This window comes from Macaca nemestrina, chromosome 16 (genome assembly GCF_043159975.1).
Source record: "Macaca nemestrina isolate mMacNem1 chromosome 16, mMacNem.hap1, whole genome shotgun sequence".
NCBI classification, from domain to species: Eukaryota; Metazoa; Chordata; class Mammalia; order Primates; family Cercopithecidae; genus Macaca; species Macaca nemestrina.
The window spans coordinates 77,061,370-77,341,926 of NC_092140.1; the positions used below are offsets into that span (position 1 = coordinate 77,061,370).

General features: G+C 42.6%; 3 protein-coding genes and 2 long non-coding RNA genes across 8 annotated transcripts; 3 read left to right on the top strand and 2 right to left on the bottom strand.

Moving 5' to 3' along the window:
* The first annotated feature begins 15,107 nt into the window (after nt 1-15,107).
* Nucleotides 15,108-65,027, top strand: LOC105490722 (uncharacterized). The gene is made up of 8 exons (XR_011614792.1): nt 15,108-15,251; nt 53,465-53,554; nt 53,849-53,894; nt 54,341-54,488; nt 55,361-55,454; nt 56,279-56,438; nt 60,623-60,806; nt 64,426-65,027. It is a non-coding gene; the product is annotated as an uncharacterized lncRNA (long non-coding RNA).
* On the bottom strand, nt 26,657-73,136 carry LOC105490721 (uncharacterized). 2 transcript variants are annotated; one of them, XR_011614794.1, is made up of 6 exons: nt 72,022-73,136; nt 60,743-60,785; nt 54,944-55,028; nt 43,741-43,953; nt 31,312-31,401; nt 26,657-27,004 (listed from the first exon to the last, which is right to left on the bottom strand). It is a non-coding gene; the product is annotated as an uncharacterized lncRNA (long non-coding RNA). The 2 variants fall into 2 exon arrangements; XR_011614793.1 differs by lacking the exons at nt 26,657-27,004; nt 54,944-55,028 and adding an exon at nt 29,180-29,405 and having other exon boundaries at nt 43,741-43,964.
* A 257-nt stretch (nt 73,137-73,393) lies between these two features.
* On the top strand, nt 73,394-169,316 carry LOC105490720 (karyopherin subunit alpha 3). Of its 2 annotated transcripts, none has more exons than XM_011756605.2 (17): nt 73,394-73,637; nt 120,614-120,658; nt 138,165-138,254; nt 138,433-138,462; nt 138,549-138,601; nt 138,740-138,835; nt 145,491-145,576; nt 146,840-146,926; nt 147,279-147,448; nt 149,938-149,982; nt 159,657-159,788; nt 160,996-161,124; nt 163,923-164,027; nt 164,128-164,199; nt 164,485-164,647; nt 168,043-168,137; nt 168,616-169,316. In XM_011756605.2, the coding sequence occupies exons 1-17, from the start codon at nt 73,569-73,571 to the stop codon at nt 168,712-168,714; spliced, it is 1,566 nt and encodes a 521-aa protein (XP_011754907.1). In that variant the 5' UTR covers nt 73,394-73,568; the 3' UTR covers nt 168,715-169,316. The 2 variants fall into 2 exon arrangements, with proteins under 2 accessions (XP_011754907.1, XP_011754908.1); XM_011756606.3 differs by lacking the exon at nt 73,394-73,637 and adding an exon at nt 119,486-119,504 and having other exon boundaries at nt 168,616-168,858.
* A 9,885-nt stretch (nt 169,317-179,201) lies between these two features.
* On the top strand, nt 179,202-215,507 carry LOC105490719 (EBP like). The gene is made up of 4 exons (XM_011756604.3): nt 179,202-179,435; nt 201,189-201,258; nt 207,626-207,764; nt 209,590-215,507. Exons 1-4 carry the CDS (start codon nt 179,265-179,267, stop codon nt 209,828-209,830), a joined length of 621 nt encoding a protein of 206 aa, XP_011754906.1. The 5' UTR covers nt 179,202-179,264; the 3' UTR covers nt 209,831-215,507.
* Nucleotides 215,508-236,108: 20,601 nt separating this feature from the next.
* LOC105490717 (ARF like GTPase 11) lies at nt 236,109-241,886 on the bottom strand. 2 transcript variants are annotated; one of them, XM_011756603.2, is made up of 3 exons: nt 241,733-241,880; nt 240,233-240,315; nt 236,109-239,902 (listed from the first exon to the last, which is right to left on the bottom strand). In XM_011756603.2, exon 3 carries the CDS (start codon nt 239,882-239,884, stop codon nt 239,294-239,296), a length of 591 nt encoding a protein of 196 aa, XP_011754905.2. In that variant the 5' UTR covers nt 239,885-239,902; nt 240,233-240,315; nt 241,733-241,880; the 3' UTR covers nt 236,109-239,293. The 2 variants fall into 2 exon arrangements, with proteins under 2 accessions (XP_011754905.2, XP_011754904.2); XM_011756602.2 differs by lacking the exon at nt 240,233-240,315 and having other exon boundaries at nt 236,112-239,902; nt 241,733-241,886.
* Nucleotides 241,887-280,557: the final 38,671 nt, after the last annotated feature.

Genomic DNA, 280,557 nt, shown 5'->3' on the forward strand with positions numbered 1-280,557 from the left:
CGTGGTGGCTCACGCCTGTAATCCCAACACTTTGGGATGCTGAGGCAGGCAGATCACCTGAGGCTGAGAGCTCTAGTCCAGCCTGGCCAACATGGAGAAACCCCGTCTGTACTAAAAATATAAAAATTGGCTGGGCGTGGTGGTGCATGCCTGTAATCCCAGCTACTCGGGAGGCTGAGGTAGGAGAATTGCTTGAACCTGGGAGGCAGAGGTTGCAGTGAGCCAAGATCGTGCCACTGCACTCCAGCTCGAACAACAGAGCAAAACTCCATCTCAAAAAAATAAATAGAATTACCATATAATCCAGTAATTTCACTAGGTATATACCCCCAAAGAATTGAAAGCAGGCACTTAAAGGGATATTTGTATACCCATGTTCATAGTAGCATTATTCACAATACTCAAAAGCTGGAAGCAACCTCAATGTCCATCAACTGATGAATGAATAAACAAAGTGTGGTATCTACATACACAGAATTTTATTCAGCCTGAAAAAGGAAGGAAACTCTAATTCACACCGCAACCCGGATAAACCTTGAAGACATATGCTAAGTGAAATAAACCAGTCTCAAAAGAACACATATTGTATGATTTCATTTATATGAGGTGCCTAGAGTAGTGAAATTCATAAAGACAAAAGTAGAATAGAGGTTGCCAGGGGTTGGGAAGAGGGGCAATGGGGAGTTAGTGTTGAATGGCTTTGAAGTTTCAGTTTGGGAAGATGAAACAGTTCTGGAAATAGGTAGTTGTGATGGTTGCACAACATTGTGAATGTATTAATGCCACTGCTTTATACACTTAAAATAGTTGAAATGATATTTTACCACATATAAAATGGTAAGTTTTATGTTATGTATATTTTGCCAGAAATATTTTTCTAAAAAATAGCTAACATTTATTGACTGTCTATACGTGCCAGAGACTATTCTGAATGCTTTGTGTTCTCACCACAAGCCTCTGACGTAATTATGACTATTGCCCCAATTTGTGTGTGTGTGTGTGTGTGTGTGTGTGTGAGAGAGACAGAGAGACAGAGAGAGACAGGGTCTCAATCTGTCACCTGGGCCGAAGTGCAGCGGCCCTATCACAGCTCACTGCAGCACTGAATTCCTGGGCTCAAGCAATCCTCCCACCTTCAGAGTAGCTGGTACTATAAGTGTGTGCCACCACACATGGCTAATTTTTAAAAATTTTTTGTTGAGATGGGGTCTTGCTTTGATACCTAGGCTGGTCTTGAACTCCCAGCCTCAAGCAATCCTTCTGCCTCGGCCCCCCGAAGTGTTGGGATCACAGGTATGAGCCACCATGCCTGGCCAAATTATTTTAGAGACAGAGTGTCCCTCTGTTACCCAGGCTGGAGTGAAGTGGTGCAATCATAGCCCACTGCAGCCTTAAAATCCTGGCCTCAAGTAATCCTACTGCCTCTGCCTCCCAAAGCCCCAGGTTTACAGGCTTGAGTCACCATGCTAGACCTTTGCTAAGTTCCGACATATGTATAAATCATGAAGCCATCACCACACTCAAGACAATGAACCTACCCATCTCACCCCAAAACTTTCCTCGTGCCCCTTGATAACCCCCGTCTCTGCCTCTTTCTATCTCACCTCCTTTGTCTCTTTGTCACTACAGATTAAATACAATCTAGATTTTTATATAAATAAAATCACACTGTACATACTTCTTTTTAATGGAGGGGATCTGGCTCTTTTCACTCCACATAACTATTTTGAGATTCACCCATGTTGTGGTACGTATCAACCATTCATTCCTTTTTACTGCTGAGTAGTATTTCATTGCATGGATGTATCGAAATTTGTTTATTCATCTGTTAATTAATGGATATTTGTGCTATTCTCAGTTTAGTTATATTACAAATAAGGGTGCTACGAACATAGGCACACAAGTCTTTGTGTGGACATATGTTTTCATTTCTCAGGATAAATACTAGGAGGGGAATGGCTGAATCGTGCAGTAGGTGTACATTTAACTCTTACCAAACTGCCAAACTGTTTTCCAACATTTAACCATTTAATATTTACACCAGAAGTATATGAGAATCCAAGTTCTTCCATGTCCCTGCCATAGCAAATCATGGTCAGTCTTTTTAATTTTCACAGTTTCTGTGTGTGGTTTCAGTTGCATTTTCCCAATGACTAATGATGTTGAGATTTTTTTCATGTACTTGTTTGCCATTTGTATATCTTCTTTGGTGGAGTGTTTGTTCAAATTTTTTGCCCATTATTAGGTTGTTGTTCTCTTACTGTTGAGTTTTGAGTGTTCTTTATGCAGTCTGAATTCAAGTGTTTTATCACATATATGCTTTACAAAGTACTTTTCAATGTCAAAAAAATCTTAGGGGCCATGATAATAATTGTGATCTCACTATCTTCATAGTTAAGAAAATTAATTTAATTTTATTTTATTTTTGATACAGAGCTTCACTCTGTTACCCAGGCTGGAGTGCAGTGGTATGATCTCAGCTCACTGCAAGCTCTGCCTCCCAGGTTCATGCCATTCTCCTGCCTCAGCCTCCCAAGTAGCTGGGACTATAGGCACCCACCACCAAGCCCGGCTAATTTTTTCTATTTTTTGTAAAGACAGGGTTTCACTGTGTTAGCCAGGATGCTCTCGATCTCCTGACCTCGTGATCCGCCTGCCTTGGCCTCCCAAAGTGCTATGATTATAGGCATGAGCCACCACACCCGGCCAAAAAAATTAATTGTGAAAAGATCTTCAGTGATTTAATAATCTTTCTAAATTAATCTCTAATATATCCACCACAGCAGCATGTATCTCCCTCTTAAGGTGTCTCAGTCCATTTTTGTGCTGCTATAATACAACACCTGAGATAGGGTCATTTATAATAAATAGGAATTTATTAGCTCACAGTTCTGGAGGCTGAGAAGTCCAGTGTCAAAGTGCTGGCATCTGGCGAGGGCCTTCTTGTTGCATCATCACATGATAAAAGGCAGAAAGGCAAGAGAGGACAAAAGGGGGTCAAACTCTCCCTTCTATAACAACATCAATCCACTCATGAAGATGGAGCCTTCATAGTTTTACCACTTATTAAAAGTTCCACCTCTTAATACTGTTATGATGGCAAATAAATTTTAACATGAGTTTTACAGGGGACAAACACTCAAACCATAGCAGGAGGTAATCCAACATGGTGGTTAAGGACTAGCGTTGATCAGAAGAAAAAAAAAAAGTCACACGTAGCCATTTATAAGCTGTTAACACTACATATTAGGAAGGTGCTCAACCCCTAAGCACCTAAAGCACTGCTTCATCACTAGTGGTTTCTTGGAGAGAAATTGCCAGGACACACATTGTCGGGTCTGGTCGCCACTGTCACCCCAAGAGTATCTTCAGGCTGAATCCCGTCCAGCCTCCATCCTGTTTTCCAGTCACCCCCAACCCACCTGTTTTTGTGTTGCCATATCTGTCCTCCAATATGATACAAGTACTGCCTCTCCAACACCTCACTGTGTTCTCAGAAGCTCCTTTCTGTGATCTTAAACTCTCCCACGTCCTCCATCTCTTCTCCTGCCCTACCTGAAACATGGCTGTCCCCAAGGCCACTGTGGCACTTAGGCAGTGTCCTCATGGCTTGCAGTTGCAGTTTCCAATTTCTATTCCCTCCTCCAAAACATCCAGCTCTTCTGAAGATCAGGTCATCTAACTCCCTTAACCTTCTCCTCCTTGAAGCTGTGAGCTACTTTTTGGCCATGCCCCTCCATGCAGGAGGGACTTGAACTTAGCTTCCTGCTTTCCCCTCCTCCCCAACTCCTACCATGTCATTTTTACCCATTCTTGTGACCTCAGCATTGATTGGTTGGAACCACCTAACACCATGTAGTTGAACCATTCAATGCTCTGGCTTCTTAGGTCTTTAACAGACGTGTCCTCAATGATCTTTTTCACCATTCCACCTCAGCTACACACTCACACAGTCACTTCCTTGGAATCAACAGAATTGAATGCACTTGTGAAATCTTTATTTAAGCATCCTACCTTCTGACCACTACCTCTTTCCTTTCAATTCACTTACTCAAGTGCGTCCGCTACCATACTCCTCCAGCCTGTTCAAAATCTTCAACCCAGTGGCCCACCCCAGCATGGCTTGACATCCATCAGCTCCTATATGACTTCATTCTCCTCCTCATCTTGCCTAGATTTCATGGGCTGAAGTTTAAATTGAAGTAAAACATGCTTGTAGAAAAGTGTAGAAAAGCAACAGCTCAGATGAATGAGGAGCAACTGCTGATGGGTATGGGGTTCCCTTTTGGGGTGAGGAAAATATCTTGGGACTAGATAGAGGTGGTGGCTGCACAATGTTGTGAATACACTAAATCCCACTGAATTGTCCACTTTAAAATGGTTAATGGTCAATTACATGTTATGTGGATTTTACCTAAATTTTTTTTTTAAAGTTGGCTAGGCACGGTGGCTCACGCCTGTAATCCCAGTATTTTGAGAACTCGAGGCTGGTAGATCACAGGGTCAAGAGATCAATACCATCCTGGCCAACATGGTGAAACCTCATCTCTACTAAAAATACAAAAAATTAGCTGGGCGTGGTGGTGCGTGTATAGCTGAGTATAATCCCAGCTACTCAGGAGGCTGAGGCAGGAGAATTACTTGAACCTAGGAGGCAGAGGTTATAGTGAGCCGAGATCTCACCACTGTACTCCAGCCTGGCGACAGAGTGAGACTCAGTCTCAAAAAAAAAAACTAAACAGTTTGATTAATTACCACACAGTGAATACACATATTTAATCACCACGTAGTTCAGAAAAGAGAACCTTACCAGCACCCCAGAAAACTCCTTGATGCCACTTCCACTTGCAACCTTCTATCTTGCCCAAAGGCAACCACTATTTTGTGTCTGGATTCTTTTGTCCAATGTTTATGAAATGCATCCATGCTATACATAAATTGTAGTTCATTCATTTTCAATGTTGTAAATATCCCTTTTTTTTTTTTTAGATTAAGGTAGTTACTTTATTTTGAACAAGGAAGTAGCGTAAGCAACTCAGTGCGTGCCCTTAAGATGGGAGCTCTTCCCCCATATCACTCCCCACCCCAAGGAATAATTTTGGGAGAAAAAAAGAGTCTTCTATCTGGCTACCTGTGTTATCTATGATTGCACCTTCTTATATGGCAGGCACGTCATCATGTCCAGATGAGCATCTAAGGAACTGCATTTTGGGAGCTGAAACTTTCATTTGGGTCTAAGATGAATGCATGAACTAACACAGGGCCATCTCCCCTTCACTATTTTGCACCCTCGTTTAATTTCTGACTGCTTTTCTTCCATAATCTTTTATTCTTTTTTTTTTTTTTTTTTTTTTTTTTTGAGACGGAGTCTCACTCTGTCACCTAGGCTACAGTGCAGTGGCATGATCTCGATCTTGGCTCACTGCAACCTCTGCCTCCTGTGTTCAAGCAATTATCCTGCCTCAGCCTCCTGAGTAGCTGGGATTACAAGCACGCACCACCATGCTGGCTAATTTTTGTATTTTTAGTAGAGACAGGGTTTCGCCATGTTGGCCAGGCTTGTCTTGAGCTCCTGATCTCCAACAATCTGCCTGCCTCGGCCTCCTAAAGTGCTGGGATTACAGGCATGAGCCACCATGCCCAGCCATAATCTTTTATTCATTTTTAATGGCTATTATGCTTTTACTTTTCTTTGAGTATCTTAAACATACTTATTTCAAAATCTTTGTCACACTACCCCCTTACTATAGGTAATGTACTCATGAAGAAAGAGAACACCCAGGAGGAGTCTGGAATTGGGAAGCCTGGTCCCTGACTCTTCCCTGTGCATTGAACCCCACAGCCAATGAAAGTAACACCCCCTGCTTCCCATTGGACATGCCTTTGCATGGGCTGTGGCCTGAGGATTGAGTCATATCATTGTACATTATCCCCTCAGCCTCCATACTATCCTATCTGAGGTGGTGTCTACAGTAAATGACAGATTTATGCTCTAGAGCTGTAACTAAGAGTGACAAAACTCAGAAGTTAGGTCCTGATTCAACATTCATGGCTCAGCAAGATTTCTAGTATTACTAATGAAATACACTCTAAGTGAAATTCAAAGGTAGTTAAAGGGGGTTTAAAAAGAGCTATATTGCCAGGGAACTCCAAGTTTGGCAAAAAAAAGATTGAGTCTGTGATTATACAATTCCGTGTACCATCTCTCTATGGGACATGAGCTGCCAAGGCAAAAAGCATGCAGGATCCTCGCCAGTATCCCTGTAAGGGTACTGCAATGGTTTGAATGTTGCTGCCAAAACTCATGTTGAAATTTAATTGCCATGGTAATAATATTAAGAGGTGGGGCCTTTAAGACCCTGTTAGGTCATGAGGGCTCTGCCCTCTTGAATGAATTAATGCCATTATTGGATTATTTATCTTGAGAGTGGGCCACTGATAAAAGGAAAAGTTCACCACTATTCGCTCTCTCTGTCTCCTGCACTTGCTCACCACATGATGCCTTCTACCATGGAATGATCCTCACTAGAAGCCAGCATTGCACTTTTGAACTTTCCAGCCTCCAGAAACATGAGCCAAGTTATTGGGGGAACCTGCCCCCAATATTTGAGCATAGGTTCTTTCTATTTTCCATAAGTGTTGGCCGGCTGAGAAATAAAGAGTGACAGTAAAAGAGAGGAATTTTACAGCTGGGCCACCAGGGATGACATCACATATCAGTAGGACCATGATGCCCACCTGAGTCTCAGACCAGCAAGTTTTTATCAAGGGTTTCAAAAGGGGAGGGGGTGTAAGAACAGAGAGTAGGTACAAAGATCACATGCTTCAAAGAGCAAAAAGCAGAACCACTAACAAGGGTCTAACAAAGATCACATGCTTCCGAGGGAATAGGACAAAGGGCAAAAGCAGAACCACTGATAAGGATCCAACAAAGATCACAGGGCAAATGGCAAAAGGAGAACCACTGATAAGGGTCTATTTTCAGTGGTGCACATATTGTCTTGATAAATATCTTAAACAACAGAAAACAGTGTTTGAGAGCAGAGAACTGGTCTGACCACAAATTTATCAGGGTGGAGTTTTTCCCCACCCTAGTAAGCCTGAGGGTTCTGTAGGAGACCAGGGCATATCTCAGTCCTCATCTCAACTGCACAAGACAGACAGAGCAGCTGTTTATAGACCTCCCTGAAGAAACGCATTCCTTTCCCAGGGTATTAATATTAATATTCCTTGCTAGGAAAAGAATTTAGCAATATCTTTCCTACTTGCACGTCCATTTGTAGGCTTTCTGCAAGAGCTAAAATATGGCTCTTTTTGCCCGACCCCGCAGGCAGTCAGACCTTATGGTTGTCTTCCTGTGTTCCATAAAAATCACTGTTATCCTGTTCTTTTTAAAGGTGCACTGATTTCATATTGTTCAAACACACATGTTTTACAATCAATTTGTGCAGTTAACACAATTATCACAGTGGTCCTGAGGTGACGTACATCCTTAGCTTATGAAGATAACTGGATTAAGAGATTAAAGACAGGCATAAGAAATTATAAAAGTATTATTTGGGAACTGAAAAATGTCCATATTAAGATGAAATCTTCACAATTTATGTTCCTCTGCCGTGGCTCCAGCCAGTCTCTCCATTTGGGGTCCCTGACTTCCTCCAACACCAAGAAAGCTTCTTGTCTTGTCTTGTCTTGTCTTGTCTTGTCTCGTCTTTTTCTTTTCTTTTTATTCTCTTTTTTATCCTCTCTCTCTCTCTCTCTCTCTCTCTCCCCCCTCTCTTTTTCAGGCGAGGTCTTGCTTTGTTGCCCAGGTTGGGGTACAGTGGCACAATCACAGCTCACTGCAGCCTCAACCTCCCTGGCTCAAGCAATCCTCCCCCCTCAGCCTCCCAAGTAGCTGAGACTATGGGCACATGACAGCACGCCCAGCTAATTTTTGTATTTTTTGTAGAGACAAGGTCTCGTCATGTTGCCCAGGCTGGTCTTGAACTTCTGGGCTCAAGCAATCCTTCCCTGGCCTCCCAGAGTGCTGAGATCACAGGTGTGAGCCACTCTGCCTGGCCTAAACTCTTTTCTTGTGAATGACCCAATCTGTGGTCCTTGGTTATAGCAGCAGAAAAAAAAGAAAATGACAGGTACAACAGACAAGGAAGATCCTCTCACATGGGTGAGAGGGTGGTTATTTTGGCTGACCAAAGAACTCAGCATACTTCCGGAAAATGAGAAAAGGTGATATGGTTCATGCTGCTGACCCACACCGTATTTGTTGCTTCTCCACTCCCATTCTCACAACTTTATGGAAGTATAATTTTGAATAATAAACTGCATATATTTGAAATGCACTATTTGATACATTTTAGTAAATATATGTAACTATGAAACCATCTCCACAAACAAGATGCTGAGCATTTCCATTGCCATTGAAGGTTTTCTTATGCCTGTCTGCAGTTCATTGCACCTTTTAACCTGTCCCCAGGCAACCACTGATCTACATTCTAGCTACATAAATCAGTTTTTATTTGCAAGAATTTCATATAAGTGAAATGATATAATACATTTTTTTTGTCTGGCTTCTTTCAGTTAACATAATTACTTTGAGATTTAATCAAAATCAGTTTTGATTTTGCTCAAGTGATCCTCCCAACTCAGCCTCCCAAATAGCTGCCACTATAGGCACGCACAACCCTGCCTGGCTAATTTTTAGAATTTTTTGTAGAGGTGGGGTCTTGCTCTGTTGCGTAGGATGGTCTCGAAATCCTGAGCTCAAGTGATCCTCCTTCCTTGGCCTTCCAAAGTGCTGGGATTATAGGCATTTTGGGTCTCTCACTTCCAATTCTGGCAGGGGAAAAGCCCGATTTCTTTTTCTCTTACTTTATCAGCATTCTTGGAGCCTCTACGGATCAAGGCCAAATTCAGTAACAAAGCATACTTTTAACTGGCCTATTTAACAAGTATTTTAAAGAGCAAAAATCTTTTCTATCAACTTCCACAAAGGTATCCAAAGTCATGCTTTTAAACTGGAAAGAGTTCTTAGGGAATTACACAATGGTATGTACAAACCTGAACAGGCTGTACTCATGAGGACAAATATGTGATTTATTTAAGCATAGTAAATACTTCAGAGTTTAGTTTGCAGGGTTGGAATGTCTACTGTAAACAGTAGCAATGACTATCTCTGTAGCAAAATTTCCAAGCATAAGAAGAAATCAAGTTTTTCGAGAGAACATTTGCTCAGTAATACCTTTGCCCTTCTAGTTATAGGGTAAAAGAGGGAAGAAATATGAGAAACATGCTTATAATACTTTTTTCTTCCCATATCCTTTTCCTTACCATAAAAAAAATGTTCTGTGGACTGGAATTCAAGATCAATGATGTACCACTGAAGCCATGAAGTCCTGCAAGTTTACATCATGATGATTCAGTGCTCCTGGACTGGCAAACCTTCCTCTCTGTGTGTGAGCCTCCCTCGACAATCCCAGGCCCCTGTGTCAGTACTGCTTCTGAACAACTCACTAGTAAGCCCTTGAAAGAATGCAAACCTCTTTAATATAGTCAAATGAAACAGATTTGTGCTCTGTCAACTCAGTCTTGACTTTTGCCTCCAGATTGTGGTTTACTTGAGATGCCTGAAATATATTGTCTTTAAAACTGAAAGGCAGCTCCATCATTTCAAAAGCAGATAGTAGAGACGTTTACCAAGAAAAACACAGCCAAAACATCACATTCCAACCCATGGGCAGTGAAGATTAGATTTTCCTGTTATCTTCCACCTGTTTATGTTGTTGTTGTGGCTTTTTGGCTTGTTTTCATCCCTGCTGTAATCCCTGATTAACTCTTAATTTTTCAGGTTGTTGTTTCACGTATTTTGGCCCACCACTTCCTGCCAAAACTATCTGCTATCTGTACATCTCTAGAGGGTTCTAGCAACTATGCTCTTCTTTTTTATAGGAACTGATTCTTTTTTCTTTTTCCCACCCACTGAGCTGATTCTACTTGAACTGAATGAACTTTCAGTCTCTGTGTTTCTTTATTTTAATTAATTGAGTTTTCTATCTAAATTGGCACACTAAATTCTGAACAATCCAGATCTGCATGTTTGGTCTAGATTGGTTAGCCACACTGCAAGTCACAGAGTTAGTGTGGAAAACATATTCCAATTTCTAGACCCTTGTGAAAATCAGAATTAGCCAGAAGCACCAGTTTGTAGAATCATGGACAAATCTGGAAAAACCCAACAATTTGGAGGATGTTTAGTCCCAGATGCATAGGATTGAGTTAGTTCTAATCGACCAGACGCGATGGCACGCGCCTGTAATCCCAACACTTTGGGAGGCCAAGGCAGGTGGATCACCTGAGGTCAGGATTTTGAGACCAGCCTGGCCAACATGGTGAAACCCCATCTCTACTAAAATTACAAAAATTAGTCGGGCATGGTGGCACACGTCTGTGGTCCCAGCTGCTCGGGAGGCTGATCCAGGAGAATTGCTTGAACTCAGCAGACGGAGGTTGCAGTGAGTGGAGACTACACCACCCGACTCCAGCCTGCGCAACAGAGCGAGACTCTATCTCAAATAAATAAATAAATAAGCCAGGCACGGTGGCTCACATCTGTAATACCAGTACTTTGGGAGGCCGAAGTGGGCGGATCACGAAGTCAAGAGATCAAGACCATCCTGGCCAACATGATGAAACCCTGTCTCTACTAAAAATACAAAAATTAGCTGGGAGTGGTAGTGTGCACCTGTAGTCTCAGCTACTCGGGAGGCTGAGGCAGCAGAATTGCTTAAACCCGAGAGGCGGAGGTTGAAATGAGCCAAGATCGTGCCACCGCACTCCAGCCTGGCAACAGAGCGAGATGCCATCTCAAAAATAAATAAATAAATAAATAAATAATAAAATTGAGGATGGTTTCTTTGCCTTTATTATTTTGAGAATACCATACCATTCCTCCACCATTTTTTAATTTTCTTTTTTCTTTTTCTTTTCCTTTTTCCTTTCTTTCTTCATTTTTTTTTTCTTTTTTAGAAATGGAGTCTCGCTCTATTGCCCAGGCTGGAATGCAATGGTGTCATCATAGCTCTCGACAGCCTCAAACTCCGGGGCTCAAGAAATCCTCCCACCTCAGCATCCTGAGTAGCTAGGCCTACAGGAGCGCACCATTGTGCCCGGCTAATTTAAAATATTTGTTTAGAGATGGGGTCTCACTGTGTTGCTCAGGCTGGTCTCAAACTCCTAGTCTCAAGTAATCTTCCCATCTCACCCTCTGGAGTAACTGGGATTACAGGTGTGACCCATTATGCCCAGCTCATTCCGCTATTTTCTTACATCAGTTGTGGCTGTTAAAAAAATCTGATGTCAGGTCAGGCATGGTGGCTCACACCTGTAATCCCAACACTTTAGGAGGCCGAGGTGGGCAGATCACCTGAGGCCAGACCAGCCTGACCAATATGGTGAAACTCCATCTCTACTAAAAATACAAAAAAAAATTAGCCAGGCATGGTGGTGGGCGCCTGTAGTCCCAGCTACTTAGGAGGCTGAGACAGGAGAATTGCTTGAACCCGGGAGGTGGAGGTTGCAGTGAGCAGAGATCATGCCACTGCAGCCTGGGTGATACAGCGAGACTCTGTCTCAAACAAACAAACAAACAAACAAACAAACAAACAAATCTGATGTCAATCTGACTTCAATCCTCTTTTTGTGATGTTCTCTTTCTCTTGACAATCTTTTAGAATTTTCTCTGTTTCTTTGAAATTCTTTTTTCTTTCTTTTTTACCATTTTTAAAAAATTTTTTATTTTTAGATGGTGTCTTGTTCTGTCACCCAGGCTGGAATGCAGTGGTGAAATCAGTTTACTGCAGCCCCAACCTCCTGGGCTTAAATGATCCTCCCACCTCAGCCTCTTGAGTAGCTGAGACTACAGGCATGCATCATCATGCCTGACTAATTTTTAAAACTTTTTGTAGAGACGGGATCTCACTTTGTTGCCTATGCTTGTCTTGAACTCCTGGGCTCAAGTGATCCTCCTGCCCCAGCCTCCCAAAGTGCTGGGATTACAGCTGTGAGCCACCATGTCCAGCCTAGAAAATTTTAATTTTACTATAAAATGTTCTTATCTTTTCTCTATAACCTTTTTTATCTTTCTTTCATCTTTTTACAGTTACAGAAGATCATCTCATTTTTCTTCAAATATTTATTTCTGTTCATTTTTCTTCTTTCTAGAATTCTTATTCCCTGGATGTTAGTACTTCTGTCTTCCACATAACCTAGTTTTTTCTTTATATTTTATATGTCTTTATATTTTATACGTTATTTCCTTCTCGCTTCTGAAAGATTTCCTCCACCTGTTCTTCCAAGTTGACAATAAGTTTTGCAAATTGTCATTTTGTTATTTTTTTGTTTTGTTTTATTTTTTATTTCTATCCATTTTGTTATTTATCCATGTGATGTGTTCACTTCAACTATGATATTTTACATATCTAATATTTCTTTTCTATGTTTTCTTGTTCTTGTCTGCATTGTCATTATCTTCTTTTATCTCTTTTTGTATATTTATTAGGCCATATTACATGATCTATGTAACTGTTTTTATATGCATAGTTGGATTCTGTCATCTAAAATGCAGTTTTTCATTTCACGTAGTTGTGATTCTGAAATCTGCCACTTTGACCTGTGAATTCGTTTTCCTTTTCTGGGAAGTGCATATAGGGAAAGGCCAGTCCTAATTAGCCCATTCCCAGTCAGCCCCAGTTAGCTCTGAGGGTGGGAATGGATGAAGCCCGGGGGGAGAAACAAGCCAGGGCACAAGGAAACCACTGTCATTTATTCTCCACCTCACAACACAATGGGGTCAGAGCTTCACTCTGCCTTCCAGGGCACTCAGCATTCGGAGGAGACCTTGTTGGACTGTCATTTGCCAGCTCTGGGGGTTTGGTGGGAAGGGGAACTGATACCCCAAGGTAATTCGTCCTCACTTCAGGCACAACTATTAAATTTAAGGTTGTGAATGTGATTTGATGCCCTTATGTGGTATCACTGGGAGGCAAATCCCTGGGTGATTATCCATCACTGGGCACTATTTGCACGAATATTCTCCCCCAGTGGGTACCGTGAAATCCTCCTTTTCCAGAAACATCACTTTTTCAAGAACTCCCCTATTCCAATCCCATTCTTTTGTACTTCTTCCCTTGTGATTCTTCTCCCTCCTTTTCTTCTTCAGACATTTGTTAAGGGCCTAATGTGTGTCACGTACTAGGTTGTGAGTCTGACAGGTGTGAAGAGCAGATGTGTTTGAAGAATAAGAAAAATAGGCTGGGCGTGGTGGCTGATGCCTGTAATACCAGCACTTTTGGGGACTGAGGCGGGCGGATCACGAGGTCAGGAGTTCGAGACCAGCCTGACCAATATGGTGAAACCCGTCTCTACTAAAAATACAAAAATTAGCTGGATGTGGTGGCATGCACCTGTAATCCCAGCTGCTCAGGAGGCTGAGGCAGAAGACTCACTTGAACTCAGGAGGCGGAGGTTGCAGTGAGCCGAGATCATGCTACTGCACTCCAGCCTGGGCAACAGAGCGAGACTCCATCTAAAAAAAAAAAAAAGGAATAAGAAAAATGGGAACCAAAATGGAGCCAAGGTTGCAGAACTAAAGACAAATTTGGCCTCCTTTCCCTGGCAGCGAAGCAAGGAAAGGGCATAGCCTTCCTCTGAGGCGGAGCCTATCAAATGGTGATGGGAAGGTGCTCTAGTCAATGGTTCTAATCTTGACCTCTCCTTAGAACCACCTGAGGAGTTTTGTTTTAATCCCAGCGTCTAGACACATTTAATTGGCACAACTATGTCAACTATGTGCCAATTAAATCGTAATCTCTTGAGGTGAACTCACAACCATATATATATACACATATATATGTATATATTCACTTTTTTTTTTTCGAGACAGAGAGTCTCACTCTGTTGCCCAGGCTGAAGTTCAGTGGCGCCTTCTCAGATCATTTGCTACCTCCGCCTCTTGAGCTCAATCTATTCTCGTGTCTCAGCCTCCTGAGTAGGTGGGATTACAGGCATGTGGCACCACGCCTGGCTAATTTTTGTATTTTTAGTAGAGAAGGGGTTTCACTATGTTGGCCAGGCTGGTCTCGAACTACTAACCTCAGGTGATCCACCCACCTTGGCCTCCCAAAGTGCTGGGATTACAGGCATGAGCCACCGCGCCCGGCCCACAAACATTTTTTTTTTAATTTCCAGGAAATCCAATATATATCCACGTTTAAGAACCACTGCTTGGGCCGGGCGCGATGGCTCACGCCTGTAATCCCAGCACTTTGGGAGGCGGAGGCAGGTGAATCACGAGGTCAGGAGAAAGAGACCATCCTGGCTAACACGGTGAAACTCCGTCTCGCTCTGTTGCCCAGGTTGGAGTGCAATGGCACAGTCATGGCTCACTGCAGCCTCAATCTCCTGGGCTCAAGCAATCCTCCCACTTCAGCATCCCTAGCAGCTGGGACCACAGGCGTGTGCCACTATGCCCAGCTAACTTTTTAATTTTTGTGGAGAGGGCTCTCACTGTTGCCCAGTCTGGTCTTGAACTGAGCTCAAGGGGTCCTCCCTCCTCAGCCTCCCAAAGTGCTGGGATTACAGGCGTGAGGCACCGTGCCCGATCTTACTGAGAGGTTTAAATGGGTGAAGTAAGTGAAAACATCCTGCACAGAGATAGGAACGTAGCAGGTGCTCAGTAAATGTGCGTTAAATCTGAGTCTTTCCTGCCTAAACAAAGAAACTTTTCCAGTTTAACCCACTGTGGTCAGTTCAGTAGCCTGAGGGTGCAGGCTGGTGCAACCGGATTCCCTCTAGGGCTCCCAGAAACGATGGAACAGCCTTTGTCCACTCTGGTAAACGGAAAGGGAAAGGTAGCCCCCTTTCCATGCGGTCCATCGGCTTAAGGCGCCCCAACACTTTTCATTCAGCGTTGTCTTTGACGCAACTTTTGAAGTCGGCCACTAGAGGGCGGACTGTCTCCACAACCCGCAGCGGCGCTCAGCGGCGCTCAGCCTGGCTGGCGGGAGAAAACGCTGAAGGCGGCTCTGGCCGCGGGCGGTGCTCACCCCCGGTTATCCTCCACCGTCCCCGCAAGCCGTTTCCAGGCAGTAATCCCGGGCAGGCGAGGTCCCCTGCGTGCCGGCGCGGCCCCGAGTGTGCCCTGACGCCCAGTGTGCTACTTCACTTACTCCGAACAGTCCTATTGTTCCTCCCAGGTGAGTAAATTAAGGCTCAGAGACAGTAAGCAAATGGCCGAGGGTCACACAGCTGTGGGAATTAAATCTAGGCAGTGACAGATGTCTGCTTGACTCCAAAACCAGCGACACACTTGTGGTCAAAATGAGCCCCAATGCCCAGCCCTCCACAGGAGGGCAAGTGACTTGCAGAGCTACTCAGAGGCCCAGCAAGAGACCTCAGAAGCAAGGAGGGTCAGAACAGCCTCTGTTACCCTCCCTTCTCTGCCTGGAACCCTGCTGCGGCTGCCACGGCCCTGAGCCAGTGTTTGCCTCCACTGCTCATCTTTTTTACTGCCCTAACCTAGTCTGAAAATGAAGATGTTAAAGTAATTCCTTTTGTTTTTCTTTTCTCCACCTTTGTATCCATGAGGATGATCGATTTTTGCAGCCACTCCAAAGGAGTACTTAGGATGATTTAGAAGCGGGTTTTAATTGCTTACTGGCTCTCCATTGAAGGAGCCAGGACCCATTAAAAAAATAAAAACAAAAACAGTGGTAACTACATGTACTCGACTGCTGGTGTCTAGGCTGCAGGGCAGTGGGAGAGGTGCTCCCCCAAGACATAGCCTTTCATACCAGAAAAACTAATTTGATGTTCTGTGTCACTGAACTTGTATTTGGAGGCGGTCCAGGGGATATTCTGCAACTTCTTCCAGCAATCACCCATCCCTCCCTCCCTCCCTCCCTCTCATGCAAGGCTCTGTGCTGTGGCTGTGGAGACATGGCCCCAGCCAGACGTCTTTCTACAGGACATTTGTGATCCAGCACAGTAAAGCTCACTCTCAGGAGAACTGGTACCAAGAGCACGATCAGAAAACACTTTTTTTTCCCGACAGTCTTGCTCTGTCACCCAGGCTGGAGTGCAGCGGCACCATCTCGGCTCACTGCATCCTCCACCTCTCGGGTTCAAGCGATTCTCCTGTCTCAGCCTCCCGAGTAAGGGGGATTCCACCAGGCCTGGCTAATTTTTTTGTATTTTTAGTAGAGACGAGGTTTCACCATGTTGGCCAGGCTGGTCTTGAACTCCTGACCTCAAGTGACCCTCCTTATCCTCCCAAAGTGCTGGGATTACAGTCATAAGCCACCACACCTGGCCAGATAACATTCTTTATTTTTATTATTGATGTATTTATTTAGAGATGGGGTCTTGCTCTGACACCCAGGCCAGAGGGCAGTGGCATGATCATAGCTCACTGCAGCCTCAAACTCCTGGGTTCAAGTGATCCTTCCACCTCAGCCTCCCAAGTACCTAGGATTACAGGTGTTGGCCATCGCGCCTGGCTAATCTTTTTTATTTTTGTAGAGATGGGGTCTTGCCATGTTGCCGGGGCTGGTCTTGAACTCCTGGTCTCAAGCGATTCTCCCACCTTGGGTTCCCAAAATACTGGGAATTAAAGGTGTGAGCCACTGCGCCCGGCGGGAAAAGTCTTTCATGAAGGCCATGCTCATGCAGAAGATGCCAATTCTTCCCAGAGTTTGTGTTGTTCGGGCGGGGCAATTTTTTTTTTTTTTTTTTTTTTTTTTGATACAGAGTCTCGCTTTGTCGCCAAGGCTGGAGTGCAGTGGCGCAATCTCAGCTCGCTGCAACTTCCACCTCCTGGGTTCAAGTGATTCTCCTGCGTAGCTGGGACTATAGGCGCCCGCCACCACGCCTGGCTAATTTTTTGTATTTTTAGTAGAGACGGGGTATCACCTTATTAGCCAAGATGCTCTGGATCTCCTGATCTCGTGATTCATCCGCCTCGGTCTCCCAAAGTGCTGGGATTACAGGCGTGAGCCACCACGCCCAGCCGGCAGTTCTTTTTAAGAGGATTAAAGTCGTTGGGTAACACATGGGGAGGCTGGGATTCTGTTGCGCTGAACAATCCTGGGCCTGGAGACAAGGCCCTCGGTTTCTGTGTATATGAGATAGGGAACATGGGCTCCTTCCTGGCTCAGCCCATCTCTCATGTCACATGCTGGTGTCATCAACTAGCACAGCTTTGAAACTCCTCTAATCGCTCTCCTGCCTGTACCAAAGTTCACAAGGCATAATGCTGTTCGTGTGTAAAATGGGCTGTATTAAGACCCCTGGAAAAGTGACCCCAGGGCTGTGGCAGCCTCCTTCAACCCCCTCCGCCCCCGTGCATCTGTTCTTTTGTTTTGTTTTGCTTTTTTGAGAGCCTGTCACTCAGGCTAGAGTGCAGTGGCATGATCCTGGCTGACTGCAACCTCTGCCTTCCAGGTTCAAGCAATTATCCGGCCTCAGCCTCCCAAGTAGCTGGGATTTCAGGTGCCTGCCACCAGGCCCGGCTAATTTTTGTATTTTTAGTAGAGAGGGGGTTTCACTATGTTGACCAGGCTGGTCTCAAACTCCTGACCTCAGGTGATTTGCCTGCCTCAGCCTCCCAAAGTGCTGGGATTACAGGTGTGAGCCACTGCAGCCAGCCCCTCTGCGCATTTGTTCTATAGGTTAGAGGACACAAGGAGCCCACCTGCCTCTGGAGCCCTCCCTGGGCCCTTAGTTCTTCCATCATCTCTGTTGAAACGTTTCACCACCAAATGTCTAAGCAAATAGTATTGGGTGCCACGGAAGGTTGAGACATTAGAGAGCTGCTTGTGAATAAAAGTCATAAGAGCAGAGCAGAAAGTCCACAGAGCAATTCCTGTGCCTTGGGTAGGGTCAACTGAATCTGATCCTCAAGCCCCAGCCTTCGGCATCCTTTCCTTGTCCAGCTAAGCTCCCTTTCCCCAGGCTTGATGCCCAGTGCCCTGACCCTGCCCATCCAAAGCTGCTTGCAAGAGCAGGGAGACTACAGCATCACAGGCAGGCACAGTCAGGTGCTGGCTCTGCCCTCCACGTGCTCTGTGAATTTGGTTAAGTCTCCTGGTCTCTGAGCCCAATGTCCTCATCTATAAAGTGAGCATAGCAATATCTAGTGCACCGGACTCCTTCAAGGCATATGAAATAGTGACTATGAAACACCAGCACGTAGTACGCAGTAAATAAAAGGTAGGTATCTTTTGTAGAGTGTTACCATTCCAGGGGTACTGCAATTTTATAGGCAAAAGGTCCAGTCAAAGGATTGACCTCATACAGTGAGTTGAAGGCCATAACCAGGAAGGAAAGTGTGTTTGAAGGGATTGGTCATCTTTCTACCGCCATCACATGATAGCAGGTGGGCAGCTACCAGCAAGAAAAGCAGTTTTGGTAACAGAATATTAGAATAATTATTAGACTATTTGGAATACTGCCTTATATTGAAAAAATTTTAGAATTACGAATAAATTTGGATTTGCATTGGCTCGTTTGGCTCTAACAGTGTTCCCTTTAGGTAGTTCAGGCAGATATTATAATCCCAGTTTAAGAAGTGCAGAAATGGTGGGGCGTGGTGGCTCACACCTGTAATCCTAGCACTTTGGGAGGCGGAGGTGGGTGTATCACAAGGTCTGGAGTTTAAGACCAGCCTGGCCAAGATAGTGAAATCCCATCTCTATTAAAAATATGAAAAAAGTAGCCGGGCATGGTGGCAGGCACCTGTAATCCCAGCTACTCGGGAGGCTGAGGCAGAGAATTGCTTGAAGCCAGGAGGCGGAGGTTGCAGTGAATGGAGATCATGCCACTGCACTCCAGCCTGGGCGACAGAGTGAGACTCTGTCTCAAAATAAATAAATAAATAAATACAGAAACAAAATAAATACAAAAATAAAATAAAATAAAATAAAATAAATGCAGAAATGGGCTCACAGAGGTGAAATGACTGTGGGAAAAGACTTAACCCCAGGGCTGATTCCTCTGGATTCCAGGCTCAGTGTGCTTTCCACCATGCCCTCAATTGCAAGTGTGTAATATTGGCAAGCTTAACTGGACCACAGACAGCTACCGTGTGTCATTGTCACACCATGTCCCAGAGCCACCAGTGCAGCTTTCCTCCAAGAGCGTGTCTTGCATTTCACGTGGGGAACTAGGGCAGAATGTGGTTCTTGCCCACAGCGTTACTTTCCAGTCAGCTTCTGTGGAACACATGTGCCCCATGCAGTGGACAGAACAGAACTTTTGATCTTGCCCTGCCCCTTGGCTCCTCCTCCAGCCTTCCCCATGCCTTTGGGGTACAGGATACTCCCAGCCATCCACTTCCTCCTCCCAGAAACCTGGCGCTTCCCACTCCTTCCCTGCTACACCTTGCTACCCTGTCCTTATTCTTCCCCTAACAAGCTGTAGCTTCATCCACTCCCTCTCCACTGCCCTAGTCCTTTCACTTCAGCTTACATCAGAATCACTGGGGGAGCTTGTTAAACTCCAATGGCAGGGGCCCCCTAGAGTTTCTGATTCAGTAGATCTGAGGTAGGGCCCCAAAATGTGCATTTTTAACAAGTTCTCAATGATGCTGATGCTGCTGGTCTGGGGTCCACCCTTTGACAACCTCAGTCTTAGTAACTGTAATAGCCTCCTAATGCCACTGAACCTCCCTCCAATCTGTTCTCTATATAGTAGTCCGAGAGATCTTTTCAAAATCTAGCTGGATCATGTAACTTCCTTGCCTAGAACCCTTCCTTGCTTAACCTACTTCACTTAGGAGGGAGACTACGTCTATCTTCTATCCCAGTGCCTTGTAGATGCTACACAAAGTTCCCTTGAAATTCATGCCATCAGACGAAAATCCTGCCTCCCTGCTGATTACTGTCACCTGCCAGTACCCTGGTCATTCCTCCTTGTCCCTTAAGGACTTGAGCATTGGGCTCGCTGCCTTCATTTTCAACATCTACTAGTGTCACTCTTTGGAGAGTGATCTGTCCGACACCTTGGTCTCTCAGTTCCTTGACCTTCGTGCCTCAAATGATCTTGAGCCTCCTACTCTGGAGGTCACATGCTTGACCTTGTCATCGCCAATGACCGTGTTGCCCCTTATTCTCACTTTTAAGCCCCTCACTTCCTGACCACCTTGTCCTCTCTTTCCAGTTTAGTGGCTCTAATGCTCCCACACCAGCAGTTATTTAATCTCATGAAGAACCATGATTCATTGGCCTTGTGAACAGGTCTCTGTCAATTTAAGAAGTTAATTTTGCCAAAGTTAAGGACAAGCGCCTGGACACAGCCTCAGGAGGTCCTGATGACATGTGCCCAAGGTGGTCTGAGCACAATTTGGTTTTATACATTTTTGGGAGGCATGAGACATTGATCAACATACATAAGATGAACATTGCTTTGGTCCAGAAAGGCAGGACAACTCAAAGAAAAGGCAGGACAACTCAAAGTGGGGAGAGGGCTTCCAAGCCACAGGTAGATAAGAGACAAATGGTTGCATTCTTTTGAGTTTCTGGTTAGATCAGATATGCAGTGAGCAGAGGGGTGACTTTGAATAAAATGGGAGGCAGGTTTGCCCTAAACAGCTCCCAGCTTGACCTTCTCCTTTAGCTTAGTGATTTGGGGGTCCCAAGATTTGTTTTCCTTTCACAGCCCCTATCACCATCCATCATCTCTTAGTTTTTCACTTCATTCCTGACCCAGCTCAGATTACATGGTACATCATTAAAAACACTTCCTTTCAAATATTACTATCTCTGTGGCTCTCCCTTCAGCCTTGATTAAACCCACTTACTCCATCTCTGTGGCCAAGCAGCAAGAGAAAAACACCAGCTGGGTGAATGGACTCACTTTAAATTGAGGCCACAAACCTCCAAGGTCCATGCTCGCAAATCCTATGCACCTCTTGTCTCAGTCTGTTTGTGCTGCTATGAAAAAGCCACAGACTGGGTGATTGATAAGTCATGGGAATTTATCTCACAGTTCTGAAGGCTGGAAAGTCCAAGATCAAGGCATCAGCAAGTTCAGTGTCTGGTGAAAGCGGTTCTCTCTGCTTCCAACACCAGCATCCCTTGCTGCTGCATCGTTTAGAGGGGATGAATGCTGTGTCCTCACATGGAGGAAGGCAGAAGGGCAAAAGGACCCAGCTAGTTCCCTCCAGCCCTTATATAAGGCTACGAATCTCATCCATATGAGGGCTGAGCCCTCATGACTTAACCACCTCCTGTAGGCCCCACCTCAATACTCTTGCATTGGGGATTAAATTTTAACATGAATTTTGGAGAAGACACATTCAAACCATAGCACTTCCCTTCCTAACCAAAACGTGGTGCTGGACCAACAGCACAGGCATCACTGGGGAGTTTGTTACAAATGCAGGAGGCCAGGCCCCACCCAGACCTACTGAATCCGAATCTGCATGGTAACGAGGTCCCCAGGCGCCCAGGTGATTCATTTCCACAGTTAAAGTTTAGAAGCACTGCCCTAGCGGTTTGCTTTTTGGATCATCAGGACAGTCATTCATTCTCGTCTTTTTCTTTCCCCCTCAAACCTTCTGAACCCCTGTGGCCATCACCCTGAGCCTCAGACTCCATTGAGAAACCAGAAGCAGTCACACGAAACCCCTTCACCTTCCAATCACCACATCTCCAACCTGCTTCCATCTGCATCTGCATCCTGCCTTCCCTCCTGCTATTTTATTTCTATTTTTATTTTATTATATTTTTATGAGACAGAGTCTCACTCTGTCACCCAGGCTGGAGTGTAGTGGCACAATCTCGGCTCACTTCAACCTTGCCTCCCTCATTCAGGCAATTCTCCTGCCTCAGCCCCCTGAGTAGCTGGGATTACAGGTGCCCACCACCATACCCAGCTAATTTTTGTATTTTTAGTAGAGATGGGGTTTCACCAGGGTGGTCTTGAACTCCTGACCTCAAGTAATCCGCCCGCCTCAGCCTCCCAAAGTGCTAGGATTACAGGCATGAGTCACTGCACCCGGCCCCCTCCTGCTGTTAATACAATGGGAGATGGGGCCCAGCTCCGGTCAGAGGCCATTTCGTTTCTTTGGTCTCTGGATTTCACCTCTCCTGCATCCCTGAATCACGAGTTGCTCCTTGGCAATAGACACATTCTAGTCCCATCTTGTTCTAGTCCTGTCTTGACTCTCTCCTGATCTCGCATTCACTCCTCCTGCCATATATATATATATGGAAGGAAATATATATGACTACATATATAAATATATATATGACTACAGGCACATGCCACCATGTCTGGCTAATTTTTTGTATTTTTAGTAGACATGGGGTCATCCCCATGTCTACTACTAAAAGGCCAGGCTGGCCTTTAACTCCTAAACTCAGGTGATCTGCCTGCCTCAGCCTCCCAAAGTGCTGGGATTACAGGCATGAGCCACTACACCTGGCCCTCCTCCCATATTCTTGTGGTTCACTCCCTCTCTTCATTTAGGTCTTGGTGAAAATGTCACCTCTGCAGAGGGGCCTTCCCTCACACCTTCTGTAAAATAGCACACACATACTTATTCAGCTTTAATTATGTTTATAACTCTACCATCTGGTGTGTCCTGTGTTTCTTGATATCTGTCTCTCCTTACTGAGGGTAAGTTCCAGGGAATGGGGACTTTGTTCGAGGCCATATCCCTGAGGCCTGCTGCTCATTCTTGTGCAGATGAGTGGGAGCCAGCTGGAAATGCTACATACCAGGAAGAAACACCAGGCTACCAAGAAGACAAGGCCACAGCGACCCCTATGTTTGCTAACAGGAGATGGGACCAATAATAGTGTCTTTTTCTCCCTTCATCGCTTTCTTAGGGTCTGTCTGCTCCAAGGACATAGAAATGTGCTTATAGACACAAGGGAAAAAGGGAGGGGAGCAGCTCTTCTAAGAGCAAGCAGGGTCTCCCTGAATCCCTTGCAGGAAGTTCACAGGGGCCTCCCAGGCATTGGGAAGTCACCAGATGGCCTTCAGTGATTCTCCCCTCCCTGTATTCGTGCCTGGTGTGGGGCCCTCCTACACAGGATGGGCTTGGCCTGTGTGTCACCAATAGGATTGTGGAAACAATGGCATGTGGCTTCTGAAGTTAGGTCATCAAGGACATTGCAGCTTCTACCTGCTCCCTCTTGGAGCCATGAAAGCATCTAGAAAGATCACTTAGCAGAGGGAGCTAGTTTTCCCAATAGTGGCCCTCTCCTTCTCACATTGGAATAGAGTTTTTATTTGGGCACATGACAATCCAAAATAAAGACAGCATTTTCAGCCTCCTTTATAGCTGGGTGTGGCCATGAGATTAAGGTTCGTACAATGGGTTGGGTGGAAAAATAGTATGTGCAACTCCCAAATTATACCCTTAAAATGTCCCAGCCCCTCCTTCCTGGTTCTCTCCCTCCATTGTACTGCTGAGCCAGCATGGACCACATAGATGAGAGTAACCACCCAGGGCTGCATGATGACTTTCTTTTTTGAGACAGAGTCTTGCTCTGTCGCCCAGTAGGCTGGAGTGCAGTAATGAGATCTCGGCTCACTGCAACCTTTGCCTCCCGGGTTCAAGTGATACTCCTGCCTCAGTCTCCTAAATAGCTGGGATTATAGGCATGTGCCACCATACCCAGCTAATTTTTGTAATTTTAGTAGAGATGGGATCTCACCATGTTGCCCAGGGTCTGGAACTGCTGACTTGAAGTGATCCACCCGCCTTGGCCTCCCAAAGTGTTGGGATTACAGGCGTGAGCCACCGCGCCTGGAATGCATTATGACTTTTGGGAACCCTAAGCACCTTTGCCTTTGTGGGCCCCTTCTTCTGTTAAAAAAAAATATATATTAAAAATTTGTTTTTACTACTGTATTAGTAAAATGGCAAAAACAATTCAGCCTGGATTTATCATTATATTCATTTCTTCCTTCTGATTCTAAATGAAATTAAAACATTTTCATGGGCGCTAGGCACTGTGTCTGCTGTGCCTCACGGATAGGTTGGCACGTAGAAGAGTCCAGGCACTGGGAGGGCCTTCACTGGGCAGGACTCTCCCTTGGAAGAGAATTAAAGGTCTGCCTTTTTTCTAAGTTGCTGTTACTTTGGGTCTCTCTGACATCCATCTGAACCTTCACTGGGGGCCAGGAGGCTTCCTGTAGAGGTGACATCATGAAGGTTGAATAGAATGTGACCAAGTGGGCGGGGGACAGTAGAGGAGCATGTTGCTGGCAGATAAAACAGCTTGAGCAAAGGCTGAGAGGAGACAAGGTGAGAGGAACTGGAGGAATTTCATTGTGGATGGAGCTTAGAATGCAAAGCTCTGTGTGTGTGTGTGTGTGTGTGTGTGTGTGTGTGTGTGTGTGTCTGTGTGTGTCCTTTGATCTCTTCTTGGAGCCACTCTGGAATTTGGCCACACCCTCTAATCTCTTTACCACCAATGTCTGCAGGAGCCAGCCCAGGCATGAATAAGTGAAATGGCCACAAGACAGTGACAGTGCCTCTCCTCTCCAAAAGGAGAGTGAGCGTGTATGAGGTCGAAGGGGCCACCACTGCCCGGCTGCTGCCTTTGGCATGTGAGATTGCCAGTTCAGGGGTGAAAGAAAGAGTTACCCATTTTTTCTAGAGAAGCCAGAAGTTTACCTGTGAAACTCCTTTTAAGTGTAGGCCATTAATTAAAATAAATAACAGACACTGTCTGCCCTGTGAGTCCCTGAGCCACCACCTGGCACTGTGGCTTGTTGAACCCCTTGGGCCCCTGTGCTGGGTGCCACCCTTTTCTCTCCACAGTCTCCAGCGTCAGCAGCTTTGGTTTGGGATGGGGAACAAGGCCAGATTTGGAATCTTTAAAGAGCTAAAACAGCAGATGCCCGAGCTGTTTTATCTGCTTTGATTCAATCTGGATTAATACCATTGTTCAATCTTATGCCACAAGTTTCAGTGACACTTAATGGAAACTCTGAGTGAAAAAAGAAAAGCAAAACACAATCGCTTTGAGGATCCAAAGCGATGACTGTGCACATGGAGATGAAGGGGGAAGGTCAGCGAAGATTTATGTATTGCTCACCATAATATTTAAGTTAAGTCTGTCTTCTTTCTGTAGCCGGACATCATGTAGTTGGGTTTCTGGTACTTAGAAGGGCAAAAAGCCTTCTTGTCATAGAGTTTAATTTCAATAGTTCTCTTCCAAGGACAGTTGACTTGTAACCTTGACACTATGCATATTTGTTAGAGAAAATTGCGTTTGTTGAAATGTTTGTGGTAAAAAATGTATTTCTTGACCGGGCACGGTGGCTCACGCCTGTAATCCCAGCACTTTGGGAGGCCGAGGCAGGCGGATCATGAGGTCAGGAGATTGAGACCATCCTGGCTAACACAGTGAAACCCTGTCTCTACTAAAAATACAAAAAATTAGCTGGGCGTGGTGGTGGGCACCTGTAGTCCCAGCTTCTTGGGAAGCTGAGGCAGGAGAATCGCTTTAACCCAGGAGTCGGAGGTTGCAGTGAGCTGAGATCCCGCCACTGCACTCCAGCCTGGGTGACAGAGCGAGACTCCAACTCAGAAAAAATGTATTTCTTAAGCCAGGCATGGCGGCTCACACCCGTAATCCCAGAATTTTGGCAGGCTGAGGCAGGCGGATCGCTTGAGCTCAGGATCTCGAGACCAGCTTGGGCAACATAGTGAGACCCACCCCTGTCTCAAAAACAAAACAACAAAAAAAGAATGTGTTTCTTCACTTAAAATGACCACCACTGTGGTTTTTCTAGAAGGTTGCATTTGCTCCCCAGCCTTGTCATAAATACCTGCTGAGAATGACCTCATTAATGTAATTCAATTATTATATAAACTGTCCATTTTCTTATTTAGTTAGGCAAAGTGTGTGGAAGCCTCTTTTCTCTGCAAAGGGAATTTCTGCAAGTAAAGTCAGTCAGGGGCTTCAACAGATTTCTTTTTAAAGCACAAAGCAAACTCCGATCCTCCCATGTCATGTAGATAGTTGTTGAAACCGCGGGGTATGTAAGAGATTGCTCAGAAAGAGTGAAGACTGAGAGGAAAAGAGAGCTGTGAGAAGGGCCCCAGCGGAGGGGAGCTCAGCATCCCAGACACCTCTGGGCCTGTCTCCCGCCCCCGGCCCATCCTTTTTAATTTTGTTTAAACTTCAGTTATTGCTGTGGCAATGGGTTCAGCTGATACCCCGGCCATCCCTCCCCTCAGCCTCCTGTCGAATCTCTAGCATCTATCGGGGGCTGGAGATCCTTGTGGGGACCCACTGAGCCATTCAGATTTGTGTGAAAACCTGGAAATGCTAGAGAGTTCTTCACCTTTGGGCACACCTCGAGCAGTTGGGGCTGTCAGACAATGCTGAGGGCTGTTCTCCCCAGCGACTCAGTGTCCCCAGTGGGATGGCGTCCTAGGGCCCACAGCAGTACTGGCTTGAGAATACTGCCTTGAACTCACTCTCCCTCCATCCTGCTTTTACTCAGACACCACTGCCATTCCTGGGGTCCCTTTCTAATGAAACATTTCTGTCCAGGGCCCCACCAGTGAATTAGACAGCACTGAGTGTTTTAAACAAAGAGAATTTATTCAGAGAAATGGTTACATATGTGACAGAAGAAGTTGAGAAGCCCACCAGGGGCAGGGAGATCCCAGTCAGAAGTCATTGACACCTCCAGGCAGGAGAGACAAAGGACAGGGGTGATGTCACTAGAGCCTAGAAGAAGGCAGAATCACAGTGGTGGGGGGGGCCTGTCCAGCAGGCCCTGGAGCTGCGTCTGGAAGTGCTACCCCCACCTCCAGCTGGTGCCGCACTGGCCTGGCCAGAGTCCAGCCAGCAGCCGGCTGACCTGGAAACCTAGGAGACGTCAGGGATCAGCTCCCTGCAGGAGGCCGTGGAGCAGAGGGAGGGCAAGGAAGGGATTCAAGGACAAACTGGTCTGGACTCGCACAAAGAAACAGGCACTGGGAAAAGGAAAACAAAAGAGACTGATACTGAGCAGCCGGAGAACTCTAAATTGGTCCAGTTTTTCAAAGTGTGCTTTGTAAGATTAAAGGAACCTTCCTGACTATTACACACACATATATTTTCCTGCTCTGTCAGCTGAGGGCCTGAAATTAATGACACCCCAGTGGTAATGACACAGCTAGAGCCCAGCTCTTGGTTCGTAATACCATTCTTCACGAAAAGGAACTAGGGCTAATTGAAGAAATGGCTGACTCTAGGACTGGGTGAGGAAATACACAAGGTAAGCCTGGAGCATCTTTAGTGCCAGAAAGTAATAAACTGTTAAAAACAAACAAACAAACAAACAAACCGAACCCCACCCCCAACAATGATTAGGGTATGCCAAAGGGACACAGAAACCAACTGACAGAGCTCCCAGTGGCCGGAGCTGGGAAAATTTGAACAACAAAATAAAGCAGTACTAGGCTGGGCGCAGCGGCTCACGCCTATAATCCCAGCACTTTCGGAGGCCAAGACGGGTGGATTACCTGAGGTCAGGAGTTCAAGACCAGCCTGGCCAGCATGGCGAAACCCTGTCTCTACTAAAACTACAAAAATTAGCTGGGCGTGGTGGCACACGCCTGTAATCCCAGCTACTCAGGAGGTTTAGGGAGGAGAATCGCTTGAACCTGGGAGGCAGAGGTTGCAGTGAGCCGAGATCCCGCCACTGCACTCCAGCCTGGGTGACAGAGTGAGACTTCATCTCAAAAAATAAAACAAAATAAAATAAAGCAGTACTAGATGATGACCCAAAGTATAAAGCAAATATCCATGAGTCTATACTGATATAAATAAATGATTGAATAAATGAGAAAGGATAGACGAATCCCCAGGGCAGAAGAATTCCAAATAATTTATGTTGGTACTCCACCCTCAAGGAAATAGGGTATAAACCGCCATTCCTAAAATGTGGGCTGCACACAGTGACTTTCTTCCAAAGCCTACAATATGGAAAGGGGGGAAACGAGCAACTTTACAGTGGAGAAACCTGGCAGACAGTACCTCAGCCAGGTGATCAAGGTCAACATCATCATGGTAAGTGATATTGATAGTACGTGCCCTTGATATGATGTGATCCCAGTGGCACTTTAACAATCTGGTCTTCCTCCCCAAATCAACCCCAGTCAAATCAGAACAAGAACATCAAAAAAATTACAATTGAAGAACACCCTACAAAATGCCTAACCAGCATTACTCAAAACTGTCAAGGTCATTAAACAGAAGGAAAGTCTGAGAAACCGTCACAGCCAAGAGGGGCCTAAGGAGACATGACAAGTAAATGTAATGTGGGATCCTGAAACAGAAAAAAGGACATTAGGTAAAAACGATGAAAATCTGACATAGTGTGGACTTTAATTAATTATAATGTATAAATATTGGCTCATGAATTATGCCAAATGTACCATACTAATGTTAGATATGAATCATACGGGCACTGGGTGCAGAGCACATAGGAACTCTAGGAACTCTTTGTGCTATCTGTGCCATTTTTCTATAAATCTAAAACTGTTCTAAAATTTAAACTTTTTTTTTTAAAAAAAAACCGACACAAATGTAATTTTTTTTTTTTTTTTTTTTGAGACAGTCTCGCTCTGTCACTCAGGCTGGAGTGCAGTGATGTGATTTCAGCTCACCACAACCTCCACCTCCTGGGTTCAAGTGATTCTCCCCATCTCAGCCTCCCCAGTAGCTGGGATTATAGGCTCCCACAACAACACCTGGCTAATCTTTGTATTTTTAGTAGAGATGGGGTTTTGCCATGTTGGCCAGGTTGGTCTCAAACTCCTGACCTCAGGAGATCTGCCCACCTCAGCCTCCCAAAGTGCTGGGATTACAGGCGTGAGCCACCACGCCCAGCCCAGTTGTCTGCATTTCAATGACCACTCACCACACCCATCCATGAGTATCAGACTTCTCTCAGCCTCATCTGCTTCCTCAGGTGCCTGCTTTGCCTCAGCTACTGTGTGTGGCCCACACACCTGCTCCCTATCTGGGGTTATGGCTCCTCCAACCACCTCCAGACTCAGATAAACAGCCAACCCACAAGGCCTGGGAGCTAACCTCCCTAGCGCCTGCTAAAGAGGCTGCATGACACCACCCAGGAGGAAGGGGTTCTCGACTCCCCATGGGACAAACTTGGGCCAGTAGAGACAAGAGACAGGGCAGAGAGGGCAGCAAACTCCCTCTCCCCTTTTCTCTCCCATGGATCATTCTGAGGTGTGATTTTTCCACACAGCCAGTGTTCCCTAAGGCCAAGAAGCCATTCCTGCCATGAGACCAGGTGTGGTGCTTCGTAGCTCACAGTAAAGTGGTAGCCAGTGTAACATCAGCAAGTTGTCTGGCCCTCAGTTTCCTCATCTGTAAAATGAAAGAAATAATAATACCTAACTCATAGAGATTAAATGAAATGATTCATGTAAAACACTTAGGTCAGTATTTAGTATATAGTAAGAGGTTGATAAATATTAGCTATTGTTATCTAGAGCAACCTCTCAATCTTACAACTGCAGCTTATGAGGTTCAGAGAGCCTGAGGGAATTGCCCAGAATCACTTAGCAGTCAGTGGCAGAAATAGGATGAGAACCCAAAGGGTTGCACTTTTTATACTTGAATGAACTCAAGAACACAATTGTATTAGTCTGCCCTCACGCTGCTGTGAAGAAATACCCAAGACTGGGTAATTTATAAAGGAAAGGAGGTTTAATCTCACAGTTCCACATGGCTGGGGAGTGCTCACAATCATGGTGGAAGGTGAAGGAGGAGCAAAGTCATGTCTTACATGGTGGCAGGCAAGAAAGCATGTGTAGAACTGCCCTTTGTAAAACCATCAGATCTTGTGAGATTTATTCACTGTCACTAGAACAGCATGGGAAAGAAAACCTGCCCTCATGATTCAATTACCTCCCACTGAGTCCCCCACCCTCCCATGACACGTGGGAATTGTGGGACCTACAGTTCAAGGTCCCATAATTGAACTGTAGGTGGGGACACAGCCAAACCTATCAATAATACTTACAGACATTACACATTATAAACATAATACATTATAAGTGATATAATGAACATATAACAGTGAAGGCTGGGCGTGGTGGCTCACGCCTGTAATCCCAGCACTTTGGGAGGCTGAAGCGGGTGGATCACCTGGTGGTCAGGAGTTCGAGACCAGTCTGACCAATATGGTGAAACCCCATCTCTACTAAAAATACAAAAATTAGCTGGACATGGTGGTGGGCGCTATAATCCCAGCTACTCAGGAGGCAGAGGCAGGAGAATTGCTTGAACCCAGGAGGCGGAGGTTGCAGTGAGCTGAGATCACACCACTGCACTCCAGCCTGGGCAACAGAACAAGGCTTTGTCTAAAAAAATAAAATAAATAAAATAAAATAAAAACATATAATGATGAACATAATACGTTATGAGTAACATAATGAATACAGAACACATAACCATGAACATAATACATCATGAATAACAATGAATGTATAACAATGAACGTAATATTAATATATTATGAATAACCTAATGAACATCTATGACAATGAACAAAATAATGAATATTAATGTTCATAAACTATTGATTTTATATTAACGAGGAGGTCTTGATTTTGCAGCTGTTCCGGTGGGGCACACAGTGTAGACATCAAACTGTGGTACCCAGAGCCCTCCTTGCAGGCATGCTCAGGAGGAGATCAGTACCATTTCAGGGATACTGGGAAGGTTGTTAATACTCTCTAGAGTCTTTTCTCATCCATAATTTGTTGCCTAAAATTTGACCTTCAGTATTTGTTTTTCAAAAGGATTTAACTCTTGTTTATGCAAATACTCCAGGGACAGATAATACTTTGAGGTTTTTACCTAATGGTTAATCTTTTTTGAGGGGGGTGGGGGAAACAGGGCCTTGCTCTGTTGCCCAGGCTGGAGTGCAGTGGCATGATCAGAGTTCACTGCATTCTCAACCTCCCAGGCTCAAGGATCCTCCCACCTCAGTTCCCTTAGTACCTGGGACTACAGGCACACGCTGCCATGCCTGGTTAACTTTTTTCATTTTTGGCAGAGATGGGAGGGTCTCTCTCTATGCTGCCCAGGCTGGTCTCCAACTCCTGGGCTCAAGCAATCTTCTCACTTCAGCCTCCCAATGAACTGGAATTACAGGTGTGAGCCACCGCGCCCGGCCTTCTAATGGTTAACCTAACACAACTGTTTGTACACAGAAAGCCCTACGGAATAAATACTACTGAGTAAACAAATTCGTAAAAGTGCCTACCTGCACTTTGGTGGCTATGTCATATAATAATGATCCCGTGGGGATGGCTTAGGTGAGACGAAGATGCTTCAGAGTCCTGAGAGACAGGGTCTGAGGAAGAAGTAGGAAGGTCCAGCAATTAGAAAAAAGGTGAAGATGGAGCAAGCCAAGGGTCTGGAATTTTATCTTACTCTTCAAAAATTTTTCCTAATAATGATAGCAAAATTCTCTATTGCAATAAAACTCTTGCAGATATTGCGGATACCTAGGGAACTGAAGGAGTTTCAAATGTAGAACTGCCAAGCATGAGGGAACCCCCCCTAGCACAGAGGGAGCAGGAAGTGGCATGAAGAGGCAGTGACAAACCAAAAGCAGAAGCAACGGGGGTGTCAGTTCTGCTAACTGCTGCCAAGGAGAAAAGTCCTCAAGGACTAGTGGATATAATCTGGGACAGATCGCAAAGACGATGTCAGGGGCTTTCGCGGGTTAAATGACATGTTCTCCTGATTATCAACTTAAAATAAGGATGAGGATAATGATAATAATAATAGTAATACTTAATTTATTGGGTTGTGTGGATTCAAATATCCATCCTAATTTCTATCATCATTGGTTTCCAGTTTAGATACTGGAAAGTCACTTTACTTCGAAAAGTGTCCCTTTCGCAGGAACTCCTTTTGCTGAAATTTGTCTTAGAGTCAATTTACTGCAGGCAAAACCTCTCCATCCTCAGTCCTCGAGAGGACAGCCAGCAGGCTGGATCTGGGGATCAGGACCAGGCAGAGCACTAAAGATGCCCACCTTCAAACAGAGGGCTAACACTTGGATATTGTTTTCATGTTATTTGATAATGATTCAAAGGACCCATGTTTGAGTAAATAAATGGGGGAGGAGAGATACATCTCTCGTGCAGAAATCTAAATAATTTCTGTAAACACGTCACCTGTAAGAATGTGCAAATGACTCCCATTCCTAGTGTGGACTGTCATAATGACTTCCTTCCAAAGGGTACAGTGTAGAAAGGGGGAGAGGAGAATAACTTTACCGCAGAGAAACGTGACAAACATCACCTCAGCCAGATGACCGAGGTCGACATCAATCATAAGTCATAAATCATGTCAACAATATGTACACTTGATGTGATGTGATGAAAATGTCATTTTGCATCTGTGATCTTCTTCCCCCAAATCCATAACCCCAGTCTAATTATGAAAAAAAAATCAAACAAATCCCAATAGGGGGCCTTTCTACAAAATACCTGACCAATACCTCTCAAAATTCTCAAGATCATCCAAAAAAAAAAGTAAAGTCTGAGAAACTGTCACAGCCAAGAGGAGCCAAGGAGACATGAGGTCTAAATGCAACGTAGCACCCTGGAACAGAAAAACTAAGAAAATTTGAATAATGCATAAACTTTAATATTAATGTATCAATATTGGTTTATTAAATGTAACAACTGTACCATATTAATGTAAGATGTTAATCATAGGGCAAACTACATGGGTATATGGGAACTCTATTTTATCTGTATTTTTTTTGTAAATCTAAAACTGGCTTGAAAATAAAGTTTGTGTTTTTAAAAGTTTAATAAGAAAAACAAAATTAATTTTAAAACAATAGTAGAAGAGATGTCCCAGTGCCTAATACAATTAATCGACAAATTAATTATAGAGAGAATGATTGTTCTGAAAGTTCAGTAGAGAGAGAGAGATCACTTCAGGCTAAAGTTGCCACGGAATGCTTTATGGAGACAGCAGGATAAGAAAAGTCTCACTCTGTAGCACAGGCTGGAGTGCAATGGTGCGATCTCGGCTCACTGGTACCTCCGCCTCCCGGGTCCCGGTTCAAGCAATTCTCCTGCCTCAGCCTCCTGAGTAGCTGGGACTACAGGCACGTGCCACCATGCCCAGCTAATTTTTGTACTTTTAGTAGAGACGGAGTTTTAACATGTTGGCCAGACTGATCTTGAACTCCTGACCTCGTGATCCACCCGCCTCGGCCTCCCAGAGTGCTGGGATTACAGGCATGAGCCACCCCGCCTGGTCAGAAATGTCTCTTAATGATTGATCAAATGTTTACAAATAAAAATTGCACCAACTATACCTTACGAGTGTTTGCCATATCCGGATTAACTAACTGATGAATTGTTCTGTAAGTCCAAAAGTAAATTTAAACACTGCCAACACTAGTTAGCTATCTGTAAGTACTGGTTTTAGTCCATCAATTTTGAGACCAGCCTTTGAATACAAAAGGAACTTGTTCATGCCCTTTCTAAAAAAAAAAAAGAAATAAAAAAATTTAAATAAAAAAAATGGGAAACAAAACAAGTAACAAAAAGAACATATGAAACTCTTTGACCAGTCTCTACGTAGATAATTTAATAGGCAATATCTACTTCTTCAAAAAGCAATTAATACTAAAACTATTTCAGGATAATTAAAAGAGATAAAATATGAAGCCCCTTGAGAATTTGAGTATTTTTGCATATTCAGTGACCAGAATAATACTGAGCTCTCCTGGTTGAACGCTAACCTTTTTGACTCTTTTCTCAATCTTTTTTACTGCATGTTCCTCTATTTACTCATGAGGATCCAAAACAGATGTGGAAGAGATAAAGAGAACTAAAAGAAACTATCCTGTGCAACACTCTAGAAATGCATCTGAAAATAGAGGAAATTGATACCTTCCTAGTAAAATATAACTTAGCAAAACTGAGCCAAGAAAAGGAAGAAAATCTAAACAGATCAATGCCCACAGAAGAGAATAGAAAGGCAATTTAAATCTAACAGTTGAAAAAGCACCAGGCTCTGGTGGTTTTTTATCTGTATTCTGTTACCCTTTACCGCAGTGCTACTCAGGTAGCTAGTTACAGAACTGTTTGCTACCAGCCTGCAAAAAGTTAAGGAGCTTGCACTGGAACAGAAATCAGTATATTGCTTCCTTCATCAATGAAGTCTTTGCTAAAAAAAAACAAAAACAAACAAACAAACAAACTCAGCTAAATAGTACGTTTGAACTAAACAGTATGTTTGATTTATACTTTAGTGCCTGCAGAACACATTTTGAGTAGCATTGCTTTATGAATAGATAATTTCTGTTATGTAAACTCTTTCAGGCTATAGGAAAAAAACACTAAAAATCCTAAAGCATTGTATGAAGGCATCTCAATCTAAAAATCTAATTAAGATACTAACAGAAAAAAAGGAAAGAAAAGAAGAGAAAAGGAAGGAAAATAAATACTCTAGATATTGGAGATCTCACAGAGAACAAGGCAGAGTGTTGGCTCAAGGAGATTATGGTTTAGTGGAGGGAGACTGGGCGCAGCATAAAAACAAAATGCTGACTAGTACTGCTGAGAAGATAAAATAGGGAAATATGGTGGTGAGTTACTGGAGTGGGAAAAATCCACTTTAGCTGCTGTAACAGAGATCATCATTTTTTGAAAATATAAAAATGTAAATAGTTAATACATGCACTTTGTACAAAATTCAAAAGCTATAAAAGTCAGGAGAGGCTGCCAATTTGGGGGAATAGGTGGAAATTCCAAATAGTTCAAAACGACTGAGACCCTTGACAGAAGGAAGAGCTGGGGGTATGTGTTATGACACTTCTGCCCAGCAGCCTTCCAGGTGTGCAGTCCCTAAGAGCTTGCAGCCAGGACCTAGTGATATCGCATTCAGAAACAATTTAACTTGCAGGAAACAGTTCGTTGCCAGTTGTTAATTTATTGCTAGATGTTACTGTTTTTTAAAAAATGTTTGGGGGAATTGTTCTTCCTCAAAGTGAGGGATGAACATGTGTATAGGGTATAGAACTATAGCTTTTCTGGGCTCATCACTGAAAAGGGAGCACTGGGAGAAAGAGAAGAGGACCCATAGGCATTGCACACCTACTGTGTACCTGCATTTTGCTTGTGTTACTTCCCTTCATGCATATTTGGAAGCCTCTCTTCTGAACAGAGCCCCTTATCCCACTGAAGATCCAAACCAAAGCCGCCTTTCACAGGAACCACAGCAAGAGGCAGCCAGTCAACTGCTTCTGGGGGAGAGAGAGAGGGAAGGGGCAAAAGAGGGGCAACAGCATGGGCTCTCCAGCCTCAGTTCTCCCATGTTGCCACTCACTACATTGCCTCCTTGTTGAACCACCTAAAATTCCCCTTCATACCATTTAATTTCCCCCTCCAACAAAGACTCTCTCCTTGACCCAACCTGACTCATGCTCCTCTGAGCCCTCTTCTCCACTAAGACTCCACTAAGACCTTGGCACCTGTCCTGTCTTTGGCCTCTCTAGCCCAGTGTGAACAAGAATGTTGCTACGTCAGTTTAGGGAGAATTCCCTCCATTTTGTCGTCTGATCACCACTGATACCTGAGCAAGTTCCTCATCCTCCACCTTTGATGTCTAAGTCCTTGGCTTTCCTTCAGTGAGAATCCTGTTAGTTCAGTTTAGCAAGAGTCTCTCTACCCTTGATGTCTCCTCCTAGTAATTTTTCACCCACCAACCCCCTCACTCTGCTCCTTGTCTATAAATACCCATTTATCCATGCTGTGTTCAGAGTTGAGCCTGATCTTTCTCTCCCATTGCAATAGTCTTAAAGTCTTCCTTACAACATTTCAACAAGTGGCAGAATGACTTTTTGGTAGTACCCCTACACCTTTGTACACCAGAAGCCCCTAAAATGAGCCTTTGTCATTGTCCTACCTTCAGGCCAGCAAACTGATCAAACTTGATCTTCTCTGCAAATTTGCCATCTTCCTTTCCCCTTACTGTTAGTCCATAGCATAGCATTTACCTCTCAGATTGTCTATGACAGCCTTTAGCACAACATTCCATTATCCATCTTTTTTTTTTCCTTTTTCTCTCTTTTTTTTTGAGACGGAGTCTCACTCTTGTTGCCCAGGCTGGAGTGCAATGGCATGATAGCGGCTCACTGCAACCTCCGCCTCCTGGGTTCAAGCAATTATCCTGCCTCAGCCTCCTAAATAGCTGAGATTACAGGCACACTCCACCATGCCCGGCTAATTTTTGTACTTTTAGTAGAGATGGGGTTTCATCATGTTGACCAGGCTGGTCTTGAACACTAACCTCAGGTGATCCGACGGCCTCAGCCTCCCAAAGTGCTGGGATTACGGGCGTGAGCCACCGTGCCCGTCCACTTTTTTTTTTTTTTTTTTTGAGATAGCATCTCACTGTGTTGCCCAGGCTGGAGTTCAGTGGCACGATCATGGCTCATTGCAGCTTCGACCTTCCTGGAGTCAGGTGATCCTCTTGCTTCAGCCTCCCAAGTAGCTGGGATTACAGGCATGTACCCCCATACTTGGCTAGTTTTTGTATTTTTTTTGTAGAGATGGGGCTTCGCCATGTTGTCCATGCTGGTGTCAAACTGCTGGGCTCAATGATCCACCAGAGAGCCCCTAGACTGGGGCTTAGCCTTGGAGAATTCTTGACTCCACCCAGGAAAAAATTCAAAGGTGAGCGGGTGGTGTTAGACAGCACTCTTTTATTGAACGGTACTGCTCCTTGCAGAGCAGGGCTAACTCATAGGCAGTGCACCCAGACTCAGCAACATATGGGCACTTGGAAACTGTATTTATACTCACTTATATCCACTTTTAAATACGCACAAATTAAGGGAAGGTTAGTGCAAAATGAGATGGGTTGTTTAGAACTTTCTTGAAAAGGGATGGTAACTTCTGGGTCATTGCCATGGCATTTATAAACTGTCATGCCCCTAGTGGGAGTGTCTCACACTAATAAGCAAGGAGGGCAGGTAGGGAGCACTTTTGTTGCCATCTGCTGGTTTTGGCCAGTTTCTTCACATTATCCTGTCTGAACTAGATCCTATTTTCGTCAGCAGAGTTGTGACCAGAAAACAAGTCCTAGCAGTCTCCTACCTCACCTCACTTCCCCCTTAGAAATTAGATACACTTCCTAATCTTTTTTTTTTTTTTTTGAGATGGAGTTTTGCTCTTGTTGCCCAGGCTGGAGTGCAGTGGTACAATCTCGGCTCACTGCAACCTCTGCCTCCTGGGTTCAAGCAATTCCCCTGCCTCAGCCTCCCAAGTAGCTGGGATTACAGGCAAACACCACTACGCCCGGCTAATTTTTGTACTTTTAGTAGAGATAGGGTTTTGCCATCTTGACCAGGCTGGTCTTGAACTCCTGACCTCAGTCCACCTGCCTCAGCCTCCCAAAGTGCTGGGGTTACAGGCGTGAGCCGCCGCATCTGGCCAAAGCCTCCTAATCTTAAGGGGGCTGCAGAGGGGTGAAGGTCCATCTTCTGTAACTACTTCTTGCTGATTTTATGGGCATAGGCCCTGCCTAGTGTTGGCAGTGTAAAAATCTCTGGATACCTGACCTAAGGGGACCAATGGCAGGATGTTTTTCTTTTCCAGGTCAGAAGACCGGATGAGTTGGAAGCCTTGTGCTGGCATCATCTATATGTGGAATCTAGGAGATACAAACTTTATGAGGGAGGCTAAACAAGATAATTACAATTAGGAGGAAGAGAAAAATTAATGCTCCTATCCCCACCCACAGCATCCTGTTATTTATCTATGTGCTTGCAAAACAACAGCCTTAAGTTTCTAGGTTTATAAATGTAGGTGGTGGTGTGCTCCTTTTATGCCTGTGGGGACTCATAAGACACACGCTTAATCCTGGACAGGTGTGCCCAGCTAGTGACTCTCTGAAGCTTAACATCTGTGACAGTACTTACCAATACCTGATGGGGCCCTTCCATTTTGGTTTAACTGATGCTCAGGGGGTCTTTCTTTTTAAGTTTTTAGTAATACTAAGTCTTCTGATTGAACCGAGGAGCTTTTTTTTTCTCTGTGGGAAAGGCGAATACTTTATTTTCATAATTTTGAAAGACCTTTTGAACCTGGCCTAAATTCCAAGGGAAAGGCATAGTGAGGCATCTGGCTACCTGTTTCCTGTCATGGCCTGAGTTCCTTTTTCCATTTTTTTGGCGGGGGCAGGGATTCTCTTTGGCCAACAGACTTAGAGTCCAGTGACTTGTAACCAATTAAACATTCTAGGCCAGATAGAAGTGGAGGTGGGTACGTACTCATTAGCCCTTAAAACCCTTTTAAGCAATATGAGTCAAAAACTAGCCGGGAGTGGTGACTAACGCCTGTAATCCCAACACTTTGGGAGGCTGAGGCAGGCAGATCATGAGGTCAGGAGATTGAGACCATCCTGGCCAACATGCTGAAACCCTGTCTCTACTAAAAATACAAAAAATAGCCTGGCGTGGTGGCAGGCGCCTGTAAATCCCAGCTATTCAGGAGGCTAAGGCAGGAGAATTGCCTGAACCAGGGAGTCAGAGGTTGCAGTGAGCCAAGATCGCGCCACTGCACTCCAGCCTGGTGACAGAGCGAGACTCTGTCTCAAAAAAAAAAAAAAAAAGAAAAAGAAAAAGAGTAAAAAAACTAAAAGCCAAAAATAAGGTTATTTGTCAAGGAAAACCACGAGCATGGAATTAAGCTGTATTCAGGAAAAACACTGGTCACGCAGACCTCCAAGACAAAACACTTTAGCATCAGGCCACAGCAACTGTCAGACTGGAGGAGAAAAAGTCACAGGGGCTGATGAAAAAGCTGAAGGAGAGAGTTACACAAAGTTGAGAAGTTTTCAAAAGAAATAGATAACAGAATTGAAAACCAAAATTTCTGGTAATTTAGCAAATGAATACCTAAAGAAAACCCAGTTTCAACACATAGGCCATTTTTTTTTCTTTTTTCTTTTTCTTTTTTTTGAGACAGAGTCTCACTCTTGTCACCTAGGCTAAAGTGCAGTGACACGATCTCGGCTCACTGCAACCTCCGCCTTCCTGGTTCAAGTGATTCTCCTCCTCAGCCTCCCAAGTAGCTGGGATTACAGGCGCACACCACCACGCCTGACTAATTTTTGTATTTTTAGTAGATACGGGGTTTCACCCATGTTGACCAGGCTGGTCTGGAACTCCTGACCTTAGGTGATCTGCCCACCTTGACCTCTCAAAGTGCTGGGATTACAGGCGTCAGCCACCATACCTGGCACATACACCATTTTCTAGAAAGTCCACCACAAACAATTCCCCCATCAATCATAGCCAGCTTAGTCAAACACTAAACTCCCCTCACAAATTCCCCTTCATGAGCCCATCATGACCCACATAGACCATCCATGACATGTCTGGACACTCTGACCCAACCTATACCACCTCCCTTCCAAACACCAGTGACTTTATTCTAGGACAAGAATCCACCACACAAGATTCCTCGTTATACAAGGTGATTTAAAATATATATATTCCTCCACACACACACAAAAAAAGTCTTCTATCCATAACTCACCTCACATCTCTCTTTTTTATTCACACGTTCCTTAATATTTTGAACCTCCCTTTTAATAATTTCTGAATTGAACAAGTTATTCTTTTTCACAGTAAAGAATATATGTTTTCCCGGCACATTTTATATAAATTTAGAAAGCAAAGAATCCTGAACTATCAGATATTGACATTCTATAGATGAGAACCATTCTATAATTTTATTTATTTATTTATTTATTTATTTATTTATTTATTTATTTATTTATTTTGAGACAGGGTGTCACTGTCACCCAGGCTGGAGTGCAGTGGTACAGTCTCAGCTCACTGCAACCTCTACTTCCTGGGCTCAAGCGATCCTCCCATGTCAGCCTCCCAAGTAGCTGGGACTACAGGTGCATGCCACCATATCCAGTTAATTTTTGTATTTTTTGTAGAGATGGATTTTATCATGTTACCCAGGCTGGTCTCAAACTCCTGAGCTCAAGCAATCCGCCTGCGTTGGCCTCCCAAAGTGCTGGGATGACAGGTGTGAGCCACCGTGCCCAGCCAATTTTAAGATTTTAAGCTACACAAAAAGTTCAACATTTAAAGCCATGTTAAGCATTCTAAAGCCTAGGAAAATCAGTATTTTATCTAGGCAAAAAGCTGAAAGTTAAATTTTAGAAGACACAATATTCCCTTCCAACTAACAAGTTTAGTCTTATTTGTTTAATTTATGAGTGCTGTTTTATTTATAAGCCAATGGTTTTGTTTTGTTTTGTTTTTGTTTTTGAGACGGAGTTTCACTCTTGTTGCCCAGACTGGAGTGCAATGGGATGATCTCTGCTTACTGGAACCTCCGCCTCCCAGGTTCAAGTGATTCTCCGGCCTCAGCCTTCGGAGTAGCTGGGATTACAGGTGGGTGCCACCACACCCAGCTAATTTCTGTGTTTTTAGTAGAGGTGAGGTTTCACCATGTTGGCCAGGCTGGTCTCGAACTCCCGATCTCAGGTAATCCACCCGCCTCAGCCTCCCAAAATGCTGGGATTACAGGCGTGAGCCACTGCGCCCTGCCTATAAGTCAATTTGATAGCATGCTCGGCGCAACACACATCACACAAATCAAGCGACCTGTGCAAGACAGCTGGATCTGTTATTTATAAAATTGGGACCTGTCTACTTGGCCAAATATTGTTTGCTCCAATAGGTATGGAAGACAGGAAGAGGCAGGGAAGGGGATCTTGTAGTATCAAATAAAGAAGGGAAGGGGCAAAATCCATTGCTAAAGGGGAGACCTCAGAGTCCCTGAGCTGCCAGAGAGGTCACCCAGCAGCAGAGACACGGAAGAAAAATGTTTGGGTGGCTGCTTGTCTGCCACTGTGGGAAACTGTCCATTGGATCAAGGGTCCGGGACTTGATCCAAAGGTTCTTTTCGGGACCATCATCTTTCCTGGCAGATGGTGGAGCTGAGTGGACAGACGAGCAGCCATAGCACAGGGATTCAAAGCTCTGGCTTACCTGAGCAAGGCAGGTTGTTGGGGCTAGTGGAAGAAGGTTAGTTCTAACATCGACAGGGAGCTTTTTCGTCTCACGAGGGATGATTAAGACATTCTTATTGCTGATTACCCTTTTGCTTATAGTAGGCACACTGATTCTGTCCTAGCGGCTGACAAGTTGGGGCTCTTGTCTAGGTATCCCGGACACCAGTGTTGAGACACTTTCTGAGGATGGGTGGCCCTGAGGTCGAAGGGCGCTTACAGCATCACCAATAATTGTTCTTTTTGATTATTTCTTTTGGTCTTTTCCATTTTTGCCCCATCTCTATTGTTATAAACTTTAAAGGCCGTGTTTAAGGCTTGGTTCATAGGGGATTGGGGTCTCACTGCTGGTTTGTGTAGCTTCCTCCTAATGTCAGAGCAAATTGAGTAATAAAATGCCTCCCCAGGAGAGCTCGCCCTTCCAGGCAGTCTGAGTCTGTATTAGCATATTTTCTGAGTTCCTCAACCAAACTACCCAGAAAAAGAGTGAGATTTTCATCTTTACCCTGAATTACGTCTCTAACCTTCTCATAATTGAGAGGCTTAGCCACACACTTTGCTCTGCTTTTTCTCTATGGCATAGCAAGTGGGCAACAATGCCTGCAAGTCATACCAAGCTAAAGAACATGGTCAATTTAACAAACTCTTCTATAAACTTTAATGTATTCCCTGAAAATTGGCAGAATTTTTCCTTGCATAGAGCCAAATCAGACACAGAAAATGGCACGTGTATTCTAAGTGTCCTCCCATCTCCATCAACTACCTCCCACAATGGACACAGCTTTGACTTTGGGGCTGATGTGGAGCCCCATTTCCGGGGGTACTGGGTGGGCTACTTTCTCCGACAGCAGAGGGTTTAGGCTGGGGCTAGTTGGATAACGGGGAGGAGTGCCTGATGACCTTGGGTGGAATCCTGTGTTAGAGAACTGGCAGGAACCCCTCTAAATTGGGAGACTAGGAAGACTCTGGGGAGGGAGTAGGCCTTCTAAGAGAAGCAGCTAGAAGGGGATCCCTTAGGCGTGGCTTCCTGGTGCCTTGAAATAACACTGAGTCAGTAAAGGGCCGTAAAAGCCTGTAGATAAGAGACCTCGCCCCATATTCCTTCTTTTTAATGTTAATTATAAAATAGCATTATAATGTACAGAACCATGTTTAGGCTAAATCTCTTGGTCTTCTCATTTGTATTGGACCCAAGTGCCTCAGCCTCCTGAGTAACTGGGACTACAGGCACCCGCCACCATGCCCGGCTAATTTTTTGTATTTTTAATAGAGATGGGGTTTCACCATGTTTGCCAGGATGGTCTCAATCTCCTGACCTCGTCATCCGCCCGCCTCGGCCTCCCAAAGTGCTGGGATTACAGGCGTGAATCACCGCGCCTGGCCGAGTTTCTTTTTCTTTAAGCCAGAATTGAATTTGCTCCAACAGCCTAAAAGGCATCCTAATGATGAGTCCTTAGGTATACTTAGCATTGTCTCCATGTCTAACAATGATTTCTACTGGACACAGAAGTTCTTCTGAGTCTAGTGAGAGGCAAAGCAACAGGGCCCTTTCTATTTTCCTTTCCAATTTCCACTTCCTGCAGAGAAGGTGTAAGTATGGGTAGCAAGGTGTGGCCGGGCGCGGTGGCTCAAGCCTGTAATCCCAGCACTCTGGGAGGCCGAGGCGGGCGGATCACGAGGTCAGGAGATCGAGACCATCCTGGCTAACACGGTGAAACCCCGTCTCTACTAAAAAAAATACAAAAAACTAGCCGGGCGAGGTGGCGGGCACCTGTAGTCCCAGCTATTCGTGAGGCTGAGGCAGGAGAATGGCGTAAACCCGGGAGGCGGAGCTTGCAGTGAGCTGAGATCCGGCCACTGCACTCCAGCCCGGGCTACAGAGCGAGACTCCGTCTCAAAAAAAAAAAAAAAAAAAAAGTATGGGTAGCAAGGTGTTACGAAAGTGGCTTATAAAGTGAATGAAATGTAACAAAAGAAGTATTTTTATTAAGCAAGTTATAGTGGGAAAAGTGTAAATAAAGTGGCAACAACAAAAGGAAAGGTTGTTATGGGAAATTATAACTTTAGGGTAGAAAATGAGAAACGGCAAGACCAAGAGTCCCCTTAGGTGGTCTTCTACCCCACAATCCTAGAGGGAATGCCAATGCCAAAAACCCCAGAGTACCTGGGGTGGCCGACAATACCAAATGCTGAAAACCCAGAGTAACCGAGTAGTGGCCAATGAGAGTCTCCACACCCAATGCTGAAAATCCCAGAGCATCCAGGGCGCGGCCAAAGACCAAGTTGGGGTCACAGAACAACATGACTCTGGCATCCCAGGGTCAATAAAACAGAGTACCTCTCATAACCAAGTGTTCAGCCTTAAACAATTGCCCAAATAGAGTTAGCAGGGAGCCAAAGCAAAAACTGCAAAGAAAACATATATTTCAAGGTGGAAAATAAAATAAAATGACTGACAGAAAAATAAAATCATGTTAGAGGAGAAACGACCTAGAAAAGGGGCAATAGGGATGTAATCAGGTATGCTGTGGGGGACTTTGAATTGACTGTCTAAACCAAAGGCCTTATTTTCCTGGCTCACCTGATATTTGGGGGGTGAGTCAAAAGGGATACTTACCTGTCCACAGGAGTCAAAATAGGGCCAACCGGTCTCTGATGTACGATGCAGGTGAAGGTTTACTCCCCAGGTTTCCCAGGCTTGGGCAGGCTCGGTTGCTGCGAGGGAATTGGCATGTGATCCTGCAGCCTCCCAGCCAGAGCTTTGAATCCCTGCGCTATGGCTGCTCGTCTATCCACTCAGCTCCACCATCTGCCAGGAAAGATGATGGTCCTGCAAAGAACCTTTGGTTAGTGTTCCAGCTCTCTGCAGCTTTGATCCTTACAGGGCTGACTGACTGCCACATCACCACCTCTCTCTGATTGCTGCCTCTCACCATCTCGCTGGTCACCGTCTTGCCATCCTGCTGTCTCACCATTTCTCCAGCTCTCAAGTATTTCTTATCATTTGGCCTCTTTACTAATTGCCACTGTCTTGCCATCTTGCCGCTGATGACTGCCATTTCTGCTGTCTCAATGCCACAGTGGTCACTTCCTCCCACTCATTATCTTCATCCCTTTGTGGCCACCTGATGATGCAGGACAGGTGAGCCCCAAGACTGGGGCTTAGCCCAGGAGGGTTCTTGGCTTTGCCCAGGAAAGAATTCAAGGGCAAGCTAGTGGTGTTAGATAGCAACCTTTTCCTGAACAGTACTACTTCTTGTGGAGCAGGGCTAACTCACAGGCAGTGTGCCTAGAATCAGCAAGGTATGGGCTCTAAGCAACTGTATTTATACTCACTTACACTCACTTTCAATTATTTGGAAAATTAAGGGAAGGGTTAATGCAAATTGAGGGATGGGTTATTTAGAGCTTTCTAGGAAAGAGGCAGTGACTTCTGGGGCATTGCCAGAGAAAAGGGTGGTAACTTCTGGGTCATTGGCATGGCATTTGTGAACTGTCACGGCTCTGGTGGGAGTGTCTTATGCTAATGAGCAATGAGGGCAGCTAGGGATTGCTTTTGTCACCATCTGCTGGTTTTGGCCAGGCTCTTCACTTTATCTCGGCTGGAGTAGATTCTGTTTTGGTCAGCGGGATTATAACCAGAAAACAAGTTCTGCTGGTTTTCTATCTCACTATCACATGATAGGTACCCAAAAAATGCGTGCTGAATTGCGTAAATGCTCTCACTTGATCCTAACTTAAGACTAAACTACCCATCAGTGTCCCACATTACCAAAGAGGACATTGGTTCAGAGCATTTATGTAATTTGCCCAAGGTTGTTCCACTAATATGGCAGAGCTGGGATTCAAACCCAGGTCTTTCCCACTCCAAAATGCCACCTCTCTAGAAGTGCTGTTGATAGGGAAGGTCCATGAAAAGAGAGATAAAGTGAAGGGCCTGCCATAAGTGATCGGTGATTTGGCTTTAACTAATGAACATCTTTCCCTTTTTCTCTTTATTTCTTTTCTTCCATTCTAAGCTCTCTTTATTGGAAGTCATTGATATGGTTTAAACAATTCTAGACTGGACAACCAGAAGTCTTAACAACTAGAGGGAGGTTGCATCCCAGAATAAAATTTTATTAGAACTAAATCCTAAATTCAGGCTGACCTGAAGCCATGTGGCAGCCTCCAGACATTTCCCTGAGAATAAACCAAGTTCTTCTCTTTTCCTCACTCCCCACCAAGATGGCAAAAACAGAGATAAGGTGTCAAAGTCCAAAAGCCTCCTGACTTTGCCCCCACCTTTGCCTGGCTTTGAATATTTGCCCTTTCTCCCCATCCCATCATCCCCTCCATCCCCCATTAGAAAAATACAGTCATTGTTGAGAATGCGCATGAATTTGACACAATCCTTGCAGACAGAGAGGAGACTCCTTGGCTGGCCTCCGGAACCTGAAGTCAACTTCTGGTGCTTTCTAAACAAGCACACTCTCACATCTCCTAATGGTATCATAGCTAGGGTGTAATTCTCTAAGTGTCAGAGAACTTAAGCATTTCACAAGTTCTTTCAAGTGCAGTTGTTTCTGGGTGTCTGTTCAAACTCTCTTTATCCTCATCCCCTCTGGCTTTCAAGCCTCCCCTAAGAGATAAATATACTCCTATAAAAGCATACCCTTCTTCACTTTCCATCTACAATAACTCCTTGGAAAGCCGAGATCGATCAATCAATCAATCAGACAGTATTGATTCTCTACTGAAGTGCTTTCTTCAGTTTTTTTTTAAATAAATATTTTGAATAGATGATTCGTGCACATTACTAAAATGTCAAAAGTACAACCAAAAGGTATATGGTGAAATGTGAGTCTCCCTTCTAGCTCTATACCAATCTGTTATAGATTCAAACATGTTCTGTGCATATTCAAGCTCTTTTTCCCTTTTACACAAATGATAACATAATAAATACTGTTTTCTACCTAATCTATCTAGGAGATGGGTCCACATCCATTCAGGTAGATCTAAAGATTTCGGTGACTACAGAACATGGTTATTTTGTGATGTACTAGTTGGGTTTGAAGTCAGGGACTCATCAAACCACAACTTAGAAATATCCCTTGATATTATAAAAAATAAAACTTGAGGGGTCAAAATGCTTGATAAGAAACCATACAATCAAACAACTGTTTTGATTACTAGAGTGCAAAAGACACCTGTAGAGAAAGGATGTGCTCTTCTTGTATTATACATAAAACTTCATTAGGCAAAGGTAAGTGTCCCTCAACCCCCTACCTCCTTGGTTTTGGGAACCCGATAGTTTTGGGGCCCTTATAACCAAGGGAAAGAGTGTAGGCTATTCATGTGAGGGAATTAGACACGTTCCACTAAAGAAGAGATTTGTCTCAATCTTCACGTGTATCAAGGTGATAACTGTTTTCAGTTATAGTCATGCACCACATAAAGACATTTCAGTCAGTGATGCACCACATATAGGAGAGTGGTCTCATGAAACTATTATTATTATTATTATTATTATTATTATTATTATTTTGAGATGGAGTCTCACTCTGTTGCCCAGGCTGGAGTGCACTGGTGCGATCTTGGCTCACTGCAAGCTCCACCTCCCGGGTGCATGCCATTCCCCTGCCTCAGCCTCCTGAGCAGCTGGAACTACAGGTGCCCACCACCATGCCTGGCTAATTTTCTGTATTTTTAGTAGAGACAGGATTTCACGGTGTTAGCCAGTATGGTCTCGATCTCCTGACCTTATGATCCACCCGCCTCGGCCTCCCAAAGTGCTGGAATTACAGGCATGAGCCACCATGCCCGGCCATGAAATTATAATACTGAATTTTTACTGTACCTTCTCTTTCTTTCGTTTTTAATTTTTAATTTTTAAATTTTTTTGGAATTTTGCTCTTGTTGCCCAGGCTGGAGTGCAGTGGTGCAATCTCAGCTCACTGCAACCTCTGCCTCCTGGGTTCAAGTGATTCTCCTGCCTCAGCCTCCCAAGTAGCTGGGACTACAGGCACACGCCACCACACCTGGCTAATTTTTGTATTTTTAGTAGAGACAGGGTTTCACCATGTTAGCCAGTATGGTCTCGTTCTCCTGATCTCGTGATTCACCTGCCTCGGCCTCCCAAAGTGCTGGGATTACAGGCATGAGCCACTGTGCCCAGCCACCTTTTCTGTATTTAGATATGTTTAGATACATGTATACTTATGATTGTGTTACAATTGCCTACAATATTCAGTACAGTAATATGCTGTACAGGTTTGTGACCTAGGAGGGATAGGCTATAGCATTAGCCTAGGCATGTAGCAGGCTGCACAGCTAGGTTTGTGTGAGAACATGACGGTGTTCACATAATGATGAAATCTCCTAATGATGCATATCTCAGAACACATCTCTGTCATTAGGTGACACATGACTATATTATGAGTTTCCTTTAGCTATCAATCTTTTGTTCCCTTGTGGGAAGTCTGGGACAGTGAAGTGTTGGGGAAAAAGTAGGATCAAATGAAATGTGAGGGATGTGAGGGAGAGGGTTCCTAGGTAGGGAGCTGGCCAGCTCTGTGACTGTGGTTTCTAAATCCAATTTGTCACTAAAGGGAACCAGGGCGTCCTTGGATAATCACTGATTCCAGAGTTGAGGCAAGATATGGACATTTGGGGCCTTGCTTGGTGGCTCACGCCCATAATCAAAACACTTTGGGAGGCTGAGGTAGGTGGATTGCTTGAGCCCTAGAGTTTGAGACCGGCCTGGGAAATTTGGCAAAACCCAGTCCCTACAAAAAAAGAACTGCATTGGGAGGCTGAGGCGGGTGGATCACGAGGTCAGGAGAACGAGACCATCCTGGCTAACATGGTGAAATCCTGTCTCTACTAAAAATACAAAAAAATTAGCCGGGTGTGGTGGCGGGTGCCTGTAGTCCCAGCTACTCGGGAGGCTGAGGCAGGAGAATGGCATGAACCTGGGAGGCAGAGCTTGCAGTGAGCCAAGACGCACCACTGAACTCCAGCCTGGGCGACAGAGCAAGACTCCATTAAAAAAAAAAAAAAAAAAAAAACTGCAAAAATTAGCTGGGCATAGTGGTAAGTGCCTATAGTCTCAGCTACTTGGGAGGGTGAGGCAGCGGGAGGATCACTTCTACCCAGGAGGCGGATGTTGCAGTGAGCTGAGATTGAGCCACTGCACTGCAGCCTGGATGACAGAGGGAGACTCTCTCTCTCAAAAAAAAAAAAAAAAAAAGAAAAAAAGAAAAAGAAAAGAAAATAAGTAGACATTTTGACATACTAGAAAGTAAGGAAGATTTCAGAGATGACTCAGTTGTGTCCTCAATGCTTAGGTTAGGAACCAATAGAAAGAAACTCACTGTTCAAAGATGGAATAATTCAAGCATCTGTACTGGATTGAAATACATCAAATACGTTAAAATCCATGAGTTTATAATTATACCAGAGAAAAAAAATCCTCATAGGTCACCTTTACAGGTTGCTAGGAAACCAACTCATTACTCTGAAAACTGGTTTAAAAAGGGAAAGAATCGAGCATTTGTCTTTTGTATATGAACTGTATTTCAGGGTAACTAAATTGTTGTTGAGGGAGAGGTCTTCTTTGAGAAGCATTTCAGCTAATAGATGAAGGAAGAATGATAGAATTAGAATACCATAATTTTGCAATCATAGAAATAATGTATCCAAGCACTGGTCATCAATGGCTGTTAAAACTATTAGGGGAAATGCTGATGGGGAACTCTCTAATGGATGGACTAAGATGGCAATACCCGAACCCACTAATTAATCTTAACATTACAAAAATGGGAGAGAAGCAGACATGTGCCCCTAATGAGATGCAAAAACTCACACCACCACCTATGAAATAACTTGGTCGAAATATCAAGCCGGAATTGATCAAGGCTATAGATCTAACAGACACTTGTCAGGAAATACAGGGCTTAGGGAAACAGGTTGAATGACACCACAGGGATGCAATCAGCAAAATTCAGGATGTGGGAAACTCAACAGGACAAATGGTCCAGTTTCTCCAACAAATAAATTAGAAGAAAAAAAAAAAAAAAAGAAAAGAAGGCAGGGTAGCTTGTAAATGAAAAGAGAGCCAATAGACATATTAGCCAACTGCAGGTGTGGATCATGCTTGGATACTAATTTAAACAAATTGTGGAAAAAAATTAGAAAATTGGAGACAATTGAACTCTGAATATTTGTCAATATTAAGGAAGTTTCTTAGGTGTGATAAGGACGTCATGGTTATGTTTTAAAAAACAATTTTTTTTGGAGCTACATACTAAAATATGTATGAATAAAATGATATGAAGTCTGGGATGCATCTCAAAATAATCCAGAGAAGTGGTAGAAAACAAGGGAGGGAACAAGGGTTAGAGAGAAATAGATGAAATGGAATTTCCGCACGTTGATAATTGTTGAAGTCTAATGATGGCCCATTACATTATTTTCACTATTTTGTATATCTTTGAAATGTTCTATAATATAAAGTTTTTTAAAAGTGGGTATGAGGGTGGCCAGGCGTGGTGGCTCACGCCTGTAATCCCAGAACTTTGGGAGGCTGAGGCGGGCGGATCACTTGAGCTCAGGAGTTTGAGATTAGCCTGGGCAACATGATGTAACCCCATCTCTACCAAAAATACAAAAAAAAAAAAAAAAAAAAAAAAAATTAGCTGGTGCGGTGGCAGGCGCCTGTAATCCCAGCTATTTGGGAGGCTGAGGCAAGAGAATTTCTTCAACCCAGGAGGTGGAGGTTGCAGTGAGCCAAGACTGCACCACTGCACTCCAGCCTGGGCGACAGAGCAAGACTCCATCAAGAAAGAAGGAAGGAAGGAAGGAAGGAAGGAAGGAAGGAAGGAAGGAAGGAAGGAAGGAAGGAAGGAAGGAAGGAAAGAGAGAGAGAGAGAGAGAGAAAGAGAGAAAGAGAGAAAGAGAGGGAGGAAGGGAGGAAAGGAGATAAGGAGGAAGGGAGGAAGGGAGGGAGGGAAAGAGAGAGAAGGAAGGAAGGAAGAAAGAAAGAAAGAGAAAGAAAGAGAAAGAAGGAAAGAAAGAGAAACAGAAAGAGAAAGAAAGAAGGAAAGGTTTTCTATGACAAATGGGAATAATAATCCCTATTTTCTAACTGCAGGGCCAACAGACAGGTCACCCTTTAGTACTATTTTTCCTTTAGTAGCCAATAATTTAAGGCAGACCATCAGGAACTAGTTCAGGGGAGATATGCTTCTTTTCAAAAACAAAAGGGCCCTCAAACCAAGGCTTGTCCTAGAATCTGATTAGCTGAGGTGTGGGTGGACTTTTCAGGTATCTCAGCAATGAGCGGGGCAAGCACTTGACTGGGTGATGAGGTCATGAGAGAGGCATAGCGGGCTCCCATGTCACCCTTCCTCTCTCTCTCTCTCAATTCTTCCTGCCTCTTTTGTGCTGCTTTGCCACTCCCAGGAGCAGGGCTACTTTGTACGGTTGTGCAGGCAGTGCACTGTACAACTCCAGGGAACTATAGAATCTGTGTGAATGGAGCCTCCTGGACTTGTGCAGCATGACTGCCTCCAGCAGAAGCCTAGTCTTCTGCGGTCTCTAAGTTTGGACTTCTTAGTCCTAGACACAGCTACTTCCTCAGGACCCAGGCTTTAGTCTCTGCTAAGGTCAATGGATAATAATGGCTTAGATCATATTAGAATTTTTTTTTTTTTGAGATGGAGTCTTGCTCTGTCACCCAGGCTGGAGTGCAGTGGCGCGATCTTGGCTCACTGCAACCTCCGCCTCCTGGGTTCAAGCAATTCTCCTGCCTTAGCCTCCCGAGTAGCTGGGAATACAGGCACTCCTGCTAAGGTCAATGGATAATAATGGCTTAGATCATATTAGAATTTTTTTTTTTTGAGATGGAGTCTTGCTCTGTCACATTAACCGGGCATGGTTAATGTTTTGTATTTTTAGTAGAGACGGGGTTTCAGCATGTTGGCCAGGCTGGTCTCGAACTCCTGACCTCGTGATCTGCCTGCCTCAGCCTCCCAAAGTGCTGGGATTACAGGCGTGAGCCACTTTGCCCAGCCTAGATCATATTAGAATTTTTAAGTTGGTATTTGTCTAATATTTTTACTAATATCTTTCTCATAATGGTAAAATGCATTAGTCAGGATAAGCTGACAAACAAGGTCCAGATCTCAGTCGTTTAACATAAGTAACACAAAGGAAGGATGATCTTTTGCTTGTGTCACAATCCAGTGTGGAGTGCAGGAGAAAGAGGATCTGGCCCCTTGGCCATCTGAGGCCTCTGTCAATACCTCAGAGAAGTCCTTCAGTGAGTCTGCTGAAAGTGGGGAAAGGGCATGAAAGCCATCCCCATCTGCATGGCCTCTGACTGGAGGTGACACACATCACCTTCACTCACAGTCCATCAGCAAGGACGAGGAGATAAGGAGAATGTCAAGGAAGGCAGTACTGGTGTTTAAGCTTAAGAACAACCAGCTAGTCTCAGCCACACCATGGGTAGTAAATGCCTTATTCTATCTAGTTAAGTGAACGTATGTCCACCCCAGAGTGCTGATGCTAACATAGAAATCTTGGCCTCCCAGAGAGGTGAGGGAGAGGGAGCTATATGGCCGGACGCCTTCCTGGTCCTTCTGTAACTCTGAGCAGGTAGACTCCTTACTTCACCAACCGGGTGGTAACTGCTTTCAGAGCAGGAATATTTGGATGGGGAAATATTCAGCTATGTCTCCTTCATGTAAAGGGCTGGAGGCCCAGGGGTTTTTTAATGAAGGGAGGGAGTCCATGGATTTGCTTCAAGCATTTGGTGATTCCCTGGAGACCATATGTAAAATTTTGTGTTCATGTGCAATTTTCTAGGAAGAGGGTCCCTAATTAGGCACATAGAAGACATTCAATAAATATTCCTTCTAAAAACTCACAAAAGGGTCTGTGTTAGTCAGTGTTGTCCAGAGAAACAGAACTAATAGAATGTGTCTATAAAGATATTTATTTTAAAGAATTGGCTCACGACTGTGGAGGTTGGCAAGTCCCAAACCTGCAGGGTGGGCTGGCAGGCTGGAGACCAGGAGGAGCCAAGGCTTAAGGTCTGAAGGCTGTCAGGCCAGAGAATCCCCTCTTGCTCAAGGGAATCAGTCTTTTGTTCTTTTCACACCCTCAGTGGATTCAATGAGACCCATCCATATTAGGGAGGGCCGTCTGCTGTACTCAGAGTCCACTGATTAAAATGTTAGTCTCGCCCAAAAACACCCTCACAGAAATGTCCAGAATAATGTTTGACCATATACGTCTGGGCACTGTCACTTAGCCAAACTGAGATGTAAAATTAACCATCACAGAGTCCTTGACCCAAACAAAAGGCAAAGGTTAGGAACTACTGTTTTAGGGAGTTTCCGCCATTCTCCCTACTTCTCATCAGCTAGTCTCTATGCCTGGCCCAGCTTACTTACGCCGGTGGCATGTAACCACTCCCTTCTAGCAACTTTCCATCTATTCCACACTGAGAAAATTGGAGCAGGAATACTCAATTGAACGTTTATAAATGTTAAAGAAAGCATTACTTTTCTCCAGGATATTTTTGTTTGTTTGTTTAAGTTTTGACAGAATCTCTAGAAACGTTGCTTAATCAAAACATTTTAATCTTCCTTTTCTGTATGTGTCAGTGATGGTATAATTGGCTAAGGTGTATATCTTTCAGTTTATATTTTACATCCCTGCTTCTAGTCATTTGTGTTGAAGAAATCCTCCAGCAGAATGAAGTTCCTTGAAATCACAGATTATACCTTAATCCTTTGCAATTCTCTACAGCGTTAAAAATGCTACTGGCACAGGCACAAACACTCATTAACTTGTGGTGTTGTCACATTCTGTTTTATTTTACTCCACTAACATTAAACCACCAGCTAGCCCTGGTATTAAAAATAACCCACATTTATCTTTCGGGTTGTCACTTAACTTGGACATCTCTACCTTGATTTCACAGAAGGAGCTGCACATACAGAAGACAGAGGCAAGGCTGGGGCAAGAATCATCTTACTTTCTGGTTATTTCTTTGCATAGGTAAAGTCCAGGGATTTAATGCTGATATTCTCTTCCATCCTCCTTTAGCCTAACTTAATCCTCATCTGAAAAAGTCCAGTGAGGTGGGTTTGCAAGAAAAACTCTTTCTGCTCATTCTTCTGCAGGGCCGCTACTGGTGCTGTAATGTGGTATGGCTGAGACTTCCCTTCCTTGCCCTGGGAAAGAAAGGATGTTCTGTTTCGTGAAGTATTAAGGGACCTGGATAGGTCAGTGCTGCTCTATTAATATAAAATGAGATTATTCACCAGCTGTTGTTTCCTTGCTTTCAGCAGAGCCATTGAAACGTTTGCAAAATAGCAGAGGGTTCCAGATGGGAGGAGCCATTGTTCAAAGTCCAGACCACCCAGCGGGCATGTCAGGTAATGGGCTTCACATCTGACCCCTGCAGAAATTTGATAACACATTAAGGGTGTCATATGATTGGTCTATGCCATTGGGGAAAATACCCTCCTTTTCCTTCCTGCTGACTTCTTTTTCCCCATTATCTTCCCTCTCCTCTTGTAGGACCACAAATCCTCCTAAAAATCTATTCAAAAGAAGTTACTAGATTAAGTTAAAGTTAAACTCAGTTAAAAAGATAGTAAATGTTGTTTTGCTGTCAAATTTGTCTTTTGCAGCTCACAACATGACCTGCTTATGTGTTTGATTTTCAGACCTGTAAGACGTTATCCCCAACAGAAGAAACAATGGCAGAGAAAGGTAACTATGTAGAGCAGCAAGCCCCTCAGATTTAATGTGCATGCAAATCAACTGGGGTTCCTGTTCAAATGTTTCAGTAGGTCTGGAAGGGGCCCAATAATCTGCATTTCTAGCAAGCAACCAGGGGATGAGGAACTCTTTGAGTGGCAAGAATGTGGATTGGATGTTGTTTAACTGCTTCTATTTTGTAGCACATCTCTCAATTTGACTAAGCTATAGAAAATACAGGGTGACAAACTTTTCTCCTTAAAACTGAATTCCTTAATGCTTTGTTACAGAAATATATGAGGATAGAGCATTGTTCATTATCCCTTTTTTTAAAAAAGGTTCTTTCTACTGATGATCATTCAACCTTCATTACCATTTTTGTTGCTTTTCCGCTGTGAGCACAGGACACCTATTCTCTATCTGGATCCAGTATACTAAGCTATAACCATCTCTCCCAGGAAATCATGTGTTTGCTGGGAGTGAATTTTCCAGAAGGCACCTTGGCCTCATGACACGGAAGGTCTGATTCCAATTCTGCCAGTGAAGAACTGAGAGACCCTGGACAAGTTGTCTCGCCTTTCTGATCAATTGCTATACCTAAAATAGGTACACTGTGTGGGGGGAAGCAATTAAAATTTTTGAAAATTTTTTAATTTTTTGGTTTATTATTATTTTTTATAGAGATGGGGTCTCACTATGGTGCCCAAGTTGGTTCAAACTCCTGAACTCAAGCGATCTTTCCTTGACGGCCTCCCATAGTGCTGGAATTATAGGCATGAGTTACCACTCCCCGCCAAAAATTTAAAAAAAAGTTTTGAGTGGGAAAATAGAACTATCAACTTCACAGGATTATTTTAAGCTTTAAATGAGATAGTGTATGCAAATTACTTACTATATTACATGAAGTAAGAACTAATCCTCGTAAAGCCATGTGAAATGCTCCATAAAGCAGGCTTAAAAACAAACAAACAAACCTCTGAAATTTACATTCAGAATTGCTACAATGTTTTCCTGTGATCCATATTGGAAGGAAATCTTTCCAAGACATCTCCCATCCCTACCTTGTTTAATGGTGTCTCCTGAATTCACTTTAGCTCTTTCCTCATGACTCAGGGTCCCTGTTTTGCAACGAGTGACTGTACTGTCCTAGAACATAGGGATGACCTCAGTCAGGGGTTTTTCTACTGTCCACCCTCCCTTCCCCCTCCTCTACCCACACTCTCACAGCCGTGTTCATAGTTCCATAATAGCACTTACCACACTGTGGCAAAAATATCTGTTTACTCAGCTTTTTGGCCTGGGACCCCTTTCTTGGGGCAGGGGTCAGGTCCTCAGTAAATGTTTCCCCAGGCCCCATTTAAAGGGTTGGGTGTCCAGAACTCAGCAGCATGGCTTGTGTTCAATCATTCCAACACTTTAAAATGCCCCCATGTCCTCGGCCAAGTACTGAAAGCACTGCTCTGTTTTATCTTTTCCAGATAACCAAGGACAGAAATTACATTCCTCCGTAGAACCTTGTAATGGTTTTAAGTAACTGAAGGACCAAGAAGATATTTACTCTTCGGCTAAAATGTAAGCCTAGTCTGTCTTCTTTGCTTTTTCTTTTGGGTCTTTGTTCTGCTTTCATTGACGGCAAGGACATTGGAACCAGACAGCCTTGGGTTCAAATATTGATCTACGCTTTAGTAGTTATCTGACTCTGAGTGAGTCACTTAAATTCTCTGCTACTCGGCTTCCATATCTGCAAAAATGAGATAATTCTCAGCCTGCAGAATTGCTGTGCATGTGGAGAAGCAGTAAAGGTAGAAAGATGAGTAAAACTCCTGTAAGGACGGAGTTTTGATTCCCCTGGCTTTGATAACCTTGCTAGGATTGAGGCAGGAGTAGGACTCTAAAGGGCCTTCCTGAGTAATGTTAGATGGCCCTTACCCAGGCTTCCAGAGCATCGCCTAGTCATAGTTGGGCATTACACTTTGCAGAGCACACAGGTGAGTAGGACACCAAGCTACTCAGGGTGGCTAAGTCTGGTGGTTTTCTTCCCAACAGTCATTCTCTCCTCACCTTTCATCCTTGCTCTCAGAATCCACTTTCCAACTCCAAAGGCTAAAAATGCCAATAAAGTTTGAACATCCCTAATTTCAAAATCTGAAATCCGAAATGCCTCAAAATCCAACATTTTTTGAGTGTCAACATGGTGCTCAAAGGAAATGCTCATCAGAACATTCAGGTTTTGGGTTTTTGGATTAGGGATGCTCAACTGGTAAGTATAATGCAAATATTTCAAAATCGGGAGGAAAAAAAATCTGAACTCTGAAACACTTCTGGTCCCAAGAAGTTTTTGAGTATTTTGGGATACTCAACCTGAATAACTTTTTTTTTTTTTTTTTTTTTTGGAGATGGAGTCATGCTCTGCCGCCCAGGCTGGAGTGCAATGGCGCAATCTTGGCTCACTACAACTTCTGCCTCCTGGGTTCAAGCGGTTCTCCTGTCTCAGCTGAATAACTTTTATTATTAGGGCATGAGCATGTAACCCAACCCCAGTGGAGGAGTTTAAAGGTAAGTCTTCTGAGATGTTTCTGTGAAAGTTTTTCCTTTATGATGTGGGGAGGAGGAATAATGGTCCTCTTCCTATCTTTAGATGTAGCTATGTGTGAACATAATTCCTGGAGCTATGGCAGCCTTCTTGTGACCATGAGGGAAACTCGAGGATGCAAACCAACATGCTGGGGATAGCACAGAGGAAAGCAGAAAGCACATGGGTTGAGTGCTTGATGATATTGTTGGGTCCCTGAATTCACTAAGCCTGAAAATGATACCCCCGGAGATAATAAACCTTATTATTTAAGCTTTATGTAGTTACATATTCCATTATTTGTTACTTCAGTATGCATTCAGCATACAGCTGAGAAGGCTAAGCTTCGAGGTGTGGAGAGAAGGAGGAGGCTTGACAGTAGCACAGCAGAAAAGGAAATTAGAGAAAAGCCGCTTCTATTGGGTGTGCACTATAAATCTCTACTCCACTCTTTTGGGGAAGCCTCAGTCAATTCCACATGGTTCGTGAATACTTCTGGTGTTCATGGATTGTTCTGGGGCACTTGAAGAAGGGTTGAGATCTATATCAAGAGTGATGCCTGATGAAAACAGAGGCCCAGCTGGAAACAGCTGCACTTCTGGGATACATAAGAATTTGAGATTATATGCAATAAATGATAGATGCTATTATCACTATATGAAATAAATGACAGATGCTATTATTACATATTATCCGTATTATCTTAGCCCCTGACTGGTAGGCAGAAAGGAGGTAGAAACTAGATGCTCGTGGGTGGGGATGTACCTGGAGCAGACCCTGTAGTTGTCCTTGAGAAGAAGCCTGTGACCAAGGCTGTATGAAGACAGCAAGGGACTGAGCAGCAATTGGCAGCAGCCCCAGTGGATGAGCAGTAGCAGAGCTGCTGTAACTCTACAGATGGGACCAAAGACTGGATCCCAATTAGCGGAACGAAGGTCTGAAATCAGAGCAGGCTCAACACAAGTCTTACTTATTGTTTTGGAACATGGCTTCCTGAATTCTCCCTGACTAGGAAAGAACTGGTTCTATATCTCAGGTTGGGACTGACCTTCAACCTTCCACACAGAAATGAAGTTGCCTTAAGCATGTTACACACCAGCCGGGTGCAGTGGCTCATGCCTGTTATCACAGCACTTTGGGAGGCTGAGGCGGGTGGATCACCTGAGGTCAGGAGTTCCAGACCAGCCTGGCCAACACAGTGAAACCCCGTCTCTACTAAAAATACAGAAAATTATCTAGGCGTGGTGGTGGGCGCCTGTAATCTCAGTTACTTGGGAGGCTGAGGCAGAAGAATCACTTGAACCTGAGAGGCAGAAGTTGCAGTGAGCTAAGATTGCACCATTGCACTCCAACCTGGGCAACAAGAATGAAATTCTATCTCAAAAAAAAAAAAAAAAAAAAAAAAGAATGTCATACACATACCACACATGTAGAAATACATATAAATTCTCCTTCTTTGTCTTGGTCTCTCTTTTTCTCTGTACTTGCATATCTCCTTATCTTAACCTCTCACAAAGGGCCTTGGGTGCTAACCTAACATACCCAGACAGCTACAGGGAGTCCTCAAAGCCAGGGATTTGCTTTGGTCAATGGGGTATCAAAGGACATAACATACACCATATTTGAACTGAGGCTTTAAAGGGCCATTGGGTATTTTGCTCTTTTCATTCTGCCACGGAGATGACAGGTCTCGCTTGACTGGGGGCTCCTGCTGCAGCCTTGGTCCCCAAATGTGAAAACACATGGAGCAGAAGCAGAGCATTCACTGATGTGATGGCAGACGTGTAACAGCAGAGTGAGGAACATGGGTTGTTACAAGCCCTTGGGATTTAGGAAGTCATTTGTTACTGTGGTAAAGCTGACTAGTAAATCCAGACAGTCACCCAGATTGCCAAGCCGAGAGACATCATAAATTTTTGTTGGTTTAAGTCACTACATTTAGAGTCTTTGTAAGGCAGGAATAGATAGCTGGAGGCTGAGTGGCTTCAGACACTGAAAAGGTTCAGGACTCAAATGATGCCCACAGGGTTCAATGTCCCTGCTTCTCTTAACTCCACCTTCACCCTGGATGGGCTATTACCCCAGCTCTGTGCAGCAGACTCCAGCAGCCTTAGATGATGCAGTATTTCCAGGCTCATATCTTTCCAGGTTCAAGTCCAATAGAAAGAGAGCTTCTTTTCTGGCCATGCCTACAAAAGCCCTGAGGTTCACTCTGAATAAATAGACAGGCTGAGGTCATGGTCCCCCCCGTGAGACACTCACTGTGGGGGTGGGGATGGCAGCGGCTGGAGAAGGGAGTGTATCTGTTATGAGTCTTTCAGTTGAAACTCAAAGGGTCATTTTAAAAAGGGAATTTATTTAGCCACGTAACTAAAAAGAAGAAAAATTCATGGATGGTTCCAACTTCAGGTGTGCTATGATTTGGAGCTAAAGTAATGTCACTAGGACTCACCTCTTGACTTTTCAAAATTACTGACAGACAAAATTACGGAGATATGTTCCCCACCGGGAATTATGAAAACCAAGGATAAGTGGGTTTTGATGACGGTAATAGGTTCCATTCAAATGTTTGGGTTCTTCATTTAATTTGGTTTCTACAAGTAACCATAAACTATAAGATGTTAGTTTTGATGTATGGTCGCAGGTTTTTGTGTAGCAAGGAATCAGTGTCTATGTAAGTGCATCTTTGTTTCAACTGCCAACAGAGACAAGAGTGTAAAATGGAGCCGGATTGCCCAAGCTCAGATTCTGGCTCTAATACTTATTAGCTGGGTGACCCTGAGCAAATTATTTAACCTCTCTATGCCTTGGTGTATTCATCTGTAAAATGAAAGATGATATTCTCTACCTACCGCATAGGGTTGTTGTTAATACATGTGAATCACCTAGAATAGGCTTTAAACATATTAAATGCTCAATGAATGCTAGCTATTATTATTCCCATTTCTACAGAAAACAAATGATTACTAATAAAGACATTTTTCAAAAATGACCATTTTAGATGGCAGGGTTTGGCTTGGTTCAGATTTTTTGCTTAGCAGAAAGACAGGGACTAGAACTGTATTTGCTCATATTGTGCATCAGAAAACATTCTTATATTGTTCTGCTGTGTGTTTTCACCTGCCCCTGCATGTTCTCATCGGTTACTGAGCTGTAGTCTTTCAAGAGAGATATTTGTGCTTCTTTGTATGAAAGAAACCCTAAATAAAGCTCAACTAAAGCTACAGGGAGGAGACAAAGTGAAGATTTCTTAGATTAGTGTATTTTGCAATCTAGCTTTGAATAGTAAGGATGAAGCATTGATTTCTTTTTTTTCTTTTTCTTTTCTTTTTTGAGATGGAGTCTTACTCTGCCACCCACACTGGAGAGCAGTGGCACGATCTCAGCTCACTGCAACCTCCACCTCCTGGGTTCAAGCAATTCTCTGTTTCAGCCTCCTGGTTAGCTGGGATTATAGGCACTCTCCACCACGCCCGGCTAATTTTTTTTTTTTTTTTTTTTTTTTTTTGTATTTTTAGTAGAGACGGGGTTTCACCATCTTGGCCAGGCTGGTCTTGAACTCCTGACCTCATGATCCAACTGCCTCCACATCCCTAAGTACTAGGATTACAAGTGTGAGCCACCGCGCCCGGCCCTGGGGCATTGTCTTCTATCTCTTTTATCTTCTCATTGCATAATCTTGTCTATTTTTTTGGGCAGGGGGAGCAGGGGGAAACTTGAAAAACTTGACTGTCCAAGTGTGGCATTAGCAATTATTTGAACTTCATATCACGACGAGTTGCAGGTTACTCATCGCTTCTCAGGGTTATTTTTGTTTTAGTTGTATTGTGTAATTGTGGTTGATAAAACAATCGTTTGTTTAATCTGAACTTATCCTGGCTCTGGTTGCACACATTCCTAACTGTAATGTGCCCCTCTGTGAGATTGACAGGGATTAAGCTCTGCAGGCACATTATCCACAGCTCTGTCTTTCAGCTTTGGATGCTTTTACACAAAGTTCCATATTGAGATGAAAAGGGGAAGAGTGGGTGGGGCTAGAGAGATGCTTAGATAAGTTGAAATGCTTTTGAAAGGACTGGTATGTATAACTTGAGTAGGTTTTATCTTCAAGCTAAAGTGGGGTAGGAAGATGGGAATTTTGCCTCATTGCTCTTCAAATCAAACTTAGATCGCTGAGAGACTTCGTGTACAAACACAAGCATTTGCTGAACATGTTCCTGAATTAAATGTGAGGGACGGTTTGGGAATTAGAAATCTTCTGGGACAATTTATGAGTTTAAACAGCTACCTGAATCTGAAGTTTCTCCAGAGCAATTCAAGTTGTTTCTCTCCTAGAGAAGGAACAAAAACGTGTAAGTATTCTATGACATTTTTAATTTAAATGTTTGGTAGTCTGCAAGGTTTATTGAATACTCAAGGTATGACGAAGAAAATATTGATATCTAATAAAAGCTTTTTTTTTTTTTTTTTTTTTTGAGAGACGGAGTCTCGCTCTGTCACCCAGGCTGGAGTGCAAAGGCATGATCTCTACTCCCTGCAACCTCTGCCTCCCAGGTTCAAGCGATTCTCATGCCTCAGCCTCCCAAATAGCTGGGACTACAGGGGTGTACCACCACGCCCAGCTAATTTTTGTATTTTTAGTAGAGATGGGATTTCATCATGTTGGCCAGGCTGGCCTGGAACTGGAGACCTCAGGTGATCCGCCTGCCTCGGCCTCCCAAAGTGCTGGGATTACAGGCATGAGCCACCACACCTGGCCTCAAAAGCTTTTTTACTTTGGATCAAAAAGGGAATGTTTGATCCCTAAGCACTAATAATAATAGTTTTATAAAACAATAAAGTGTGTTGGATATTATTGACCACCACCACACAGGTGTAGGTATATTTGTATTTCTTTTTTCTTTTCTTTTCTTTCTTTTTTTTTTTTTTGAGACAGAGTCTCATTCTGTCACCCAGGCTGGAGTGCAGGGGCGTGATCTTGGCTTACTGCAACTGTTGCCTGTGTTCAAGCAATTCTCCTGCCTCAGCATCCTGAGTAGCTGGGATCACAGGCGCCTGCCACCACGCACGGCTAATTTTTTGTATTTTTAGTAGAGATGAGGTCTCACCATATTGGCCAGGCTTGTCTCGAACTGCTGACCTCAGGTGATCCACCCACCTTGGCCTCCCAAAGTGCTGGAATTACAGGCATGAGCCACTGCACCCAGCCATATTTCTATTTCATAGTTTAAATATCTGAAACTTTGAAAGTTTAAGAAACTTCCCGTGGTCACAAGTCTAGTAAAAGATTAAGGTGGGAATTGAAAAGATGAAGGTCTGTCTGTTGCTAAACATGTGTTGTGTTCTTTCTGGGGGTAGGCATAGAACTTCCTGTGATAATGTTCTATATCTCTGTTACCAATACAGTCCCCACAATATGGTGGCTATTGCACACATAAAATGAAACTAGTGTGACGAGAAACTCAATTTTTTTTTTTTTTTTTTGAGACAAGTCTTGCTCTCTGTTGCCCAGGGTGCAGTGCAGTGGCGCAATCATAGCTCACTGCAGCCTTGAACTCCTGGGCTCGAGCAATCCTCCCGCCTCAGCCTTCTGAGTAGCTAGGAGTGGCTTAAATGTAAAAATTTAAAAGAAAATTTTAAAAGAACTTTTGTAGGGACAGGGTCTCATTATATTGCCCAGGCTGGTCTCAAATTCCCAGTTTTAAGAAATTCTCCGCCGAGGCCTCCCAAAGTGCTGGGATTATAGGCATGAGCCACAGTGCCGGCACTAGAAATTTAATTTTTAGTTACATTTAATTTTCATTAATTTAAATTTAAAGTTAAATAGCCACATGTAGCTAGTGGCAGCTGTATTGGACAGCATAGCTATAGGACATTACACTGCCTTGTCTATAAATGCTTAAGCTACTGTGATCTCATGTATAGGACATCTGGGTATCAAAGACAGAAAATGTGGAAGTGTAGTTGGAGGAAAAAACACATTTTATCCAAAGCAAAGTTACTTTTCTTTTCTTTTCTTCTTTTTGAGACAGAGCCTCACTCTGTTGCCCAGGTTGGAGTGCAGTGGCATAATCTCGGCTCACTGAAACCTCTGCCTCCCAGGTTTAAGCAATTCTCTGCCTCAGCCTCCTCAGTAGCTGGGATTACAGGCACCTGACACCATGCCTGGCCAATTTTTGTATTTTTAGTAGAGATGAGGTTTCACCATCTTGGCCAGGCTGGTCTTGAACTCCTGACCTCGTGATCCACCCACCTCAGCTTCTTAAAGTGCTGGGATTACAGGCCTGAGCCACCGCGCCTGGCCAAAGCAAAGTTACTTAAACTGCAGTATTTAAAGGGAAATAGACCTAAAAGTTATAAGACTCATACAAGTTAGGTAAGAAAAATTTCTTCTAGAAAATGTCTATTGGCCATTTCACTTAAGGATTATTAATGTATTGGCAATGTTGATTATAAGGGACATAGCAATTTGAAATAGGGGGAAACAGTGTGCCCAGAACTCTGTTGTTCACTTTGGGAGACCGAGGTGGGCAGATCACCAGAAGCTAAGAGTTTGAGACCAACCTGGCCAACATGGCAAAACTCCATCTCCACTAAAAATACAAAAATTAGCCAGGCATTGTGGTGCACACCTGTAATCCCAGCTACTCAGGAGGCTGAGGCATGAGAATTGCTTGAACCTGGGAGGCGGAGGTTGCAGTGAGCTGAGATGGCACCACTGCACTCCCACCTGGGCAACAGAACAAGACCTTGTCTCAAAAAAAAAAAAAAAAAAAAAAAGGCTGGGTGTGGTGGCTCATGCCTGTAATTCCAGCACTTTGGGAGGCCAAGGCAGGCAGATCACCTGAGGTAAAGAGTTTGAGACCATCCTGGCCAACATGGTGAAACCTTGTCTCTACTAAAAATACAAAATTAGCTGGGCCTGGTGGTGCATGCCTGTAATTCCAGCTACTTGGGAGGCTGAGGCAGGAGAATCACTTGAACCCAGGAGGCGGAGGTTGCAGTGAGCTGAGATCATACCATTGCACTCCAGCCTGGGCAAAAAAAGGAAATTCCATCTCAAAAAAAAACAAAAAAAACAAAAAAAACACATTGTTACTGCATGTTTCAGTTCTTTAGGCATTTTCCAACCTGGGGAATCATAAATTCCTCAAATAGTAGGGACAGAAGAGAATGTTTACAATCAAACTAATGAACCAGTCTTTTGGATGGTTACTTTCAGGTGTCTCCTGCCTCCCGTTACCTTGCTTTCCAGGAATGACTTTAGAGCTGAATATTTACAGACTGGAGTCTTTAATGCTCCATAATTAGTAAGCAGAGTATGTCTCCTCCAAACAGCAGTATGCAAAGAATAAAAAGGTATCTACTTAATACAACGCTAGATGACAAGCCCTTTTGTGTCTGACTTCTGGATTTAGTGGTTTGTCTGAGTCCTCTCCTAGACCTGCTGACTTGACGATAAAAATCTCTTTTCAGTAGAGACTAGCTTTTCACACTTGTTTAATTCTTCCTCTTTTGGTAACCAGTTTACCTAGACCTTTTTTTGTTTGTTTGTTTTACAACAAATATAACATCATTGTCCTGTGGAAACCCTTTTGTTTATGCTGGATCAAGAAGGTATCTCCAGGTGTTGTGACCCAGACAGGGCACATGGCTCTCCCTCATCTCTCCGTGTGCCTGCCTGCAGAAAACCAAATTACAAACGTGGGCCCTGCAATCAAGTTGCATGGACCCTCTCTCCTCCTGACTGTGCAAGAGTTACTTAGCATTTTTTGCCCTCAGTTTCTTCCTGTATAAAATAGGGGTAAAAATAGTTTTCTACCTGATAATACTGTTGTGAGAATTAAAAGAAGTAATCCCAGAAAAGGCTTAATAGTGCACACTCAGTAACTGTCATTGATCATTTTTTTTCCCTTATTTACATCTCTACATGTTGGTGATTTTAAAAAATCATTATTTTATTTTTTTCAGTTCCGGGGTTCACGTGTAGGATGTGCAGGTTTGTTACATGGGTAAACATGTGCCATGGTGGCTTGCTGTTCCTATCAACCTATCGCCTAGGTATTAAGCCCCGCATCCATTAGCTCTTTTCCCTAATGCTCTCCCCCACTCCCTGCCATCCCCCGATTATGTTTTATTTTTATGTATGTATGTATGTATGTATGTATTTTGAGACAGAGTCTCCCTCTGTCACCTAGGCTGGAGTGCAATGGCATTGATCCTGGCTCACCGCAATCTCTGCCTCCTGGGTTCAAGCGATTCTGTAGCCTCAGCCTCCCGAGTAGCGGGAACTACAGGCACCCACCGCCATGCCCGGCTAATTTTTTAGAACTCCTGACCTCAAGTGATCCGCCTGCCTTGGCCTACTAAAGTGTTGGAATTACAGGCGTGAGCCACCACAGCCTATTATTATTTTATAACCACAATCCCCATCTTCACCAGACTATAATATGACTTTTTTTATTCAAAAAAGAAATGTGCTCCTCTTTTTTTTGATGGAGTCTCACTCTGTCGCCAGGCTGGAGTGCAGTGGCGTGATCTTGGCTCACTGCAACCGCCGCCTCTGGGGTTCAAGCGATTCTCTTGCCTCAGCCTCCCGAGTAGCGTGCGCCAGCACACCCAGCTAATTTTTATATTTTAGTAGAGACGGGGTTTCACTATGTTGGCCAGGATGGTCTTGATCTTTTTTTTTTTTTTTTTTTTTTTTTTTTTTTTTTTTTTTTAAGAGACAGCGTCTCGCTCTGTCACCCAGGCTTGAGTGCAGTGACGCAATCTTGACTCACTGCAAGCTCCGCCTCCCGGGTTCACGCCATTCTCCTGCCTCAGCCTTCCAAGTAGCTGGGACTACAGGCGCCCGCCACCAGGCCTGGCTAATTTTTTGTATTTTTAGTGGAGACGGGGTTTCACCGTGTTAGCCAGGATGGTCTCCATCTCCTGACCTTGTGATCCGCCCACCTCGGCCTCCCAAAGTGCTGGGATCACAGGCGTGAGCCACCGCGCCTGGCCTGGTCTTGATCTCTTGACCTTGTGAACTGCCCGCCTCGGCCTCCCACAGGGCTGGGATTGCAGGCATGAGCCACCGCCCCCGGCTGCTCCTCATTTTTATTATACTAAACATTTTATGGATTCCGCTCCAATGGGTAAGGTTAATGTTTTTCTCTACTTGAGTTTCCACCTAACATTTGTTGAGGCCTCATCATGTGCTATGTACCATATTAGACACAGAGAACCCAAAAACGATTGAGATATAAATGCTTTCCTCCAGGTACTCATGTTTTTTTTTTTTTGTTTTTGTTTTTTTGGTTTTTTTTTTTTTGAGACGGAGTCTCGCTCTGTTGCCCAGGCTGGAGTGCAGTGGCGCGATCTCGGCTCACTGCAAGCTCCGCCTCCCGGGTTCACGCCATTCTCCTGCCTCAGCCTCCCGAGTAGCTGGGACTACAGGCGCCCACAACCGCGCCCGGCTAATTTTTTTTTTTTTTTTTTGTATTTTTTTAGTAGAGACGGGGTTTCACCGTGGTCTCGATCTCCTGACCTTGTGATCCGCCCGCCTCGGCCTCCCAAAGTGCTGGGATTACAGGCGTGAGCCACCGCGCCCGGCCAGGTACTCATGTTTACTGAACAAGATGATGCAGAAACAGATAACAAATCTGGCATTCATTCAAAGAGGTCACTTCCCAGTAGGTCTAGTATTATCAAAATAACTTCCAGCAGGGATCAGCTGAAATTGGATGCCAAAGGGTTGCTTTTTGTTTTCTTGTGTGGGGAGGGGAGGGTGGATGTTAATAATAGGTTAGATATATCAGACATTCCATCTGCTGGGGTTCATATGGTTTAATAAGGTCATTCATACCTTAATGTGAATGAATTATTTCTTATCTGAGATAATGATTTATCTTAATAACTTTTAATTTTTTTTTTTCAGATATGGGATCTCATTCTGTCGCCCAGGCTGGAGTGCAGTGGTGCATTCACAGTTCACTGCAGCCTCAAACTCCTGGGCTCACGCGATCCTCTTGCCTTAGCCTCCTAAGTCTCTGGGATTACAGGCACGAGCCACTGCACCCAGCCTATCTCAACTATTTTGAGAGTGAAAACTTTGGTTTGAGGGTGATTTGGTGGCCTAATGCATTTGAGACAGGGAAGACCTCGTGGGTTGAGCACAGTGGCAGCTTCTGGAAAATCAGAAGGCCCATGAAGGACTGGATATGAGTGGAAAAAAATCAGAATACTCAACTTCCGGTCCGTTTGACAATTATGATCATTTACTGTCTTTGTATTTCTCATCTATAAAATAGGGAGAGACAGGGGAAGAGACGCTGCTGGACTGGAGTGATGGGCTCACAGGCTCAAAGCATTATGCCTGTGCGAGGAGCCTTCGAGATCACCCAGTCCAACATGCTCATTTCACAAGTGAGCAACTTGCTACTTATATGAAATAACCTGTTCAAGGACACACTGCTTGTTATTGAAAGAACCAGCAAGTTACTAAATTTTCAGGACTGTGTTCATCTCTAAGGTACCATTTCGTTCTATATCTAGTATTGTACAATTATATTTTTACATATATGTACTATAATATCTAGTATTTTAAAATTTTATTTATATATGTGTCCTACAATATATAGTAGTATAAAATTAGATTTTACACATATGTAAAATCATGTAGATTTTACATATGTGTAAAATCATGCAGAATCATGACCTTGAGACCATAAGTATATTCTAAATTATGCCCACTACTATTTTAACAGTGTTTATTTTATTGTAGTCTAATTATTTGAAAATGATATTGGAGGTACAATGTGTGTGTCCCAGGCCCATTAGCCCATTATTATGCCTTGAGGTTACCTCATTTGTGTTATCCACATAATTATGTATCAGTGCTTACTGGCCAGACAGTAGCCTCGCTTGAGGTGTCCCCAATTATTTCTGAGGATTTATCTGGTTCTTCCTCTCTGACTTTTCGCCTTACTGCTACAATGCTGTGTCTGCTGCTACTGATTAGCATGGGTCATGAGATGGTTGCCCTGTTAGGCACACCTATTTCCATGACTGGTGCTCCCTGGAAAGGGGACACCCCTTGGAGAGGAGACTTTGCTTTCCTAGAGTCTAAGGACTGTATTTATTCTTTGGGGAGAGTGGAGGTCTTCATTACTGCTGTTCTAGACATTGGCCACAACAGAAACCACTTGTCTTTGTGTGTCTTTTTGCTTCCATTGTTCCTGCCGACACCACAGACCCTCACCATGCCTTGGAACCAGAGCTCCAAGCTCTGCCTGCCCCAGAGAGAGATGGAGATGACAATTTCAACCACACAGGGCTTTCACAGGGATTAGAGATGATGTATACAAATGCCTGGCAGGAATTCAGTAAATGAAAACTCTTATTATTTTAGATTTCTTTACCACTGAGGTAAAAGCACTGCTAGGTAGCTGGGTTGATGCATTTGGATGTCATTTTCTTCAATTTTCAGTATTTGCTTTTTGCTTCAGGTGTGCTTCGAGTGTGGTGAATTAGCCAAAAGGCGATCATGAGGGAAGGAAGGAGTTTACTCATTCACTCATTAATTCATTTGTTCATTCAGCAAACATGTATGATAGAACATGCTGCTAGAAGAAAACACCTGAGACCTGATAATTTATAAACAACAGAAACTTATTTCTTTTTTTTTTTTGTGACGGAGGCTCTGTCGCCCAGGCTGGAATGCAGTGGCGCGATCTTGGCTCACTGCAAGCTCCGCCTCCCGGGTTCACACCATTCTCCTGCCTCAGCCTCTGGAGTAGCTGGGACTACAGGCGCCTGTCACCAAGCCCAGATAATTTTCTGTATTTTTAGTAGAGATGGGGTTTCACTGTGTTAGTCAGGATGGTCTCGATCTCCTGACCTCGTGATCTGCCTGTCTCACCCTCCCAAAGTGCTGGGATTACAGGTGTGAGCCACCACGCCCGGCCAACAGAAACTTATTTCTTACAGTTCTGGAGTCTGGGAAGTCCAAGACCAAGGTCCCAGCAGATTCTGTGTTTGGTGAGGGCTGCTCTCTGCTTGTTGCTGTGTCCTCACATGGCAGGAGGGATGAACACTGTCCTCACATGGTGGAAGAGACAGAAGGGCAACAGGCACTACGGTGCTCCCTTCAACATTTTTTTTTTTTTTTTTGGAGATGGGGTCCTGCTATGTTGCCCAGACTGGAGTGCAGTGGCTGGTCACAAGTGTGATCATAGCCCACTATAGCCTTGAACTCCTGGCCTCAAATGATCCTCCTACTTCAGCCTCCCAAGTAGCTGGGACCACAGGTCCACACTGGCTCCAGCCTCTTTTATAAGAGTACTAATCCATTCATGAGGGCAGAGGTATGATGACTTCATTACTTCCCCAAAGACCCCACATCTTAATACTAGCACATTGGGTACTGGCTTCCAACGTATGAATTTTGGAGGGACACAGATGTTCACACCATAGCAATAGGTGAGAGAGAGAGAGATAAGACTACACAAATTGCAGCAATACAAAACTGTAAGTAAAGTTCTTCTAAGGTTCAGAGGGAAAGATATTACTCCTGGCTGGGAAGATAGTAACAACTAATACTAATATAGCAATTTCAAAGAACTTCCACATGCATTTTAGAATTTGATTCTCACAAAACCCCAATGATTCAGGATCCTCACTTATAGATGAAAAGAGGATTCAGGGCAGATTATTGACTTGCCTGGACTTGATCTGATAGGATTCAGCCCTGAGACCTGAGTTTTCAGATTCTGAAGATCCTTCCACAGCACCATGCTGGGAAAGCTTCATAGAGAAGGTGACCGCGTGGGATGAGTATTCAAAGAGGAAGCGATGTTGACAGGTAGAGATGGGGCAGGGCCATCTGAGCAAGTCAAACAGCAAAGATGTAAAAAGTGGAAAGGTTAAGATATGCTTGGAAAAAGGTGAGCAGAACATGTTAGCTGAAGCATGAGTCATGTGCAGGGCAACCAAAAATAAGAAAAAGTATCGGCCAGGCGCGGTGGCTCACGCCTGTAATCCCAGCACTTTGGGAGGCCGAGACGGGCGGATCACAAGGTCAGGAGATCGAGACCATCCTGGCTAACACGGTGAAACCCCGTCTCTACTAAAATACAAAAAATATATATATATATTAGCCGGGCATGGTGGCGGGTGCCTGTAGTCCCAGCTACTCGGGAGGCTGAGGCAGGAGAACGGCATGAACCTGGGAGGCGGAGCTTGCAGTGAGCCGAGATCGTGCCACTGCACTCCAGCCTGGGCGACAGAGCGAGACTCCATCAAAAAAAAAAAAGAAAAAGTATCTTGCACTGTGGCTGCATCACATATGATCTCAACCACTAGACAGTTTATTTATTTATTTTAATATATATATTTTTTGAGATGGAGTTTTGCTCTTGTTGCCCAGGCTGGAGTGCAGTGGTGCGATCTTGGCTCACCACAACCTCCCTCTTCCAGGTTCAAGTGATTCTCCCGCCTCAGCCCTCCAAGTAGCTGGGGTTACAGGCATGTGCCACCATGCCCGGCTAAGTTTTTGTATTTTTTTTAGTAGAGACAGCATTTCACCATATTGGTCAGGCTCGTCTTGAACTCTTGACCTCAGTTGATCCACCTGCCTCGGCCTCCTAAAGTGCTGAGATTATAGGCGTGAGCCACCGAACCTGGCCCTACACTGAGTTTAGAAATGACTTGACAGACAATGGCAGAGGGGAAGGGTATGCTGATTGGGAGCAGAGGTGAAGTCTGGAAGATCTGGAGAAATGAATCAGATTGCTGTGGAGGGATTGGGGAGGCAGGCGGACTGCCTAGGAGGTGTTAAGGTAGTCTTGTGGGTGGCATGGGAAGAAGAGAGAGATGCCAGAAACACTGAGTGGTGAATTAACATGGTGACTAGTTGAGGGAGTTGAGGGAGAGACAAGAAGTAAAGATGGCTCTTAGCTTGAAGAGGTGTCCCTGGAAGAATGGTTATGCCAATAACAGAGTGGTGAGTTTGCAGAAAGAAGCTGACTTAGGAGGCAAATCAGGAACTCCTTTTCCCGTCTGTTATGCTTGTGTTGCCTATGGCATGACTCCCCATGCCTTGGGAAGGTGGAGAGCGAGTCAGAGGGTTTGACTGACCCCTGGGCTGAGGACTCTTCCTTCCTGTCTCCCCCGAGACCCCCTAGTCCTTCATACATGTGCCTGATGAATACAATGCTTGGTATATGGTAGACACTCACAATATGTGTGGAAAATAAATTCATTTAAAATAAGAGCTGTCAAGTTTCAGGCCAAGGGTGATGATTAGGGTGAGGCAAAAGAGAAGGAGATAGTTGCTAACAATGAGAAACACCAAATTTGAGTCCCTGGAGGTGGTCATTTCCCAGAGATTAAGGTCTCCAAGGTGTGGTGCAGGCTTGCACTTTTTACCACTTGAGTGGTAAAAAACTTGATGAAGTTAAGGATGTAGAAAGACTGTGGTGTCAGGGTGCCACATTTGTGGATGCTGAAGTTACCAGGGATACTGGCAAATAATAAAAATGACTAAACTAGATCCAGGCAAAAGGGCGGCCCTGCTTTGGACTGGGTGTGAAGAGAGGTGGCATAAGGTAACCTGAAAAGGGAATACCTACTAAATTATAATAAAGACTGAACAACAGTCTGAAATTTTCTCTTACATTTAGTCAAGGAGAATGGCAAACACACAAGTTCTGTTTCCTTAAAACCCAGAGTTGAGCTAATGTATTCTTTCTTTTTTTTTTTTTTTTTTGAGACAGAGTCTCGCTCTGTCGCCCAGGCTGGAGTGCAGCTGCACGATCTCAACTCACTGCAACCTCCACCTCCCTGGTTCAAGCGATTCTCCTGCCTCAGCTTCCCGAGTACCTGTGACTACAGGCATGCACCACCACGCCCGGCTAATTTTTGTATTTTTGTAGAGAAGGGGTTTCACCATGTGGGCCATGGTTGGCCAGATTGGTCTCAAACTCCTGACCTCAGGTGATCCTCCCACCTTAGCTTCTCAAAGTGCTGGGATTACAGGCGTGAGCCACTGCGCCCCACCTAGCTAATGTATTCCTTCTAAACTCATAGCTGGTGTGTGTGCGTGCGCGCGCGTTTCCCTTCAAATGAGTGGTTAGACTAAGATCAGGTGTTGCAAACTGAGGACCTGATATTCTGAAGTGACTGAAATGCTTAAGTCTATTAACAAAATGTGAATTAACACTTAAAAATAAAGAGAAAAAGAATCTACCTTTTTGGTGTTCCTTGAAAAGTGGAATCTTCTGGCAACACTGGGCCACAGTCCAATATGACTAGAGTATCTGAAGCCTGTGTTTATCAAGAGGCCACACCCCCCACTCACAAGACGAATGCCCCTGGACATAGCTTTGCCACCAAAGGCTTCTGAGGGCCTCAAGCTCTTTAAGGCCCTTTTGGTTTAAAGATTGTCCTTTTTGATCCCGTCATGGTATATTCCTACCAACTTTTGACCTCAGTTCAATTAAATTATAAGTACTACATTACATACCTGCTCATGTCTACCATAGATTCTGAAAATTAATTAACATACAAGCTAATGAAGCTCACCTGCTCCAGAAAGCAGCTTTTTTTGTTTGTTTTTGAGACAGAGTCTCCCTGTGTCGCCAGGCTGGAGTGCAGTGGCGCGATCTCGGCTCGCTGCAACCTCCGCCTCAACCTCCGCCTCCCGGGTTCAAGCGATTCTCCTGCCTCAGCCTCCAGGCGCGTGCCACCACGCCCAGCTAATTTTTGTATATCTAGTAGGGAAGGGGTTTCACCATGTGGCCCATGGTTGGCCACACTGGTCTCGGTCTCTTGACCTTGTGATCCGCCCGCCTTGGCCTCCCAAAGTGCTGAGATTACAGGCGTGAGCCACCGCACCCGGCCGAAAGCAGTTCTTTATCAGTGCAATCCATCCAAATTTCCCTGTTTCATTCCTTCGATGCCCCCGGAGGGAGTGGGAGTGCTACACAGGAAAGTGTGCGACCCAGGGCTTGGCTTATGCCTGAAGGCTAAGATTATGTGTGGTGGTAGAACAAGAAGTGTTGGGGGCATGGAAATACAGGGACTGCCAGAGTGAAGGTTGCAGAACCGGGGTTGGGAGGATGATGAGAAACTGGGCGACACTAAAGCGCCACTTCAACAAGTATTTATTGCGTATCTACGACGTGCTAGGCATTGTTTTGACACTTGAGATTCAGCAGTAATTCAACCAAAGTACCTGCTCTCATTGAGCTGAATTCCCGTGCGGGCAGCCAGGTAACGCACGTAAACACTCGTATCACGTAGATACACATGTACATGTCAGCTAGAAATAAATGCTATTTATAAAACTAAAGCAGAGCATGGACACAGCGAATGAAGGTGGCTGCTATTTGGGAAGACCTCCAAAAAAGCGAGACTGCGAAGCACCCGCGGTTGTTCTTTTTCTGATTTTCTACCTACCCGCAGCGAGGTGCGCTCCCAGAAAGCTCCGCCCTCTTCCTCCTGATAGGGCGCAAGGTGCCAGGGAAGCTCCCCTCTCTTCCCCGCCCAGAGGCCGCCTTGTGGGGGCGGAGCTTTGCGCCCAGCAATCTGAGCGCGGCGCGCAAAAAGCCGCGCGCGCAAGGGTCCCGGCATTCTCCTCGTTCGCACTAGGCGTGGAGAATTACCCCAGGCGGATCGTGGCATGCTGGGAACTGTAGTTGACGACCGCTCCCCCCACCCCCGCGCCTGAGGGGCGGTAAAAGCCGCCAGGTCCGGCTCCATTTCTGACACCAGACTTGCAGCACTCAGGGGTTGTGGAGAGCCCTAGCAGGGAAAGAGGGCAGGGTCGTCCCGAGAACCAACTGGCACGTCCAGCCGGGCGAACGCCCAAGCCGGTCGCCGCCCCCGGTCACGTGTCGCCAGCCTCCACGGGCGCGCGCCGCTCTCAGCACTGTTCCCGCCCCACCCGGCCCGGCAGTCGGCCCGCGCCTCCCCCGGCGCTACTGCCACCTCGCGCTCGGAGGCGTCACGGAACGTGCTCTCCTCTCACCCTCCCCCCTCCTGCTCTCCTCCTCCTCCCCCTCCCGCGCCGAGACTCGCCGCCGCCGCCGCAGCCGCAGGAGTAGCCGCCGCTGGAGCCGCGCGCAGCCATGGCCGAGAACCCCAGCTTGGAAAACCACCGCATCAAGAGCTTCAAGAACAAGGGCCGCGATGTGGAAGTGAGTGTGCTTCCGTGGTCTCGGCCCGCCTGGCCGCGCCGGGCCGGCGACGCGGGGAGGGGCGGGGGGCCGGCGCCGGGCTGGTTCTCGTCGGCTTGTGGTCGGCCGGAGTTGGCCGCCGCCTCCAGTCACCGCGGCCCCGGGTTGGGCGGAGCGGGCGGTGAGACGCGGGCCGGGCTGCAGTCACCCTCCGAAGCTGCCGGCGCGGCGACCGGGAAATGCCGGGGTTTTCGGCCCCGTCACGCGGGCGCGGCCTTGTGTCGGCGAGGAGGGGATGTGGAGCTGAGGCGGGGTCCGCGGGCCGGGGCCGCCCGAATGAACGGGGATGCTGCCGCCCCGGCCCGCCGACCGCACAGCCGAGGGGGCGGCCGCTGCTTGCGCCCGCCGCTGGTGCAACCTTCCGCCCGGTGCAGCCCCCTCTGCGCCTCCCGCGCGGCTGCACATGGAGCCTCGCCTCTGCCGGTCCCGGCTGCTACCTTCTGCTAGCCGGGCCCAGGCGGGCGGTGGCGGCCCGCAGAGGGGGGTGGGGACCAGCCGGGTAACTGACTTGTTTGAGGGTGATGGATGGGGGAGGGTAGGATGCGCCAGGACCATTTTCTTATATTCCAGTGCTCGTCTTTGGACTAGTCGTGCCGAGCTGTTCTAGCTCATACTCCTGCAACTGCTGGCATTTGGAGCGAGCTGAAGGTGGACAATAGTTTGCCATCTATTGTGTTCAGGCTTCGGAAAAGAGGTTGTTCTGACCTCCGCTCATAGGACTTGTTTTCTTAGCCTTTCTTGGAGTGGGGTGTGCATAGAGTGATACAATTTCTTTGACACGTTTTACTAAAATAAATTGGATACATAGGGTTCATACGTCCTCTTACGTACCTCATGCTCCAAGCTAGTAGAATTTCCAAGTGGTTGCAAAACTAAACATTCATCGCGGTCGCTCAGTTAGTTGCTACTCAGCATGTTGCCATTGTCTCATTAAGGTGACATTAGCAGGTACTATTTGCAAACTCGGCTTGTTGAGGCAGCGCTAGAGGTCTCTCTGCAGCTACTGAAAACAGTAAGTATAATGCACAAACTTCACTGGGACCGTGACCTTTGGATTTGTTAGGGGGAAAATAGTTTTAAGGCCACAGCCTTCTTTTCTAATACTAGCCGACATGATTTGCAGTTTTGTAATTTTTGGTAAGAAGCTGGTGTGATTAAGAGGTGTGTATTTTATCCTATCTTAAGGAAGGTTGTGGGGGTAAATACACCATTCAGCGTTCTATTTTGTAGAGAAACAGACAAACTCAGGCCGTTTTTCAGAGCTACAAAATTAAATACTAGTAGGAAAAAACCTAGGGAGATATCCGTGGAATTCCCATTTAAATGAGTCAAAGATCATATATTCTTTCCTGGTCATGGTTAAATATCCTTTGTGAGAAATACATCTAAGCAAAAGTAAAACTTGGGAATAGACACAAGAAATTTTGGAACTGCCTCCTGTTATCGGTCCACTTGATGACAAGTGTTAATTTTGAACTTTTCCCATTAGGAATTTTTCTTGACGCCTACCCTGTTCCAAATAAAAATGTATTGAAAAATACTCATATTGTTGGTGCAGAAGAACCAGTAACATTCTTCCTTCTCTTGGATATTGGTACAGGTTTTTGTTTCATTGTTTACCTCTATTATTGTGTTATGGTAGCTCAGAGATACTTAGTAAGGACTCCTGCACATAATAGGTACAAAACAAATATTTGCTGATGATAAGAATGTAACCAGTGACTTTTAGATGCATGAAGAAGAGCATGGTTGCTAAGCCATTCAGCCTGGTGTTGGTCACAACATTACATTTCTCGGGACTCTACAGGGTAACTAACACATGAAATAGACATTCAAATGGTAGTTCTAATGTGACAGACACTGCGTTAAGAGCTTCATGATACCTTATTTAATCTGTGTAACAAGTGTATGAGTTAGGTGTGGCATTATCCCCACTTTACATGAGGAAAGTATTTTTTGAGACGGAGTCTTGCTTCTTTACCCAGGTTGAAGCGCTCAGGCACTCCTAGCTCAGCTGCAAGCTCAAACTCCTAGGCTCAAGGAATCTTCCCACCATGGCCTCCCAAGTAGCTGGGACTACAGGCAGACACCATCACACCTGGCTAATTTTTTAATCTTTTGTGGAGACGGGGGTCTAGCTTTATTGCCCAAGCTTGTCTTGAACTCCTGGGCTCCAGTGATTCTCCCACCTCAGCCTTCCAAAGTGTTGGAACTACAGATGCTAGCCATCACACCCAGCTGGAACTTTAGGTACAAAACCTCAGTGTGCTTATGTAGCCTGTGCATGTCACTCAGTGGATATGGGTATTATTTATTCACTGATTGTCTATGGGTATCTATCAATGTTAGGTCTTGGGGATAAGGAATAAGATGCAGTCTGTACCTCAAGGAGTTTACAGTCCAGTGGGGGTGATAATTACAATGCAGAACAACAATTGTTACAGTGTAGTATTCCGAAAATGCATGCCAAAAAACTACTTGGAGGTGAGCAGAAAGGGAAGATACTCTGGTTGATTTCTAATGAATGAATGGGAGTAAGCTGATTGTGAAGGATGAAAGAAAGGTGGCCAGGCAAAGAGCGGGAGAAGGCCGGTGGAAGAAAGGGGCATTCCAGACCAGAGGGAGCAGTAATTGAAGAGTCCTGAGAGAAATGTAGGAGAGAGAGAGACTGAAAGGTAAACTGGGGTCAAATCTGATGAAGGGCCTTTATTGGGGATTTAGGCATGTCTAAGAGTAGATAACCATGCTTAGTCTTGTCCATTAGAAACATAGTACAACTTAGCTCTGTAACTGAGTAGTTGTGGTTATCAGGCTGTTCTAAAACAGTGAGATGCACTTTGATAAGCTGTGATGCCTATTTTTTCACATACAGGATAGACAAAAGCTGAAACATGTTAGAAATTGTAGAACCAGCTGATACACAAGATGTTAGGTGCAAGAATAAGATACATACTTGTTAAAGAAAATAAAAGGATAGAGTTATGCCAGGGGATTGTGAGTAGAGACAGGGTTGAGGAAGAAAATTTCTTTATCATTCAATCAAGAGAGACTTGAAGAGATTTTTGGAGAGGAAAAAAAAAATGAGGTTAGTGAATCTTATAGGAAGTATGTACCAAACTTAAAAGGGGCGTGTTAACTGGTGAATAAATATCCAGGTAAAAAAGAAGAGTGATTATATTAAAGAGAGGAGACTTCCAGATGGCCTGTGTTGGTCCAAGAATATCTTGTGGCAAAGAGTTGCTTGGAAGCTTTTTTTTGATAGGGAGATCTGAAGGAATTTATTCCAGAGCAAAGAGGAGGTGTAACATGATTAGAGCAACGGAAAGGGTGACAGGGCAGTTAATACCTAGAATTCATTTTGGAGAAATAGTGCTGCTATCTGGTCTGCAAGGAAGAGTTTTCCAAAAAATTAAGACTGGGAATGGCTACAACCTGGAATGAGGATTTGATGATGCTGTTCTTCCTCCCTCTTCCTCCTCCTTCACATTCTTTTTGTAAAGATCACCGAAGAGAAAGGGGGTAAAGGTTATTCTGAGGTTTATAGATGGAGGAAGGGAAGGAGTAATTATTATCACTGATAGAAATTTGGAGCTTGGGTAGGGGAATGGATTTTGTAGCTAAAACTAGGAAGTACATATTGGAAGGGAAACATTTCCTTTTATTTGTTCTGGAATGTGCTTTTTAAAAAAACAAAACAAAACAGGGTCTGGCTCTGTCACCCAGGGTGGAGTGCAGTGGCCCAATCTCAGCTCACTATAACCTCCACCTCCTCCCGGGCTCAAGCCATCCTCCCATCTCAGCCTCTTGAGTAGCTGGGACTATAGGCACATGCCACCACACCCGGCTAATTTTTGTGTTCTTTGTAGAGATGGGGTTTTGCCATGTTGCCCAGGCTGGTTTCAAATTGCTAGCTTAAGTTATCCCCCTGCCTTGACCTCTCAGAGTGTTGGGATTAGGGACCTGAGCCACCATGCCCGGTCCTGGAATGTGCATTTTAATACTAGACCTTTTCATGTAAGGCATTGATTCTTAAAAACTTTTTTCCTGTTTTCAAAGATAACTTGTAGAAAAGTGTGCAAAACAGAAACGTTCTGTTTAATGAATACTTACAAAACAAATGCTCAGGTAACTGCAATCCAGGTCAGCTTCTCATTTTCTTGCTCCTGTATATCTCAAGGATGTGACATTTTCATTAGTAACAGTAATTAATAATCATTATTTTAAAAACCTTAACATTTATTGTTTACAGTATACCAGTGCTAAGTACTTTATATAGATTATCTATTTAATCTTCACAACAGTCCTATCAAGTAGGTACTATTGTTATCCCCATTTACTGCTGAGGAAATTTGAGGCCTACAACTCTTAAGTGGCCCTGAGTCTTCCATTGGGTGTTAAGTGGCAAAGCCTGGACTTATATCAAAGCTTGATGCTAAGCAGCCGGGCGCAATGGCTCACGCCTGTAATCCTGGCACTTTGGGAGGCTGAGACAGGTGGATCACCCGAGGTCAGGAGTTTGAGACCAGCCTGGCCAACATGGTGAAACCCCATCTCTACTAAAAATGCAAAAATTAGCCAGGTGTGGTGGCTCATGCCTGTAATCCCAGCTACAAAGGAGGCTGAGGCGAGATAATCACTTGAACTGGGGAGGTGGAGGTTCCAGTGAGCCGAGATCGTGCCACTGCACTCAAGTCTGGGTGACAGTGAAACTCTGTCTCAAAAACAAACAAAGCTTGATGCTAAAGCCAGAACTCTTGCTTACTGTGCTGTACTCCACTGAAGGGAATCTAAGACTTGACTTGTACAAACCATGCCTGAAAGTTAGTGAATGGGGAAAATATCAAAGAAATATTGACTATCAATCTCAGAAATTGCTATTTCTTTTTTTTTTTTTTTTTGGAGACGGAGTCTCGCTCTGTCGCCCAGGCTGGAGTGCAGTGCCCAGATCTCAGCTCACTGCACGCTCCGCCTCCTGGGTTTACGCCATTCTCCTGCCTCAGCCTCCCGAGTAGCTGGGACTACAGGCGCCCGCCACCTCGCCCGGCTAGTTTTTTGTATTTTTTTAGTAGAGACGGGGTTTCACCGTGTTAGCCAGGATGGTCTTGATCTCCTGACCTCGTGATCCGCCCGCCTCGGCCTCCCAAAGTGCTGGGATTACAGGCTTGAGCCACTGCGCCTGGCCTAGAAACTGCTATTTCTATATTTTAAAACCTTGCTAATAATTTTTGATGAACTTTATTATTAGATTTATTTGCCTTTTTATCTTTTTACTCTTGCAAAGTTTTCTTCTTATCAGCAAGGAGCCAGTTAGTTGGTTTTACCAAAAAATGATAATCCATAATGGGCTAGCACTTAAGCTTTCTGCTTTAGTTTCTGATACTAGAGCTAATATATATTTTCTCACCTGCAAAATTCAGTTAGCTCTACCAAACTTGCTTCTGTCTCTCTGGAACCTCCAATGGTAAGTGGCAGTATCTTATTGTCCAAGTTTAAAACTCTATCCTTGACTCCCTTCTCTTCCCCTCCTTCATCCTTTTCTGTATTAGTCATCTGAAGAACCCTCATGTTTGTACCTGTTACCAACCTTACTTCCACTGCCCCTGGTTTAGACCCTTACCTTTCTTGCCTGAACAAGTATAATAGTGTACCTAGCTCGTCTGTGTTCAGTATCTTCTCTCCCCAGTGTATCTTGTGGATTGATCTTTCTCAGATCTTTCTGTGTTACTTTCCTGTTTATGATTCTTCCCATTGACTTCAGGATAAAAGTCCTTAGCATGCCACACATAGTTATAAGACTCTACCTTTTTTACCTCACCTTGTGCTTTTTCTTATATCTCCTTTGTGCCAGCTGTGATAAAGCTGGAGATGCTTGAGTAACCAGTAGTTTCTTCTTCATGCCTTTGTATATGCTGTTCTTTGTGCTTTCTTTTGGCCGTCTGTTGAGTTGGAGCTCACTCTGGCAACCTATCTCTTCAGTGAGACTCCTTCATATATCTCTGGAACACCAAGATTACAATTCTGCCACACCATATCATTCTGGTTAAAAACAAAAAACAGACCTTTAAAAATTCTCCATGAGGCCTTTCCTGACTTATAGCATACTTGGTACTATCAGTTCCTATTCTTTTCCTTCTCTCTAGTGTTTTCCTAGGTGAATTTTCCTTCACCTATTTGGGATAAATTGCTGTGATATACAACAAATTCTGTTTGTGTATAGCTGTTCGAGTATTTGGGCTCTGTCGAGAAGCTCACTGAGAATAGATAACCTTGGATGTAACTTGAAACACATGAAACGTAATAGAGAAGAGAGACTAGATGGTATACCTGAAAAAAAGTCTGCATTTGGGAATGAAAGGTTCAGTATTATTCTAAGACATTAGTTTTCTTTTGGTGTTGACTCCATGGCATCGATACTGTTGCCTAGCCCACCTTGAACAGCCTGTTCTCCTATAATGTATTTCTGTAACATGAACTCACTCATACTTGAATGATAAATAAGAGTGTTAAGGCAAAATTCATATTAGTTCATATGTGATTTTTAGTAGCACATTAATGTTTAGCACTCTCAAATAACAGCAGTTGAACATAAAGTACAGAAACACAGTTGAACGGATCAAGTCCAGGAGTATGCGTGTTGGCCATGCACCCGTGTTCTGCCTCTTGGCTCTGTTTAACCATGTGCAGTGTCTAAAGGTGCTTACGACCATCTGTCCTGTACATTTCCCTCTTTCTTCCTAAGTTTGAAGAGCGTTGAGTGTTTCAGCAATCTATATGTCATAGAGCAGACAAACTATTTTTGTTGTTGTTGTTGAGTTCACTAATGGGGCATATACTGCTTCCTGGTTCTTGGAGTTCTCTTTTTCAGTCAGCTTTGCTAAGTCTTCTTCTACCCTTTGAATGTGGTAGGCATGGCTTGGGATTCTGTCTACGATTCTTTTATCTATAGACTGTTTTTCTTGCTCATATCAGCAGCTCCCTTGGCTTTAATCATCATTTCAGTGTGGGGGGACTTAAATTTCATAAAATCATCATCTGGAAATTATTCACATGAGCATCTTTTTAGCTTCTCAAGCTCAAAGTGTTTAAAGCCATATTCTGCCTTTGTTTTTTCTTTTTTCTGTTTATGGCATCATCACCCTCACTGTGACCTGAATTTGAAACTTGAGAGGCTACTTGGACTTCTTTCTCCTCTTCCACATTCAGTCAGATGCCAGTTATGTAGCTCGAATCTCTGTGCTGTCTCTGGATTTTGGCCCTGCCTCTATATTCTGCTGCCTCCAGCCTACTTTAAGCCTTATTACCTGTCACCTTCCTGTTTAAAACTATCTCCAAAGTGGTGTTCTTCCTCTAGTTTATGAGATTTTTCAGTGAGCCTGATGCCTGATTATTTCTCCAGATTCAGCCTTCTTCCCCCACCCCCTTAAGCCCTAGCAACACTGAACTTCTTATATGCTTATACATAATCTGGAATCCCGCCTGCCCCTCCTCGCCAGTGCTATTTCTATTCTCAGGGCCATCTTGCTGACTGGAATATCCTTCTCTGCCTCCTGTTGCCTGGCTAATTCCTACCACTTTTAAATACTCAACTCTGGGTAGGTACCATTCTTTGCTCCTGGAAGAAGTCTGAGTGTATCTTTCTCATTGCAATTATGATAATGTATTCTAATTAGATTTTATTTTTCTTACTAGATTGTGAGCTTTTTGAGGGCACAGACTATGTGTCTTCATTGCCTACCACTTAGTACAGTGGCTAGAACCAAGCAAGCATTAAAATATTCCTTGAATAAATACATCCTAGGCACCACAGACACGATAATTTTCTCATGTATTTTTTAACCGAAACATTTACTCTTTTAGTGCCTTTTTCTACTGCTTCCCAAATCAACTCCAAGCTTTTTATTATGACAGGTGAAGTTCTGGGAGATTAAGGCATGTACATAGTGAATGAATTAGTGATTAAGGCTAATTTATATGGCTAAGTAACACTCCTTTATATGTATATACCACATTTTGTTTACCCATTCATCTATGGACGAATACTTGGGTTGTTTCCAACTTTAGTCTGTTGTCTCCCAACCATTTAAAAATGCCACTAATTTGTTCAGGTCAGTTTTCTTATATTAAATTGCACTATATGAAATTGCCTTTTTCCAGGTTTGTAACAACAGCCAAGTATTGGCGATTTCATATGGTTTAGCCTAATAGACTGTCCTAATTACTGGGTTTGTCTGTTTCCTTCTGGTGGTGCTTAACTGGTTCCTCTTATTTTTTTTTAATCGCCCTTTGGATATTTTGTAATCTGGAAGTTTTTTAAAAAAAATTTTAAAACATTTTTGAGACAGACTCTTGCTGTTACCTGGGCTGGAGTGCAGTGACATGATCATGGCTCAAGCAATCCTCCTGCCTCAGGGTCTTGAATAGCTAGGACTACAGGTGCACACCACCGTGTCCAGCTTATTTACTTTTTGTAGTGATGGGGTCTTGCTGTGTTGCCCAGGCTGGTCTTGAACTTATGGCCTCAAGTAGTCTTTCCTCCTCAACCTCCCAAAATGCTGGGATTATAGGCATGAGCCACTGAGCCCAGCCTAAACTGGAAGTTTGATTTAAAGGCTTGATTAGCTTCAAGTTAAGCTTTTATTTATTTATTTAAACTTCAGTTGGTGATAGTGTGTACTTCAGAATATATCTCAGTAATGATAATAAGATTCGTCATAGGGTTCAGGTGATAAAGAACAAATAGTTTAATGCCATGAATGTGAAAGTTATTTAACAGTTTGTGAAGTGAATTTTAGTTATTTGGGTGAAATGCTGCATGAACTGGGTGAAATGTGACATGAACTGGATGACATTTCAAGAAGTGGAAAAAAAAGTAACTTAGTATCCAGTAAAGGAGTTACAAAGTGTATTTCTAGAACTTCTAACTTCAGAGTCAGTAGGATTTTCTTTCTATGACTGACACCACTCCTCAGTTGACTTTTTGTTTAGTTAGCATACGGTTTGGCTGTACAGTTGGCCCTTTGTAACCTGTGGATTCGTAGGGCTGACTGTACTGTACCATTTTATAGAAGAGACTTGAGCATCTGCAGATTTTAATATCTTTGGGGGAGGGAGCATCTGGAGCCAACCCCCCGAGGATACTGAGGGAGGACTGGATTCTCATTTTCAAGTCTATTCCTTTATCTTGGAGGTAAAGGAATATTAAAAGTATAAGGAGGACGTAGCTATCCTTTTTGCAGTTTTACTATTAAGAAAAATTTTGTTACAGCATAGCCAACATCAGCACTTAAAATGTGGTAAAATAAATCTTGACTATATTTACTTGGAATTAATCATTCTCGGTTTTCTGGGTTAGGGAGGTTGTATATATACAAGATTTTACTTTATTTTGACACCTGCCTTAAATCGAATATAGTTTAGCTGTTTTCTTGATTCTTGAGAATCACCATTATGCATGTGGATATTGGGTTTTGCTTTTATATAAGTGATGCCTTCAGGTTGTTAGATTAACAGGATTTTGTCCTTGATTTTTATGCTTGTGGAGTTTTTGCTCTTCATAATTTTTTTGGCATGTCCTTCCCTTGCTTTTAGTCTATTAGCTTTCTCTTTGATACTGTCAGCATGTTTACCTGTGGTAGCCCCTGTGTTTCTTTTTATTTGATGCTTTACATATTCTAGTGACTTGGGAAACAGATTATTGAACATTTATTTAGCTTTTTTTTTCTTTGAGACAGGGTCTTGCTCTGTCATCTAGGCTGGAGTACAGTGGCACAATCACGGCTCACTGCATCCTTAACCTCCTAGGCTCAAGTGATCTGCTCAAGTAGCTGGACAGGTGCATGCCATCATGCCCAGCTAATTTTTATGTTTTTTGTAGAGACAGGCTGTCGCCATGTTGCCCAAGCTGATCTCAAACTCTTGGGCTCAAGCAATTCATCAACCTCAGCCTCCCAAAGTGCTGGGATTACAGGCGTGAGCCCCCGCGCCCGGCCTGTTTAGTATTTTCTACATGCTGTGTAGACATCATTAGGTACCAAAGATTATAAATATGAAAATATTCCCTGATCTAAGGAAGTTCAGTTTAGTGGGAGAGACTGATACTTAAGCATATGGCTAGTGTACAGTGTGATAAATTCTATGATACAGGTACATAATTTGTAAAGTACTATAAGAGCATAGAAAAAGTGTGACTGTACCTGGGGAAATTTAGTAAGGTTACACAGAAGGTCATACTTGAGCTAGGTCTTGAAGGATGAGTTTGCCAACTCAGAAAGAAAAATAGCATGAATAACAGTGACTGTGTCATGGAGTCTGAAGGTTTGGCATGTTTAAACTGCAGCTGATTTGGGGGGTATCATATCCATTCTCCCTGCTTTTGGAAACAGCCTTCTGATTTGGCCTTGGGAAGCTACATTTCTGCCATTGGATATCTCATGGTGGGATTTTTAATGTAGGTGATCCTGCCTCTGGTTAATTAATGTACCTCACACTTTTCTGGCTAACACAAATTAGGCTAATTCTGTCTCTGGCATTTAAATCTTGAGTGAGCTGATACTGAGACCTAATTGATTCATCCTGACAGAAGTACTGTGAAGGTAACCATCCATTAATTCCTGCCGGCTAGATATGTGGGAGTTGCTTCCATAGGCTTGATTCTTCAGCTTTGCCTTGGTTTTGTGAATTACTCTATATTCTACCAATAAATTCACTCTTCCCTTTTTTTCTTCTTAAATTAACCCAAGTCAGTTTCTGTTGTTTGCAACATAACTCTAAGGTAATCAACTGTCTTGGTTTGCCTGGAACTGAGGTAGTTCCCAGTATACAGGACGTTCAGTGTTCAAACAGAGAAAGTCCTGGACAAACCTTAACACGTTGGTTGCTCTAATTGAAACAGTTTGGGTGTAAAGATAATGAGTTCTCGGAATCCAAATGTTGTTCAGATGAAAATATTCAGTATGCAGCTGAAAACGGTGCAGAACTAGCTTGCTTCAGTTATGTCACTCAGCAGCTATTCGAATTCTTTACTAAGTGTGAGGGATAAAACAATGAAAATAATGATAACCAGTAATTGTTGAGCACATAACTATGTGCAAGGCACTGTGTTTATATGAATAACCTTAAATAATCCTCACAAAGTTTACATTATACAGAAGAAGAAAATAAGTTCTTCATTTCTTCATTTTCTTCTTAATTTGTTAAGAACATACGGTTAGGAAGGGGCAGAACTTGCATTCAGTCCCAGATTTCCGACTTTAAAACTCCATGCCCTTAATAGCTATTTTCCTACTTTACCTCAGGGTTCCTGCTCAAGGAATGTGTAGACTAGTATGCAGATTGTGTGAAAGCAAGTAAATATTTCCAGTAATGGAAGTGTGTACCTAGTAGAGCGGGCACGTGGGGAAAGAATCACCTGAGTTGGCCTGGATGAGTCACGGAAGGCTTCATGGAGGTGATTGTGCCTGAGCTGAAAGTAGAAAAATGTGTAGGTATTTGTGGTAAATCTTGGGCAAGCCTGGAAGTAAGAGGAGACAGTGTGATATGTTCTGGGGAACTAAAGTAATTCAGTATTTCTGGCTGGGCGCGGTGGCCTTACACCTGTAATCCCAGCACTTTGGGAGGTTGAGGTGGGCGGATCACCTGAGGTCAGGAGTTCGAGACCAGCCTGGCCAACATGGTGAAATGCTGTCTTTACTAAAAATGCAATAATTAGCCAGGTGTGGTGGCATGCACCTGTAGTCCCAGGTACTCCAGAGGCTGAGGCAGGAGAATCGCTTGAACCTGCAAGGCAGAGGTTGCAGTGAGCTGAGATTGCACCACTGCATTCCAGCCTGGGTGAGGAAGTGAGACTCCATCTTAAAATAAGTAAATAAATAAAAATAGAAAAGAAATATTTCTTCAATATTCAGGTGGAGTAATTGGAAATTTGGGTAGAACAGACAAGAGCTAGATTGTGAAAAACCTTTTCTCTGGGGAACATTTTAAATAGTGAAATAGATTTGTGCATTTAGAAGCATTGCTTTGGTTATACCATAGGGGATGGATTGGTGAAGACGAGAAGAGAGTTTGGGAGTAAGAGCAAACCCTCAAGGTCTCAGGTAGGTGGCCTGACTATAGCATTGGCACTGAAATTGAAAAGCAGAAAAAGTTATTAGGACTAATCTTTTGGCATATTTTACCTTACAGAATAGAGGTTGGCAAGTTTTTTGTAAAGAGCCATAATATTTTTTAAAAGCCTAAATATTAAGGCTTTGAGGGCCATTCTGCTTGTATTGCAACTCTTCACCTGTGCCTTGAGCACAACAGCAGCCATAGACTGGAGGCAAACGAGTGTGGTTGTATTCTAATAAAGCTTTATTATGGAATCAGTTGGGGGTCTGGATTTGGCTCACAGGCCCTTCCTTCTAGGCTAGTGTGGCCAGTGGTGAAGATTAATAGTTCAAAGCAATGACTACAGTAAGATGATAATATAGGTGAGGGATTTTAGGGGTAAGAAGGAAAGAGGAGCAGGGGAGTAAACAACCCTGAGGAACCAAATCATATTAGGAGACAAGGTGAAAATGGTGCTGAGGGAGTCTGTAGGAAGCTTAGCAGCAAAATGGTGTATCAGAACTTTAGGGATGAGAGTTTCCTGGAGGAGGGGCAGTAATTGCAGTATCAATTGCTACAGAGAAGAGAGGCATGATGAGATCTTAAAATAAGCCTTTTGTTGTATTTGCTCATTGGGGGCCAGTGAGAAGTGGAAAACAGAGAGTGGTGGAGGCTGAAAGCTAGATCATGATGAGCTAAGGAGTGAGTTGGAGTTGAGGTAGTTAGACTAGTTAGAACTTTGGTTTAAATATTTGGTAGTCATGGGAAGGAGGAATCACAGGTTAGCCTGAGGAAGAAGTAGGATTGAAAGAAGCTGTTCGTTGTTTTTTATTTGTTAAGAAGGGTGGGGGTGGTGTTGACTGTAGGCTAAACTGAAGAAGCCAGAGCAAAAGAGACCTGAGGACTTGGTTAGAAAAGGAACAAACGACTGAGCCTAGATAGAGTAAGTAGGGAGTTGTTAGGGAAGGCAAGTAAGAGATGTAAGAGATGTGGAGAGATCTTGAAGGAGCCTCAGGTGGAAAGGACTTGAAGTACAGACAGAAATGAGGATGGGCTGCATTAGGGGTGGGGAAACTGGAACAAATTATACTTAGTGGCCTCTATTTTCTTTGACAACTTTATCTATAGAGAATGACGGGTTTAAGAGGTAATACTTGAAGGAAAGGTGTTTCAGGGAAAGCAAACTAGGATTTATATAGGAATGAAGGCCCAGCTGAGGTAAGTACTGTACTGGATTGTTATTTTGGTAACAGTAATGAACAGTTTTCAGTTAATTATATCAGATTTAGCTATGAATGCATGCTGGATTTTAGTTAGAATTGTTAAACCAAAATCAAAGTGTAGAAGTCATATTCAATTGAATTGTTAAAAAAAAAAAATGGGGCTGGGCACGGTGGCTCACGCCTGTAATCCCAGCACTTTAGGAGGCCGAGGTGGGTGGATCACAAGGTCAGGAGATCAAGACCATCCTGGCTAACACGGTGAAACCCCGTCTCTACTAAAAATGCAAAAAATTAGCTGGGCGTGGTAGCGGGCGCCTGTAGTCCCAGCTACTCGGGAGGCTGAGGCAGGAGAATGGCATGAACCGGGGAGGCGGAGCTTGCAGTGAGCTGAGATCTGGCCACTGCACTCCAGCCTGGGCGACTGAGCAAGGCTCCGTCTCAAAAAAAAAAAAAAAAAAAAAAAAAAGGAACTAGCAGGAACGTTGGAATTTATTGAGTCCAACTCCTTATTCACAGATATGAAAATTTAAGGCATAGAAAAATAATGAATGCTGTCCACTCATCTAGTTGGTAACCAGGTTTTCTGATTTCAGAAAACCAAAAATCACTTGTTTTTAATTATGTGTTTTAGCATAACACACTTAAAAATTCTGGCTGGGCACAGTGGCTCACACCTGTAATCCCAGCACTTTGGAAGACAAGAGGAGGGAGGATTGCTTGAGGCTAGGAGTTAAAGACCAGTCTAGGTAATATAGTGAGACCTCATCTCTACACAAGATTTAAAAAGTAGGCAAGCATGATGGTTCACAACTGTAGTCCCAGCTTGGGAGGCTGAGTTGGGAGGATCTCTTGAGTCCAGGAGGTGGAGGCCACAATGAGCTGAGATTGTACCGTCTCAGAAAAACAACAACAAAAAAACAAAAACTCTCTTTTATAAAACTTTCAAACATATGTAAAAGTAGAGAGAATAATATATTGAACTCCCATGTGGCATTTTAAAACAATTATAATTTATGGTTGTTTTGTTTAATTTATATCTTGTTAAAAGAAAGTCCTTAGCCAAATTAAAGAGTTCAACTGAGCAAAGAATGCTTTGTGCATAGGGCAGCCTCCTGAGCCACAGTATGTTCAGAGAGACTCCAGCACAGCCAGGTGGTGGAAGATGTATAGACAGAGGTGCAGAAGCAGTCAGATTGGTTACAGCTCAGCATTTGCCTTATTTGAACATGGTTTGAACAGTTGGCCCCTTTTGACTGGCCAAAACTTGGTGACTGGCACAAAAGTAGGTTACAGTCTGTTTACACCTCCATTTAGATACATTTATAGTTCACTATGTACAGAGAAGCCTTTAGACTGAACTTCAAATATGTAAGGAGACAGCTTTAGACTAAACTGGATTTAACAATCTCTACCCACTTCTACTCTTCCCTGTATTGTTTTGAAGCATAATCTATCGGTATTATGTTTCATCTGCCAAAATTTTAACATATATGCCTAAAAGGTAAGACATACGGTAGTTTCAGTGTTTTTTCCCCTTTTAAAACATAACCCACAATATGGGTTAATGTGGGTTATGTGGGCTAAGCAGGTTGATGTGGGTTAATGTGAGTTCTGTGGGCTAAATAGGTTGATGTGGTTAATTTTTAATTTCCAAAGATGTTTATAAGTTATTATGAGTGGACTTTTTGGAAATAAAGGTTTCCTCGTATTGCAGTATTTTGGAAAGTGATTTTACTAAAAAATAATACAGGCCAGGCATGTGGCTCATGCCTGTAATCTCAGCACTTTGAGAGGCCCAGGTGAGAGGACTGCTTGAAGCCAGGAGTTCTAGACCAGCCTGGGCAGCAAAGTGAGACCCTACTTCTACAAAAAATACAGAAAAAAAAAAAAAAAAATCAGCTGGGTGCATTGTCGTGTGCCTGTAGTCCAAGCTCCTTGGGAGGCTGAGGCACGAGGATTGTTTGACCTGAGGAGATCAAGGCTGCACTGAGCATTGCATCACTGCACTCCAGCCCACGTGACAGAGCGAGACCCTGTCTCACATAAAGAAAAAAATAGTGTGACAACTGTTTATGTGGCATTTATATAATATTAGGTATTATAAGTAATCTAGAGATGACAGGTTATATGCAAATACTATGCCATTTTATATAAAGGGACTTGTGCATCCTTGGATTTTGGTATTAGGAGGTCCTGGAACCTGTATACTTTCTTTGCATTTCCCATTTCAGAATCACAAAAGGAGTACAAATCCAACCCTTCAGCATATCTTTGTGGTGTTTACAGAGGGTGTTAAGACAGATACTGTTGTTATTTTTCTTTATTCAAATGATAATAATAGGGACTGAAAGGTAGAAAGCTGAACAGAGTATGGAGGAAGGTAATTGAGTAGGCATTGAAATAATTAGAGGGATTGGATATTGCATGTGCATTCCTCAACATTTGAATCAGCAAGAAAAAAGGAATTAGATAGACTGAGAAGGATGAACATGTTGGCTAAATATTGGGCTACAGATTGTAGAGATGCATATATGGGTGGTAGAGAAAAAGTAGAAATTAGCTTTTGTTATCCTCAGCTAGCAGAGAGCAATGGACTATACAGTTAGTATCTTTTTATAAATTTGAACTGACTATAAGTTTGAAACTACTTCCCATGACTATGTGTATCTTGGTTTTGAAATATATACTTGGGAATGCTTATTGAGGTGCTTTCTTTTGTCTTTAGATTATGCAGAAATAATTTTAGTTAACTTTAGCATGTGGTATTTTAAACAAGGGTCAGAAAAACATCAGAAATGGATAGAAGCATTTTTCAATAAATATTTTGGGAATGGTCCTTGTATAACTTAATTTGTGTACTAATTCATATTATGTATTCACTTATAGTTACATTTCTGCTTATTCTACTTACTAGTAGTTAAAAATTAACTATTTTTTAAAGGGAAGGGGAAGATGAAAATAAAAATTGTGATTCTAAATAAAATCTAAGCATTCAGATAGATTCACAGATTTTACAGAGAAAATTTACAAGCTGGTAATTCCCAGTTAGGATTATCATACTATTTAATGATAAAATGCATATTTACTGCTGTGTAATAAGAATACATTCTGTTGGCTGGAATCCTTCAATAGATGTGAAAATAATTTAAAATACTTCCTCATTGCTCTTGGGCAATTTAAAGTTACTGTCAGGGACTATGGCTGGTAATAACAGTGTGGTTTTCAGTTATCTGTTAGAGTTCTGGAAACCTTGTTTTTGCTTGGAAGAAAGAATTGATACTTGGATGTTAAAGTTCTTTAGGGGCACAGCTGGGTGTGGTAGCTCATGCGTGTAATCCCAGCACTTTGGGAGGCTGAGGTGGGCAGATCTCTTGAGGCCAGGAGTTCGAGACCAGCCTGGTCAACGTGATGAAACCCTTGTATCTACTAAAAATACAAAAACAAAAAACAAAAAACAAAAAGTTCTATAGGGGCTGGATATTTGCTTTTGTTTTCTAAATTTTATGGATGTAGGGCTAGTGCAAACACATTTTTGTGTATCCTGTTGAACTAACTCTTGAAACTTTGGAAAATTTGGAATATTTGAGAGGCTTGGAACTAAATAAATCCAATTTCAGAATACAGAGGAAGAAAGTACATGGGCTATTGTAGTACAAAAAGCATTGTCACTGAATATGACCCACCCCAAGTCAGATTGAACAAACATTGGTTGTACAAACTCTTTTTTCAATATTGTGGAGCCAGAAGGAAATAAAAATGAATGAAACAAGATCCTTGTATTCAAGGGACATATTTAATTTAATAAGGTAAATAATAACTGAAGGCAACTATAAAACAGAACGTGATAGTTTAGTAAGAGTAAAGGAAGTTTGGGAACACAGAGAAAGGATAGTTGTGAATTACAGCCTTAGAGATTTGTGAGGGCTTCTTGGTGGAGATGAACTGGGCCTTGAATGTTTCATGGTTTGACGAAGATGCATAAGTTAGAAAAGCAGAAACAAATATTTTTTAAAGCTGGTTTGTTTGTGACGGTGTACAGCCATATGGATGAACTTCTCCCTAGTTTGTCTCAGCGACCCAGGGCATTAGCATGAGAGCCTGTTAAATCAGTGTTTCCCATCTGGAGCGCTGCCCTAGGGGTGGCCACCCAGGGACTTGGGTGGTGGAGCCTATGTAGCCTTGTCCTTTTATCTCAGTATGCTGTATAAATATTTCCTGTGCGTGTCGTGATGTGAAAGTGGCTGGGAAGCACTATTTTAACTCACTAAATATTTCTCTCCTGGTAATAAATTCTTCAGTGTATTGTTTAGTGTTTGTCAAAAATAGCTAGAATATTTTCTTTTTTCTTCCTTTTTTTTTTTTTTTTTTTTTTTGAGACGGAGTCTCGCTCTGTTGTCCAGGCTGGGGTGCAATGGCATGATCTCCACTCACTGCAACCTCCGCCTCCCAGTTCAAGGGATTCTCCTGCCTCAGCCTCCCAAGGAGCTGGGATTACAGGCATGTGCAACCATACCTGGCAAATTTTTGTATTTTTAGTAGAGGCAGAGTTTCACCATGTTAGTCAAGCTACTCTTGAACTCTTGACCTCAGGTAATCCACCTGCCTTGGCCTCCCAAAGTGCTGGGATTGCAGGCATGAGCCACCACGCCTGGCTGAATATTTTCATAATGAGAACACATTCCTAATTAGTTGTTTTAGTTACCAGTGCAGGAGTCTTCTGATACGTTAGACATAGCTCCATGCAGCAATTAGGGGGCACAGCCAGGTTTATAACTTTCATTCTAAGTTTTTGTATTTGTGAACGTGATGGCATTATGTGAGGACATGATATGTTTGTGGTCATGGCTAAACTTTAAATATAATTTAACCAACATATCCCTCCCTGTGCTTTTCTTTTGGTAAGCATAGTAAATACTGGACCTATTTTTGAGAAAACTGTACACTGTTTACAGCAGTGCAGGTATTAGGGAGGAAGGGATGTTGGGCAGATCTGTTTAGGGTAAAGATAGCCTTGAGAGGAGGTCCAGAGCTCTCTTGTCTAAAAGGCAGAGAAGGGAGAATGAGCAAAAGAGAAACCTGAAAGTTCCGAATTTACAATCCAGAGGAAACCAGGCAGCTGGACATCCAGGCCTAGGTGTTATAGGAGACCTCTAGTTATGACTGCTGCCAGGTGTTGAATTCGGGGTATAACTGTAGATTCTTGGGGCTGTGGCTCATGTGGCTTTAATTAATCTTTCTCTCTTTTTAAAGAATATATTAATTGTATTGAAGTGGTGAAATTGGAGTCTCTGCTGACTTGTATCAAGGAAAAGGACCAAGAGCTGGTGTGGTGGCTCACACCTGTAATCCTAGCACTTTGGGAGGCTGAGGCAGGGGGATCACTTGATCCCAGGAGTTTGAGACTAGCCTGGGCAATATGGCAAAACCTCGTCCCTTAAAAAAAAAAAAAAATTAGCCTGGGTTTAGTGGCTCACACCTGTGGTCCCAGCAACTTGGGAGGTTGAGGTGGGAGGATCCCCTGAGTCTGGGAGGTTGAGGCTGCAGCGAGCCATGATCACTACTCCACTCCAGACTGGGTGACAGAGCGAGACCTGTCTCAAAAAGATGACTATGAATGGGTTAGTCTTGGTGCTATAGACTTTCAGAATGTGGTTACTTCTTCCTTTCTTTTTTCTTTTGGTGAGGTAGGAGTTATATGGTGCCTAGAGGTGTTTTAGGGACCTTCAGAAAATGTATAGCACCTTCCTGTTCTTCTTGTTCAGTTCCTCTGCCTAGTAGACTTCAGCAGTGTAAGTTTGGTTTTATAACTACTGTAAAGTCATTTTTACATGAACTCACCACTTAGTCCTAATAATCATTGGAACATAAAATGAACAAAGCATTAAAATAGGTGTCATGTAAATGTTATTGTAAATTTTATGTATTTATAACACTCTTGAAGGTTTATTAGTTTTTGACTGCTTACAATTTTTTTTAATTACAGGGAATATTTATCAGCTGCCCCAAGTGTTGATAAGCAACACAGGTCCAAGTGCATAATATGGTATTAATAGGATAAAAAATTAGGACATTGGTAATTAAATCATAGAAAAAATAATCTCTGAGGCAGACTAATTTAGAAAGGGCTTTAAATAATTTAAGTACTTCTCAGAATAATTAACATTAAAAAATTACAGAAGTAATACACATCAGTATTTAGCATGATGAGTTTTGACAAATGATTACCCCCTTGTAACCACCATTGCAATCAAAATGTAAATATTTCTGTCTTCGCCAAAGTTCCCCCATAGCTCTTTGCAGTAACCCCTTCCTGTCCCTCACCCTTAGGCAAATATTAATCTGCTTTCTTTCATTGATCAGTTTGCCTTTTCCAGAATTTCATTTAAATGTTATCACAATACATACTCCTTTTGTGTCTGACTTTTTAAAAATTTAATATTAACATTAATATTTTGTGTACCTAAAGTTCATTCTTCTTAATTGCTGAGTCATATTCATTACATGAATATATCACAACAGTAGGCCATTTATCTACTGTTGGCCATTTGAGTTGTTTCTAGTTTTTGGCAACTGTAAGTAAGACTGCAATGAATATTTGTTTATAAAGCTATGTGTTTGTCTTTTGGATCAATATAAGTCTCTGTGTTTCTCTGTTGGATCAATACCTAGGAATAGAATGGCTGGGTCATATAACTGTGTATTTAACTGTATTTATTTATTTTGAGACAGAGTTTTGTTTTTGTCACCCAGGCTGAAGTGGAATGGCACGATCTCGGCTCACTGCAGCCTCCGCCTCTTGGGTTCAAACAATTCTCCTGCGTCAGCCTCCTGAGTATCTGAGATTACAGATGTGCGCCACCATGCCCTGCTGATTTTGGTATTTTTAGTAGAGATGGGGTTTCATCATGTTGGCCAGGCTGGTCTGGAACTCCTGACCTCAGGTGATCCACCCGCCTCGGCCTCCCAAAGTGCTGGGATTACAGGTGTGAGCCACTGTGCCTGGCCTAACAGTATTTAGAAACTTCAAAATTCTTTTCCAAGGTGGTTGTACTATTTTACATTCACCAACAGTGCGTGAATTCTATTTGTTCCACATCCTCACCAATACTTTGTTTTGCCAGTCTTTTAAATTTTCATCATTTTACTAAGTGTGTAGAGGTGTCTTACTATGGTTTTATTTTGCATTCTTCACATTCTGTTGATGAAGTTGAAGAGCATCTGAAAAATCCATAGCTTACATCATATTAGTGGTGTAAATGTAAAGCTTTCCCCCGAGATCAGGAATAAGACAACGGTATTCATTGTTGTTCTTCCTATTCAGTATTGTACTGGATTTTCTAGCCAACACAATTAATTAGGCAAGAAAACAAAATAAAAGATAACCAGGTTGGAAAATAGAAATGAAAACTCACTATTTGCAAATGTGATCTTCTGGATAGAAAATCCTAAAGAACTCACTTAAAAACTATTAGAGCTAATAAATGATTTCAACAAGGTTGCAGGATACAAGATCAGTATGTAAAATCAATTGTACTTTAGTATACCAGCAATGGGCAATCTAAAAATTAAAACAGGCCAGGTGTGGTGGCTCATGCCTATAATCCCCAAAATTTGGGAGGCTGAGACAGGTGGGTTGCCTGAGCCCAGGAATTCAAGACCAGCCTGGGCAACATGGCTAGATCCCATCACTACAAAAAAATACCAAAATTAGCCTGGTCTGGTGGCGTGTACTTGTAGTCCCACCTACTCTAGAGGCTAAGGTGGGAGGATTGCTTGAGCTTGGGAAGTCGAGACCGCAGTGAACTATAATTGTGTTACTATGATGAGCAATAGAACCTCCAGCCTGGGTGAGACTGGATAAGCAACAGAGTGAGACCCTGTCTCAAAAATCAAAAATGTAAAAAGCTGGATGTGGTAGCACATTCCTGTAGTCCCAGCTACTTGGGGTCAGAGGAGGGAGGATCACTTGAGCTGGAGATGTTGAGGCTGCAGTGAATGGTGACTGCGCCACTGCACTCCAGCAGGGGTGACAGAGTGAGACCCTGTCTTAAAAAACAAAGTAACAATTTCGTTACAACAGCATTACAAAGAAAAAAATAGGAATAAATTCAGCAAAAGTGTAAGACTTTTTTTTCTTTATCAGGAATTCATTGCTTACTGAAAGTTTATGACTTGTACACTGAAAACTACAACTTCATTGAAAGAAAGATCTAAGTAAATGGGAATATATTTCATGTTCGTGGATTGGAAGAGTTATTGTTAACCTGCAATATTCCCCAAATGACCTAAGAGATTCAATGCAATTTCCCATAAAATCCAAGCTGACTTGCCTTTTTTCTTTTTTTCGATTCTTTTCTTTTTTCTTCTTTTTCTCCTCTTCTTCTTCTTCTTCTTCCTTCTTTCTCCTTCTCTTCCTCCTCCTTCTCCTCCTTCTCCTCCTCCTCCTCCTCCTCCTCCTCCTCCTTCTTCTTGAAATAAGTTGATTCTGAAATTTGTATGGAATTGCAAAGGACCCTGAATAACCAAAGCAAAACTTGAAAAACTAAGTTGAAGGACTCATATTTAGCAATTTCAGAATTTACAGAACCAGCAAACCTATAGTAATTAAGACCGTGTGGTACTGGCATAAGGATAGACATATGGACCAATGGAATAGAATTGAGAGTCCAGAAATAAACTCACATTTACCAGTTGTATTTTGGGTTTTTTTTTTCTTTCTTCTTTCTTTTTTTTTTGGTAGGTGGGTAGGTCAATTGATTTTCAACAAGGGTGGCAAAACAGTACAACAAGGAAATAATCGTTTTGGTTTTCTTTTTTCAACAAATGGAACAAATGACTATCCACATACAAGAGAATATTGGACCCTTACCTCACACAGTATGAAAAACCAACTCAAAGTTGATTAAAGATATACATGTAAAAACTAAAATGTATAAACTTCTCAGAAGAAAACATCTGTATAGATCTTTGTAACCTTGGCACTGGTTTCATAGTACCACCTTAAAAGCACAAGTGACAAGAGGAAATATAGGTAAATTGGACTTTATCAAAATTAAAATATTCTGTACTTTAAAATACGTCATCAAGGAAGTAGAACAGTGGCCAGGCATGATGGCTCGCTCACACCTGTAATCCCAGCACTTTGGGAGGCCAAGGTGGGAGAATCACCTGAGCCCAGGAGTTCAAGACCAGTCTAAGCAGTGTAGTGAGACCTCGTCTTTATAAAACATTTAATAATTTTCCTGGTGTAGTGGAGCCCATCTGTAGTCCAAGCTACTTGGGAGGCTGAGGTGGGAGGATCACTGGCTAGTGGAGCCCATCTGTAGTCCAAGCTACTTGGGAGGCTGAGGTGGGAGGATCACTGGCGCCCAGGAAGTTGGGGCTGCAGTGAGTGGTAATCACGCCCTGCACTCCAACCTGGGCGTCAGAGTGAGACCCTGTCTCCAAAAACAAGAAAGGAGAAAAGCAGCCCGCAAATGGGAGGAAAATATTGCAAATCATACATCTGATAAAGATACTACTTAACCTCCAGAATTTGTAAAGAACTACAACTGAACAATACAAAGACAATCTAGTTTAAAAATGGGCAAAGACTTGGCCGGGCGCGGTGGCTCAAGCCTGTAATCCCAGCACTTTGGGAGGCCGAGGCGGGCGGATCACAAGGTCAGGAGATCGAGACCACAGTGAAACCCCGTCTCTACTAAAAATACAAAAAATTAGCCGGGCGCGGTGGCGGGCGCCTGTAGTCCCAGCTACTCAGGAGGCTGAGGCAGGAGAATGGCGTGAACCCGGGAGGCGGAGCTTGCAGTGAGCCGAGATCGCGCCACTGCACTCCAGCCTGGGCAACAGCGTGAGACTCCGTCTCAAAAAAAAAAAAATGGGCAAAGACTTGAACAGTTCCTTGAAGAAGGCATACAAATGACCAACAAACACATGAAAAGATGCTTAATGTTATTAGTCATTAGGGAAGTGCAAATCAAAAGCAAGAGATACCATTTCACATACACTAAAATGGCTAAGATCAAACAAATAATAGCATTGGGAAGGATAAGTAGAAATTGGAACTCTCATACACTTCTGGTAGGATGTGCAGCAACTTCAGAAAATAGTTTAGCAGTTCGAAATGTTAATCATAGAGTTCTCATATCACCTAGCAATTTTATTTTTGGATATGTGTCCAAGAGATGAAAAACATGTATGCAAATGCTTGTTATAGCATTATCATGATATCCCCAAAGTGGAAACAACCCAAATGTCCTTGAATGGAAGAATAGGTAGATAAAATGGGGTATGTCCATACAGTGGAATATTATTCAGCAATAAAAAGGAGTAAAGTATTTATACTAGCTACGGCATGGATGAATCTCAAAAACATGCTAAGTGAAGAAGCCAGACATGAAAGTCCATATATTATATGATTCCATTTATATGAAATGTCCGGGCAATCAAATCCATAGATACAGAAAGTAGATTAGTGATTGCCAGGGGTTATGGGAAGGAGCATGGGGAATGAATACTAAAGGGTATGTGATTTCTTTTTGTGGTGATGAGAATGTTCTAAGGTAGTGGTGATGGTTACGCAACTCTGTACTAGAAACCACGGAACTTGTCCTTTTCGGATAAATTTTATGGCATGGGCATTATATCTGAATAAAGCTGCTACTAAAAGAAAAAAGGAAAAATATACCTAATAGTAGCATAAATTACCTAAGGAAGGCATTTTCAGAATGGAATTGATGTAGTAAAGTAGCGTGGCATTCTGGCTTCTAGTAATGGTATAATACTGTAGAGTTACCTTCCCATAGATAACAATGATAATATCTGGACAAAATATATTAATTTTTCTTTAAAGGTACTGGAGAGTGATCAAAAGCAGACAGAAACTGGAGGAGAGCCTATTCTTAAAACATAACTTTATCTTGTGAAATTTATGAGTTGGTAGGTTTTTGTCTGAGGGTGCTCTGTAATCCTGCTACTTGGTGAAGAATACCACAGCCTTATTTGCATGAAATGTAAGAGTACAGAGTTCTGGGCTAACAGAACAGCAAGAAACTTAGTCGGTAAATCCTGGAAGAGAGGCAGCTAGAAAAAAAGTGAGTCCAAAAATTCTCATATAAGATCTGTCCAAATTCTTGGCAGTTTTTAAATACTATGCATGCAGTGGTAGCATGTGTGGTACATGTATGTGTGTCACACAAGCTGGGTTCTTGACATTTAGTAGGTAGAACATTAACTCTTAATAGATTGTTTTAAGTTAAAGTCACAGTTGTGATCCCTAGTGAGAGATCTCAAAATTAAAAGGTGAACCTAAATGCCAGGAGAGGAGTATCTAATGGAATGCTAGGAAAAAAAAAAATTTGTTAACCCAAATGAAGACAGGCCAGCAGAAACAGAGAAATAAAAAACAAATGAGTTGATAAAAAACAAAAATACCATAATGAAATGCCCGATTCCAGCAATATCAATCATTACGTTACATTTAAATTGACTAAAGCACCCCAATTAAAAGGCAGAGATTGTCAGACTGGATTAAGAAGCAAGACCCAACTGCATGCTGTCCATTTTAAATACATTTTGCACTATGTAGTGCATTTTGGTTACAGTGCACATTGACTTCTCTGTAGCAGCATTTTTTTTTTTTTTTTTTTGAGACAGAGTCTCTCGGCGTCACCCAGGCTAGAGTGCAATGGCATGATCTTGGCTCACTGCAACCTCGGCCTCCCAGGTTCAAGTGATTCTCCTGCCTCAGCCTCCCGAGTAGCTGGGATTACAGGCATCTGCCACCAGGCCGAGCTAATTTTTTGTATTTTAGTAAAAAAAATTTTGTATTTTTGTATTTTTAATAGCTAATTTTTTTGTATTTGTATTTTAGGGGTTTCACTGTGTTGGGCAGGCTGATCTTGAATTCCTGACCTCGTGATCTGCCTGCTTTGGCCTCCCAAAGTGCTGATATTGTGTAGCAGCATTTTAAATACAAAGATATAGTTTGAAAGTAGAAAGATGAAAAAATATAATAGTGGTATGTACATTTTGCACTAGGTAAGGTAGATTTGTTTGTTGTTGGTACTCACATTGTAACTTAGTAATAAAGCACAAGTTTTAATAAATGGTTTGTATAGGTATACTTTGTGCAGTAACCAAGTCATATTTTGTAGATGTTCTGTAAGGACTTGTGATGGAAGGCACTTTTGCCATACTGTCCCAGAGAGATAGATTGTGATATCCTTGTTTCTTAAGTGGGGACTCTGGGGTTCAGATAGGTTAAGTAATATGTCCAGGATCACATAGCTAGTTAGTGACAGAGCCACTCTTATGGTCTTTCCATTGTATAACTCTTGTGGCTTTAATACCTAAGAAGGTACATAGCAATAGATTATTTTGAAATTTGAATCACATTATTTTTTAAAGAATCTTTAAACTGTACACAATTTGATACTCTTTCACACACATATATACACTGATGAAACCATCACCACAATCAAGATAATGAAAATATAGTTTGTAATAGTTCTTTTTATTCTAATTTAATTGATATTATTCTTTTTTTCTTTTTTTGTTTGAGATGGAGTCTTGCTCTGTTGCCAGGCTGGAGTCAAGTGGCGTGATCTCGGCTCACTGCAACCTTCACCTCCTGGATTCAAGCGATTCTCTTACCTCAGCCTCCTGAGTAGCTGGGACTGCAGGCACCTGCCACCACGCCCAGCTAATTTTTGTGTTTTTAGTAGAGACGGGGTTTCACCATGTTGGCCAGGCTGGTCTCGAACTCCTGACCTCAAGTGATCCGCCCACCTTAGCCTCCCAAAGTGCTGGGATTACAGGTGTGAGCCACTGTGCCCGGCCTAATTGATGTTATTCTTGCATTAAATTATTTGATGGTATTGCTCTAAAATTTTAAACTCTTGGAACATAATGTCTTGTGTTTAGTCCTAAACCTATACTTTCAGTCCTTTTTTAAGTTCCAGTCAGAACTTAAAAAAAAAAAAGAAAAAAAAAATCCTAACTTGATTACCTCTGTAAAGAGGAAAAAAAAGGAATCCCATTTAAGTTCTTTGTAAAGTGAAAAATCTCACTCCCTTCTTAATTTTTTAAAAAAATTCTAGTTGATATGTTGTAATATTAATGTAATGGAATTTTCTGTCTGCAATGGAGTAAGAATAGGCTTTTTGGAAGGGTGAAACAAGCTTTAATTTTTGATGTTAGGTTTATTAATAAACTTCTCCACCCCCTGCCGTATCTTTTTAAACTCTATCTAGCAGACCAGTGGGACTGGATAGAGGAGGAAGTTTGACGTTTCCTATTTATTCTTAATTTCCCATACTAGACAAGACTTTTTAGATCAAAATAATGCTTATCTTCCAGAGAGGATGCCATTCAAATAGCAAATTTAATATAATTTCTGGTATTTAGGTTCTAAGTTATTTGATTTTTAGTTACTACTATAGAGAGGCTAAATGTTTCAAATTTTTGATGGTCTCACTAGCACGGGAAGAGAACAGGTTCATAATCCAAAATTATAAAACATAGGAAGAAATATATCACAGATAATACAAACACCAAAAGCATCAGTCTTATGTCTGCTAAGAAATTCAGCAATAGAGGTCATCAGAGAAAGACCATAAAATAAATATTTTTAAGATGATTGAATCATTTTAAGAAGGACCTAAAAACATTAAGAAGTAAAAAGTACTACAAAAATAAACTATTTTGCTAGAAGTGAAAAATAAATCATTAATGTTAAAACCTCAATGGACAGGAGAAGTAATGGCATTTAATACTGGAAATGGAGCCGGGCGCGTTGGCTCACGCTTGTAATCCCAGCACTTTGGGAGGCCGAGGCAGGTGGATCACCTGAGGTCGGGAGTTCAAGACCAGCCTGACCAACATGGAGAAACCCTATCTCTACTAAAAATACAAAATTAGCCGGGGTGGTGGCACATGCCTGTAATCCCAGCTGCTCGGGAGGCTGAGGCAGGAGAATCGCTTGAACCCGGGAGGCGGAGGTTGCAGTGAGCCGAGATCGCGCCATTGCACTCCAGCCTGGGCAAAAAGAGCGAAACTCTGTCTCAAAAAAAAAAAAAAAAAACTGGAAATGGAGATTACAACCTGTAGACAGAAAAGGGAAACAAACATTGATGACTGCCTGCTTGGTGACACGAGCTGCTTTTATTAATGTCTATTTTATTTAATTATTGGAACTACTTTTTGAGGTAGTTGAATATCCCACTTTTAGAGAGTGCTGTTATCTACAGATAAGGTAAAAACAGTAAATTAGTAAGACCAGTGAGGAAAATGATAAACTCAGTTTTGAATGTCTTAAGGAACATGTGGGGTTTTCTGGGGAGTGATCCAGGAGATACTTCAGTTCAGGAGAGAGATCCGGGCTTGAAATTTTAAGCTGCTTAAATTCCCAAGGCTGTGGGACTTGCAGAACACACCAAAATCTGTTTACTTAGAAATATAGCAGTTTACTTAAAGGATGCTGTCTGAAGGGAGCTATAGTTGGAGGGGTGATTCACATCTGACATCTGACATTTTATGTCAGCATTTTCAAATCTATAGAGACAAAAAGTAGATTAATGGTTTTGTAAGACTGAGGTGGGGAGCTGGGTGGAATGGGAAGTGACCGCTAAAGGATAAAAGGTTTCTTTATGGCCGGGCGCGATGGCTCACGCCTGTAATCCCAGCACTTTGGGAGGCAGAGGCGGACGGATCACGAGGTCAGGAGATCAAGACCATCCTGGCTAACACGGTGAAACCCCGTCTCTACTAAAAATACAAAAAATTAGATGGGTGTGGTGGCAGGCGCCTGTAGTCCCAGCTGCTCCGGAGGCTGAGGCAGGAGAATGGCTTGAACCCGGGAGGCAGAGCTTGCAGTGAGCCGAGATCGCGCCACTGCACTCCAGCCTGGGTGACAGAGCAAGACTCCGCCTCAAAAAAAAAAAAACAAAAGAAAGGTTTCTTTATGTAGTGATGAAAATATAGGCCAGGCGCGGTGGCTCACTTTGGGAGGCGTAGATGGGAGGATCACTTGAGCCCAGGAGTTTGAGACCAGCTTGGGCAATATAGTGAGACCTCATCTCAAAAAAGAAAATGATAAAATTTATTGTGTTAATAGTTGTATAACTCATTGAAATATACTAAAAACCATTGAATTGTTTAGGTGAATTATTTGGTAAGTGAATTATATCTCAAAGCTGTTATGACAAAAAAGGTAATGGTTGCACTTTGATGTATTGATTAATCATAACCTAGAATAATATATACAGGTGAGCAAAATAATAAATAGTACTGTTTTAGATGCCAGATACAAATATTTTTCTATATTTAAAGAATAACTAGATTTTTCCTTATATATATTCTGTTTATAACATGGAAAAGTTACATATTACTGCACAATTCAGAATTCAGGAAACAAATCTGGATTATCCAGAGTTATTAATATGTAATTGGTAATTGAAGCCATGGAGATATATATGATAACCTAGAAAGGGTTTGTAGAGTAACTAGATGAATAGGCAGAACCTTGGGAAGAGCAACATGGATAGATGAAGGAGGAAGATGAAAGAGGAGGAAAACCAGGAATGTGGTATTATGGAAGTCAAGGAGATGAGAATGAATGTTCTCCTGCAAAGATACCGTGTAATTAAGGATTGTGTTCCATGAATAGAAGGTTGCTGATAATGTTGGCAAGAGCAGTGCCAATGGCATTTTGGATGGAGTGGACTAAATAAGTAGAAATGAAGGCAGTCTAGACTATTTCAAAAATTATGGCGAAAGAGAACAGTAACTAGTTAGAAGAAAATGTAAAAATGTAGGTTGAGAAAGGGCTTTTTTTTTTTTTTTTTTTTAAATGAAAGACATGGGCATGCTTATGATACGGGAAATAGAATACTTGAAAGATGGGGGAGAGGAGATGGATAATTGGTGAAGCAAGGGGACAGTTGATGAGAGGATATTAGATTCACTGCACAGCCAGCCACCTCTTGCACTGTCATTGTGACAGGATGAAAGGAGACAGGGATGTTGGGATTGGGGAGGAGATTTAGATGTGCACATCAGGAAGTTGAGGGAGTGCTACTATCTGATAGTTTATGTTTTCTCAGTAAATATGAGGCCTGGTCTTCTACTGAGAGGAAGGAGGATTTGGAAGGGGGCTTGAGCAGTAGCTTTTTGTGTAAAATCTAACTAGGAAAGCCTGGAAAGATTTCTAAACAGTAAGCATTGAGAGCTTAATTGAGGTTAGAGACCTAGAATTTGTTATACCTATAATGTAGGTTGAGTAATTTGTTTTTTCTCTTGCAACACTTAGCAACTCAGCTTTTGGAGTGAGAATTGAAACAACCCAGGGTTAACTTTTCACCAGGGCAACAGGATAGAAGTACAAGAGTTAGAGTTGATGAAGTATGAGGACTATGTAAGAAGGAAACAAAAACAGGAAGAGCGAGATTCTGTCTCAAAAAAAAAAAAGACCAACAGACTAAAAACTGACAAACTGACTCTTTTTTTTTCTTTTTCTTTTTTTTTTTTTTGAGACAGAGTCTCTCTCTGTTGCCCAGGCTGGAGTGCAGTGGGACCATCATGGCTCACCACAGCCTCAACCTCTCGGGCTCAAGTGATCCTTCCATCTCAGCCTCCGGAGTAGCTGAGACTCCAGGTGCTCAGCACACACCCAGCTAATTTTTTTTCTTTTTGTAGAGATGTCTCATTATGTTGCCCAGCCTGTTCTTGAACTTCTGGACTTAAGCACTCCTCCCACCTCAGCCTCCCAAAGTGCTGGGATTGCTGGTGCCCACCACCTTGCCTGGCTAATTTTTGTATTTTTAGTAGAGATGGGATTTCGCCAAGTTGGTCAGGCTGGTCTTGAACTGCTGACCTCAGGTGATCTGCCTACCTAGACCTCCCAAAGTCCTGGGATTATGGGTGTGAGGCACCATGCCTGGCCAGTTTTTAGTCTGTTGCTTTTTGAAAATAATCTGTTTTTCGCTGGCTCCTTCTAGGATATTATTCCCCTGGGAAAAGAAATATTTTTATTTTCCCATTTGCAGTTTGCTGGGTGTCTTGAATCTGTGGTTTATTGTTTTTTATCAGTTCTGGAAAATTCTTAGCTATTATCTTTTCAACAGTTGCCTCTGTCTGGAGGAACCCAAACAAATACTGTTTTGTATTTTTTGTATCCTCTGTGTTTCTTACCGTCTCTTCTGTATTTATCGTCTTTGGCCCTCTTTTATTTCATAATTGACAGTTTCTTCTGACCTGTCTTAAAGTTCATAGAATCTCTTAAACTACTTTAAATTTGCTGTAAGAACCATCTGTTGAGTTCTTAATGTTGGTTATATGTCTCACTTAATAATTATTTTTTCATATCTCAAAGTTCTGTTTGATTCTTTTTTTATTTTTCAGATCTGGTCATTTCTGATCATTTCTTCTGGCTTGCTGATATATTTTAGTTGCATTTTTCCGTTCCTGAAATACTTGCTGTAGTTATTTTATATTGTATAACCTAAGTGTTAATTTAGGTTTAACTCTCCAGCCTGGCATCAGGGGTGAGGACTTAATTTCTGTTCCCAGTATGAATTAGGCAGCTACCCTCATAGTTTTCATTTCACTTAATTACCTTTTATGACTTCTCCCGTAAGTTCAACTTGACTGATCTCTCCTCCTCTTTACTACTTATATGACATCAGCAATGCATTAAAAAATATTTTTTTCTGTTAATAGCCAGGATCCAGTTGTAGTAGAGCAGGTAACCTCCCAAATATGAGGTCTTTCAGAAGTAACATATACTGTTTCTGTCCTACTTTTTTTGTTATTAAGAATATGTGTGTTATTTAAAATATAGGAATTCTTTTTAAAGACACGATACCATTATGACACTTGCTCATGTGATCATGGGGAGAAACGGCGGCAGTGCTGGTTCGAGTCCCGGAATCCAAAGACCATAGAACCTGGAGTTCTGAAAGCAAAAATTACTCTTTGCTCCTCTTTTTGTTCCATCTGGGCCCCCAGCTTATTGAATGCTGCCCACCCACATTGAGAGTGAAACTTCCCCTATCAGTCTACTAAGTCAAATGCCAGTCTTTTCAGGAAATACCCTCACAGGCACTGGGACAGCCCAGTCATTCTCGTCAAATGCCTGACCGCCTGGGTTTTCCTTTCAGCAGAAGAGGGACGAGCTCAATGCCTTCTGAACCACTGAGGATAATCAATGCTTTTACCAGCTTTCTGGGTATCCCTTAATCCAGTTAGGTTGACACCTGTAATCAACCATCACAAGGTCCACACATTGTGATTGATTGATTGATACGAGTTCAAAGTCTCCTTTTTAATTTATGGTCTCTTAACCTCACCGTCTTTGTCTTTTTCTATGCACTTGATTGTTGGAGAAACTAGGCATAGAGGTTCTCATAATCTGAATTTTACTTTTTTTTTTTTTTTTTTGAGATAGAGTCTCATTCTGTCACCCAGACTGGAGTGTAGTGGTGTGATCTTGGCTCACTGCAACCTCTGCCTCCTGAGCTCAAGCAATCCTCCCACCTCAGCCTCCTGGGTAGCTGGAATCACAGGCATGTACCACCGTTCCTGGCTGAGTTGTTTTTTGTATTTTTGGTAGAGATGGCATTTCATCATGTTGCCCAGGCTGATCTTGAACTCTTGAGCTCAAGCACTCTGCTTGAATTGCTGGGATTACAGGCATGAGCCACTGCGCCCAGCTGGATTTTACATTTTATCGTGTCTCTTGACATGTATATTGGCCCTCTGTATTTCCTGTAAATTCAAAGTGGAATCTAGAAGCTTTATCAGATTCAGATTATTTGGGGGAATTGGGGAACAAGACTACATCAAATGTGATGGTTTTCTCTTCCATCAGAAAGGCACATAGTGTCTGACTGTCTCTTTCTGTTATGTTGACAACCACTGAGGAACATTGTCTAAGTCTGTTATTTACTAGGATTTGTAAAATGATGATAATCTGTCATTCCTTCTTTAAGTTAGACCAGGGGTCCCCAACCCTGGACCACTACCAGTCGGTGGCCTGTTAGGAACCGGGCTGCACAGTAGGAGGTAGGCAGCAGGCAAGCAAGTGAAGCTTCATCTGTGTTTACAGCTGCTCCTCATTGCTTGTATTACCACCCGAGGTCCACTTCCTGTCAGATCAGCAGCTGCATTCGATTCTCAAAGGAGCACAAACCCTGCTGTGAACTGTGCATGCGAGTGATCTAGGTTGCATGCGTCTTATGAGAATCTAATGCCTGATGATCTGTTAACCATCTCCCATCATCCCCAGATGGGACCTCTAGTTGCAGGAAAACGAGCTCAGGCCTCCCACTGATTCTACATTATGGTGAGTTGTATAATTATTTCATATTACAATATAATAATAATGGAAATAAAGTGTACAATAAATGTCATGTACTTGAATCATCATGAAACCACCTGTTCTACTTCCTAGTCCATGGAAAAATTGTCTTCTGTGAAACCGGTACCTGGTGCCAAAAAGTTTGGTAACAGCTGAGCTAGACTACATCTATTAAGAGAAACCTTCCCCTCATCTATTAATTGGTTAGATTACCCCATGATAAAAGTTGTGTAGAAACAGTGAAATGAATGCTTGATTCTCTCCCCTTATCAGTTTTCAAAATAATGAGGTAGTTCATTATCATCCTTCAATGATGACCATTTAGTTGTTTGGGTTTTTATTTCCATTTCCTGGATTTACAGATTGAAATCTATGTGTATTTGAATTCATTGTCTTATTGATAATTGATTATAATTATACTGTCTTTGAACATTTGGAGCCTCTTCATGTTAGCTCCTGAGTCATTTTTACAAGACTCTAGTCTTGTAAATATCTTTGATATTTGGTATGTTAAGATATTGCAGGCTTATCTTATACCTTTTCTATCCATTGGTCAGAATGAACCAATTCTCTCTGTTTGCTATTGGTGGTATTTTTTAGAGTATTGTCTATGCACTCACTGATTTGGTCATTGTTTCTAGGCGTTGGAGATACACATCTCCAAGTAGACATCTTGGAGTGGATAGATGTAGGATTAAAACAAAATTTTGTGTGTGTATGTATGTATGTATATAAATATATGTGTATGTGTGTATATTTATATGTATGCATATGTATATGTGTATATACATACGTGCACACATAAACACACACATATAATGCATATATTGATATTCCAGTTCAAATTCAGGACTATGGGTTTTACTAAACTACGTCTATCATATATCTGTCTTTCTCCTAGGCCAAACTTCCTGTTTTTTTCTAACACCAGGAATAATAGAATATGACATTTTTACTCATTTGCTTTATTCCACATAGACACATAACAATCTCAGAATAACAATACTAGCAGTGCTGCACCCAGTAATAGGGTTACTCAGAACAGTTTGGAACTCTCCTGGTAGTTCTCTTTAGGATTGACTGGGGTTGCAGGGTTCAATTGCTGTGTTGAAAAGTTACATGGGATAGTGTGATTATGCTACCAAATGGATACACATTTATGTTCATTTCTTTTTTTATTTTTAGGGATTGCTTTTCTTGTTAAATTTGATTTTGTCATATACATATGCAGTTTATTTTCATGGTTTTAAAGTCAAGTCCTAGTTTCCTTGTCATCACCTATATATTTATGTATAAAAGAGTCATTGTATGTGATCTCTTTTATTTTTTCTGTTTTATTATACTTTTGGCCTTTAGGAATGTTTGTGGTTTTGTTTTTGTTTTCTTTAGTGCTCTCTTTCTTAGTTATTTTCTATTGATTCCCCATTATGTACATTATTGAAATTAGTTGTGACTTTCTCTTCTCCTTCCCCCTCAGCATCTGATGTATATCCTTTAACATTTTTATTAAAAACTGACCTTTATTTTGAGGTGATTGTTGATTCACATGCAGTTGTAAAATATAACACAGAGAGATCCTGTTTATCCTTTCTCCAGTTTCCCCAGTGGTAACATCTTGCAAGATGCTTGTACAATATTTATGTTCATTGAAGTCATTACTTGTATCAGCAGTTTGTTCCTTTTAATTGCTATATAGTGTTCCATGGTATGAATGTACCAGTTTAATCTGTGAAGGATACCTGGGTTGTTTCCAGGTTGTAGCTATTAAGAATAAAGCTGTTGTAAACATTTGTGTACAGGTGTGTGTGTGTGTGTATGTAGATAAGTTTTCATTTATCTTGTATAAATGTCCAGCATGTAGTTGCTGGGTCCTATGGGTGTTACATGTGTACTTAATTTTTTTTTTTTTTTGAGACGGAGTCACGCTCTGTCACTCAGGCTGGAGTCCAGTGGCGTGATCTCGGCTCACTGCAAGCTCCTCTTCCCGGGTTCACGCCATTCTCCTGCCTCAGCCTCCTGAGTAGCTGGGACTACAGGCGCCCGCCACCACGCCCAGCTAATTTTTTGTATTTTTAGTAGAGATGGGATTTCACCGTGTTAGCCAGGATAGTCTCGATCTCCTGACCTCGTGATTCGCCTGCCTTGGCCTCCCAAAGTGCTGGGATTACAGGCGTGAGCCACCGTGCCGGCCACATGTGTACTTTAAGAAATGGCCAAAGGTGCTATCATTTTACATTCCCGCAAGCAATGTATGAAAACTCTCCATACTCACCAGCATTTGATATTATCACAATTTTAAATTTTAGATGTGTAGTAAGATCTCATGGTGGTTTTAATTTGCATTTCTATTTCCCTGATGGCTAATAGTATTGAACATCTTTTCATGTGCTTATTTGCCATGTGTATATCCTCTTCCATGAAATATTTTTTCATTTAATTTGTCCATTTTCTAATTCCATTGGTTGGTTGGTTAACTGTTGAGCTTTGAGAGTTTTTTTTGTTTTTGTTTTTGTTTTTGTTTTTTAATTCTAGATATTAGTACTTTCTTGGATATGTGGTTTGCCAATTTTTTTTTTTTTTTTTTTTTTAGTCTCTAGCTTCTCTTTTTATCTTCTTTACATGGGTGTTCACAGAGCAAAATAGTTTTTTATTTTGATGAGGTCTAGTTTACCAACTATTTCTGTTATGGATCATGCTTTTAGGGTCCAGTTTAAGAACTCTTTGCCTAGCCCCAGATCCCAAGGAATTATCTCTTATGGTTTTTCCCAAAAGTTTATAGCTTCACACTTATTTTGAATTAAATTTTCTTTTAAGGTGTGAGGCTTGAGTCAGGGTTAATATTTTTGTCTCTCAGTATCTATCTGGTCCAGCACTGTATGCTGAAAAGTTCATTGACGTCCTCCATTTAACTGCTTTTGCACCTTTGTAGAAAATCAGTTGGATGTATTTGTGTAGGTTTATTTTGGGTTCTCTGTTCTTTTCAGTGTGTATATTCTTCCACCGATATCACACAATGTTTATTACTGTAGCTATGTAATATATCTTAAAATTGGCTAGATTTATTCTTTTCACTTTGTTCTTCATTTTCACAATTCTACTTACTTTGCCTTTCCATATAAATTTTAGAACAATACTTTCTGTCTGCAAAATATATTGCTGGGAATTTGATAGGAATTGCATTAAACCTGCATATCAGTATGAGGAGAATCAACATCTTTACCAAGTTGAGTCTGCCAATCTGTGAACACAATATGCCCCTCCATTTTTTCTCTTTTTTAAACTAGAAACAGGGTCTTGCTCTGTCACTGAGGCTGGAGTGCAGTGGTGCAATCATAGTTCACTGCAGCCTTGAACTCCTGGACACAAGTGGTCCTCTTGCCTCTGCCTCCCAGGTAACTAGGACAGTAAACACTTGCCACCATACCTGGCTAATTTATAAATTTTCTGTAGAAGCTGAGTCTCACTATGTATGGTCTTGACCTCCTGGGCTCAAGCAATCCTCCCTCCTTGGCCTCCCAAAGCGTTGGGATTACTTGAGCCATTGTCCACCATTGTTTGTTTGTTTTGAGGCAGGGTCTATCTCTGTCTCCCTGGCTGGAGTGCAGTGGCACAGTCTCCATTTACTGCCTGAGCTCAAGAGATCCTCCTACTTCACCCTCCCCAATAGCTGGAACTACAGGCATATACCTCCATGCCCAGCTAAATTTTTTTTCTTTTTTTTTGTAGAGATGAGGTTTCGCCATTTTGCCCAGGGTAATTTCAAACTTCTGGGCTCAAGCAGTCCACCTGCCCCAGCCTCCCAAAGTGCTGGGATTACAGGCATGAGCCACCACACCCAGCTGTTGTTGTATTTTTAATTTCAGTATCTACGTATTCATTGCTAGTATATAGAAATACAGTTGATTTTTATGTTATATTCTGTGACCTTGTTGAACTCACTTAATAGATCTGGAAAGTTTGGTATATTCCTTGGAATTTTTAAATCATGTTTTCTGCAAATAAGGGATTGTTTTATTTCTTTTATTTTATTTTATTTTTTATTTTTGAGATGGAGTCTCCCTCTGTCACCAGGCTAGAGTGCAGTGGCGCGATCTTGGCTCACTGCAACCTCCGCCTCCCAGGTTCAAGCGATTCCCCTGTCTCAGCCTCCCGAGTAGCTGGGACTACAGGCGTGCGCCACACCCAGCTAATTTTTGTGTTTTTAATAGGGACGGGGTTTCACCATGTAAGCCAGGATGGTCTCAATCTCTTGACCTCGTGATCCGCCCACCTCGGCCTACCATAGTGCTGGGATGACAGGAGTAAGCCACCGCACCCAGCCAGGATTGTTTTCTTTCTTTTGCGTCTATATGCCTTTTACTTTATTTTCTTGCCTTATTTTACTGGCTAGAACTTCCTATGTTGAATAATACTGGTGAGAATGGACACCATTTTCTTGTTCTCAATCTAGGGAAACAGTATTCAGACTTTCACCACTAGAATGTTAACTCTAGGCTTTTATTTTTCTGAGTGTTTTTACTGTAAATGGATGTTGAATTTTGTCAAATTTTTATCTGCATTGAATAATATAATCCTTGATTTGTCTTCATTAGCCTATTAGTATGGTTTATATTGATTGATTTTCAAATACAGAACCAGCCTTGTATCCCTAGAGTGAAGTCTGGTAGTATAGTGAATTCTAGTTGGTAACATTTTGATAAGAATTTTTGCATCTGCAGTCATTGAGATATGGGCCTGCAGTTTCTTTTCTTCTTCTTCTTCTTTTTTTTTTTTTTTAATGCTGTCTTGTCTGGTTTTGTTATCAGGTAATTTTGTAATTAGCTTCATAAAGTGAATTGAGAAGTGTATCCCATCTGTTTTTTGGAGAGATTATATAAAATTGGTGTTAGTTCTTCTTTAGGCATTTGGAAGAATTCTCTAGTTAAACCATCCAAACCCTGAAGGGAAGTTTTAAAATTATAAATATAATCATCTTAATAGTTACAGACTTACTCAAATTAGGTATTTCATATTGAGTGAGGTGTGATAGTTCTTGCTTTTTGAGGCATTGGTCCATTTCATCTAAATTGTCAAATTTATGTGTGTAGAATTGTTTGTAGTTTTCCCTTGTTCTTTTGATGTCTGCAAAGTCTGTAGTGATAGTACCTTTTTCATTTCTTTTTTTTTTTTTTTTTTTTTTTTTTTTTTTTTTTTTTTTTTTTTGAGACGGAGTCTCACGCTGTTGCCCAGGCTGGAGTGCAGTGGCGCGATCTCGGCTCACTGCAAGCTCCGCCTCCTGGGTTCACGCCATTCTCCTGCCTCAGCCTCCTGAGTAGCTAGGACTACAGGCGCCCGCCACCGTGCCCGGCTAATTTTTTGTATTTTTAGTAGAGACGGGGTTTCACTGTGGTCTCGATCTCCTGAACTTGTGATCCGCCCGCCTCGGCCTCCCAAAGTGCTGGGATTACAGGCTTGAGCCACCGCGCCCGGCCCTACCTTTTTCATTTCTAATATAATTTCTGCACTTTCTCTCTTTTTTTTTGGCCAGTCTTGTGTTAATTTTACTGATTTTTTTTTTCTTTTAAGAACTAGGTTTTTGTTTCATTAATTTTCTCTACTTTTTTGTTTTCAGTTTCATTGATTTCTGTTTATTAATTCCTCCTACTTGTTTTCGGTTTTGCTTTTTATGTTGTAGGCTGTCGAAGCTGGGAGTTTTGATTATTGGTTTGACTTTCTGTCTTTCCTAATGTTTGCATTAGGTGCTTTAAATTTCTCTCTCAGCACTGCTTTAACCTCTTTTCTGCTCTACTCTCCTTCAGCATCTGATGTGATGCAATTTCCTTTTCTCACCAGTTAATAGTTAATAAGGCGATCAGTACACTTTGTTGTTTTTTTGTTTTTATTTTTCTTGAGATGGAGTCTTGTTCTGTCACCCAGTCTGGAGTGCAGTGATGTGATCTCGGTTCAGTGCAGCCTCCCCCTCCCAGGTTCAAGCGATTCTCTGCCTCACCCTCCTGAATAGCTGGGATTACAGGTGCACACCACCACACCCGGCTATTTTTTTGTATTTTTAGTACACCATGGTACACCACCATGTTGGCCAGACTGGTCTCGAACTCCTGTCCTCAAGTGATCCACCCGCCTCAGCCTCCCAAAGTGCTGGGATTATAGGTGTGAGCCACTGTACCCAGCCCACTTACTCTGTATTTCACATACATGTTTTGTCTTCCTCTTGAACTTTGTGTCTACATTGTCAGGGCATGTAGCAGTTAAATACTATATTTTATCCCTTATAACAGTGGTTCCCAACCTTTATGGCACCAGGGACCATTTTCATGGAAGACAGTTTTTCCATGAATGGCTGGTGGGGGAGGATGGTTTTGGGATGAAACTGTTACACCACAGATCATCAGGCATTCGTTAGATTCTCATAAGGAGCACACAACCTAGATCCCTCACATGCTCAGTTCACAACAAGGTTTGTGTTCCTGTGAGAATCTAATGCCAACCCTGATCTCACAGGAGATGGAGCTGAGGCCCTAATGCTCACTTCCTGCTGCTGTGCAGCCCACCTCCTAGTAGTAGCCCATGGACTGGCACCAGTTCGCGGCCCAGGGATTGGGGATCCCTACCTTAGTTCTACAGGTAAATAAATTCAGTGCTCACAGTCACCTTGTATCAGTGTCTCTCCAGTTACTTTGGTTGTGTGGTGACCATTCTCTATTAAATTCTTCAGGAAGTGGTCATATAAACAGTAGTCCTTGAGTTGTGTTCATAACAGTTGTTTTGCCACTTGTATGCTTTAAATTTAGTGGCTTTGACTGGATATAAAGTCCTTGATTCACATTTTCAATATTTTTTGCCTGATGTCCAGATGCATTTTTCTTTTATTTGCTTTTTGGAAGTCCGTTAGTTTTACTTGTATATGTCTCAGTGTTGGTTTTTCTGGATGGATTCCCCCGGTACTTGGGTGTACTTTCAGTATTTCAGTTCAAGTCTTCTAATTTCAGGAAGTTTTTCTTGATTTATAGTTTTAAGTATTTGCTCTGTTTCATTCCTTCGGTTTTCTTATTTGAGGACTCTTTATTATATGAACTTAAAATCTAAGTGCCTTTATTGTCACTTCTTTCTGATAATTTTCACCTTCATTTCTGATTACAGTTTTTTTCCTTTACATAGTCTGTTTCTCTTAAGCATTATCTGTTGCATACTGGCTCTTAAGATTGCTCTTGGCTAGGTTCCTTTCTGAAATACTTTTTTCCTTTATTTCTAATCCTTTTTTGATTGCTAGGACCTCATTTCTGAGTTTTTCTAATTCTGACTGATAATGTTCTTTCACATTTTCTATCATTTTCTAGGACAGTTTTGATCAGTTTTGTGTGTATGTCTTTTCAGTAGGCTTTCAATAGCATCACTCTGTTTCCTGTTCTCTCATTTCTTATAGCATGGGCTTCAACGCCAGTCCTTTCCTGTCCATTTTTTGATAGATTTTCCTGAACTTTTAAGAGCAAGAAGTGGGTCAGGATAGTCTTTCTAGTTTCACCATTCAAGATCTTTTTCTTCTGTTGTATGTTACAAGATGATTTTTTTTTTTTTTTTTAACGGAGGTGGCATTGGCATCCTGTTTTCTGAGGTCTGGCTCTGTTCATTGTAGGACATTGTCCAGGAAGAGGACTTTAGTTCTTTGATTTTGAGTCTAGCTCCATCATACTTTACAGTGTTGGTATGTGCAAAAGATCCCTTCCATTTGCAACTGTTCTCAAGTTGCCTTTCCAAAGTCTCTAGTCATTCATGATTTGGGAGTTTTCTTGTTCTCAGGTCTTCAATTACCCCATAACTTCTGCCCTTCCATTGTCTTCTGCATATATGCTGGTACCATATGAGTCCTGTAGCTGGTGATTTAACCAGACCCTGCTTGTATTTGAGAATTTGTTGGAATACTTTGTCTCCCAATCTTGTAGGTGTTGTTTGTTTGCTTGTTTTGGGGACAGGGTCTCTATCACTCAGGCTGGAGTGTAGTGGTATGATCATGGCTCACTGCAGCCTTGACCTTCTGGGCTCAAGCCATTTTCTTGCCTCAGCTTCCTGAAGAACTGGGACCACAGGTGCACACCACCACATCTGGCTAATTTTTGATTTTTTTGTAGAGACAGAGTCTCACTGTGTTGCACAGGCTGGTCTCAAATTTCTGGGCTCAAGCAATACTCCCGCCTCAGCCTCCCAAAGTTCTGGGATTACAGGCGTGAGCCATTGTGCCTGGCCCTCTTGTAGGTTTTGTCTGTGGAGTTTGAGTTTGGCTATTCTGATGACATTTTTTTGGGTGGGGCAGGGGATGCCAAGAGATGAAAAAAATCATTGACACATCTTATTCGAGAGAAAGATAACGCAGGTTTTGCATTTTAAAAAGAATCCCCCGGCTGCATTGTGGAAAATTGATTCAGGGCATGGAAGAAGACTGGTTAGGCTATTTTAGTAGTCCAGATTAGATGATGGTGCCTTACTCTTAGATAGTGGCGGTGGAGCTGGGAGGTTTGAATCCTGTTTTGGTGACTTGTTTGATTTCAAAGGACTGAAAGAGTGAGTAGACAGGGATAGTCTTCCAGGATTGGTCTCTTGCAACTATTTGGATGGTTGTATAGTTTCCTGGCATTAGGAGTATTGACAGGAGAGGAGATGTGGGGATCTTTTTGGTGAGGGTGTTAGGAAGGGAACAAGTATATTAGTTTTAAGCATACTGAGTTTGAAGCCTTAAAATAATCTCTCTTCCAGCCCCTAACATACATATGCACATATTTTAATTGTTTTGGGAGCCTTTTTCTGTCCCTCTGATTATATCTCCTTTTGATACAAAACTTAACATTTACTTTCCTATCTCAGGCTTCATCCTTTTTTTTTTTTTTGAGACAGAATCTCACTCTGTTGCCCAGGCTGGAGTACAGTGGCGCACTCTTGGCTCACTGCAACCTCTGCCTCCCAGGTTCAAGCAATTCTTATGCCTCAGCCTGTTGAGTAACTGGGATTACAGGCATGCGCCACCATGCCCAGCTAATTTTGATATTTTTAGTAGAGATGGGGGTTTCACCATGTTGGCCAGGCTGGTCTCGAACTCCTGACTTCAGGTGATCTGCCTGCCTCTGCCTCCAAAGTGCTGGGATTACAGGTGTGAGCCACTGCACCCGGCCAGCTTAACACATTTTTATCACTCATTATTACTCTCATTTCCACTAGACCAGGTGTTGGCAAACCTTTTTTTTTTTTTTTTTTTTTTTGCCAAGGCAGGGTCTCACTCTGTTGCCTAGGCTGAAATGCAATGGCACCATCATGGCTCCCTGCACCCTTGACTTCCTGTGCTTAAGCAGTCCTCCATCTCAGCTCCCCTGAGTAACTGAAACTGTAGTTGCACACATGAGCACAATGAGATGCTACCTCTACAAAAAATGAAAAATCAGCTGAGTGTGCCTGTGCTTAAGTGATCCTCCTGCCTTGGCCTCCAAAAGTGTTGGGATTACAGGCGTGAACCACTGCACCTAGCCCGCTAACTTTTCCTTAAAAGGACAAATAGTAGATATTTTAGCATTTGAGGGCAAAAAGGCAAAAATAAGAGCATGATGTAGGTACTTAATATCATTTATAATGTAACCACTTAAAAAATGTAAAAACCGTTCCTGTTGTGACGTACAAAAACAGCCTGCCAGATTTGATACACAGGCTATAGTTTGCCGATCCCTGTGCTAGAATGTGAATTCTGTACTTGCTTCCTAGTTGGCAAATGTATTGCCCGATGTATTTTAAATGTATTGAGTAAATTTTTGTTGAATGGGTGAATGACTTATAGATTAGGAGCTTAAGAGACAGTGGACTAAAAATAGATACTTGAGAGTGGTCATGAAACAGTAATTGCAGACATGAGGGTAGATGAGATCACTTGGGAAGAATATAAGGGAGAATATAAGGGAATCCATCTTTTTCTTTAATTTAAACAAAGAGCATAATAAGTCACGACTAACTCAGAGGCACTTATATCATGTATAGTAGTCAGTACCTCTTCTTAACTGACCTAAGTGAGTTTGGCCATTTACACTCATGATTCTTTTTTTTTTTTTTTTTTTTTTTTTTGAGACGGAGTCTTGCTCTGCCGCCCAGGCTGGGGTGCAGTGGCCGGATCTCAGCTCACTGCAAGCTCCGCCTCCCAAGTTTACGCCATTCTCCTGCCTCAGCCTCCCGAGTAGCTGGGACTACAGGCGCCCGCCACCTCACCCGGCTAGTTTTTTGTATTTTTTAGTAGAGACGGGGTTTCACCGTGTTAGCCAGGATGGTCTCGATCTCCTGACCTCGTGATCCGCCCGTCTCGGCCTCCCAAAGTGCTGGGATTACAGGCTTGAGCCACCGCGCCCGGCCTACACTCATGATTCTTTTGGGTGAATAAGTGGTCTTTAATTATTAGAGATAGGTGAGCGTAATAGATACTTTCGCCTTTGAAGTTTTGCTATTAATAAGTTATATACACAAGTCTTAGAATTCTGCTACATATATAAACACGTATTAGTAAACAGTCACAAAAGTCACACAGTTTGTTTCATGCGTATAGTACTTTTAGACTGGAGATGACCACCTTGTAAGAAAACTTCAGCCCTAAGCAGATACCATAATGTTCTGACTAGGATTAGGTGATACAGTTCTCTAAGATGGAACACAGGATCAAGGGGGTTTCTAGACACAGAAACTTCTCTGAAGTTGAGCTGTAGGGCCTGCCAGATTCTTAGACCCCAAACAAGTAAGAATCAAGTGCCTGCATTTCTAGTCAATTCCTGTATCTTGAATAACAGTTCTACGTTAGCCGTAAAAGTCTATTTCCAACTTTCCTTATGTAGATTATCAAACCAGTGTCTATAAATTGAGATGTTCATTTTCGAAGCACTTATTACCTGGGAGCTAACTCCTGTTTAGGTGTATTTAAAATGTTAAATTAATCACCACTTAAGTGTGGTTTCCTAATTTAGTGTGGTTCTTCAGAATTTAACTCACCAATTCTTTCTATACAGAAATACCTGAGTGTGAATTAAGATGGTAGAGCAGAAAATCATATTTTGGAGCAGATATGCTACCTGGGTCTTTTTGTTATGTATCATCTTACAATAATTCATAAATAAGTGTTGCAAATATTGCAATGAAAATATTTTTCTTTTCAGTTATAGGAACAATTGGAGTAAATATTCATTTAGGTAAAATTTTTAACAGTGGTAGAGTTCTAATCTTCCAGTGAATAAAGATAGCTTACAGAGTTGTCAAATAACACTTCATTAATGTTGGTATTTGAAGATTGTTCGACATTTGTTGTCATTTTTATGAATTTATGCATAAGACATTCTCTCTATTAATAGTACTAAAGTCACAATATAGAAACATACTAAGTATAGAATTAAATTCAACGCTCTTTCTAGTGTTGAACCTTATCAGGCATAATAGTTTTTATCAGTGTATCATTCCATCACATGAAATGAATATGACTAATTTGAATTTTGTTTGGCAGTTTTGTTTATATTTAATATATGTCTCTATTTAACTGTAAGTTTATATCTAGATTATTTCAGTATACTTAGCAAACTTTATAATTTGAATTTTATGAGATTTTTTTCCTTAAGAAGATCACTGTGGTTTTAGAAAGAGATATCACAAGAATTATTAAATAAAATATAGCGTACTGAATCTGGCAGTATATTAAAAGAATAATATACCGTAACCATATAGCCTTTATTCCAAGAATGTAAGGATGTAACCATGCTTATATGTATAATAAAAGAATCCGTTATATCAGTGTGTGTTGTGGGAAGTCAGGGACCCTGAACAGAGGGACTGGCTGAAGCCGTGGCCGAAGAACATAAATTGTGACGATTTCATGGACATTTATTAGTTCCCCAAATTAATACTTTTATAATATCTTACACCTGTCTTTACTGCAATCTCTGAACATAAATTGTGAAGATTTCATGGACACTTATCACTTCCCCAATCAATACCCTTGTGATTTCCTATGCCTGTCTTTACTTTAATCTCTTAATCCCATCATTTTAGTAAGCTGAGGAGGGTGAATGTTGCCTCAGGACCCTGTGATGATTGTGTTAACTGCACAAATTGTTTGTAGAGCATGTGTCTTTGAACAATATGATATCTGGGCACCTTGAAAAAAGAACAGGATAACAGCAATGTTCAGGGAACAAGGGAGATAACCTTAAATTCTGACTGCTGGTGAGCTGGGCAGAACACAGCCGTATTTCTCTTCTTTCAAAAACAAATAGGAGAAATATCGCTGAATTCTTTTTCTCAGCAAGGAACATCCCTGAGAAAGAGAATGCGCCCCTGAGAGTAGGCCTCTAAAATGGCCGCTTTGGGGGCTGGCTGTCTTGTACGGTCGAAGACAAAGGGATGAAATAAGCCCCAGTCTCCTGAAGTGTTCCCAGGCTTATTAGGATGAGGAAATTCCCGCCTAATAAATTTTGGTCAGACTGGTTGTCTGCTGTCAAACCCTGTCTCCTGATAAGATGTTATCAATGACAATGTATGCCTGAATCTTCATTAGCAATTTTAATTTTGCCCCGTCTTGTGGTCCTGTAATCCTGTGATTTCACCCTGCCTCCATTTGCTTTGTGATATTTTGTTATTACCTTGTGAAGCATGTGATCTCTGTGATCCACACCCTATTCGTGCACTCCCTCCCCTTTTGAAAATCGCTAATAAAAACTTACTGGTTTTACGGCTCAGGGGGCATCACAGAACCTGCCGACATGTGATGTCTCCCCCGGACACCCAGCTTTAAAATTTCTCTCTCGTACTCTTTCCCTTTCTCAGACCAGCTGACACTTAGGGAAATAGAAAAGAACCCACGTTGAATATCAGGGGTGGGATTTTCCCCAGTAAGTATGTTAGAGGGGAGATATATATTATTTCAGTGTTTCCCCATAAGGCATGCCTCTTAATAAACTCAGAAGGATATCTTACCTTTTGATACAAAACATCTATCTCAAACTTATTTTTATTTTCATGTTTTTAAGGCCATGCCAATGAATTTACTTTTTAAAAATATGAATCATTAGAGATATAATTCATTGATTGAAGGCATCAGAAACCATCTATGGCTGACTTAAGCAAAACCATAGTTTATTGGAAGAATGTAAAGTAGTTCATAAGGTGAGTAGAGAAATGGAAGAACTGGGAATTGAGCAAGTCAGGGATACAGGCATTATTTACTACCTTGTCCAAAATTCTTCCTTTGGAATTTAATGTGCCTTTTTTTCCCTTTCTCCTTAAGATTCAGAGTTATAGAAGAGATAATTCTGTTAGTGTAGTTGAGTCTTGTGACCTATTTAAGCTAGGAAAGAGTGAGCCACTTAGGTCTCATTAAGACTTCAGGATGGGAAGGATATAATTCCCCAAAGATGACTGGGTACAATTAGGGCAGGAAAATGGGTCCTAGGCAGCCAAGTCCCACCTTCTACAAAATTAACCAACAGATATCCAGTAAAATACAGAATTTGGCTTTTTAACAAATTGTAGCTCATCATTTAAAGTATAAGATGTGTTAGTCATTGAGATATTATACATTTCTTCTTTCTTTCTTATTTATTTATTTTTTGAGACAGAGTCTTGCTCTGTCACCCAAGCTAAAGTGCAGTGGCATGATCTCAGCTTACTTCAACCTCTGTCTCCCAAGTTCAAGCGATTCTTGAGCTTCAGCCTTCAGGAGTAGCTGGGACTACAGGGGCATGCTACTGCACCCAGCTAATTTTGATATTTTTAGTAGAGATGGGGTTTTGCCATGTTGGCCCTGGTCTCGAACTCCTGGCCCCAAGTGATCCTCCAGCCTCCTAAGGTGCTGGGATTACAGGTGTGAGCCACTGCACCCAGCCAAGATTAAATTACTTCTAACTCAAATATCTTGAGTTTTTTTTTTTTTTTTTTGTGGGGGGAGATGCAGTCTTGCTCTGTCTCCCAGGCCTGGAGTGCACTGGCGCCACCTTGGCTTGCTGCAACCTCTGCCTCCCAGGTTCAAGCAATTCTCCTGCCTCAGCCTCCCAAGTAGCTGGGATTACAGGTGTCTCATTTTTTTGTGTTTTTAGTAGAGACTGGGTTTTACCTTGTTGGCCAGGCTGGTTTTGAACTCCTGACCTCAAGTGATTTGCCCGCCTTGGCCTCCCAGAGTGCTAGGATTATAGGCGTGAGCCACTGCGCCCAGTTGAGATCTTTATATACTAGCAGTATCCATATTTTGATACATCTGTAATCTTTTTCTTTTCTAGACAATGCGAAGACATAGAAATGAAGTGACAGTGGAACTGCGGAAGGTAAGGTTGATTTACATTTAAATAAAAGTAATTAGATTTTTCTGATGTTAAAATTCTGTGTATCTTGAATAATGAAAATACTGTGGCAAATTTGTGGTCATCCCTAAAATCACACATCACTGGATACTTTATCATGGTACTTATTTGTAATAACTTTCATTTACTGAGGGTAGTAAGCCCTGTGTGAAGCACTTTACCATCACTGAAATTTCATAACATCTGATGAAGTTAGATACTTTTTCTTTGACATCCTCTTTCTGTAGGCTTCCTCTCCCTTTCCCTGTGTAAAGTTATACATACTTGTTTAAGATGCTTTAGATAAATAAATAAAAGTAGAAAAACCTTGTATTTTCGTAACTGAAAGCAACTGTTATTAAAATTTATTATATTTTCTTCCATTACTTTTGGAGGATCTTAGAGTTACCTTCATCAGATTGTGTTTTCTTTTTTCTTTTTCTTTTTCTTTCTTTTTTTTTTTTGAGACGGAGTCTCGCTCTGTCGCCCAGGCTGGAGTGCAGTGGCCGGATCTCAGCTCACTGCAAGCTCCGCCTCCCGGGTTCACGCCATTCTCCTGCCTCAGCCTCCCGAGTAGCTGGGACTACAGGCGCCCGCCACCTCGCCCGGCTAGATTTTTGTATTTTTTTTAGTAGAGATGGGGTTTCACCGTGGCCGGGCGCGGTGGCTCAAGCCTGTAATCCCAGCACTTTGGGAGGCCAAGACGGGCAGATCACGAGGTCAGGAGATCTTTTTCTTTTTTTGAGACAGTGTTTCACTCTGTGCAGGTTGGAGTGAAGTGGTGTGATCTTGGCTCACTGCGAGCTTGACCTCCCAGGTTCAAGTGGTCCTCCCACCTCAGCCGGCTGAGTATCTATGAATAAAGGCACACCACCACACCCAGCTAATTTTGTTTATTTTTTGTAGCGACTAGGTCTCACTGTGTTGCCTAGGCTGACCTTGAATTCCTGGACTCAAACAATTCTCCTTCTCCTGGGATTACAGGCATGAACTATCATGCCTGGCCCAAATTTTGTATTCATGTGAACACATTTTATTTGAAACATATTTAAATTGCTAATCAAGAAAATAATAGTGAATTCTCTTTCTATACACGTATCTTTTTTTTTTTTGAGGCAGGGTCTTGCTTTGTTGGCCAGGCTGAAGTGCAGTGGTGCAATCTTGGCTCACTGCAACCTCTGCCTCCCAATTCATGCCGTTCTCCTGCCTCAGCCTCCCGAGTAGCTGGGACTACAGGCACCTGCCACCTTGTCCAGCTAATTTGTTGTATTTTTAGTAAAGACTGGGTTTCACCATATTAGCCAGAATGGTCTCGATCTCCTGACCTCGTGATCTGCCCGCCTCAGCCTCCCAAAGTGCTGGGATTACAGGCGTGAGCCACTGCACCTGGCCTATACACATATCTTTTAAAAAATAAATTAAAAACTTATTTCACATCTTTGATTTTTGTCTTAGGTTAGACTTTTCCTCATCTAATTCACTCCTAAAACTCCTTCCTATATTAAATTACCATCTTGGGCTGGGTGCGGTGGTTCACGCCATCATTCCAACACTTTGGGAGGCTGAGGCAGACAGATCACCTGAGGTCAAGAGTTCAAGACCAGCCTGGCCAACGTGGTGAATTCCTATCTCTACTAAAAATACAAAAATTAGTTGGGTGTGGTGGCATGCACCTATAGTTACAGCTACTCAGGAGGCTGAGGCTGAAGAATTGCTTGAACCTTGGAGGCAGAGGCTGCAGTGAGCCAAGATCGTGCTACTGCACTCCAGCCTAGGTGACAGAGCAAGACTCTGTCTCAAAAAAAAAAAAAAAATCAAATAAAAAAAAATTACCATCTTGAAACTTTTCAGTTGTAGGGAGAAGGAAGGAGGTCTTGATTCTGAAAGTACACATTCTCTTAGAGTCACTAGAAATAGACTTGTGCATTTATTATTTAATAATTATTTTAAATACATGCTTTGCTTCATACACTGGCTAGGTAGCTCTTCAAATCTGTAAAGTTTTAAAACAGTTTTGCCAGAAGCCCATTTTAACTACATTTATAAGGTCTTCATCAGAAATACGTTCAGTTATTCAACCAAGCATTACCATTTGAGCAATTGTCTCATGGAGATGAACACTAGATAAATAATCACATAACCAAATATATCCTTACAAATTCTGAATGATGCCATGGAGGAAAAATAGCCATGAAAGTTAACAGAGTGAGGTTTTTTAAAAATTGGACATTCAAAGGTGATTTGTCTGAAGAAATAACATTTAAGCTGAAACCTGTAGGATAAATTGGAATTAGCTTATTTTTTCTAAATGTTTAATAAATAACCATATTTTGAATTTTTGCCAATCAGTGTCATGCTTATTGGTATAGTATATAGTTCCTGACATCCATTCTCCTGTACCCTTTCCCCATCCCCTTTTTAAAATTAAATTTTGAAAATACTAAGAGTTGTATTATGTACTTACTAAATTTCAAAAAGTTCAGTAGAATATTTTCTATGTAATTAGCCCAGTAGCTCCAAAATTAGAAAATTAACAAGGAAGATCATTGTTTTATTTCATTCATCAATGGATTAAAAGCTAATATGATAGACAGAATTATTTTATGTCTATTATCTATTAATGTAATCATCGATCATTTTGTATATTAATAAACATTAACATAAGCTTAAAAAATACTTGCTAATTCCAGTTCCCTGTCAACTCCTTTATGAACACAACAATACCTTGGTAATCATATTTGCAAGTTCTTTCAGATCTTTGGGTCATTTTGACCAGAGAGATGAGTTAAGCTTTAGCTTAATAAAGTAAGGTGAGTTTTTCCCAGTCTTAACACTTTAAACTTTTTTTCTTTTTCACATTTTGTTGACATACAACATACATACAAAAAGTCCACACATTGTAAGTATCCAGCTTGATGAATATTTGTAATGTGAACACATGTGTGTAACCACCAGCTCCTGGATCAAAAAAGAGAATACCCCAGGGCCTCTTTCTAGGCATTAGTTATCCCCAAAGGTAACCATTATTCTGATTTCTAACACAGATTTTTTTGCATATTTAGAACTTTATATAGGTAGAATAGTGTGTGTCCTTTTTTTGTCTGGATTTTCATTCACTGAATGAAGATAACTTTCTTTAATAGATGCAATAGAAGTAAAATTGGAATTAAGCAATTAGTATTTATTGCCATCTGTTAACATTATACCGTCTGCCCCCAGATACGGGCCCTTACTTTTCCTTAACTTTTTGTGCTTGCAATTCCACTTTAAAACTTTTGTATTAGTTCTAATATTCAGAAGCCTCCTCTAGTTTAATCATTTTAGCCCCTCTAATGTGCTTATAAATCTGTGCTACTAATTTATATTTATATTTGGTTACTTGATCCTCCTGTTGTTGTGCCGCCTTCTCTAATTTATAGAACTGAAAATTCCTGCTTATCAGAGCGTATCTTTTTAAATATTCACCTTAGTTGCCTTAGAGCAACTAAGGCGTGAGCCACTGCACCCGGCCTGAAGTTTTAAGACAACTTAGTTGCCTTAGAGCTTGTGCCCTTTCTTGTTTTCTGGATAACATTATTTCCTTTCCAGTTACTATGGTTCCATTTCTGAAAATACTTGTAGTAGGACCAAAAATGAAATTAACTAAAGAAATCTCAAGCAATTTCTTATTTCAAATTTAAGAATTCCCCAAGAAAGCAGTAGAAAGCAAACTTTTCCTGAAACAATGCCTAAAGTTTATTCAGACAAAACTTAGTTGATTTTGATGTGATTTTACAGAGATGTGGAGAGCTCTTCAAGAGAAGATTCCTCCACTCTTTATGGTCAGAGTATCTGTCCCTGATTCTAGGCCTTGCTCTCTCTCTTGCTCCATTGAGGAGAGAATCACATTGTTTTTATTTAGTGACATTGAGATTCTTGAAAACAAAAGAGAGCTAGTCCCCAGAGTTTCATTGAGAAATTGAACTAGAGGATATCATCGTCAATTATAACTCATTTTACTCCAAGGATATTTGAATATTTCATTTTCCCTTAGATTGTAAACTTCCAAAGTGCAGGTAATAACCACATTCACTATCCATCTACATCCCTCCACCCCAGCCTCCCAAATAACTCCTAAGTCTCTTCCTTAACCCATGTCAAAATGCCTAATCAAATTGTGTCTGTGTAGTTGATACTCATTAAGTGCTAATATTCAAGAATTAAATTTAATTATGATCTCTAAAAATATGCACTTATATTTAAGTCATGTATTGAAGCTTTTTTGTTGTTTTTTTTTTTTGAGACGGAGTCTTGCTCTGTCACCTAGGCTGGAATGCAGTGGCACAATCTCGGCTCACTGCAAACTCTGCCTCCTGGGTTCACGCCATTCTCCTGCCTCAGCCTCCCGAGTAGCTGGGACTACACTTGCCCACCACCATGCCCGGCTAATTTTTTTTTTTTTGTATTTTTCAGTAGAGACGGGGTTTCACCATGTCAGCCAGAATGGTCTCGATCTCCTGACCTCGTGATCCACCTGCCTCGGCCTCCCAAAGTACTGGGATTACAGGCGTGAGGCGCCGCACCTAGCCTGAAGTTTTAAGACAAATACTTTAGATATAGGCTGTGCTACTCAAAAGTCCTGATCTCTGTGACAAGTTAGGGAGCTTGTGCCAAAATGTAAAAGAAGGCACTGCTTCCTTCAAGAGAGTCCTTCTGACAGAAGTAAATGGAAAGATATCCCATGTTCATGGATTTGGAAGAATTCGTATTATTAAAATATCAGTACTACCCAAAGCGAGGTACAGATTCAGTATGATCTCTATCAACCTCTAATGTCATTTTTTCACAGAAATAGAAAAAAATACCTCTAAAATTTGTATGAAACCACAGAAGACCCCAAATAGCCAAAGCAATCTTAATGAACCCGAAGCATCACACTGATATGAAAATCTACTGCAAAGCTATAGTAATCAAAACAGCATGATAGTGACATAAAAACACACACACAACAGTGGAACAGAACAGAGAGCCTAGAAATAAATGCACACATTTGTAGTTGGTTGATTTTTGACAAAGGTGCCAAGAACATGCAACAGGAAAGGACAGTCTTTTCAATAAATGATCTTGGGAAAACTGGCTGTCTACATGCAGAAGAATGAGACCAGGCCCTTATTTCACACCATACAGAAAAATCAACTCAAAATAGATTAAAATGTAAACATAAGATGTGAAACTGTAAAACTACTAGAAGAAAACACGGGGGAAAATCTCCATAATATTGGTCTGGGCAATGTTTTCCTGAATATGACCCCAAAAACACAGACAACAAAACAAAAGCAGACAGATGCAGTTATATCAAATTTAAAAGGTTCTGCACAGCAAAAGAGACTATTAATAAAGAGAGAACCTATAGAAAATATTTGCAAACCATACATCTGATAAGGGGTTAATATTATATAAGGAATTCAACTCAATAGCAGGAAGACTAACCAATTAAAAAATCGGCAAGGGTTGGGCATGGGAGGCCAAGGCAGGCGGATCACAATGTCAGGAAATTGAGACCATCCTGGCTAACACGGTGAAACCCCATCTTTACCAAAAATACAAAAAACTAGCCGGGTGTGGTGGCACTTGACTAGTCCCAGTTACTCAGGAGGCTGAGGCAGGAGAATTGCTTGAACCTGGGAGGCGGAGGCTGCAGTGAGCCAAGATCACGCCACTGCACTCCAGCCTGGGCGACAGAGCAAGACTCCATCTCAAAAAAAAGGGCAAAAGACCAGAATAAACATTCTCAAAACATAGAAATGGCTAATAGGTATACTAAAAATTGTTCAACATTACTAATAATCAGAGAAATAAAATTAAAACTACTGTGAGATTTCATCTTCACACCTGTTGATAACCGTTATCAAAAAGATGAAAGATAACACATGCTGGTGAGGATGTAGAGAAAAGGAAACTCTTGTACACTCTTGGTCAGAATGTAAGTTAGTACAGCCATTATAGAAAAGCAGTATGGGAAAGTTCCTAAAAATAGAACTACCTTGTGATAAAGCAGTCCCACTACTGTGTATATATCCAAAGGAAAAATGAAACCTGTATGTTGAAGAGATATCTGCACTCCCATGTTTATTGTATCACAATACCCAAGATAAGGAATCAACCTAAATGTCCACCAGTAGACAAACAGAAAAAGAAAATGTGATATATGTACATAGTGGAATACTTTTCAGCCTTTAAAAGAAAGAAACCCTCTCTTTTACAACAACATGGACGAACTTGGAGGACATTACATTACCAGAAATAGGTCAGGCAAACAAGGCAAATATCACATGCTCTCACTTACACATAGAGTCTAAAAAAAGCTAGACTCATAGAAGTAGAGAGTAGGATGGTGGTTACCAGGGGCTGGGGCCAGGGGTGGGAGGCACAGGGATTTGGGGAGATACTGATCAAAGTATCTGGGTAGCTGGGACCACAGGTGCTCAACACTATGCTCAGCTAATTTTTTGTATTTTTGGTAGAGACGGGGTTTCGCCATGTGCCCAGGCTGGTCTTAAACTCCTGAGCTCAAACAATCTGCCCGCCTTAACTTCCCAAAGTTCTGGAATTACAGACATGAGCCACCGCACTCAGCTGTGTTTATTAACTCATAGCCATTCCACAGCATATACATACTTCAAAGCATCATGTTTTACTCAATAAATATATATAATTTTTGTCAACTTTTAAAAAATAATGTGTTTAAAGTAGGTCTTTCTGTCTAAATAACTGAACTAAACAGTGTGCTTAGTTTCACAATTGATTTACATTCTGGCACAAGCTCCCCTCCCAACCTTTTTTTGTTACTTTAGACGCTTATCACCCTGAAGGTAAAAGCTCCCTTATCTTGTAGCAGAACTGTAACAAATAGTTTGAGAATTATTAACCAGTGTAAGGATCACACTTCAAATAACAGGTATTGATCTGTCAAAATTGAGGATGACAGATGACATCTGTTTATTAATATGTTCTGTTTACCTGGCCTCTGACTCCTTTTGTGTGAATTGTTTTTTCTCTTACCTCCTTGTTCTCTTTCTTCCCAATTTAGTGAGGCTTTTATGCATCAACACTTAAACACATCTGTACCTCCTTTTTTTTTTTTTAATCACATCGTAGACAGAGTTATGTAGGAATTAAGTAACTTGCATAGTCACAAGCTAATAAATGGCAGAGCTCTTAACCATTATGCTATAATGCCTCTCAAAATACATGTGTGTTGGTTGAATAATGCTTCGTGGGTTGAGAATAAGCTCAAAACCTGTTACTTGTATTTTCAACTTTCGGCACATTATATTAAACTTTTTTTTTTTTTTTTTTTTTTGAGACGGAGTCTCGCTCTGTTGCCCAGGCTGGAGTGCAGTGGCGGGATCTCGGCTCACTGCAAGCTCCACCTCCCGGGTTCACGCCATTCTCCTGCCTCAGCTCCCAAGTAGTCTACAGGCGACCACCGCCACACTGGGCTAATTTTTTGCATTTTTAGTAGAGACGGGGTTTCACCGTGTTAGCCAGGATAGTCTCGATCTCCTGACCTCGTGATCCACCCGCCTCAGCCTCCCAAAGTGCTGGGATTACAGGCGTGAGCCACCGCGCCCGGCTGTATTAAACTTGATCTAATCTTTTCTTGATGATTGGTCAGTCAGATAGGCCTAAATCCCTTTTTTTTTTTTTTTTTTTTTGAGATGGAGTCTCGCTCTGTTGCCCAGGCTGGAGTCCAGTGGCGCGATCTCGGCTCACTGCAAGCTCCGCTTCCCGGGTTCACGCCATTCTCCTGCCTCAGCCTCTTGAGTAGCTCGGACTACAGGCACCCGCCACCACACCCAGCTAATTTTTTTGTATTTTTAGTAGAGACGGGGTTTCACCGTGTCAGCCAGGATGGTCTTGATTTCCTGACATTGTGGTCTGCCCGCCTCGGCCTCCCAAAGTGCTGGGATTACAGGCGTGAGCCACTGCGCCCGGCCAAGTCCCTTATTTTCGTTAGATTTGGAGGTGAGGCAGGTTTAAGATCCTACATAAAGAAAAAATCCACCCAAGTGCCCCACTTGGTTGATAAGATCTAGTACTTGTTTTAGTTAATTGTTTGAAATATATTTTTAAAAATACTCTAAATTCCCCCATATCAACAAGCCAGAGAAGAAAAATACGATCATATCAGTTACTCATTTCTGGTAAAAGGAATAGAAAGGAATTGCCTCATCTTGATAAAGAGCACCACAAAAACCTCACAGCTAACATCATACTTAATGGTGAAAGACTAAATGCTTTCCCTTGAGATTCAGAAGCAAGGTGATGATGTCTATCATAACTGCTCTTACTCAGTATAATGCTGGAAGTTCTAGCCATTACCGTATAAGGCAAGAAAAAGAAATGAAAGGTATGTAGTTTGTAAAGGAAGAACTAAAACTATCCCTATTTGCAGATAATGTGATTATCTGTGTAGAACATCCCAAGGAATCTTATCAGAAAGCTCCTGGAACTAACAGGTGAGTTTAGCAAGATCACAGAATAAAGAAATCAGTCGCATTTATGTATGCTGAACATGCAGAAACCAAAATAAAAAAATACAATTTTTAGACAATTCAAAGAAAATAAAATACTTCCATATACATTAACAAACATGTACAGGATTTATACAGTGAATATTACAAAATACTGATGAAAGACATGAAACAAGACATAAAGAAATGGAGAGACGTATACTGTGTTCATGGATTGGAAGCCTCAACATAATAATGACATTGATGCTCCCTAAATTGATCCTATTGAAATTCAACCAAGATATTTTGTGGACGTAGACAAACATTTAAAAATATGTATGGAAAAACACAGTCTCTAGAATAGCTAAAACTTAACAAAGAAGAAAAAGAGGAAATTACTTCACCTAATATGAAAGGTTATAGTATATAGCTATAGTAATCAATACTGTGTGTTATTGGTAGAAGGAAAGACATAGACAATGGAACAGAAAATATAACACAGAAATATGCCTGCACAAATACATCCAGTTGATTTATAGCAAAGTTACAAAACCAATTCAATGGAAGGAAGGATAGCTTTTTCAAAAATGATGAGCCTAAACTTCACACCTTATGCAAAAATACAAAATGGATTATAGACTTAAATGTAAAGCACAAAACTATAAAACTTTTAGGAAAAAACATAGAGAATTTTCCAGATCTGGAGAGAGGCAAAGAGTTAAATTTGACCACAAAAGACTAATCCATAAAAGAACAATTGATAAATTGGACCTGATTAAATTAAAAATTTTGCTGTGTGAGAGCCCATATGAAAAGATAGAAAAGACAAGCTAGATATTGGAAGAAAATATCTGTTAAACCACATATCCAGTAAAAGACTAGTATCTAGTGCGTATAATGAACTCTCAAAACTCAGCAGTAAGAGCCAGGAATACACGTGTATTCCCAGCTACTCAGGAGGCTGGGGCAGAAACAACACTTGAGCCCAGGAGTTGGAGGCTGCAGTATGCTATGATCTTGCCTATGGACAGCCACTGCACTCTAACCTGGGCAACATAGTGAGACCTCTGACTCTTACACACACACACTCTCTCTCTCTCTCTCTCTCAATAGTAAGAAAAACCAAAACAATCTAATTTAAAAAGATGTGAAGAGTCATTTCGTTCAAAGGAGAACATACATTAAATAAGCACATGAAAAGATGTTCAGCATCGTTAGCTATTAGGGAAATAGAGATTAAAGCCACAACTACACATCTATCAGAACAGCTAAAATAAATAGTGACAACACCAAATGCTGGCAACGATGTGGAGAAACTGATCACTCATGTTTGTGGTGGAAATGTAAAATGGTACAGTCACTCTGGAAAACAGTTTGTCAGTTTTTTGTCTAAACATGAAACCTCTGTGTAACCCAGTGCTTACAGTCTGGACATGTATCCCAGGGAAAGGAAAATTTATATTCATATGAGATCTGTACATGCATGTCTGTATAGCAACTTTATTTTTAATGGCCAAAACTTAGAAACAACACAGATGGCCTTTAATGGGTAAATAGACATACTGTAATATGTCTACAGTATATCAATATGATAAAATACTATTCAGCAATAAAAATGAACAATTATATAAGCAACAGTTATTGATACAAGCGACAGTTTATATAAATCTCCAGAGAAGTATGCTGGGCCTATGATTCTGTCACAAAAAGGTTATATGCCGTATGATCCCATTTATATAACATTTTTGAAATGATAAAATTTTAGAAATGGAAGACAGGTTAGTAGTTGCCGGGGTTATATAGGGTGTCAGAGAGATGAGAAGGATGTGGTTTTGCATATAAAAGGTCAGGAGGCATGCATCTTGTGTTTTTGGAATTGTTTACCATCTTGACTCTGGTGGTAGATAACATGAATCTATACAGGTGATAAAATTGTATGGGATATAATACACACACGCAAATACATGTAAAATGAGGTCTGAATAAAATAAGTGGATTGTATCAATGTCAGTATCCCAGTTGTAATATAGTTTTGCAAAGTGTTACCATTGGGGTAACCTGGGCAAAGCATACAAGGGATCTTTCCTTATTATTTCTTTTTTTGTTTGAGACAGAGTCTCACTCTGTCGCCCAGGCTGGAGTGCAGTGGCGCCATCTCTGCTCACTGCAAGGTCCACCTCCCAGGTTCACGCCATTCTCCTGCCTCAGCCTCCTGAGTAGCTGGGACTACAGGTACATGCCACCATGCTGGGCTAATTTTTTGTATTTTTAGTAGAGATGGGGTTTCACCGTGTTAGCTAGGATGGTCTCCATCTCCTGACCTTGTGATCCGCCTGCCTTGGCCTCCCAAAGTCCTGGGATTACAAGCGTGAGCCACTGCACTCGGCCCGTATTATTTCTTATAACTGTGTGTGAATATACAATTATCTCAATAAAAATTTCAGTTACCAAAAAAAGCCTAAGTTAGTATCCAAAAAAGCAGCTGTTTGATAATGATCCTGCAGGGAAAAAAGAAACATGCATTAGACTGTCAGTTCTTACATGATTGATGAACCAATAGTGTTATTTTAAAAAATTAGTTTCAATCAAAGTGTAATACACTGAACAGAGTGCCCAAACCATAAACTTATAAAACTTATGGGTGAATATCTATGTAGTCATGCAGCAGTAATATCATTTCATAAATGTTAATATTGAGGGGAATTTTCATTGAGTATGTTTTCCTACCTCGTTAAAAGCATTTAGATGCAACCAGGGTTGGACTATTTCTAAAATTAAAAAAAAAAAAAAGAAAACAAACCCCAAGGAACTAAAGCCTAAACTAGATGAGGGTTTAAAATTAGGGTATTATTGGATAAAAACAGATTTAATTACTTATTTCAAGCTTGAAAGGGGGCTGATAAGTAATGTAATTATCCTTTTCATAAGATTTAAAAGAAGTGACATCAAACTTGCTCCACAAGTTTAGGTATAGAATTGCAAGCCAGTTTTTCAAGATGGAAAGAAGAATTTGGGAATGAAAAGGAACTACTTTATGTACAGGTTAATAACATATAGAACTTACTAACTCAAACAACATATTAAGTTGGGTTATAAGAAATTGCCCATAGTTAACTGCTTTGACCTACAAAACAGTTCATGTGGTTCAACCTAGTAGAAAACAAGATCCAAAAGGGCTAGATAAATACACGCATACATGGATAATAGATTAATAATGGATTTTTAAAGGAATTTAAGAAATCCAGCTAATCCATATGTATGTTTAAGGATTAGTTGGGTATTGAAGTTAGGGAAGTTCCTATAACCCCTGAGCTTCTTTCTCACTTGACAAAAGAGAAGTATACCCTTTATGGATGCTGAATTTATTGTAGTGCAGTTTTCAGGAGGGTAAAAATCTCTAGGTATCAAGTGAAGGGACAGTTTAAGTTATTGGTTTTAATGATTAATCTGACCATTAGAAACCTGCCCAGTGATTATTTTTCCTTGGCTTGTAGTTATTTTTGTTAAGAGTAAAGTATGGGGTGGGTGCGGTGGCTCACGACTGTAATCCTAGTACTTTGGGAGGCTGAGGTGGGTGGATCACCTGAGGTCGGGAGTTCGAGACCAGCCTGACCAACATGGAGAAACCCCATCTCTATTAAAAATACAAAATTAGCTGGGCGTGGAGGCACTCAGGAGGCTGAGGCAGGAGAATCACTTGAACCCGGGAGGCGTAGGTTGCAGTGAGCTGAGATCGCACCATTGCACTCCAGCCTGGGCAACAAGAGCAAAAACTCCATCTTAAATTTAAAAAAAAAAAAAGTGAAGTATGGTTCTTGTGCCATAGATATTTTGGTCTGCGTTAGGATGTTTTCAATTTACATGCAGGGGTTGTTACCTAATGTTTGATAAAAGAAAGAATTTATTAAGAAGCTATAATAGCTTTAAACTAGTATATGCCTAATAGAATCTCTCTCTCTCTCTCTCTCTCTCTATATATATATATATATATATATATAAAGTCAAAATTTGCAAATTTAGAAGAGGAAATTCATCAAAGACATAATCATTGTGGGAGATTGTCTTCTTAGTAATGAATAAACACCAATTAAGAAGAGATAGAAAATTTGAATAATTCACAAATTTTAACTAATGAACACGTGTAAAACCACATATGTATTTGGAAACTGGTTTTATGGTAGAATAAGCTATAGTTTCCAAACTCTGCGCTGAGGTAACATGGGGCTCCACAGTGACCTGAAAGGGTCTTTGGGATATTTTAATTTTGAGAGAAATACAGTGACATCTTTCAGACACCACAGACTTAGATCTTGAGATAGTCCACAGTTTAAACACTTAAATAACACTACGTTCCTTTCTCCAATTATTTTATCTAAGAGTGAAATAATTTTTTCTTTCAATTTATTTGTTTTTCTTTTCTTTTTCCCAAATGAGTACTTTGGCCTACACCGTGGACTGAGAAAGTTTGGGAGCTTCTAGTATAAAGCAGGTGTCAGCTAATTTCAGTGTGTTGTACATACGTGTTCTCTGACCACAATATAATTAGAATAAGACAGTTACAAAAACCTCATGTTTTAAAGTACGTCTGAATATATTGAATATATTGAGCATCAAAGAAATCTTAATGGAATCTAAGAATGCCTAAAAATGAACAGTAGGAAAACTATTACATGTCAGAACCTGTAGAATACAGTTAAAGTGGTAATTCAGGAGACAAATTTATAGCAAGTAGAGAGAAGGAACAACAACAAAATACTAGGAATTTTAGAAGTCATATTAATTTAAATACAGCATAAATTTAAAAACATGAGTGCATCAGCTAGTTTTTTGCTGCGTAATACACCACTCCAAACTATGTACCTTAAAACAATAGCCATTTTATTGAGCTAACAGTTTTATGGGTTGGCGGAGTGGGTTTTCTGGCATAGGCCAGTTCAGCTGTTTTCTGCAGGCTTCCCTTATTGTCTCTGGTCAGCTCACAGGGTTGATTGGTGACTAGATGATCTAGCATGGTCTCAGGTAACTTGGCTGGGACTTGGTTGTTGTCCACGCAGTCTCATTCTCCATGGCTCAGTGTTCACAGGATGGTTTCAGGAAAAAAGTAGCAAAAGAGAACCTGTCCCTGACGTGTAAGCACTTTTCGAGTCTGTTTGCTTAACGTCCCATTGCCAAAGTAAGTCACACGACCATGCCTACAGTCAGTGCGGGACTGGATATGGGAAGGGGAATTACTGCCATTTTTGCAGACAACCTACAATTTAAGTATGAGCAAACTTACGCAAATAGGCAAGGCGCAGTGGCTCACGCCTGTAATCCCACCACTTTGGGAGGCCAAGGCAGGCGGATCACTTGAGGCCAGGAGTTCGAGACCCGCCTGGACAACATGGTGAAACCCTGTCTCTTCTAAAAATACAAAAATGAGCCGGGCATGGTGGTGCTCGCCTTTAATCCCAGCTACTTAATGAGGCTGTGAGGCAGGAGAATCGCTTGAATCTGGGAGGCGGAGGTTGCAGTGAGCCAAGATCGTGCCACTGTACTCCATCCTGGACGACAGAGTGAGACTCTGTCTCAAAAACAAAAAACAAGCAAGCAAAAAACTTATGCAAATAAATTTGGAGACTTATGTGAAGTAGGCAATTTCCTAGTAGAAAAAATTAATTTACCCAGCTGACTCAAGAAGATAACCTGAATAGATCTTTAAAAAAAAAAAAAAATCAAAGAGGCTAGGCGTGGTGGCTCACTCCTGTAATCCCAGCACTCTGAGAGGCTGAGGTGGGCAGATCACCTGAGGTCAGGAGTTCGAGACCAGCCTGACCAACATGGAGAAACCCTGTCTCTACTAAAAATACAAAATTAGCCGGGTGTGGTGGCACATGCCTGTAACAGCTACTTCGGAGGCTGAGGCAGGAGAATCATTTGAACCCGGGAGGTGGAGGTTGTGGTGAGCCGAGATTGCGCCGTCGCACTCGAGCCTGGGGAACGAGAGCAAAATTCTCTCTCAAAAAAAAAAAAAAAATCAAATTAATACAGCTAAAAATTTAACCTCTCTCACCATCCTGTAAAAGAAAAGGTAGTCTTACAGGTGGAACTCTGGCAGACATTGAAGGAACAGATAATTCCAGCCTTATTAAATGATTTCAGAGAAGTTAAAGAGGGAACACTTCCCAACTCATTTTATGAAGCTAGCAAAACCATGATCCCAAGCAACAGAACAAGACAGTCTGAGAAAAGATACTTTTTAGCCAGTTTCACTTAGGAATATTGAGGAAAAAAATCCTAAATAAAATATTAACAAATTGATTTCAGGAATGAATATTTTTTAAAAAATTCTAATAAAGTTTCCAAGACTTGCAGGGATAGTTTAATATTAGAAAGTCATTTAATTTACCATATTTACAGATGAAAGTGGAAACATAATATCCATTTCAATATATGGAAAGAAGCACAATTTGATGAAATTAAGCACTCATTCATGGCTTATAAAGAAAAAAGTTATTAGCAAGTTAGGAATAGAAAGGAGTTGCCTTGCCCAATAAAGGGTATCTACCAAAAAAGACAGTACACATCCTATATAATGATAAAATGCTATCCCCAGATTGGAGATCTGTATATGTAGGAAACTTTAGTTGTATTTATGCTTTATATTTCTTCTATTCCAGAAATACTTGGAAAGGAGGAATAGAGGGAGTAAGATTCCTTAAAGACCTCTGGAAGCTTGATTGATCAAGCTCTGGAAAAGAGGAAAATAGAGTCAAAGAATGAAAATAGAACGGAATCAGTGTTAAAATCATTTGGGGTTGGGGGTTAACTTGTCAATAAACTTTGTTAAAACTTTTTAAATGGATTAAATCCAAGAGATGTTAAACATTTCTATATATATTACAAACCATAGAGTGTAACTGTAATTTTTTTTTAATTTTATGCAATTTCAGATTTGTAGTTTGAAGTTCAAAGTTGTGAGAATAGTATAGAAACATCATATACCCTTCACTCAGCACCCAGGTTCCCTAGCATTTTTCATATTTGCATTATTATCTTTGTATACATTTTTTTCCTTGAACCAGTTAAATTGCAAGCATCATGCTTTAATTCCCTTAATACAACAACTTATAAGCACAGTACACTTGTCAAACTAACTTAGGTAAAAATCTGCCATTCAATCCATAGAACCAATTTAGATTTTGCATATGGTTCCCAGTTATGTCCTTTATAAATCCAAGATCCAAGCCAAGATCAGACATGGCATTTAGTTGTCATGTTTCTTTAGTCTCCTTCAATCTGGAACTCTTCCTCAGTCTTTATCTTTCATGACTACATTTTTGAAGAATATAGGGCTATTTTTTTTTTGGTAGAATGACAGACTTGGGTTTTTCTGGCATTTCTCAGGTTATTTATGTTAGGAATACCACAGAAGTTTTGTTTTATTAGTACACCAGACCCCAGGAGGCACATAGTGTTGATTTGTTCTTCACTGATAGTGACACCTTTTGTCATTTGGTCAAGAATGCTGTCTGCCAAGTTTTCCCACTTTAATGAATATTCTGTGGGAAGCCACTTGAAACCATGTAAAATATCACTGCATGGATTTGAATATATATATACACACACACACACATATATATATAATGAGATGCTTATAATGTGAGATTATATAATGTGAGATGCTTTAATTTAAAAATATTTTAGCATTGGTTAAGTTACTAAAGAAGTATGCTTATACAAGTGGAAATTGGTAAACTACTATTGATTGACATATATAGACACCAGTTTATTTAATTGTGCTTGCTTATACCCAGCACAAAAATTGGCATGCGGATAAGCATGTTTCTATATACGTATAGAAATAAGTATCTGAATCTTATTTTCTAGTTTATCTGAATTTTAACATCAATAGTAATGTCTCTTCAGTAACTTTGTTATAATGAAATACCTTGTAAATATAGCAAACATTAGAAGTATGCCTTTTGAAATTTTAAATTGAAAAGGATGTTAGACATTATTTGGTCTCTTGATGTAACTTGTTTTAATTCTATAGAAAAACTAAAAACTTAGAGAAAATCGGTGATTTATTCACAGCTACATGTGTAAAATGGCACAGGTTACCGTAACAAACAATTGAAGTTCAGTGAAATTTGGAAATTGATTTGCTAATAGAGAATTTTTGTTTGTAAAAGCCAGATAGCAAGAGTTTAAATCTGAGATGATGGCAGGTAGGCAGCATTTATGTTCATGAATTCTTCCTACTCCCCACACCTAGCAAGCATATGCAAACCTCAACATTTGAGCATTGGGCTCTTCCCATTAAGGTGGTTTCTTAATAAACTGCTGCAGGTAACCATTAGCCATAAGTAAATGAAAACTAGCATGCCAGTTGAAATATATTTGCTAGACTTTGTAATAATATTGCATCTCCAAATTTAAATCTTTCCTAGAGATTAGGAGGCACACCAACATGGCCAAAACAGTTGGTGCTAGCCAGTGCTCATGCCTATAATCCCAGCACTTTGGGAAGCTGGAGGCAGGCAGATCACTTGAGGCCAGGAGTTTGAGATCATTCTGGCCAACGTGGCAAAAATGCATCTCTACTAAAAATATAAAAATTAGCCAGGTGTGGTGGCACACGACTGTAATCCCAGCTACTCAGGAGGTTGAGGCATGAGAATCACCTGAACCCGGGAAGCAGAGGTTGGAAGTGAGCTAAGATTGTGCCACTGCACTCCAGACTGGGTGACAGAGTAAGACTCTTGTCTCCAAAAAAAAAAAACCACAGTGGGTGCTTAATGAAGTATGTGTGTAAAAGCAAGCCAGGTAATTTTGTTACCAAAGCCAGAATGTGACCCTTGTCATTGGTTTGCAGTATGCACATTTAATTCATATTATCCTTATGTGTTCAGTATTTGTTTCATAATTGCCTAATAAAGTTGAAGTCGTTTTAATGGATTTTTCATTAACAGCAGTCCTTATGACTTCTTAAGCATTTATTGGTTGCCTTTCAGAACAAAAGAGATGAACACTTATTGAAAAAGAGAAATGTTCCCCAAGAAGAAAGTCTAGAAGATTCAGATGTTGATGCTGATTTTAAAGCAGTAAGTTACCATGTTTTTATAGTGACTTTAAAATAATTTTTATAGTAACTGTGAGAACTTCATTTTTAATATAACACCAACTTTATAATAAGTATATTAACTTTATCAGGTACACTATTTAATGAATGTGATTTTGCTAATAAGCTCTGCTGAACTATGTTTTTTTTTTCTTTTTAAGCAAAATGTAACACTAGAAGCTATATTGCAGGTATGTTATTAATTTAATATTCTCATTTTGAAGTATTTTGAAATTGATTTTTTTTTCATTTCTGAAATTTACATTTGGTATTGCAGAATGCCACAAGTGACAACCCAGTGGTCCAATTGAGTGCTGTCCAGGCAGCAAGGTAAATACTACTTTGTCCAGAGAGAGAATTGTGTCATTCCTCAGTCATGTTACCTGATGGTCTAGAAGTTAATACGTTGTTATTTCTTTTCACAGTTTGAAAATTATAGCAATTAATTTCTTATATTTATTTTCCTAGAAAACTGTTATCCAGTGACAGAAATCCACCGATTGATGACTTAATAAAATCTGGGATTTTACCAATTCTAGTCAAATGTCTAGAAAGGGATGATAAGTAAGTATGGATTTGACTCCCTATTCAGTTTTTTTCAGTTAATTTAAAAGTTTGGATTATTATTTAACCAGTGAGTCAGTTTGGTTTTGTGCTTATGATAGTTGTCATATATTTTAATTTAATTTTCTTATTCTGTGATCATATTTAGCAGACCCAGAGCGCTTCTCGCTTTCGTTTCTGAAGGATGTCTATGTTTTCTAGGAAATTTTTGTCTGTTTATTGCCTGCTTTATCTCAAATATTTATAGTCTTTGTTAGGATTTTTTATTAGTAATATTTTAAAACAACCCAAATAATGTTTGAGTCACTCTTTGCTTATGAGTCTATATATAGATTAACCTCGTGACTAAGTCAACGTGAATGGTTTCCAGAACTAAGTGGCTCTTTCTTACCCTGGGAATCTTCCACCTGATTACTGATCCTCTGTGTTGTCTTTAACAGAACTTCATCCATGATAAGTTGTCAGACTTTTTGTCTGCAAATTAAGAATAAGGGGACAGGTTATAGTTACCCAGAAGAGAAGAAGTAAAACTCAGTGGCATATTTTGAGGAACTGGTCCTATTTCCATTTTTGTTTAGTGATATCTCAGTGCTGTGCCTTAAACTTCATTAATTTGGATTAACTGGGGAGAATATAAGTTTGAACTCCAAATATATTAAAACAAATGCTTTTTTTGCATTTAAGAGCATCTAGACTGAAACTTGGGATATTTTGCTAAATGTTGTCCAAGGAATTTTCAGTTGGCTAGATAAGAATAGTGGTATATAAATGTTGCCACTAAGGGTTTTTAGTATTTAAAAATACCATTTGCTTTCGTTGTGTGCCACAACCTCTCCCATTCTCCACCCCCAGGCCCTTAACACTTTTTAAAATACTATCATGTTTGTTTTCTGTAACAGTGTTTATTTAAGTAAACGTAAGTTTTATTTTAGCTGTTGAAAAAAATAAATTCTGGCCGGGGGTGGTAGCTCAGGCCTGTAATCCCAGCACTTTGGGAGGCCAGAGTGGGTGGATTGCTTGAGTCCAGGAGTTCGAGACCAGCCTGGGCAATGTGGCAAAATCCCAGCTCTACCAAAAAAACAAAAAGGAAAACAAACAAACAAACAAAAAACCCCACGAAAATTAGCCAGGCATTGTGGCACATGCCTGTAGTCCCATCTACTTGGGAGGCTGAGGTGGGAGGATCGTCTGAGCCTGGAATGTGGAGGTTGCCATGAGCCAATATCATGCCATTGCACTCCAGCCTGGGTAATAGAGCAACCCTGACTCAAAAATAAAATAAATTCGGCCGGGCGCGATGGCTCACATCTGTAATCCCAGCACTTTGGGAGGCCGAGGTGGGGGGTCACGAGGTCAGGAGATCAAGACCATTCTGGCTAACACGGTGAAACCCCATCTCTACTGAAAAATACAAAAAAAAAATTAGCCGGGTGTGGTGGCGGGCACCTGTAGTCCCAGCTACTTGGGACGCTGAGGCAGGAGAATGGTGTGAACCTGGGAGGTGGAGCTTGCAGTGAGCCAAGATGGCACCCCTGCACTCTAGCCTGGATGACAGAGTGAGACTCTGTCTCAAAAAAATAAATAGATAAAAATAAATAAATAAATAAAATAAGTCCTCTCTACTTCTACCTTTAGGACCCTCCACTTCTTTTTTTTTTTTTTTGGAGACAGAGTCTCCCTCTGTTACCCAGGGTAGAGTGCAGCATGCAGTGGTGCAGTCTTGTCTCACTGCAATGTCCGCCCCCCGGGTTCAAGCGATTCTTGTGCCTCAGCCTCTTTGAGTAGCTGGGATTATACGTGTGGCTAATTTTTGTATTTTTAGTAGAGATGGGGTTTCACCACGTTGGCCAGGCTAGTCTCGAACTTTTGACCTCAGGTGATCCGCCTGCTTTGGCCTCCCAAAGTGCGGAGATTACAGGCGTGAGCCACTGTGCCCGGCCTAGGGCCCCTTGTTTGTGGCCAACTTCTCTTCTTTTTTTTTTTTTTCTTTTCTTTCCAGCCTTTTATATATAGACTCATTTGTGTGGGTGTGTCTGTGAAACATAACATATATAATACAGAAAAATATGCTAAAATATATACAGCTTAATGAATAATTATAAAACACAGACCTCTGTAACCGCCACCCAAAGCAAAAACAGAAAATTTTCCGTGATTTGGATCTGACTTTATGGATTTGTCATGGGAAGTTGTGTTATAATATAAAAGGCCATATACTTTGGAGCCAGATTGACTATGGTTCAAATCCAGGGTTTGCTGTTGATGAAAATTAAGTGGCTTTTGAACTTCAGATATCTCATCTATAAAAATTAGGTGATAGTAAGGAATGGAAATAATACATAAAAAGCACTCTGCACAATGTCAGGCTTATAATAAATGTCCATTTGTTATTGCACTCATTCATTTTTTCTATTTCTTTTTTTCCACATGACATCTTGGAAGACTTTCTCTGGCTTTATAATTTTATTTTTTACATTTATCCGTTTTCTCATTTGAGTCCCTCATTCCCAGTATTTTGCCAAACCACCTAACCAGCTTAATAACTTTCTCCTTCCAGTCTGAGGCAACATATACTATCTTACTGTTTTTGGTCTTACTGGTTTTTTTACTTCTTCTCTGCCTCTGATATACCATCTTATTTCCTACCTTCTGCTAGAATTCATGTACAGGGGAAATTTTAAAAGTTTGTGGAAAAGTGGAATCAAAAGATAATAAAATATATAAACTTGATTTCTCAACATAAGCTCCATCAAAGTCAAGACACTTTTGTAAGTGATACTACCAGCCATTGTCTATCCTTAAAAGAACTGAGGGTCCTGGGAATTTAACCATGTCAGCGCAGTCTTTTTCATGATATTAACTGAAGAAAACTAGATGGCCTTTACAGTTTGTTTTTTTAAGATTAGGAAACAAAAAGAAGTCACAAGATGCCAAATCAGATCTGTAAGGTGCATACCTAATGATTTCCTATTGATTCTCTTGCAAAATTGCTCTTGTTTGATGAGAAGAATGAGCAGAAACATTGTGGTGGAGAAAGACTCTCTAGTAAAGCTCTCCCAGGCTTTTTTCTGCTAAAGCTTTGGCTGACTTTCTCAAAACACTCTCGTAATAAGCAGATGTTATCATTCTTTGACCCTCTAGAAGCTCAACAAGAATAATACCTTGAGCATCCCCAAAAACTTTTTAGTCATTAGCTTTCCTCCTGACCAGTCCACTTTTGCTTCATTTTTTTTTTTTTTTTTTTTTTTTTTGAGACGGAGTCTTGCTCTGTCACCCAGGCTGGAGTACAGTGACGCGATCTCGGCTCACTGTAAGCTCTGCGTCCCGGGTTCAGGCCATTCTTCTGCCTCAGCCTCCCGAGTAGCTGGGACTACAAGCGCCTGCCACCACACCCGGCTAATTTTTTGTATTTTTGATAGAGACGGAGTTTCACTGTGTTAGCCAGGATGGTCTCGATCTCCTGACCTCGTGATCCGCCCGCCTCGGCCTCCCAAAGTGCTGGGATTACAGGCGTAAGCCACCGCGCCTGGCCTGGCCTGCTTCGATTTTACTTTGTCTTCAGGATCATACTGGGAAAGCCATGTTTCATCTCCTCTTACAATTCCTTGAAGAAATACTTCAGGACCTTGATCCCACTGGTTTAAAATTTTCATTGAATGCTCTGCTGTTGTCTACAGCTTATCTGGGCACAATGGTTTTGACACCTATCAAGGGGAAAGTTTGCTCTACTTTAATTTTTCAGTCATAATTCTGTGAGCTGAACCAATCAAGGTGTCTGTGGTACTGGCAATTGTTTCTGCTGTTAATCAACAATCATCCTCTATTAGGGCACGACCAAGATTAATTTTTTCCTCAGATATTGATGATGTTTGCCACTGTGGACTTCATCTTCAACATCGACTTGTCCCTTGTTGAAAGGAGTTAACCATTTGTAAACTGCTGATTTCTTTGGGGGCATTTTCCCCATAAACTTTTAAGTGCATCAGTGAATTCACCATTATTTCACCCAAGCTTCACCATAAATTTGATATTTGTTTTTGCTTTAATTTTAGCAGGATTCCTGTTGCTCTTCTCCTAGGGGCTCATTTCAAATTGATGTCTTACCCCTTACCCCTCTTAGTGCCTCAAACTAGATCATGTTCAGACATATATAGGAAGTTAGTATAAGTTTATTTTGGTGCAAAAAAAATTGAAATCCATGGAGTTTTTTCATAATACACATTTTTAATGAACTTTTTTTTTTTTTTTTTTTTTTGAGGCGGAGTCTCGCTCTGTCGCCCAGGCTGGAGTGCAGTGGCGCGATCTCGGCTCACTACAAGCTCCGCCTCCTGGGTTCCCGCCATTCTTCTGCCTCAGCCTCCCGAGTAGCTGGGACTACAGGCGCCGCCACCACGCCCGGCTAATTTTTTTGTATTTTTAGTGGAGACGGGGTTTCATTGTGTTAGCCAGGATGGTCTCGATCTCCTGACCTCGTGATCCGCCCGCCTCGGCCTCCCAAAGTGTTGGGATTACAGGCTTGAGCCACCGTGCCCGGCCTTTAATGAACTTTTAAAAGTCACCTCATAGTTCTTCTCTGCTACTTCGTTTTCTCATATGTTCTATCTTTTTAACCTGTATATATATTCCATCCTCACTGTTTGCTGTATATCTGACATTTATTCTTCTTAAAACCTTTCGTTCTTGGATCTCTAACCTTTTTTTTTTTTTTTTTTTTGAGATAGAATCTCGCTCTGTCGCCGAGACTGGAGTGCAATGGCACAATCTCGGCTCACTGCAACCTCCGCCTCCCAGATTCAAGGGATTCTCCTGCCTCAGCCTCCTGAGCAGCTGGGATTATAGGCATGCACCATCACATCCAGCTAATTTTTGTATTTTTAGTAGAGACGGTTTTTGCTGTGTTGGCCAAGCTGGTTTTGAACTCCCAACCTCAGGTGATCCACCCGCCTTGGCCTCCCAAAGTGCTGGGATTACAGGAGTGAACCACCGTGCCCGGACTTCTTTAACCTTTTGATACTAACAACCTTGCTTGCTCTCTTCCCTGTTTATAGACTTTTCAAACTCCGTAACCTTTGTCTAATCTCAATTTTTGCTGACTGAATCTCCCCAACCTTGGTATTCCACTTAAGGGAATTTATACTCTTTCAGCTATCCTAACTTAATATCAATAATTTCCTTTTAACAGGTCTTTCCTTCATGTCTTTTTTGAGACAGGGTTTCACTCTGTCACCCAGACTGAAGTGCAGTGACACAATCACAGCTCATTGAAGCCTCAAACTCCTAGGCTCAAACAATTCCCCGCCCCCCTTCCCTGCCCAGCCTCCCAGGTAGCTGGGACTACAGGTGTGTACCCACATCTGGCTGATTTTTTATTTTTTGTAAAGATGGGGTCTCACTGTGTTGCCCAGGCTGGTTTCGAACTCCTGGGCTCAAACGATCCACCCACCTCAGCCTCCCAAAGTACTGTGACTACAGGTGTAAACCCCAATATGTCTTTTAATAGGCCTCTCCTACATCAGCCTTTAACCTTTTTAAGCTATTCTGCATACTATTTATTTGAACATTATTTTCTTTCCTCCCCTTTGCAGTGCCCCATCCTTAGCGTATCTGTGGAATACACTCCTCACTCCCATCCTAAAACACACACACACATGCACAAACACCCTGTTATTTGCTTCTTAGTTAGTTTCAGCTCTCTTGATCTAATCCTTATCATTCCTACACATCATGATCCTTCCATGCATGATACCTTTTTTATTTCCAGCTGTCACTGCCTTTCTTTTTAAACGCATCTTTGAGAAGCTAGTTCAGTTGCCACTTTCTTTGTGAGGTCTTCCATCACTATTCAAAAATATAGTGATCTTGTTTTTTCAACAAAATTATACAGCCTTGTAATATCCCTAGTATGTAAAGCAGATGGTGTAATGGAGACAGATGGGGTTCTAGCTTTAAGACCAGCCTAGAGCCTGTGATAGTGGTTAAAGTGAGATGATTAGGGCCTCAACTAGCACTTGATATTAGGGGTGATTATATAAATGTAAGAAATGTTTAAGAGGTAAAATTGACATGATATATTGATTAGATGTGTCTGAAGAGGAAGTCAAAGTCAAGGGAAATAATGACTGGCTGAATGTTATAATACCAGTGGACATAAAGAAGCAGGTTCATAGTGACAGGCTTTGGAGGTCAAAGAGATTTTTAAAGTAGAAATGGCTGCTGTGTGCAGTGGCACTTGCCTATAATCCCAGCACTTTGGGAAGCCAAGGTGGGCAGATCACCTGAAGTCAGGGATTCAGGACCAGCCTGGCCAACATAGTGAAACCCTATCTCTACTAAAAGTACAAAAATGAGCCAGGTGTGATGGTGTGCACCTTAATCCCAGCTACTTGGGAGGCTGAGACGAGAATTGCTTGAACCCCAGAGGCGGAGATTGCAATGAGCCAAGATGTGCCACTGCATCTCCCGCCTGGGTGACAGAGCGAGACTCCATCTCAAAAAAACAAAAACAAAAGTAGAGATGGCTAGCAGGCAGTTGGATTATAACAAGGTGAAATTCAAGGACAAGGCAAAGGATAGCCATATCATATCAGTCTTAAGAGTCATGAATTTAAGTGGTAGTTAGTGTCTAAAAAGATGTTTTACTGTTTTTTTTTTACAGTCCTTCATTACAGTTTGAAGCTGCTTGGGCATTAACTAACATAGCATCAGGAACTTCTGCACAGACTCAAGCTGTTGTGCAGTCTAGTAAGTAAATTCCTTATTGTCTGAACTTTTTATTTTTTAATGATGGCAAGGAAGTAGAATTTTGTAATAAATTTTATCTTGTAATATTTTTTAAATGATGACTTTTATAAGTTACTTTTGGTGACCAATATCTTTTTCATAGCCATTATTAATCTATCATGAAAAAATTTTAATTGTGGTTACTAAAAGAAGAGTAGAGTTTTATCTTTTGGAGTAGACATCATGCTGTGATAACAGGATTTTAAATTTCCATTTCTGATATCTTCAGGATGCTGAATGGCTTCTGCCTTATAGCTTATGACATTTTAAATTTTACTTTCCTCAAGGTGGGCTAATAATTATTGTTAAATGAAACTGACACAAGCTCTTTAGAAAAGTACTAGATATCACCACGTATGTTGTTTCTTATAGTATGGGACACTTAGCTAACTTTAGGTGTGGTAATCAAGGTGATTTTAAGTAGCATGTGATATGGCACTAAGTTACATTGAATCAAGTATTGAGAATACCATTCTCACCAGACCCACAGATGGCTCATGCCTCTACTCCCAGCACTTTGGGAAGCTAAGGCAAGCAGATCACTTGAGTTCAGGAGTTCAAGAACAGCCTAGGTGACATGACAAAATCGTGTCTCTACAAAATATTAAAAAATTAGCTTTGCATGGTGGCGCGTGTGCCTATAGCCCCAGCTATTCAGGAGACAGAGGCGAGAGGTTCACTTGAGCCCAGGAGGCAGAGGTTTCTGTGAGCCGAGATTGCACACTGCATTCCAGCCTAGGCGACAGAGTGAGACCCTGTCTCAAAAACAAACAAAGGCCGGGCGCCATGGCTCACCCCTGTAATCCCAGCACTTTGGGAGGCCAAGGCGGGTGGATCACGAGGTTAGGAGATCGAGACCATCCTTGCTAACACAGTGAAACCCTGTCTCTACTAAAACTACAAAAACAAAATTAGCCGGGCGTGGTGTCGGGCGCCTGTAGTCCCAGCTGCTTGGGAGGCTGAGGCGGCAGAATGACGTGAACCCAGGAGTAATACACAGATACAGCAAAAAAAAAAAAAAAAAACTACTTAAATATTACTAGGGGAAAATACTGAAATTGATTATTTTTAGGGTAAAGATATTTGCCACATTTGTTCTTCCAGCAAACTATAATTGGGCAGCTACAATATGCCGGGCTCTGTATTTGATCAATTTCTTTGAGCTGAAATCTATAAACTCTTCAACATGTTGCTAGTATAAATATTAGTTTTTCTTTATAACAGATGCAGTACCTCTTTTTCTGAGACTTCTTCATTCACCACATCAGAATGTTTGTGAACAAGCAGTATGGGCTTTGGGAAACATTATAGGTAAGTGGTTTGAAAGGAATCCTGTTAAGAATCTAAATTAACTTTTTTCCTACATTGGCATAGCCATTACATACTATGTTTCCTCTGAATTTAATGTGGGTTGACTCTCTTCTTGCTTCATAAGTACTAACTTAAGATGATACTCTTTGAAAAGGATATACAATTTGCTGTTAGCATTGGTAGGTTAAATTTATGTTCCCCAAATCAAAATCTGGAGAAACAACATTTGATGCCTTTGACTAATGGTGAGGAAACATAGAACGTCAGTGTTCCCACATGAGCCATTGCATACATTTCAGACTTTCTCATCCTGAATGTAAGTTTTTTTTAAATACAATTTTCATTTCTGTAGGTGATGGTCCTCAATGTAGAGATTATGTCATATCACTGGGAGTTGTCAAACCTCTTCTGTCCTTCATCAATCCCTCCATTCCCATCACCTTCCTTCGGAACGTCACATGGGTCATTGTCAATCTCTGCAGGAATAAGGATCCCCCACCGCCTATGGAGACAGTTCAGGAGGTAAATGAAGAATTGTAAAGGCCAGATGGTATATTTTCCCTATGTTTGTACTTCAGGAATTCATTTACAGGGGACAGAATAACACATATACTGATTTCATTGCAGGTGTGAGTTTTTTTTGGGTTTTTTTTTTTTGAGACGGAATCTTGCTCTGTTGCCCAGGCTGGAGTGCAGTGGCGTGATCTTGGCTCATGGCAAGCTCCACCTCCCAGGTTCATGCCATTCTCCTGCCTCAGCCTCCTGAGAAGCTGGGACTACAGGTGCCCGCCACCACGCCTGGCTAATTTTTTTGTATTTTTAGTAGAGACGGGGTTTCACCATGTTAGCCAGGATGGTCTCGATCTCCTGACCTCGTGATCCGCCTGCCTCGTCCTCCCAAAGTGCTGGGATTACAGGCGTGAGCCACCACACCCGGTGTGAGATTTTTAAAGTAACATACTGTATTTAGTTACTGACCCCTATGAAATAAAAGTTGAGTGTCTAACTAAAAGAAGGTCCATTCATCCTATGCTTATTTTTTAATTGATTATCTTCATAAAAAGAAAATATAAAAAATTCAGAGAGAAAAATACAAAAGGAAAACAGTCTCAAAGTTTTATTACTGTATTGCATTGTTGGTTTAAAGCTATAAAAGGGGGTTGCTACAGGCAAAACTAGTATACTTACATGCAAATGTTCTTGAATGAGTTTGCTTTAAGTCCAATTGATTTTTTTTCTTCTTCTTTTTTTGAGACATTCTTGTTCTGTTGCCAGGCTGGAGTGCAGTGGCGTGATCTCAGCTCACTGCAGCCTCCACCTCCTGGGTTCAAGCAAGTCTTCTGCCTCAGCCTCCTGAGTAGCTGGGATTACAGGCCAGCACCACCACACCCGGCTAGTTTTTGTATTTTCAATAGAGATGGGGTTTCACTGTGTTGGCTAGGCTGGTCTTGAACTCCTGACCTGAAGTGATCTGCTCACTTCACCCTCCCAAAGCGCTGAGATTACAGGCGTCAGCCACCGCCCCTGGCCTAACTCCAATCCCAAAGTGCTGGGATTACAGGCGTAAGCCACCACCCCCGGCTTAATTCCAATTTATTTCTGATAAAATTGGAGTTATTAAAAATGTGACATATTGGCCGGGCGTGGTGGCTCATGCCTGTAATCCCAGCACTTTGGGAGGACGAGGCGGGTGGATCACGAGGTTAGGAGATCGAGACCATCCTGGCGAACATGGTGAAACTCTGTCTCTACTAAAAATGGAAAAAAAATTAGCCGGGCGTGGTGTCGGGCACCTGTAGTCCCCGCTTCTCGGGAGGCTGAGGCAAGAGAATGGCGTGAACCCGGGAGGTGGAGCTTGCAGTGAGCAGAGATCGTGCCACTGCACTCCAGCCTGGGCGACACAGTGAGACTCCGTCTCAAAAAAAAAAAAAAAAAAAAAAAAAATTGACGTATCTTTTGTTAAATCTACTAGTTAAAGCAAAAACTTTTTTATTTACGTTTGATATGTAAACAGATCCGAGTACTTTGCATTATTTAAAAAACCCTACATAACCTTTATTCACTGTTGACTGTATTATCTCTTTTTTTTTTTCTTTTTTTTGAGACAGTCTCGCTATATTTCCCAGGCTGGAGTGCAGTGGCACAATCTTTGCCCACTGCAACCTCCACCTCCCGAGTACAAGCGATTCTCATGTCTCAGGCATGTGCCACCATGCCAGGCTAATTTTTGTATTTTTAGTAGAGTTGGGTTTTCACCATGTTGGCCAGGCTGGTCTTGAACTCCTGGCATCAAGCAGTCCATCCACCTCGCCTTCCCAAAGTGGTGGGATTACAAGCGTGAGCCACCACACTTAGGCAACTGTGTATCTTTAAAATGGACATCTTTCTGTAGCACCTGCTACTTTTTGTTGCTGTGCAAAGGTATTTTGTGTGATTTCCTACCACCCCCCTGCTCCGTTTCACCCAGATTTTAAAAAGAGATCTTAGGGGCCTGAATTCAACAAGCAAAGCTTTGTACTTTGTACTGGTTCGAATTTTCTTGACTAAAACTGAGTTGAAAACTTTAATTTGACTTAAGTAGCTTATTAAATAAAATCGTATTTTTACTTTAAGCAGGTAAGTGAGACAATTATGGCAGTTTTAAGTGTGGCTTTTCTTAAATAGCTGTAACTGTATACTTGCATCTCCTTTTTTTCCACTTGACATTTTATGTCATAAAGAAGCTTATTAAAAACAAATGTTTTTCTTTTAAGGTACATTAACTTCTACCAGATTTATTTGCATGTTTTAACTTGTTAATTGAACATATTTCAGTTTAACATTTGAAATATGTTTTTGGTTTTTTTAGATTGAATTTATCAGATTTTCTTTTTCCTAAAAGATTTTCAGACAAATTTAACATTGTCTTTCTCGCTCTACAAACCTTATTTACCTGCTTTTTATGTCAAAGTTGTTTATTTTTAGACATATTTATTAACTAATGTTAATTATTGTTTATCTTCTTTCCTCAGATTTTGCCAGCTTTATGTGTCCTCATATACCATACGGATATAAACGTAAGTTAAGAAGCAGCTTAAATGTGGGATTTTGCTCTTGATAGGACTGAAAGGGTTTTTATATAAGTGTCAGCATACATTTTATCAACTTGTCGAGTTTCTACAATGTAGATACAGTTTTCAGAAATAGGGTTAAGCTTAAATTAGGTTTATAGCTTAAATCTGTAAGTGGTAATAGCCATACAGCAAAAATGCTCACTTTTGAGAAACTACTGCATATGTAGTTTATTTCTGTCATTATTAAGTAGTGTTTTTAAGCATTAATATTTGTAAAGCAGTAAAACCTCATGAAGCACCTTACTTTTTAAAAAAATCTCACTGGTTCTTACAACAGGTAGGCTAGATATTATCCCATCCCACCCCTGCCCCGCCCTTTTATATAATAAGAAGAAATGGACTCTCAGAGAGAGGTTAAATGACTTATCTAAAGTGGAAGAGCTAGTAAGGGTCAGAGTCAATATTCAAACTGAAGTCTTCTCATAACAGATCTTGGGTACTTGTCACAAAACCATGCTGCCTTTTTATGCTACAACCTTTTTAGATATAGTATTGAAGAATATATAGTTTTAAATGCAAGGCATTTTTAGATGATTTTTTTTTTCATTATATTCAGATTTAGTGAAGCATTTACTGTCTACATTCTGGCAAGTTTGATACTATCTAGGCAATCAGAAAATTCTCCTAAACCAGTAAGGTAAATTGTTACTCTTCCATGGAGTAAAACAGTGGATACCTTTTGGTGACTAGTGTTGATCCAGTTTCTGTTATTCTAACTAATATCTCTTTCTGATTTGTTGTATATTTGTGTTTTGGTAATCTTATCTTTATTCACATACACGTAACATGTACATACATATGTGTATATGTGTGGCAGAATTGTGAATTGTGTGTAATTTATCATTGGGATGAAGAAAATACATCTTTGCTTACATTTCTCACAAGGCAATATAATTTATATATAAAAATTCTATCACATTAGCTCATTTGCAGATTTTAAGCTCTTGGGATGGAATCTTTTAAAGGTAGCTAAAGTCACTTCATGTTTGACACAGCCTAATGTCATTAAAATGAAGTTAAAACATGTTTATATGCTGTCTTATTTCCAAAATGAATATAAAGTAACTTAACAAAAGACATATAATATCTGTAAAGGAAAAGTAAAATTTATACAGAAGTTTAGTTGTTGCTGTTGAAAGTTTAGTTGTAAGCTTTCTGACAGCGAAGATTAAAAGGGGAATAGGCAAAATATCTGCTGTTTGCCTCAGGACTTTCCCCCAGAACATTACAGAATTAATTATAGGCAAATAAAAGCTTTCACCATCTGTTGGTTGTGTTTATGTGAAAACTGGGGTATTAAAGTGCCAGTGTACTGTAGTTACGGATACATTGGTCAAGTTTAGCAAACACTCACAAATTGTTCCACTTAAAGCCAAAATTGTGCCATGAATTGTATACTCAGTGATAACACATAAAGAGACCGTGCCTTCTAAGACCTTAACATTAAAAACGTAAAAAGAGTAAAAGGAAAGAACTTATGTCAAGAAATTGCTCTGCTGGATCTCTTTCTGTAGTCTCCTTTTATCTTACCAGTATCCTTGTAAGATAAGTTTTTTTTTTTTTTTTTTTTTTTTTTTTGAGACGGAGTCTCACTCTGTAGCCCAGGCTGGAGTGCAGTGGCCGGATCTCAGCTCACTGCAAGCTCCGCCTCCCGGGCTCACGCCATTCTCTGGCCTCAGCCTCCCGAGTAGCTGGGACTACAGGCGCTGCCACCTCGCCCGGCTATTTTTTGTATTTCTTAGTAGAGACGGGGTTTCACCGTGTTAGCCAGGATGGTCTTGATCTCCTGACCTCGTGATCCGCCCATCTCGGCCTCCCAAAGTGCTGGGATTACAGGCTTGAGCCACTGCGCCCGGCTGTAAGATAAGTTTTATTCTATTTTACAAATACAGAGATTGAAACCCAGTGAAGTTAAATAATCTTTCTAAAGTCATACAACGAATGAGAGCCATACCTGAGAACTGAAGCCAGGTCCAAGGCCTGTGCTTTTTCATACCATGATCACATATTCAGTATAATCCATAGGCTCACAGTGAAAAAAAAAAAAAAAAAAAAAAAAATCATACCATGAGCACTTAAACACAAAACATGGTATGAAAGCCAACAAGAAAAAAAGTACGATAGAGGAATGACAAAAGTGCTGTATTATGGAATCACAGACAATTTTGTCTGGTGAAGCAGAAAGCTTCATTGACAAAGTAACATTTGAGACGAGCATTATAAGGAGACAAAAGTGGGGCCAGAGCCAAAGATTATAGTGTTCATAGTTAGCATTTTTTGAGTTTAAAATCAGCCAGGCACTGTTTTAACCACTTTTGATATGTTAACCCATTTAATTCTTACAAAAGTCTTGTGAGATTGGTACTCTCATTATCTCCATCATCTACAAACGTTGTAAGAGAAGCAGAGGTACTTAAGTAATTTGTCTCACATCATATACCTAGGATGAATAGGATCTTGACAGGTTGAGAGAAAGTCATTTCAAGAACATGGGGGAAGATACTAAGGACTCAAGAATACATGGAGGTTTAAGAGAATACAGGTAGATAATAACCTAATATATTTGCTAAGGAGTTGATTTGCAGAGTCTTTGATTCTTTTTTTTTTTTCCAAGATGGAGTCTCGCTCTATCACCTAGGCTGGAGTGCAGTGGCGCAATCTAGGCTCACTGCAACCTCCGCCTCCCGGGTTCAAGGGATTCTCCTGCCTCAGCCTCTCCAGTAGCTGGGATTACAGTGTATACCACCACTCGCTGCTTATTTTTTATATGAGTTTTTTATTCTATATTAAATAGTTTTAAGTTTATCTTGTAACGAGTACAGAGTCATTGTATATTTTTTAAATTGTGAAATGATATTTCTGTTTTATACAGATAAAATTATCTGTAACAGATAAATAACACATAAAAGGTATGGAAGGTTTGGAGGGGGGTAAGTTTGAATGTAGGTAGATGTATTTTGCTATCATAATAGGTTTAGGGAAATCGATGAAGGCATGGGCTCTTACTAAATTGCAATGGTAGGAATGGTTAGGGGAGAAAAAACTTTGAGTGTTAAGAAATAGAGTAGAACTTGGAACTTGTTCCTCAGTGGTGGTATTTTGCAAAAGCAAAAGACAATACAGATTTTGGATTAGTCAGTATTTAAGGGATTGATGAAAACCTGGGCATTGAATGAGATTGCCTGGGGGAGGCTGTATTTTGGAAGGAGGGCTAAAAATGTAACTGAGGAATTCCCTGCATTTCAGCAATGGCAGCAAGGGAAGAAGAACCAACAAAGGAGTTTTTAAAAGTAGTGTGATGATGGCTGGGCATGGTGGCTCCCGTTTGTAATCCTAGCACTTTGGAAGGCTGAGGCGGGCGGATCACTTGAGGTCAAAAGTTTGAGACCAGCCTGGCCAACATAGCAAAACCCTGTCTCTACTAAAAATACGAAAATTAGCTGGGCATCGTAACGCGTGCCTGTAATCCCAGCTACTCGGGAGGCTGAGGCAGGCGAATCGTTTGAGTCAGGGAGGTGGAGGTTGCAGTGAACCAAGATCTTGCCACTGCATTCCCTCCTGGGCAACAGAGCGAGATGCTGTGTTAAAAATAATAATAATAATTAAATTAAGTAGTGTGATAGAAGCATAAACTATGGAACAAAGAGTGGGGGAAAAAAAGGCAGAGATTTAATAGGTTCTAGGTCGTATAGTCTTGTCTAAAGAACTACATATCCTTTTTATGTAGCAGATAAGGAGCCAGAGAATAAATGGTCAAATTTTTATTTTGGGTTGATAGCTCAAAGGCTAATATAGCTCAAAGGCAAGAAAATCGCTTGAGCCCAGGAGTTCAAGTCCAGCCTAGGCAACATACTGGGACCCCATCTCTAAAAATAAAAAATTAGAGACTACAAGTATCTGCAGTTTCAGGGTGCCTAAGACCCAGCTGTAGCTTACCTTCTCCCAGCCTTTGAGATATTGTCATGGAGTCCCCACTGAAAACGGTTAATTGATCTCAGTCTACAATTTCATTATTAGCTAGAAAAAAAAATAGTTTTCTGCTAATAATAGTAACCATGTAATAGAGAAATATCTTAAGGCATCATGTCGTTTTGCACAGGATTCTGTTTTGTGGACACAGTTTATTTAAACACACTATTATGGATAGGCATTTAGGCTATTTCCTGAATTTTGCAAATGTAAAAGTATTATACCAAAGACTAATACTTATATATGTGTGTTTTCATATATTGGAGGTATATCTTCAGGGTTTGTTCTTAGAAGCAGGATTGCTGGGTCAAAGAGTGAATGCATTTGTAATTTCGTTGCATACTGACAAATTCCCTACTGTAAGGGTTGTGCCATTTTGCCTTGGTATTTGGGAAGGTTTGTATTCTTGTTCTAGTGGTAACTTTTATTCTTTTATCTTTTCTTTTGTACTGTTTTGACAGTTTTAAACAACCTTTTTCGACTCCTTTATCTATTATGTAGTGTATGCAGTGATGCATAGCTTACTGTGCATTCAGAAGTGAAAGTGGCTTTCTCAGTATCCTTGCCAAGAGTGTGTTGTCACATTTAAAATTTTTGATCATCTGATAGGTGAGAAATAGTATCTCAGTTTTACTTTGCATTTTACTTTTTATGAATGAAGTTGAACAATTATTTCGTTTGTTTAAGGGCCATTTTAGTTTGTATCTTTGCGAACAGACTAGTCATATTTACTGTCCGTTTTTCTGTAGGATTTTTGGTCTTTTTCTTAGGTTTTAAGAGTTCTTTATATATTAAAGATATTCTCTTCCATACTTAAAATACTTCCCTAGTTTGTCTTTTGTCTTTGAGCATGATATTTTGCCAGGTGAACTTTTTGTATATAATCAAATTCATCAATCTTTTTTTAATTCTATCTACATTTTGTCTGAACTATAGATGTTTTATGTTAGAGAAATATCTATACATTCCTTTTTTTGGGTGTTCTATCAAGGACACTAAAAAAATGTGATGAATTTTTCAGTGTCTATAGAGAAAATTATATTATTTTTCTCCTTAAATCTACTATTAAAACTTATATTAATGATATTTTAAAAAATTGACCCATCCTTGCATTCTTTGAATAATTTCACTTGATCATTTTATGTTAGTTTCTTAATGTAGTACGTGATTCTGTTTAATATTTTATTTCAGATTTTTACATCAGCATTCACGTTAAGTGATACTGGTTTGCAGTTTAGCTTTTGTTCAATTTATTAGGCAATAATTGACATTAATTACAAATACTAATATTAAATTTAATTATATTAATACAGTTAGTTAATGGTGCTATCATCTTGATGTATTAGGTTTTATACTTTTATTGTTTTATTAAAGTTTAGATGTTAATGTTATGGTTCCTTCATTTTCTGTACTCTGGAACAATTTATATAGCATCGAGTCTGTCTGACCTTTGAAGATTTGATAGTTTCCCTCTTAAATCCTTTGGGGTTTTGGTACTTTTTTGTGGAATTAGTTTCGTGATAATTTTCTTTATTTTTGATGTGGAAGTTGGCTTGTTTAAGCACTCTTTCTAAAGGAGGTCAGTTTTTATAAACTATTGTTCTAGGAAATTTTTCACTGCATCTACGTTTACTTGCATTAAAGTGTGCAGGGTAGTTTTTATACGGGTTTTGTTCTAATTTATTATTTTAAGGGTTATTATCATTTCTCATTTTGTGTATTTGTGCCCCTTCCCTGCTCTTTTCTAATTAAATTAGGTAGGACTTTTTCTGTGTTTCTTAGTTTTTTGTGTTTTGTTTTGTTTCAGAGAACCAGGGTTTCAGTTTATTAGCTAGATCTGTGATTTTTCTGTTCTTTATCTCATTAATTGTGTATTTTTCATTGACACATCATAATTACCCAACATCCGTAGTTTGCACTGTGGTTCATTCACTCTTGCTATTGTGCATTCTGTGGGTTCAGACACATTTGTATAAATTTTTAAGGCTGTGAATTTTCCTTTAATCACTGTTTTAAATAAACCTCATAGATTCTGATGTGTGGCATTTTTGTTTTAACTTTTTAGAAATTTTGTTGAGTTTAGTCCAGGCATTTTGGCTCATGCCTGTAATTCCAGCACTTTGGGAGGCTGAGGTGGGCGGATCACCTGAGGTCAGGAGTTTGAGACCAGCCTGGCCAACATGGTAAAACCTCATTTCTACTAAAAACACAAAAATTAGCTGGGTGTGATGGCGCGCGCCTGTAATCCCAGCTACACAGGAGGCTGAGGCAGGAGAATCACTTGAACTCAGGAGGCAGAGGTTGCAGCGAGCCAAGATTTCGCCCCTACACCCCAGTCAGGGTGACAGAGTGAGACCGTCTCAAAAAGAAAAAATAGAAATTTTGTTGTTGGGTTTTTTTGTTTTTTTGTGTATTTTTTTTTCACCCAAGAGCTGTTTAATATAAGGCTATTACATTTCTGTATAGAAAAGGCTTTTTTGGTTTTCAGTTTAGTTTAGTTTAGTTTAGTTTAGTTTAGTTTAGTTTAGTTTAGTTTGAGACAGAGTCTGGCTCAGTCACCCAGGCTGGAGTGCAGTGGCACAATCTCGGCTCACTGCAACCTTTGCCTCCCGGGTTCAAGCAGTTCTCTTGCCTCAGCCTCCCGAGTAGGTGGGATCATAGGCACGTGCCACCATGCCCTGCTAATTTATGTTTTTAGTAGAGATGAGTTTCTCCATGTTGGTTAGGTTGGTCTCAAACTCCTGACCTCAGGAGATCCACCTTCCTCAGCCATCCAAAATGCTGGGATTACAGGCGTGAGCCACCACGCCCGGCCAGTTTTCATTTTATTAATGTATAATTTTATTGCTTTGTGATAGGCTTATAATGTTTCTGACTTAGGTAATTTATTACTGTTTTCTTTGAACCTAATGTGATATTTGTACATGTGCAAGTTGTTGCCATTATTGGGGTATAAAGTTCAATATACATTCATAAGAGTTATATCTTTATTTTTTGCCAATTTGACTTCTCTCATATGACAGTAGTATGTTAAAACCTATCATTAGTATGTTTTTGCATATATTTGTGTGTGTGTTTATTCTCTGCTTTAAAACAGTGATTGCAAGGTTATTTGATTAATAGATGTTTATAATTGTTGTATTTTCATGATAATTTGTGGGATTTAACTTTCTAAGGTATCTTTTTCCTTTGTAATGCTTTTTAGCTTAAATTCTACTGGTCTTTTTACAGGATTACAACCTCAGTTTTCTTTTTATCGTTTATTTGGTATACTTTTGCTCATCCCTTTATTTTTAGCCTTTCCAAATTCTTTGTTTTATGTGTGTCTCTTGTATACAGCATGGAATTGAGTTTTGTTTTGAGAGCCAGAGCCAATTTGAAAATCTTTTTTTTTTTTTTTTTAAATAGGTGAGTAGGCCCATTCACATAGGTTGATAGATTGATTTGAACTGTCACTTTGTGAAATAATTTCTGTGTTTTTTTTTCTCTGCTTAGCATACTTTTATCTTTTTCAATTTTCTTTTGGTATTTGGGGAGATTTGTATTTTTGTTCTAGTGGTTACCTTTACTCTTACACCTTTTTAATGCTCCTTTTTTACTATCTGTTTTGACAGTTTAAAATATGTTTTTTAACTTCTATCTCTTACCTGTGCAGTGATGCATGAGCTTATTCTATTTTCTCTTCTCTTGCCTCAGCCTCCCATTTTTTAATCTGATTCTAGACTTACCTGTTTTGCCAAATTTGGAACATGTTTCTTCACATTTTTTTCAGCTCCTCCTTTCCTTGTAGGGACTCTGAAGACACAAATATTAGATCTATTTTCATTGTGCTGGAAGTTCCTGAGAGTTAATTTCTCTTTAATCTTTTTTTTTTTTTTTCTGTTGTTCAGTTTGGATGATTTCTATTGAAATGTCTTTGGGTTCGTTGATTTCTTTTTCCCCCCTCCATCATGTCAGGTTTTTTTGCTGAGAATTCTCATTTTAAATTTGTTTCAAATGTGTTCATAATTGTTCACCAGTGCATTTTTATGGTAGTTACTTTAAAATCTTATCAAGTCCTTGTCAGATAATTCCAATATCTGTGTCGTCTCAATATTGGCATATGTTGACTGTCTTTTCTCTTTTGAGAAATTCCTGGATCTTGGTATGAAGGGTTATTTTCCATTGTAGCCTACACATACTGGTGTTATGCTTTGAGACCCCTGTTTCTAGATAAATCTAGTTACCTGTTACTGCCAGGCTGGGCAGTAGCCAGACTTTGTTCTCACACACAGCATCTGCAGACACCTCCAGCAGGGAGGCCTCCTCACTTCCAGGGTGGGAAATGGGCTGGTAGGTGGGCTCTGCTCTTAGGCCCAGCTTCTATCCTCCAATTTTTGAAGTTGCAGTATTTCTATTTTTCTAAAACCTATAACATTTACAAATTCTTTTTCCACTCTTATCTCCATGTTTGTGTTAGTCCTTGATATACAATTAACATATGTTATATACTCATTTATCAATCCTGTTGCTGAAGTTGCCCCAGTCATCTGTTGAATGAAGCTCATGCTCTAGTTAAGGGATCAGTAAAATTTTCTGTAAAGGTTCAGAGAATATTTTAGGCTTTGCAGGGCATATAGTCTCTTCCACTGAAGTAGACTTCCCTCTCCCTTTCTCTGCTCTCTTTTACACAGTCTTGAGGCAAGAGGTCCAGACAAAAGCTAGAATTTAATTTTTTTCTCCTCTTACAGGTAATGGAAATTTTTAGTGTTCTCTGACTCTTAGTGATGCTGAAAGGGTGTGGGTTATATGTGTGGTTTTATTTTATTTATTCATCTATATGCTTTTTTGAAGGGTATGTGAATTCAGGTGCCTGCTATTCTTTTAGGGCAAAAAGATGTGATGTCTTCAATTTGGATGACCTAATAGGAAACATCTTGATTTTGCATAAGCTACAACCAGTGCTTATATTCCTCTGTGACAACACCAAGCAGTGCGACATACAAGATCTGTGACTTTGAATATCACCAGATCTCTGAGCCTGTTTTCTTCTATGTAGTTGCAAAGTTGCAAAGTTAGGATGGGCATAGGACATGGTTTATACTCCAGGCTTTTCAGTTGGGGACACATTTCAGGAGATTTTCAAACAATTTTTTCCCCAGATGAAGTTAAAGTGCCAAGTCATTTCTTTTATTAGTTTACTTTAGTAGTCTGAAAAATTGTATTACTAAATATGTTGGAAAACCAGTAGAGTATATAGAAGACCTTTCTGTTCCCTTCTGAACTTAAAACAGCATGGTGTGTTGGCCTCATTCTTGTAAATAGTGTTTTTCTATGTGATTATTAGGTAGCTAATTTGTGAGGGCAGGGAGAATTACTTTTCTGCCTGTTTTTAAATGCATCTATCTGATACATAAATGCAGAAGTTGGAATAGAAGTTTTCCCAGACTTCTGTGTCTCATTTTTTGTGAAAAATGATCTGAGGTAGGCATTGAGAGACAGATAAGGTACTTTCTACTTAGTAGGTTAATCAGCTAAGCAGATATTTTTGCCGCTAAGCTAAAACATGAAATTTGCTTACTTTTTCTGTCACTACTCCTGAGGCGTGTTGAACATGTAAAGCAGTCAAACAAATATGTAAAATGGTTTTTCTTTTGTGTTTCCTGTAGATTCTTGTAGACACTGTTTGGGCTCTGTCATACTTGACAGATGGAGGTAATGAGCAGATACAGATGGTTATTGATTCAGGAGTTGTGCCATTTCTTGTGCCCCTTCTGAGCCATCAGGAAGTCAAAGTTCAAGTAAGTATTTTTAAATTCTTCTTATTTGTATAGAATTGTTTGCTATAACCAGTTAACTTGTACAACTAGGCTTTAATTCTATCTGTAAGTGCTTATCTTCCAGATTTCTTCTGCTAGTCCCTGAGCCTCATTTTGTTGATTTCCAAATCTTTATCTCACCCAAATTCGTTGCTGAGTTCCACCCTGTATAGCCAATTGTTCTTGACCCTTTATACATACCATCTAAGAACTCCTTCAAGCTTTCCATGTTTTACTAGACAGAAATGAAACGATCATCTCCTACATACCTGCTCTTCTTCCTTGTCTGCTTTCAGTGAACAGCATGGCCTAAGCTAGAAATTTTGATTCCTCCTTGCAATTCCCATTCCATTACAAAATCATTTCAATTCTTCTTATATAGGTTCAAATCTGTCTCTCCTTATCTATCTGGAACCACAGATTTAGTTCAAGACTCTGTCTTTCCCCCAAATACTTGGAATAACCTAATTTCATTTCTACTTTCTCTCCCACTCTAATTAGGGGTAGGCACTTGCTAGATCTGTTCATCCTACTTCTACCAAAGTGACTTTCTAGGTGGAAATGTGTGCCCATTCCAGGCCTTTATTAAAATATATATGTATTTTTTTTGAGATGGAGTCTTGCTCTGTCCCCCAAGCTGGAGTATGGTAGTGGGATCTCTGCTCACTGCAGCCTCTGCCTCTTAGGTTCTAGCGATTCTCCTGCCTCAGCCTTCAGAGTAGCTGGGATTACAGGCATGCACCATCACACTCGCTAATTTTTGTATTTTTAGTTAGAGATGGAGTTTCACTATGTTGCCCAGGCTGGTCTTAAACTCCTGACCTCAGGTGATCCCCCACCTTGGCCTCCCAAAGTGCTGGGATTACAGGCATGAGCCACCATGCCCAGCCTTAAGAAACTGGACTTCTAGCATTTTAATTTAGATTTATTTTTTTTATTTAATTTCCTTTTATTTTTTGAATCTTTTTCCAACCAATTTTCACACAATTTTTTTTTCATGAAGTTTCAGTTTTTCACAAGAGACTATTTAAAATTCAGAATTGCTCTCAGACTTCTTGATGTTTTGTGAAAGGATGAAATAAGTGTTATTCACGCCTTGGCATTTTTACTTTTTCTCAGGATTATGAAAAATATAGAATCAGTCTTATAAGCAAATAAATTTATAGAAAACATTTTATCCCCACCCTAGACAGCAGCCCTCCGAGCAGTTGGCAACATAGTGACTGGCACCGATGAGCAGACCCAGGTTGTTCTCAATTGTGATGTCCTGTCACACTTCCCAAATCTCTTATCACACCCAAAAGAGAAGATAAATAAGGTAAGGCATATAATGTCCTCATCATGCTATTTCTCTTTCTATGTCTCATTTTTAACTGTCTCCTTGTTTCTATTGCCGCTTGTGTGTTTTTCTTAAAAACCACTGCAGTGAAGATGAGAATTATTAAATCACCTCTGCAAATGTTTTTCTTCAACTTTTTTTTTTTTGAGACAGAGTCTGTCACCCAGGTTGGAGTGCAGTAGCACGATCTCGGCTCACTGCAACCTCCGCCTCCTGGGTTCAAGCAGTTCTCCTGCCTCAGCCTGCCAAGAAGCTGGGACTACAGGCGTCCGCCACCACACCTGGCTAATGTTTGTATTTTTAGTAGAGATGGGGTTTCACCACGTTGTCCAGGCTGGTGTCGAACTCCTGACCTTGTGATCCGCCTGCTTCAGCCCCACAAAGTGCTGGGATTACAGGTGTGAGCCACTGCACCCAGCCTTTTTCAACTTTTAATTGCTTCTGGTAGGTGCTGCCCTGATCATCACAGAGTAAAAAACATTTTTAGACTACCTGTGTTTCTATTTAAATAGACTGAGCATAGCAACAATCATTAAATTGTAGCCACTTGAAAGTGCAGACAAAATCTGCCATTTGAATGGGCTGGTATTTTTGTTAAACAAACAGATCATAAAAATTTGATCTCCCAGCAAAATTAGATTGAATCCAAAGACGAGGTGCCTAAATTCAAGGATCATAAAAAATTACTCTTTTTAAGATTTCAAGCTTCATAGACAAGTTTATTATTAATTGTGTAATACGTACTTACTAGTAAAAAGTCTTCATGTCTGGCTTATTTCATCCAGCATGTTTTCAAGGTTCATCCATTTGGCAGCATGTGTCAGAACTTCTTTCTGTGGCTGAATAAATACTCCCTTATATGTATACACCACGTTTTGTTTTTCCATCTTTCTGTTGATGGACACTTGGGTTGTTTCCACCTTTTCACTGTTATGAATAATGCTGCAGTGAACATTGGCATACAGATACCTATTTGAGTTCCCACTTTCAATTTCTTTGGATAGTAACTGAGAGTAGAATTGCTCGATCATATGTTAATTCTGGGTTTAGCTTTTTGAGGAACCACCAAACCGTTTTCTATTGCAGCTGCTTTACATTCCCACCAGCAATGTTACTAGAATTCTAATTTCTCCACATCCTAGCCAACGCTTATTTTCTATTAAAAATAATTATTGACATCCTAGTAGATGTGAAGTGGTGTCTCATTGTGGTTTAAATTTACATTTAGTTTACTGAAGTTTTGTCTGCCTAATATACTACCATCACCCAAACCCAGCAGAACTGATCATTTCTTCTTCGTCGTCATAACTATATTTATGTAGTTGCTTGACTATAATTTGACTGTTGAGTTCTTATAGAAAAGTATGGTGTCAAAAAACACATTTTAAAGATACATTTGTTCCAGTGAAGAGAAAGAAGCCAGAGACTTTCAGACTCTGAACCAGTTATTTTTACTATAGAAATTTTTAACAATATAGGTGATTTTTTTTTTTTTTTAAGTTAAATAAATGTATTCCATAACTGGAAACAACTGAGAAGTGAGGAAGCTGAGTAGAAGTCAGCAGAGAAAGGTTTCGGCCTGTGATGCAGTATGTTCTTAAGTGAGGGTATCGTAGGGGTAGAGGAAAATTTCATAGAAATGCTGTCTCGGCTTCAGCAAGCAATTAGTTACTTCAAAAATTTTTTGCCTTGAAAATTTGTTACTTGCATCTTGAGACCATCATGGGACCCCGGAAGTAGAAGTTACCAACTTGATTTTCTTCCCTCAGCATTTTTGTTTGAAACTTTTAAAATCTAACTGTGCAAGAATAGTATAGTGAACACCCATGTACTCTGAACACAGATTCAGCAATTATTAACAACTTACCACAGTTGGATGGCAAAATAAATTCAGTTGTGGAAGAGGAAGATACACATGTGATACTGACCTATAAACAGCTCACAGACGTTTTTGATGACTTCTAAATCCTTTAGTTTTAGAATATTTATGTTATGTAGACCCATGCTAGTTAGATGGTTAATTTCTATGGAATACTTGAATGACTATATCTTGTGAGTAAATGTTTTTAAAATAAAAAATTCACCTTTATTAGAAGTAGTTTTTAAGTAGTTTTAGAAATTCAGTTGTATAGTGGCTGGGCGCAGTGGCTCACGCCTGTAATCCCAGCACTTTGGGAGGCCAAGGCGGGTGGATCACGAGGTCAGGAGATTGAGACCATCCTGGGTAACACAGTGAAACCCTGTCTCTGCTAAAAATAGAAAAAAATTAGCCTGGCTTGGCGACAGGCTCCTGTAGTCCCAGCTACTCAGGAGGCTGAGGCAGGAGAATGGTGTGAACCCGGGAGGTGGAGCTTGCAGTGAGCCAAGATCATGCCACTGCATTCCAGCCTGGGCGGCAGAGTGAGACTCCGTCTCAAAAAGAAAAAAAAAAAAAAAAAAAAAGAAATTCAGTTGTATATTTATTTGTGTCTTTTAGAGGAAGCTGCTTTGTTCACTTCTGTATCACCATTTCCTAGAATAATGCCTAGCTTATAGTAGGCCTATATACTAATGAATGGATAAATGCCAGGTTATTAGAGCCCAAATATAATTAATGGAAATTTCCTTATTACTTGTTTAAAATGGAAGATTTTGTATACCTAATCAGTTTTTAGATGCAGTCTGTTTAATGTAATTTAGGTGATTTCGTTATTGTCTATATAAAATATATTAAAATAGAAAGGCATTAAAGGTATTATTTTTCAAATAAAGGTGCCCTATATTTTGTTCAATTATAGGAAGCAGTGTGGTTCCTTTCCAACATAACAGCAGGCAACCAGCAACAAGTTCAAGCTGTAATAGATGCTGGATTAATTCCTATGATTATTCATCAGCTTGCTAAGGTTGGTCATATTATGAGTTCACTGAGTCTATTAATCTGTTAATAACCAAGACTTTTTGGATAAAGAGTCCATTTTATGATCTCTTATTTTTAACCTTCAGGGGGACTTTGGAACACAAAAAGAAGCTGCTTGGGCAATCAGCAACTTAACAATAAGTGGCAGAAAAGATCAGGTGAGTTTGCAAACCTGTAACTGTCATGATTGTTAATACTGGAAAGCATGCTACTCTCTTATGTTTAGCAGTTGCTGACTGTGTTGTGTTCTTTTTGGGGAAAAGATAACTGTGTTGCCCAGGCTAGAGTGCAGTTGCTATTCACGGGCGTGACCATAAAGCACTACATCCTCCAACTCCTGGGCTCAAGATACCCTCCTGCCTCAGCCTTCCAGGTAGCACGACACCCTGCTGGGGAATAGATAATTATATAAATAAAAATATGTCTTCTCTTTTGTTGTCTAGGTTGAGTACCTTGTACAGCAGAATGTAATACCACCGTTCTGTAATTTACTGTCAGTGAAAGATTCTCAAGTGGTTCAGGTGGTTCTAGATGGTCTAAAAAACATTCTGATAATGGCCGGTGATGAAGCAAGCACAATAGCTGAAATAATAGAGGAATGTGGAGGTAAGAGTGGATTGATTGAAGAAGAATATTTGAGCACTGGAACTCTGAAACATTAGTTCTTTAAAGTCAACTTAGTAGAATGAAAATTACTAGGATATGTTGTTTTTAAATGATCACAGTATGTTGCTTTTCTTTTCTTTTCTTTTCTTTTTTTTTTGAGGCGGAGTCTCGCTCTGTCGCCCAGGCTGGAGTGCAGTGGCGCGATCTCGGCTCACTGCAAGCTCCGCCTCCCGGGTTCCTGCCATTCTTCTGCCTCAGCCTCCCAAGTAGCTGGGACTACAGGCGCCGCCACCACGCCCGGCTAATTTTTTTGTATTTTTAGTGGAGACGGGGTTTCATTGTGTTAGCCAGGATGGTCTCGATCTCCTGACCTCGTGATCCGCCCGTCTCGGCCTCCCAAAGTGCTGGGATTACAGGCTTGAGCCACCGCGCCCGGCCGAGTATGTTGCTTTTCTTTATTCACTATGTTTGCATTCCAAGAGGATTTTCCAGAAGGCAGTAGTCCATACTTTGCAAAAACTGGTTGTGAAGGTCACTGTGTAACCTTCTAGAGATTGACAACATAGTTTTTTTTTGGAGACAGAATCTTGCTCTGTCGCCCAGGCTGGAGTGCAGTGGCACAAACTCAGCTCACTGCAACCTCTGCCTCCCGAGTTCAAGCGGTTCTCACACCTCAGCCTCCCAAGTAGCTGGGATTACAGGTGCATACCACCACACCCAGCTGATTCTTGTGTTTTTAGTAGAGACAGGGTTTCACCAAGTTGGTCTCGAACTCCTGACCTCAAGTGATCCACCTGCCTCGGCCTCCCAAAGTGCTGGGATTACAGGCATGGTCCACTGTGCCTGGCCTGACATTGCATTTTAGGAAACACTAGTACTTCTCTTGAAGTCACAGTGCATGACAGCAAATTAAGAGCCCTTGCAACCACTACATAAATTTTAAAGCTTTATTTAATCCAGCATTTCTTAAACTCCTTAACAATGAAACACTTTTGTGTGTGTGTTATTACCATGTAATTCTGTGGACCCCACTTTAGGAAATACTATTCATATACTTGGAAAAGGTTACTGACTTCTGAGTCACCTCGATATTTTGTTTCAATCTCGTAATGGTTCTTAGGATTGCCACAACTACATGCCGAAGTTATTACTGTGGCAGTTACTTTGAAATTTTAATGAGAAATAATTGTGATTTGACATACTGTATTATTCTTTAGTAATGACATATGAAACATATGTTAAAATTCTATTTTTAAATGTATATGTTCAATATGTACTAACATGTCTAAACCTTAGTTTATCATAATGTCATGTTTTAGATTTTTCATTGACTACTTTATATGAATATTGTTTGTTTATTTTTTAAGAGAAAACAAATGCAGTAGGATCATAGAATACTCAAACCGGGAGGATTTCTTTTTGTTGTTGTTGTTGTTTTTTGGTTTTTGGTTTTTTTGAGACAGAGTTTTGCTCTTGTTGCCCAGGCTGGAGCGCAATGCCTCGATCTCTGCTCACCGCAACCTCAGCCTCCCAGGTTAAAATTCTCCTACCTCAGCCTTCTGAGTAGCTGGGATTACAGGCATGCGCCACTACACCGGCTAAGTTTTTATACTTTTAGTAGAGACAGGGTTTCTCCATGTTGGTCAGGTTGGTCTTAAACTCCCGACCTCAGGTGACCTGCCCACCTCGGCCTCCCAGAGTACTGGGATTACAGGCATGAGCCACTGCACCCGGCCGGGAGGATTTCTTGAGAAGTTATTCCAGAGATTTTAAGGAGTCTTGTCCAAGGTCACAGAAGTAGGTTGTGATAGAAGCAAAATTAAAATCCAGATCTTCTTACTATTAATTCACTGCTCATTCTGCTTTTTCAATATTTTAAGATAATTAAAAATTAGCATTGTAGTCAGGTTCATAACCCAGCAAGTTTGAGCAACTTAGAGAATTATTACTCTTCAGCTTTTTATCAATATAGTTACTTCTGTCTATAGGAGTAATAATTAGGATACATATTAATATTTTATAATTGTATAAAGCACTTTGGCAACAATTTCCCCCATTTTTCTGGTTTATTAGTATATAAGGAAAAAAATGCAACTATTTTAAAATAACCTTCAAAAAGACATTTCAAGGAAGAATATTAAAGTTTGAAATGGTAAACTTGTGTATATGATGTGTGGAGTAAATATATTGGAAATATAAATGAAGGCGTTCTATGGTATCTGTTCTGGAAATATTTTCCCCCAGGTTCATTGTGGCTATAGGACATAAGACCTCTATTCATTTTTTAAAGAAAGTTTTTCAAAATTTAAATCTTTCTCTTTTATACCAATTATAAGGTTCTAAAAACTTATTTTGTGGTTATATAAAAGTACTAACATTTGGAAAACAAAGAGAAAGATACAAATTACTTTATGAGTCAGTAAGATTAGTAAGATTGGCCGGGCGCGGTGGCTCACACCTGTAATCCCAGCACTTTGGGAGGCTGAGGCGGGCAAATCATGAGGTCAGGAGTTCGAGACCAGCCTGGCCAACATGGTGAAACCCTGTCTCTACTAAAAATACAAAAAATTAGCTAGGCGTAGTGGCGAGAGCCTGTAATCCCAGCTACTTGGAAGGCTGAGGCAAGAGAATCACTTGAACCCAGGAGGTGGAGGTTGCAGTGAGCCGAGATCGCACCACTGCAGTCCAGCCCTGGGGACAGAGTGAGACTCCATCTCCAAAAAAAGCGCCGGGCGCGGCTCATGCCTGTCATCCCAGCACTTTGGGAGGCTGAGGCGGGGGCGGATCACGACGTCAGGAGATCGAGATCATCCTAGCTAACACAGTGAAACCCCGTCTCTAAATTATCCGGGCATGGTGGCAGGTGCCTGTAGTCCCAGCTACTCGGGAGGCTGAGGCAAGAGAATGGCGTGAACCCAGGAGGCAGAGCTTGCAGTGAGCCGAGATCTCGCCACTGCACTCCAGCTTGGGTGACAGAGAGAAACTCCATCTCAAAAAGAAAAAAAGGATTAGTAAGATTATATTAAAGCAGTGTGGGGGAGTCAGTTCTAGTACTGTCACAAACTTGCCATATAACTTGAAATAAGTCTCTTTACATATTTATGCCACAGCTTCCCTCTGTCAAATGGATTGTTTGGGTGTTTTTTTTAGACTGCCTGCCTCAGGGATCTGGGTACCTCACGGGCTTCTAAGAAGGAAAAAAATTAGTGGGATTCTGGTCCTCCAACTAGAACCAGCCCCGCGTTTTATCTGTATTTTAGACAAACCACTATCTTAAATGGGGGAGCAGTGTGTTCTGAGTTCCTTAGGATTTCTGCATGATCAAAATGAGCATGGTTTTGATTAGTATCTCCTTATCAATTAACCAGTTATTTTGATTATTTTATTCTTACCAGGTTTGGAGAAAATTGAAGTTTTACAGCAACATGAAAATGAAGACATATATAAATTAGCATTTGAAATCATAGATCAGTATTTCTCTGGTGATGATGTAAGTAGATATTAAAATAGGGTGTGTCTTCATGTAAATGAAAACCTATACACAATGTAAATTTACAAAGAGTTTTCCTTTTATTACTAGGATGACCTAAGTTTGTACTGTATTTCTATTAGACATTCCATCAGTCACTTTCTCTTACTTTGAAACTTCATTATAAGGTAAAGTTGTAAAAACAGTTCTTGTTTCATTTGTAATCTATTAACTAAGAAGAAATAGTAATTATGTAAGTGATGTATGTTCAGATAGGTTAAATAAATCTACAGATACAGAAACTTAAGGATGCAGTTTTGAAACATGTTAAATTTTAAATTATTAAATTTGTTACTAAAATTATTGATTTATCCGAATATTTTTAGGTGATTAAAGCATTCACATAGAATTATTTGCTAAGAGGTAAAAAGTCAGTTCCACTTACATCATAATGTATGGTATCATAACCTAATAAGGATTTTTTCTTGTTTTTTTATAGATTGATGAAGATCCCTGCCTCATTCCTGAAGCAACACAAGGAGGTACTTACAATTTTGATCCAACAGCCAACCTTCAAACAAAAGAATTTAATTTTTAAGTTCAGTTGAGTGCAGCATCTTTCCCACATTCAATATGAAGCACCACCAGATGGCTACCAAATGATAAGAACAACAGCAACAAAAGGCTCCAAAACACACATGCCTCTTTGTTTTGATGCTTCTAAAGCAAGCCATGTCTCAGTCACTTTGCAGTTGCCAAAAGTCACTATCACATGGACTGTAAATGCATATGCATGATTTCCTAAACTGTTTTAGAACTCTCCTTAACAATCTCAACTACCCTATTTTTCCCTGTTCCCTGGTGCCACAGGCTGACAACTGCAGTCTCCAATTTAGAATAAATATTCCATAGTGGTGACATGTCAGCTGCCCACTGATACTCCTTTGGAAAATGGTGCGCTGTGGATCAAGACACTTTGGTATGATGCATATACAAGTTGGAAGACTAAAGAGGTGCAGTGTGATCTGAGCCTCCATCATTGTCCTCCACAAACATATTTTCATATTCTTTATGTGGAAGAATAGATTTTAAAGTACAAGCCAAATGATTTTCATTGGTGGAACTGACACAAAAAAAGTAACTTAAAAACAAGGAACTTGGTTATTGAATAAACAGATAAGTTTAAAAAAAAAAAAAAAACTGTACTTCATCTACCAGTAATTGATGTGTTTATTATCTGCCTCAGAAGCCAGGGTTGGAGGAAGAACCTTAGATATGGATATTAATGCTTTTGCCATTATACCTAATTTTTGAGAACAGCAAGCCCTATTTGACCACTCTCTTCAGCCTGTGTGTTCCTGCTGTTTTGAAGTAATCAAATGCTGTGCATGGTATTTTACCTGAGCTGCAACCTGTTATGGACTTGAACTTCTGTTTAAGTTGAAAGCAAGAGTCCCTGACTATAAAGGAAAAACAGCAAAACAAAAAACAAGACAAAAAAAAACTACAAAAGTCTAAAATACCCATTGGTGATGTTTTTTAAAAAATCTTGCTTTCAGCTTTCAGGAGTTAATATTCTTTGTTTTAATTTGATAATTGGATATGGTTGATTTATATTGGGTTTAAACTGTGGAGCTTTCATGTTTACTGTAATTTAGTCTTAAAATATTTTTTACTTAGTAACCAGTGCTTTTGATAATGTGGTTGGCAACAAACCAGCAACTATTTAGAAGTGTCATAAGACTTCATTCTTTGAGTATTGGGAAAGTTAATTCAGATCCTACTCTAAAAGCATCTTCATATATTAAAAGATTCAGACAGGGATCTGTGTAGAGGAGTAATTTGCAGTTATTTAACATAAACCTGATTTGCAGTGATCTCTAAGTAATTCTGCAAAATCCTATTACTATGTCAAGTTATTGCTTTTGGTAAATTGTCTGGCCCAGTTATTAATGAAAGAATATGGATTTGAAAATTTTTAAACTAAATTATTTGTGCTGTCACAGAAATGGTATTGTTGCTCTTGTTTACTGGGTATAATTTCCCAATGCATTGATGTGAAGGGATAGAAAATCTAAACTAATTTAGTTATCCATGGGGGGTGTATTTACTGTGATGAAGATGAGACAGATGCCATCAGAGCTTTGTGAATCAGCTGGGGTGTTTTCACTGATAAACAACACATAGCAGGTGTGCATTCATTACAAATATATGTATCTGCCAAGGTGGAGCCACTTTAAAGAGTGAGTTTTGTCTTGTATCTAAAGTGGATACAAGCGTATGTTTAAACTGCAAGATTTTTACTTGCTAGAGAATCTGTTTTAATATAGTGGTTTGGCCTCTGATTATTTATAGGTTTTATAAATTTTAGAATCAATTTCTCTTTAAGGTGGCTCAGATTTTTCAACTCTTGTGCACATAAAATTGAGTTGAAGTTCATTGTGCCTTTTTTTCTTTATCCAAATTTTGAGTTAAAGCTTCATATGGTAACTGCATCCTGTTTGGACACTATAGTCTAAATTTTTGAAACTGCGTGGTGTTCACTAAAAGGAATAACAACGTAAAAGCGAATTAAGGTCACAAACTTCGGTGAAACCCTTAAAAGTCCAAATCTTCTTGATATTGTGAACTGTACCCCTTCCAGTTTAGTTTCTTCTGGACTTTCCTTACTTAACTGACAGTTACCTTTTAAAATTTGCACACATTATGATTAAAATTGGGCCTCTACTGTGATGATTCCTATTTCCTCTCATGTTTTAAAGTGCAAACTAACATTTAAGTGAACATTAGCATCAAGTAGTGCAGACATTTGTATGCATTTCCTTGATTCAATTTGTGACCTCACCAGTTTTGAATTGGAATTGCACCATTTCGTAGATAAAGGAAACTAAGTATATTGCTGCACTTTTAAGTTTTCAAAACAGTGTTTAAAAATTGCATTGTTTTTATTTTTTTTTAAACTCAGTTTAAAAAGACTAAAACGTTCTTTCAAAAGAGGCATCTAAATGTGTTCCTAATTTTGTATATGGGCTTAGGTTTTGTAACCAATAAAAAAAGCTGCTATCAAATATGATAAAACATTGAAAACTTATTTCTGAAAATAACTTGTTTGTTTTCTGTATGGTTAAATTTAAATTTGGAATTATTTTTTAAAAATCACAATGGAGGTAAATCATGAATTACTCTTTTATTGTATTTTAATATCTCCTTCACACCATTTTACTGAACTAAACTGAAGTCTGTTCACCTGGCACAGTTAGCCAAACATTCACAGCAAGGTTTTGCAGCAGGAAAAAGGAGGGCATTTATCTGCAGGCAGGGCACCAAACAAGAAAAATGAGGCAGCTCACGCTTAAGACCCAACCTCCCTCATGGCTTTACAAGCAAGGGTTTTTAAAGGCAGGGGTGAATTTCAGGAAAGCATAAGTTACAGGCAAAATTGTACATCAATACACAATGGTTTGGCCTAAAAAGGTGGCCTGTCTTGAAGCTCAGGGTGGCAGGGGGTGACTTACAGGTCATAGGTGAATTTAAAGATTTTCTTATTTGCAATTGATTAAGGAATCAAAGCTTTGTCAAAAAACTTGGGGTCAGCAGAAAAGAATGCTAAGTCTGCCCCATAGGCGTGACTTCCTATAGGCCCCTCAGGAAGACATTGAGAACAAAGAATGGCAGTCAGAGCTCAGTCCTCAGTTCCCCCTTCCCTGGCCAGTGGATCCATTTGGTGGGGGTCCAGGTTTCTGAAGAACAACTCAGGGACATATGTTAAGATGTTATCTTTAGTTTCTATAAGGAACCAAATATCCTGTGACTTCCTTGCTTATTGTTTTAAGCTACTATTACTCTTGCTTATCAAGTTGCTTATTTATTCATAGGGCTAGCTAGGTGCCTGGAATTTCCCTTGAAGGAACTCAAAATTTTCCTTTATTTCCATGCTTGGGGGACACCTGGCGGGCCCTTAAGAGGGGTTCCTGCTCCATCTCAACTCTAACAAACCAGGATGATCAATAATAATGCTAGATTTGAGACTATTTTGTGACAAATAAGAATTACCAAAATCTGTATTAGTTTCCTAAGCTGTCATTACAAAGTACCACAAACCAGGTGGTTTTAGACAATAGAAATATATTGTCATCCACTTCTGGAGACCAGAAGTCTGAAATCAAGGTGATGGCTGAGCCAGGCTCTCTTTGGGGGCTCTCATGGGGACGATCCTTCCTTGCCTCTTCCTAGCTTCTGGTGGTTCTTGGCAATCCTTGGGTTTCCTTGGCTTGCAGCTGCATCACTCCAGTCTCTGCCTCCGTCATCACATGGCATTTTCCCTTTGTGTCTCAGGTTTAAATACTATAACTTAGAAAAAGCCCATTTTTTTGAGATGATGGTACGATATGACTTTCATGAAACAAAAACTCTTAAGACCTGGCTAACCCTTGAAAACATGTGACTATGGAAAATAGTAATCAGAGCCAACCTAAAAGTTTTAACCTGTTAGGTCAAGTTATGGCACTAAGTGAAATCTTGCATTAATTAAAAGAACAAAGGAGCAGCCACTTTTGAGTGTAGAAATGTTTACTTTTGTATAATGCCACTTCAAATTATTTTTAAAATAAGTTGGTATATAAGTAAATGTGATAATACTCATAGTCTTGCCATCATTTCTTTCAGAAGGGTCATCCTGAAGGGCGTGGTTGGTGGCAGACACCTGTAGCTCCAGCTACTTGGGAGGCTGAGTCAGGAGGATCACTTGAGCCCAGGAGCTTGGGAGCAGCCTGGGCAACATAGCAAGACCCTATCTTTTAAAAAATTCTATTTTTATATGAAAAGAAAATGTTTAAAGAAGGGTCATTCATCCTTTCGGGATTAATGCGGATAAACAAGTAAACAAGAGCAACTGACATTCACAAATGTCCGTTGTCTTACAGTGGTGGTTAATTTTTTAAACGCTAGTTAAACTGGGGAAGTTTACTTAACTCTTTTGGGGGGAAAGGAAATACAATTTCTGTATATGAAGCTGTGGGTATAAATGTTGTACTTGTTTAGATAGCTGAAAAACAGTGATAGAATGATTCTCCAAAAGTACTATATACAATGTGTGGGAAAAGGGATGTGGGAATGCAACCTAATCCCACTGTTTGCCCATAAAATCCCTCAACTAACTTAGGCCTAAATTGTTTTTTGTTTTTTGTTTTTTGAGATGGAGTTTCCCGCTCTTTAGCCCAGGTTGGAGTGCAGTGGTCTGCCTCCCGGGTTCAGGTGATTGTCCTACCTCAGCCTCCTGAGTAGCTGGGATTACAGGCACCTGCCACCACGCCTGGCCAATTTCTGTATTTTTAGTAGAGATGGGGTTTCACCATGTTGGCCAGGCTGGTCTCGAACTCTTGACCTCAAGTGATCTGCCCGCCTTGGCCTCTCAAAATGCTGGGATTACAGCGTGAGCCACCACACCTGGCCTCAATTGGGATTTTTTAAACCCTGCACTATTAACATTTTCGGCTGGATAATTCTTTGTTGTGTGTCATCTGCCCTGTGCAATGTAGGATGTTTAGTAGTTATCCCTGGGCTCTACTCACTAGATAGCAGTAGCACCTCTCTCCTCTCCCCAAGTTAAGACAACCAAAAATGTCTCCAGAATTGCCAAACATCTGGGGGCCCAAAACCATCCCTGATTGTAAACCACTGTCCTAAATCAATTCCTATAGAAAACTCCACTCAAATGAGACAGCCTAAATCATGACTTTTTTGTGTGAACAGTCCCAGGCTTTCCTCAGATGCGTAATATGAAAAAGGGAGATACAAATGTGCCTTTTCTTCATTCTGAGTTTTAGGAAAAATTGGAGGCAGGCCTAACCTAATTTCCCAAATCATATGTAGGAAACTCCAGGTAGTACTGAACACCTATTTCAAGGGACTTGGGATAACGAAATAGAAATACGGAGCAACTAGTTACCTCTTAAATTTATCCTGTGGCTAAAATACAGGGTTGTAAAACAATCAAATGTGTTAATTGCCCAAATCTCAACAAGTGTTTTTCAAACACTTCTAGGTGAAAATTTCAAGTTATCTAGGGAAAACGAGTTGGACTAGAAAATCATAGCATAGTTTGAAGATCACTTCTTGAAGCATTGTTGAGAGATTGGCCCCATCAGAAAACTTAAAATCATCTATTAAATTATTAAAAACAAACTATGGCTGAGCCATGCTATAAAGAAAGTATTCTCTGCAGGGAATTTCTTCTATAGCATCCCCCTTCCCTACGCTAGCAAATTGCCATACACCTTCTTGAGGAATTCTCTTAAACTGATACCCAAAGATGCTTGGGGCCTTGTGCCAAATAATGTGAGAAGCCATAAGATAAGGAACATCTTCGTGGGACAGCAACTTTACTAGGTGGTAAGTAAAAGTTTTATTGGTAATACAAGCCAAAGTGTTATAAAGTATACATTTTACATATTTTAAACATAAAATCAGATTTTTGAGGCAGGGTATTTTATGGAAACATTCCTGCAGGAGTAAGTCAGAAGAGCTTGAGAAACAAGGTACTCATTTTGAGGGAGCTTTGTTATTTATTGCCTAGCTTTGCTTGCTACAAGATCCTTTCTTAACCTGGGTGGATCGCTTGAGCCCAGGAGTTTGACACCAGCTTGGGCAATATATAGTAAGACCTCATCTGTACAAAAAAAATTTAAAACTTAGCTGGTGGGCATGCCTGTAGTCCCAGCTACTTTGGAGGGTGAGGCTGCCATACACCTGAGCAGAGATTGTGCCACTGCACTCCAGCCTGGGCCACAGAGTTGTGAGACCCTGTCTCAAAAGAGAAAGAAACTTAAATATCCATCAGTACAAATTAACTGTTTTTGATTGGGGGTAGACTTTGTTATTTCCAGATAGCAGAGGAGACTTAATCCATTTTTTAAATCAGCTTTCTTCTTCTACCCGAACACACCTTGCATTTCATCCATTCTCATAAAAGTCATTGCTGGACCTGGTTCCTGTCAGCTTGATGCACTTCAAGGATTCCAACGATAAGGAATGTGGTGTGACTGGTTTCTGGGTACTTTGGAATGAATGGGAACATTCCATTAACTGGACATTTGATTCTATTAATGTGGAGGGATTCTTTCAGTTATTTTACCAGCTTCATCATAATTAGATTTGTGATCAAGTCACGCCCTCTTTATCATCAGCTCTCTTTGACCCAACTCGTTAGGCATCTGCCCCTTTTCAACTAAATATAAGAATAAATTTCATATTCAGCCTAGTTTTTCTCATGAGATCACATTCTACATATGTATCCTTTCGATGTTTTGAGTCTTATATAAGTAAGAATTCTGACTAAGCCTTTAGAAACATTCGAATACTAGGCCGGGCACAGTGGCTCACACCTGTAATCCCAGCACTTTGGAAGGCCAAGGCAGGCAGATCACGAGGTCAGGAGATTGAGACCATCTTGCCTAACACGGTGAAACACCATCTCTACTAAAAATACAAAAAATTAGCCGGGCGTGGTGGTGGGGAGGTTGAGGCAGGAGAATGGCGTGAACCCAGGAGGCGGAGGTTGCAGTGAGCCAAGATCGCACCACTGCACTCCAGCCTGGGTGACAGTGTGTGAGACTCCATCTCAAAAAAAAAAAAAAAAAAAAAACTCGAATACTGAATACTCTGTCCTGTGCCAGGTACTGTGCTATGGCACAGGATACTTGTAAAAATAACAGGAATAAAAAAAATGACAAGTTTTGACAAATGTTAGAAAAAAATGAGGTATACAATGATATACATAGTAGAGGAAATTGGCTACTGAGAAAGGTGATAACCAGGCTAATGTTGAGCCCTTATAAGTGCCAGCCAAAATTTTCACTGATTGTGGTAAAAAGGCAGGAGTTTACTGGGCAGATTGAATGGAAAAGCTTTCCAGCAGTGGAAGAGTCTGTACAAAGCCTTGTGAGAAGCACCATGGGGCATTTGAGGAAGTGAAAGAGAGCAAGTATAGCTAGATGAAAGATTATAATGGGAAGAAGGATTAACGGGAATGGGAAAGGGCTAAAGAGATAGGGAGGGGCCAGAGCCCACAGTCTAGTAAGTCATGAAAAGGATTTTGGTATTCTATATGGAAAATCATCAAGCAAGAGGGGTAACATTAATAAAGATCATTAGTTGGTAAGGCTAAGGACAGGAAATGTCCTTTGGATTTAGTGATGTAGAGGTTGCTGGTCCCATTGAGTGAGTGAAGCACAGAGACGAGATAGTGAATAGGTCCATGAAATGCATGGAATCAAGAAATACTTGGCTGCTGAGGAGGAGCTGGTGATGCCAAGTTTGGGGGGAGAGAAGTATTGGGGATGATTTCTAGGTTTCCAGGTTGTAGTAACTGATGAGTGGAAGTAACATGAGATAGAAAAGAGAATCAGACATTGGGGTGCAAAGTGATGAGCTCAGTTTGGGTTTTGTTGAGACGTCCAAGTGACCATCAAGTAGGGCAGTTGGAAATAGTGGTCTGGAGTCCAGAGAATAGGACCAGGCTAGAGATTGAGTTCTCTGCTGGTTTTGCTGGTCATTAAAGCAGAGGGTAAGGATGAGACTGCCTGGATCTGGGGTCTGGAGTGAGAACAGCCTAGGACTGTGTTGTGGAGCTGCAGTAATCACTGGGCATTTGTAGTGGAAGATGCACTTGCAGAGGAAACAATGACTAAGAAGGCTGTGTTCTTAGAAAACCAAAGGAGGCCGGGCGTGGTGGCTCACGCCTGTAATCCCAAAACTTTGGGAGGCTGAGATGGGTGGATCACGAGGTCAGGAGATCGAGACCATCCTGGCTAACACGGTGAAACCCCGTCTCTACTAAAATACAAAAAAAAAAAAATTAACCAGGTGTGGTGGCGGGTGCCTGTGGTCCCAGCTACTCGGGAGGCTGAGGCAGGAGAATGGTGTGAACCTGGGAGGCGGAGCTTGCAGTGAGCCGAGATCACGCCACTGCACTCCAGCCTGGGCGACAGAGCCAGACTCCGTCTCCAAAAAAAAAAAAAAAAAGAAAAGAAAAAGAAAAAGGAAAAATATTTCAGTGCTGTGATGCTGCTCAGAAGTAAACTAAGAAAACGAACTGCTCTTTGGGTTCACTGATGGGGAGGCCAGTAGTCACCTTAGTGAGAGCTGTATCAGTGTGATAAGGCAGGAACTAGAGTAGAAAGGGCTGAGGAGCAGGGTCAAGACATGAAGACAGGGGATCTGATCAGTTTTTTCAGTTTCTATTTTGCTCCGAAGAGGAGGTGGGCAGCATGGTCCCTAAAGGGTGATAAGTTAGTTACAGGACAGGATCCAGAGCATAGGTGGCTAGATTGGCCATACTCAGTCGCCAGTTATTTAACTGAGCAGCTAGTATATGCCAAACTCTGTAATAGGTGCCAGGGATACAGCAGTAAAAAGGTAGCCACAACCCCTGGCCTTGAAGACTTACATTGTAGTGGCAAGAGATTAGCAATAAGTGCATAAACAAGGATCATTCTATCTGGTGTTAACTGCTATAAAAAAAATGGTATAGAAAGTGACCAGGGGAAAAAGTTCTTGTGTTCAGTGCCAGCATTTTTTTTATAATTGTAAAATACACATAAAATTTGCCATCTTAACCATTTTTAGTGTGCAGCTCAGTAAAGTATGTTCACGTTGTTGTGCAACCAATCTCCAGAACATCATCTTGCAAATCTGAAACTATCCCAATAAATAACACTCCACTTTTCCCCACGCCCCCCCTCCCCGCCCTGCCCCTGGTAACCACCATTCTGTTTCTGCAAATCGATTATTTTAGACATTTCCTGTAAGTGGAATCATAAGTATGTTTTTGTGAGTGGCTTGTTTCACTGACCTCATAGGGTTGTGAAGTTAAATAATGTAGGTTTGTTCCCGGACCAAACTGGGGGTTGGGCAGCCCAATTAACAAGGTGCAGATGAACCGCGGAAGAAGAGTTTTTATTTCTGCAACCGGTTACAGGGAGAAGGTCTGGAAATTATTGCCAGACCAACTCATAATTACAAAGTTTTTCCAGCGTGTATATACCTTCTAAGCTGTATCTCTACGTGTAAGAGTGCATTCATCTAAAGACACAAGTGATTAACAACTTCTCATCCTGAAGACCTTCCTCTGGAGCCTCAGTAAATTTACTTAATCTAAATGGGTCTGGCTGCTGGGATGATTACCCTTATTTTGTCTCCTGCTAAAATCATGGAGGCTTGTGGAATTCCTCCAGACCCCCAATAAACTTGTTTGTGGAGGCCTGGGGAGTTTCTTCAGATCCCCCAATAAAACTTGTTTAATCCTAAACGGGTCCTGTTAAGAATTCCTTCGTTATCTTGTCATGCTTCAAGGCCCAAGAAAGGCCTAGGCAAAACTTCGTGGGCTTTTGTTACTTTCCAGCCTTTGTATACGGGCACTGACTCTTTCAGCTTTTAATATTTAACTTAACCAGTCAGTCAGTGCTGAAACAGGTGTGATGGAGGCCTGCGATAGTGAGACCTGGCCTGCCACAGGTGAAACACATCTATCGCCAAGCCAATAGGACTTACCGCTCCTCTCACCCACACTTCTACTTTTCTGGAGAAATGGAAAGATTGTCAAAGTAGGCCACAAGGGCTTTAAGCCGGCTGGTGGCTGAAAACACCCTTAACCCCCTCACCTCCTTGGTAAGGCTTGCAGGAGCCTAATTGAAACCTTTCGCCTCTAAAATTCTGCCCCGGTCTACTGGCAAAATTTCCACTACCTGGGCTTCACTTTGTGGCTTAAAGTTTGAGCCTTGTTAAAAATCAAACAACATCAAAGGGTGTGGCCCTATTACCAATCCTCCAGGCTTGGTTTGGGAACAGGTTTGGTCGAGGGAGTTGAGCAAGTTGGTGAGCACGGTCCTCCTAAGGAACCTCCATGCGCGGGACCTGACAAAACCTCTGGGCTCAGCAGGATGGCGAGGGTGCGAGGCGGGCAGGGAATACTAGCGCTGGTCCCGACCCTGCCGAGGAGCCCCGTTCCTCCCCGGACCGCCTTGGCCATTCAGCTCCGCTCCTCTTTGGCCATCCGGCTCCGCCCCTTTCCGGCCAGCCCCGCCCCGTCGTTTCTCTCCCGGCTTTCCTCTGCCTCATGGTCTCTGGCCGCTGGCGTCGGGAGCCGGAAGCATGGGCGCTGAGTGGGAGCTGGAGGCCGAGGCTGGCGGGTCGCTGCTGCTGTGCGCCGCGCTGCTGGCGGCGGGCTGCGCTCTGGGCCTGCGCCTGGGCCGCGGGCGGGGGGCGGCCGACCGCGGGGCGCTCATCTGGCTCTGCTACGACGCGCTGGTGCACTTCGCGCTGGTAAGTGCTATCGCCTAGACCCTTCGCTCCCCATTCCAGAGAGTGGGAGTGGGGGGCGGCAAGGCGGGGTGCAGGGGGTCCGGCGGCTTTCTGCAGCAAGCTGACCGCCCCTCCTCCTGGGGCAGGAAGTCTGCGGGGAGCCGAGAGGCGCCTGGAGGCCGCGGCGCCCAGAGTTCTGATTCCCAGGTCTGTGAACAGAACGCCGCTTGCCTTGTGCTGCCGATTCCTCCACCAAACTTAAAAAAATTTCTGTACGTGCTGTGTTAGTTTAGAAGATACCCAAAGGCTAGAACCTCAGTTTCCTCGGCTTTGTAACCTGCACATAAATGTTGAACTGGAAATAATTGAGAGTAGAGTTGAGGTAATTTTTAAATGCCCCAGAGGGTAGGGTGCAAGGAGAGATGCTCCAGAGGCAGCAAGGCTATTGGCCCAAAACCCGAAGCCTTTGCCGAGACAAACGAAACACCCGCGTCTAATATGTGCCAGGCGCATTACTGAGTTTAAAATTTCAGATCTTTACAGCATCCATAAATGAGTTATTATTGTCTCCCATTTTACAGAGGTGAAGGTAGGCGCTGCAAAGTTAGGTGACTTTCCAGTGCCACACAGCTGGCATGATTCTGAGGCGGTCTAGTCTGGCTCCCAAGTTTGCACTCTGTGTATCAGTCGAGGTTTTAGGAAATATGTGTCCTTAAAGATTCAACCCATTTTATAAAATAGGAAGGTTGTGTTTAAGGCATTTATATTGAAATGCCCCACCACACGCGCGCGCGCACACACACTTTTAAGTTTTTTAAAAACTATGCCCAAATATCTTTTTGTAAAGTTGACCTTGTTTAACTCTAGACACACCTGTGGCTAAGTGAAACTAAAGTCAGTAGTATTGAGAAAGCAAGCCGAGTTTTGGGTAATCATCGAGTTCTGTAAATGTTTGCGAGTTGGCTTTGTGCCCATGACTGATGTTGCTGGAATTTTTTTTTATTCTGATAAGCAACATGTAGAGATAAGGGACAGTGAATGTTTCTCTCAACTCCTTTATAGAATTGATTTGTTTTTGTCTTTTTTTTTTTTTTACTTTTTTATTTTTTATTTTTTTGTTCTTGAGCCAGAGTCTAACTCTGTCCCCAGCTGGAGTGTGGTGGCACTATCTCGGTGCACTGCCGCCTCCTGGGTTAAAGCGATTCTCCTGCCTCAGCCTCCGGAGTAGCTGGGATTACAGGCGCCTATCACCACGCCCGGCTAATTTCTGTATTTTTAGTAGAGATGAGGTTTCACTATGTTGGCCAGACTGGTCTCGAACCCCTAACGTCGGATGATCTGCCCACCTTGGCCTCCTAAAGTGCTGGGATTACAGGCGTGAGCCACCGCGACCAGCCGAGAATTGATTTTTAAGCTATCACTTGAACACGAGGTCTCCCACAGAACAGGGGAGATAAAGCAGGTTGCTAGGCCCAGTTAGAAAAAATGTATAACATAATTTGTTATGTATAACAAAATGTATAACATAAAAATGTATAACATAACAAAAATGTTGCTAGTCCTATTTGGAGAAAAATGTATAACATATTGGCTAGGTATAACTTTATAGCATATCGGAATGTATATGTATAATGTATAACATATTGGACACAGTGGCTCATGCCTGTAATCTCAGCATTTTGGGAGGCTGAGGCGGGTGGATCACGAGGTCAGGAATTCAAGACCAGCCTGGCCAACATGGTGAAACCCCATCTCTACTAAAAATACAAAAATTAGCCGGATGTGGTGACAGGTGCCTGTAATCCCAGATGGTTGGGAGGCTGAGGCAGGATAATTGCTTGAACCTGGGAGGTGGAGGTTGTAGTGAGCCATGATCAAGCCACTGCACTCCAGCCTTGGACTTTTCCAAGACTCCAGCTTGGGAAAAAAAAAGAAAAGTATATAACATATCTTAGACATACAAAAAGCTGTAAAAATACTTAAACTATATGCGTGTGTTCACCCCCTAGTTTAAAACTGTTTATTTTTCAAGCACAGGTTTTTACAGGTAACACAACACACACCTCCTTTTATGCCATTACCTACCCCAGCTGCAAAGTAGTCCACTGTGTGAATATACCATACCTTAGTTCTCCAAGTCTAAGACCCACATTTTTTCACATATTAGAACAATCAACTATATCACGTAACTACTGTAGGCCATTTGATTGATATTTTAATGTCTCTGAAATTGGGATGTATCTTATATTTGATGAATGTGATCACTTAACCAGCCCATACTAGTGAACACATTTTTATTGTGTCCACCACAATAAAATGCATCCACCGTCTTTGTACACATGTCTCAGAGATCAGTGGGGAGAGCACTTGAATTAAGCAGTTGAGGCTGCAAGAAAATACATGCCCATGTTGTCTTTGCTTGGGAATTTATTGCAAGAACACCCAGAAATGTGGGACAAGCTAAGACTAAGATGTAGAGCTTAGGGGAGAACCAAAATTACAACTCACTTATTCACTAGAAGATGAGTTGCCTCTCCTTACCCCCTGACACTTCTTAAAGAGAGGAGCTCTGTAGGTTTTTTGGCTGCCATCAAATTGAGAGCTATCCTGTTGGACAGTTTCAAGCCAAGCATTCTCAGGGGCAGTTCATTTTCCAGATGTCCAACCAGAGCACAGTCACCTTGGGCCCCAGCACTGGTCATCAGTTCATCTCGTTATGACTACAGCAGAGAGCAGGCTGTCTTCCCATCAGCCTACCCAGAAGGAGCCATGGCAACATACTGGAAGAAGGAAATGGTGGCAACCTAGGCACTGGTGCTTCATGGGTAAAATTTTATCTCTTCTGCAATCTAAGTATAGCGTTCAGGCATGTCCAGAAACATGAGGCAGTATATGAATGCCTGTGTATGGAACACATCCTGGGGTCCAGATTGACAGGAGCACAGGGTTTACATAAGGAAGAAGTGAGAGGACCAGCTGGAAAGGTGACAGGTAAGAACTGTATTCTGTAGTGGGAAGCCATTGAAGGATTTCAAGCAGGGAAATCACGTGGCCAAAGCAGATCTTCAGAAAGATAATTTGGTGGTGATGTGTTAAGTCAGAAACTCTAGGGTCCGAGATTTTACCCAACTTAGAAGTTAACAAGGTAGTCCAGTTTGATTCCCCAAGGCCCAAGCCCCACGGGGCAACATAATGAAGGCCAGATGTTACTGCCTGTACATGCAGTGGGATGCATTACAAGAAAGGGACCCCAGAACTACGCGTCCATCTTGTTGGGAGCTGGCGGTGGCCTGCGCATACTTCTCTCTGGAGAGACCTTATCTTAGGAATGTCAACCTCTGAGGAGGAGGAGGAGGTGAGGTCTTGATCTTTACCACCTAGAACCTCTCTAGAGGGAGCTCTCTCCCAGGTTGACTACCCTGGAAAGGCTCATTATAGAAACAGTCTTAAAATTGATGTAAATGTCTTTGCTCAGAGACCCAGACAGTGCAGGATGTGAGATATTCATGGAGAATTGTCTCCCAACATGGTGCAGGTTGGACTGGAAAGGATGGAGTTAAGGGGCAAGAAGATCAACAAAAAGCAACTGCTGTAGTTTGGGGAGTCATTTTTTTAAAAAAAGAGGCAAGCCAAGGTGGTGTTGGAAGGTAAAATGGGGAGGAAAGCTAACTGTGAGAGACTTTCCAGGGGAGAATGTGGTAAGTCAAAGTGGCCACTTGTAGATTGGGGGTGGACATGATGTTGGGCTTAGGGCCTGAGCAACATGGGTAATGGTGAGCATATTAAGTAAGACAGCAAAATCTGGCTTTAGAACTATGAGTCAGGGGTCCTAGTGTGTGGTTAAGAGAGAATAGTGCCGGGCAGTGGCTCACACCTGTAATCAGCACTTCGGGAGGCTGAGGCAGGATTGCTTGAGGCTAGGAGCTGCGAGACCAGCCTTGCTAACATAGTGAGGCCTCATCTCTGCAGAAAAATTAGCTGAGCGTGGTGCTGCATGCCCGTGATCCCAGCTACTCAGAAGGCTGAAGTGGGAGGATTGCTTGAACCCAGGAGATCGAGGCTGCAGTGAGCTATGATTACGCCACTGCACTCCCGCCTGGGTGACAGAGTGAGACCCCATCTCAAAAAGAAGAGAGAGAGAATGGCCAGAAGGCAATTGAAAATATGCACTGAGTTGGAGAGACAGAGTCAGGGCGGAAGAGAGAGTGCTGGGAATTCTTTTCTGAGTTGGGGGAGATAGCAGGAAGCCCCAGGTATGAGTGCTTTTGCTGAGCTGGAGAGGACAGAAGGGTAAAAGAGCTGAGGAATAAGAGCAGGATCTTTTAAAATATCTATCCTAGGAGAGAGTGGGCAAGACCACGAACCAGGAGGGCGCTGGGGTCCTGGGATCCACGGAATGGAATTTCAAGAACACTGATAAATTGCTGTAGCACCATTAAAAACAAAGAAAGGAAATAAAAGGTGAGGCACCTGGCAACCAGAAAGTCAGTGGTGAGAGTGGGATTGATGGGAGGGAGGCTCCAGAAGCCAAACACTTACAGGCCGGGTAGAGGAGAAGCTGGGCAGTAGATGAAAGTCCTGCAGAAGTTTGGTGGTGGGAGGAGGAAGGGCAGGAGGGTAGCTCCAGAGGCACCTCGGGGCAGGCTGGGGGATCTTGGTTCCTTTGAAGATAAAGGTCTGGGCGAGAGGATGGCCGAGGAAGGGTAAAAGTGCAGGCACGGCAGGCAGCTCTCTCTGTCTGATGTGTGCTTGGCCATGGAGGAGTTTTGAGACGAAGTCTCACTCTCTTGCCCAGGCTGGAGTGCAATAGCATGATCTTGGCTCACTGCAACCTCCGCCTCCCAGGTTCAGGTGATTCTTCTGCTTCAGCCTCCCGAGTAGTTGGGATTACAGGCACGTGCCACCATGCCCGGCTAATTTTCGTATTTTTAGTAGAGACAGGGTTTCACCATGTTGGTCAGGCTGGTCTCGAACTCCTGACCTCGTGATCTGCCTGCCTGGGCCTCCCAAAGTTCTGAGATTACAGGCGTGAGCCACCATGCCCGGGTGCCTTCAGTTTTCTTTTTTTTTTTTTTTTTTTTTTGAGACGGAGTCTCACGCTGTTGCCCAGGCTGGAGTGCAGTGGCGCGATCTCGGCTCACTGCAAGCTCCGCCTCCCGGGTTCCCGCCATCTCCTGCCTCAGCCTCCTGAGTAGCTGGGACTACAGGCGCCCGCCACCGCGCCCGGCTAATTTTTTGTATTTTTAGTAGAGACCGGGTCGATCTCCTGACCTTGTGATCCGCCCGCCTCGGCCTCCCAAAGTGCTGGGATTACAGGCTTGAGCCACCGCGCCCGGCGGTGCCTTCAGTTTTCTTGAAGGAGGACTGCTTTGCTGTTTTGGTGCTAGGCTTTGGGACGAGATTCTGGGGCGTGGATCTTGAGATCCTCCTTCTATAAGCCTGTTTTTCAATGGGGATGTTTGTCTTTTCCTTAATGATCTATAAGAGGTGTTCATGTATTAGTACAGTTTCACCCACACTTTATTATGCTTTTGGGGAGAAAGGGCAAGAAAGTGTTGTCAACCCCCTTTATTGACTAATCCATTCTTTCCCCACTTATTTGAAATGCCACCTTTATCATATACTGAAGTATTTTATATGCATAGATATGTTTGGGGATTTTTGAATTTAGTTCTCTTTTATGAATCTTTTGGTTCCAGTTCTAGCCACTGTTTTATCAGATATTGAAAATTTCAGCACTATAATGTAGTTCAATATCTGATAAAGCAAATTTTTCCCTACTATTCTTTTTTAAACACTTTAAAACTTATGATATATCCTTCCAAATGTACTTTTAAATTCACTTTGCTGACCGGGTGTGTACAAAAATTAGCCAGGCGTGCGGTAGCCTGCACCTGCAATCCCAGCTATTTGGGAGGCTGAGGTAGGAGAATCGCTTGAGCCTGGGAGGCAGAGGTTGCAGTGAGCCGAGATCGTGCCACTGCACTCTAGCCTGGGGGACAGAGTGAGATCCTGTCTCAAAAATAAAAAATAATTTCACTTTGCCAAGTTCTAATACTTGGTATTTTGATTGTGGTTTTCTTAGCTTTACAGATTAGTTTGAGATTAAATGATATTTTTATAATACAGTCTGCCTTCTAAGAACTGGGTAGATTGCAATTTGTTTAAATCTTCTGTTATAGTCTCTTAAAGTTTATTTCAAAACATTTTATATTTTCATTGCTACTGTATTTCTCCTTTGTATTTTGTTTTATTTAATTTAATTTAATTTTTTGAGACAGAGTCTCCCTCTGTCGCCCAGGCTGGAGTGCAGTGGCACGATCTCAGCTCATCGTAGTCCCTGCCTCCTGGGTTCAAGCAGTTCTCCTGCCTCAGCCTCCCAAGTAGCTGGGATGATAGGCATGTGCCACCATGCCCAGCTAATTTTAGTGTGTGTTTCTAGTAGAGAAGGGGTTTTGCCATGTTGCCCAGGCTGATCTCAAACTCCTGGCCTCAAGTGATCCACCCGCCTGGGCCTCCCAGAGTGCTGGAATTACAGGCATGAGCCACTACGCCTGGCCTTTCCTTTGTGTTTAGACTGATTATTGTTACTATAGTGAAAGCTGTTGAGATATACCTGTATTTATATAGTTACCAGCCACTTGTCTAAATTCCCCTTTTCCTCCCTCCAGCTTTATTGTTATAATTTATGTATAATAAAACTCACCCATTCTGTGTACAGTTTGGTGAATTTGAGTGATTGTGTAGAGTTGTGTAACCACCCTTGCAATCACAGTACAGAACGTTTCCATCACGCTTCTAGTAAAAGTTTTCTCATGTCCCTTTGAAGAGGATCCCAGTCCCCATCACCAGCCCCAACAAACACCCATCTGCCTTCTGTCTTTAAAGTTTTGCTGTTCCTGTAATTTTATAAAATGAAATCATACATACAAAGTCTTTATTTAACATAAGTTGCTGTGTAGTGTTCCAGTCTGTGGATGTATCTCAATTCATTTATCAGTTAATGAACAAATGGGTTGTTCCTAGTTTTTGACTATTACAAATAATGCTGCTAATAGATACCTGCATCCAAGTCTGTGTGGGCATATTTTCCTTTCTCCTAGGCCAAGGCCTTGGAGTGGGATTCTTTCATTTTAGTAGAAACTGCCAACCTGCTTTCCGTGGTGGCCGTACCATTGTGCGTTCCCACTAGCAGTGTGTGAGAGTTCCTGTTGCCTCACCAGCACTTAGCATTTTTGTGGTTTTTACTTTTGTTTTTAGTCATTCTGATAAACATATATGATTGAAACTTAACCACTCACCCTCATACATGCCACAGGTTGCATTTTCAAATGCAGTACCAGGCCTGGTGCGGTGGCTCAGGCTTGTTTTTTGTTCTTTGTTTTTGTTTTTGAGATGGAATCTCATTCCGTCACCCAGGCTGGAACGCAGTGGTGTGATCTCAGCTCACTGCAAGCTCCGCTTCCCAGGTTCATGCCATTCTCCTGCCTCAGCCTCCTGAGTAGCTGGGACTACAGGTGCCTGCCACCATGCCCGGCTAATTTTTTTTTGTATTTTTAGTAGAGACAGGGTTTCACCATGTTGGCCAGGATGGTCTCAATCTCCTGACCTCGTGATCCACCCTCCTCGGCCTCCCAAGGTGCTGGGATTACAAGTGTGAGCTCAGGCTTGTAATCCCAGCACTTTGGGAGGCTGAGGTGGGCGGATCACCTTAGGTTGGGAGTTCAAGACCAGCCTGGCCAACATGATGAAACCCCGTCTCTACTAAAAATACAAAAACTTAGCCAGGTGTGGCAGTGCACACCTGTAATCCCAGCTACTTGGGAGGCTGAGGCATGATAATTGGTTGAACCTGGGAGGTGGAAGTTGCAGTAAGCCGAGATGATACCACTGCACTCCAGCCTGGGTGACAGAGCAAGACTCGAGCTCAATAAATAAATGGATGAATGGATGAATGCGTGCATGCAGCACCAATTCCTAAACACGGTATTCTAGGTGGAGTCTGACCATCATTCAAGGAGCCTGGGGCGGTGGGGGAAGGTGGAAAGAGCACAGGCCTTTGGGTGCAGTAGGTGCACCCTTGAACGCCAGCTTTCCCGATGACCAACTCAGAAACTTGGGCATGCCCCTTTCCCCTGCAAATCCTTTCTGTAATGAGGAGGAAAAGAAGGAAGGAAACTTTCTGTCTTAGTTTTCTTACCTGTGAAGTATGGAAATAATGTTTTCTTCAAAGGACTGTGAGAATTAAATAAAGCCTTATAACTTAGCGCGGTGCTTCTCAAGTTTGACCATGCACACAGATCATCCGGGGATCATCCGAGATTCTGCAGTGGTAACCAGCTCCCAAGTGATTGCCAGGCTGTGATTCGTTGACTGTATTTGAATGGCAAGGATGTAAGGCACCTGGCACTTGATAGAGTTCAGTAAATGTAATTCTCTCCTCCATCCTCTTAGTGAATCCTCCTTGCCATATTCCATACCCGGATTAGCTTTTGTCATCCAATCCCTGTGTACTAAAGTGATGATGTATTTGTCCAATTAAGATGAGCCTTGGAAGGTTTCCTTTCACATCTTTAATCTGAGAAGTAACAACCTTCTGGCAGAGAAGGGTATATTCTTGAAAAGAGAGAAAAGTGTTTCAAGTCCTAAATCAAACAGTAATACTGCTATGTTGTAGGAACCATAGAACTCGTGTAACTCTTTGATCCTGGTAGTTCTGAAAGAGACCAGCGTGGTCTCCTGTGAATGTTAGGTGACAACTGGCTGCTGAGCAGGTTCCCTCAAGTGGAAATGGTCGTCTCATTAAGCAGGCAGCAGCTGGGCAGCATACATTTATGGAGTCATTAAAGCCTTGTCACCAAAGGACCGTAGGAGGCTGCTGCAGCTGATCCCTCCGGAAACAATGATGTATGCTGTTGCCATGACGTGCAAAAATCCAGTCTGATTAGGCTGAGGTTTTGTGAGTCCGATTTGCAAATGCTAATAAATGTTGACAGGATTTATATACTGATTCTATTCCTGCTCTAGTTCATTCTCCCACTCTTGAAAGTGAATGTTGCCCTGTTTTCTCTAGGTCTTCATTCAAACATACTGACAACAAAAAACAGATACATTCAAATACATACTCAGCCTCAGTATGTGTTCTTTTTATTTCTGTAAGAACTTTTTCAGCTAAATTTTTCCTTAAGGATTAGAATGAGTAAATTGAGCATGCTCTTTAAATTGGATATTTAATTATCAATGGAAGTAGCTGGCATAACTTAATGATTTGTTTGATCTGAGCTTTGGCTTATAGCTGTCTTTAAGTCTATAAAATATGTTGTTAAAACCCTTATATGCCTGGGCCGGGCGTGGTGGCTCACCCCTGTAATCCCTGCATTTTGGGAGGCCGAGGCAGGCAGATCACCTGAGGTCAGGAGTTTGAGACCAGTCTGGCCAACATGGTGAAAACCTGTCTCTACTAAAAATACCAAAATTAGCCAGGCGTGGTGGCGTGTGCCTCTAATCCCAGCTACTTGGGAGGCTGAGGCAGAAGAATTGCTTGAACCCAGGAGGCAGAGGTTGTAGTGAGCCGAGATCATGCCACTGCACTCCAGCCTGGGCAACAGAACGAGACCATCTTAAAAAAAAAAAAAAAAAAATTACATGCCTGGACATCTTAAGAGAAAAATGAGACTGGCCTTTCTTTATTTGCTATAATACATTTTAATTTTTAAGCTGATTTTGTTAGCTCAACTAAGTATAGTTCAGTTATGTTATATAACATATGTCCAGTAGGAACTTTCCTGTATTTTTTAAACCACATTTTTTGATATGTGGAACTTAAATAAGTATTATGAAATTTTCCTCATCACCCTCTGGGTTAATAGTAGGAAAATTCATAGCAGGGAGAAAATATTTTAAATATTTATAAGTGCTTATTAATATAAACCTGAAATATGTCTTGAAGGCTACCATGGAATTTAACAGTGGTCATCTCTGGGAAATGTGATTGGGAGTCAGGAGGGAGAGAGGCTTTTATTCTTTGCTTTGTACCTTTTTATAGTTTTTTGGGGTTTTTTAAACTTGTATCATAGATATTTTTACTTGTTTGTTTTGTGGGATTGTTTTGTTTTGTTTTGTGTTTTGAGATGGAGTCTCGCTCTGTTGCCAGGCTGGAGTGTGGTGGCGCGATCTCGGCTCACTGCAACCTCCGCCTCCCGGGTTCAAGCAATTCTCCTGCCTCAGCCTCCCGAGTAGCTGGGACTACAGGTGCATGCTACCACGCCTGGCTAATTTTTGTATTTTTAGTAGAGACAGGGTTTCACCATGTTGGCCAGGATGGTCTCCATCTCCTGACATTGTGATCTGCCCACCTCAGCCTCCCAAAGTGCTGGGGTTACAGGCATGAGCCACTGCACCCAGTCATATATATATATATTTTTTTTTAAACAGGGTCTTGCTTTGTTGCCCAGGCTGGAGTGCAGTGGCACAATCTCATCTCACTGCAGCCTCGACGTCCTGGGCTCAAGTGGTCCTTCCACCTTACCCACCTGGGACTACAGGCGCACGCCACCACACCCAGCTAATTTTGTATTTTTTGTAGAGATGGGGTTTCACATGTTGCCCAGGCCCATCTTGAATTCCTGGGCTTATATAATTTTTTTTTAAGGTAAAATTTTAAAAGGTATACCACCAGAAGAAATATCAGAAGAGTAAAGAAAAATCCACTGAAATATCTTCCTGCCATAGGTGTTGTGGGCACTGCAGACATTGGTTTAGGGAGGAGAAAAGGCCTCTGATCAGAGGGAGCAAAAGCCTGATTCTGGGCAGCTCCTCTGCAGTCCTAAATGGACAAGAAAGAATTTGCTCAGCATGTATCACCCAGAGCTGGCATTTTGATGCCTGGTCCTTTACCAAGAGGGCACAAGAAAATATGTGAATAGTGGGAGTTTTTTCCTTTCTGTTCTGATCACGGCCATCACCTCTCCTTACTCTTCATCCTTTTTGTGCTACTATTTATTTTAACCCTCAACACGGCGCCAAACTTATACGAACATTCCCATTGGTTCCCGTGAGGAGGTACATTGAGTTTCAGCACCTCTCACCAGGTTGAAGTCCACCTCCCCTGGTAAGCGTGCGTGCATGCATGTGTGTGTGCGCGCGCCTGTGCACGGGCGTGTGTGTCCGTGCATGTGTGTGTGGGGGGTGGGGAGGGAGTGCATTCTGAGTCTCCTGTGACTGGGAACCGAGGTGCAGTGTTATTCAAGTGTCTTTTGCCTGCAGGAGAGCAGAAGATGGAGAGAGAAGTAAGCAGGTTTGCACTGTGGTTTATTGAGACCTGAATAATCAGGCAACTCAAGTACTGTTGAGTGCTGAAACACCAGTGTGTCTGATAAAAAAGTGCATCTGCGGGGAAGGAGGTGGCAAACTGCTTGCTTTTGAGGTGTGCTCTGCCTGACACATGCTGCAGATCTCTGTTGCTTTTTGCCTGTGCTCATTTAGGCTGATCCAGACCAGGACACCCAGGACGCTTTGGGTCTGGAGAGGGTCCTGGAGGAGCTAAGCCTCAGGCTGTCTGGAACCTCAGGTGCTGTGTTTCTTGTAACCACTGTGGTCTGAGTCCTGTGCTTGCCTGTTTCTAGCATGAAGGCAGGGAGCCCCTGCAACTGCAGGATCCTGAGTCTGGAGTCCAGAAATGCAAGGAGTGCCCTTCTCTGATCCCTTACAGGTGTAGCACCAAGCGCTGAGACTGGCTTTCTCTAGTGGTACCATATTGGAATTTGACAAGTTGCTATGTATCCCCCCAACCATTTTTTTTTTAAGAAGCAGGGTCTCTCTCTGTCCTCCAGGCCCGAGTACAGTGGTGCAATCATGGTTCACTGCAGCCTTGAACTGCTGGGCCCAACTGATCCTCCCACCTCAGTCTCCTGAGTAGCTGGGACTACAGGTACACACCACTGCACCCAACTAATGTTTTTGATGTTGTTTTGTTTGTTTGTTTGTTTTTGTGACAGAGTCTCGCTCTGTCACCCAGCCTGGAGTGCAGTGGCACCATCTCTACTCACTGTAACCTCTGTCTCCTGGGTTCAAGCGATTTTCCTGCCTCAGCCTCCCAAGTAACTGGGATTACAGGTGCGTGCCACCACGCCCAGCTAGTTTTTGTATTTTTAGTAGAGACGAGGTTTCACCATGTTGGTCAGGCTGGTCTTGAACTCTTGACCTTGTGATCCACCTGCCTCAGTCTCCCAAAGTGCTGGGATTACAGGTGTAAACCTATGTATCTTTTTAAAATTAAGTTTTACTGTGAACAGTTTCAAACATTCACAGATGTAGAGAGACTAGTACAGTATCAGTGAGCAGATTCTACATTTTCAAGTTTTGCTGCACTTGCCCATCTGTCACTTTTTCTTCTCTTTTTCTCCTTCCCTCCCTCCCTTTTTCATTGTTATTGCTGAAGTACTGGAAAGTGATCTGGACCTCATGTCACTTTACCTTTATGTAGTAAGTCTGTCTCTAAATAAAGTCAGGTCTTCTTCAGGGACAGGTGCCTGCCGTTCGTGTTATCATAGAAATGACAGAAAAAGAAAAAAAGAAAGAAATAGTCTGTTGTACTTTTTGCTCAAGCTTAACCATATCTCGCCTAACACCTAGTGGAGCCCTGCCTTCCCAATTACAGCAACATCCTGCATGTGGTCCTTTGCTGTTGACTAGGCACCTTTCATCTGATCCTTAGATCCTCAGTGCTTATTGAGCTCAAACGTGAATCTTAGTTCCAGATGGCTGGATCTCGATCATACATTGTGGTTAAAGACTTTGAAGCTGATAACTTTCCATGTTTATTTGGTTATTTAACATAAAAACAATTTTAAGGGAGAAGAAAAAAGCACTGTACAGTTCATTTAATATAAAGCATGAATTCACAGGAGGAACTATATCTGTCTCCATTCTCTACAATTCTACAGATAATTTTGGTGCCTGGCAAATAGTAGTGTTTTCAGTGGCTTTGATCTTAGGTCTTTGTGTGGTTAGAGCAGATTTCATTCAAAAGCCCCTGAATGGTCTTTTTTTTTTTTTTTTTTTTTTTTTTTTTTGAGACAGAGTCTGGCTCTGTCGCCCAGGCTGGAGTGCAGTGGCGCGATCTCGGCTCACTGCAAGCTCCGCCTCCCGGGTTCACGCCATTCTCCTGCCTCAGCCTCCCGAGTAGCTGGGACTACAGGCGCCCACAACCGCGCCCGGCTAATTTTTTGTATTTTTAGTAGAGACGGGGTTTCACCGTGGTCTCGATCTCCTGACCTTGTGATCCGCCCGCCTCGGCCTCCCAAAGTGCTGGGATTACAGGCGTGAGCCACCGCGCCCGGCTCTTTTTTTTTTTTTTAAGACGGAGTCTCACTCTGTCACCCAGGCACAGGCACACACACACAATCTTGGCTCACTGCAACCTCCACCTCCCGGGTTCAGGCGATTCTTGTGCCTCACCCTCCTGAGTAGCTGGGACTACAGGCATGTGCCACCATGCCTGACTAATTTTTTTGTATTTTTTAATATTTGTATTTTGTATTTTTAGTAGAGACGGAGTTTCACTATGTTGGCCAGGCTGATCTTGAACTCCTGACCTCAGGTGATCTGACCGCCTCAGCCTCCCAAAGTGCTGGGATTACAGGTGTGAGCCACCACGCCCGGCCTTTATAATCTTTAACACCATAATAGCAGGTCTCATTCTGAAGCTGGGGCCTCTGCCTCCCACCACCTAGTTTGTTTGTTTTTGCATGGAATCTGTTATTGATAAGAGTCAGCTGTGGATGGTGCAGCCTAAAGTGGTGAGCCTGTGTTTGCTGATTTATATTTGTGAGTTCTGTTAGGGTAAGAGCCAGCCAGTCTCAGAATCACGGAACCTTCAGAGATGTCACCTGGAACTCTGATATGGACACGCTCACCCCTTTTCACCATGTGCTTTTTCTGACTTTCATCTGATTGACCTTCCTGGGGTGGGATGCAGCAGGATTGGCATGGGCTGCAGTGGGAGCGGACAAGTGTGATGATATAGGGAAGGGATACCACCTCTTAGAGTTGTTTGAGGGAAGAATCAGAGAGTTGCTACTGGTGTGTGACCTACTTCATGAAGAAAAGCCAAGTGTTTGTTGGTCTGTTTGGCTCCCTTTTTACCTAAAACACAAGGGCAATGTCCTCGTGTAGAACCACTGCCCTTTCCCGGCAAAGCATGACCTGCTATTTAGACAGTGCCAGTGCACACTGACCCACCAGACCTGCCCATGTCTGCAGTGGGTCCTATTTTTTAAATCACATGAGAGCATTTTCTTTATATACTGAATGTTTCAGCCAAGGACTTTTGTAAGTCACACCTCTGGACCCATGTCATCTCTGCTATCACTGAAAAATAAGAAGAACTAAGGAATTAGGTGGCCCAGCTAATACTACATGATTCAGGGATAGCTGTGGAAAGTCTGGAGAATCAGCCTGGGATTGTATGTGTATTTGGTGTGTATTGCATGTAATCAACCTTGGCCCACCCTTAAGGAGCTTTACTAGTGGGGAAAGTAGAGAGGGAAACAAGTCATTGTCATGCAGTCTGGTGAGTGAGAAGACTCTGTCCAGGCCTAGAGGTGGCACCGAGGAGGGAACTGGGGTTTCACTGGGTTTTTAAAGGCCGAAGAGGAGGTTACCAGGCAGCAGGGGAGGGGGGACTTAAGATTCACTTCAGACCCTTTGCCCTCATGATGGGTGCGCAGATCTTCTTCTCAGATTCTTATGAAAATGGCCCCTCCTCTGCTTTACCAAATGCTTTGACTTAAGCAGAATTATTGGTTAATCTTGCCCATGGGGCAGTCTAGCCCACTGGTTTCAAATTCCAAGTGATGATATCTCCATTTTAAAACTTACATTCTTAACAATGAAAAAAACCTCAAAGGCAGACAAAGGATTTGAATAGAAATTCCTCCAAAGAGGTCAATATGTACATGAAAATATGTTTAGCATCACTAGGCAGTCATTGGGGGAAATGCAAATCAAAACCACGGTGAGATACTCCTTCACACCCATTAGGATGACTACTATTAAAAACAATAACAACAAAGGAAAATAACAAGTGTTGGCCAAGAATGTGGAGAATTGTTGGTGGGAATGCAAAACGGTGCCAGCGCTGCAGAAAGCTGTGTGGGAGCTCCTCAGAAAGCTAAACATTTACCTTAAGTTCCAGCAATTCCACTTCTACATATACACCCAAAGGAATTGAAACCAGGCACTCGAACAGATACTTGCAAACCAGTGTTCATAGCAGCAGACTTATGAGCCACAATAACTCCAAAATGGAAACAACCTAAAGGTCCATCAGCAAATGAATAAACACAATGCAGTGCCTACATACAGTGGAATATGATTCAGTCTTAAAAAGGAACAAAATTCTGACACATGCTACAACATGGGTGAACCTAGAAGACGCTATGCTAAGTAAAATAAGCCAGACATGAAAGGACAAATACAGTCATCACTGCGTAAAGACGTTTCAGTCAATAAGGGATGGAATATACCACGGTTGTCCCTTAAGATTATGATGGAGCTGAAAAATTCCTAATGCCTAGAGACGTCATAGCTGTCATAATGTTGTAGTGCAATGCATTACCTTTTCTATATTTAGATGCACAAATACTTACCATTGTGTTATAATTTCCTACAGTATTCAGTACAGTAATGCTGTACAGGTTTGTAACCCAGGAGCAAAAGGCTATCCATATAGCCTACATGTGAGGTAAGTGTTACACAACCTAGGTTTGTGTGAATACACTCTATGATGTCCACACAATGACAAAACTGTCTAATGATGCTTTTCTCAGAGCATATCACCATTGTAAGGCTAAGCATGAATGTTTGGTCTCATTTCATTTATACGAGTTATCTAAAATAGAGTCATAGATGTACAAAGTAGAGTGCTGGGTGTTGGGCTGAGAGAGGGAAGAAATGGAGAATTAGTGTTTAGTGGGCACATTGTTTTAGTTTTGGAAGATGAAGAGTTCTGGAAATGGTGGCGATGGCTGCACACATTGTTAATGTACACAGTACCCCTGAGCACCACTGTTTGTGCCACAGGGCTGAGCAGGGCAAAAGCTGGACCCAAGGGGCCTCATACCATCCTCTGGGCTCCATCCCTGTCCTTCACCTCTCAGCCTGCCCACCCAGGCCCAGCTCTAGGCCTGCCTCCCTCTGGAATCTTTCCTCACTGTCAACTGCAGCTCCCTCATCTTCCTCCAACCTTTATTGAATTGGAAGTCATTGTTAATCCAATTAGACAATAAATCCTCTGAGGCCAAAACCTGGCCATTCTAAATTTTTTTTTTTAAGTCCTGACAGTTGCCAAAAAAAAAAAAGTCCATTTACTTAGTCATGGTACTCTTTATCCCATGTCTTTCTCTGTTTCTTTAATTAACTTTTTTTGAGGTAATTGTAGATTCACATGCAGTTGTAAGAAATAATACAGAGGTCCCTTGTTTACTTTTCCCAGGTTTGCACAATGGTAACATTTTGGTGGGTTTTTAAAAAATTATCTTCGGCCGGGTGCAGTGGCTCACACCTGTAATCCCAGCACTTTGGGATGCCAAGGCAGGTGGATCACCTGAGGTCAGGAGTTCGAGACCAGCCTGGCCAACATGGCGAAACCCCGTCTCTACTAAAAATACAAAAAATTAGCCAGGCATGGTAGTGGGCACCTGTAATCCCAACTACTTAGGAGACTAAGGCAGGAGAATTGCTTGAACCCAGTAGGCGGAGGTTGCAGTGAGCCAAGGTCATACCACTGCACTCCTGCCTGGGGAGCAAGACTCTGTCTAAAAATGAAGTTATTTTATATTTTGATAATTTTGGTACCAAACATTTTGTAAAACTATAGTATAATATAACCATCATATGGACATTGATACAGTCCACTGATCTTTTTCAGACTTCTCAGTTTTTTTGTGTGTGGAGGGGTGTGTGTGTGTGTGTGTGTGTGTGTGTGTGTGTGTGTGTGTATTAAGTTCTATATAATTTTATCAACTGGGTAGATTCGCATATCAACCACAACAGTACAGGTACTGAATAGTTCCAGCACTACAAGGATCCCTAGTGTTTTCCTTTTATAACTACACATCCCCCCTTCCCACACCTCCATCCCCTAACCCCTGGCAACCACTAATAATGTCCTCCATTTCTAAAATCTATCATTTCAGAGAATTGTTACATAAATGTAACCATAGAGCCGGGCATGGTGGCTCAAGCCTGTAATCCCAGCACTTGGGGAGGCTGAGGCAGGTGGATCACTTGAGGTTAGGAGTTCGAGACCAGCCTGGCCAACATGCTGAAACCCCATCTCTATTAAAAATACAAAAATTAAGGAGGGCATGGTGGTGCACGCCTGTAATCCCAGCTACTCGGGAGGCTAAGGCACGAGAATCCCTTAACATGGGAGGTGGAGTTTGCAGTGAGCCAAGATCAAGCCACTGCACTCTTGCCTGAGCAACAGAGCAAAACTGTGTCTCATAAAATAAATACAGAAATAAAAATGAATGTAATCACTATGTAATCTTTTGGGATCGGCTTTTTGAAGAACATCAGTTTTTAGTTACCACAAATAAAGCTGCTATGAACATTCGTGTACTTGTTTTTGTATAAACATAAGTTTTTATTTTTCTGGGAGAAATACCCAAATGTGGAATTGCTGGGTCATATGGTCATGGCATATTTAGTTTTAGAAGAAACTGCCAAACTCTAGTTTTTTTTAGTGACTGTACCACTTCTATCTCTTCAGAAATGTGTGTTTGTTTCCGTTTTTCTACATCCTTACCACTATTTGATGTTGCCACTATTTTTTATTTTTGCCTTCCTTCCTTCCCTTCCTTCCTTTTCTCCCTTCCTTTCCTCCCTTCCTTTCCTTTCCTTCCTTTCCTTCCTTCCTTTCCTTCCTTCCCTTCCTTCCTTCCTCCCTTCTTCCCTCCCTCCCTTCTTTCCTCCCTTCCTCCCTTTCCCTTTCCTTTTCCCTTTCCCTTTCTTTTTTTGACACAGTTTTACTCTGTCGCAAAGGCTGGAGTGCATTGGCACAATCACAGCTCACTGCAACCTCCGCCTCCCGGTTCAAGCAGTTCTCCTGCCTCAGCCTCCTAAGTAGCTGGGACTACAGGCACACACCACCACACCCAGCTAATTTTTTTGTATTATTAGCAGAGGTGGGGTTTCACCGTGTTGGCCAGGCTGGTCTCGAACTCCTGACCTCATGATTCGCCCGCCTAGGCCTCCGAAAGTGCTGGGATTACAGGTGTGGACCACCGCACCCAGCCTTATTTTTGCCATTCTGATAGTTTATGCAGTGATACCTCCCTGTGGTTTGAAGGTGTGTTTCCTTGGTGGCTAATGAGGTTGAACATCTTTCCATGTGCTTATTTGCCATCTTTATGTACTTTCCAGTGAGATATCTATTCATTTCTTTTACCCATTTTCTAATCAGATTACTATTTTTAACTGTCTTGTTTTCTATTCTCCTTTTTATTTCTTTTAGGAAACGCTTATTAGCATGTACTGTGTGTTAGCCATTTGGAATATAGAGATACAAGACAAAGAATTGGCACTCAGAGAACTGGCAGTTTTGGGAAGAGACAAGTGAGCAGGTTTCTGTGTAGGAGGGCACCGACCTCCCAGCAGGAGAATAGTACAATCTTGCTTCCTGGAGGAGGCGACATCTGATCAGCATTTGAAGGCATGAATATTCGTTACACTTGATTTGTATTATGCTATCTTTACATTTAGGACATTAATACAGTAAAAAATAGGGTATTCTAAAAGCCTCATCAGGGCATCCTTTATAAGTAATTTGTTGTATGAACTTAATTCAAGGTTAGCAAACACTGAACACAAATGCCATGTTTCTTGGGGATTCTAAGATAGAAATGACAGTACTCCAGATCCCAATGATGTGTGATCCAATGGGAGCTAGGGATTCATAGCGAGCAGATAGCTGCTGGTTACAGAAACAAACTTAGTCACATGGGAGTTTCAGGAGAGTGAGACATTAATTCTCATTAGGAGGTCAAAGAAGGTTTCTTGAAGAAGGGAGTTGGGGCTGGGATTTGAAAAATGAGTAGAACTTCAACAGGTAGATGTAAAAGGAAATGGATTTGTTATAGACTCATAGGTTCCTGCATGTTACTGATTTCCAGTTCCCCATCTTGCTCTTACCCAGAGTTGCTTCTGGGGAAAGGTCTGCAATCTAGTGTCAGACTCCACGTCTTACTAATGAGTCTAGTAGAAGAGGTTGCCAGTGGAGGTTGCATTTAGTTTTAGGATGAGATTCACAATCTATAGGAAGGAAGTCCTTCATCTTACAGATAGATGGCCTGAGGCCTAGAGAGGGTCAAATTCAACCCAGCCCCATTGCCTCACTGGCCAGCCCAGTGGATGTGCTTTGTCTAGAAAGTTCTCAAGCCAAAGCAAGGAAGCGGTATGGACTTCACCCTATGGTTCTGCTAAAAATAAAAAATTGGCTGGTAAAAATGAAGTGTTGCAAAGTAAGTGGACTGGGGAGTACTTATTTGTTTATAAACACAGCTATTTGTCTCATATGATTTTTTTAAATGTCCTTTAAAGGATATGATTTTTGGAGCCTGGCACGGTGACTCACACCTGTAATCCCAGCACTTTGGGGGGCCAAGGCAGGCAAATCACTTGAGGCCATGAGTTTGAAACCAGCCTGGCCAACATGGTGAAATCCCATCTCTACTAAAAATGACAAAAATTAGCTGAGTGTGGTGTCACATGCCTGTGGTCCCAGCTACTTGAGAGGCTGAGGCACTGGAATCGCTTGAACCCAGGAGGCGGAGGTTGCAGTGAACCAAGTCCAAGATCACACCACTGCACTCTACCCTGGGCAACAGAGCGAGATTCTGTCTCAAAAAAAAAAAAAAAAAAGAATATGACTTTTACATATACTCAGATAAACCACATTTACCAATTAAGCAACTTGCAGAGAGTGCCAAAACAAGACAAACCAACCTCAAAGCCTCTGTTCAGAGATTAAAATCAGTAAAAAGCTAGAAGATTTCATGAGATGGGGAGAAAGGTCTCTTCTCAATCAGAAAAAAAAAGTAATTATAAACTGTAGAATAAACATAAAGTCATGGCCCAAATATGAAGCAAACTAAAATGTAGCATGATTTTGAGAAATTCATGAAGAAAGGATATTTTGGGCTAGGCGCGGTGGCTCACGCCTGTAATCCCAGCAATTTGGGAAACCGAGGAGGGCAGATCACCTGAGGTCAGGAGTTCGAGACCAGCCTGGCCAACATGGGGAAAACGCATCTCTACTAAAAACACAAAAATTAGCCAGGCGTGATTGCGGGCACCTGTAATCTCAGCTACTCAGGAGGCTGAGGTAGGAGAGTTGCTTGAACTCAGGAGGTGGAGGTTGCAGTGAGCAGAGATCGCACCACCGCACTCCAGCCTGTGCTTCAGAGTGAGACTATCTCAGGAAAAAAAAAAAAAAAAGATTTTTCATTTGCAGCATTATCCTTAAATGACACAGGAGTCAGGATGCGGGATCCCTAAGGAAAGAAATTGTGGCCTATTACAGTGAACGCTGTTTCCATAATCACAACATTGTACTGTTAATTGGCTTTTCAGCTTGTAGAATCCAGTTACAGATAAAACAGGGAAGACAAATATGTTTAGAGAACAAGAAAGGACATGTAATCAGTCTTAACAATGCACAAGCAAACTGGACAGAAATTGAGAGTTGGAAACGGTGCGGGGAACCTGGTAGAGGCTGTCATACTCTTACGTGGTTAAGAAGCCCAGAGACTGCACGACATTGATGAGTGAGTGAGCTGAGGTTTTCAGGTTTTAAGTTACAAATTTGGGTAAGTAATAAAATAATACATCAGGAACTCGAAGGACTAGAAACGGGAGGGGAAGGAGTGTCTATGAAACAATAGCTTTTCCCACTAGCAGTCGAAGGAAATAGTGTAAGTATATCATGAAATCACTGCGGGAACTGCAAAGAGACGTGATTGAGAGTGGTGACCTCTGGGGAGGCAGGACCCAGTTTTAATGTCATACAAATGATTGTTTCGTTTAAAAGGAATGAGGAAAAAGTTCTATTGACCAGCAGCAAAATGTGTTCAAAAGAGCAACATGACCATTAGATATCCCAGTGGCTTCTAGCTGTTTTGTTTTAGAAATCTTAGGCAAAGAAGCACTTCAGTGATGGGAAAATACTAAGTGTAATTGCAGATATTTTATTACCTGAATGTTAAATGTAGACTGTAACTGTTTTAAATCTTCCTAAACTTGCCCATATATAGGAGAGGGGGGAGGATTGCTCAATGCTGGTATAAACTCGATTGCCTTTCTCTTTAAGATCTTAGATTTTTTTGAGGTAAAAAAAGTGAACTTCTGTGAGGTTCTACTCAAAGACTTAAGATCCCTGGAATAATCTAGAGCTTACTCTATTTAATACAATAAACTCTTATGCAAAAATTTCACTTTTTCTGCAAAAGAACACATCTCTGCTTTTACAATGCCAGTCACTGAAAAGCAACATTAATTGTACATTAGGGTGAGACATACCCATTTCCAAGGTCCGGGTAACCAGGCCCCAGGATCGCATCCCACAAGGTTGTGTGGATGTTTCCAGGCTCTGGCCAGGATGTGAGCCATGGAGAAGGGTGGGGGATGGAGCCAGGCAATGCCATGTGTCTACGGTGCCATCCTGTGGTTGTGATGCTGTATTAGAGCATGTCTTCATTTTCTCCTCTCTAGGAAGGCCCTTTTGTCTACTTGTCTTTAGTAGGAAACGTTGCAAATTCCGATGGCTTGATTGCTTCTTTATGTAAGTAATTAAAAATGTTTGCGTTTGAAATGTTGGAGGAGGTTTATTGCAAGTGCGACTGTCAAATAAATGCCTCTATCACATATTGTATGATTTCATTTATATGAAATGTCCAGAAGAGGTGAATCTGTAGAGACATTGTAGATTACTGGTTGCCTGGGAATGAGGGTAGGGGTGGGAGTGTTGGGGGGAAATGAGGAGTGACTGCTAATGGGCACAGGTTTCTTTTTGGGGTAATGAAATGTTCTAAAATTAGATTGTGGTGATTCAAACCTGTGATTATACTAAAACCAATTCTTTAAATAGGTAGATTGTGTGGCATGTGAATTACATCTTAATAAAGCTGTATGTTAAACTGTTTGAGCCTGGGCAACACAGCAAGACCCTATCTTTAAAAAAAGATTTTTAAATGAGCCAGGTGTGGTGGTGCACACCTGTAGTCCTAGCTACTCAGGAGGCTGAGGCGGGAGAATCTTTTGAGTCCAGGAGTTCAAGGTTGCATTGAGCCACAGTTGCACCACTGCACTCCAGCCCAGGTGACAGAGGAAGAGTCCATCTCTAAAAAACAATACATAAAATAAAAAATGTTACTAGTGAGTGGCTGGGTGCGGTGGCTCATGCCTGTAAACCCAGCACTTTGGGAGGCCGAGGCAGGCAGATCACAAGGTCAGGAGATGGAGACCATCCTGGCTAACACAGTGAAACCCCATCTTTACTAAAAATACAAAAAATTAGCCAGGCATGGTGGTGGGCACCTGTAGTCCCAGCTACTCGGGAGGCTAAGGCAGGAGAATGGTGTGAACCCGGGAGGCGGAACTTGCAGTGGGCCAAGATCGCACCTCTGCACTCCAGCCTGGGCAATAGAGCAAGACTCCCTTTCAAAAAAAAAAAAAAAATGTTGGTAGTGAGTGCAGATGGAAGAACTTGTAGCATTTAAACTGGGTGCTTTTCCCATACTTTTAATATCAACTTTCTTTTTATTGTACATACTTTTTTGTGGTCTTATATATCCTTTCCAAAAGTCTTCTTGCTCATTGTCAGTCAATTAGCATCGATGTCCTACCATGTACTGTGTCAGTACCGACAGTTATTTTTTTTTTTTGCCACTTTATAAAACTGCCTTTCTCAGGATAACTGCTTTCAGGTTTTGCTTCTGAAACTTTGCATCATTTCTTTTTTTTTTTTTTTTTGAAATGGAGTCTCGCTCTGTCGCCCAGGCTGAAGTGCAGTGGCACGATCTTGGCTAACTGCAAGCTCCACCTCCCGGGTTCATGCCATCATTCTCCTGTCTCAGCCTCCCGAGTAGCTGGGACTACAGGTGCCTGCCACCACGCCCGGCTAATTTTTTGTGTTTTCAGTAGAGACAGGGTTTCACCATGTTAGCCAGGACGGTCTCAATCTCCTGACCTTGTGATCTGCCCGCCTCGGCCTCCCAAAGTGCTGGGATTACAGGTGTGAGACACCACACCCATCCTGTTTATCTCATTTCTTTTCGTGACTCAGAAATCATTTCCAGCTAGGATCTGTGTGGGGGACTCCTGTTTACCACTAGTGTTAGGAAACATCTAGAGAATTGAGTAGGCTCATTAGTACTTCCCAGAGGAAAAGGTGTCATCTTTGATGCCTCAAGTCCTAGCCAAGGAATCTGAGTCCCCTTGATCAGAGTTGAGCCATTTCAGATCCAGGGGCCCAGCTGAATGCAGCTATGCACTTTTGATCGGCTGCATTAAACTTTGCTCGGGGATTGCTAGTGAAGCCCAGAGGCTGACAACGCCAGCCTGAGTCATGGCTCCTCCTGCTGAGCATCCTCTTCTCCTCTTTGCCAGATGCTGTGCTGACATCTCCTCTGGCTGTCCTGCCTGACATGAGAGAAAGCAAACAGCCCAGATTTGGCTCAATCCCATGAAATGTGAATGTCTAACACAGGCTTTCTCCATCATCTTCACGTTTACATTATGCACCTTAAAGAAGTGAAAACTAGCTGGGTGCAGTGGCTCGAGCCTGGAGCCCTAGCTACTTGGGAGGCTGAGGCAGGAGGATTATTTGAGCCCAGGAGTTTGAGTTTAGCCAGGGCAACATGGTGATACCCTATTTCTAAAAACCAAAACGCAGTAAAAACTCATTTAATGAAGGTGTCCTTTATTTTCATGAAAGTAAAAATCCAGTAGAAAATGTAAAGCAAGTAGTAGTTCCCAGACTCCAAAGTACCCCAAATCACCTGGGCATCTTACTCAAATGCAGATTGCTGATACTGTGTGTCTAGAGCAGGACCTTCTGAGGATGACCTGTGTTCTGACCTTGGCTTCACTGGAATGCAGGGCCGGCCATAAACGTCATGAATACTCGGTGTGTCCTGGTCTCCACTCTCTGGTTGAGGACACAACAATGGCTCTGGTTGAGGAATCTACCCTGATCTACCCTGATCCTTAGTTTGCATCTTTTCCCTGTAAACCTCACCTAAGCCCCGTTATCAGTCACAGAATCAATGGAAATGATCACATCATCAGCCTCTCTAATGCTCCTGTTTGCCTTTTTATTGTTTCTGTGTTTAATAAGCAAAGAGATGGTCAAAGTTTAGCAGTAGAGGAGATACCAGGGGGATTGCCACAGGGAGATGCACAGGGACTAGTGGATTCCAGGGCCCCTTACTGTCTGTCCCCTACCTTCCTCTCAGGCATTAACCTTCCCCACCGGCAGCTCTGCTAAACTGTCTGTAGATTCAGACACATTATATTCTCAGCTCAAGGCCTTTATACATGCTCCTCCCTGAAACACCCTTATTTTTCACTCAGATTTGGAGTCACCTCTTGTGGTATAAGGCCTGCAATTAGGATTCAGTATTATGTCTGCTTTTTTCTTCTTCTTCTTCTTCTTCTTCTCCTTCTTCTTCTTATTTTAAACAGAGTCTCGCTCTGTCTCCCAGGCTGGAGCGCTGGAGTACAGTGGCTCAATGTCGGCTCACTGCAACCTCTGCCTCCCAGTTCAAGTGATTCTCCTGCCTCAGCCTCCCTAGTAGCTAGAACTACACGTGTGCACCACCATGCCCGGCTAGTTTTTGTATTTTAATAGAGACAGGGTTTCACCTTGTTAGCCAAGCCAGTCTCAAACTCCTGACCTCAAGTGATCCACCCACCTCGGCCTCTCAGAATGCCGGGAGTACAGGTGTGAGCCATCCTGCCTGGCCAGGATTCAGTATTATGTCTGTTTCGATATCTGGTGAGATCCAGGGGGGGCCTCAAATGACCAAACTGCAAGTCTCCCTCTCCACTCTGCTTCCACATATAAGGTTCCCTAACCAGATAGCTCCCCCTGTCAAGGGGAGCAGGCGCAGTGCCTGCTTGTCCCCTCAGTAGCAGGCTTCAGTTCCCACCAGTCTGCCCGTAGAATTATCCAAACAAGCCAATCACATCCTTTCTCGGGAACCAGGGCTCAACCCAACCCCTCCTCTTGTTACTGCAAAGCCTGCCTCTGTGGCCCCTGCCCGATCACTGTTCCCAGGTACGACCCCTATGTGGCCCTGCATGGCGAGATGTCCTCCTTCCCTAGGCCATGAGTGTATGTGACTAATAAACCTCCCAGTGTCGGGTGTTGTGTGTTCAGCCATCACCATGGCCCTCAGGCAGAAGTCCATCCCTCACCAACAGGGAAGAGAGGCATTGACCAAAACACCTCCTCCAGGAAGTCTTCCCTGATGTTCGTAGTCTGGCTTCAGTGCTACTTCCCTGCCATCGTATTCTCTAGCCACCACTGCCTGGTTTTCAGCCTCACTAAAATGTGGGCCACTAAGGGCCAACATTTGGTCCTACTTGCAGCTGCATTCTTGGGGCCTACCACAGCACTTCCAAATGCTAAAAAAAAGACTTGTTGAAGGCTGGGCACGGTGGCCCACGCTTGTAATCCCAGCATTTTGGGAGGCCGAGACAGATGGATCACTTGAGGTTAGGAGTTTGAGACCAGCCTGGCCAACATTGTGAAACCCTGTCTCTACTAAAAATACAAAAATTAGGCCAGGTGCAGTGGCTCAAGCCTGTAATCCCAGCATTTTGGGAGGCCAAGGCAGGTAGATCACCTGAGGTCGGGAGTTTGAGACCAGCCTGACCAACATGGTGAAACCCCATCTCTATTGAAAATACAAAATTAGCCAGGCATGGTGGCACGTGCCTGTAATCCTAGCTACTGGGAGGCTGAGGCAGGAGAATCACTTGAACGCAGGAGGTGGAGGTTGCAGCGAGCTGAGATCTGACCATTGCACTCTAGCCTGGGTGACAGAGTGAGACTCCGTCTCGGTCAATCAATATTAGCTGGGTGTGGTGGTGGGTTCCTGTAGTCCCAGCTACTTGGGAGGCTGAGGCTGGAGGATCACTTGAACCTGGGAGGCGGAGGTTGCAGCGAGCCGAGATCGTGCCATTGCACTCCTGGCTAGGCAACAGTGAGATTCTTTTTCAAAAAAAAAAAAGACTTGGTCAATATCTCTTTTTATTCCTGAAGAACTGACATTTTACTTAAGTGATATTTTATTAGATTTTAAGTGCACTAACTGGTGTATTTCACCTTTTGTATGTATATTTAAATTTAGGGGAGAAACGTTTCAATATGACAGTGTTTTCCAGTTAGTTATTGAAGGGCACAGGAGACTGCAGACAGTTGGCTAAGGACAGGTTGCTGACTCTCGGTGGCCTCTCACAGAACATCCCCTCAGCACGTGCCTTGTGTGTTATTCCATTAAATAGCTAATCCTCTTACTGTCCTTTCTCTTAGGACAGCCTTTCGTTAGAAACCTTTGTCCCAGGCCCTGAGGGATCCTTCCTCTGACCTTTATGAGACAAGAGCTGTGTGCTGCTCAGTAGCAGATCACGGGCTCCTCTGTGGCCATCACACCTCTTCTGGATAATGCGAGATAGTATTAAAGGGGGAGACAAGGTCATCACTTCCATTTTTTTCACTGTAGTCATTTGAGGTCTTAGGACCAGCATGTATTACTTTTACACATTAAGAAAATAATTAAATAATTTTTAATGGCCTCTACAATACCTGGCCATCATTCCAGCCCTAAAAAGACTCTGAGTCATGGTGATCCCAAGAAGAAACCATTCTGATAATGGGTCTGGATGGATCTCTAAGAGCACACTGGCTCCCCAAGCAGCACAGCTGAGACTGTGTGAGGGCCATTGTGAGTCCCCTATCCCTGTGGGCGGAGACCCCCTCTGCCCACTCTGATTCATTCTGCAGTCCGGGCTCTCTCCTCCCCCCGCTGCCCGCTGTCCCTTCACCTAGTTTCTCTTCTGTTATTAATAAACGTGTTGTTGTTTTGAGACAGGGTCTAGCTCTTGTTGCCCAGGCTGGAGTGCAGTGGTGCGATCTCAGCTCACTGCAACCTCCGCCTCCCAGGTTCTAGTGATTCTCTTGCCTCAGCCTCCCAAGTAGCTGAGATTACTGGCATGTGCCACCAAGCCCAGCTAAATTTTGTATTTTTAGTGGAGACAGGGTTTCACCACGTTGGCTGGGCTGGTCCCAAACTCCTGACCTCAAGTGATCCACCCACCTTGGCCTCTCAAAGTGCTGGGATTACAGGCGTGAGCCACCGTGCCTGGCCAACAAACATGGTTTTTTTTGTTTTGTTTTGTTTTGAGACGGAGTCTCGCTCTGTTGCCCAGGCTGGAGTGCAGTGGCGTGATCTTGGCTCACTGCAAGCTCCGCCTCCTGGTTTCACGCCATTCTCCTGTCTCAGCCTCCGGAGTAGCTGGGACCACAGGTGCCCGCCACCACGCCCGGCTAATTTTTTGTATTTTTAGTAGAGACGGGGTTTCACCATGTTAGTCAGGATGGTCTCGATCTCCTGACCTCGTGATCTGCCCGCCTCGGCCTCCCAAAGTGCTGGGATTACAGGCGTGAGCCACCATACCTGGCCATAAACGTGTCTTTTATAAACATGTCCTTCATAGCAAATTTCCCACATCTCCATTATACTTACAGAATTTATATGGAAATTTTGAAGTAAGGAATTACAATGTATTTACCAAGATCATGACTGGAGATTGTCTTTGCAAAATCTGACCATGTTGAATTCTTTTAAAATTCTGCTACTTACATTGAAGAGGGTGGGGCTGAGGAGGGCGCGTATGTGAAAGCATGCTGGAAACTGAATGATTGGACACCTGTAACCGGCTGCTGTTCTTAGTGCTTGTGTCAGGTGGTGAATGCATTTTGGTCCCAGGGCTTCTCCTGCCTTCCGCTAAGGCATGGTGAAGAACGCAGAGAGAGTGGCGATAACTTATTTTATCTCCACCTTAAAGGAAAGAAAGGTAATTTCCATGGACTGTCATAAAAACTGTTGCCATTTGAGTAACAACGTGGATTTTGTCTTTAGGGAAAGAATATGGCAAAGCTGATGCAAGATGGGTTTATTTCGATCCAACCATTGTGTCTGTGGAAATTCTGACTGTCACGCTGGATGGGTCTCTGGCATTGTTCCTCATTTATGCCATAGTCAAAGAAAAACATTACCGGTAGGTGCCCTTCTTCCGTCCTGCTGGAAGGAGGGGAAACATTATGTGTCCCAACACTTAGGTGACCTTTGGAGTAGGTTGTGACCACATGCATTTGTTAGATAAAAGATAGAAGAATAGAGGCCTGGCACGGTGGCTTACACCTGTAATCGCAGCACTTTGAGAGGCTGAGGTGGGAGGATCACCTGATCTCAGGAGTTTGAGACCAACCTAGGCAACACAGTGAGACCCTGTCTCTACAGGGAATAAAAAATTTAAAAATTAGGCATGGTGGCACATGCCTGTAGTCCCAGATACTTAGGAGGCAGAGGTGGGAGGATCACCTGAACCTGGGAGGTCAAGGCTGCAGGAAGCCATGATCACGCCACTGCACTCCAACCTGGTTGACATAGTAAGACCCTGTCTCCAAAAAAAAACCAGAATAGAAATGAAAATTATTTGATGTGAGATAAGTGTGATGGTGCTACTAGGATCATTTCAGACTTTTCCGAATCAAAAATATGATAAATATTATTCTAATAACAACCTAGACTCTGTAGAGGCAAAAATGGTGCTAACACTCTTGGATGATTTGCCACCAATACTTTAGAGAATAAATTGGTAATATGTCCATCCTTTTTTCCCCCCAAATCATTTAAGAAAACTCCTGTCCCACTTGACAAAAAGTAAATTATCTTACATAATTCGGAGTCAGACTTGCAAGATAAATAAGAAATCTTCTCAGAAGCAGATTGTGAAGGGTATGGGGTGGGCAGAGTGCAGAGAGGCCAGGTGCAGTGGCTCATGCCTATAATCCCAGCACTTTGGGAGGCCGAGGCAGGCGGATCACGAGATCAGAAGTTCGAGACCAGCCTGGCCAACATGGTGAAACCCCATCTCTACTCAAAATACAAAAATTAGCTAGCCAGGCATGGTGGTGGGCGCCTGTAGCCCTAGCTACTCAGGAGGCTGAGGCAGGAGAATTGCTTGAACCTGGGAGGTGGAGGTTGCAGTGAGCCATGTTGGTTCCACCGCACCCAACCTGGATGACAGAGTGAGACTCTGTGTCAAAAAAAAAAAAAAAAAAAAAAGATTAAAAAGGTATCCATCCTATCAGACTCTGAGAGACTATAAACTCTCCTCCCTTCCTTTTCTTTCCTTAGGGACAAAGTGGCCTGGGGTGAATAGATTGCTATCCTGAGATGTCAAGTAGGCACAGCTGCATTCAATTTTCCACCATCTTGTAATGAAGAAGTCTTATTTAAAGCTTCCTTCCCCACCCAGTTTTAGAGAGATAGTTGGCAATAAAAATTAAATTTTTCCTTGGTACCTTGACATATTTTTCACTCCATGACTATGGTTGCAAACTTACTACATGTACCCATGTGTTTATTATTTCAAACATTTGTAATATTTGCATTATTGAGCATTTACTTGCCCAGTGCTGGGCTCTTTATCCTCATATCTCATCTAGTCTGCGCTACACTGTTTGAGGAAGGGGTTATTACTCACTCTTCCCTTTTATAATGGCTCTTGGTGAGATTCACAGTCAGGCCTCTCTGTGCTAAATCAGGTGTGATCTCACTAAATTTCCCTAAGAATGGGTCAGGATCCCTGAGGGTCCTTACTTTGAGAATAATCTAGAAAGGGCAGTGTTGCTCCCCTAAGGAAAGAATGAGCCTTCATTAATTAGCCTCAAAATAGCACCACCCAACACCTGAGGCCCAACTTAGGGAGGTTTTCATAGCAAAGACTGTTGATGCTGCCATTACAGACAAGATATCATGACTCTGATGCCGAACTGTGCCAAGCTGGTGGTTCATCCGGGCTTCTTTCTCTCCAACAGGCATTTCCTGCAGATCACCCTGTGCGTGTGCGAGTTGTATGGCTGCTGGATGACCTTCCTCCCAGAGTGGCTCACCAGAAGCCCCAACCTCAACACCAGCAACTGGCTCTACTGTTGGGTTTACCTGTTTTTTTTTAACGGTGTGTGGGTTCTGATCCCAGGACTGCTACTGTGGCAGTCGTGGGTAGAACTCAAGAAAATGCATCAGAAAGAAACCAGTTCAGTGAAAAAGTTTCAGTGAACTTTCAAAACCATAAACACCATTATCTAACTTTATGAGCCAAAATGAATCAAATCTTTTTGTTTGGCCAAAATGTGACACATTCCAGTCTACACTTCGATTTTGTATTGGTGCTCCTGAACAACCTTTTTCAAATTGGTTTTAAGGTGACCAGTTTTCGTTGTGTTGTTGTTCAATTAAATGGTGATATAGGGAAAAGAGAACAGATTTGAATTTGTAATAATAAAATGTGTATGCATTTTATGGCTCGTATTAATCCACATTAGTAAAACCAATTATTGTATAATACTATAGTGTTATATTAATTTTTTATTCCACAGGACATGTTCTTGCATCATCTTTTAATCTTCTCACTAGTCTTTTTTGATTACCAATGTGAAACCAGAAATGAATTGAAAGCTTCTGTTTTTATATTTATACTATTTAAAATTTGTGAACCCAACAAAACATGAAGATAGGAGCTGGTGAGTGAGCTGACTCCTCCTGAGTAAATGGGTAAGCACTGGGGGTCCACGCAGATAGAGGATTGATTTATATCTGTCCTTTTTCAAGGAGGAAGATTGAAGATGCCTTGCAGAAATACGTAATACATTATAATGAAAAGTAAATCAGGAAATAGGAACACAGGGAAAGTGAGAGTGAGAAATAATAAGATGAACATGACATAAATATGCAAAATGCATGCCCTAACCTTCTACAGAATTGAGAGAAGGAAAGCACCAATTTGGCACTTACCCTCAGCACCAAGGGGGATGTGTGATTACATTGTGTTTCAGAAAACACTTGTCTGGGAGATGAATTAGCAGTTCTGTGGTGGCTGGGGAGCAGGTACTTACATTAACTTGTTCAGCGCTTGCCTTTCTTACTGGACTCTTAAGCTCACAGATCTGATCTCTGCCTTGCCCAGCACATAGACCAGGCCCTTGGTATGTTGTGGCGGATGCTGTAGCTCTGATAGCTCAGTCTGTGTTCCACTCTCCTTCTAGGTTGGCTTCCTACCCTGCAGAGGCTGCAGGCCCTGGTCCCAGATGCCAGATTGGTTTTACCTTTCAGAAGTACTTGAGAGATTTGGAGGGTGAAAATACAGAGGCCACTTTCTACTGTTTCCTTTCTCTCTCTCTCTCTCTTTCTCTGTCTCTCTCTCTCTTGTCTTCTTCCCTCCCTCTTTCTCCCCACCACCCCCACTGTCTCTCCCTCTTTTCTGTTTTGTGCACACAAGTAAGGTCATGGAAATGTGAGAGTTTGGCATTAGTATACAAAGTGTCCAACTCCCTGGGTGTCAAGAGGCAGTCAAGGCTGGAGCAGCAGGAATAAAGGGTCTGTGGGCTGAGTAGCCCCAGTGGTGGCCTCATTGGTAGTGCTGCCCTTGGGGGTGGTCCATTCTGTGGTCATCCCGTAGTCATCCCCAGAGCTTAGCCAACCATCTATATCCTATAACCCAGCAATTTGACTCCTAGGTATGTACCTCACAGAAATGCTTAATATATACCCCAAAATGGCAGCATTATTTGTAATAATCCCAAACTGGAAACAATCTAAATGAGTAAGTTATATATACATAAATGGATTACTGTACAGCATGCTCAACAACCAGCTGGGCATGATGGTTCACGCCTATAATCCCAGTGCTTTGGGAGGCCAAGGCGGGAGGATCACTTGAGCCCAGGAGTTCAAGACTAACCTTGAGCAACATAGTGAGACCCTCACTCCACAAATGAAAAAAATTTGCTAGGTTTGGTGGCTACTCAGGCGGTTGTCCCAGCTACTCAGGAGGTTGAGTGGGGAGGATTGCCTGAACCTGGGAAGTCAAGGCTGCAGTGAGCCGTGATTACTCCACTGCACTCCAGCTGGGGCGACTGAGCAAGACCCTGTCTCGAAGAACAACCTTCTGCTATTCATAATAACCTGGAGAAATTTTGCAGACATAATGAGGAGCAAAAGGAGCCACCAAAAGAATACATATTCTGTGATTCTATTGATGTAAAATTTAAAAACACATAAAACGAATCGATGGTGTTAGAAATGAGGATGGCCAGGCACAATAGCTCACACTTGTAATCCCAGCACTTTGGGAGGGTGAAGAGGGAGGATTGTTTGAGTCCAGGAATTCGAGGCCAGCCTGGGCAATATAGTGAGACCTTGTCTCTATAAAACCAAAAATAAAAAAAATGAAAAATCAAGAAATCAGGATGGAAATTGCCTTTGGGGACAAAATGGGTACAGTGCTGGGAGAAGTCATAGGGGCTTCTGGTAATGTCCTGTTTTTTTTCATTTGGGGTAATTATAATTTGTGATAATTCATTTGGCTCTACATTTATAAATTGTGTACTTTTCTGTATATATGTTATACTTTTTTATTTATATTGAGACAGGGTCTTGCTCTATCACTGGAGTGCAGTGGTGACATCATGGCTCACTGCAGTCTCAACCTCTCAGGCTCAAGCGAACCTCCCACCTCAACCTCTCAAGCAGCTGGAACTACAGGCATGTGCCACCAAGCCCAGCTAATTTAAATTTTTGATAGAAACAAGGTCTCACTATGTTGCTCAGGGTGTACTTTATTTTTGTTCATAATATCATTTTATTTGGTAATTTATTCAGTCAGATTTTCTGGTTCATTATCAGTAGTTATTTTTTCCTTCCCCATGGGCTGAACTCAGGCTGATGTGTTTTAACCATAGTCAGAAACCTTTATGAGGAAGTGAATTTTACATCACCTGACACGGTTCTGTGTCACCACCCAGATCCCATGTTGAATTGTAATTCCCAGTGTTGGAGGAGGGGCCTGGTGGGAGGTGATTAGATCATGAGGGTGGTTTCTCATGGTTTAGCACCATCTCCCAGTGCTGTCCCATGATAGAGCTCTCACGAGATATGTTGTAAAGTGTGTAGCACCGTCCCCTTCACACTCTCTTTTGCTCAGGCCATGTAGGAAGTACCGGCTTCACCTTGCCTTCTGCCATGATTGTAAGTTTCCTGAGGCTTCCCCCAGCCAAGCCTCCTATACAGCCTGCAGAACCCTAAGCCAATTAAAACAAACCTCTTTTCTTATAAATTACCCAGTCTCGGGTAGTTATTTGTTTATAAATTACCCAGTCGCAGGTAGTCATTTGTAGCAATGTGACAGTGAACTAATACATCATCCATGCACAAATTTTTATGATTATAACAACTGCATTAAGAAAAACACCTTCATAGTTATTTAATTTGTTCACATTTATGGGATACATGAGAAAATTTGCTGCCTGTATGTAACGCATAGTGATCATATCCTCCATTTCTTAAAGTTTATTTTTTTTAATTTCTGGTATGAAGACGTGAAAAATGTCTCCAGCGGTCCTCATGAAGACCCACTGCTGTGCCCTTGACAGCAAATTCAGGACACCTCGGGCTGCTTTTAACGGCCTCCCTGGCGTGGGCGGACAGTGCACCAGCAGGAGCGTCTGCGCGGGCCTTCCCATGAGGGATTACCCAGCATGGTTCCAGGGCTTTGCTCTCTGCTGATCTGGCTCAATCCAAGGGTAAACAGAGTAGAACAAAATGGATGGGCTGCCAATCCTGCCGGCAGTACTGCAAGCATGATTTCTCTCCATTGAGTTTTTGCCGAGTATCGAATGGGAGAGAAATGGGGATTATACTCTGACGGGAACTTGGAGTACAGATCCACTCTACTGCCAAGTAAGGACATCTAAATGACTTCACAATGAAGTGAGCTGGGAGGAGGGTTGGTGTCCCCGTGTAGCAGTTAAGGAGCCACAGGCACTGTGAGTAGAATCCCGTCACGCCCTGACACAGGCAGGTGGGAGCAAGCAGACTGAGGGAATGCTGTAGTTGATTGATCCAAGATGGTACTTTCCCCACATTTTAACATCCTCACATTTTCCCCACATCATAATTTTAAAAATTAGGATGCATTTTACAGTTTATGTGTCATAATTTAGTTGGCAGTGGTTTTTGTTTTGTTTTTTCTTTTGAGACAGGGTCTTGCTCTGTTGCCCAGGCTGGAGTGCAGTGGCCTGATCTTGGTTCACTGGAGTGCAGTGGCCTGATCTTGGCTTACTGCAACCTCTGCCTCCCAGGCTCAAGTGATCCTCCCTCCTCAGCCTCCAGAGTTGCTGGGACCACAGGTATGCACCACCACGCCCAGCTAATTTTTGTAATTTTGGGTTTTTGTTTGTTTTGAAGAGACGGGGTTTTGCCATGTTGCCCAGGCTGGTCTTGAACTTCTGGGCTCAAGCAATCTGCTTGCCTCAGCCTCCCAAAGTGTGGGATTACAGGTGTGAGCCACCACACCCTGCCAGTTTTTTCTTTCCAAAGTACAGTACATCTTACGCTTGACAGCATCTTAGATTCAATGAACAAGGCACTGCCTCAATATTGCTTCCCTCTTCAAGCCTCAATATCTCTAACTACTTGATAAACAGTTGGAATGTATTTTCTTCCCTTTTTTTTTCTTTTGAGACAGAGACAGCCTCTCTCTGTCACCCCAGGCTGGAGTGCAGTGGCACAATCACAACTCACTGCAGCTTTGACTTCCCAGGCTCAAGCAATCCTCCCACTTCAGCTTCCCAGGTACCTGGAACCACAGGCACAGCCACCATGCCTGGCTTTTTTTTTTTTTTTTTGGTGGCAATGGGGTCTCATTATGTTTCCCAGGCTGGTCTCAAACTTGTGGGCTCTGGCAGTCCTCCCGCCTTGGCCTCCCAAAGTGCTGGAATTACAGGCATGAGCCACTGCACCTGGCAGAATTTATTTGAAAAGTCTACATTTTGCTTGCAACCTTTAGAGATCTGTTACTCTGGTACCTTCTATCCTCTCCCCATCACATTGGTTGCCTGGGAGCCAGCCATAGAAGGCATGCTTTAATGAATATATAAAATGATTCACAATGGGTTATGAATAGCTTATATTGTAGGGAGTGATTTGTGCAAAGAATCCATCCCTCCTGCTGTGGTTTGGATGTGTCTCCCAAAAAGGATGTATCGGACACTTAATCCCTAGTGCAACAATGTTGAGAGGTAGGACCTTTAAGAGGTGATTCGGTCATGAGGGCTGTGCTCTCATGAATGGATTAATGCCATTATTGCTGAGTGGGTTAGTTATCACAGCAGAGCCTGATGAAAGGATGAGTTTGGCACCCTCTTTCTGTCTCTCTTTCAGTCTGTCTCTCTGTCTCACGTGCTTGTGCCCTTTTGCCTTTGCACCCTTCTGCCATGAGATGACACAGCAAGAACTCCCTCACCAGACGCAGTCCCTCAATCTTGAACTTCCCAACCTTGAGAACCATGAGCCAGATAAATCTGTGTATTATAAATTATCCAGACTCAAGTTTTCTGTTACAGCAGCACAAAATGGACTAAGATACCTTCCCAGTGTTGTTTATACTGTGAATTTCCTTTGCAAACTCTTTCTTTCTAGATAATATTGGGGCAAAAGTCGGCATAACCTATTTAAAAGTGTTTAAATGATGATGTTTGCTTGTATTTAATTATGTGAGCTCTATAACTCCTGAAGTATTTATACTGGAGCTTCAAGAAAAGTCTATAGGTTCCAGTATGGAAATTGTAAAAGAAAACCTTCTCAAAGAAAGTTTTGATGGAAATCAAAATGAAAAAGTTTGGAGAAGAATCCTTTGTTCTTCATTATTTTAAAATTATTAAAATCCATGTGCTCTTTTTCTTGTTTGTTATGAACTCTTGAGTTTGACTCTAAAGAGAAGTTATTTATAGAGAGAATAATTGAGCAAAGCCTTGCATGAGAAACGGTTAACTGTTGCTATCCTTAATTTTTATTAAATGCCTTCTGGCCAGGAGCAGTGGTTCACACCTATTATCCCAGCACTTTGGGAGGCCAAGGCAGGAGGATCACATGAGGCTGGAAGTTCAAGACCAGCCTGGGCAACACAGTGGGACCCCATTGCTACAAAAACTAAAAACAAATACTTTTTAAAATAAAAATAAATAAATGCCCTCAAGGTTATAGACAGCAGCTGGCCGGCCTAAGGTGTGAGCCAACCTTCTCCACCCACTTCCCTTTTGAGGGCTCTCCACCTTCTCTCTTCCCTTTCTACTGCCTCAAGTACCACCTTGAGATCTACAGACCCCAGACCTAACAAAATCCACTTCTTATCACTGTAGGAAACAAATCACACCCATTCACTAACATCAAGGAGTTAGTAACTGATAATGATTTGATGTATTACCCTTCCTGCATGTATTTGCATTAAAAAAAATTATTACGCAAATTGACATGTTCATTGCTGAAAAATGAAAAATTCAGATAAGCAAAAAATAAAAATGATTACCTCCAGTACCATCGGAGAGAAGCACAGTTACCTGTTACAAAATTAGTTTCTTTTTTTTTCCTTTTTCTTTTTTTTTTTTTTTTTTTTTGAGACAGGGTCTCACTCTGTCACCCAGGTTGGAGTACAGTGGCGTGGTATCAGCTCACTGCCGCCTCTACCTCCTGGGCTCAAACGACCCTCCCACCTCAGCCTCCCAAGTGCCTGGGACGACAGGCAAGCACCACCAAACCGGGCTAATTTTTGTATTTTTTTATATAGACAGGGCTTCATTATGTTGCCTAACCTGGTCTCAAACCCCTGGGTTCATGCAATAGGCCTCCCAAAGTGCTGGGATGACAGGTGTGAGCCACTGCTCCTGGCCACTGCTTCTATTTTTCAAACCTTTTTCTGTGCATATATTAACATTCTGGTGAGACTCCTGAAGAAAGATTTTAACTCCCCCTTCCTTCTTCCCCTCTCTCTTCCTTGCCCTAAACTTATCTTTCAGGAAGCAGCAGTTCTACGTGTACACACAAAACCAGCTGTGAAAAGTATGACGGAAAAGGCCCCATTCTTGAGAATTTCATGTGCTTACAGAGACTGATAGATAGCAGTGATCATTTGTTTTTGGAAACAAAATGTTTCCTTAGATGCTGATCATGATACAGATCAAGTTGACATCTTAAAATATCTGCCTGGCCACCTCCCAGCTCTTAAAAAGAGATCAAGTATTTTGATCATGCTACAGCCTTAGGTCGTAGGGGTGTAATCCCTTGTCTTCCAGAAGCCTTCCCTGGGTGCCCGAGGAGTTAGGAGGAAGGCATTCTGAATTCTCAGTCTTTGTCTATGTTACTAAAGTGGCCCTGGCTGGCATTCCATTGGAATTTTTGTACATTCACCTTCCCAACTCCACAGGAACGTCTCAAAGTCACACTTAGAATCCTAGAATCTTACATTAGTTAAAGGGGCTTTGGCGAGGTCCAGTTTATAGACAAAGAAACTGAGGCACATGGGTCAGATTACCTCCCCAAGGCCACAGAGCTTTTATTTTTTTTTTTTTGAGACAGGATCTCACTATGTTGCCCAGGCTGAAGGGCAGTAGTGCAGTCACAGCTCACTGCAGCCTCAATCCTAGGCTCAAGGGATCCTCCCACCACAGCCTCCTGAGTAGTTGAGACATATGCCACCATACCTGGCTAATTTTTAAATTTTTTGTAGAGATGGGGGTCTCACTATGTTGTGTCAGCTGGTCTCAAACTCCTAGGCTCGAGCAATCCATCCACCTTGGCCTCCCAAATTTTGTGGATTTTTTAATGCTCTAAAAAAATCAGCATAAACACATTTCTGATCACTTGGGTCTATTCATTATACTTGAGTAACCACTGAATTTTATTCTTTGCTTTTTTGTCTATGAATGGTCCTGTTTGTATTTTTCACTGCTTGGACCAAGTCACTCACAATGCAGTGCTTTTTCTAGAGAGAGAGGTAACAAAACAAAGGAGACTCTCAGGGGTCCCTGCTTTTTCACATTTGAGCAACACTACACTACAACACATTGCTTCATGTTCCCCGCTATGGTGTGTTTGTCGATGATGCATTTTAATAATAAGTAAGTTAGAAATTCTGCCTTTGCCTCTCATTTCTGATACATGGTGTTGTGCTGCGAGTGAAGGTGAACAGATCTTTGGCATTTCATGGTTACCTTTTTGGAGTCAGACTGATTTCAGTCCCCGGGGGTAGGATATAATTTGTAAGAACTGGAAGCAGGAAACGGATTTCATGGGTTTGCCCCTGAGCACCCCTGGTTTGAACAGTTTCTCCATAAATTCAGTCCCTGTCCTGACATCTGACCACCAATATCCATGCGCCCTGTAACACTGACATCTGGTGGCCCTGGAGTAGTAGGACAGAAGTTGGGCGGCTGAGCTGTGGTTTTGATGAGATGATCTTATTTTATATAATAAAATAGATGGCTGTCGCTGCACAGGGGCCACCGCCCTTTCCCCAGGACCCCCTCCAGTGACTCACTCCCCTCCGCTCACCCCCCACCCACTTAGCACTTCTGGCCCCAGAAGCCTCCGAGCAGGTCCTGTGTCCTCTGAACACACTCCCTCACCCCCTCCTCCACCCTCCCCCGCTCCCAGCAGCAGGCAGGCTCTTGATGGCGGCCTGGGTGGAAGGGAACTGATCCCTTGGGTCTGTGTCCGCTGCCATGTTGGCCCGGATTCTGGTGCTGGATGGCCAATGATTTATTGCCTCCCAGGGCAGCAGGTGGCTGGGGTATTTTTAGTGTCTAAAGCATTTAGGGGAAGGGTTGGGGGCCGCCGTGAGGTCTGAGGGAGTTCACTCTTCCAAGGTTTCTGTTCAAAGCCTCTAGGCGGTGGGTCTCCACCCTTACCTCCTTCATGCCTTCCAGCTCTGGGTAAAGGGGTACCCACGTTCAAAATCACACTTCTGTCTTCCTGCGTCTGTGTGCCTTTTTCTTTATTCTAGTCAGCTCAGAAACACACGCTAGAGATGGTGATCCCTTTGGGATGCCAAATTGTTGGGTATCTAGGAAAAGGACTGGCTGTGACTGGCACCCCATGTACATAGTCACTCCACTCCAAAGCACTTTGCTGCTCATTGCATTATCTGATCCTCACTATAATCTCATGAATCATATGGACAGGGATTATCGAAGAACCTGCAGCAACAAAATGTGAGCAGCCTGCCCAGTGCCATGGGGAACAGTGGCAGCCAGGCCGCCTGCGAAGGGTGGGGCGGGCCCCAGAGCCCAGGCTGGGCCACCAGGCAGTGCTGAGTTACAATTGCCCCTTGCCAGGGGGAGACTTGACAAGATGTGTAACTGCCCTCATCCTCAGGCTCCGCACCCTAAAAACTGCAACTCCTAGTGCTTAGCACATAACGTTGTGAGGACGAGCACGTAGTAAACACTCAATAAACTGTTCTTGTCTATTCCAGCTCACATATTTAGTGGCTTTGCATCTGTCCATGGTACAGGCCCTGAATATAGGACAGTCTCAGAACTGTAAAACATGCCAGGGTGCTCAGGGCTAGAGCAGAACAACTGGCCGAAAGCCGCAGCTCCTAAGCCAGGCACATCACAGAGAATAAAATGTAAAAATGTACAAGCCGTGCATCCAGAAGCTTCGTCAATCAGACAGCCTGAGACTGGATTTGCGTTCCGTTCACTCTGGAATGACTTGGTGGTGTTAAGTCTGTGATGCCTTGGCCTTGGCAACCCTGTGTTTTCTTTCTTTCCTTCCTTCCTTCTTTCCTCCCTCCCTTTCTTCCTTCCTTCCTTTCTTTCTTTCTTTTTTTTTTTTTTTTGGAATCTCCCTGTGTCCCCCAGGCTGGAGTGCAGTGGCACAATCTCGGCTCACTGCAACGCCCGCCTCCCGGGTTCAAGCGATTCTCCTGCCTCAGCCTCCCGAGTAGCTGGGATTATAGGCGCATGCCATGATGGCCGGCTAATTTTTGTATTTTTGGTAGAGATGGGGTTTCACCATGTTGGCCAGGCTGGTCTCGGCCTCCTGATCTCAGGTGATCCACCCATCTCAACCTTCCAAAGTGCTGGGATTACAGGTGTGAGCCACCGTGCCTGGCCCCCTGGCTTCCGTTCTAAGGACACATTCTGCCTGTGCTTCAGAGAAGTGGGCTTTTCATCAGCTCCTGGATGGAATGGCGTCGGCACCAGGGAACCCCCGCTAGAGACCTAGAGAAATCGGGGAAATGAAATGACCAAGCCTACTGTAGCAGGTGAGTGGGGACGGGCTGTGATTGTAAACTGTCAGCTCCTGCATTTGCCCCAAACCAGCTGGGCCAGAACCCCTGGGGTTCACCTTCCCACAGCAGCTGCCTCTACCATTTCCAGAGCCTGACCAAGGAATGCAACCCAGGGTGCTGGGCTGATGGAGAAGGGCTGCTGTAGGTTGGATCTTGGCTTTGCGTGGGCCTGTCAGCACACTACAGGTCTGGGGGCCACTGAGTCCCGCCCCCTGTTGGGTGCCTCTGTATCTTAAAACTGGGCCTCTGCCTACATTTCTGTCTTGTTAACACTTCAGTTTTTCATGAGAGCAGAGCCTGTCTCAAACCTCAGTTCATTTGCCTGTTGGCCCCGAAACCCTAACTAGACCTCGCCAGTGGAAAGGGGTTGGCAGAGGTGGGAAAGATGTGAAGATACAAGGAGCCCGGTGCTTTTCCTGTTAGTGGCAGCCCTGACTGACGCCGACCCCTACTCTGGAAAGGGTTGTCAGTAGGTCTCTAGTCCATTGTTAAGTTCTGTGTGGAAAGGGTTCCATGATCATGATCAAACACTCTGTCACCATCTCCCCCACATGCCATGCCTTAGAGATTGGACATTCCCATAATCATATTAAGCGTTTTGAGATGAGATGTCCGAAGTGGAGAAACTTGTTTAGTGTCATTGAATCCAGCATTTCTCAAGCATGTTGGACCAAGGAACCCTCTTTTCAGATCAGTTCTTTACATTCTTCAGAACTAGTGTTTCACAGAATCTTCCTTGAAAACAAGGCCTAAACCAGGCCACAGCCACCTCGTGACAGCTATCAGCTGCTTTGACTTGTGGCTGCACTCCACCCCACATGGCAGGCATCTCCTTGGATGCTGAACCCTGCTGAAATAGAACCTGAGGTCATCTCATCACAAGCCAGCACAGCCTGACCCATCTTCCTAGCCCTAATCCCACTCAGCTTTGGTTTCCTTCCATTAGCCACCAGTTTGCCTAGGACAGCAGAAGAGAGGATTCCCCTGTGTGTTCACATCTGCCACACCACCCTCACTATTCCCACCCAGATAATGACACCTAAAAGGTGCAGCTTGCCTGGGGGCTGGGAGCCCATTGGACAGAGATTTTCTTGCTTCTCACCTTTGAAAATGAGAATTTAATTCTTATTCCCCAAACGCCACTCACACACATTTCCCTTCTTCCCTCCTCCCAATATATTTAGTTAAATGAGTATTTAGTATTTACATTATCGTGACTATGGAAAAATTATCCACAAGTGAGTCATTTAGGATACTGTGATTACGTTTCTTTTCAGGGCAACATTTTGTTTTCCCGAGAGCTGATCATTGCCTTTTTTTCTTTTTTTTCTGTTTGCCTAGTTTTCTACATACTTATCAATAATTCAATCCCATCCTCTGTCAAAATGGAAAACTTCCCCGATATAATCAACTAGATAGGTAAACTGTTGGTGGTGATTTGTTGGTTGGCTGGTTGATTTGCAACATCCTTCCTCTAGGAACAGTTAGTCCCCTGGCTCCCATCTATTCTGGTTGCTCTGGAAGCCTCTGCATAGCCATGGTTCTGGAAATTCCTTTGCTTCCCTCTAGTGCTGAATTCCACATTGCCTAGATGCCCTGTCTGCATCTTGGTTCATTCTTTTAAGGGAGCAAAACTACAGTCGCTTCCTAACAGAAAGTCAATGAGCCCTTGAGTGTCCGAGAAATGTCATTATGCTAAGATCACAATTATAGTTTAGGTATAAAATTCTAGGTTGGAAATAATTCTTTCTCTGAATTTTGTTTTCCTTTCTATTTTTAAATAATTTTAGACTTACAGAAAAGCTGCAAAGACACTGCAGAGTTCTACGTAACGTCTTTTTGCAGCTCACATAGCCATAGTACGATGATCAAAACTAGGAAAATAACTTTGGTACACTACTACTTACTCAACTCAGACTTCACATATAACCAGTGTTTCCAATAATGTCGTTTTATTTTTCCATGATCCAATCTGGGATTCCACTTTGTTTTGGTTGCTAAGTCTTCTCAGTCTCTTCAAATCTGGGGCAGTCTTTCTTTGTCTTTCATGACTTTAACAGTTTTGAAAAAGACTGGTCAGTTATTTTTTTGGAATGTCCCTCAATTTGGATTTGTTTGATGTTTTCCTCATGATTAGACAGTTATGGGTTTGGGGCAAGAATACCACAGAGGTAATGTGCCCTTCTCAGTACATCGTGTTGGGTGCTTGATGTTGGTCAGATTTATTACCGGTGATGCTAACCTTGATTATGTGGTGAAAGTGGTTTCTGCTAGTTTCTCCATCATAAAGTTTCTCCTTTTGCAGGTAATAAATACATTAGTGGACATACTTTGAGACTGTGTAAATATCCTGTTAATCCTCAAACTTTTACCAACTAATTATAGCATTCATTGATGAATCCTGCCTGCAACAATTATTACCGTAATGTTCTAATAGTGATTTTCTTTTTTCCTCATTTCTTTTACATTTATTAATTGGAATTCTCTTGTAGGGTAGAGCTATTTCTTTTCCACTTATTTAGTCATTCAATTATTTATTTTTATTAGCACTGACTCATAGATATTTATTTTATCCTATGGGTCACTGGACAATTTTGTGGTTCAAATTGCCCTCGGAAATTAGAAGGCTTTGCTTCATTATCCTTTATTTATTTATTTATTTATTTATTGAGAAAGAGCCTCGCTGTTGCCCAGGCTGGAGTGCACTGGCATGATCTCAGCTCACTGCAAGCTCCGCCTCCCAGGTTCACGCCATTCTCCTGCCTCAGCCTCCCGAGTAGCTGGGACTATAGGCGCCCTCCACCATGCCCAGCTACTTTTTTGTATTTTTGGTAGAGATGGAGTTTCACCATGTTAGCCAGGATGGTCTCGATCTCCTGACCTTGTGATCCGCCTGCCTCGGCCTCCCAAAGTGCTGGGATTACAGCCGTAAGCCACCGCACCCAGCCCTATTTATTTATTATCTCACTCTGTCACCCAGTTTGGAGTGCAGTGGCACTGTCATAGCTCACTGCAGCCTCGAACTCCTGAGCTCAAGCCATCCTCCTGCCTCAGCCTCCCAAGTAGCTGGGACTACATAGGTGCATGACACCAGGCTTGGCTAATTATTTTATATTTTATAGAGACAAGGTCTCACTTTGTTGCCCAAGCTGGTCTCAAACTCCTGGCCTCAACTGTTCCTTCTGCTTCAGCCTCCCAAAGTGCTGTGATTACCAGTGTGAGCCACGGCACCTGGCTCCATTACGCATTTTGTTTTGTTTTGAGACAGAGTCTTGTTCTGTTGCCCAGGCTGGAGTGCAATGGCGTGATCTTCGCTCACTGCAACCTCCGCCTCTCGGGTTCAAGCTGATTCTCCTGCCTCAGCCTCCCGAGTAGCTGGGATTACAAGCGTGTGCCACCACACCCAGCTGATTTTTGTATTTTGGGTAAAAACGGGGTTTTACCATGTTGACCTGGCTGGTCTTGAACTGCTGACCTCAGGTGATCCACCTACCTCGGCCTCCCAAAGTGCTGGAATTACAGGTGTGAGCCACTGCGCCTGGCCCTGGCACCATTATCCTTTAGATTTTAGTGTTGCTATTAAAAAGTTTAATGCCATTCTGATTCCTGATCTTTTGTATGTGACCTGCTTTTCTCTTTTATGATATTCAGAAAGTTCACAATATTGTGCTTTTGTGTTTGTTTTTTAAAAGGTATTTTTAAAATTGTATGTAATTTTATATTTATACTGTATATTCAAGGTACACAAAATAATATTTTGATATACTTATCTTGATATACATAGTGAAGCGATTACTAAAGTCACGCAAATTAAGATACCCATCATCTCACATACTATAGTTTCTTTCTTATATGTCTTTCTCTGTTTTTTTTTTGTTTTTTTTTTTTTTTTTTTTTTTTGAGACATAGTCTCACGCTGTCGCCCAGGCTGGAGTGCAGTGGCGTGAACATGGCTGGCTCACTGCAGCCTCTGCCTCCTGGGCTCAAGTGATTCTCCCACCTCAACCTCCTGAATTGCTGGGATTACAAGCACAAGCCACCATGCCCGGCTAATTTTGCTTTTTTATTTTTTGTAGAAATGGGGTCTCACTATGTTGCCCAGGCTAGTCTCAAACTCCTAGGATCAAGCGATCTGCTCCCCCTCAGCTTCCCAAAGTGCTGGAATTACAGGCATGAGCCACGGTACCTGGCCTGTTCTTGCTTTACTTCTCTGATAATTCATGCCCTCTACTTTTTCTCTTTTGTCTTTCTGGAACTGCCGTGATTCTGATGCTAAACTTTTGGACTAATTGTTTGATTTTCCTGTGTTTTCAGTTTCTATTTTTCTTTCTTTCTTTCTTTCTTTTTTTTTAGGTGGTGTTTTGCTCTTTCACCCAGGCTGGAGTGCAGTGGCGTGATCTCGGCTCACTGCAACCTCTGCCTTCCAGTTTCAAGCGATTCTCGTGCCTCAGCCTCCCTAGTAGCTGGGATTTCAGGCTCACACCACCAGACCCAGCTAATTTTTGTATTTTTAGTAGAGACGGGGTTTCACCATGTTGGCCAGGTTGGTCTTGAACTCCTGACCTCGTGATCTGCCCGCCTCAGCCTCCCAAAGTGCTGGGATTACAGGCGTGAGCCACCACACCTGGCCTCAGTTTTTACTTTTCATCTTTTTGTCCTACTTTATAAAAAATTTTTGTTTGTATGTTATCTTCCAATTTTGCAGTGGATTTTTCAGTGTGGAGCCCAAGAGCACTATCTTGTTTTTGAAATATTTTTTTGGCCAGGTGCAGTGGCTCACACCTGTAATTCCAGCACTTTGGGAGGCTGAGGTGGGAGAATCACTTGAGGCCAGGAATTCAAGACCAGCCTGGGCAATACAGCGAGACCCCATCTCTAAAAAAAAAAAAAAAACAAAAATTGTTTTTTAATTAGCTAGGTGTGGTGGTGGTGCACACCTGTAGTCCCAGCTACTCGGGAGGCTGAGGCAGGAGGACTGCTTGAGCCCAGGCATTTGAGGCTGCAGTGAGCCATGATCGTGCCACCACACTCCAGCCTGGGTGACAGAGCAAGACCTTGTCTCAAAATAAATAAATAAATTTTTTTTCATAGCAATCTTGTTAATCATGAATGTAATATATTTTTTCACTTTTAAGGCTATTTATTGTTTAGGGGAAGTTTCTTTTGCTTCCTGCGATGGTCTCTCTTTCCTCTGAGTCAGCTTTTTCCTGTTTGTTTCTGTCTCCCTCTTTCATGTTGAAAGCTTTTTCTCAGTTTCCTGTTATCCTTTATTGTCCATTTCTGAGTAAGGCATTGAGCAGGATATTCACACTGTGCCCAGGTGTGTTAACCTGAAGGTCATTTGTGAAGGGAAATGTGTGCCTTTACAGTGGAAACATCCAGCAGTCACTGCCTCCACCAACTGATCAAACTTCGCTTCACTGCTAGTGACCTAAGCAGACACTGTCTCCAGATACAATGTGACATGAAGGATAGAAACTTCAGCTCTGTCAGCTGGGTGCAGTGGCTCCCAGCACTTTGGGAGGCCGAGACGGGCAGATCACGAGGTCAGGAGATCGAGACCATCCTTGCTAACACGGTGAAACCCTGTCTCTACTGAAAATACAAAAAATTAGCCAGGTGTGGTGGCGGGCGCCTGTAGTCCCAGCAACTTGGGAGGCCGAGGCAGGAGAATTGCTTGAACCCAGGAGGCGGAGGTTGCAGTGAGCGGAGGTTGCAGTGAGCAGAGATCGCGCCACTGTACTCTAGCCTAGGTGACAGAGCAAGACTCTGTCTCAAAAAAAAAAAAAGAACTTCAGCTCTGTGTCTTGCCAAAAGTGTCTGATCTGAATCTAGTCAAGCATTTAGAGCTCAATTCCAGTTTATGGGATTTACAAGAGATAGAGGGACAAGTTAAATGATAGTACAAGGAAACAATCGGACAAATCAGATGTTAGATGCTCCTTCCACTAAATGGCCTGGCCTACTCAAAAAGTCAGCATTGTGGGGAACACAGAAGTGGGGGATATTCTAGTAAGGAGAATAAAGAGACATGAGAGCCAAATGCAATGTGTGCACATGGAAAAGACATTCTAGGGACAATGTGGGAGGCAAGAATATGGATCCAGTATGAGACAACATTAGAAACTTGTGTTAAATTTTCTTAGGTGTGTCATGGATTTAGTTATGTATGATATTGTCCTTATTCCGTGAAGATAGATACAGGAAAATATTATTATGGCTGCAGTTGATTTTCAAATGGTTCAGAAAAACAATACACATGGCTACGCGTGGTGGTTCACGCCTATAATTCTAGCACTTTGGGAGACCAAGTCGGGTGGATCACCTGAGGTCAGGAGTTCGAGACCAGCCTGGCTAACATGGCGAAACCCTATCTCTACTAAAAATACAAAAATTAGCCGGGCATGGTAGCACATGCCTATAATCCCATCTACTAGGGAGGCTGAGGCAGGAGAATCACTTGAACCTGGGAGGTGCAGGTTGTGGTGACAAGAGATTGTGCCACTGCACTCCAGCCTGGGTGACAAAGTGAGACTATGTCTCAAAAAAAAAAAAAGAAAAAAAGAGAACGGAAAACAACACACACAACACACATGTATCTAAAGATAAATATGGTAAGGTGCTAACAACTGCAGAACAGAGGGAGTGGACACATTGTACTCTTTGTATGGTTTTTCTGTATGTTTATATTTTTCCATAATAAAAATGTAGGGAAAAAGGGGAAGGTAACAAAAAGCGGATAGAAAGTTGTGTGAGCCCCGTGTGTGTGGCCAGGACTCGTCAGTTGGTGAACCAGAAATCCCAGCGGGGACCTTTGGAGGCTGGTGCCACGAGTCTTCTCCCCAGCTGATCAGTACTCCTGGAGAGGGGCTCCCAGCCCCTGCCTGGGTTGTGTAGGCCTCACTGCCAACACATGGGAGCTGAATTCAGACTTTCACTGAATTCTCTTGTTTTCTTTCTTTTTTTTTTAGACAGTATCTGGCTGTCACCTAGGCTGGAGTGCGGTAGCGTGATCTCGGCTCACTGCAGCCTCCCTCCCTCCTGGGCTCAAGTGATCCTCCCCACCAAAGCCCCAGCCCCAAGTAGCTGGGACCACAGGTACCTGCCACCACACTCAGCTAACTTTGTTTATTTTTTTGTAGAGACGGGGTCTCACTATGTTGCCAGGCTGGTCACAAACTCCTGGGCTCAAATGATTCTCCCGTCTCAGCCTCCCAAAGTGCTGGGATTACAGGCGTGAGCCACCCCGCCCGGCCTAAATTCTCCTGTTTTCATAGGTGTCTCACCCCTTCCTCAACTGGGGGAAGCTTCCTGAAGAAACCCACAGCTGTCTGCCCAGGAGCAGAGGGCAGCTGCCTGCCTAAGAAAATGGGGAAGGATTCCGAGGGTCTCTTTTCCCCCGGACTTTCTCCCAGTCCGGTTCCCAGGCCCACTTTGGCGCTCCTGACGCTGCCAGCCTGAGGTCTCCTGGGGCTTGGGGCCTAAGGGCTTGCTCATGACGGTGAGGCTGTGTCAAGCGTGGTCTCTGGAGCTGAACCTTGGAGAGATTCAGATTCTGCTGTGTAACCTGAGGCAAATTAAGCCTTTGTGTGCCTAGTCTCCAATATTAGGGTACAAATCATGCTAGCATTTTGGGAGGATTGTGAAAGTTAATATACTTTCAACCCTTAGACCAGTGACTGGCACAGAGTAAATCCCTGAGGCTACACACACACGGGCACACACACACACCAACCCCCAGCAGATGCAGGTTTCTGATTTCTCTGGTCTGTGAGGTCACTTCCCATTTTCTGTAATTGTATTGCTATCTCCAGTCTGGTACTCTTTCTTCCGCTTTGTTTGCCTTTGTGGGTTTTGGCTTTTTTTTTTTTAATCCCTTTACTCTCTCTCTGGTGAGACATACATATACCATATACATACAGTTATATATACAGTTAAACATACATATACATTCACATTAAGCCACAAGTCTCAATGACTCTCTTTTTCCTTTCTTTTTTTTTCCTTTCTTCTTTTTCCTCTTTCTCTCTCCTTTCTTTCTTTCTTTTTTTGTTTTTTGTTTTTTGTTTTTTGAGACAGAGTCTCGCCCTGTCTCCAAGGATGGTATGCAATGGCACAGTCTCGGCTCACCACAACCTCCGCCTCCCAGGTTCAGGCCATTCTCCTGCCTCAGCTTCCTGAATACTGGGATTACAGGCATTTGCCATTACACCCAGCTAATTTTTTAATTTTTTTAGTAGACACAGGGTTTTGCCATGTAGACCAGGCTGGTCTCGAACTCCTGACCTCAGGTGATCCACCTGCCTCAGCCTCCCAAAGTGCTGGGATTGCAGATATGAGCCACCGTGTTCAGCCAGCTCCCTTCCTTTCTTCCTTCCTTCCTCCCTCCCTCCCTCTCTCTTTCTCTTTTTCTTTCTTTTCTTTCTTTCTTTCCTTCTCTCTCCTTCCTTCCTTACTCTCTTTCCCTCTCTCTCTTTCCCTCCCTCCCTTCCTTCCTTTCCTTCCTTCCTTCCTGCCTTCCCTCCTCTCTTCTCCTCTCTTCTCCTTCTCCTTCCTAAAGATCTCCTTTAGGTAGTGTATTCCTGAACTCACAGGGCACTGAAGACCAAGCCTGGGGAGTGAATGTCCATACTTCTGAGTCCTGTCTGGAACTAGCTCCTAATGTTATCTAGAAAATGCATCAGAAGTGCCCTAAGCTGAGCCTGCTGCTTGAGCGTTCCCTGAGCTCCTTCCCAAAACCTCTGGAGTCATCACTGACCAAGGGGAGGGAAGGGCGTGGGGTGGGGCCGCGCCAAAGCTTGTGTAAGAACCTTATGACCTACAGCTGTGGGGGAACAAAACAACCCTCAGGGTTCTGTCCCAATTGCACAGGGTTCTTGGTTCCTGGGGCTCATCCAGTTGTCCTAGGGAACATAATCCCATCTCTAAGTGGTAGAAGGGATACATTTGCAGATGACTTGCTTGAAGAGTTTTAAATCCTGGTTTAAAAGAATGGATTCCCTCCTCTACTAGGGTTAGGCCCACGGAATTTTGCAATCATACTTTCTCGGCCTGGGTCGTGATACTGTCCTGCATTGGGAGAAACCTCACTCGAAGTGCAGGATACAACTGAGGAAAACGTGGCTTTTCCAATGAAAGGGTGAAGCTACCTTCCAGTTGGCTGTGCCTTGGACCTTGGCATTCTCTGAATGGCAATAAAGAGTTTGTGCTGCTTTATTTCCATTTGCCATTCCCTACCCCACCCCAGATCCATTCTCCAAGCTTGTCCACCCTGTTTTACACCCTAGGAGGCCAATCTCTAATGGAGAGACTTGGCCGAAATCTGAGGGTCAGAAGAAGGAGAAGCCGGATCATTATTCCTTCCCTAGCCTAAAGGGGTGCTCCTGGGCCAGCTATAATATTTAGTTCTGTGGCTCCACAGCTGGAGGCCACCCTTCCAAGTGCCTGGAAAAGGTGGCAGCCCCCTAGCCAGGAGGTCCTGCCTGTGTGGATGATAACACCTATTTGGTCCAAATTCATAATGGCCTTAGGCAAAGCTGTGAAGGTCTCGCCCTTTCTCTTTTTGGCAGCATCAGTCCATCATTCTTTCAGGCTCTTCTCAACATTTAGCTTTGCTGCCTTACAAAGGGCTGGATAATTCATTCTCATTAAGAGGTAAATGACTACCTCTGCTGTCCTTCTTCTAGGGATGTTTTCTTTGAAAAGCTGAAGTCCAAGGAATGAAGCACTCATTGTAGAGTTTCAAAGAGGAGCTGAGTGTGGGATTCAATGTCCAGTCTGCTGAAATCCTTCCTGTCTTTTCAACTTACCAGCCTTCGCTGGAGGGGGGTGTATTCGAAGTGCGTGGAGAGGCTCATGCTGGGCTTTCCAATACTCAGACCGCAAGAGCTTTGGTCTAAGGAGAGGGAGAGAAGTCCTGGGATAGAAGTGTTCACTGCGGTAGAAAGGAGGCTGGGAGCTAAATGTCCAGCAGGCTCTAGAATGCTCAAGAACAGTCTTAGGCCCTGCACTTCCTTCGGCCCCCACCCCCACACTTTCCATCAGCCAAGGGACCCTCCTTCCCCCAAAACAAGTCTGGTTCTGGAGAGTTCCAAGGATGGTGGAAGGGAATGTCAAGAAGAGCCTAAGCCCTAAGAACTCTATGCTTCATTTACATTTTAACATCCATCAGTGGGACTTAATAATAATAGCCTTCCCTTATTGAAAGCTAGGCTGTAAGTTAAGGGCAGGGACTGGGTTTGTATCTCCTTCATCTGTGTATCTTTTAAACATAGCTCAGTGATTTGCACATAGTAGGTACTCAAGAAACGCAGGTCAAGGCCTGGCACAGTGGCCTGTAATCCTAGCACTTTGGGAGGCCAATGCAGGAGGATCACTTGAGCCCAGGAGGTGGAGACCAACCTGGGCAAGATGGTAAGACCCCCATTTCTATTTTTTAAAAATCTTCATTAGTCAGACCTGGTGGCCCATACCTGTAGTTCCAGCTACTCAGGAGGCTGAGGAGGCCAGAGGATCCCTTGAGCCCAGGAGTTTGAGAATGCAGTGAACCATGATCACACCACTGCACTCCAACCAGGACAACAGAACAAGACCCCCAGCTCTAAAAATATAAAATACAATTAAAAATAAAGAAATACAAGTTGACTAGATGAACACCATATCTCACTTAATTCTCACAAGAACCTTGTCAGGTACTTCCTATCATCATTTCCATTCTGCAGATGAGGTAGTTATGGCTTGGAAGGGTTAAATAATTGGCCCAAGGGTACCCTACTGGTGAGGGATAGGGCTGGTGTTCTAGTCAGTTCTGACTGACTTCAAGCCCAGACTCTAAGGCAACACACTCACCTGCATTTAGACAGTGCCAGTTTGGACAAAGTATGGTCTTGCATCTCCCTCTCTGTAGCAATTCTCTCACAGAAGTATTTTTATAACTCTGAGAAATCTTTACATACATTTCTTTATACCCATTGTATTTTCCTTCCAGGTTAAGCCAGCATGTAACACCACATGAAATTGAAGTTCATGGAATTCAAAGACGAGGTAAAATAAAAATTTGCAAGAGATGTAGTGTGATGTTTATAATCCAGAGATTATTTATAATTAGGCTGCCTCCTTTTATTTGAAGAATTGGAAGTGCTTTTATGAGAACCAGTTTGTTTAGGTTTGCAATTTCATGCTTGGAAGAACCTGCAAAAATATCAATGTGCCCCAGAGCGAGGGGCAAGCAGGAGGACTCGCTGTCAGCTTCTAGCTCGAGATCTAAGGCAGAATAATGCCATTTCTCAAGGAGAATTTAAAAATACTTATCATCTATAGCTACATAGCCAAGTTTCCTTGGGGGTGAATGTCTCAGAGGAGTGGAAATCAAGACAATGAAGTGAAAATAAAAGGCTTTTTTCTTTTCTAAAATTGTTTTGTGGCCAGGCATGGTGGCTTACCCCTGTAATCCCAGCACTTTGGGAGGCCAAGGCAGGAGGATCACTTGAGCCCAGCAGTTCAAAAGCAGCCTGGGCAACAAAGCAAGAACTCGTCTCTAATAAAAAACCAATTTTTTTCTAAGACGGAGTTTTGTTCTTGTTGCCCAGGCTGGAGTGCAATGGTGCTATCTGAGCTCACCACAACCTCCACCTCCCAGGTTCAACCAATTTTTCTACCTCAGCCTCCTGAGTAGCTGGGATTACAGGCATGCACCACCATGCCCAGCTAATTTTTTTTTTTTTAAGTAGAGATGGGGTGTCTCCATGTTGGTCAGGCTGGTCTCGCACTCCTGACCTCAGGTGATCCTCCCACCTAGGCCTCCCAAAGTGCGGGGATTACATGTGTGAGCCACCATGCCTGGGCTTCTAATAAAAATTTTTTAAAAAATAGCCAGACATGGGGGATGTGCCTGTAGTCCCAGCCAGTCAGAAGGCTGACATGGGAGGATCACTGGTGCCCAGGAAGTTGAGGCTGCAATGAGCCATGATTGTGCCACTGCACTCCAGCCTGGGTGACAGAGTGAGAACCTGTCTCTAAAAGTAAATAAATACATAGGTAAATAAATAATTGTTTTGTTTTTCCTGAGCCGCTGCTATTATGAGTCATGCGGGAAAGAAACTCCGGGTCACGCTTCACACACTGTGGAAGGCTTTCCTTAGTGAGTTCAGGAACAGTCACAGGTGCTCATACTCTTGCCCATGGGGAGGGCCGCAAGTCATGTGGAACTGTGCTCATCATTCCTAACTAAGCGCCCTCCAAAAACCACCTCGAGATTTCCCTTGCTCACTAGGATGCCTTCGAGCTGAGCATCCGTCCTTCACCCATGCCATCTGACTGATCCTAGGTGGGACTGAAAACTCAGAGTCAGGACGATGGGCCTGTGGAGAAAATATTATTAAAAGTAAACCTCTGCCAACCCAGGAAATCTCCCCACAAAGGGAGCAGAGAAAGAAAATTGTTTTGTTAGTGACTAAGCATTCAACTAAAATGCAATGCACATCCCACACAATCCCCTAAGAGACTACAAAGACAGAGAGAGACCTTGCCCTTTTATAGAGTCACCCAGAGGTGGCCTATTCCACACAGTTTCTCAAGGTAGACAATAGCTAGTCAGTCCTCAAGTAAGAGGACTTGACAGCCCCATTTGTTGCACAGAGTTCACCACGGGTTCACCTTGTAATTGAGGTCACCATCTATGTTAGGTAATTGGCCTTATCCAAAGGAAAAACAAACTTCTCATAGCTTTAGGACAGCAGGTAGTTTTGCAACTTAGAGCGAGGCACCTGCCAGGTCAGGCTCCTACCCTCCCATTGAAACTCTTGATTACATTTCAAAGGGTAGGCTCCTTGGTCCTTGAAAAAGGTATTTCTAAGCCCTAAAGCTGCCAAGAGGCTTATTTAGCTTCTTAAATTTATTATTGATTATTGTTTTAAAGCACAAGGCCTCTGTTGCTGCCCAGGCTGGAGTGCAGTGATGTAATCATGGCTCACTGTAACTTTGAACTCCTGGTCTCAAGCAATCCTCCCACCTCAGCCTCCAAAAGTACTGGGCATAACAAGGGTGAACCACCTCATGTGGTCCTTATTTACCTTTTTAAAAGATTTACATACATCTCAAAGAGACAGAGGAAAGAACTTAAAATTTGAAGTTTCCTAAAGTAAAATCTCTAAGAAACGGGAGGGAGGTGAAGTCTCTTCCCTTATTTTCCACAAGGAGAATTAAAACTCTTATTTTTTTAGTTGATACATAATAGATGTACATATTTTTGAAGTACATGTAATAATTTGGTAACATTAATATAATCGAATCAGGGCAACTGGAATACCCATCACCTTAAACACTTATCTTTCTTTATGCTAGGAACGTTCAAATTACTCTCGTCTAGCTTTTTTGAAATGCATATTAGATTAACGTTAATTATAGTCATGCTACTGATCCATCAAACAGGCCTCCTCTTTCAATATGTATTTGCAGATCAGGCACAGTGGATCAGACGCAGTGGATCAGGCGCAGTGACTCAGGCGCAGTGACTCAGGCGCAGTGTATCAGGCGCAGTGGCTCAGGCACAGTGTATCAGGCGCAGTGGCTCAGGCGCAGTGACTCAGGCGCAGTGGCTCAGGCGCAGTGGATCAGGTGCAGTGGCTCAGGCGCAGTGGATCAGGCGCAGTGGCTCAGGCGCAGTGGCTCAGGCGCAGTGGATCAGGTGCAGTGGCTCAGGTGCAGTGGATCAGGCGCAGTGACTCAGGTGCAGTGGATCAGGCGCAGTGGCTTATGCCTGTTATCCCCACACTTTGGGAGGCCAGGGCTGGTGGATCAGTTGAGGCCAAGAGTCTGAGACTAGCCTGGTCAACATGGCAAAACCCTGTCTCTACAAAAAATTAAAAATGAGCCGAGTGGGGTGGCTACTCCACATAGTCTCAGCTACTCCAGAGGCTGAGGTGGGAGGATCGTTTGAGTCCAGGAGGTGAACACTGCAGTGAGCCGAGATCGCACCACTGCACTCCAGCCTGAGTGACAGAGAGAGACCCTGTCTCAAAAAAGATTAAAAATTAAAAATTAAAAAAAAAAAATTGTATTTGTTCTTATACGCCCAAGAGGCAGCAGCAAAAGTCAGCATCCCCACCACTCTATCAGGTCTTGCCCGTATTGACCCAGGTGCTGGGACAGGAGGCACACACTGAACTTACTGCTCCCGTTTGACTTCTCATCTGGTTCCAGGTCTCCACTTTCCACCCCTTTTCCTCCATAGACTAAAAGCTAGGTTGTTCTGGGTGTAACATGTATCTAGAAAGAGCGTGTCTGGCTGCTGCTTCTTTTTACCACAAGGTATGCCTGAGATATCGGTCTGTGCCGCCATTTTGGCTCTCAAGCCAGGGAACCTCTTGGTGTTCTCATTTTGGAATTTTATTCTGGACAGTTCAGAGGAGCCAAGGACTCCTCGCTGTGATACCCAATTCCCTGGCTCTAATCAATTATTCATTATTCACCCAGGTACTTAATGAGAAACTCTCAATACCTAATTTTGTTCCAGGCTTTGAAGAGGGTCAGAAGGATGGAAGACTTGGCCCCTCCTCTCTAGGAGTGTACACCATGCCTGGGGAGACCACATATCAATGTGGAACAGTCCCGGTTAGGGCACAAGAGTGCTGAAGCCTGGACAGTCATGCCATGGGAGCTCAGTGGGAGGCTGGATTCAGGCTGAGGTGTGTGGGGAGAGCTTCCCAGACAGCTGGGATCTAAGGATCCTTAAATCATGCACAGGAAAGTAGGAAAGTAGCTGCAGCCTAATGAAGAGCAGGGGTGTTAGAAGGCTTCCCTAAAGTTCTGTGACCCTGTAGAACTATTGCCACTGCTATGGTCACTACTGCAACTACAAGTACTGCACCTGGCATGGGAGTTTGACGGGCCACAGCACATGCAAAGAGGGCACTGAAAATCATAGAAATGTTGGGTAAACTATAACAATTTTTTTTTTTTTTTTTGAGACAGAATCTCACTCTGTCTGTCCCCCAGACTGGAGTGCAGTGGCGTGATCTCGGCTCACTGTAAGCTCCGCCTTCTGGGTTCATGCCATTCTCCTGCCTCAGCCTCCCGAGTAGCTGGGACTACAGACACCCACCACCACGTCCAGCTAATTTTTTTTTTTCTCTTATTTTCAGTAGAGACGTGGTTTCATCATGTTAGCCAGGATGGTCTCAATTTCCTGACCTCGTGATCTGCCCGCCTCAGCCTCCCAAAGTTCTGAGATTACAAGCATGAGCCACCGTGCCTGGCCAAAAAAATTTTTTTTAATGCATGCTGTCTTTAAACAAAATAAAAGGAAATCCTCAAGTGGTAGAAACAGAAGAGAGAAACCACAGCCAAAGTAGTATAAGCTGGAAACCTAGAGCCCACGGAAATTGTAGAGGAGACAAATTTAGGCTCTAGAGACTGGGCTGAAATTAAAACACCTGTGTGAGAACAGGACATGTGGCCTTAGGCTTGCTTGGAGGAGAGAAAATGGTTTTTTCGTTTGTTTGTTTCGAGACGGAGTCTCGCACTCTTGCCCAGGCTGGAGTGCAGAGGTACAATGTTGGCTCACTGCAACCTCCGCCTCGCAGGTTCAAGCCATTCTCCTGCTTCAGCCTCCCGAGTAGCTGAGATTACAGGCGCCCGCCACCACACCCGGCTAATTTTTTTGTATTTTTAGTAGAGACAGGGTTTCACTATGCTGGTCAGGCTGTTCTCAATCTCCTGACCTCGTGATCCTCCTGCCTCGGTCTCCCAAAGTGCTGGGATCACAGGTGTGAGCCACCACACCCAGCTAGAAAATGTTAATCTGAGCTCAGCAAAAAAGAAGAGCATCAGAGAGATGACCCCTCCTTAAAAGAGGGTTAAAAACATGCCGCCCACCGGCCGGGCGCAGTGGCTCACGCCTGTAATCCCAGCACTTTGGGAAGCCGAGATGGGTGGATCATGAGGTCAGGAGCTCTAGACCATCCTGGCTAACACAGTGAAACCCGGTTTCTACTAAAAATACAAAAAAAAAAAAAAAAATTAGCCGCGCGTCTGGGTGGGCACCTGCAGTCCCAGTTACTCGGGAGGCTGAGGCAGAACGGCGTGAGTCCAGGAGGCGGAGCTTGCAGTGAACCGAGATCACACTATTGCACTCCAGCCTGGGCTACAGAGAGAGACTCCGCCTCAAAAATAAAATAAAAATAAAAATAAAATAAATAAATAAAATGCTGCCCACCAGCTCAGGGAAGTTTGAGGAGGCAAGTTGTCTGTCTTAGAACATAAAGGCAAGGAAAAAAAAGTCACCTGTCACATATGGAATCCCTAGGGCCCGTGTATTGAATGGTTGCACAGTTCAGATATATACTACCTCTGAGGTCCAGGAGCCCCAGGTAGAGAAACTGACATAATATTTGGTCTAAAATAATTGAAATCCCCAGGATCCTAGTAGATACCACTCTGTGGAAATGTTGTTACAGACCAGGGCACATGGGAGTCACACAGGAAAAACAACTCCTACTGAAGATGAGCTCATGATCAAAAATGACAAATCATGCGAGGAAGTGAGCCTCCATGAGTGACAGCCAACAAATACATCTGGCAGGGTAGTTGGGAGTGCAGATAATGGAACAATCTGAAAGCAGCTATAACCAAATGTGTACCCACCCTTCAAAAGCTGAACCCAGCAGTTCCAGCCCGACCCATCTTGGTTCTTCAGCACTCACCTTCTCAAGTTCATGGCATTCCAGTCCTTCAGTCATGTGGACTCAAAGTCTTGAGCCCTCTTCAAATTCTTCCTCTCTCAACTCTTTTTCTTAATAATAGCTCTCAGTTTTCTCATCTCTCTTCCACTCCCTCCTTTGCTGTGATGGTCATCCAGCTGATTTCCTGCCTTCCCAGTTCCAGGGTTCCCTTTTCTCTGTTTCACCCCCACACTGCCACAAAATTATCCTCCTAAATGGCAAGTCCCATGATTTTTCTTCCTTGACCCAAACCCCTGATTATTGAAATTCAAACAACCCTGCCCAAATTGGACCCATTCCATGTTTTGTTTTCTATCATGATGTCACCCTTACCCACCCCTCAACCCAAGCCTCTGTTGCAAGTACACTTGCTTACTTATCTTTCTTACACCCCCGTTCATGCTTCCAAGCAGTCTCTTCCCTCTTATTAGAAGGCTCTCCCCATCATGTCTGCTGGCTGAAAGCCTACCTAGCTTCAACCTTCTAGAAGCATGATGTTATAGAAAAATGCAGCATTAGCACGAAACAGGTCTGATTTCAAATTCCAGATGTTACTTTATAATTCTGTGCCTCAAGCAACAAGAGGTCACAACCTGTCTGAGCCTCAGTCTGTAGTTTTATAAAATGGGAATAATATTTTGCAGAGTTGTGAGAATTAGAGACAGTCTATGTAAAACGCCAAGACCACAGAGCTTGGTCCAAGTAAGTGCTCGAAAAACAGTTGCTGAACTGAGTCTCCTCACATTTTTATGGGAGTTATGTCTTTACTGTCTCACCTTCCATGAGGCCTGAGGCCTTATCTCATTCATCTTTGCATCCCTACTGTCTAACACAGTGTCTTGAAACATGTCAATTGACAAGTACTGGAAATAACAGGCATGCCTAACCTGGTGTTAGAAGAGGGTCCTGACGGACCTCAGGTTTTAGAAGGGTACTGATGGCCAATTTATACTGCATGACTAGAGAGAGAGAGAGAACCGATCCAGGATAAGGAGGAATATCTAACATTCAGAGCTGTTTAACATGAGAACAGGTGCTAAATATAAGCCACTTGCCATTAAAAAAACTCAGATTACAGAAAGTGTTCTGGGGTTGGATGAGGGATACAACCACCACATCAGTGATTAACTTTTGGGAGTCACAGATGTCTTTGAAAATCTGGTAAAAAGTTGTGGATCTCCTTCCCCAGAAAAATGGCCCAAATTGTAACATTTTACAAATAATTTCAGGAGCTTCATGGATGCTAGGTAGTGATCACCTGATGAACCTTCTAGGATGCTATGGTCAACCTCCCTTTTCTCTATCAATCATGAGACAGAAGGCATTCATCACTGTCATCTGTATCTTCAGAATTCACAACTCCCACCTAAAGCACATGATTAATATTGGAAAGCTCAGTACTTTTGCCACAAACTAAATGCTCTAAAAAATTTTTTTTTGGTTAAATGAATGAATAAATAAAATATTTTATTGATCTGATCTTTAAGGAAAGATATGTGCTACAAGAAGGAGAAAAGAGAATGAAAAAAACAAAGAAACTGAGTTTTTGAAAAAGATCAACACTAGATGCCATAAAATCGGGAGAGGCTAATTAGCATAAGAAAAAAAAAAGAGGATAAATTTTGGATGGCGTGAACTTCCAGCCTCTTGCCCAGGGCTGAGCGTCCCAGGGCAGGGAATGTCTAACCTGCAGACCCCTGCTGTTGTGTGGTCCCTGCCTAGCTTGCCTTCCGAGTGACAATGGCACGTCCCCAGGGGCCACTGGGAAAAATCACTCATAAGGATCCGTGATCCATTGTGACATGTCCAGATGATATTTGAATTTGACTTTTTTTTTTTTTTTCTTTTTGGAGACACAGCCTTTCTTTGTCACCCACGCTGGAGTGCAGTGGCACAATCTCAGCTCACTGTAACCTTCACTTCCTGGGTTCAAGCGATTCTTCTGCCTCAACCTCCTGAGTAGCTGGGACTGCAGGCATGCACCACCATGTCTGTCTAATTTTTGTATTTTCAGTAGAGATGGGGTTTCACCATGTTGGCCAGGCTGGTCTTGAACTCTTGGCCTCAAGTGATCTGCCTGCCTCAGCCACCCAAAGTGCTGGGATTACAGGCATGAGCCACTGCATCTGGCCTCAAATTTGATTTTAAAACCTCTTTCCCTATTTGATAATTTAGGTTTCTATTATTATGCAACCAGTGGCTACTCTATCATGATATATTGCTTCAATCACACTTGGTAACAAGCTATTAAATGAAGTAGGTTGAGATTTTTTTTCTTAGAGTATTATTATTATTATTATTATTACTGAGACAGGGTCTCACTCTGTTGCCCAGACTGAAGTGCAGTGGTGCAATCTCAGCTCACTGCAACCTCTACCCGCCGGGCTTAAGCAATTCTCCTGCCTCAGCCTCCCAAGTAGGTGGGACTACAGGCACACGCCACCATGCCCGGCCAATTTTTTGATTATTAGTAGAAATGGGGTCTTGTGATGTTGCTCTCCAAATCCTGGGCTCAAGGGATTCTCCCACTGTGGTCTCCCAAAGTGCTGGGATTACAGGCGTGAGCCACCGTGCCAAGCCAGCATTTCTTGTTTGATAGACTGAGCGTAAGTTTCTCAAGGATCAGCTGGTTCTTCTAGTTTGTATGAGCAAAGATATGCTGCTCTGTCTGGATCAAGATCTCTTGCTGTCTCCATGCTCAGCCCCGCCGGCTCTCTCCTGGAGACACAGGCATCTGCGAGATTTCAGGAGGCTCCGCAGGCTCTGCAGGGCCTCGGGCAGCCCCTCCCCAGTGAGGGCACTGCAGCCCCGGAGCTCCCAACAGCGGTCCTGGAATCTCTCTAGACTCAGCCTGTTTCTGATCTTAAGCAGCGGAAGTGCATCAGGTGCCTCCTGCTTGTTAGCCAGCACCAAGAAGGGGACGCCAGCCATGTTGGGGTCACTCAGGACTTCCGTGAGCTCAGCCGCTGACTCGGGTAAACGGGCTTCATCTGTGCTGTCCAGGACATACACGAGGGTATCTGTGCCTTCCAGATAGTCCTTCCAGCTGGCCCTGAGTGGGGCCTGCCCCCCAACATCCCAGAGAGTCAGTGACACGTGCCCAGGAGCTTCCAGAGGCTCCACGTTGAAACCAACAGTGGGCAGGGTCTCCACCAGCTGGTGGCCCTTCAGCTTGTAAAGGAGCGTGGTCTTGCCTGCCGAGTCCAGGCCCATCATCACCACCTGGGCTTCTGCCTTGTGACCTCTGGAATTCACAGAACCCATAGTGACCACTGCTGAATCCTAGGGGAGAAAGGCCAGGGGCAACATCAGTTACTGTCTTCTGAAGGAAGACAAATCCATCCTGGTACCGTGGCTCACACCTGTAATCCCAGCACTGTGGGAGGCCAAAGCAGGAGGATCACTTGAGCCCAGAAGTTTGAGACTAGCCGAGGCAGCAAAGCAAGAACCCGCCTTCTCTACAAAAATTGAAATTAAAAATGGAGAACAAATCTGTGCAGGCAAACAACAGAAGAGCTTTTCCAAAATAGGAAAAGTCTTTACAGGGTCAGATTTTAAACAGACGCCTGGGCATCGAAGGAAGTGAGGGTGTGTGAGTCACAATCAGCTAACCTGTCTCTGGGTCAGATAAGAGTGGTCCCTGGGCAGAGAAGATCAGGAGCCTCCTGGAAGACATGGAATGTTGACTCACATTCCTGAGGAGTTAAAACAAAGAGGCAAAATGAAGTTCCAGTCGGACAGACCTGGTTCAGTAGAAATTACAGGACGATGTCATCAATTCTTGCTGGTCTGTGGCTTCTAACCTGTTCTCCTCCTATAAGCCTAAATGCTGAAATGGAAGCTAAGTTGGGTTCCATGCTCAGAGTGAGGAGGACGGTTCAGCTCACAGTGACCTCTCTTCAGAGCTTCCCAAGGACCAGTACTATGTCTTGGAAACACAGTGAGGTGTCACTTAATGACAGGGACACATTCTGAGAAATGCTTCATTAGGCAATTTCATCGTTTTACAAAATCATAGATTGTAATGACACAAACGTGGATAGCCTAGTCTACTCCACGCCTAGGCTATATGGTATGGCCCGTAGCACTGTGTTACAATAGCCTACAGTACCCATTACAGGAATGCTGTACCGGGTACATTACCAGGTACACCGGTACAGCATTCCTGTAATGGGTACTGTAGGCTATTGTAACGCAGTGCTAAGTATTCCTGTATCTAAATATAGAAAAGGTAGTGGTTGTGCCACGACGCTAAGCTGAAAAATTCTTATTTATAAGAATTATAATCTTATGGGACCACCGTTGTACACATGGTCTGTTGTTGACTGAAATGTCTTCATGCAGTGCCTCACTGGGGCTATTTATAAATACTGTTTACTGGGGGCAAATTTATGAGTCAGAGCAAAGTAGTTTCCTCCACTGTCTTACCAAGGTCAATGACTTCTACAACGTACCACATGTGCTTTATTGTTTGTTTTTGTTTTTTTTTTTGAGACAGGGTCTCACTCTGTCGCCCAGGCTGGATTGCAGTGGCATGATCACAGTTCACTGCAGCCTCGACTTCCCAGGCTCAAACCATCCTCCCACCTCAGCCTCCCCAGTAGCTGGGACTATAGGCATACGCCATCACACATTTGTGTTGTTGTTATTGTTTTGAGACAGGGTCTCACTCTGTCACCCACACTGGGGTGCAGTGGCGCAATCATGGCTCATCACAACCTCTGCCTCCCCGCAACCTCTGCCTCCTAGGTTTGAGGGATTCTCCTGCCTCAGCCTCCCGAGTACCTGGGATTACAGCTACTACTACCACCCGGCTAATTTTTGTATTTATATTAGAGATGAGGTTTCACCATGTTGGCCAGGCTGGTATTGAACTCCTGACCTCAAATTATCCACCCACCTCGGCCTCCCAAAGTCCTGGGATTACCCGTGTGAGCCACCGCGCCTGGTCACATATGTTTTTAAAGAATCCCAAATTTTAAGACATATGACCTGTTCCCAACTTAGGCGATGCCTGGGTGGAACAGAGAAGGGACATCTCAACTTCCGGGGTGGGGGTGGGGGGATATCAGCTGCCCCTGGAGGAGTAGAAAAGTAAAAAGTTAAAATTACCTCTGCGATACTATTAGACTGCGGCTGTGAGATCCTCCGTGGCTCTCCTCCCCTATGGAGTTGCTTTCTGCTGGCCGGGCATGTCCCAAGAGCGACATGGGAAGGAAGCAGAGCAGCCGTTGCTGCTTCTCCTTTTTCTGCTTCCTTTTCCCAGGTGGCTTCGGGGCGGGGCTGGTGTCGCGGCCCCTCCCTCAGCCCTAGGGCGCCTCAGAGCAGTCAAACTGCTGGGCTCGCCGCAGAGAGGTCCCCAGCTCTACAGGTCCTGGCAGACCAAGGCCCAGTGACAGATCCATTTTCTAGCAACTCAAGACTTCGTGCCTGAAGGAGGGAGCACGAGCTCAGAGCTGTGTCCAGGCGCAGCCGCCTTCTCTCTTCCCTCAGAATCCTCTGAGCTCCTCGCGGAGAATTCTGACCTCTTCCTTTCAGCGCATGCCTCGAGGTTTTTCTGGTGCCTAGAGATTCTCTGATTTGCTTGGAATCACACATGGTTTGTTGTTGTTGTTGTTATTTTGTTTTCTATTCGAGACAGAGTCTTGTTTTGTCGCCCAGGCTGGACGGCAGCCTCCGCTTCCAGGGCTCAAGCGATCCTCCCTCCTCAGCCTCCTAAGCAAGTGGGATTACAGGCAGGTGCCACCACGCTCAGCTAACTTTTGTATTTTTCGTAGAGACGGGTTTCACCATGATGGCCAGGCTGCACATGTGTTCTTTTAAAAGCTGCCTATGACCGGGCGCGGTGGCTCACGCCTGTAATTCCAACACTTTGGGAGGCCGAGGCGGGTGGATCATGAGGTCAGAAGTTCGAGACCAGCCTGACCAACATGGTGAGACCCCTTCTGTACGAAAAATACAAAAATTAGCTGGGTGTGGTGGCACACACCTGTAGTCCCAGCTACTTGGGAAGCTGAGGCAGGAGAATCACTTGAACCCGGGAGGCAGAGGTTGCAGTGAGCCGAGATCACACCACTGCACTCCAGCCTTGGTGACAGAGCAAGACTCTGCCTCAAAACAAAAACAAAAACAAAACAAAACTGCCTACATATGATGAAAACATTCTTTAAAAGGTATATATGTTGCAGATCAACCTTTAAAATTGTGTTAATGTAGTGATTAAAGTTACTGTTCAATTTTTTCTTGAATGGTGTCACTGTGTTTTTCCCAGTAAAAATGACACCTCTAGAAAATGTAATTTTTAAAAAATTGGCTAGTTGCCGGGCACGGTGGCTCATGCCTGTAATCCCAGCACTTTGGGAGGCCAAGGCAGGAGGATAGCTCGAGCTCAAGAGTTTGAGACCAGCCTGGACAACATGGCGAAACCACGTCTCTACAAAAAATAATAAATTAACCAGGCATGGCGGCATGTGCCCGTCGTTCCAGGTACTTGGGACGTTGAGGCCGGAGAATTGCACGAGCCCAGGAGGCAGAGGCTGCAGTGAGCTGAGATCACAGCACTGCACTCCAGCCTAGAAGCAGAGTGAGACTCTGTCTGTCTCTCTCCTTTTTTTTTTTTTGAGATGGAGTCTCGGCTCACTGCAACCTCCGCCTCCTAGGTTCAAGCAATTCTTCCACCTCAGCCTCCCGAGTACTTGGGATTACAGGCGCATGCTACCACACCCAGCTAATTTTTTTACTTTCAGTAAGGACGGGGTTTTGCCATGTTGGCCAGGCTGGTCTCTAGCTCCTAACCTCGAGTGATCTGCCCGCTTCGGCCTCTCAAAGAGCTGGGATTACAGGTGTGAGCCACTGCACCCAGCCGAGACTCTGTCTCAAAAAAAAAAAAAGAAAAAAGAAAAAAAAAATTGACTAGTTAGAAACCACTGATTCAGTAGGTATTGAATTTGGATCTGGAGTCACAGTGATTTAGCTCTTATAACCAGTAATCTTTGTGCTGTTTTCTGCTTTCCCATGCATTATTTCATTAAAATGTCAAGATTCAAGTTGGTTGTTATGACTCTTCCATTTTACAAGCAAAGAAGCAGGCTTGGTTGGGTGGCCGAGGCAGGTGGATCACGAGGTCAAGAGATCGAGACCATCCCGGCCAACATGGTGAAACTCCGTCTCTACTAAAAATACAAAAATTAGCTGGGCATGGTGGCATGCGCTTGTAGTCCCAGCTACTCGGGTGGCTGAGGCAGGAGAATTGCTTGAACACGGAAGGCGGAGGTTGCAGTGAGCTGAGACTGTGCCACTGTACTCCAGCCTGGCGACAGAGCAAGACTCTGTCTTCAGAAAAAAAAGAAGCAGGTTCAGACAGGGTGAATCATTGACTCGTGATCTTGCTGCGTTTTATAATTCTTCTCTTCCTCTTTTACCATGTCATGCTACTCACAGAGAAAGTGCCTTGTAAATGGCAAACACTAGATTGTTGTTGTCATTGTTTTTGTTAAGCTACTATATTTTAGCAGGAAGAAGCGATTAGGAAAAATAAGAAACTGAAAGAGTGTTATGTGCACCACTGTGTGATGGTATTGATGCTGCTCTTGGTTTGCTCTTTTCAGTGCCTGTGGTCGGTGATCATCCTTTTTTAAGGCCATGGGGTGTGTGGGGAGGAGACGGAAGCAGATAGAGGGCTCCTGGGGTGGAATTATCCCAGGGAAGTCTCAGAGCAATAAAGAACCTTCTGGTGGAGGGCTTGTCATTCTCGCCTACACTACAGGGGGATTGGCTCATGCTGGGACTAAGTCCTGTCCAGGCCCAGCTGCTGAGTCAGCAGGAATCCTGCAAGGGCCCGATTTGCAGGATTGGGGCGGGACGAAGATAACAGCAGGCCAAGGCTGAGGGGCTCCTGGGGGTGGGGGAGCTAGGGTGCTGCTCTGACCCGGTTCCCCGAGCAGCATCAGGGCTAGGTCTGGGCCCCATGGAGGCAGGGAGGGAGCAGAAGCTGTAGAAGCCTTAGCACAGTGGCTTGGAGGCATCATGCCAGGCTGCCTGAGTGACCTATGCCCTGGGTGACACAGAGAGGGAAGGGACACTCCCCTTGGCCTCTAGCCCGGAGCTTGGGGCCACATGGCTAGGCTGCAGGGCCTCTGGAGGTAGCTGCGTGGCACTGACCACGGAATCTTAGACAGGCACCGCCATCCAGGGGCTGGCTGGCAGGCAGGGGTGGATCTATGCGCACTGCTGGGGAGCACAGGCTCCACCAGATATCAAGGAGTCTTGCCTGAGGGCCAAAGTCTTGTGTTCACCGGGAAACCATGATTGCTTTGTGACCCCAGTCCTGCCCAAAGGCCCTGTGGCCTGAGTTTCTCTGTACACCCCCGACCCTGACCCCTTCAGCTCAACCAGCAGGGAAGCTTTTCATTAGACACCCTGACATGGGGAGGCTCACAAGGGCTACTGCCCCGGGAGGCAGCGCAGAGCAGAAGGTAACAGTGTGGCTTTGATTTGGGTCTACCTGGGGGCACATTTGGCCTCAACCAGAATTTTTCTGCACCTCAGTTTCCTTCTCTATAAAATAGGGGTTGATGATGATAATAATAGTACCTAACTTAAAGGGTTATTGGAAGGATTAAATACGTGAAGACACATCAAGTAGTTAGCCCAAAGCCTGGCGTCTAGTCCCAGACTAGTTCTGTCAGAGAAGGACAGGAGAGCCCTCAAACGTAGCGGTGTGGCTGGAGAAAGTGACGCTGGTGCATGTGCAAGCCCCAGCACCTTTGTGTGTCTGTGACTACAGCTTCCAGACCTGGAACAAGGAAAAGGGGCTACACTGAGCTCACTGACACCAGGAGAGACAAAGGTCTTGGGCCCCACCTCTACTGCCCTAAGAGTGTGAGTTGAGAAATGTACTCCTGCCAACTCTTATACAGGTGGTCAGGCCTGGAGGAGCACAGCATGCCCATTGCACTCACCAAAAAACAACTTATAAGCCAGGATGCTGCTTCTGACGTTTGTTATGGGATCTGTTTAACCCAAGAGCTGGGCCGGTTTTCTGTGCAGCACAGCTAAGGGAGGGCAGGGGGCCAGGGGCACTCAGAGGATGCACATAGGGACTGAAGGAGTCAACCGCGGAGATGACGTCCAAATGGGTTGCTGGAAGACCATGGAAAGTTGGTGGTTTTTAAGGGGTCATCATGCAACAGAGCCTCGTGGTCCCTTTTCTGCTCTCTACAGATAGGTCCAAAGGAGGAGAGTGCTAGAATAAGAGCTTTATTCTCCTGGAAAGTGCTAGAGAAACATGGACGGAGTCTCTTGTCCAGCCCTCCTTTCCCGGGGCTCCATAACGGCCCCCACCTTTTTATCTTGTTGTGACCTCCTCTTGCTCTGGTCTCTCACTTTCTCAACTTGCAGTATGCAAATTAGTAACTTTTTTCCAAGGACTGCCTCTTTTAAAAATCAAATGTTATTTCTTTCTATTTTCAAGCCATCCATACAAAATTCCAAAGGTACAAAAGAGTAGAGCATCAAGGACGTTCTCCTTTCACCCCAGTGCTCCAGCCATGCTGGACCTTTCCTGGGAAACAGCCCACACCATTGGCTTCTTATATATTTTTCCAGGATATTCTATGCACATATAAGCAAGTAGGGTGCATCGGGGTTTTTTTCATGGTTTTCCTTTTTTTTTTTTTTACCCCTCAATAATCACTTACTTTGAGGAATGCAACCTCTTGTATAAATCTCTCAGTCAGAAGTTCTCAGTCATGAGCTGTGTTGAGATCAGTGGGAAACAAAGGGGAGGAGAGACAGCCAGGAGCCCTAGGAACCACCCACCTTTCCTACCCACCACCAAGCCCCCAGTGAGTGATGTCCGGGATGGGGCTGGGCGGGGTACAAGTTACCTTTGTGGGTATTGTGGTGAGAACCAATGCTCCAATCATGCTGAAGGTTTAATGAAATTCTCCCAGAAATTTCCTCCCTCTATGACCATCATGTGTTAGGCAACCCATGGGGCCTTAAGCTGTATATCTGAATTTGGGGTTTTTGCTACAGGTGCAACATGTGTATCGGTGACTGTTTACAGGTACTTATGCCCGTGATTCAGCTTTCCCCAGATGTGGAGAAAAGTGGACAGAGAGTACAAGTTCTACTCATACAGGAAAGGGTGGTTCTCAATGGGCACTCTTGGAGAGTTTGATTAGAGCATGTGCCTGACATTCAGTGAGTGGGGACTAGAGATGCTAGACATCCTATAACACCCAAGACTATTTTGTGCAAGAAAAAAATGTTTCTTAAATTTGAATTTCACTTTTGAATGTCCCAAACATTTATGTAGTAGTTTTAAAAAAACCCACCATTTAAAATGATCCTAGAACATAATTTTGTTTTACATGTAAATGCAGACTATTTTTGCATGGTTTTCATATACACTACATTTTTTCCAGAAACACAACTACTGTGTGCATTGAGGAAAGTTTGCACTTTGTTTTGTTTGGAGTTTTCCAAGAGCTGCTCATTATTTTGGAAAATCACATCACTGACAGCAGCGCTTTGAATAACAGCATGGCATTTAAGTTGCTGATAAGATGCACCAAAACAGTGATCCGCAGCCATGGTGCTCATGTGGATTCTATATTTAGATGCAAGAATGTGACAACTTCATTAATGTGATTGTCCTGAGCACTTATGTATGGGAACATATATTATTTTATTAGAAATCACCTTCCGTTGGGCAGGGTGGCTCACATCTGTAATTTAAGCACTTTGGGAGGCTGAGGCAGGAGGATCACTTGCCCCACCCAGCCCCATCCCGGACATCACTCACTGGGGACTTGCTGGTGGGTAGGAAAGGTGGCTAGTTCCAAGGGCTCCTCACCGTCTCTCCTCCTTTTTGTCCCCCACTGATCCTCAACAAGGAGTTCAAGACCAGCCTGGGCAACATAGCAAGACCCAGTCTCTACAAAAAAATTAAAAATTAGCTGGGCATAGTGGTGCACACCTGTAGTCCCAGCTCCTAGAAGGCTGAGGCAGGAGGATCATTTGAGGCCAGGAGTTCGAGGCTGCACCACTTGCACCACTGCACTGCAGCCTGGTCTATAGAGCAAGACTCCGTCTCTAAAAAGAAATAAATAAACAAATACCTTCCTTTATTTCTTACATTATAGTTACAGCATTATACTGATGGTTTTTCAAGATTATGTGGCTAGGTAGATTCCATTGTGTATTATTTTCATTTCCAGACTTTATAAATGAATATTGTAAAATATTTGTTACATTAAAAAAGAGTCAACTTGCTCTGTTTCTGGGCTTATAAGTAAAGGAGGACATAGCTGGGTAGAGGAAACTGAGAAGGGACCAGAAGTGGTGGAGACTTTAAATCAGCAGTCATCCATGGTGACAGCCAGAGAGGCCAGCATCTTGTCTCTGAACCAGTGAGCTCTGTTGCTTCATGGTACATGTAGTCTCATTCCTACATGGCACCTGCTTCCGCTTGTGAACTATGGTCTGCTCTGGAGTACAACCGTGCCTTGCCAATGTGGGCAGTGGTTACATAGGGGGCAAAGGAGCTTGCATGAAAAAGTGTGAGTCCACCACCAGAAAGAACTCCAAATCCATAATGGGGTTGGGATTTTTATGGATGAAGATCTTAATTAGTTACAGGACACAGTAGATGTTGATTGCAAAGATATTTTATTTATATCTATAACATGGATATATTTATTAACTCTATTTTTATATGTTTTAAAAAGTACACATTTGTGGCCAAGCACGGTGGGTCACACCTGTAATCCCAGCACTTTGGGAGGCCGGGGCAGGAGGATTGCTTGAGCCCAGGAGTTCAAGATCAGCTTGGGCAACATAGGGCGAACCCATGTCTACAACTATATAATTTAAAAATTAGCCGGCTGTAGTCCCAGCTGCTCGGGAGGCTAGGGCAGGAGGATGACCTGCACCTGGGAGGTTGAGGCTGCAGTGAGCCATGATTGCCACTGCGCTCCAGCCTAGATGATGGAGCAAGACCCTGTCTCAAAAAATAAATTAATTAAATTAAATTTGTGATTTCTGTGTGTCCTCCCATGCTTTTCCTAGGTATTTGGTTTCAGTGGAATATTGCTGATCTGTTACCCTCCACAGAACTCCCGAGAAGAACAGAAATCTGTCTGCCTCTGCTTTCCAAGGACGCTGACCACAAATAAGGCTTTCATGATAGAAAATGAATCCATAGGAAACATCCTACAAGAAATATTTATCCAGCAAATGGCATGTGGAAGCTGTTTCCCTGTGTTCCTAAGTCCCAGGCTGCGAGCACCACTCGCCTCCCTCGCGGTGTCTGGAGAGCGGGATGTCTTCCAGGTTCGTCTCCTCACTGCTGGCGCCCCGTCCTGGGTGTGGGGCTCCTGCCACGGACGACTCCTCCGGGTGCAGCCACAGTGCGGATGCTCTGCATCTTTGCCGCCTCCATCGCCTCTGCACTTGGCTGCCTGGACTATTTTGGCTCCACCCAGCAGCCTTAGTGGAGAGAAAACAACGCCCCACCGCAAGCACCGTCAGCTTCTCTCCTCTTTGTTCCGTTTTCTGGCCAGTTTCTTCAACAACCCGCAGCCCCCTTGTTTCCTGTGGTCTGCTGCACTTGTTTAACAATCGGTGTGCCAAGTGTAGCCCGGTTTCATTACAGCTGTGCTCCACGTGGTTGTAAGCAGAGCACACATACACTTTTGTATTCTGATTTTGTTTTCATTTAATTTATATCAAGAATTACATTGCCTTAGTCTTACATAGTTTCTAATAAACATCACTGTGTTGGCTTCATAATTATATCAAGGGGAAATATTATTATCTACTTCTAAAGGCTGCAAAAAAAAATCTGAATTAAAGATTTGGTGAGTGAAGTTTATCTCTTCATTTGGATTATTTCCATGGGCTAGATTGCCAGAGTTGGGACTTCTGGGACATAAGAAATAACACTTGGCTGGGCGCGGTGGCTCATGCTTGTAATCCCAGCACTTTGGGAGGCCAAGGTGGGCGGGTCACGAGGTCAGGAGTTTAAGACCAGCCTGGTCAACATGGTGAAACTCCGTCTCTACTAAAAATACAAAAAATTAGCTGGGCGCCGTGGCAGGTGCCTGTAATCCCAGCTACGCAGGAGGCTGAGGCAGGAGAATCGCTTGAACCCGGGATGTGGAGGTTTCAGTGAGCTGAGATCAGGCCACTGCACTCCAGCCTGGGCAACAGAGTGCGACTGCGTCTTAAAAAAAACCAAAAAACAAACAAACAAAACTTTGTGGCTTGTTAAGATTATTCAGTATGTCGTCATGATTTTACATGGTTGCTTTTCACTTTTATTGTTTCCCTTCACAGACTGGACTCCCTACCTCCCAGGCCCAAAGCTCCCAGGCCCAAAGTTCCCATGCCTGAGCTCCTCAGCACTTGGAGAAGAGGTGGCAGCTGGGCAAACTGTCTCCAGACCACCATTGTAGGGAGAAGGGACCCGATGCCATGACACTGGCGGAGTGGAGAAAACATTCCCACCACTGAGGAGTTTGCTATGAGGGTTATCATGATAATGATATGACTAGCTACCGTTTACTGAGTTCCTTTATGTTAGGCATTGTATTATACCATTTCCCCCTACAACCTGCTGGGTAAGTAGTGTGATCGCCATTTTCTAAAGGAAAAAACGGAGGCTCAGAGAGGTAACTAGCTTTCAGCTGCAAGTTACAAAACACCCCCTGCAAGTGGCTGAAACAGTGAGATTGTCTTATTCTCTCCCATGACCAGCCTGGCCAACATGGCGGAACCCCGTCTCTAGTGAAAATACAAAAAATCAACTGGCCATGGTGGCGTACACCTGTAATCCCAGCTACTCAAGAGACTAAGGCAGGAGAATCACTTGAACCCGGGAGGCAGAGGTTGCAGTGAGCCAAGATTGTGCCACTGCACTCCAGCCTGGGCTACAAAAGCAAAACTCAAAAAAAAAAAAAAAAAAAAAAAAGAAAAAAAAGGCAGGAAGAAAGGGAAAGGTGTAAGGGTTTTTGTCTGCTTGTGTGCATGTATGTGCATTTATTTAATAAAAAAAAGGAAATGTTTTCCTAAAGCCTACCAGCCAGTTTCTCCATACATCTTACTGACCAGGAGAATAAAATTACTTGGCTTGGCCAGGCTGGGTCTACCTTCTCTGAGCACATCGCCCCCACCCCGTCTGCCCCCACTGCATGGTATCTGAACAAAATTATGCTACTTGTAGCCAGAAGAAAGTGGGAAAGGTGTTGGGTAAGGGAAAACGTCTGTTACACTTCCTTCCCAGACATTCCATGGCAGAAGATTCTCTTTTCAGAAGACAATGCTGTCTTCCAAGATCTTCGTCTCAGTATGTGTTAACAGTATGTGTGTGCATCTGTGCGCATGCACATGCGTGTGGTTGTGTCTCGGGTGCTCATAGTTTTGTTACTGGTGTAGCATATTCAAGTCAGAAATTAGGCAATCAGAAGGAATGCTGCAGTAGTCATTCTCGGCTGCTATCTCGCACATGGGACAGGGCAAGACGGTGTGAGGCTCCACATACATTAGGAAGAACGCAGGTTGAAGATTTAGATCTGGATTCTAGCCCCCAGCTCTGCTACTTTCCATCTGTGTTGCCTGGGTTAAGTTATTTAATCTTTTTGTTATTATTAATTAGATATAGGGTCTGGCTCTGTTGCCCAGGCTGGAGTATAGTGATGCGATCATAGCTCACTGCAGGCTCAAATTCCTGGGCTCTAAGAGTCCTCCTGCCTCAGCCTCCCAAGTAGCTAGGGCTAAGGTTACAGGCACATGCCACCACACCTGGCTAATTTTTAAATTTTTTTTTTAGAGATGGGGGCTCTATTTTGCTCAGACTGGTCTTGAACTCCTGGCTTCAAGCAATCCTCCTGCCTTGGCATCCCAGGGTGCTGGGATTACAGACATGAGCCACGGTGCCTGGCCATTACTTAATCTTTCTAAGCCTCAATTTTCTAATCTGTAAAGCAAGAAGTTTACACTAGGTAATGTCTAAAGTTCTAATATTCTGTAATGTAATTTTTTTTTTTTGAGATGGAGTCTCACTCTGTCACCCAGGCTGGAGTGCAGTGGCACAGTCTTGGCTCACTGCAGCCTCTGCTTCCCAAGCTTAGCCTCCTGCTTCCCAAACTCAGCCTCCTGCCTCCCAAGCTCAGCCTCCTGCCTTAGTCTCCCAGGTAGCTGGGACTACAGGCATGTGCCAACATGCCCAGCTAATTTTTGTATTTTTAGTAGAGATGGTGTTTCACCACATTGGTCAGGTCGGTCTCAAACTCCTGGCCTCAAGTGATCTGCCTGCCTCAGCCTCTCAAAGGGTTGGGATTATAGGCATGAGCGCCCAGCCAGTCTACCACATTATTAAACCCAAAAAAAAAACCCTGCTCAAATGCATCTGCATGCCATATGAATGAGGGAGGTCAACATTTTTTCTTGTATAAGAAGAATAAAACATAACAGAATTAGATATAGCATGTAATGTAAGCAGATTATGGGCTCTTTTGAAATGTATTTTCATTACAAACTGTGCTTTGAATGATTATGTGTTAAGTGACTGTGTTTTACATTTACAGCACAGCTCATCTTTCAGAATTTTCCTGCTATTTCTGTTTTCTATTTTATTGGCAATGCGTTTCTTTATAACTGAGTGAAGAATGTGGCAAGGCTGGGGAAAATGTTTGTGCCTCTTTTTGCTCTCTCTCCCCCTCTGAACAGAAATAGTATCATGGCAGTGCATCTCTTTGTCTCTTAGGAAAATAAAAAGCCAGGAAAAGGAAATAACATTGGGTGATCTACTTTTGGAACAGCGTGAGAAAGATCCAGAGAATGTTAGTTTTGCATTGAAGCCGCTTCAACTTCTACTTTTTCAATATTACAGGAAGTTTCCTAGCATTGAGAGGAAAGAGAAACAGTGACCAGAGACTTTCTCCTAATATGCAGGAAGGACAGTGTGGAGGCCAAGACTAACGTGGGTGATGAGCTCCAGGCCTGCCTCAAAACAGGAGCTGATGGGAGTGAGTCTCTGATCTTCTTCCAAGGTTGTTTCAATATCCAAAGTAGGTCCTCCATGGCAGCTGCTATTCAGTCAGCCACATTTCCTGAACTGGATATTTTTAGTTGGCAGGAAAAAGGAAAACAAACCAAAAAAACCTAACTTGATTAGGAAGGACGTTGGAAGGTCACTTCATAGTTAGAAACTAAGATTAGTGCTTGCGACTTGGCTGTATTTCCCAGATGACTTACCATTTAACCTGTGCCTCAATGGGCAAAGTGTTTATTTTGCATGGAGGGGAAGGGAGAAACTTCATCAGCACAGGATCCAGGCCCTACAGCCACGACCAGCTGAGGATTCTCCCTTAAACCCTCAAGAAGTATTCTGATTTGCTCACTCATGAGACTGGAGCTGTGCCTTGAAGTAGAGCGTGCACAGTAGTTCATTCCCACGGCCATATTCCTGCCGGATGATAGAGCTTGGCCTGCACTAAAGGTCTATCAACATTGCCCCCAATATGCTAAGGCCTATCCTTCCTAAGATATGGCTGTGTCCACGGTCCTCCCCAGAAGGGGCTCTTGTAAGGCTCCCAAGGGAGCGAAATTCAGACTCTGACCCAGAGACTCTCTTCACCTCATCTTCTCCTGGGAGTCTTCATCCAATAGTGGCAATGTCATTCTTTCCTTCTAGAAAGAGTTGTGCTGGCTGGGTGCGAGGGTTCACGCCTGTAATCCGAGCACTTTAGGGGGCCAAGGTGGGTGAATCACTTGAGGTCAGGTGTTCGAGACAAGCCTGGGCAACATGGTGAAACCCTGTCTCTACTAAAAATACAAAAATTAGCCAGGTGTGGTGGCAGGTGCCTGTAATCCCAGCTACTCAGGAGGCTGAGGCAGGTGAATCACTTGAACCCAAGAGGCAGAGGTTGCAGTGACCTGAGATCACGCCACTGCACTCCAGCCTGGGCGACAGAGCAAGACTCCATCTCTAAATAAATAAATAAATAAAAATAGAGTTGTGCTTGCTTCTTTGTCAGCTTTTGTATTGATCCCTTTTCACATATATTTATATAAAAATAGTTGTTGACAAAATGATGTAATATTTAGAAGTAAAAAGAAAAAAACTAGGCTGGTTGGTGTGGTGGCTTATGTCTATAATCTCAGCACTTTGGGAGCCTGAGGCAGGAGGATCGCTTAAGGCCAGAAGTTTGAGACTAACCCTGGTGACTTAGCAAGACTCCGTCTCTATTATTAAAAAAACAAAAACAACAAAACTAGTCTGCGGCAAGGTACTTAATCTTATGTAGCCTCAGTTTCCACATCTATAAATGGGGACAAAAAAATTACCTCTCAGAGGTTGCAGTGAGCCGAGATTCAGGGTCTCCTATGGCCATTCTACCTGGTTATGTGAATCCTCAGAGAGATGGTATAAAATAAGGACACTATTTTAAAAAATACGGAGAACAAAAATGAGCCCTTGGACATTTAAAATATAACAGCAGAAGTAAATATCTTGATGGAAGGATTGGAAGATAATGTTGAAGAAATCCAGAAAGTAGAGTGAAAAGGCAAAGGTGTAAGAAAGGAAAGAAAATATGTTTTAAATTAGAGACTAAGCAGAGTGCAACAATCAAATAATAGGAGTTCCAGAAAAAGAGAACTTTAAAAATGGAGTGGAGGCTAGGCGCGATGGCTCACGTCTGTAATCCCAGTACTTAGGGAGGCCGAGGATGGTGGATCACCTGAGGTCAGGAGTTCGAGACAAGTCTGGGCAACATGGTAAAACCCCCGACTCTACTAAAAATACAAAAATTAGCCCCGCGTGGTGGAGCACACCGGTAGTCCCAGCTACTCAGGAGGATGAGGCAGGAGAATTGCTTGAACCCAGGAGGCAGAGGTTGCAGTGAGCTTGATTATGCCACTGTACTCCAGCCTGGGTGACAGAGCAAAAAAGCTATTACTGATTAAGCTCTAATCTGTATCATACATTATATCTACATTAATTTATTTACTCCTCCCAACACCTCTGAGAGGTAATTTTTTTTTGCTATTTTCTAGCATGGAGCCTGCCAGCCTATTTCTCTCTGGGTCCTATATGCACCTTGGAACAGAACACTGTCTTGTCAATGTGTGCAGTGATGACATAGGAGGCAGAATGTTTACCAGCATAGACCATGTGCTAGGCTGTAAAACAAGCTCAACAATTATTAAAGAATTGAAATTACGTGGAATATGTTCTCACTTGACCACAGCAAAATTAAGGTAGAAATAAATAACAGAAAGATATCTACAAAATTTCCAGATTTTGAATTGAATGATAGTAAAAATAGAGCATATCAAAATGTGCGAGTTGCAGCTTATTGACTCAAATCCTTACATTAGAAAAGTGGAGGCTGAGTGTGGTGGCTCACACCTATAATCCTAGCACTTTGGGAGGCTGAGGCGGGCAGATAGCTTCAGCTCAGGAATTCGAGACCAGCCTGGGCAACATGGCAAAACTCCATCTCTACAAAAAAACATCTCTACAAAAATTATGCTGGGCGTGGTGGCTCACACCTGTAATGCCAGCACTTTGGGAGGCCTAGGCAGGTGGATCATTTGAGGTCAGGAGATCAAGATGAGGTTGGCAAACATGGTGAGACCCTGTCTCTGCTAAAAATACAAAAATTAGCCAGGCATGGTAAGAGGCATCTGTAATCCCTGCTACTCAGGAGGCTGAGGTACGAGAATCACTTGAACCTGGGAGATGGAGGTTGCAGTGAGCTGAGATCGTGCCACTGCACTCCAGCCTGGGCGACAGAGCGAGACTCCATTCCAAAAACAAACAAACGAACAAACAAAACCCAAAAAACAAATGAACAAAAAAATCCCCCCAAAACCCCACAAAAATTAGCTGGGTGTGGTGAGGTGTGCCTATAGTCCCCACCTTCTCAGGAGTCTGAGGTGGGAAGATTGCTTGAGCCCAGGAGGCAGAGGTTGCAGTGAGCCGATATTGTACCAGTCCACTCCAGGTTGGGTGACAGAGTGAGACCCTGTCTCAACAAAAAGAAAAGAAAGATGCAAAAATCAATGATCTCAGTGCCAATTATGAAATAAGAAGCAAAAGAGAAGCAAACAAAATACAAACTACATAGAAGAAACAAAATAATCAAAATACAAATAGAAATAAGTAAAATAGGAAAATAGAGAATATCGGCCAGGTGCAGTGGCTCATGCCTGTAATCCCAGCACGTTGGGAGGCCAAGGCAGGCAGATCACTTGAGGTCAGGAATTTGAGACCAGCCTGGCTAACATGGTGAAACTCCATCTCTACTAAAAATACAAAAATCAGCCGGGTGTGGTGGTGCACACCTGTAGTCCCAGCTACTCGGGAGGCTGAGGGAGGAGAATCATTTGAACCCAGGAGGCGGAGGTTGCAGTGAGCCAAGATTGCACCGATATGCTCCAGCCCGGGTGACAGAGTGAAACTCTGTCTCAAAATAAATAAATACATAAATACATAAATAAAAATAAAAAAGCAAAAAACTGTTAAGGAACAAGCGTTGGTGAGGTTGTGGAGAAATTAGATCCCTGTACACTTTTGGTGGGTACTAAAATGGTGCAGCTGCTGTGGAAAACAGTATGGAGATTCTTAAAAATCTAAATTGTGATATGATCCAGCAATCTCATTTCTGGGTATATATACAAAAGAATTGAAATCAGGATCTTGAAGAGATATCTGCACTCCCACATTCATTGCAGCATTATTCACAACAATATAGGAACAACCCAGTTACCCATTGTATTAGTCCGTTCTCACACTGCTAATAAAGACATGCCCCAAATTGGGTAATTTACAAAGAAAACAGGTTTAATTGACTTACAGTTCAGCATGACTGGGGAGTCCTCAGGAAACTTACAGTCATGGTGGAAGGGGAATCAAACATGTCCTTTTTCACATGGTGGCAGGGAGAGAAGAATGAGAATGCATCTAAGGGGGAAGCCTCTTATAAAACCATCAGATCTCCTGAAAACTTACTATTGCAAGGATAACATGGGGGAACCACTCCCATGATTCAATTACCTCCCACTGGGTCCCTCCCATGACACATGAAGATTATGGGAACTACAATTCAAGATGAGATTTGGGTGGGGACACAGCCAAACCATACTGGTATACGCATTTCTTTGGAATATTATTCAATGCAATGAATAATACAATGGAATACTATTCAGTTTTCTTCTTTTTTTTTTTTTTTGAGATGGAGTCTCACTCTGTCACCCAGGCTGGAGTGCAATGACATGGTCTCGGCTCACTGCAAACTTTGCCTCCTGGGTTCAAGTGATTCTCTGGCCTCAGCCTCCTGAGTAGCTGGGACTATAGGCACGTGCCACCACATCTGGCTAATTTTTGCATTTTTGCATCTCTAGACAGGGTTTCACTATGTTGGCCAGGCTCGTCTTGAACTCCTAACCTCGTGATCTGCCCACCTCGGCCTCCCAAAGTGCTGGGATTACGGGCATGAGCCACTGCGCCTGGCATATTCAGCTTTAAAAAAGAAGGAAACCCAGGGCCATGGTTACCAGAGGATCGGGGGAGAGGGACATGGGAAGTTGTTTAAACGTATAAAGTTACAATTGTTCAAGATGAGTAAGTCCAGAGATCTGCTGTACACATATTGCCTATAGTTAACAGTAAGATACTGCATATTTACAATTGTGTTAAAAGGGTGGATCTCAAATTTAGTGTTCTTACCTCAGAAAAACAAAAAAACACAAACAAAGGGACACAAGGAAACTTTTGGAGGTGATGAAGTGATGGATATATTTATTACCTGGACTGTGGTTATGGTAACATGAGTAGAAATATATGTCCAAACTCACCAAATTGTATACATGAATCATGTGCTGTTTATACCTCAGTAAAGCTGGGGAAAAGCTGATAAGGGGCATATTATAGAAAACTTCATGCTGATATAACAAACAACTTAGATGAATTTAATAAACATTATTTATTAAATGAGCTATCTTTTTTCTGACTTGAAGTATCACTGTTATTGTACACTAAATTCATATATTTATATGTATGTGTGGGTTTGGATGTTTCTGCCTTCTATATTCCATTCCACAATTCTATTTGTGGATCTTTTGCTAATATCACATTAGTTTAATGAATATCTTTAATGTTTATTGTATTTGATAGGAAAAGTCTCCTGCCCTCTGTGTTTTACCTACAAAATCTTGTGGTCATTTTTATGTTTTTATGTACTTTTTTTTTTTTTTTTTTTTGAGACAGAGTCTTGCTCTATTGCCCAGGCTGGAGTGCAGTGACACAATCTTGGCTCACTGCAAGCTCTGCCTCCTGGGTTCAAGTGATTCTCCTGCCTTAGCCTCCCTAGTAGCTGGGCTTACAAGTGCACACCATCACACCCAGCTAATTTTTGTATTTTTAGTAGAGATGGAGTTTCGTCCTGTTGGCCAGGCTTGTCTCAAACTCCTGACCTCAGGTGATCCTCCCGCCTCGGCCTCCCAAAGTGCTGGGATTACAGGCGTGAGCCACCACACCCAGCCTGTACTCTCTTTTTCATATAAACATTAAGATCATGTTTTCAAATTTCATTAAACACTTTGGTGGAAAAATAACGTTGGAATTCTAATTGGGATAGCTTTTAATAGATTGCTTTTTGGAGAATTGACATCATTACACAATTGAGACTTCTCATCTAGAAATATGTGTTGCCTTTCCATTTATGCAAGTCTTCCTTTGTATTCTTCAGGGAACTTTCAGCTATTACACTTTTCAGCTTGATAATTTCTACTTGATTCATTTTTAGAGTTTTCATTTCTCTATTAAGATTCCCTACATGTTCACTCAGTAATGCCATACTTTCCTTATGTTCTTTAAACATGTGCCTTACTAACTCTTGAACATATTTGTAATAGCTGCTCTGAAGTCTTTGTTGAATCCAACATTTGGGCCCACTCTGATTCAGTGGCTAGGGACTGATTTTGTTTTTCCTGAGTATATTCACACTTTCCTGATTCTTCACATGTCTAGTAATTTTTGGTTTAAAACTGGACATTGTAGTAATGTTATATCCACTCTAGATTCTGTTTGTTCTTCTGAGGGTTGTTGCCATATTTTTCTAGTAGGCAGTTAACCCACCTGCATTTAAACTGAAAAATCTGTCCCCAACAATTTATAGTAGTTGATGTATTGTTCTTCACAGTTTTCTCAGGATCCAGTTGCTTCTTTTTTGGCCTAGTGCCTAGGAGTCTCTCCTGAGCCTGTGTAGTTTAGTGGTCAGCCACAGATTTGTAAATAATTTATATTCGGGTTTTGAAGCTTACCTAGTGTACAGCCCCTTGTTTTCTTCCTAAATATCCAGTTGCTCTGCCAACCCCAAGTTCTGCCCAATGGCACCTCAAGCCAATAAGGTTTTTGCTTTCTGCAAGACCTGACCTTTGTGCACGTTGAGTCAACAGTGCAGCAAACTCACAAATCTCACCAGGAGCAGTTCTGTCTCACAGGGGTAGATGCCTCTCTAATCTCCGTCTGCTTTTTCATTGGGCTGCCTGGGGTCTCTTATGTGTCTCAGCAGTTTAGCAGACAGGCAGGGATTTGAGTGGAGCTTATACTCAGCTTTTCAATTCAGTCCTTCTGTGGCTCTGGCTCTCATTTTTACAGGATTTTCCCCTTGAATATCCAGTTGTTTGCTGCCCTAAACTTTATTCTCTGACACCTCAGGCTGGTATGGCTGTGGTTTTCTGCCACCAAAGCTGGAGGGTGTTGGGGAGTGACCCCCTGCTTAGGAGCCACAGACTCTCAGTTTTTACCTGATGCAGTAGCAGTCATTCAAGAGTAAACCCTTCTCAAGAGTCATCTTACAAAAACACCAACAAATAGTTGTTTTTAATAGATTTGTCCAGTTTTTAATAATCATTATCTATGGAAGAAATTGCCCAATGCCTTCCATGATACTATTCCTGGAAATTCTGCCCTTTAGTGAACTTTAGAAATTTTCTCCATATAGGCTTTATGTATTTTTAAACTTTATTACTAAGTATTTTAGGGTTTTTACTGTTATTGGTAATGGTGCTTTTGTCTAAATACATTTTCTAATTAGTTATTAATTTTTATATGTCTTTCTTAAATTAAACTTATACTGAACTCTTCTTTGTTCTAATTTTTTTTTAGTGGATTCTCTTGACTTGTCTATGGAGACAATCATATTGCCTGCAAGTGATGGTCACGTTTAATTCCTTCCAACATTAGGCCTCCGGTTTCATTTACTTATTGGTCCATAAGTTCTAGCTGAAAATTAAATAACAGCAGTGACAGAGGGCATACTTTCCTAATCTTTGTCTGTTTTTGTTACTATTGCTGTGGAGCAAATTACCTCAAAACTTAGTGGCTTAAAACAATTATTTTGTTTTGCTTATGATTTTGAGGGTCAGGATTTCAAGAAGGGCTAGATCACATTGTTCTCACTTAGGATCTCTCAAGCACCTGCAGTCGGATGTCAGCTGGGGATGAAGTCAACTGACGGTTCACCTAGGCTGGATGTCCAGATGGCTCACCCACGTGGCTGACAGTTGATGCTGCTTTCAGCTGGGGGCTTAGTGAGACTATCAGCTGGAGTGCTTACAAGATGGCCTCTACATGTTAGTTGGCCTCTTTCCAACACGGCACTCTCGGGGTAGTCAGACCGCTTTTGTAGAGGCTCAGGGATCCGAGACCAAGTGTTCCAGTGAACAAGAAGGATGCTGTGTCACCTTTTCTGACCCAGCCAGAGGAGTCACACTTCTCAGTGTGTATCACTTATTCTGCATTTTATTGGTTACAAGCAAATTGTTAAGTCTACCTAAATTCAAAGGGAGGGTACAGAAATGCCACCTCTCAATGGGTGGGGTGCCAAAGAATTTGTGACCATATTTTGTAAAAATCCATACATCACTTCAGTGGTGATGTTTCTAATGTTTTACCATTAAACATAATATTTTCTGTAGGTTCTTGACAGACATCCTTTATAAGTTTGAGGACCCCTTAAATTCAAGTATGGGCACGTACAAACAAACAGCAGTTGCCATTGGCTTTTCTCATAGACAAAGGAATATAATTCATGGAGAAGAGTTGGGGTAAATTTATATTGTAACATTTGTGAAATCTGGCTACATAGGTGAAGGTTAGTACACAATAGCAAATAATATTTAAAGATGTTATATTATGGTCTGGAATATTTTACAACATAAGTGGGATATTATTTTTTATCAATTGTAATTCAGTTAATATTTAGCAATAACTGGGCCAGGCACAGTGACTCACACCTGTAATCCCAGCACTCTGGGAAGCCAAGGCGGGAGAATTGCTTGAAGCCAGGAGTTTGAGACCAGCCTGGGCAACATAGTGAGACTCCGTCTCCACAAAAAAAATTTTTTTTAATTAGCCAGGCATGGTGGCACACACCTGTAGTCCCAGCTAGGCTGAGATGGGAGGATCACTTCAGCCCAGGAGGTAGAGGCCACCATGAGCTATGATCATGCAAGCAAGATCTTGTCTCTTTAAAAAAAAAAAGCAATATCCATCACATATTGCAAAGAGATGAATAGAGAAAAGAATGTAAGAAATTTCTTACAGAAATAATACATGTATTTTACATGGAACACAGCCATTTTCCTTTAAATAGGGAATCTAGACAATATTCGACTAAATAGCACATTTAATTTCACTAAAGCCTCAGATCCCACTATAGAATCCTGCTGAGCTGGTTTAATTAGACCATATGGTGAGCTCTTTAAGAAAAAGGAAGTGGTCTCTTTCCTAAGCCCACACATACTACTTCAATGGTAAGGAAGGCTGATTTGGAACACATAGGCCAAAGAGAAGAATTGACAAGAACCGGAAGATGTGTCCCAGTCTCTAGAGCTGGCCTGAGTCAGGCCATCTGCAGCTGACTTTTCTAGAACAAGGAGTGATGAGGCTCCTAGGGAAGCTATCACTGGGCCCATCATATCTGGTTACACGGTGATCAGAATGGAGATGACAAATGCTCTGAAGGGAAGGCACAGCATGTCCTAAAAGATTAAAGGTTTACATAATATAGGCTTATTCATATACTTTTGGCCCCTGGGAACCACAGCCTTGGGACATATATACCAATGCTTGCAAAAATGTGGAAGCTGGGGAGGTGAGAAGGTAGTGAAAAAGCTGGAGTGTGAAGAAGTTTGGGTTTCCATAGATACCCCCTTTTCCCCTTTTTCAATTTAACCACAGTCACTGGATTAAATGAATCAATTTACTTAGGTGGAAATAACAAGTTTACATATCAGTGTAAAAAAGGAACATAAAGAAAAGGATGAAATGGGTTTTTTTTTCACCCTCAAGAAAATTTTTCCCTTTTAATTGCTTTCTACAGTGAATTCAGGTGAGTTATAGTTGACATTTTTTATGTAATAGATATTCCAGAGTTTGCAGTGGTAGAAAAAGAAAGAAGTAGTAATAGGACCAAAGAAAAAAAGGGACATTTAATAACTGTATCAGAATATGAGTACTGCTGCCTCCATCCACCAATCATTAGAAACAAGTGTCAGAAGCAGCAGCAATACCAAGGCCAGGCACAGTGGCTCATGCCTGTAACCCCAGCTCTTTGGGAGGCTGAGGTTGTCAGATCTCTTGAGGCCAAGAGTTTGACACCAGCCTGGCCTACATGGTGAAACCCATCTCTACTAAAAATACAAAATTAACCGGGTGTGGTGGTGTGCACCTGTAACCTCAGCTACTCGGGAGGCTGAGGAGGGAGAATTGCTTGAATCCGGGAGGTGGAGGTTGCAGTGAGCCAAGATTGTGCCACTGCACTCCTGCCTGGGCAACAGAGAGAGACTCCGTCTTAAAAAATAAATGAATAAATACATAAAAATAGATGCAGCAGCAGTACCAGACTTCCTCTTAGCCACCTGCTAGACCTATAGTCTTGCAAACAACTTCCAATGTCATTCCTGTCTTAATAAATGTAGAGAGAGTTCTGAGAAACGTCAGCCTGGCATGTTAGAACACAGTAAGCTTATAGATTGTTAAAACTCTAGGAAACTGTTAAATTCTAACTCTCCTTACATGAGTGTTTCATCCATTTTTAACAGTCCTTCACACTACCTATTTCCATTCCAAGGAATTCTGCCTTTTTATTTTTTGTAGAGACAAGGTCTCACCCTGTTGCCCAGGCTGGTCTCAAATTCCTGGGCTCAAGCAATCCTCCCACCTCACCTCCCGAAAGCGCTGTGATTACAGGCATGACCCATCACACCCGGCCCTAATTCTGCCTTCTAATCTGGCTTGTTGATCAACTTTTGAGTGAACTGAGATAAATCCTACAAATTGCTGAGTTTGTTTCCATGTTTGTGATGCACTGAAGTAATCCTCTTGTGAATGTGCCTGGATCATATTTTAAACGTTGTGGTCACTTCTGTAGCCGGTTTGGAAATATTGCAATGATTTCAGAATTGGATGAAGAAATGTATCTTGAAATTAAAAACTACTTAAACCTATGGAATACACCTGGTATTAATTTCTCATTAGACAGCATTAAATCTAGGTTGGTTAGCAGGTGAACCAGAGGCAACAAAGTAAATGCGAATGAACCTTTAACTGATGCTAGGTTTGGGCCTGCGCCACATGGTGGCAGGCTTGCTCTGTGAAGTACTTCCTCTTCAGGCCCAACAAACAATAGTGTTCCTAAAGGCATAAAGCTTTCCTCCAAGCCATGACTCAGGCACCAAGACTCCTTTCATTCTGTGGCCCCGCCATCTTCAACAAGTGGTTTCCAGGCTCTTTGCAGAAGGGGAAAGAACAAGGAGGACCACCATGGGAGATCTGTGTGTGATCCCAGGAAAACAAACTTCATCAAGAAACAAGTTTCTTCTTTATTTTCCTTTTTTTTTTTTTTTTTTTGGCAGTCTGTCTCTGCCGCCCAGGCTGGAGTGTAGTGGTGCGATGTCGGCTCACTGAAACCTCCACCTCCCGGGTTCAGGCGATTCTCGTGCCTCAGCCTCCTGAGTATTTGGGATTACAGGCATGCACCACCACACCCAGCTAATTTTTGTATTTTAAGTAGAGACAGGTTTTCACCATGTTAGCCAGGCTGATCTCGAACTCCTGACTTCAGGCGATCTGCCCGCCTCAGCCTCCCGAAGTGCTAGGATTACAGGTGTGAGCCACGGCGCCTTTCAAGAAACAAGTTTTAATGTTTGGATTTAACTACATTAAATCACATTAAACTACATGGTTTAGGAAATTAATTTTTAGAAAGAATAACATAAGTTATTAAGTTGTGAAGATTGTATTTTCTTTATTTTTATTTTTATTTTTGAGACAGAGTCTTGCTCTGTCCCCCAGGCTGGAGTGCAGTGGCGTGATCTCAGCTCACTGAAGCCTGTACCTCCTAGGTTCAAGTGATTCTCCTGTCTCAGCCTCCCAAGTAGCTGGGATTACAGGTGCCCACCACCACGCCTGGCTAATTTTTGTATTTTTAGTATAGACAGGGTTTCACCATATTGGCCAGGCTGGTCTTGAACTCCTGACCTCAAGTGATCTGCCCACCTTGGCTTCTCAAAGTGCTTGGATTACAGGCATGAGCCACTGCACTCGGCCAAGATTGTATTCTCTTTAAAAAAATGTTACTTTACATGGTATGGTACATGGGCAGCAATGATTTAACCTTTGGTAGAACATTCTGCCTCTAAATCTCAGTATCATCTTCTCCAAAATGATGGGTTTGTATTTACTTAAAGTTCCATAATTATCATACCCCTCTTACAACTAAAAAAGGCTTAAATATTCTTCTTCAGTAAAAGGAGTATCAGTCATGTTATAGTAGCTTTTAAAGAATATGCTTTCTGGAGTTAGACTGCCTAGGTTTGAGTTTGAGCTCTGCCATTTATTAACTGTGAGGTATTAGGCATGGTAATCAGCCTATCAAAATTTCAGTTTCTTGCCAGGCATGGTGGCTCACACCTGTAACCCCAGCACTTTGGGAGACCCAGGTGGGCAGATGGTTTGAGCTTAGGAGTTAGAGACCAGCCTATACAACATGGTGAAACTCTGTCTTTACAAAAAATAAAAAAAATTAGCCAGGCACGGTGGTGTGCACTTACAGTCCCAGCTACCAGGGAAGCTGAGAGAGGAGGATTGCTGAAGCCTGGGAGGTCAAGGCTGCAGTGAGCCATGAGCAAGACCCTGTCTCAAAAAACAAAAAACAAAAAACAAAAACAAAACAAAAAACAAAACAAAACAAAAAAACCAGACTTGATTACTCCACATTATATACATGTAACTAAATTTCACATGTACCCCCCCATACATTTGTACAAGTAAAAAGATTTCAGTGTCCGCATCCATAAAGTGGTATTAGTTATAGTACATATTTTATGGGGTTGTTAGGATTAAATGGGAAGAAAGTACGTGTGGCAGAGACTGGCCAACTGTTCACTAAAGTGTTTCTTTTTCTTCCTGAGCAAACAGTTAAACCACATTTTCCATCTTCACTTAAGTTAGTTGTGACCATGCAACTGAGTCCTGATCAGTGGAATGTGAAAGTGTTAGCAGCAGTGAATCTGTACGGGTCTGTAGCAGCCTCAATTCTTGCCGCCTCAGAAGAAAGAACTTGACCGAGGGGTATAAGGCAGAGGGAGAGACTGAGGCACATTTTAGAGCGGGAGTGAAAGTCTTTAAGAAGTTTTAGAGCAGGAATTAAAAAAAAAGTACACTTGGAAGAGGGTCAAGCAGGCAACGTGAGAGATTCAAGTGCACAGTCTGACGTTTGACTCTGGGCTTTATACATTGGCATGCTTCCAGTGGGTTACATCTCTTCTCCCAGTTCCTCCTTAGGGGTGGGCTGTCTGCATTCACACTGGCCGGCCAGCACTTGGCAGGGGCCGCATGTGCAGTGTGTTTACTGAAGTTGTGCACGTGCTCACTTGAGGAGTTTTTCCCTTACCAGTTGAGTGTTCTAGAGGAAGGTCATATACTGGTTAAACTCTGCCATTTTGCCTCTTAGTTTTCATGCTTGACCCCACTCGCCCAACCCCTGAGATCTTACCAGGAAGCTGGTGATCACCAGTTTCGGGTGTTTTCTATTTATTGGGAACCTGCCTTTCTCTGGCGCTGGCTGCAACCAATTATTTTAGAGAGACAGTTAACAACTGCTGACCATTACCTGATGGTTTCCTGACATTCCTGGTTGTGGTGTGGGGGCGCTCTCCTGCCCTGCTCATGTCTGCCTAACTACCTACTGTAACAAAAGGAAGAGAGGCGTGCTACTTCTAGGCTAAACTCACACACATCTCCCATAGTGGTCCTCCTTTTTCTTTCTCCTTCTGCAAAGACCCTGGAAAACACTTGTTGAAGATGGCGGGGCCACAAAATGAAAGGAGGCTTGGTCCCTGAGTCATGGCTTGGAGGAAAGCTTTATGCCTTTAGGAACACTATTAATAGCGTTTCTCTCAGTATTACAAACCAGAAGCCTACAGCCCTGAACTTAAAACACAAGCAATATAATGGTGATTCTGTCTGCAGGATGTTTTTAAGCTAGAGAAAGTCTAGGAAATAAAGTTGTGCGTGGAAGCAGGAAAACTCTAAGCTATTCATATATATAACTCACAGAAAGTCAACATCTCATATTTATATTTGCTACATTTTTTGAAAATTTTAATGGCATATCTAAGAAGGGAAATTAGACAAAATATTCAAGTTGGTGTCATATTGAAAACAGTATTTTCAATTAGTTCATCCTTGTGATTACTTTAGTCCTTATTATGATTCATTCAATGGTTTCTCTCAGTATTTCACACAATGATTACCCTTTTTTTTTTTTTTTAACTCTAATCCCATGACACATTAGGAATTGTCCTTTTTTTTTTTTTTAAATTAAAGACTGGATCCTACATTGCCCAGGCTGGAGTACAGCGGCTATTCACAGCCACCATGATAGTACACTACAGCCCGAATGCCTGGGCTCAAGTGATCCTCCCACCTCAGCCTCCTGAGTAGCTGGGGCTGAAACTGCCTTTGCAAAATTACAACAGTAAAAGAAATCTGACATGGCTGACTCCATCTTGCTTCCAGTCTCACAGGCTGGCTGTCTTTGCTCATTCCTGGATGTGGGCCAAGGTAACTTTGGGGGAAATTTAGTTCATAATTTAAACCATAGTAGCCCTCCCCCCAGACTAAACTGCCCTTGTAAACCTAATGGAAGGTCAAGTTAGGAGGATTGGAGGGGCCTGGATTCTATTAAGATATAGGCTTAGCTAAAATATTACCAACCACTATTGTGAAGGCCAGAAGATCAGCAACTTCCTCAATTATTCTTGCAGATAACATCACTATTGTAGAACCTACAACTGGCCTTTTGAGATGTCTTTTCGGGTTTTTGCATTTTCGAATACAGGCTCATGCCTGTAATCCCAGCACTTTGAGAGGACAAGGTGGGCGGATCACTTGAGGTCAGGAGTTCAATGACTAATGGGAGTTCAACGACTAATGGGTTCACCTGGACTCATCAACCAGTCCTGTGGCTCCCACCCAGAAACCAACACAGTGCAGGACAGCTTTGACTCCCTATTATTTCATCTCTGATCCAACCAATCAGCACTCCCGAGTCACTGGCCCTGTACCCACCAAACTGTCTTTGAAAAACCCTAGTCTCTAAATCTTTGAAGAGACTGATTTGAGTAGTAATAAAACTCTGTTCTCCTGTCAGCCAGCTCTGTGTGAGTTAAACTCTGTATCATGACTCCCCTGTCTGGATAAATCAGCTCTATCTGGGCAGCAGGGAAAATGAACCCACTGGGCAATTACAGGACTACAGAAATGTGCCACCAAACCCAGCTACCCTTCTTTTTTGAAAATACCTTCCGTCTGGGTTCTAACACCTTCTGTTGTTTTAGTACTTTATGCTTATGCCAGTCCCCAGTTTTCTCTAACAAAATTCTACCTCTCTTAAAGCTCAAATTTCATGTATTGAGTCAAAACCTTCCAAGACTTGTAAGGGTTATACCAATTGCAGCCTTTTACTATTTGCTGTCTTCTATCCCAGGTTTTATTTCCAGGTGAGTTTATACAGCTTGCTTCTGCCAAATCGGATTTTAAGCTCCTTCATGGGAGGGACTGTCCTGTTTTCTTTGTATTGCTCAGAGAAAAGAGTAAAGTTTTTTGCAAATAGCTGTTGATGACTGACTCATTCATTTAAAAGCCAAGTTTATGAGATTCCGCAAATATTTTAATGTCTATCTTTCATGGAGTTTTATAAGAATAAAGTGCAACAGCTCTCATAAAGCTTCCTTCACAGATGAATAGTAACTTGTATTTGGGGGACAACTATGGCAGAGGCTGTATTTTATAGTCAGTGGTTTGGGTTAGAGGAGTTTTACAAAAAATAAATTAGTGCCTGTTTTCATATTGAAATGAGAACTGTTTTATATGTTCTACCAACTAAACTTGTTTTGCTTTTTGGGGGGAGGGGGTCTTTCATCCTATTCACTTTTTTCTTTCTTTTTGCATATTTGCTTAAGATAGTTACTTTAAAAATATTAAAATTTATAGCTGAGACCCAGTGTGGTGGCTCACATCCGTAGTCCTAGCACTTTGGGAGGCCAAGGCAGGAGGATTACTTGAGGCCAGCAGTTCAAGACCAGCCTGGTGAACATAGTGAGCCTCCATCATCTCCACACACGCAAAAAAATATTAAAAATTTTTCCAAAAAATTAAAAAGTTATAGCTGAAAAAGTTTAAATTGTATACCTTACATCATAAAGATCTTAGACTGTTTTAACTGTGAATCTTGCCTCTCACCTTTCATTTGATTGCTAGGTACTAGTCTAGTTCCACTCTGTGCTTATCCTCTAAAAATCAGTCATTTCTTTGCTCATCATTAAGCCTCACATACTGATCTTTTCTGCTGGGTTTATTTTTCCTCTTTCTAAACTACATCCTGGCCAGGTGCGGTGGCTCACGCGTGTAATCCTAGCACTTTGGGAGGTCAAGGCGGGTAGATCACTTGAGGTCAGGAGTTTGAGACCAGCCTGGCCAACATGGTGAAACCCTGTCCCTACTAAAAATACGAAAAAATTAGCCAGGCATGGTGGCGCATACCTAGTGCCAGCTACTCGGGAGGCTGAGGCAGAACCCAGGAGGCAGAGGTTGCAGTAAGCCGAGACTGCGCCACTGCGCTCCAGCCTGGGTGACAGAGTGAGACTCTGTCTCAAAATAAATAAACTACATCCTTCAGGACTTCTTTCAGCAAGGGTCTGTGAGTGGGAAATTCTTCTAGTCCTGGTTTGAAAATGTCTTTATTTTATCCTCACTTTTGAATACCAGTTTAACTAGATAGGGAATTCTAAATGGACAGAAATTTTCCCCTCTGTTTTGAAGATGTTGCATTATCCGCTGTGCATTATCTACTGTTTGAAATAAGAGACCAGTTTTTGGTCTCTTATTTTCTTTATAGGTAATGTGACTTTCGGGGCTATCCTGAACATTTAGGACCCAGTGCAAAATTACAAATGGGGGATACAATATGTCTAAAAATTTTTAAGTCAGAAATCAAGCAAACAACTTGTTAAATAAAGTATGTTCTATCCTCCTTTTTTTTTTTTTTTTTTTTTGAGACAGAGTCTCATTCTGTCATCCATCAGGCTGGAGTGGAGTGGCACAATCACAGTTCACTCCAGCCTCAACTTCCCAGGCTCAAGCAATCCTCTTGCCTCAGCCTCCTGAGTAGGTGGGACTACAGGCATGCACCACTACACCTGGATAATTCTTTTTTTTATTCTCTTAGAGATGGGAGTCTCGCTATGTAACTCAGGCTGGTCTTAAACTCCTGGGCTCAAATGATCCTCCAGCCTCAACCTCCCAAAGCATCGGGATTACATGTGGGATTACATGTGTGGGATTACCACACCCAGCCTATCCTCCTATCTTGACAGATACAGCTTTTTAGTGACTTGGATGGCCATACCTTGAATTTAGAAATCCTAGGAGTTTCATATTGGAACTTGGCAGAATAGGGAGTGATTACCATCCTGGGCCCTTTCCCCTCACCTCATCCCCCTCCATTTCCAATCTTGGCTTCATCTGGCACTGCAAGGGGCTTCACCCACATGCTTGTGGATACTTCTCTTCCAAACTCTGTCCACATTCCCCACAGACAGACAGGCCACCCCATGGCTCTAGGTGTGTGCAGTCTGCTGTTGAGGAGGACCTAGGGAAGAGGCCCATGCAAATCTTGGAAGTGGGTTGGAGCTGTCTGGGCATGGAATTCCAGGGTCTTGGGCATTTGGACAATGGTTTGGTGTGAAGGGACAGACTTTGGGTGGGCATCTTTCCTTGATACTGCAACAACATTTTTATTTTATTTTAATTTTTATTTCTTTTTTGAGATGGACTCCTGCTCTGTTGCCCAGGCTGGAGTGCAGCAATCTCGGCTCACTGCAACTTCCACCTCCTGGGTTCAAGTGATCCTCCTGCCTCAGCCTCCTGAGTAGCTGGGACTACAGACACACACCACCACACCCGGTTGATTTTTGTATTTTTAGTAGAGGCAGGGTTTCACCATGTTGGCCAGGATGGTCTTGATCTCCTGACCTCGTGATCCACCCACCTCGGCCTCCCTAAGTGCTGGGATTACAGGCATGAACCACCACGCCCCGCCCTGCAAATAACCTTCTTAATGGTTCCCCCCCATCCAATCTGTTCTCCACACTGTATCCAGAGAGAATTTTTAAAAAATGTAAATCATAGCATGTTACTCTCTTGTCTTAAAACTCTTTGAAGGCTTCCCATTGCATTTGAAATAAAATCCTTTAGGCTATGCATAGTGGCTCACATCTGTAATCCTAGCACTTTGGGAGGCCAGGGTGGATGGACTGCTTGAGCCCAGAAGTTTGAGACCAACCTGGACAATATGGTGAAACCCTGTCTCTACAAAAAAATTAGTGGGGCATGGTGGCATATACCTGTAGTCCCAGCTACTTGGGAGGCTGAGGTGGGAGACTGCTTGAACCTGGGGAGGTCGAGGCTGCACTGCACTGGAGTGCAGTGGCGCGATCTCGGTTCACTCCAACTTCTACCTCCCAGGTTCAGGAGATTCTCGTGCCTCAGACTTCTGAGCAGCTGGAATTACAGGCATGCGCCATCATGCCCAGCTAATTTTTATATTTTTAGCAGAGACAGGGTTTCACCATGTTGGCCATGGCTGGTCTCAAACTCCTGACCTCAGGTGATCCATTCGCCTTGGCCTCCCAAAGTGCTGGGATTACAGGTGTGAGCCATTGCGCCTGGCCACAGAAAAACTTTTAAAAACATTACAAAGCTCTGGGTGATACTTAAACATGCCTGACTCTTTGGGATCAGCTTTCATCAGAGCTGTTTCTCTTTCTGGGACACACTCTCCTGCCTGCTTTTCACATGGCTGGCTTCTATCTGTTCATAGTTCTTGACTTAACTGTCACCTCTTCCCGGTACACCTCCTTGTTATCTGCTATCATTGCATCTTGTTCATTTCCTTCAGCGTACAAATGACAAATCTATTTTGCTTGTTTGCTGTCTTCTGCAAACTATAATCTACACTGGAGAGACTATCACAGATAAGATGTTCCCTGGAAGCCAACTGAGAGATGGAGATTAGCACATAGGAAGTTTACAAGGAGCACTCTAATCAACACCCATTGAACAAAAGGAAATAGGATTGGGCATCAATCAGTCACCATACACTAGCTGCCCGGCACAGGCCAGACTTAGACTGAGGCACCTCTCTTCAGCTGAAGCCATCGCCAGAGGGATGACAGCTATGACCCAGGCAAGGCAGTCCACAGCTATCCCGATAGCATTGGGATATTTGTCCCTACCCAAATCTCAGATTGAAATGTAATCCCCAATGTTGGAAGGTGGAGCCTGGTGAGAGGTGTTGGGATCACAGGGGAATGTGGGGTGGGTCCCTCATGAATGGCTTGTGCCATCCTCTTGGTGATAAGTGAGCTCTCGCTCTGAGTTCGCATGAGATCTGGCAGTTTTAAAAGTGTGTGGCATCTACCCCACTCCCTTCACTTGCTCCTGCTTTCAGCATATGACATGCCTGTTCCCCCTTCACCTTCCACCATAACGGAAAAACAGCACTATGCTTCCTGTAAAGCCTGCAGAACCGTGAACCAACTAAACCTCTTTTCTTTATAAATTACCCAGTCTCAGATATTTCTTTATAGCAATGTGAGAACAGCCTAATACAGCAAGTGTCACTCAGATCTACTTTACAAGAGTTCTGGGAGTGGCTCCTTCGGGACACTGGTGGGCCTTTCTTCCTGGGGATGACTTGTAAAAGGAGGGTTGGTAGGATGAACTACAGCCTCCCTGCAGCTGCAGCTGGTCTTGAGGCTATAGGTGATATTCATCCCCCCACTCCTCTGCTGTGCATGCTAGATTCTCCTCACCATCGACGAGTCCCTGTGAAGGTTTAGGTGACTTTCCTAGTGGGGTGACTCAGACTCTCAAAACTGAGGCATTCTGGTCCCTGTTTGCTGTACCTTCTCAAGGTGTGGCTGCTGCACTTGTCCATTTGCCATCGAAATTTGCAAGCTGGTACTAACAGATGTCCAACTTGATGATCTGGGTATCAAACATATGCCTCCTGCCTCCATTGTGTAATAGCCGGACTGCCTCTTGATAAGAGTCAATCACCCCAACGAGGATCCTTTCCTTGCCTGCTGGTCCTTGGCATGAAAGGCCCAAAGTGCCTGGATGATGATGTGGCTTAAAGTTCAATGAAGACTCTTGCTGTGTTCACTGGTGGAAATGTTTCCCCTTTGGGAACCAAGACCTTTGACCCTGTGGGCTACATTTGTGAGGATGAAAGCACAAATTCTTTTAGTGGGTCACCAGGACTGATAGCAAGTGGGGACACTGCTGCTCCCACACCATGGATTCCTCTCCCAGGTATTCCTTGGTGATATAGCACTATATAATGGTGACTGACAGGCCGGGCGCGGTGGCTCAAGCCTGTAATCCCAGCACTTTGGGAGGCCGAGACGGGTGGATCACGAGGTCAGGAGATCGAGACCATCCTGGCGAACACCGTGAAACCCCGTCTCTACTAAAAAATACAAAAAACTAGCCGGGCGAGGTGGCGGGCGCCTGTAGTCCCAGCTACTCGGGAGGCTGAGGCAGGAGAATGGCGTGAACCCGGGAGGCGGAGCTTGCAGTGAGCTGAGATCCGGCCACTGCACTCCAGCCCGGGCTACAGAGCGAGACTCCGTCTCAAAAAAAAAAAAAAAAAAAAATGGTGACTGACTTCAGCCATTACTGCATCCTGGAGGGTAGTGCTTTAAAAAAAAAAATTTTTTTTAAGTGCTGGAATACATGTGCAGAATGTGTAGGTTTCTGACGTAGGTAAACATGTGCCATGGTGGTTTGCTGCAACCATCAACCCATCATCTAGGTTTTAAGCCCTGCATGTATTAGGTATTTGTCCTAATGCTCTCCCTCCCCTTGCCCCCTGCCCCCTGACAGGCCCTGGTGTATGATTTTCCCCTCCCTGTGTCCATGTGTTCTCATTGTTCAACTCCCACTCATGAGTGAGAACATGTGATATTTGGTTTTCTACCCCTGCATTAGTTTGCTGAGAATGATGGCTTCCAGTTTCATCCATGTCTCTGCAAAGGACATAATCCCATTCTTTTTATGACTGCATAGTATTCCATGGTGTATATGTGCCACATTTTCTTTATCCAGTCTATCATTGATGGGCATTTGTGTTGGTTCGAAGGCTTTGCTATTGTAAATAGTGCTGCAGTAAACATATGTATGCATGTGTCTTTACAGTAGAATGATTTATAATCCTTTGGGTATATATGCAGTAATGGGGTTGCTGGGTCAAATGGTATTTCTGGTTCTAGATCCTTGAGGAATCACCACACTGTCTCCCACAGTGGTCAAACTAATTTACACTCCCACCAACAGTGTAAAAGCATTCCAAGGGTAGTACTTTATCCTCACAGGGTATCACTTCCAAGCTGGCACGTTAGCCAAGCTTTCAATAGGCTGTTCCATTGCTTATGAAGCCAGTAACTTGGGTGGTGTGCCATATGATAGGTCCAGTGGATTCCATGGTCATGTGACCACCGCTATATGTCCTTTGCTGTAAAGTTGGTCAATTGGTCTGCTGCAATGATATGTGGAATGCCACCTTGGTGGATTAAATACAGCATAAGCCCTTGATGGTCATGTTAGATGAGACTCTGCAGGCAGGAAAGGCAAACCCATATACAGACTACCTGCCTCTTCCTGTGAAAATGAATGGCTACTGCTTTCATTACAGAAAGAGTTCAATACAGTCAACTTGCCACCCAGTGGCTGGTTGGTATCTTCAAGGGATGTTGTTGTACTGAGTTTCAGCAACAGTTTCTGTTGGTGTCAGAGTGATTATGTGGCTGTGACAGTAGCTAGATTAACAACGGTAAGTGGGACATCATGTGGTTGGGCCCATGGATAGCCTCCTTCTTTGCTTCCATGTCTCCTCTGTTTATGAAACCATTGTGTCAGGACTAGGGTGGCTAATGAAAAAGCTGGCTGACATCAACCGACTGAGTCATTCCACTTGGTTATTTAATGCCTCTTCAATGGTAGATGGTCTTGGGACCTGTGGAGGAAAAGGGTGGAAGCAAAATTGGCAGAAAGAGAAAGTGGGCTGCAGTGTAATCACAACCAGCCCTCAGTCAACCCTGTGGGGAGTTCCAAAGCTGGACTGACTCTTCGGAGATGTTCCCTGAGGAGGTGAAAGGGTCAGTTTTTTTTTTGTTTTTTTTTTTTTTTTTTGAGATGGAGTCTTGTTCTGTGGCCCAGGCTGGAGTGCAGTGGTGCAATCTTGGCTCACTGCAACCTCTGCCTCCTGGGTTCAAGTGATTTTCCTGCCTCCGCCTCCCAAGTAGCTGGGATGACAGGCATGAGCTACCACACCCAGCTAATTTTTCATATTTTTAGTAGAGATGGGGTTTTTCACCATGTTGGCCAGGCTGGTCTCAAACTCTTGGCCTCAAGTGATCCCCAGCTTTGGCCTCCCAAAGTGCTGGGATTACAGGCGTGAGCCACTGCGGATTGGGTCTTAACATTCCCACATGGAGGTCATTTGTTGCAGGCTGCCCCTAGAAGGTGGCTGGACCTTGAATAAGGCAAGGTCCTGTCTTTAGCAAGAGTCACTGAAGAAGGCTGTCAGAATACAAGCTTCCCAAAAGCTGGGAGAAAAAATCCTTCAGTCTTAAAGGAGAGATTGGGCAATGCAGCATAACATTTATAAAAGAAAACATTACTATTTTAATCACCAAGGTACACCCAGAACTTATTACAGTGCCTAGCACATAGCAGGCATTCAAAAGATCTTTATGAATAAATACATTACTGAAATATCCTGCTTTCTTAGTTTGAAATATAAAGGGCACATCTCATCCCACCTTACAATATTTTGCTATGAAAATTTCAAAGTTTAGCCAGGCCTGGTGGCTCACATCTGTAATCCCAGCACTTTGGGAGGCCAAGCTGGGTGGATCACACATGGTGAAACCCCATCTCTACTAAAAATACAAAAATTAGCCAGATGTGATGGTGCACACCTGTAATCCTAGTTACTGGGGAGGCTGAGGCACAAGAGTCACTTGAACCTCGGAGGTGGAGGTTGCAGTGAGCTGAGATCATGCCACTGCAGTCCAACCTGGGCAAGAGAGTGAGACTCCGTATCAAAAAAAAAAAAAGAAAGAAAAAGAAAATTTCAAAGTTTAAATAAGAGTATAAAGAATAGCTCCTCGATTTAACAATTGCAAACCTTTTGCCATTTCTCTTTCTTTATGGACATGGATATATACAGTATTAATTTTTTGTGTGAATCATTTGCAGACCTCATTATACTCTGTCCTTAATTATTCTGGTACACATCTCATAAAAATAGGGACATTCTTTCTTTCTTTCTTTTTCTTTTTTTTTTGAGACAAGGTCTTGCTCTGTTGCCTAGGCTGGAGTGCAGTGGTACAATCACAGCTCACTGCAGCCTTGACCTCCTGGACTCAAGCAATCCTCCCACCACAGCCTCCTGAGTAGCTGGGACCACAGCTGTGTGCCATCTTGCCTGGCTAATTTTTGCTAGAGATGGGGTTTCACCGTGTTGCCCAGGCTAGTCTCAGACTCCTGGGCTCAAGTAATCCTCCTGCCTTAGCCTCCCAAAGAGCTGGGATTACAGTCAAAAGTCACCATGCCCAGCCAGGATATTCTTAATATTACTATTACCACATCTAAAAAAACCCCAGTAATCCCGTAATACTATCTAATATCCAGTCCATATTAAATTTCTCATTATAGAATATTATTTATAGCTTAAAAAAACTGGAACCAAGGGGCTGGGCGTGGTGAGTCACACCTGCAATCCCAACACTTTAGGAGGCCAGGTGGGAGGATCTTTTGAGCCCAGGAGTTTGAGGCTGCAGTGGGCCGTGATGGTGCCACTGCACTCCAGCCTGGGTGACAGAGTGAGACCCCATCTCTTAAAAAATAAAATTGGAACCAGGATTCTATCCAAGGTTCATGCAATGCGTTTGAATATCATGTTTCTTCAGTCTCTTTTAACCCAGAACAGTCCCCCTCCTTTTTTTTAACCCCTAATTTTTCAATTTTAATTTTTTTTGAGATGGAGTTTCACTCATGTTGCCCAGGCTGGAGTGCAATGGTGCGATCTCTGCTCACTGCAACTTCCACCTCTGGGTTCAAGTGATTCCCCTGACTGAGCCTCCCAAGTAGCTGGGATTACAGGTACCTGCTACCATGCCTGGCTAGTGTTTTAAAATATTTTTAGTAGAGACGGGGTTTCACCATGTTGGCCAGGCTAGTTTCAAACTCCTAACCTCAAGTAATCTGCCTGCCTTGGCCTCCCAAAGTGCTATGATTACAGGCGAGAGCTACCACACCTGGCCTTCCCCCTAAATTTAACTTTTTGAAGAAACCAAGGCTAGAAGGGTTCTTGTCCGCCATTATGTATTTCTCTGATTGTTTCCTCATAGTGTCACTGAGTTTGTCCCCGGTAACTTCACCTTTAATATTCCAAACGATTGAGTCAAGCCCCATCTGAGAATATTCTCACTACCTCCATCATCATCCCAGGGTCACTGTAAGTAGTCTTCAAGATGCATATTAACATTCAGAGGACTAGTCCTGCTTCATAGTCAATTGCAGTCAGAATTTCTACATCTCAGAAGACTAGAGACTGCATATCTCCCACCAGAAGTTGGTAACCTACTAATAAGCCGCGGTGCTACCACAGCTAAATGCAGGTGGAACAAGGACCACTGCTAATGAATAAAAAGTAAACATTTTACCATCAGCTGACATGGACAGTGAAGAAATTCCATAATTAAGAAGCTCTCTTGGGCTGGGTGCAGTGGCTCACACCTGTAATCCCAGCACTTTGGGATGCTGAGGTGGGAGGATCACTTGGGTTCAGGAGTTCAAGACCAGCCTGGGCAAAATAGTGAGATCCTCTGTCTACAAACAATAAACAAAAGTAGCCAGGTGTGGTGGTATGCGTCTGTAGTCCTAGCTACTCGGGAGGCTGAGGTGGGAAGAACGCTTAAGTCCAGGAGGTGGAGGTTGCAGTGAGCTGAGATCATGACACTGCACTCTAGCCTGGGTGACAGGGCGAGACTCTGTGTCAAAAAATAAAAAATTAAAAAAATAAAAAAGCTATTTTGCCTGCCAAAGGACAAGGAAGCAATTTTATTCATTTTTAATTTTTATTTTATTTTATTTTTGAGACGAAGCCTTACTCTGTTGCCCAGGCTGGAGGGCAGTGGCACGATCTCAACTCACTGCAACCTCTGCTTCCCGGGTTCAAGCGATTCTCCCACGTCAGCCTCCTGAGTAGCTGGGATTACAGGTGCCCACTATCACACCCAGCTAACTTTTGTATTTTTAGTACAGACAGGGTTTCACCAGGTTGGCCAGGCTGGTCTCAAACTCCTGACCTCAAGTGATCCACCAGCCTTGGCCTCCCAAAGTGCTGGGATTACAGGTGTGAGCCACCGTGCCTGGACAAACCTTATGATACTTTATTAGGTTCTTGACAGGTACTTTTCCCAACATAATCATGCATTAGCATTACGTGGATTGATTCTCCCCTTCCATATGCTGGAGGTTAAGCCTAGTTTCTGTCTTAAAGTACTACCTGCTAACTGAATTATTTTGCCCTATAGGAGAGGTTTAGAGTGCTCTAAAATAATCGTCTTTGGGGCCAGGCGTGGTGGCTCATACCTATAATCTTGGCACTTTGAGAGGCTGAGGTAGGCAAACTGCTTGAGCTCAGGAGTTCGAGACCAGGCTGGCCAACATGGCAAACCCCGTCTCTACAGAAAATACAAATTAGCCCAGCCTGGTGGCCCTCACCTGTGGTCCTAGTTACTCAGCAGGCTGAGGTGGGAAGATCACTTGAGCCCATGGAGGTTGAAGCTGCAGTGAGTTATGGTCATGCCACTGCAGTACAGCTTGAGCAAGAGAGCAAGACGCTGTCTCAAAAAAAAAAGTCATCTTCTTTGGAACAAGTAATTTTGGTATTTTTAGATAATAATCATAGAAAGCTTTTGAGGTGGGAAAAAAAGGTAAAAAAAATCACCTTGCATTAGTCCAGGTCAGTTTTATTCTTATTTATTTATAGGGACAGTGTTTTGCTATGTTGTCCAGGCTGATCTTGAACTCCTGGGCTCAAGCGATCCACCTGCCTTGGCCTCCCAAAGCGTTGGGATTATAGGCGTGAGCCACTGTGCCTGGCCTAGGCCAATTTTAGATGCAGAGCCTATGATCTGCCTGATAGAAAGTTATTCAATACAATAAATAACACCAATACCAGTAAATTTGTCATTCTTTCAAGTATATTAAAATTAACCTAATTAGGTTTCCTTCATCCTAGAGGTAAATGAAGTCATCAAGACATCAATAAAGGGTTTTTTTTGTTTTTTTTTTTGTTTTTTTTTTTTGAGACAGAGTCTTACTCTGTCGCCCAGACTGGAATGCAGTGAGGCAATATTGGCTCACTACCTCTGCCTCCTGGGTTCAAGCGATTTTTGTGCCTCAGCCTCTCGAGTAGCTGGGATTACAGGCATGTGCCATTACAGCTGGCTAATTTTTGTATTTCTAGCTGAGACAGGGTTAGTTGGCCAGGTTAGTCTTGAACTCTTGACCTCAAGTGATCTGCCTGCCTTGGCCTGGGCTTACAGGCGTGAGTCACTGCACCTACTTGTTTTTTCCTAAACAAATAGTACTGTTTCATGTCTCACTACCTTTGAACACATTGCTGTCTCCTGGAATGTCTTTCCTCTCCTCTTATCTATTTCCTGTTCAACTGACCTTCTCACGAAGTTTCTCCCTGATTCCCTGATTTGTGGTCCCTGGTTTGTGTTCACTTAGCACCTTGTATTATAATACTTTTCACCCTGTACTGGAATAATAAACCGGACTACACATTCCTTATCAGCAACCATGTCTCATTCAGCTTTTTATCCTCCAAGATGCTCCAAGTAAGGCATCTGATGTGCAAGCAATGAGCGCTCAGGACATATTTGATTACTCACACTCCATGCTCTCATTTTTCTCCCAAACATGTTTACACAAGTTCTTTTGATCAGGTTGCAACTAAAAGAAACTGATTTTAGTTTCTTTGAGCGAAACAGGCCTCTTCTAGTAAATTTACTGAACTGCCACTACTTTGGGCAAACCACTTCATTCAGTGGGTATTAAGGGTCTATCACATGCCAGGCACTGTTCTAAACCCAGAAGAATCCTATTTCAGAGTTTATAACCTAGGGGAGAAGATAGCAACAGACAATTTACCTCTTACAGGAAATGCGCAGTCTATTTCTGGGCAGTGTGAGGTGTATCAGAATATATATAGTATTCCGGAAATCAGGGAAGAAGTTGCAGCTGACATTGTCTGAATGAACATCAATTGCTAAAAAATGAGGGAAGAGGATGCAGGCAAGACAAGAGTAGGCGGTATTTGACCTGGATTTTGAAAGATGAGTAGGAAACTGATGTGCACTTTGGAGGCTGGTGAAGAAAACCAGAGCCAAACAGTAGTTGAAGTGGTAAAAACATTTTATTCAGGAACTAGTGCAACAGGAGGGAGACCTCAGAATAGATATAGAACTGAGTTCAATTCTCTTATTGCATTAGTTTCTTAATACCATTTTTTATCATTTTAACTACTGTCTGGCTCTGGCTTTCTTTAAGTGGGGGTAAAGAAACTTAGAGAAAAAGTAAATAATCTAAAGAAAGTTGAGTAGTCAAGGAAAACAAATTATTTGTATCCAGAGCCTAGAGTAATGTTGGGGAAGTGGCAAGAGATGAGGGACAGTAGGGCATTTTTTTAGTAATTCAAGTTACCAAAAGTGAAGTTATCTGGTGATATTTAGAAAATGAAATGTTTTTCTGTTTATTCCTAGGAGCTCAAATAGGAAAGATAAGTTTGAACAAGTGCCTGGAATGCTATGCCAACAAGTTTGGATTTTATACTGCAGCGCCAACTGGGAGTTCTCCGAGAGCTGTACGGCATTTTATAAAGGGACTGTAGTCTTTATAGGTGATAGGCTGGAGCGGCTCGTAGCAGTCCCTCTCCTGGCCTCAGTTTACTCACTGATAACAAGAATCGGGTTGGATCACATGCCCTCTTAGGTCCCGTCTAACCTCGACGGCTGCTTCCGATGTGCCTCTGCCTCTTTCCAATACCAGGACCTGTGCCTCATCTCCTCCTTCCTTCTTACCTTTGTCCTGCTGCCACTTTCCCTAGTCCCTGGCCTGCTTTAGGCGCTTTCAATCAGGAGGTGGGTGGCGGGGAGGGAGAGGAGCGTCTCCAGGTAAAACAAACTAGTCCCCGCTCAGCGGCCTT

Coding starts and splice junctions, on each gene's coding strand:
- LOC105490720 (XM_011756605.2), top strand. CDS start 73,569: ATGGCCGAGAACCCCAGCTTGGAAAACCACCGCATCAAGAGCTTCAAG. Junction 138,836..145,490: donor TGTCTAGAAAGGGATGATAA/GTAAGTATGGAT, acceptor TTTTTTTTACAG/TCCTTCATTACAGTTTGAAG. Junction 145,577..146,839: donor TCAAGCTGTTGTGCAGTCTA/GTAAGTAAATTC, acceptor TCTTTATAACAG/ATGCAGTACCTCTTTTTCTG.
- LOC105490719 (XM_011756604.3), top strand. CDS start 179,265: ATGGGCGCTGAGTGGGAGCTGGAGGCCGAGGCTGGCGGGTCGCTGCTG. Junction 179,436..201,188: donor CGCTGGTGCACTTCGCGCTG/GTAAGTGCTATC, acceptor TCTCCTCTCTAG/GAAGGCCCTTTTGTCTACTT. Junction 201,259..207,625: donor TGGCTTGATTGCTTCTTTAT/GTAAGTAATTAA, acceptor TTTTGTCTTTAG/GGAAAGAATATGGCAAAGCT.
- LOC105490717 (XM_011756603.2), bottom strand. CDS start 239,884: ATGGGTTCTGTGAATTCCAGAGGTCACAAGGCAGAAGCCCAGGTGGTG.